Below are 288358 nucleotides of genomic sequence, written 5' to 3'. Positions count from 1 at the left end.
TGGGAGAAAGGTGTTCGTCACCAAGGTGACTATTTTGAGAAACAAATATGTATACATGATGAATAAAGGAATGCAATGTTAATAACATTTGTTTTGAAACTTCCTAGCTGATTAAAACTGTGTACCGGACCGAGACTCGAACTCGGGACCTTTGCCTTTCGTGGGCAACTGCTCTACCAACTGAGTTACTCAAGCACGACTCACGTCCCGTCCTCACAGCTTTACTTCTGCCAGTATCTCGTCTCGTAACTTCAAAACTTTACAGAAGCTTTCCTGGTAGAGCACTTTCTCTGCTTGGTAGAGCGCTTGCCCGCGAAAGGCAAAGGTCCCGAGTTCGAGTCTCGGTCCGGTACGCTGTTTTAATCTGCCAGGAAGTTTCACATCAGTGCACACTCCTCTGCATAGTGAAAATCTCATTCTGGAAACATTTGTTTTACTTAAAAAAAGCCTTAAAAGTTTTCGCATGAAAAATCGTAATATTTAGCAACACGAAACGTTTCGGGAGGATGCTGCCATCGTCAGGTCCGTTATAAATACAGGCACATTACATTAATCTGAGCTATGAGAAGAATGGTTTTCTGCATAAACATCTCAACGTGAAAGAGTTAAAGGTGTGTTACTGTGTTGTGTGTGCCAGAAAAATAAATTGCCAATAAAAATGTATAAATTGCCTTTCATAGCCTCACTGGTTAGGTAACCTGTGGTCTAGGGGTAGTGTTTCCACTAAAAACAGTGGAATTTCGGTTCATAATCCCACTCGTTAGGAACACCCTGGTCTGGGGTAGCGTCTTAGACTAGTAATCAAAACGTTCTCGTCCAGAGTTCGAAAATTGCCATTAATTAAATTTTGACTAATAATCACCATTGGCGCTCGAAGACTTCCAGCGTAAGAGGTCACCCTCATTCTTCCAACGGCCTTGTCAAAGAAGGTGGTGGTTCTGAGAACACTCTTGTGGTTGGAGTGGGAAATTGCCTCTAAAGGCGGAATAATCAGCAATGGTCAAGGGCAGGAGAATTCAGAAGGCAATGGGAACCACTGCATTAAAGACATAACTTGTATCCGCAGGACATGTGACCTGTAATTGATGATCTCTCCATTGGCAAAAGATTCCGGAATAGCCCCATTCGGATCTCCAGGAGGTGACGGCCAAAGGGAGGTGACCATGAAAAAGAGATTGAGTAACCGACAAAAGGATAATGTTCTACGAGTCGAAGCGTGCAATGTCAGAAGCTCGAACCTGGTATGGAAACTAGAAAATCTGAAAAGGGAAGTGCGAAGACTCAATCTAGATGTACGAGGGCAGTTCAATAAGTAATGCAACACATTTTTTTTCTCGGCCAATTTTGGTTGAAAAAACCGGAAATTTCTTGTGGAATATTTTCAAACATTCCCGCTTCGTCTCGTATAGTTTCATTGACTTCCGACAGGTGGCAGCGCTGTACGGAGCTGTTAAAATGGCGTCTGTAACGGATGTGCGTTGCAAACAACGGGCAGTGATCGAGTTTCTTTTGGCGGAAAACCAGGGCATCTCAGATATTCATAGGCGCTTGCAGAATGTCTACGGTGATCTGGCAGTGGACAAAAGCACGGTGAGTCGTTGGGCAAAGCGTGTGTCATCATCGCCGCAAGGTCAAGCAAGACTGTCTGATCTCCCGCGTGCGGGCCGGCCGTGCACAGCTGTGACTCCTGCAATGGCGGAGCGTGCGAACACACTCGTTCGAGATGATCGACGGATCACCATCAAACAACTCAGTGCTCAACTTGACATCTCTGTTGGTAGTGCTGTCACAATTGTTCACCAGTTGGGATATTCAAAGATTTGTTCCCGCTGGGTCCCTCGTTGTCTAACCGAACACCATAAAGAGCAAAGGAGAACCATCTGTGTGGAATTGCTTGCTCGTCATGTGGCTGAGGGTGACAATTTCTTGTCAAAGATTGTTACAGGCGATGAAACATGGGTTCATCACTTCGAACCTGAAACAAAACGGCAATCAATGGAGTGGCGCCACACCCAATCCCCTACCAAGAAAAAGTTTAAAGCCATACCCTCAGCCGGTAAAGTCATGGTTACAGTCTTCTGGGACGCTGAAGGGGTTATTCTGTTCGATGTCCTTCCCCATGGTCAAACGATCAACTCTGACGTGTATTGTGCTACTCTTCAGAAATTGAAGAAACGACTTCAGCGTGTTCGTAGGCACAAAAATCAGAACGAACTTCTCCTTCTTCATGACAACGCAAAACCTCACACAAGTCTTCGCACCCGAGAGGAGCTCACAAAACTTCAGTGGACTGTTCTTCCTCATGCACCCTACAGCCCCGATCTCGCACCGTCGGATTTCCATATGTTTGGCCCAATGAAGGACGCAATCCGTGGGAGGCACTACGCGGTTGATGAAGAAGTTATTGATGCAGTACGACGTTGGCTCCGACATCGACCAGTGGAATGGTACCGTGCAGGCATACAGGCCCTCATTTCAAGGTGGCGTAAGGCCGTAGCATTGAATGGAGATTACGTTGAAAAATAGTGTTGTGTAGCTAAAAGATTGGGGAATAACCTGGTGTATTTCAATGCTGAATAAAACAATCCCTGTTTCAGAAAAAAAATGTGTTGCATTACTTATTGAACTGCCCTCGTAGTAGGGATCCGTGAAGTGAAATGGAAAGAAGACAAGAACTTCTGGTCAGACAAGTGTAGGGTAACAACAGCAGCAGAAAAATGTATACCGGGAGTAGGATTCGTTATGAATCGGAAGGTAGGGCAAAGAGTGTGTAACTGAACAGTTCAGGATTGTTATTATCAGAAACGACGGCAAATAAACACCAACAACGATATTTCAGGTATACAAGTCGACGTCGCAAGGTGGCAATGTAGAGAAAGAAAGTATATGAGGATATTTAAAGGGTAATATAGGGCGAAAAGAGAGATGAAAATCTAATAGTCATGGTGGACTGTAATGCTGTAGTAGGGAAAGGAGTAGAAGAAAAAGTTAGAGGAGAATATGGGCTTCGGACAAGGAATGAGAGAGGAGAAAGACTGAGTTCTGTCATAAATTTCAGCTAGTAATAGCGATTATTCTGTTCTAGAATCACAAGAGTAGAATGTGGTGTCACCGCCAGACACCACACTTGCTAGGTGGTAGCCTTTAAATCTGCCGCGGTCCGTTGGTATAGGTCGGACCCGCGTGTCGCCACTATCAGTGATTGCAGACCGAGCGCCGCCACACGGCAGGTCTAGTCTAGAGAGACTCCCTAGCACTCGCCCCAGTTGTACAGCGATGGTTCACTGTCTACATACGTTCTCATTTGCAGAGACGACAGTTTAGCATAGCCTTCAGCTACGTCATTTGCTACGACCTAGCAAGGCGCCATATTCAGTTACTCTAATTACTTCAAGAATGTATTCTGAACAGATAATATTGTGAATCATGTACCGTCAAGAGCGACGTTCATCATTAATGGACTAAAGTTAAGTATCCAACTAATTACGTCCGCTTTCTGAATTCTAATACCTTGTCATGTTCCTGACCTCACGTCAGTATAGTTCTTCCTTCCTCACGCCAGCCTGCGTTAGCTAAAACGCGTGCATTTCGGCCTCTACTCGTAACACGGTGTTGGCTCTTCTGCCAACACAAAAGAAAAGGTATACTTCGAAAAGGCCGGGTGTTACGGGAAGATTTCAGTTAGATTACATCATGGTCAGGCAGAGATTCCGAAATCAGATACAGCAGTAAGTGAATTTTATCCATTGTGGATACTGCTAAACTCCGTGACTATTCCTTTATACAGCAGATACAGCTGTGTAAGGCGTACACAGGAGCAGATACAGACTCAGATCACAATCTAGTAGTGATGAGGAGTAGGCTGAAGTTTAAGAGATTAGTCAGGAAGAATCAATACGCAAAGAAGTGGGATACTGAAGTACTAAGGAATGACGAATACGCTTGAAGTGCTCTAAGGCTATAGACGCAGCAATAAGGAGTAGTTCAGTAGGAAGTACAGTTGGAGAGAATATTTGAAATTTGTGGTAAGGTCTTGTGGGACCAAACTACTGAGGTCTTCGGTCCCTAAGCTTACACACTAGTTAATCTAACTTTAAGTTACGCTAAGGACGACACACACCCCATGCCCGAGGGAGTTGGAGAGGAACGGACATCTCTAAAAAGGGCAGTCACAGAAGTTGGGGAGAAAAACGTAGGTACAAGGAAGGTAACTGCGAAGGAACCATGGGCAACAAAAGAAATACTTCAGTTGATCGGTGAAAAAAGGAAGTACGGAAATGTTCGGGGAAATTCAGGAATACAGAAGCCCAAGTCGCTAAAGAATGAAATAAATAGGAATACCAAATGGATGCATGAAAAATATGAAGAAATCGAAAAAGAAATGATTATCTGAAGGACTGATTCAGCACATTGGAAAGTCAAGAGAACATTCGATGAAATTAAAAGAAAGTGTGGTAACATTAAGACTGAAACGGGAATTTCTCTGTTAAATGCAGAAGAGAGATCGAGTAGGTGGAAAGAGTGCTTTGAATGCCTCTGAAGAAGATTTGTCTGATGTGATAGAAAAAGCAACAGTACTCGATTTAGAAGAAATGGGGGGTCCAGTATTAGAACCAGAAATTAAGACAGCTTTAGAGGACTTCTGATCAAATAAGGCACAAGGGATGAATAAAATTCTATCAGAATTTGTAAAATCATTGGGGGAAGTGGCAACAGAACGGCTATTCACTTTAGCGTCTAGAATGTATGAGTCTGACGACATACCATCTGACTTTCGGAAAAATGTCCACAGAATTTCGAAGACTGCAAGGGCTGACAAGTGCGAAAATTACCGCACAATCAGCTTAACAGCTGATGCATTCAAGTTGCTTACAAGAATATACAGAAGAATGGAAAAGAAAACGGAGGATGTGTTGGATTATCAGTTAGGAAAGGTAAAGGTACCACAGAGGCTATTCTGACGTTGCTGTTAATAATGGAAGCAGGACTAAAGAAAAATCAAGACACGTTCATAGCATATGTCGACCTGGAAAAAGCGTTCGTCAGTGTAAAGTGGAGCGAGATGTTTGATATTCTGAAAAAGATAGGGGTAAGCTAGAGAGAGAGACAGGTAATATATAGTATGTACAAGAGCCAAAGTGAATAATAAGACAGGATGACCAGGAACAGTGCTCGGATTAAAAGGATGTAAGACAGGGTTGTAGTTTTTCCCCCTTTTATTCGAACTGTACATCAAAGAAGGGATGATGGAAATAAAGGTTCAGGAGTGGAATTAAAATTCAGGTTGAAAGGTTATCAATGATATTATTCCCTAATGCCATTGCTTTCCTGAGTGAAAAAGGTAGAATTGCATGATCTGCTGAACGGAATGAACAGTCTAATGAGTGCAGTATATGGATTGAAAGTAAATCGAAGAAAGACAAAAGTAATGAGAAGTAGCAGAAATGCAAGCAGCGAAAGACTTAACAATGGAATTGACGATCACCAAGTAGATGAAATTAAGGAATTCTGCTACCTAGTCAGCAAAATAACCAATGACGGACAGGGCAAGGAGGACAACAAAGACTAACACTGACAAAAAGGGCCTTCCAGGCCAAGAGAAGTCTGCTGGTATCAAACAGGCCTTAATCTGAGGAAAAAATTTCTGAGAATGAACGTTTGAAGCACAGCATTGTATGGAAGTCAAACATGGACTGTGAGGAAACCGGAACAGAAGAGAATCGAAGCATTTGAGATACGGTGCTGCAGACTAATGTTGAAAATTAGGTGGATTGATAAGGAACGACGAGGTTCTGTGCAGAATTGGAGAGGAAAGGAATATGTGGAAAACAGTGACAAGGAGGGGGGGCAGGATGACAGGAAATCTACTAAGACATCAGGGAATTACTTCCGTGGTACTAGAGGGAGTTGCAGAGTGTAAAAACTGTAGTGGAAGACAGAGGTAGGAATACGCACATCAAATAATTGAGGTGGCAAGTGATACTCTTAGACGGGAAGGTTGGCACAGGAGACAGATTCGTGGCGGGCTACATCAAACCAGTCAGAAGACTGATGACTCAAAAAAAAAGCGTCACTGACTCTCAGGAAACAGTCATCGTCACACTTCACCTTACTATAAACGTATTTACAATGCACCTGATAATAGCAGCATGTAGCCCAAAACGTGTCGTGCTGATAAATATTGGTAAAAAGTGTGTGAAACAGTGTTAATGAATTCACATATTCGTGATATAATCACTGACCCTAAAAAAATCCGTACCATATGGATACATTTGAGAAAAACCAACATTGGCCGAAGGCTTTTAATACTGTCATTCTCTGTCCTTAAAAGGCTAAGTAAACTATGAGAGATCTGAGACACTGATGCTATTGGAGTGACAGCCAAGAGAGTAAGAAGATTTCCATTTTAGACATTTGTTTTACATCCAAGGAGCCTCCAGAATACAATCAGAAGCGGGGATAGGAGATACTTCGTAATTTAACTCCGGGAAGAACGTTCCCAGACAAGAAATGAAAGACTAGTGCATGTGGGAAGTGTATTTGTTTATGAGGGTACAGAGTAAGGTCACTGGCTTTCAAACGTGCAGCGCAGTGACTGCCAATTACAGGAAACACAATCGACGGTGAATGTAAGCTGGTAGACTGTAATCCAGCCCCTTTGTTCATCAACAGCTGCCAGAAAGGCTGTTCAAGAGAAGCAACGGGAGGAGCATTACAACGCTCAGGGGAGTCCGCAGAACTCTCGGCTTAGCGGCATACACGATCCTCGAGCGATTCCGTGTCGCCCTCTGAGAAGATAAATGAATTTTTAAAAAATCATGACCATTAAAATGTTGGTTATATGTAGCAGAAAGTTGGACGTTAAGATCAGAAATTAACTTCCTTAGATCTGTGAAAGGCTGCACGAGACAAGGTAAGAAATGAAAAAAACAAGGGAACAACTGGGGGTACAGCCATTAATTGAAAAAAGTGATCCAGCGAAAGCAGTGGTGGAAAGTGCACATATTGTATATGCCACCTCACAGAAACCTTCGATGTCATGGAATCCATTCCCATTCGAAGGAGTAGTGTGCGAAGGCCGAAGAAGGAATTGTGAGGCCGAAACAGGTCTGGATTCGTAGAAGTATGAGGAGGATAAGCAAAAGAACAAGTAGGAAGATTACAGTATGACTGTCTAAGCTTCGCTATCTGCACGGCCTTAATACCTTTTCTTGACATGAAAACAGCGAAAAAGAATCAGGTGTTTTGCAATATTCACAGAAAACCTGCTGGGGCACACACCACTGTATCAAACTGCCCTACACATCCCACCTCCCACAAGAAAGTTTTTTACAGATCAGTGCTATACAGAACAAACACATCTCTGCTTCAACATACAGAAGTTTAACAATAAATAGAAACCATAAAAGTTACTGCAATGAACAATGGATGTGATCCTTTAGTCATTAATACGATGTTGCAACAGATAAAGTAAACATTATAAACGACAAACTACACTCAACTTGTAGCACACCAGAGAGGAATATTTAAAAATGTCGTATCTTTGTATAATTTCCGATAAATTAGGTTGGTTGTTAAAAAACACGTCAAAATCAGCTACCAACACTAAGTAGGAGGCTTATTCACAATATAAAACCGCCATATAAAGGTTTTAACGCATCTGGCATTTAAAAAATTACCTGCAGTAATGTAGCAAATGCTATGTAGCACAGACACGCAGAAATTTCAGAATTCTATTTGAAAAATACACTCCTGGAAATTGAAATAAGAACACCGTGAATTCATTGTCCCAGGAAGGGGAAACTTTATTGACACATTTCTGGGATCAGATACATCACATGATCACACTGACAGAACCACAGGCACATAGACACAGGCAACAGAGCATGCACAATGTCGGCACTAGTACAGTGTATATCCACCTTTCGCAGCAATGCAGGCTGCTATTCTCCCATGGAGACGATCGTAGAGATGCTGGATGTAGTCCTGTGGAACGGCTTGCCATGCCATTTCCACCTGGCGCCTCAGTTGGACCAGCGCTCGTGCTGGACGTGCAGACCGCGTGAGACGACGCTTCATCCAGTCCCAAACATGCTCAATGGGGGACAGATCCGGAGATCTTGCTGGCCAGGGTACTTGACTTACACCTTCTAGAGCACGTTGGGTGGCACGGGATACATGCGGACGTGCATTGTCTTGTTGGAACAGCAAGTTCCCTTGTCGGTCTAGGAATGGTAGAACGATGGGTTCGATGACGGTTTGGATGTACCGTGCACTATTCAGTGTCCCCTCGACGATCACCAGTGGTGTACGGCCAGTGTAGGAGATCGCTCCCCACACCATGATGCCGGGTGTTGGCCCTGTGTGCCTCGGTCGAATGCAGTCCTGATTGTGGCGCTCACCTGCACGGCGCCAAACACGCATACGACCATCATTGGCACCAAGGCAGAAGCGACTCTCATCGCTGAAGACGACACGTCTCCATTCGTCCCTCCATTCACGCCTGTCGCGACACCACTGGAGGCGGGCTGCACGATGTTGGGGCGTGAGCGGAAGACGGCCTAACGGTGTGCGGGACCGTAGCCCAGCTTCATGGAGACGGTTGCGAATGGTCCTCGCCGATACCCCAGGAGCAACAGTGTCCCTAATTTGCTGGGAAGTGGCGGTGCGGTCCCCTACGGCACTGCGTAGGATCCTACGGTCTTGGCGTGCATCCGTGCGTCGCTGCGGTCCGGTCCCAGGTCGACGGGCACGTGCACCTTCCGCCGACCACTGGCGACAACATCGATGTACTGTGGAGACCTCACGCCCCACGTGTTGAGCAATTCGGCGGTACGTCCACCCGGCCTCCCGCATGCCCACTATACGCCCTCGCTCAAAGTCCGTCAACTGCACATACGGTTCACGTCCACGCTGTCGCGGCATGCTACCAGTGTTAAAGACTGCGATGGAGCTCCGTATGCCACGGCAAACTGGCTGACACTGACGGGGGCGGTGCACAAATGCTGCGCAGCTAGCGCCATTCGACGGCCAACACCGCGGTTCCTGGTGTGTCCGCTGTGCCGTGCGTGTGATCATTGCTTGTACAGCCCTCTCGCAGTGTCCGGAGCAAGTATGGTGGGTCTGACACACCGGTGTCAATGTGTTCTTTTTTCCATTTCCAGGAGTGTATGTGGACTGCTACAGACTATAGAAGTTTAACAAATCGACAATAGCAACTAATCGCGAATATCGCTCAGAGAAACGATAATCGATACTCATTCACACGCTGCAAGGCGGCCAGTTGTATTTGATATATACTGTTTACACCTGTAAAGAAACTTTTTACAGTGAAAGTGCGTCAAAAATAGCGTAAAATAAGCCGTGCAATAGCAGAATTTTGAACAACAGGTCCGCTAGCGCACTAACGATGCAGGTGAAGATTTGGGGCGTCAAAATCGTAAGTGAACGACCGACATATAAGAAGTATATATACGATAATCACTGCATAAAAACACACACAACTATCTGCACCCTACTCCGGCTGCGATATCATCCACAACAACGAGGCACGGGTCCATACCAGCAGAAGACGACTCAACTATTTCTGGCCATCCGCTGCCCTCCCCCAATCCTCCTGAATATCTCAATAGCTACTCCAGCAGCAGAACAAGAGAACAACATTTCTAGGTCAGTTTAGATTAGGACATTTCATCCTTAGGTGACGTATGCATGCATAAATGCCTGTTGAAAAGCGAAATGTGCTCGAGATGCGTTACAGTGGGTTAAATTAAATAAATGTGACTGGTAGTAGTAAAATACAAATAATTATTCAGCGCAATCACGATTACTAAACTTAGCCAGCATGGTTAAAATTAATTAATCTCCTGGACTTCATTCCTTCCATGTTTCGGTTCCGGAGTGCCAGGAGCAGATGACATTAAAATCAATGAAGCGGTACGACTACTTTAAAGGGTTATGCCACCACGAAAAACATTTTACACCAACGTAAAATAAAGGATGTTTAAAACACTTTTATCCGATTTCATTACAGTACATCTTGTGAAAAAGATGTATTTTATTTTAGCCTAAAATCAGATTATTATTTCGCTTTGTGTCTAGCGGTTTCGGTACACATCATTCTCACGCCTTCGTATGATGAAAAAATCGAAACACATAGTTAAAATGATAATTTAAGGAACATTTACATGACAATGTGATGTTCTAAAGGAATTTTACTTACTGTTGTAAGTTGAAGATGCGCAAGATTACTATGGACGTAAAGTGGTGTCATCACTTATGGACGTGCAGCAGTGCTAGAGTTAGAACTTTAGTACCGGATTAAATTGCCACAGTAGGATATCATTCAAACAACGGCACGATTGTATGAATTGATGTTGTGGCCTTCTCCCAAAACGAAAGGCCACAATTCAACTCCTCACAGTACACAGGAGGAGTGATCGTCGCAGCCGCTTCGGGTGACGAGCTGCGACACGGTGTAGTGTCGCGAGCCACGGAGCACACGTGGACACTGCTGGGATGAATACGATAGGGCGGATGCGGCCAAAGATCATCGACTGAGAGTTACAGAGTAATACTTAACCACATTGAGCCACTAGTCACCCTCGATGTTACATATCTTTAAAAAAAATGATTTCGAGTTTTTATTGTGTAATTCTGTACTGACGACACTTACTTGATTAAATGATTCGTCACTATATCGACGTTTTATAGTAATATAAACCGTATACAGGCGGTGAATGTAAACGTGGCTACCTTGTTTTGCTGCTTTGCTTTCATGTTTCATCACAAGAGGAACGGTTTCACTGTTCGTTTTATTATGTAATTTCGTAAATTTCATATTCTTTGCTATTTTTGTCTTGTAGGTATTTGTACAGAATGACTCTTTTTTAAGAAGAAAAACAAAGAAACTCTATACATAGGAAGCTCTCTTATCACTACTGGCCGCAGTTTGCATCTGTTTAAATCTTAACTCTGACTGTTTCTGACTAACCTATTCGGGAAGCGCGCGTGACGTCTACATGCCTTGCGAGAAGAGATATTTATAAATGAGGAGTTTCTTTTAAAAACGCACTACGTCCCAAAAAGTAAGTTTTTCAAGAGAAGCGAGAAACGTATATCGCAAAAATATTCGATTAATTTTTATGAATTTTACACCACATATGCAGGTAGGGCTGTTGATCAAAATGTGTTTAATACAAGGAAATAGCTTTTTATACTATCAAGCTATGAACACTTTACTGATGGACAAAATGCGTTTTGTTGGATTCTGTTGGACAATCTGCCTTTTGATGTAAGTTATTTTGGACATAATGCGTTTTGATTAGTTTTCAGTGACACAGAACTGGTAAAAATACTTTTTATTGTTTAAAAATACATTTTTTAGCATTCAGTAAAACATTGTAACACCAGAAGTAGTAACAAGAACTAAAATGTGCTTCATAACAAATATCACAATATTTTTCCCAAAACAGGCTCCTCTGCCAAACAATCACAACTAATGGACAATAAGTTCGTTACATGGAAGACTGATAGACTGAGTGAAAAATTCAGGTATTTTATTGTCTCTCCAGTTGTTTCCATACCTGAGGCTTAGTAGTTTTTCCACGTCGTCTTTCTTATCTTGTTTCAACCGCATCAGTGATGAGACTTTGGAGATGTTTGATACTTTGTTCAAGCTGTATCCACGTTTACCTAATGGCAAAAAGCGCTTTGAAGGATGATCAGAATAGCAGGTTGTGTGCGTTTTGATTTTCACATCAGTGACCCTTTCACCTACCATATATCTCTTCAGATGGATCCTTTTCATATCACTGGTCCCTTCTACAGGCCTCAAAATTATACTTAGTTCCTTGAAATCAAATATTTCCCAGTCTTTCACTAAAATACTTGTTTCGCCCTGGGGACTAATGACCTCAGCAGTTGGGTCCCATAGTGCTCAGAGCCATTTTTTTGTTTCGCCCACTTCTGCATAAACATCCTGGTACGTGTTTGGATTCAATATTTCTGAAATTTTACCAAGTTTCTCTTCTGCTCGTCCAAATACTCTGTCAGGAGGTAAAAAGGAATGTCCTCGAACTGGAAAGCAGAGAAGTACATCAGTCACATGCCCTGGAGATTATTCAGTCATACTGAAGGACAAAATGCTATTTGTTGCTGCTGCTACTTTTCAGCGCTCTTTTTGAAGGTGTTAAAATGCGTTTGGACACAATCTCATTGCAGGAGTGTGTAGAGCGGATAATAAAATATTGGATTTCATATCATACTCAGTTTTGTTCACCAGTGAACATAATGCGTTTTGAAAATTTGCTCCTCATGTACTTAAGGTTGCACTCTGTACAATACGTTTGACTTATAGAAAGAGAAATATTGTGTAATTTTTTGATCATAATGTGATCCGACGATGGTACTGTACAGAAACCGATGGCCAGTAGTCAAAACAAAACAAAATTGTGCCTATAGAATGAAACAAATACCGTTTTCTGATTGTGTTGCTCACTGTTCCAACTGGCACTATGCCTGCAGTGGGCTCTACTGCCACGAGGTAGGGGAAGGCGTGATCACAGGCACCTCTTAGCCATCGTCCAAGTCAGCCAGGTTGAAAAATTATATTAACTACGAAGGAAGAATTTGGAGACAGGCAAGCCATGTTGGAGCTCGTTCCATTCTCTGGTAGTGAAAGGTAAACTGTAACATGATGGTAATACTGCGACTTGGAAACCGCCGAAATGTCATGTTGACCTGGCCTATCACTGGATTTGGACGATCTACAGGTGATGCAGTTTGCCGACTAGAAACGGTATTTTTCAGCTGAAGTCAGGCAAGATTATACGCCTTTTCTTGCAATTTTTAAAGGGTGATTAGCATTTTATTCTTTTTGATTCTAATGCTAGAAAAAGACAAGACATGTGTTTCTTATACACTGAAGCGCCAAATAAACTGGTATAGCCATACATATCCAAATACAGATATATGCAAACAGACACAATATACCGCTGCGTTCGGCAACGCCTACATAAGACAAAAAGTGTCTGGCGCAGTTGTTAGAGCGGTTGCTGCTGCTACAATGGCAGGTTATCAAGGTTTAAGTGAGTCTGAAGGTGGTGTTATAGACGGCGCATGAGCGATGGGACACAGCATCTCCGAGGTAGCGATGAAGTGGTGATCTTCCCGTACGACCATTTCACGAGTGTGCCGTGAATATCAGGAATCCGGCAAAACATAATATCTCCGACATCGCTGCGGCCGAAAAAAGACCCTGCGACAACGGGATCAACGACGACTACAGAGAATCGTTCAGTTTGACAGAAGTGCAATGCTTCCGCAAATTACTGCTGATTTTAACACTCGGCCGTCAAAAGCGTCAGCGTGCAAACCATTCAACGAAACATCATCGGTATGGGCTTTCGGAGCCGGAGGCCCGCTCGTGTACCCTTGACGACTGGCTCCGACATTGGACTGTTGATGACTGGAAACATGTTGCCAGGCCGGACGCGTCTCGTATCAAATTGTATCGAGTGTATGGACGTGTACTGGTATGGACACAACCTCATGAATCTATGGACCCTGCATGTCATCAGGGGACTGCTCAACTGGTGGAGGCTCTGTAATCGTGTGTGGCGTGTGCAGTTGGAGTGATATGGCACGCCTGATACGTTCTAGATAGGACTCTGACAGGTGACACGTACGTAAGCATCCTGTCTGATGACCTACATCCATTCATGTCCATTGCGCGTTCTGACGGAGTTGGGGAATTCAAGCAGGAGAATGCGACACCCCCACGTCCAGAATTGCTACAGAGTGGCTCCAGGAATGCCGTTCTGAGTTTAAACGCTTACGCTGGTCACCAAACTCCCCAGACATAGACATTATTGAGCATATCTGGGATGCCTCGCAACATGCTGTTCAGGACAGATCTCCACACCTTCGAACGGGTTTATGGACGCCCCTGCAGGACTCATGGTGTCAGTGCCCTCCAGCACTACTTCAGATATTAGTCGAGTCCATGCCACGTCGTTTTGCGGCACTTCTGCATGCTTTCGGTGGCCCTACACGATATTAGGCAGATGTACTAGTTTCTTTGCTTAGTCAATGCATATAGAGAGAATCTTGGTGTAATTTTTTGATTGTAATGTGGTCGGACGATGTTGCTGTACAGTAACCGGTAGCGAGTAGGCAAAATAAAAAAAACTGCCCCTATAGAATAAAACATATACTGTTTTGTGATTGTGTTGGTCACTGTTCTAACTGCAGTATGTCTGCGATAGGTTCTACTACCACAAGATAGGGGAAGTGCTAATACTTTTGCTGCGCGATGGGGAATCATAGGCAGTTACCTCTTAGCTACCGTCGAAATCAGCCAGCTCTAAATATTATGTTTACTAGGATGGAAGAATACGGGGACAGGCAAGCCGTGCTGGAGCTCGTTCCATTCTCTTGTGGTGAAAAGTCAACTAATATGATGGTAATGCTATGATTTGGACCGAACGACGTGGCGCAGGGGTTAGCACACTGGACTCGCATTCGGGAGGACGACGGTTCAATCTACATCTACATCCATACTCCGCAAGCCACCTGACGGTGTGTGGCGGAGGGTACCCTGAGTACCTCTATCGGTTCTCCCTTCTATTCCAGTCTCGTATCGTTCGTGGAAAGAAGGATTGTCGGTATGCTTCTGTGTGGGCTCTAATCTCTCTGATTTTATCCTCATGGTCTCTTCGCGTTCGGTCATCCCGATTTAGATCTTCCGTGATTTCCCTAAACCGCTCCAGGAAAATGTCTTTGAAAGGGCACGGCCGACGTCCTTCCCCGTCCTTTTCTAATCCGATGCGACGGATGACCTCGCTGTTTGGTCTCCTCCCCCAAACAACCCAACCCAACCCAACAAAACTACGACTTGGAAGCCACCGAACTGTCATGTTCACCTTACGCTATCACTTGATTTCGACGATTTATAACTGCTGCAATTTGCCAGATTGAAACGGTACAATATTTTTTATCTGCAATCAGGCAAGATTATACGCCTTTTCTTTCAGTTCTTAATCGGTGATTAGCACTTTTTTCTTTTGCTTCTCATGCTGGAAAAAGACAAGACAAGATAATAGGCTACAACTAGTTTCTATTTCTTGATCTTTACTAAATGAGAAAAACCGCTCGAACAAAAATCGTTAATTTCAATAGATTGAAGCAGGAAACAATTATCTGTCTTACTGAGACTCGCGACCGATTTTAATTTGTCTACAACAGATTCACAGGTTGAATTTCTGAAGGTGATTTGTACATGTCTCTACCTCAGTTGCAAGTACTGATGTTGTAGTTCTATAAAGAAAAATACCGAAATGAACAATTACATAGGTGAGCACGGAAATTATCAGCTTCAGAAACCGTAGCTTTCAAACTAAGAGACGTAGTTTTTTCACGTAATGAATAATTAAAAATTGTTACTTAGAAAGAACATTAGTTTGTATTTCCATATTGTCGGTAACAACACTGAATGTTAGTGTGTCATGTTGGATGAGGAAATGTTATTAGCTGTTCACTGAGAGTGCATAATTAACTTCCAGCAGCGAAATACTTAGTTACCATTATGATTCAGCCGGCTTAGAAATTCTGGTTTAACCTTAAACCCAGGACAGAGCAAAACAAATGTAACAAATAATAAAATAATACTCAGATTGTTACAAACAGGAGGTTTTGTAGACCCTGCTGTGGTGCTATTTGTGAAAAGATGAAATCAAAATTGAACGACGTAATTCGAATCGGCAAGCACGTATGCAAATGTAAGGTTGCTAATAATGTTGAAAATTATGCATGAAGACGGAGCTCTATAATTTGGAATTATGTACTTTTTGTTAATAACCTATCTGGTGGTAAATTGATATGCGTAATTTAGGTATTTAGCTCTATTTTCAGTTCAAGTTCACTGACATCAAACTGTGTGCATCTGAATGTGCTACGTTGTTTACCACAAATAAGATGAAAAAATATTTTTATGTTGGTCTAACATCTTTTAATAATTTTGCTTCGTAAGTTTATAAGCTGAAGGATATTCCGGTTAGTTATCGGTAAACTCTTTTGGTCAACAGATTGATAAACGACAACTGGGACCTAGAGGAGGAGTCTGAATCACCCATCGTGGAAAAAGAGACGCAAGAGAGATCTTGAGGGTTTCCTACACAGCCGTTAAAGAAGCCAACGAAAGAGGTGCCCCTGTTGTAAGCCGCTGGACTCGTATTACAGATCGGGTGAGTGTTGTTCAAATCCGCAACCGGCCATACAGCTTTAGGCTTCCCGCGATTTCCCTAAATCGCTCCAGGAAAACGCCGGGGCAATTCCTTCGAAAGGCCAGGACTTACTTCTTTCCAAGTCCTTCACCAACTAGAAATCGTATTTTCTCTGTAACGCTTGATACCCCTTCCTTCATCATCCACATCTACATAAATCCTCCACAAGCCACGTTACGGTGCATTGCGCAGGGTACAGCGTACCACTAACAGCGGTTTTCTTTCCTTTCTCATTCGCAGATGGATGGAGGGAAAACCGACCGTCTATACGCCTCGGTAGGAGCCCTAGTTCCTCTTATCTCCGTGGTCTTTGCGCGAAGTGTGCACTGATGAGCCAAATCATTTTGATCACCTGCTTAATAGATCACTTGTTCGCCTTTGGAACGAAATTCATCAGTATGTCTGCGTATCAGGCATCGGACAGTGGTTTGTGGAGGTATGTGGCGTTAGATATCTAAGAACAGGACATACAATTTGCGTAAATAACAGGCCACTGATTTGCGTACGCGGCGATGGCGCCCGATAGCGCCCCAGATGGGTTCCATAGGATTTAGATCAAGCGAATTTGGTCGCCGAGACATCACTGTTGGGCTCAGTATTATGCTCATGAAACTACTGTCGCAAGGTTCTGGCTCCGTGTCATGTTGAAAGACGACATTGCCGTCGCCGAAGACTTTATGCATGAAGAGATGCATACTATTCGCATCCGTCAGCGTGTCTTGGATTACTACCACAGGTCCGATGCACGCGCAGGAGAATGTCTCCTACAACATAGATTAGAGAGTTGTGAAGATGGTTCGTTGAACCCTCTGCCAGGCACTTAAATATGATTTGCAGAGTATCCATGTAGATGTATATGTAGACATAACACTGCTCCTACCAGCTTTCGTCTGTGGTGCGCTGCACGTTTCGAACCGCCGTTCACCTAGGCGACGGAGTTTGTGTAGACGTCCATCGACCTAGTGTAGCAAAAATGTGATACACGCGGAGAGGCTAGATGTTTCCATTGATCGACGGTCGAATACTGATGGTCCCGTGCCAGCAGCAGTCGTAATTAACGATATCGCTGTGTCATCATGTGAACACTTAGGAGTTGTCTGCTGCGGAGCGCAATGTTCAACAATGTACGATGAATGGTGTGCTCTGAAACACTTGCACAAGCATTGAGCTCTTTCGCTAGAAATGCTATAGATCACCATCTATCCTACTTTACAAAGCAGACAAGCCACGAACCCCACGTTCTGTGGAGAGTCGTGGATGTCCAACCATTTAGCGCCTAGTGTTAGTTTCACTGTCCTAACTCCTTTCGTAAATGCTCACGACAGTAGCACGTGAACATTCAACCAGTTTCACCGTTTCCAAGATACTCGTTCACAGCTTCTGCGTAATAGTAATATGCCCTTTGTCAAAGTCGCTCATGTCACTGGCTTTTTCCCATTTGCATATCTTCGCTAGGGTCAGCTCCCGCCCGTGTTTTCTCCGCTTACATACTTTTCTTACCGAGTCACGTACCGGCAACACCGCGAGGCGGCATCCAACACTTCCTCGTGGGCAGTGGTCAGTGTGTGTTAGTGGCCCTAGAATACTTCTACAGTCGGTCTCAAATTCCACTTCTCTCACTTTTATCAATAGAAGAAATGTCGTCTTTGATGGCTCTCGATCTTCCACCATAACCGAGTCCATCAACATGAGGTAGCAAATATGAGGTAGCCACGGAGGTGGGAACGTGGGTTCTACTACGTCAAGACTGCTTGGTAGCTACAACAAGAAAACACAATTAATTAGCAGGAGTACAAAATAAGAAAGTATTTATTACTTAACTTTGTTGTAGTCAATGATCTGTTGGTTGACAATTATAGAAGGTGCGACTAGACTAAGCGTCTGTAGAATGACATAATTTACAATTCACAAATCTTGTAGCGACAAATTAATCTCTCGTAACCTAGAATGTCGAATCCGGTTAATTTGAAGATTAACTTGGCTGCCGACATGAGAGAACGTAGAATTGTTTACAACTGCCAACTTAGTAACTGTTGACGTTACTGTAGTACTATTATGGAACTTCACAACTGGGCTACGAAGACTTGATGACAGAAATGACTGAGCTGCAGACGATGACTGACTAACGTCGGCGCTGGCTGACCACTGAGCGCGGCTACGAACTGTTGACTGGCACAATTGCACTACACTCCTGCTACACATGAAGTGTAGCCTGGCGGCCAGCATAAGTACTGCGACTGGCTGTGTAGTCTTTGGCTAGCACAGTCGTTCTTCTGTTCCGTTTATCGAGAGAATCGCTTCCGGCGGATCGATCTCTGAGGCGGCGGTGTGGTCGGATGACCGACGACATCGCAGTCTTTCCTTCAGAGTTTGCCATTTGAGTTCACGAAGCATCTCCGTAATACCTGAGTGCTGATCGAAACCGCCAGTAGCAGCACGCCTCTGAACTGCTTCGATGTCTTCCTTCAATCCGACCTGGTGGGGCTCCCAAATACTCAAACAGCACTTAACATTGGGTCGCACTAGTGTTGTCTAAGCTGTCTCGCGTACAGTTGAACACCTTCCTAAAATTCTCTCAGTAAACTGAAATCGACCATTCGCCTTCCCTACTACTCGCTTCATTTCATATCGCTCTGCAACGTTACACCTAAACGTTTAATGTGTGTCTAACAGCACACTATTAATGCTGTATCCGAACATTACGGATTTGTTTTTCCTACTCACCTGCATTAACCTACACTTTTCAACATTTAGAGCTAGACAGTTTATCTAAATTTTTTATGCTCGTGCAGTCACTCAACTACGACACCTTCCCTTACACCACAGCGTCATCAGCAAACAGCCGCGTATTCCTGCTCGCCCTGTGCGCCAGATCATTCATGTATGTAGAGAACAACAGTGGTCCTGCCATACTTCGCTAGGGTATTCCTGACGATATCCTTGTCTCTGATGAACACTGGCCGTCGAGGACAACGTACTGGGTTATATTACTTAAGATGCCTTCGAGTCACTCACATACCTGGGAGCCTATTCTGTGTGCTCGTAGTTTCGTTAACAGTCCGCAATGGAACACCGTGTCAAATGATTTCCTAAAATCTAGGAACATGGGATCTGCTCATTGCCCTACACCCATGGTCCGCAGGACGTTATGCGAGAAAAAGGTAAGATGAGTTTCGCATGAGCGATGCTTTCTAAATCCGTGCTGATTTGTGGACAAAAATTTTTCTGTCTCACGGAAGTTTGTTAAACTCGAACCAAGAATATGTTCAAGAGTTGAGGGGCTGACGGTAAAACTGGTAGAAGAGACATTTCACACAAAAATGATGCAAATACACATTTGGAAAACTTAATTGTGGAACCCTTCTGAATAAAAGAAGTACAAGCGATTTCCTGCTTAGTGACACACTCTACGTTGATAAAGTTTAAGATCTAAGCTTATCCGTGGACTTTATTTAGAATACAACGAGTATAAGTGAATTGGCGGGCAGAAAGGAAATTGCTACTATCTTTAATGAAGGTTCAGGTATGTATTTTTTTCGAAAGTAAAGCAATAGCCTGATGCTAATGCTTCTAAGAGTACTTGCAGTAATATTTAATATATGTTTAAATAGAACATTTCTTAAAATAACACTTGTACGTCTTGAAGCAAATTCATCATACTGACACAATAAAGCATGATGCCCTTGAACCTGGACATACATCTACGGAACATGATAAAGCTTTTGGTCTCCCTGGAGAGGGAAAGACAGACTTCAGACATGCGTTTGTTCCCTGGGACAGGATGGAAGCCGTGAAGCAGGTCAGCGGAAGGTGGAAATGAAAACAGAAAACTTTCTTTGAATTAAAGCCGTGGATGACTTAGCAAAGGATAAAGTTGCTAAAGACACAGAAGGACACAAAATATAATGATGGAATGACAGGTTGATATGAATCAGCGATGAAAATCCTCTAACAATGCAGTTCAAGTATTCACTAAAACGTGATAGGAAAATTATAGAAGTGGGCTTTAGGAGTATCAATAATGGTCCCCCATCAACGTCTTTACTGCAGTCTTTGCATCAAGATGAGTTTCAAATAATATTTGACAAATGGAAAAATCTTCAGAAGATGGAGAACTACATCAATCCACTTCTTTATGAGTTTTTATAACAATATATCCCATTTCCAGACAGCAGACAGCAGTTACCATGGGTGTGGGAAGTGGGAGATGAGAAAGAAGAGAAAGTGTCAAAGAAGGGGATGGCGTAAACTGAATAACACACAGCACAATGGTGTAACATCACGAACGTTGCCAGAGTGTTGCCTCATGGTAAAATCAATGTGATTCTGTAGACACTGGCTGTGAGGGGATTAGAGAAAGAGACTAGGAATAATTTCCAGTATATGTTGGAGGCACACCAATATACACTCCTGGAAATTGAAATAAGAACACCGTGAATTCATTGTCCCAGGAAGGGGAAACTTTATTGACACATTCCTGGGGTCAGATACATCACATGATCACACTGACAGAACCACAGGCACATAGACACAGGCAACAGAGCATGCACAATGTCGGCACTAGTACAGTGTATATCCACCTTTCGGAGCAATGCAGGCTGCTATTCTCCCATGGAGACGATCGTAGAGATGCTGGATGTAGTCCTGTGGAACGGCTTGCCATGCCATTTCCACCTGGCGTCTCAGTTGGACCAGCGTTCGTGCTGGACGTGCAGACCGCGTGAGACGACGCTTCATCCAGTCCCAAACATGCTCAATGGGGGACAGATCCGGAGATCTTGCTGGCCAGGTTAGTTGACTTACACCTTCTAGAGCACGTTGGGTGGCACGGGATACATGCGGACGTGCATTGTCCTGTTGGAACAGCAAGTTCCCTCGCCGGTCTAGGAATGGTAGAACGATGGGTTCGATGACGGTTTGGATGTACCGTGCACTATTCAGTGTCCCCTCGACGATCACCAGTGGTGTACGGCCAGTGTAGGAGATCGCTCCCCACACCATGATGCCGGGTGTTGGCCCCGTGTGCCTCGGTCGTATGCAGTCCTGATTATGGCGCTCACCTGCACGGCGCCAAACACGCATACGACCATCATTGGCACCAAGGCAGAAGCGACTCTCATCGCTGAAGACGACACGTCTCCATTCGTCCCTCCATTCACGCCTGTCGCGACACCACTGGAGGCGGGCTGCACGATGTTGGGGCGTGAGCGGAAGACGGCCTAACGGTGTGCGGGACCGTAGCCCAGCTTCATGGAGACGGTTGCGAATGGTCCTCGCCGATACCCCAGGAGCAACAGTGTCCCTAATTTGCTGGGAAGTGGCGGTGCGGTCCCCTACGGCACTGCGTAGGATCCTACGGTCTTGGCGTGCATCCGTGCGTCGCTGCGGTCCGGTCCCAGGTCGACGGGCACGTGCACCTTCCGCCGACCACTGGCGACAACATCGATGTACTGTGGAGACCTCACGCCCCACGTGTTGAGCAATTCGGCGGTACGTCCACCCGGCCTCCCGCATGCCCACTATACGCCCTCGCTCAAAGTCCGTCAACTGCACATACGGTTCACGTCCACGCTGTCGTGGCATGCTACCAGTGTTAAAGACTGCGATGGAGCTCCGTATGCCACGGCAAACTGGCTGACACTGACGGCGGCGGTGCACAAATGCTGCGCAGCTAGCGCCATTCGACGGCCAACACCGCGGGTCCTGGTGTGTCCGCTGTGCCGTGCGTGTGATCATTGCTTGTACAGCTCTCTCGCAGTGTCCGGAGCAAGTATGGTGGGTCTGACACACCGGTGTCAATGTGTTCTTTTTTCCATTTCCAGGAGTGTATTTCTGTTTTGCTACTTGAATTTTATTTGCTATTACCTATCTTTTTCAACTTGGTATATTAATTCCACTTTAATTACTCACATAACGTTGCTTTATAATGAACATGTATTCCACTATGTATATCGTGGATTTTGTACCAAAAAATATTCACGTTTTGGCATTTGTATGTTTCACTTTAAAATAATTTAAGAATTAAGGAGTACAAGAATTTTTATTATATTATGACAATTACGTAGGGGCATTACATTCTCTAACCCAGTGGTTCCCAATAGGTGGTCCGCGGACCCCCAGGGGTCCGTGAGCTTTGCCAGAGGGGTCCGCAAGATGCTGTTAGAATAAAAAATATATTAAATATATTTCGTATGATAACAGATTTTTTGTTTTGGCCGCTTTCTGCATGAGCAGAGCTTTAGCGAACGCGAACTTCTTCATCAAGCGTCTTCCTAGAGTGTAAAGAGATCGGCAGTGAGCACCAGCAACTTCTTATTCATGAGGAAGTAAGATAGCTTCCTCGAGGTAGGATCTTGTCAAGATTTTTTGAACTTAGAGATGAGGTGCGTGCCTTCCTTCTTGACACAAAGTACGCGGATTTTCTCACTAACGTCTCTTGGCTTTGCTCAGTTTCGTACTTAGCTGATGTGTTTGAACACTTGAATGTGTTAAACTTGAGTTCACAAGGAAAAAATGTAAACATCTTCAAAGTTGAGGACAAGATTAGTGATATGATCAAGAAGTGTCAGATCTGGGCGTCAAGCATAGAGAACGAGTCACTAACTAACTTTTCTACTTTAAAACAATTCTTGGAGTCATCAGAGGAGAGTTTGCCTGAGCAGATCAGGATCAATGTAGCCGAGCATCTACGCAGCCCAGGCACCACCTTTAGAGAATATTTCCCTGAACCTGACCCTGACGACAGATGAGTTCGAAATCTCTTCAGCTGTGAAGAAATAGACAAAATCCAAGGCCTCACTGAAGAAGAGCAAGATCAACTTGTGGATCTCTCCAGATGTTGTACGATGATAAACATTTTCATCGTTGATAAAATTACAGACTTCTGGGCATCAGGACGCAAGGACTACAAGAAACCTGGAGATAAGGCAATGAAAAAGATCATTCCATTTGCAACCACATATCGGTGTGAGCAAGCATTTTCTTCCATGTGTTTCATGAAAAACAAATATAGGAATCGGCTCGACATGCGGTCAGATTTCAGAGTGAAAGTTTCAAGTTTGGAACCTTCTATTTCAGAAATAATGGACTCAAACGTCAGATTGAAGTCATCTCATTAAGAACTGAAAATTAAAACGAACTGTATACTGATGGAGTACTCTGTTGTAACTGTATTTTTTCAAATAAATAATACCTTGTATGAAATTAGTGTTTTCTTATTTATCACACTCAATGCAATCTCAAGTGTAGTACATTTGAAAGACCAATACACTCAGTTTTAACTTTTTTCCTGTCTTTTCACTTCATACTCAATTTTTTTAAGGAGTTTGTTATACTAAACACCCAGATTTGAAGACAAACATTTTGAGCAATAATCAAAAGTTTAACAATAACAATGATGGCTAAATTGAAAAAGTTTTAAGCTCAATATCTTCTCAAGAATGAATATGTCAATGCTTTTTCTAAGTACCAAAAATAGAAAACGTATAAAAAAACTCTTAATTTGGCTTTTTTAGGTACTTGATACTGTGATATGACAAGGTACAACTCATGCTCGATGAGGGAGTCCTCGAGAAAATTTTGTTGGGAACCCCTGCTCTAACCACACTACAACTGTACATAGACTAACTGACATTAAGAAATAGTATCTGATTTTTCTATAGTAGCTCACATAATTTACGGATAGCCATTTGACTTTGAAAGTAATTTACTCAGTTCGCTTAAGCAAGCGCTTGTACCATTCGTACTCTCTGCCCTCCAATTCTGCAGCAAACCGATGTTACGTATATTGGTTTGTAATTATGTGGGTCCGTTATTTTACCCTTCTGATATATGGGAGTCATCTCAGCTTTTTTCCAGTCGCATGGGACTTTGCGCTGGGTGAGAGATCCGCGATAATAATCCACTGAAGAATGAGCAATAGCTCTATTTGGACGAGGATGAGGGAGGAAATCTACCGTATTCTCTTCCGAGAAACCATGTCTGATTTCTTGTGAATGATTCAGAGAAACACGGTCGCGTTTCTCCTGAATGGTTTATAGAAATGACGGTAAAACTACATGTGGGTGACCGAACGGAGCTACATTCGAATGCGAGTCATTTGTAAACCAATGCTCCACCTCACTCAATACGTTGCAGAAAGCAGAGCGGAAGTACGGTTTATATGAAGAGTGAACGAAGGCACCGTAAAAGCACTTCCGTAGTGGCATTTCCCTTATCGTTTGACGCCCGGAAACACGACCTCATTATTTTCTGATTACTCCGGAACCGGTACTGCAGACTGCTCCATTCCTCCACGAAACACCAGATCGGGAACACAATGGAGAAATATGGGTGGCTGCCAAAGGCGAGCGGGCCAAAGAGGGGAGCAGCGCCGGAATCTCTTTGATGTCACGGAGTGTGGCGTGCGCTGCATTCGGTATGAGCGTCGTTTCCGTGAAACAGGCGAACACTGTGCTCTGCTTTCATAGACCTGCTCTATACTTGGTGAAACAGTGCTGAGTGAACGTCGTTACAGCAGCTGTTAGAAAACTGCGGAGACGGCCGACCTTCCTCCGTTGTTTCCTGCACCCTCTGTATTTTGTTGATCACAGCGGGTCTCCGGTTCTTGCTACAAGCGGGTCAAGTAGAGCTGTTCGGTTCGAATCAGTGATTAAAGTTCACACATCTACCGTCCATTTTATACATCAGTTCTTAAATCATCGACATTCCTCTTAGTTTACCAAGGACAAGCAAATATTTATCTCATCAGAGCTCTTTCACGTATGCTAAGTACGTCCGACATCCCTGGTGTAATATTAAAGATCTTTCTAATTGCACATCTTACTGTTTGCTGAGAGATACACTGTCCGATCAGAAGTATTCGAACAGCTCTATGAAATTGTTGAGGCTTTCGTCGCCACTTGTTGACAAACTGCCTATTGGCTTCTGTCTCGGGTTCTTCGGCCGACGTTCATCTAATGATTTTTCTGACGTTTCGTCAGCACGAGTGGCTGGCATTGTCAAAGCTTCACCACCGGCAATGGAGGGTGAAGCTTTGACAATGCCAGCCACTCGTGCTGGCGAAACGTCAGAAAAATCATTAGATGAACGTCGGCCGAAGAACCCGAGACAGAAGCCAATAGGCAGTTTGTCAGCTCTATGAAACCCAGAAATGAAAACTGTATATCACGAGAGGCGGACCTGTCAACATGAATGGAGGTGGGATGTACGGTGTTGTCAGCAGAGAAGCTGTAATACCAGAATGAGACGATGAGGAGGGCTCAGTGCCTTCGAACGTGGAGTAGTCCTTGGATGTCGCTTGAGTAACACGAGGGTTGTCCAGAAAGTAAGTTCCGGTCGGTCGCGAATTGCCAATTCATACCACAGTGAAAACCAGAAACGTTTCTTTTGCAACAGTTACGTCAGTTAGGTACACCCTCCACCTACGGCTCTGCATAATCGCCGCTCCAACTTCAAGTGTTGTCGCAGTGTTGTAGCAACTTTCCAGTATCCTCATCATAGAAAGCAGCCGCCTGTGCTTTCAGCCAGTTATCTGCACTGGTCTGCAGCTCTTTGTCTGTGGAAAAATTGTGTCTTCATAGTTAGCGGTTCTTGTGAGCAGAGAAGAGACTCAGGGGAAGCCAATTACGGACTGTATTGTGGGTGATCAAACACTTCTCACCGGAAACTCTGCAGGAGCGTCTTCATCGCCCCTGCAGTGTGCGGCCGAGAATTGGCATGAAGAAGGAACTGCTTGACAGTTGTGTTATGTGGGCTGCATGACACAGGCGAAATCTCTAACCAGGCCATCAGAATCGGCGGGAGACGCTGTTCCCTACGCATCTTTTCGTGCTCACTGCTCACTCAAAACTGAAAAGAGCGACGTGACACGATCGACGGTCATACTGGAGACACTGCCCAACACATCTGTGCAAAGCTTTACCGGATTTTCCCAGTGGTTTCCATATCGCGACCGATCTGAGCTTACTTTCTGGACAACCCTTCTAACACTGCCCAAGTCGACTGTTGGCGATGTGACTGTGAAATGGAAACGTGAAAGAAAAACCACAGCTGAACCAAGATGGGGTAGATTACAAGTCACTTGTGAGGAATGGTGTAAAAAGCCTTCTGAAAATCTAGAAATACGGAATCAATTTAAAATCCCTGTCGATAGGAATCAACACTTCGTGTAAGTAAAAAGCTAGCTGTGTTTCACAAGAACGATGTTTCGTAAATTCGTGTTGACTGTGTGTCTCAATAGACCAAGCTACTGCAAATGTTTTCAGTTGGGGTGAGATTCGACGACCCTACAGGCCAAGGAAGGGTTTGGTAAAAACGAAGATAAGCATTAGAAGCTCTCACAGGCGTTATCTTGCTGAAATGTAAACCAGGAAGGCTTGCCATGAGGAGCAACAAAATAGGGCTGTGCAGTGCGTTTGTCGTGGATGACAACTAAAGGGGCGCTACTATGAAAATAAGTGGCATACCAGATCATTATTCCTGGTTGTCAGGGCGTATGGCGGGCGACATTTAGGTTGGTATCCCACCGCTGTCTGGGGCGTCACTAGACACATCTTTGCTCATCATCGGGGCTCAGTTGGAAGAGGGAGTCATCAATGAAGACATTTCGACTCCAGCCAATGATATTCCAGGCCGAAGAGATGTATGGAGTCCCTCCGGACAGTGTTGGGATACCAATCTAATTGCCTTCCGGTATACGGCCCGGCGGCCAGGAATGATGGTCTGGGGTGCATTTCTTTTAGTAGTAAGCCCTCTTTAGTTTGTCATCCGCGGCAGCCTTTGAGCGCAATGGTACATTGCTGATATTCTACTCGCCATTTTGTTGCCTTCCATGGTAAGCCATCGCGGTCTTACATTTCAGCAAGACAATGCTCACGAACACGCAATGAGAGTTTCTACTGCTCGACTTCATACTTGCCAATCCCTGCCTTCGTCTGCATGGTCGCTGGATCTATTCCCGCCTGAGGACGACTGGGGCACTGAGGACAGCCGCCTCCCCCCACAACCCTCTCTCCCCACCAACCCAAACAGCTCGTCGGGATTTTATCAGTCTAACGCGTCATTTGGACAGAATTTGTCACTATATCCCTCTGGTATTTCCATCACTATGAGCAACCAAACTTGCTCTTTTTTGTAATTTTTGCTGATAAAGTTCGACTGAATCTATTACCAGACCTCTGTGCCCTATTTCAAATAATACATGGTGTTTCTACTGATGTACCATCCATCAATGTCTGTATCATATCAAAAATGGTTCAAATAGCTCTAAGCACTATGGGACTTAACATCTGAGGTCATCAGTCCCCTTGACTTCGAACTACTTAAACCTAACTAACCTAAGGACATCACACACGTTCATGCCCGAGGCAGGATTCGAACCTGCGACCATAGCAGCAGCGCGGTTCTGGACTGAAGCGCCTAGAACCGCTCGTCCACAGCGGACGGCCTGTATCATACTCACAGAAAACTGTATACATCGGATTCCATGAACCCTTAAAATCATTCACCATTTTTGACGTCTCAGTAACATCTTTCGCTTGTAATTGTATTGAGCATCAGACAGTTAAAACTGGATGACTACATTACATTATTATTCACTTCAAGTCCACGACATCAGGAGAGAGTTCTCGGCTATTTTTCACTGTTTCGATTACACAGCAGAGCCAACCGCAACAACGCTTCCGGCGTTATTATCATTTATGGCTGGGAAACACGCACAGTTCTCTCCAGTAAATTAATGCTGACATTAAAGTTTGCTAGCTCCGCATCAAGCTTGCTAATAACCTTGAAGTCCTCTATAGAAATACTGCAGTTAACTCTTACAGAATCGAATAAGATTGTACTAGGTCATTACATTACAGTCATACAATCAAAAATTATATTTTAGCACTACCGATTTCAACCTTGTCAAGAGGTAAGCTTCAGATCTAAAATAAAAATGAAAACAATGATTTTTATATAATTTTATAGACGACATGTAAAACATTATAAAATTGTAAAATAATAAAATATAGATAACAATGCAGGACAGCAATTTTCGCCTGTTTAACGACCCGTCAAGGTCAGGAAAGTATTCTGACTTTACGCTACAGAGCCAAGAAGAGATTGTGAGGGTAAATGGAGTATTACGAGGAAATATGAACCGAAAGATGGAGAGATGGTTTGAGAAGCATTGATGCGACGTAGGATAAGAAACGAAAACTTGGAGCTCATAGGATGGCTAAATACCATGGGGTGTTTTGTTTTCCAGGAATGTGAGTCGGTTGGAATCCCATTGAAAGAGGATAGTAATGTCTGTAGTTCTAGAGTTGGTGGAATATTTCGAGTATAGGTGCGGCTATGTAACAAACGAAGATTTCATTTCTTTACTAAACTTATTTACATGATACGAGAGTAAGGAAAGAAACCACGTCAGTGTCATAAAATTAAACAAAAAATTTTAAGATAAAATGAAAAAAATAAGCCGAAATTACTGTTAATATACTAAACAGCCTACATTTATTTTTATAAGGAAACATTACAAAACTACAAATAAAATACTGACGACTTAAGGCTAAATTCACTACAGAGCGCTACCTCTACGACTCCTGATTCTTTTATGTTTCAGAAAGCAAAAAATGTGCTTGTCTGGGGAAATAAAAATTGTTTTATCTAATATAACAATCAGACGTCTCGCAACAGTTATACACATAACGCGATACGTCACAATTGGTCATACACTTAGGATCAAACATCTATTTTTACGCTAAAAATTAACCTAATGTAACAATATCTGCAACTAAAGCTTTGCCGTTACTTACTGCGTTAATAACATATGGCCTACCGATATAAATAGGAAAAGAAATCTAGGTAAATCACTCAAGCGATGGATTGACGCTTGTTGCGAGAACAACAGGGCGTAACTCTATTATTGAATGGCTATTGGTGATGATGATAAAACAATGCAGACTGCGAACAGTACCAAACAATTCACGCTTTTAGTATTTAGTTACAGGAATAGTATCGTCGCTATGTACGTCAGTCGAAGTGTTTTGACCAATTTTGAGAAGAAAAAGGTGAAAGAAAAAGTTGGCGGTGGTTTTTGACACTACTGTGAAAATACCAGTCGGTTATGGTACACAACAATGTGTTGATTCTGCACATATGACTTGAAGAACCTACGTTCCTAGACACTGATAGATACTCGCTTGGATCCGACGGGTAGAATTAGTCGTAGTAACAGATGCTGTTGTTACACGTATACGTAGGTCACTTTTAAACATTAAAAAAAATCATAATTTCAGTATATCCATTGTGGATGACGATCTGCGTCTGTGATTTAAATTAGCGTTTATCTGGTAATAAATGTGCAACCAGTCGCTTTTGTACGATTTATTCAATCATGAACATGTTTTCAAGCCACTGCAGGCTCCTTGAACAATTAGAAATCAAAAAACATCCTGAATGAACAGACTGAATCAACACAAAACCGTTTCTTCCAGAATTTCCAGGATATCCTTGCACCAATACAACAAAAATGAGAATTATAACACATATTCATCTTCCTGCATAAATCTTGTTCTTCTTGGTTTGTAACGACTATGGCAGACAGTAACCCACAACAAAAAGTTTTAAATTATGTATTAAATATCCTGCTCTAGTTGTTTACCTTCTGTATTACCGTTAACCCATTTTTTTGTCGTCAGCCTTCTGACGGGTTTGAGGCGGCCCGCCACGAATTCCTCTCCTGTGCCAACCTCTTCATCTCAGAGCAGCACTTGCAACCTACGTCCTCAATTATCTGCTGGATGTATTCCAATCCCTGTCTTCCTATACAGTTTTTGTCGTCTACAGCTCCCTCTAGTATCATGGAAGTCATTCCCTCATGTCTTAACAAATGTACCATCATCCTGTGCCTTCTCCTTATCAGTGTTTTCCACATATTCCTTTCCTCTCCGATTCCGCGCAGGACCTTCTCATTCCTTACCTTATCAGTACACCTAATTTTCAACATTCGACTGTAGCACCACATCTCAAATGCTTCGATTCTCCTCTGCTCCGGTTTTCCCCACAGTCCATGTTTCACTACCATACAGTGCTGTACTCCAGACGTACAGTCTCAGAAATTTCTTCCTCAAATTAAGACCAATATTTGATATTAGTAGACTTCTCTTGGCCAGGAATGACCTTTTTGTCATTGTTACTCCGCTTTTGATGTCCTGCTTGCTCCGTCCGTCATTGGTTATTATACTGCCTAGGTGGCATAATTGCGTAACTTCATCTACTTCGTCATCATCAATCCTGATATTAAGTTTCTCGCTGTTCTCTTTTCTACTACTCCTCATTACCTCCGTCTTTCTTCGATTTACTCACAGTCCATATTCAGTACTCATTAAACTGTTCATTCCATTCAGCTTATCACGTAATTCTTCGTCACTTTCAATCAGGATAGCAATATCATCAGCGAATCGTATCATTGAATTTTATTTCCACTCCTGAACAAAACTGGCTCTGAGCACTATGGGACTTAACATCCGTGGTCATCAGTCCCCTAGAACTTAGAACTACTTAAACCTAACTAACCTAAGGACATCACACACATCCATGCCCGAGGCAGGATTCGAACCTGCGACCATAGCAGTCGCGCGGTTCCGGACTGAGCGCCTAGAACCGCTAGACCACCGCGGCCGGCTCCACTCCTGAACCTTTCTTTTATGTCCATCATTGCTTCCTCGATGTACAGATTGAACAGTAGGGTGGAAGGCTACATCCTTGTGTTACACCCTTTTTAATATGAGCACATCGTTCTTGGTCGTCAACTCTTATTACTCCCTCTTGGCTGTTGTACATATTGTGTATGACTCGTCTCTCCCTATAGCATGCCCCTACTTTTTTCAGAATTTCGAACATCTTGCACCATTTTACATTGTCGGACGCTTTTTCCAGGTCGACATATGCTATGAACGTGTCTTGATTTTTCTTTAGTCTTGCTTCCATTATTAAACACAACGTCAGAATTGCCTCTCTCGTGCCTTTACTTTTCCTAAAGCAATCCTGATCGTTGCATGGGGGCTTAATTAAATAGACTGCAAATAATTTAAATTTTAGTAGCTGACTGTCCGGTTACGCAGTCTCGTAACCGGTTGGCCCTGATTAGTATTAGTACGCAATCTGACTGCATAGAATAACAACAAAGAATGAAAGAAAACTTCCGTTAACACAATTAATTAATTAAGTCCCCAGCAACTATAAAACCTACGAAACAACAAAGCACAAATGTAACTGTTCTGTGTGTGGAAGTGTGATTCAACGTACACATCTGGCACGGTTCTTCCTCAATAAGACAAGATATTTTTAATACCATTTACACTGAAGTAATAAAAAAACAACAGAAATACTATAATTGCACATAAAAACCAGAATTACACTCTAATACATGAACACAAGCCAGATGCTTTGTTGACTGAACCTGTGACCAACAGACATTGTTAATTAGGACATTTGAAATAATAAAAAAAATTTATTACCTTCATATATATTGACGAAACATACACTCTGATCATTACAACATCCGCAATCGAACAGCATCGGCTGCCTAGCCATCAGAACAACTGCATACAACGTGCTCACAACTAGTCACGGCTACATCAGAACTCCTACTGCCCACTTCTCAATAAGCACTCTCCACCACCACTTCTCGACAAGAACTCTCCACTACCACTTCTCAACAAACACTGCCAGTGGAGGCGGCTGAATAATACTCTTTGGCGCAATCTCTGGCGCTGTGACTCAGTGTAGCCACCTTTCATATGCCCCTCCTCCACGGGCTAGAATTTGATGGTATTTTTGCCAGCATTGGTGGTGAAATTACCACCAAATACGTCCAAAAAATACAGACAAAAATTAAAAAGTAATATTAATAAGTAAATATCACATAACTAAATAAATTTTGGCTTTGCACTGACCCTTCAATAATCTAATATATAAAATACAGTAAGGAATACAAATGCTTGCATACATACGATTTTACATAATAGTTTACACAAGTATCATGTGGTTAAACAATTGAATCAAGAGCGTCAGCAATGACGAATAGGTGCAGGTAAGAGTCTCATAACATCTCAAACAGTAAACACACAAAAAATCAGTTTATACAAATATTCACATAAAATTCTTTCAATAGTTCAATAAAAAAGTAGAACTCCTCAGAGTAGTTGACATTTCCAACAGTAGCACACCCAGCAATGATCAACAGGTGCAAATAGCAGTCTCATAACATTTCATCAGCAGTATTTAAACAGCTTCAACAGTGGCACCCAAAAATGGCGATCAGGCGCAGACACCAACAAGTGACATCATTTCATTAGAAGCAGTTCCATCAGTGGCACCCAGCAATGTTGAGCAGGTGCAGACACCAACAAGTGACATTATGTCAGTAGAAGCAGTTACATCAGTGGCACCCAGCAATGTTGAACAGGTGCAGACACCAACAAGTGACATTATTTCAGTAGAAGCAGTTCCATCAGTGGCACCCAGCAATGTTGAGCAGTTGCAGACAGCAACAAGTGACATTATTTCAGTAGAAGCAGTTCCATCAGTGGCACCCAGCAATGTTGAGCAGGTGCGGACACCAACAAGTGACATTATTTCAGTAGAAGCAATTCCATCAGTGGCACCCAGTAATGTTGAACAGGTGCAGACACCAACATGTGACATTATCTCAGTAGTAGTAGTCCATCAGTGGCACCCAGTAATGTTGAACAGGTGCAGACACCAACAAGTGACATCATTTCAGTAGAAGCAGTTCCATCAGTGGCACCAAGCAATGTTAAGCAGGTGCAGACACCAACAAGTGACATTATGTCAGTAGAAACAGTTCCAGCAGTGGCACCCAGCAATGTTGAACAAGTGCAGGTAACAGTCCATAATATTCACTATCACTAATTAGACAGTTCATCAGAGTTCATTAGCACAAATTAAACATCTCCTAGTGGCACCCATCATGTTGAACAAGTGCACGTAACAGTCCATAATATTCACTATCACTAATTAGACAGTTCATCAGAGTTTATCAGCAGAAATTAAACATTTCTAAGTGGCACCCATCATGTTGAACAAGTGCAGGTAACAGTCCATAATATTCACTATCACTAATTAGCCAGTTCATCAGCAGAAATTAAACATCTCCTAGTGGCACCCATCATGTTGAACAAGTGCACGTAACAGTCCATAATATTCACTATCACTAATCAGACAGTTCATCAGAGTTTATCAGCAGAAATTAAATATTTCCAAGTGGCACCCAGCAATGTTGAATAGGTGCAAGCATGAACAACAGTTTGAAGGCACACACAATTGCTTTTACAAAATTATTATCAATGCTCTTACACTAAACATACAAATTATAATAAACACACAAATGATATCAGATAATTGTCATATTAAATATTACAAATACACAAATATCAGTAAACCTATAATATTTATGGGTGTCAGTGCAAGCCACAAGAACAAGTAAAATAATATTTAGGAGATAGGTCGGTACCAATTATTGGGGATTAGGAAAGGAAAACACACAAAACACACTCACTCATCTTTCATCCACATTAAGTACTACTGTGTAATTGAATAGTGTTAACTGAGTAAATGCAATTCTGTCAAAGATTTGATGTACGACATGTTATCAAGTAGTAGTGGCAGCAATGTATAACAGTCAATAATAGTTAGTCAACGTCATACTCATCATGTCAAGACCAATGTTTGCCAAGCCAAATCAAAATGTATGATTTCTGAACAACTGTCAGTGTGCCAAGATATGCAAATGCTTCCTCTCTCCAAATATATATATATATATATATATATATATATATATATATATATATATATGCTGCTTAGTGATTTAACAAAGTGTGTGTGTAGACAATCTTCTTTCCACTTAAGTGTTCTAGTCTGCCATCTTCATCCTCCTTGTTCCATATAGACCAACAAAAAAAATGCTCCTCACTTACTTTTCCTCTTATCCACCAAAACTCCAATAACCATCAGCATCACATAATCTCAATACTTCAATAATACCTCTTACGTCGATACATATAAACCGTATCATCAATATCATTTACCTTACCTCTTGTCCACCAAAACTCCAATAATCATCAACTTCACACAATCTCAATACCTCAATAATACCTCTTCAATACGTAGAAACATATAAACCTTATTACCAATATCATTTCACTTCCATAACAACTCTTTCCTCTAGTCAGTCTCCTCGAACAAGTACAGGCAAAATCCTAGTGCAAACTTCAGTTCATCATCCATACAATCCGAAGACGCAATATCCACACACAACCTCTGTCTAATCCAACTGGCCCAATCTTCTACTCATTATGAATTATAAAATACATTTTGATTACCTTGTCCATCATTAAATAAGATAAATGCATAGATGACCTCTAACAGCCTTTAGGTTGAATAACTTTCAGTAAGTAAGTACGAGTGCGGAGTATGAATGATAGTACTAACTCACAGTGTGTACACCACTTTAAGAATCATGGCAAAACAGAAGCAAACATGTGGAGTATTTTTTGTGTCAAGTGTCACTTGCTATTTCAATTGCTCACGAAGAATGCAGTGTAATAACTGTCAATGGTCTAAACCTAGTGTTGGTATGTCATGTCGTTAGCTTCCTTCCTATTAGCATAAATTTATACAGCTTCCATAAAACCTCCAGCTCATGTGACTTCTATGAAGTTTCTTGTACTAATGTCGTTCGTCGAATTATAGCAGTTCATTTTCTTATCTTAAAAATATAAGGCACTGAGCGTAAGCAAAACATGCAATAGCGAGTAAATATACCAGTGGAGAACAGAATGTCAACAAGTGGATGCAGCACAATTCCCACAACGAGGCTTTGCCAAGCGAACAATCTATAATTAATACCGTAGTGTGACCTAAACTCCATGTTTGTACACAGTATATCAGCATTTCTATATACAAAATTAAAGAGTAGTTATGACAACAAAACAGAAATGTATAAATAAGCAATCCATACGCAAAGCAGCAAATATATATCTTACATAATAAACAGGTCATTAGCATCATATCACCATAAGCAAATAAATGTTCATATGTCAACTTAATAAGTAAACATGAAGGCGCAAGCAGATACATCACATAGTATAACCTACATACATAACCATATCAGCACAATTAATCATGTGACAATTATAATTTAAATAAATAAGCACAGCAGGCACATAATTAAGAAAAATGTGACATCAGTAAAAAAGCAGTGCAGCCAAGCGATGCATAATATACAAAATTAACAAGCCTGTTCATTAATCAATCGTTGTCAAAATCAGTTAACACAGAGTATAAATCACGTAAACGCGAGCAGCAAATTACGTCTAAAGTACGTATCTAAGTGGAAATATGTTTCCTGAAAAATAAACTCAATTAATAGTTACCTTTTTAGTTTATTAGTTTCTTCTTCGAAATTACACTCTTCCTGAAATTTTCTCGATAGCAAGTCCTCTTAACGTCGGACACACAGAATTTACCTGAAGTTCTTAAATATTTTATACAACTGTGTCCTGAAAAATACTGAACGTTAATAACATAATTTATCAAGTCACTATAGCTTTATACTGAATTGAATCAGAGAAATTAGACTGTGTATTTGTTTACGGCTGTCAGTGCATTCGCACTGAGCGCTCGATCAGCTGTAGGTACGCGTGACGTAGGAAGTAATTTTTTGCGGTCAACGACTGCCTTGTGCGCCGCGCAGACTTGACTGTTGCTTTGAGTATGTGCCGCCGCCGGAACACGGCGCGGTATCCTTGTACTCTCCGTGTGTTTACGTATAACTGTTAGTTTCTCAAAAGTATGTCATTGCACAAAAATTTTAACGTTCGATATATGATGTATTCCCTTAGAGCGCCGAGATTTAAGAGTTTCTACTTCGACAGTGTTATCATGAATGATTTTGCGAACCCTATATGGACCGTTATAAAGCAGAAAAAATTTGCGATACAAGCTTTTTCCTTTGTGAGACAAACGGTGAGACTTAATTAACACCTTTTGACCAACTGACAAGATTTTTAAACGACCAGGACGTTTATCTGATTTCTCTCTTCTAGCAGCCGCAGATGCAATATTTTGTTGAGCCAGGTTGACAACTTCAGAATGCCGCAGTTTCCGTGTAGGCGGAAAAGGAACTATTTCAGAAATGCGATTTGTCGGTGTTTTATTTTTTAATATCAATATAGGCGGTAAAGAAGCTGAATCATTAGGGAGTTCATTCAGAATGTTTTGAAAAATATGAAGATACTGATCCCACGTTCTGTGATTCTGATGACAATAAAGTCGACACTATTGATTTCCTTCATCCATCTCTCTGAAGCGTTAGATTGAGGGTGAAAAAGTGGAATGAAAATTGGTTTAATCTTACGACGCCTTAGAGTACGAAGCCAAATTTTAGAACGAAACTGTGATCCATTATCTGATATAACCGTATCAACATGACCCACTTCTTTAAGAAAATGTTTGATGAAAGCATTAGATACTGAACGAGCTGTTGCTTTGCGTAAAGGTGTAAAACACACATATTTTGATGTCAATTCCACTGCTACCAAAATGTACGCAAAACCATTAGTAGAACGAACCACTGGACCGAACAAATCGACTGCAGCCATCTCCTTTAACTTCGCTGGAATGATAGGAAACAATGGTGCTCTGTGAAAAATAGTTGGCGGCTTAGCCTTTTGACATAATTTGCATTTGGTAAGAACAGATCGGCAATAGTTTTCTGCACTACAACGCCGTTATCTTCTATCTCTTGAAATAAGTGTGCACCTAGGCCTTTGTATGATGAGTCCATCGCCAAACAAAAATCTTTAGATAAATCCGGATGTGAAAGAAGTGGAGCAGCAACTAAAGCATCACGAAGTTGTTCAAATTCTGATTGAGCTTCCTCATCCCAACACCAATTAGATTTCTTTCCAGATAGTTCACATAAACGAGGTGTGGCCAAATTGTCCAATCTAACAAAGCGTCTAAGAAAATTACAGACACCAAGGAAACTACGAACATCACGTTTTGTAGTAGGAACAGCATAATTACGAATAGCGTCTAGTTTCTCTGGATCAGGAAGAATACCTTCTGTAGAAATAATATGACCAAGAAATTTCACCTGAGAACGACCAAATTCAGATTTTTCAAGTTCACTGTAATCCCAACTCTTGCAAAAATACGTAATAATGAATCCAAAATTTTGTTGTGCTCACTCCAAGAACGTTTAGCAATAAGAATATCGTCAACATATGAAGTAATATTGTCACGAATATAAACAGGTAAAATTTCATTTAAACTACGAATGAATGCTGCAGAAGATACAGTAAGTCCAAATGGTAATTTCCGAAATCACTTTTGGGTAAAACAGTCATATCCGGTTATTCTTTACCGACTCTCTGTATAGATTGAAAACTAAAAGGGAAATAGCACCACTACAGCTCGGGGCCCTGTGCACGCTACGGCACATATTCACTTAGTGTAGTGAATCCCCTGAGGACTTTAATAGCCGCACATAAATTCCAGTTTGTGACTTAGTGGCCAATTTGGTGGAAGTGCGTACATAAATTGATCTAACCATGAACATGGATGTATGTCGTTCTTAGAATTGCGAAAGATCTTAAATTTCCGAACAGTTAAGAAGTGTTTATAGTCAAAGTTTTCGCCTCGTGGCGACAAAGACCTACCGCGTCTGTCCCAGTCCCAATGTCGATTGTCAGGTTCGCGCGCCTGGCGCTCTCTTGTTGCTTCTCGTAAATGAAATAAATTACTTTCTTCAAACCATTCTGCTATCTGTGATTCTAAATGTCTTCTGCTGTCTTTTCCTACGATTTCGCTTTCAATATGTTTGACTTGCTTTCGTAATGCCTCAAATTCCCTTTTAACGCGATCATTAAATTTTCCCTGATTTTCAACATACTTATTTATGTCCTGGTACTCTTCGGTTTCTGAAAATGGCAATGGAGCTGTATCATCTGAATCTCTGTCCCCATTTAAACTAAGAGTTGTCAATTTATCTGCAATCTCCTCAACTCTTTCCGATAAGTCACCTATTTTTTCTTTCTGTTTATTTACGTCTTCCGTAAGTGTCGCGACTCGGGATTCAGTATTGACACATTTAGTAGTTAACTGTTCATATTGTTGTGTTAGGTTATTGATTCTGTCATTTGGTACGGATTCCTCGATTCTTTGAAGTATTTCTTCCTTATCGTGTGCACGTTGTAAATTTAACTCTGAAAATTTTTGTACTATCACGCGATCTCTTTCTTCCTGTTCTCTATCCTGTTCCTTTTGTCTGATTTCTATTGAAATTAATCTATTATTGTGAGCATTCAAAATCGGTTGTACTTCTTCTCTAATTTCTTTCTTTAATTCATCTTTCATGCTTTTGAAACATGTCCCTATTCGTGAGTCTAACCGTGTTTCCACTGTTCCCATATCAGTTTCTAACCGTGTTGCCAAAGTTCCCATCTCTGTTTTTAATTCAGATCCTAACTGTGATCCCAGTGAGTCTAACCGTGTTTCCATTGTTTCCATCTCCGTTTTAATTGTTCCTATTTGTGAGTCTAACCGTGTTGCCAAAGTTCCCATATCTGTTTCAATTGTTCCTATTTGTGAGTCTAACCGAGATCCCAAATTTAATATTGCACTCATCAACTGCTCCATGTTAACTTGTTCGAAATTCTTTTCGCCCCTAACATTTCCCGTAAAAATAACTTCCTTCGACATAGCCGTAAAGCTATCTGTGTTCGATACTATTTCAGAATCTTCTATCGTTAATCTCGTATTCTGTGAATTTTCTGATTGAGAAAAATTTTGAACTGGTTCCGGACTATTTTCCCGACTTATTAAATTGTTTTCTACTTCATTATTCATCATACTGTTCTCCTGTGTTGGCGAGTTCACCATGTTAACATTTTCGTCATTCTCCCTATCCATCATTTTTGCCTTTTTCATCGATCGCGTAATCATTTACAAAACATACAAAACTCGTCACTATACGAAAATTACACACAATGACAATTTATCTCCAACAATACCATTCACACGAAATGCTTCCCGACAAACACGATTAACGAACAATTGAAATCTTCACAATTGCACAAAATTGTCAGACCTGTATACAAGACATCAAAAATTAAATTCTGCCAAAATACCATTAAAATAATGACAAGACAACTACAAATGTTCAGTTACCAAATATACACATGCAATATAGACTACAATTACTAACCTACAAATTACTTCAACAATACTACTGTCCGCTATTTTTACTATCAGAAGATTCCAAGGGACGATCCGAAGCAGCGGTCGCCACGTGCATGGGGGCTTAATTAAATATAATGCAAATAATTTTGATTTTAGTAGCTGACTGTCCGGTTACGCAGTCTCGTAACCGGTTGGCCCTGATTAGTATTAGTACGCAATCTGACTGCATAGAACAACAACAAAGAATGAAAGAAAACTTCCGTTAACACAATTAATTAATTAAGTCCCCAGCAACTATAAAACCTACGAAACAACAAAGCACAAATGTAACTGTTCTGTGTGTGGAAGTGTGATTCAACGTACACATCTGGCACGGTTCTTCCTCAATAAGACAAGATATTTTTAATACCATTTACACTGAAGTAATAAAAAAACAACAGAAATACTATAATTGCACATAAAAACCAGAATTACACTCTAATACATGAACACAAGCCAGATGCTTTGTTGACTGAACCTGTGACCAAGAGACATTGTTAGTTAGGACATTTGAAATAATAAAAAAAAAATTATTACCTTCATATATATCGACGAAACATACACTCTGATCATTACAACATCCGCAATCGAACAGCATCGGCTGCCTAGCCATCAGAACAACTGCATACAACGTGCTCACAACTAGTCACGGCTACATCAGAACTCCTACTGCCCACTTCTCCATAAGCACTCTCCACCACCACTTCTCGACAAGAACTCTCCACTACCACTTCTCAACAAACACTGCCAGTGGAGGCGGCTGAATAATACTCTTTGGCGCAATCTCTGGCGCTGTGACTCAGTGTAGCCACCTTTCATCGTCATCTAGCACATTCTCAATTTTCTTTTCTATTCTTCTGTATATTATTCTTGTAAGTAATATGGATGCATGAGCTGTTAAGCTGATTGTGTGACAATTGTCGCACTTGTCAGCTCTTGCCGTCTTCTGAATTGCGTGGATAATGCTTTTCCGAAAGTCAGATGGTATGTCGCCAGACTCATACATTCTACACATCAACGTGAATAGTCGTTTTGTTGCCAATCCCCACAATGATTTTAGAAATTCTGATGGAATGTTATCCCTTCTGCCTTATTTAATCTTAAGTCCTCCAAAGCTCTTTTAAATTCTGATTCTAATACTGGATCCCCTATCTCTTCTAAATAGACTCCTGTCTCTTATCTTTCACATCAGACATATCTTCCCCCTCATAGAGGCTTTCAATGTATTCATTCCACCTATCTGCTCTCTCCTTTGAATTTAACAGTGGAATTTCCGTTTCACTCTTAATGTTATCACCCTTGTTTTTAATGTCACCAAAGGTTGTTTTGACTTTCCTGTACACTGAGTCTGATTGTGATCTCAGTCTTTATCTGTTTGTGGGTATGCCTTACAAACCAGTGTCTGATTTCAGAATCTCTGTCTGACCGTAGTGTAATTTAACTGAAGTCTTCCCGTATCTCCCGTCCTTTTCCAGGTATACCTACTCCTATTGTGATTCCTGAACAGAGTATTCGCTATTACTAGCTGAAACTTGTTACAGAACTCAGTTAGTGTCCCTGCTCTCTCATTCCTTGTCCCAAGCCCATAGTCTCCTCTAACATTTTCTTGTACTTCTTCCCCTACAACAGCATTCCGGTCTCCCAGGAGACCCTTTACATGCTGTATTACCCTTTCAATATCCTCATATCCTTTTTCTATCTCTTCACCTTCAGCTTCCGACGTCGGCATGTATGCTTGAGCTATACCCATATTAAATTATGTTTTTGACAATATAAAGACATTACCGCAGTAGCCACGTTTACTGAAATGTAAAACCTGTGGTAGTAATATTTGTACCATAATACAATGCATCTCTTGACAAAGATTGTTATGTAGTAAAATGTTCAAATGGTTCAAATTGCTCTGAGTCCTGCTTGCTGTGCCCACGACAAGAAAAATATTTGTCGGGATCCTGTCAACGATATTAAGAGCATTCGCGCGAAGGAAGACATATTTAAGTCCATTTCTGATGCGTCATTTCTTACGCAGAGGCTCTGCCGTTAGTTCTCCGGAGATTTTCAGTCTATATTGCAAGAGAGCTCTAAGAGATTTGACGATGCGGTATCTCGTGTAGGACGATCGTAGTACGAGCATACAGATGGCGTCTTTATGGAATGTTTGCTGGCTCCTCGTTCCTCCAGCTTTTTTGGGAGTCTTCGATACTTTATTTCTGGGCACAGCTTGTCCGTATAATTATCCTTTTACCGATTTTATGATTTTGTGTTTGTGGTTTGTCACGTTGCTTGGAATCGTAAAACGTGTTTCTCGGACACATTTTGTGACTGTTACTGGTGGGCGGGATTGGTAGACGTGATGGTTCATCGCTCTTCAACATTCACAGCCTCAAAAAATTTGCAGGAGACTGTCAGCTATACCGTTTAAAGAATTTAGAACTGATCTACCCACCTATCGTATATAGGTGGGTTACAGAACTGATCGATGTAATTGATAATCTACGACAGCCTGTTTAGGAATTGTTTTGCATGAAGAGCCCTACTCCACAGTAGTCACCACTCGTTCCAGAAATGTTGATCTTGTGTAATTCATTTCCGCCTCTTAACAAATGGTTCAAATGGCTCTGAGCACTATGGGACTTAACTGCTGTGGTCATCAGTCCCCTAAAACTTAGAACTACTTAAACCTAACTAACCTAAGGACATCACACACATCCATGCCCGAGGCAGGATTCGAACCTGCGACCGTAGCGGTCGCGCGGTTCCAGACTATAATGCCTAGAACCGCTCGGCCACCCCGGCCGGCTAGTAAAATGTAATATCTATCATATCCACATTCTTTGTAAAATCATCCAATGCTTACATCCTGTGAATCAGTGTCAAACCATGTGTAGCTAAATACTGTGTTTATTTGTGTACAGAGCTTAATAATGCACGTTATAAGAAGCAGTCTGATATGGCTACCACAAGGCAGTGCACTGTAAGTACGTAAAACATAAAAAACTCTCGGGTTCGTAAATGTTTCGTCACCGATTACTACATTTGCGTCATTTCCGCTAGCAGCACGAGCACTGCATTTAGCTGCACTTGGTCCACAACATAATGTTCTTGTAACACCTCATCTGCTGATGAGTCTACAGTGGCTTGAAAACATATTCATGGTTGTACAAATCATAAAAAAGGGACTGGTTGCATATTTATTACCAGATAAATGCCAAAAAATCATAACTATACAGCGCGTCTCAGAAATGTTGCGACAAGGTTCGAGAAGTTTTAGAAGGTGTCAAGAGGAACAAATCGAGAATAGGAACCCGTCTGCGGAAACTTCGTCCAACAGCGCTATAGAGCGTCGAAGTTACATGCGCCGGCCTCGACCATTAGGCCATCCTTTCAGCAGCAAACTTGACTTGGAAAACTGACGGGCCGTCGGCAGAACATCTCACAGTGCTGTTTGTTACCCAGCGATCGCGACTGCTTACCACGGTCGCCAGTGGAGAAGATGGAGCTTTCTGCTGCGTATACAGGCCTTTCCTCCTATGAATGCGATGCTCTGTCGCTCTGTGGGTGACGTTCCGGACATGAATTATCACCCACAATACTCTTTTCTAAGGGAACCCTCTAGAACCTATAATTATTTTCGGTATACAACGTCGCGTTGGCTGCCGAAGTGGTGGCGTAGAGGCAGACGACGGTGCCTATAACTACGACGCCACGTAGCACACAGGTTCCTATCGTCGATTTGTTCTTCAAGACACCCTCTACACCTCCTCGAACTTTGTCGCAATACTTCTGGCACACCCTATATACATACACGCATTTATATACACTCATGCTCATAGATTAAGGATAATTGCAGAATGTCGTGCCACACAACGTGGCACTACACAAAACTGGCGGTAATAGCATAGGCACATACGGCAGACACACGACACAGATCTGTAAGTCCACGGTAATGGTGATAAGTTGAGAAAACCGTCCCGAAACACATGTGCTACAAAACGCCACTGATACCTGCGCATGTACCTTAACATCAGTATGGGATATGATCACCATGCACACGTACGCTGTCCGCACAATGGGTTGGCATAGTCTGGACCAGATGGTCGAGCAGCTGCTGGGGTATAGCCTCCCATTCTTGCACCAGTGCCTGCCGGAGCTCCTGAAGTGTCCTAGGGGTGTTAAGACGTGCAGCGATACATCGACCGAGAGCATCCCAGACGGCTCGATGGGGTTTAGGTCTGGAGAACAGGCAGGCCACTCCATTCGCCTGATATCTTCTGTTTCAAGGTACTCCTCCACGACGGCAGCTCGATGGGGCCGTGCGTCATCATCCAACAGGAGGAACGTGGGACCCACTGTACCCCTGAAAAGGTAGACAAACTGGTGCAAAACGACGTCCCGATACACCTTACCTGTTACAGTTCCTCTGTCAAAGACATTCAGGGGTGTACGTGCACCAATCATAATCCCACCCCACACCATCAAACCGCTGGCCGCGGTAGACGAGCGCTTCTAGGCGTTTCAGTCCGGGGCCGCGCGACTGCTACGGTCGCAGGTTCGAATCCTGCCTCGGGTATAGATGTATGTGATGTCCTTAGGTTGGTTAGTTTTAAGTAGTTCTAAGTTCTAGCCCCCCCCCCCCCCCATGAACCATGGACCTTGCCGTTGGTGGGGAGGCTTGCGAGCCTCAGCGATACAGATAGCCGTACCGTAGGTACAACCACAACGGAGGGGTATCTGTTGAGAGGCCAGACAAACGTGTGGTTACTGAAGAGGGGAAGCAGCCTTTTCAGTAGTTGCAGGGGCAACAGTCTGGATGATTGACTGATCTGGCCTTGTAACAATAACCAAAACGGCCTTGCTGTGCTGGTACTGCGAACGGCTGAAAGCAAGGGGAAACTACGGCCGTAATTTTTCTCGAGGGCATGCAGCTTTACTGTATGATTAAATGATGATGGCGTCCTCTTGGGTAAAATATTCCGGAGGTAAAATAGTCCCCCATTCGGATCTCCGGGCGGGGACTACTCAAGAGGATGTCGTTATCAGGAGAAAGAAAACTGGCATTCTACTGATCGGAGCGTGGAATGTCAGATCCCTTAATCGGGCAGGTAGGTTAGAAAATTTAAAAAGGAAAATGAATAGGTTAAAGATAGATATAGTGGGAATTAGTGAAGTTCGGTGGCAGGAGGAACAAGACTTCTGGTCAGGTGACTACAGGGTTATGAACAATAAGTCAAATAGGGGTAATGCAGGAGTAGGTTTAATAATGAATAGGAAAATAGGAATGCGGGTAAGCTACTACAAACAGCATAGTGAACGCATTATTGTGGCCAAGATAGATACGAAGCCCACACCTAGTACAGTACTACAAGTTTATATGCCAACTAGCTCTGCAGATGACGAAGAAATTGAAGAAATGTATGATGAGATAAAAGAAATTATTCAGATAGTGAAGGGTGACGAAAATTTAATAGTCATGGGTGACTGGAATTCGAGAGTAGGAAAAGGGAGAGAAGGGAACGTAGTGGGTGAATATGGATTGCGGGAGAGAAATGAAAGAGGAAGCCGTCTGGTAGAATTTTGCACAGAGCATAACTTAATCATAGCTAACACTTGGTTTAAGAATCGTGAAAGAAGGTTGTATACATGGAAGAACCCTGGAGATACTAAAAGGTATCAGATAGATTATATAATGGTAAGACAGAGATTTAGCAACCAGGTTTTAAATTGTAAGACATTTCCAGGGGCAGATGTGGATTCTGACCACAATCTATTGGTTATGAACTGCAGATTGAAACTGAAGAAACTGCAAAAAGGTGGGAATTTAAGGAGATGGGACCTGGATAAACTGAAAGAACCAGAGGTTGTACAGAGTTTCAGGGAGAGCATAAGGGAACAATTGACAGGAATGGGGGAAAGAAATACAGTAGAAGAGGAATGGGTAGCTTTGAGGGATGAAATAGTGAAGGCAGCAGAGGATCAAATAGGTAAAAATACGAGGGCTAGTAGAAATCTTTGGGTAACAGAAGAAATATTGAATTTAATTGATGAAAGGAGAAAATATAAAAATGCAGTAAATGAAGCAGGCAAAAAGGAATACAAACGTCTCAAAAAGGAGATCGACAGGAAGTGCAAAATGGCTAAGCAGGGATGGCTAGAGGACAAATGTAAGGATGTAGAGGCTTTTCTCACTAGGGGTAAGATAGATACTGCCTACAGGAAAATTAAAGAGACCTTTGGAGAGAAGAGAACCACTTGTATGAATATCAAGAGCTCAGATGGCAACCCAGTTCTAAGCAAAGAAGGGAAAGCAGAAAGGTGGAATGAGTATATAGAGGGTCTATACAAGGGCGATGTACATGAGGACAATATTATGGAAATGGAAGAGGATGTAGATGAAGATGAAATGGGAGATACGATACTGCGTGAAGAGTTTGACAGAGCACTGAAAGACCTGAGTCGAAACAAGGCCCCCGGAGTAGACAACATTCCATTGGAACTACTGACGGCCTTGGGAGAGCCAGTCCTGACAAAACTCTACCATCTGGTGACCAAGATGTATGAAAGAGGTGAAATACCCTCAGCCTTCAAGAAGAATATAATAATTCCAATCCCAAAGAAAGCAGGTGTTGACAGATATGAAAATTACCGGACAATCAGTTTAATAAGCCACAGCTGCAAAATACTAACACGAATTCTTTACAGACGAATGGAAAAACTAGTAGAAGCCGGCCTCGGGGATGATCAGTTTGGATACCGTAGAAATGCTGGAACACGTGAGGCAATACTGACCTTACGACTTACCTTAGAAGAAAGATTAAGGAAACCTACGTTTCTAGCATTTGTAGACTTAGAGAAAGCTTTTGACAATGTTGACTGGAATACTCTCTTTCAAATTCTGAAGGTGGCAGGGGTAAAATACAGGGAGCGAAAGGCTATTTAAAATTTGTACAGAAACCAGATGGCAGTTATAAGAGTCGAGGGACATGAGAGGGAAGCAGCGGTTAGGAAGGGAGTAAGACAGGGTTGTAGCCTCTCCCCGATGTTATTCAATCTGTATATTGAGCAAGCAGTAAAGGAAACAAAAGAAAAATTCGGAGTAGGTATTAAAATCCATGGAGAAGAAATAAAAACTTTGAGGTTCGCCGATGACATTGTAATTCTGTCAGAGACAGCAAAGGACTTGGAAGAGCAGTTGAACGGAATGGATGGTGTCTTGAAGGGAGGATATAAGATGAACATCAACAAAAGCAAAACGAGGATAATGGATTGTAGTCGAATTAATTCGGGTGATGTTGAGGGTATTAGATTAGGAAATGAGACACTTAAAGTAGTAAAGGAGTTTTGCTATTTGGGGAGCAAAATAACCGATGGTGGTCGAAGTAGAGAGGATATAAAATGTAGACTGGCAATGGCAAGGAAAACGTTTCTGAAGAAGAGAAATTTGTTAACATCGAGTATAGATTTAAGTGTCAGGAAGTCATTTCTGAAAGTATTTGTATGGAGTGTAGCCATGTATGGAAGTGAAACATGGACGGTAAATAGTTTGGACAAGAAGAGAATAGAAGCTTTCGAAATGTGGTGCTACAGAAGAATGCAGAAGATTAGATGGGTAGATCACATAACTAATGAGGAGGTACTGAATAGGATTGGGGAGAAGAGAAGTTTGTGGCACAACTCGACTAGAAGGAGGGATCGGTTGGTAGAACATGTTCTGAGGCATCAAGGGATCACCAATTTAGTATTGGAGGGCATCGTGGAGGGTAAAAATCGTAGGGGGAGACAAAGAGATGAATACACTAAGCAGATTCAGAAGGATGTAGGTTCAAATGGCTCTGAGCACTATGGGACTCAACATCTTAGGTCATAAGTCCCCTAGAACTTAGAACTACTTAAACCTAACTAACCTAAGGACATCACACACACCCATGCCCGAGGCAGGATTCGAACCTGCGACCGTAGCAGTCCCGCGGTTCCGGACTGCAGCGCCAGAACCGCTAGACCACCGCGGCCGGCTAGAAGGATGTAGGTTGCAGTAGGTACTGGGAGATGAAGAAGCTTGCACAGGATAGAGTAGCATGGAGAGCTGCATCAAACCAATCCCTGGACTGAAGACCACAACAACAACAACAAGTTCTAGGGAACTGATGACCTCAGATGTTAAGTCCCATAGTGCTCAGGGCCATTTGAACCATTTTTGAACCATCAAACCACGACCTCCATACAGGTCCCTTACAAGGACATTAAGTGGTTGGTATGTGGTTCCTGGTTCACGCCAGATGAAAACCTGGCGAGAATCAGTGTTCAAACTATACCTGGACTCGTCCGTGAACATAACCTGGGACCACTGTTCCAATGACCATATACTGTGTTCTTGACACCAGGCTTCACGGGTTCTCCTGTCAACAGGGGTCAGTGGAATGCACCTCGCAGGTCTCCGGGGGAATAAACAATGTCTGTAGACTGCGTGTCTGAAGACAACTGTTCCAGTGGCTGCAGTTAGGTCCCGAGCAAGGCTACCTGCAGTACTCCGTGGCCGTCTGCAGGCACTGATGGTGAGACGTCGGTCTTCTTGTGGTGTTGTACGCTGTGGACGTTCTGTACTGTAGCGTCTGGACACGTTTCCTGTCTGCTGGAATCGTTGCCATAATCTTGAGATCACACTTTGTGGTACACGGAGGGTCCGTGTTACGACCTGCTGTGTTTGAGCAGCCTCCAGTCGCCCTAGTATTCTATCCCTCATAACATAATCAATATATGTTCTTTCAGCCATTTTCAGCACACAGTCACCATTAGCACGTCTGAAAATGTGTGCACGCTTACTCGCTGCACCGAACTCTGACATGCACCAACATACCTCTGCGTATGTGGACTGCTGCCAGCGCCACCGTGCGACGACCGCAGGTCAAATGCACCGCATGGTCATACCCCGAGGTGACTTAAACCCGCAAACCGCCCACCAGAGCGTTGTTTCACCATGTATCAGCATTATCCTTAATTTATGAGCATGAGTGTACTTACAGGTATTAAATTTATCTATGTTATATGGCATGTTTCAGGTACTACGAATGAACAGCAAATGTGTGAAACAATTTTTACTCCTTCAGTAACTACTTACTAATATTTAATTAGATGGTATTAATTAAATATTAGTAAAAACTGACTGAGGAAGTAGAAACTACACTCCTGGAAATTGAAATAAGAACACCGTGAATTCATTTTCCCAGGAAGGGGAAACTTTATTGACACATTCCTGGGGTCAGATACATCACATGATCACACTGACAGAACCACAGGCACATAGACACAGGCAACAGAGCATGCACAATGTCGGCACTAGTACAGTGTATATCCACCTTTCGCAGCAATGCAGGCTGCTATTCTCCCATGGAGACGATCGTAGAGATGCTGGATGTAGTCCTGTGGAACGGCTTGCCATGCCATTTCCACCTGGCGCCTCAGTTGGACCAGCGTTCGTGCTGGACGTGCAGACCGCGTGAGACGACGCTTCATCCAGTCCCAAACATGCTCAATGGGGGACACATCCGGAGATCTTGCTGGCCAGGGTAGTTGACTTACACCTTCTAGAGCACGTTGGGTGGCACGGGATACATGCGGACGTGCATTGTCCTGTTGGAACAGCAAGTTCCCTTGCCGGTCTAGGAATGGTAGAACGATGGGTTCGATGACGGTTTGGATGTACCGTGCACTATTCAGTGTCCCCTCGACGATCACCAGTGGTGTACGGCCAGTGTAGGAGATCGCTCCCCACACCATGATGCCGGGTGTTGGCCCTGTGTGCCTCGGTCGTATGCAGTCCTGATTGTGGCGCTCACCTGCACGGCGCCAAACACGCATACGACCATCATTGGCACCAAGGCAGAAGCGACTCTCATCGCTGAAGACGACACGTCTCCATTCGTCCCTCCATTCACGCCTGTCGCGACACCACTGGAGGCGGGCTGCACGATGTTGGGGCGTGAGCGGAAGACGGCCTAACGGTGTGCGGGACCGTAGCCCAGCTTCATGGAGACGGGTGCGAATGGTCCTCGCCGATACCCCAGGAGCAACAGTGTCCCTAATTTGCTGGGAAGTGGCGGTGCGGTCCCCTACGGCACTGCGTAGGATCCTACGGTCTTGGCGTGCATCCGTGCGTCGCTGCGGTCCGGTCCCAGGTCGACGGGCACGTGCACCTTCCGCCGACCACTGGCGACAACATCGATGTACTGTGGAGACCTCACGCCCCACGTGTTGAGCAATTCGGCGGTACGTCCACCCGGCCTCCCTCATGCCCACTATACGCCCTCGCTCAAAGTCCGTCAACTGCACATACGGTTCACGTCCACGCTGTCGCGGCATGCTACCAGTGTTAAAGACTGCGATGGAGCTCCGTATGCCACGGCAAACTGGCTGACACTGACGGCGGCGGTGCACAAATGCTGCGCAGCTAGCGCCATTCGACGGCCAACACCGCGGTTCCTGGTGTGTCCGCTGTGCCGTGCGTGTGATCATTGCTTGTACAGCCCTCTCGCAGTGTCCGGAGCAAGTATGGTGGGTCTGACACACCGGTGTCAATGTGTTCTTTTTTCCATTTCCAGGAGTGTATTTCAGAAACTTACAGGTCTACTGTGGAACTGCCGCAGAAAATATCAGTGTATTGACCTGAAGTAATTTAGGGAATCCACTGAAACCTTAAATCGAGGTGGTGGAATGGAGAGTGGTGCCTCCATCATCCCGAATACAAGTACAATCTGCTCAAAACAGTGCAGGTACATTCCGTTTATCCCTGAGTGCAATACTTTTTTGTTTATATATTCTTGCAAACTTGTTATTTCGTAATATAAAAAGCTAATGCGGTACTGTCCATTCATTTCTCAACAACAATCATCGCAAGCATTATACATACACCGACGCAAAAAATCGCAACACCGAGAAAGAATTGTGCAACTTAAACAAAACTTGAGAGAAGTGTTTCTGTATATGAAACGTGATGTCTATTGAAACTTGGCGCCAGTCGCATGGGAGTGGCGCCAGTACCGCCGCTATGAGGATGCAATTTAGGTTTCTTTTAAATACATGCTGTAAGGGTCACGAGCGTTACTTCCCTTTGAGATTGGACGCGGTGAGATGATGTTAGTCAGGAATATGTTTAAGGCGACAAAGACGCCATTATCAACACTTCACTGAGTTTGAGCGAGGTCGTGTAATAGGGCTACGAGAAGCTTTATGTTCCTTCTGCGAAACTGAAGAGCGAAGCGGCAGAAATGTAGCCACTGTACATGATTGCCGTCAGCGGTGGTCACTAGAATGCACGATCACCAGAAGACCGGCCTTCGGACGGCCACGTGGCACTACGAAAAGACCAGCGGCTTCGGAGATTGTTCATGCTGCATCGTACTGTATCTGAAGCAGCAGTTTCCCCAGAAGTTGGTACCACAGTGATACTCCAAACTGTGACAAATCGGTTATTTCAAGGAAATCTTCGAGCTAAACGCCCCGTATCGTGCATTCTACTGACCCCAAACCACCATCATTTGCGACTTCAGTGGTGTCAAGCGGGACATCATTGGAGGGCAGGCAGGAGGTCCATTGTGTTTTCCAATGAGAGACAGCTCTGGCTCGGTGCCAGAGATGGCTGTGTGTTGGGCAGGAGGCCATTTCAGTGCCTGCAGTCACTCTGTCTGCATTATGGACACAGTGGACCGACACCTGCAGGTGCGATATCGTATGACAGCAGCAGCACTCTCGTTGTTATCCCACGCACCATGACTGCAAACTTGTACATCGGTCTGGTGAGTTGACCTGTCATGCTGCCATTCATGGACAGCATTGCAGATGGTGTTTTTCAGCAGGATAACGCTCGTCCACATACCGCTGTTGTAGCCCAACATGCTCTACAGAGCGTCAACACGTTTCCCTGGCCTATTCGATCACCAGATCTGTCTCCAGTCGGGCAGATATGGGACGTCATTGGACGACAACTATACCATCACAGACCAACAGCATTAACAGTTCATGTATAGACCGACCAAGTGCTACAGGCAGGGAACTGCATCCCAGAAAATGACGTCCGGCACGTGTAAAACACAAAGCATGCAAGTTTACATGATGGCATTCAACATTCTGGCCGTTACGTCGGTTATTAATGCACCAGCATTTCACATTAACCTGTGATCTCGCAATATTAATCACTTATATCAGTTATACTAACACGAATTCTTTACAGACGAATGGAAAAACTGGTAGAAGTCGACCTCGGGGAAGATTAGTTTGGATTCCGTAGAAATGTTGGAAGACCTGAGGCAATATTGACCCTACGACTTATCTTAGATGATAGATTAAGGAAAGGGAAACCTACGTTTCTAGCATTTGTAGACTTAGAGAAAGCTTTTGACAATTTTGACTGGAATACTCTCTTTCAAATTCTCATGGTGGAAGGGGTAAAATACAGGGAGCGAAAGGCTATTTACAAAAAAATGGCTCTGAGCACTATGGGACTCAACTGCTGTGGTTATCAGTCCCCTAGAACTTAGAACTACTTAAACCTAACTAACCTAAGGACATCACACACGTCCATGCCCGAGGCAGGATTCGAACCTGCGACCGTAGCAGTCCCACGGTTCCGGACTGCGCGCCTAGATCCGCGAGACCACCGCGGCCGGCGGCTATTTACAATTTGTACAAAAACCAGATGACAGTTATAAGAGTCGAGGGGCATGAAAGGGAAGCATTGGTTGGGAAGGGAGTGAGACAGGGTTGTCGCCTAACCTCGATGTTATTCAATCGGTATATTGAGCAAGCAGTGAAGGAAAGAAAAAAAAATTCTGAGTAGAAATTAAAATCCAAGGAAAAAAAAATAAATAAAAACCTTGCGGTTTGCCGATGACATTGTAATTCTGTGTGAGACAGTAAAGGACCTGGAAGAACAGTTGAACAGATTAGACAGTGTCTTGAATGGAGGATACAAGATGAACATCAACAAAAGCAAAACGAGGATAATGGAATGTAATCGAATTAAATCGGGTGATGCTGTGGATATTAGATTAGGAAATGAGACAGTTAAAGTAGTAAAGGAGTTTTCCTATTTCGGGAGCAAAATAACTTATGATGGTTAAGTAGAGAAGATTAAAATGTAGACTGGCAATGACAAGGAAAGCGTTCCTGAAGAAGAGAAATTTGTTAACATCGAGTATAGATTTAAGTGTCAGGAAGTCGTTTCTGAAAGTATTTGTATGGAGTGTAACCATGTATGGAAGTGAAACGTGGACGATAAATAGTTTAGACAAAAAGAGAATAGAAGGTTTCGAAATGTGGTGCTACAGAAGAATGCTGAAGATTACATGGGTAGATCACATAACTAATGAGGAGGTATTGAATAGAATTGGGGAGAAGAGAAATTTGTCGCACAATTTGCCTAGCAGAAGGGATCGGTTGTTGGGACATGTTCTGAGGCACCAAGGGATCAACAATTTAGTATTGGAGGGCAGCGTGGCGAGTAAAAATCGTAGAGGGAGACCAAGAGATGGATACACTAAGCAGATTCAGAAGGATGTAGGTTGCAGTAAGTACTGAGAGATGAACAAGCTCGCACAGGAAAGAGTAGCATGGAGAGGTGCATCAAACCAGTCTCAGGACTGTGGACCACAACAACAACAACAACAACATGAGCTACCTAGACAAATGTATTCCAGAAATTTCATTTGTCCACATTAATAATTTTTCGGAGTAGCAATTTTTTCCGTCAGTGTCCAATATTTTATAGTGTAAGAGACTTTTTGGTGGCCTAGTGGTAGTGTGAAAGCCTGGAAACCGTAAGACTGTGGCGTCGGATGGTGGTCTGGTCAGACTCCAGGATTTACGCTGACTTCCACCTCTCAATGATTTGAAGATATGAGAGAAACACAACGATTCGGATGTACGTTGAAATGTAGGTCCCCTTTCCACGGTTGGTGTAAGTGAAGCACACGAAGTCGACGAATTTACGTCCAATCGAAAGAACTGCGAAACAGGGGGCTACACATTCCTCTTGAGGGACCCCCCACCGATTGTGACATAAGAATTTGCTTTACTACAGTGTAAAACAAGAGTGTGTTCAGAGGATCATTAGGCAACGACTGACCAAAGCAGGGGAAAGGAATACATTAGCATACGAATGGATAGCTCTGAGAATGAGACAGTGAGAATCAAATCGTTAAAAACCCAATGCTTAGTACAAATCTTTAGATATCACAGGAGGACATTTAATTTAATTGACGAAAGGAAAAAAAATTAAAAATGCGGCAGATGAACTAGACGAAAGAGAACACAAATTTCTGAAAAGTGGGATCAACAGGAAGCGCAAAATCGCTGATCAGGAATCGCTAGAAGATAGTGAATCAGCCGAAATAGCTCATATCCAGAAAAATCAGCCGTGGCGGAATCAGCCAAAATAGCTCAGTCAAAACCGTGTCCTCCAGGAGTTCACAGATAAAGCAACTGAGTACCTAACACACATAACGAATGCCATACTAAAACACCAACACTTCCCCGCCTTTTGGAAGACGGCCAAGGTCCTGATGTTCAGGAAGCCGGGGAAAGACCACAGCCTCCCACAAAATTACCGACCCATCAGCCTTCTGAGCTCGCTCAGTAAGATTGTTGAGAAGGTGATTCTCAAACGCATCACTAGGCACTCCATAACAATTGACATACTGAGACCGGAGCAATTCGGCTTCAGGAATCACCACTCCACAACACAACAACTCCTACGGGTCGTTGAACATATAACATATGGCTTCAACATAAACAAAGCTACAGGGGCGGTGTCCCTGGACATCGAAAAGGCTTTCGACCGTCTATGGCACAACGGCCTCATCCGCAAACTCTGCGACGAGGGATTCCCCGACGGGCTGCTGCGTCTAATACACTCATACCTCACAGACAGGAGTTTCAACACTGACGTGCAGGGAAAACAATCAACACGACACGGTATACACGCGGGAGTACCCCTTGGAAGCATCCTAGGGCCCCTACTGTTTAACCTCTACATAAACGATCTCCCAACGACACACAACACAACGATGGCAATCTACGCGGATGACACAGCCATCCTCGTGCAAGATTGGATACCATCAAACATTACGTCACGCCTACAGACTGCACTCAGAGTGGCTGAGCCTTGGTTGGAGAAATGGCCGTTCTGTTCACTAGAAGAACGAGGCAACTGCGCAAACACCGCTATTGCAGACCAATAAATCTACATGCACACCCAATACGTTTCCGCGAGAAAGTCAAATACCTCGGTGTCTGCTGGACCGGAAATTACTCTGGGGGGACCATATACAACACAAGACCAACCGAGCTAGCGCGAGGCTCAAACAGCTCTATCCTATGCTCAACAGGCGTAGCACACTGAACAGAAGGGTGTCGATGTCCATGTACATGACACTTATCCGACCCCTGATGACGTACGCAGCATCGTGTCTGGGGATACGCTGCGCCTACACGCCTGCGCCGTCTGCAGCTCATACAAAACAAAGTACTCAAAATCATCAGCAATGCTCCACGATACACACGCATCGCGGACCTTCACCGGGAATACCGACTTGAGACTCTCACGGAGGTAATCCACAAACTCACCACAAGACTATACAGAAACTCCAGACATTCGCAGAACCCGTTTATTCTGAATCTGGGGAACTACGACCACAACCATAGATGGAAACATAAAAGACCAAAAGACATACTTGTAAGGACCTAACATCTATGGCCAAGCATACGCAAACATAACGGTACAGGCGAGCCCCTGTTAATCAGACGCCATTACTGGATATCCAGCTGAAATACACTGCCGAATAACTGGCACCACACAGGGAAGCCGTACCGTATGATGTGCGCACTGTGCAGGGCTGCACGGAAATGATGCCAACGGGAGGGCCAACCTGTGGTCACAGTGCCCTATCTCGTACCTGTCCGTTGTATCTCAAAAACGAGGAAATTAACAAAATTATTTTTCTCTGAGAAAGAAAACTGGCGTTCTACGGATCGGAGCGTGGAATGTCAGATCACTTAATCGGCAGGTAGGTTAGAAAATGTAAAAAGGGAAATGGATAGGTTAAAGTTAGATATAGTAGGACTTAGTGAAGTTCGGTGGCAGGAGGAACAAGACTTCTGGTCAGGTGACTACAGGGTTATAAACACAAAATCAAATAGGGGTAATGCAAGAGTAGGTTTAATAATGAATGGGAAAATAGGAATGCGAGTAAGCTACTACAAACAGCATAGTGAACGCATTATTGTGGCTCTGCAGATGACGAAGAAATTGAAGAAATGTATGATGTGATAAAAGAAATTATTCAGATAGTGAAGGGTGACGAAAATCTAATAGTCATGGGTGACTGGAATTCGAGAGTAGGAAAAGGGAAAGAAGGAAACGTAGTGGGTGAATATGGATTGGGGGGAAGAAATGAAAGAGGAAGCCGCCTTGTAGAATTTTGCACAGAGCATAACTTAATCATAGCTAACACTTGGTTTAAGAATCATGAAAGAAGGTTGTATACATGGAAGAACCCTGGAGATACCAAAAGGTATCAGATAGATTATATAATGGTAAGACAGAGGTTTAGGAACCAGGTTTTAAATTGTAAGACATTTCCAGGGGCAGATGTGGACTCTGACCACAATCTATTGGTTATGACCTGTAGATTAAAACTGAAGAAACTGCAAAAAGGTGGGAACTTACGGAGATGGGACCTGGATAAACTGAAAGAACCAGAGGTTGTAGAGAGTTTCAGGGAGAGCATAAGGGAACAATTGACAGGAATGGGGGAAAGAAATACAGTAGAAGAAAAATGGGTAGCTTTGAGGGATGAAGTAGTGAAGGCAGCAGAGGATAAAGTAGGTAAAAAGACGAGGGCTAGTAAAAATCCTTGGGTAACAGAAGAAATATTGAATTTAATTGTTGAAAGGAGAAAATATAAAAATGCAGTAAATGAAGCAGGCAAAAAGGAATACAAACGTCTCAAAAATGAGATCGACAGGAAGTGCAAAATGGCTAAGCAGGGATGGCTAGAGGACAAATGTAAGGATGTAGAGGCTTATCTCACTAGGCGTAAGATAGATACTGCCTACAGGAAAATTAGGGAGACCTTTGGAGATAAGAGAACCACTTGTATGAACATCAAGAAACCCAGTTCTAAGCAAAGAAGGGAAAGCAGAAAGGTGGAAGGAGTATATAGAGGGTCTATACAAGGGCGATGTACTTGAGGACAATATTATGGAAATGGAAGAGGATATAGATGACGATGAAATGGGAGATACGATACTGCGTGAAGAGTTTGACAGAGCACTGAAAGACCTGAGTCGAAACAAGGCCCCCGGTGTAGACAACATTCCATTGGAACCACTGACGGCCTTGGGGGAGCCAGTCCTGACAAAACACTAAGATCTGGTGACCAAGATGTATGAAACAGGCGAAATACCCTCAGACTTCAAGAAGAATGCAATAATTCCAATCCCAAAGAAAGCAGGTGTTGACAGATGTGAAAATTAACGAACAGTCAGTTTAATAAGCCACAGCTGCAAAATACTAACACGAATTCTTTACAGACGAATGGAAAAACTAGTAGAAGCCGACCTCGGGGAAGATCAGTTTGGATTCCGTAGAAATACTGGAACACGTGAGGCAATACTGACCTTAAGACTTATCTTAGAAGAAAGATTAAGGAAAGGCAAACCTACGTTTCTAGCAACTGTAGACTTAGAGAAAGCTTTTGACAATGTTGACTGGAATACTCTCTTTCAAATTCTGAAGGTGGCAGGGGTAAAATACAGGGAGCGAAAGGCTATTTACAATTTGTACAGAAACCAGATGGCAGTTATAAGAGTCGAGGGACATGAAAGGGAAGCAGTTGTTGGGAAGGTAGTAAGACAGGGCTGTAGCCTCTCCCCGATATTATTCAATCTGTATATTCCCGGGTTCGATTCCCGGCGGGGTCAGGGATTTTCTCTGCCTCGTGATGGCTGGGTGTTGTGTGATGTCCTTAGGTTAGTTAGGTTTAAGTAGTTCTAAGTTCTAGGGGACTGATAACCATAGCTGTTAAGTCCCATAGTGCTCAGAGCCATTTGAACCATTTGAGCCACCAATCTGTATATTGAGCAAGCAGTAAAGGAAACAAAAGAAAAATTCGGAGTAGGTATTAAAATCCATGGAGAAGAAATAAAAACTTTGAGGTTCACCGATGACATTGTAATTCTGTCAGCGACAGCAAAGGACTTGGAAGAGCAGTTGAACGGAATGGATAGCGTCTTGAAAGGAGGATATAAGATGAACTTCAACAAAAGCAAAACGAGGATAATGGAATGTAGTCGAATTAAGTCGGGTGATGCTGAGGGAATTAGATTAGGAAATGAGACACTTAAAGTAGTAAAGGAGTTTTGCTATTTGGGGAGTAAAATAACTGATGATGGTCGAAGTAGAGAGGATATAAAATGGAGTCTGGCAATGGCAAGGAAAGCGTTTCTGAAGAAGAAAAATTTGTTAACATCGAGTATAGATTTAAATGTCAGGAAGTCGTTTGTGAAAGTATTTGTATGGAGTGTAGCCATGTATGGAAGTGAAACATGGACGATAAATAGTTTGAACAAGAAGAGAATAGAAGCTTTCCATATGTGGTGCTACAGAAGAATGCTGAAGATTAGATGGGTAGATCACATAACTAATGGGGAAGTATTGGATAGGATTGGGGAGAAGAGGAGTTTGTGGCACAACTTGACCAGAAGAAGGGATTGGTTGGTAGGAAATGTTCTGAGGCAACAAGGGATCACCAATTTAGTATTGGAGGGCAGCGTGGCGAGTAAAAATCGTAGAGGGAGACCAAGAGATGAATACACTAAGCAGATTCAGAAGGATGTAGGTTGCAGTAGGTACTGGGAGATTAAGAAGCTTGCACAGGATAGAGTAGCATGAAGAGCTGCATCAAACCATTCTCAGGACTGAAGACCACAACAACAACATCAACATTATTCTCTATAGTATTATCTTAAGGGAAGATGCAAATGTTTTTGAAAACATGGCCTTATGCGAGTGAAATTACTTGTCCCCCAAAAATTCAGAGACAGGGTAAAGAATTTCCGCCCCCTTCTGACTCAATAATGGCTCAATACAAATATCATCGTCTTCATCTACAATCCGTAGTAACCAGTCAACGTTATGACGACGGCACCGCAGACGTCGGAAAGGGTGGCTCCAGTGGATTCACAGCTCCCCCTCTCATACATTGTACCCAACTACACCACCAGCAACGAATAAATTATATAGAACATAGAGGACCCCAGCAAAGCGCAGTCCGCCGGAACCAACCGTACCAACCATAATTCTGCCATCCTCTTGCTCCGTTGGATCCCAGCCCTTACGCACCATAATTTAATAATTTAACAGACTCACCCAACAGAGTGACGTCAGCATCTACCTCATTAAAAATATTATAATTATAATTATGGCTGTTATGAATGATACATCGTACCAGCAGGCTACTAATGGTCCACTCCAGTACCACAAACAGATCTCATATATTGACCCCACTCTTTACTCCCCCCCCCCCCTCCCCCCCCCTCCCAGAAAAATATCATTCAATGGGACGCAAGAGCGCTTAAAGAAAAAAAAACAGCCTTCGATATTTGCGCCATCACCGAAAAATGGTTAAAACTGAACGAACCGTTCGCACTCCCTGGCTGCTATGTCGTTAGACAAGATACAGATGATGACCACGACGGTACAGCGTTGCTGGTCAAAGTACCCACTTCTCCGTTGTAAATAGTGGCATTCAAGGTGGTACATTGCGAATAGTGGGTACTCGCTTGCGGATCCAGGATCTCCATCTGAATTTAATGTAAACATACGAAGCGCCTGACCACAAACTTTCTAATAACAGTTAACAAGAGTCGTTGACTCTATCGGGAAACCTCTTCTGCTACTAGTTCTCTTTAACGGATATCATACACTACAGGGCTGCAGAAATGCCGATGCAGAGGGAAATATACTAAAGAATCTACTACATTTAGAAAACCTTACAGCACCAGGTGATGACTCACAAACACAAATAGACAGACCACCAGAAGTTTCAACGGCAGTAGGCTTGAACATAGTATGCCCTGCACTGTCTATCAGAACAATATAGGAAGTAATACCGCATCCTTTAGGCTCGGGTAACTTGTCTGTTGAAATCATAATAAAGTACGACCAAGGCCGACTGTCAGACACACAGTCAGCCAGAAATAAAACACAAATAAAGCCAACAGGAACCTATGCGAAACACTGCTGGAGGAAAAACTGGAATCGGTCATCGAAACTGACGATCTCTAAACTTACTATGGGGCCTTGATATCGCTTACCATTGAAACAATGGAAGTCTCGATACCTCAGAAAGGACACAAGCGGACTACTCATAGGCCATCACAATGCTGGTGGGATTCAGAATGTGAAGCAGTTCTCAAACAACGAGGGGACACATTAAGAACGTGCAAAACTCTCCCTATTGATACACATTTTATTGCTCTTAAGAAAGCACAAACTGAAGCCATGAAAATCTTCAAGTACAAAAAACGAGAATCTTGGAAAAATTTCTGCACTGCAGTCTATGAAGGAACATAACTGACCAGGAATTGCAACGTATAAGGAACACAAAAAATGGTCATCTCTACCATCCTACAAACTTTTAAAATTGCTCTTGCGCACGGTAGCCCCACCTCCCGTATTGTACAAAGGGAAAATTGCCAAATATGAAGAGCACAACATTTCAATTACACAACCCTTTTGGCTAGAAGAACTCCAGATTACGATTCCCCAAGAGAAGGGTGCTAGATGTGGCCTGGATTATAATGACTACCCAATTCTACAACATCTCCCACACAAAGAGAAACTGCTGCTGCTCAAAATTTACAAAAAGCGTTTGGACACAAAAGGTCAGAATCAACTCGCTGAAAACATTTTGTATTGCCCTCATCCGCAAATGTGGTTCAAATGGTTCAAATGGCTCTAGGCACTATGGGACTTCACATCTGAGGTCATCAGTCCCCTAGAGTTTGGACTATTTAAACCTAACTAACCTAAGGACAGCACACACATTCATGCCGGAGGCAGGATTCGAACCTGCGACCGTAGCATCCGCGTGGTTCCGGACTAAAGGGCCTAGAACCGCTCGGCCATACCTACCGGCCGCAAATCGGGAAAAAAGATGTGATAAACCCGAGTTGTATCGGCTTATCGCGTCAATACCTCGGCAAAGGTAATGGAAAGGATTATTAAGCGACACTTAGAAAACGAGGAAATACTACCGTAAAAACAAGTTAGGTTTCACAAAGGAAAAGGGATAACAGAAACCTTTCTATGGTTAGTTACTAACACACAGCGAAATTTCTCTCTGAATAGTTACATGACAGTTGCGTTCATAGACTTGACTAAAGCATACGATAAAGTAGTCTTGCCAGTTTAGGGAAAAAATTGGAGAAACTTCACATTCCAAAACCATTAATGCACAACATTGTAAGCTTAGTGAGCAGTAGGAAGACAATCATACAATCGTTTTTCAACTCGGAACTGCACGGGGACCGAGAGAAAGTAGCAGAGGACTTCCGCAGGGAGCAGTGTTGGCTCCTTTATTATTCAATCCCCGTATTGCAGATCTTCATGAGCTCTTTGCTGCTGCTTCCAAATATTACAGTATACAAATGACGTATGAATATATTTCGAATCCTGTAATGTTCAGTCCTGTCATCTCAAAATGCACACCTCGTTCATACGTCAGCATGACAGAAAGCGGCTTCGAAATTTCTGGTAGCAAGTCTACTATAATGATCTTTACGCGCCACAGAATTCCACTTCCCCAAACAATGCCACTGGGACAGGATAATTCTCCAGTTAGAAAGCGATACAGCATCTTGGGATGATTATCGCTTATAGGCTAAGATGGGTTTATCATATCCGCCGTATCATTAGTAAATGTGAAAAAGCGTGCAATATTATCACAGCTACGACTGGAGTATGGTGTTCTCTCATCGACGGACAGCGATGACTCTATACCTCTTCTTACTAAGGGAACTCTTTGATTACAGACACATGTGCTATGGATCAGAATTAGACAGTCTATACAAGTTAGATCCACACTCCACAATGATAACAGTCGAGCTGATTGCCATTTTTGGAACCCTGCCATTCGCACCGACGGCCACTGCGACACAATAGTCATAATAGCAGTGTCAACCCCATAACTGCATCTATCGGCAACGGCAACATCCTGATGGTATGGATGAAAGGCCACTCTGGGACACTTTGAAACGACAAAGTAGGCAAACTAGACGCTCTGCAAAGCAAGAATCTCTGCGTGAAGCTCTTCAGTGTGATAACTTCCCTGTCACAGATGTTATATCCATGCTCAGAAAGTGGCTGGCATCGGAATGGCAAGACGGATGGTCGAGAACATCTAAAATAAAGGACGGTGGCCATGCACTACTTCATCCCACGATTCCAAAAGCACCGCGGCGTAAGACAACACAGACATCAAGGAGCTTCATGACAGTTATAACACGGCTGAAGTTTAAGCATTGGAGCCGGCCGCGGTGGTCTAGCGGTTCTAGGCGCGCAGTCCGGAACCGCGCGGCTGCTACGGTCGCAGGTTCGAATCCTGCCTCGGGCATGGATGTGTGTGATGTCCTTAGGTTAGTTAGGTTTAAGTAGTTCTAAGTTCTAGGGGACTGATGACCACAGATGTTAAGTCCCATAGCGCTCAGAGCCATTTGAACCATTTAAGCATTGGAAGTTCAGCAAACACCTTTAAAGGCTCAACATTAGGGCCGTCCTTTTATGTGTCGGCGGAGAGGAAGCAGATCCAAACCATATATTCCTACGATGTCCTCGCAACACGTATCACATCAACGTCCTTGGAAGAGATCTTCGATCTCTTGGTTACAGGTTTCGAAGCAGCCTCCAAACCCTGATATTACGATACAGCAATGTATAAAATACTGTATGAGTTCGTCAACAGCGCCAACATCTCGATGTCGCTCGTTGCACTGCTAATCTAATACTCTTGGTAATTAGAATGCCAGGGAAGGACCAAATCACAATTAATTGACTGTGATCCCACATGCTACTCAACAGGATATGGAACCCTCAACCTTTAAATGTTTGTCACTAAGTACCAGTATACGTATGTGTCTGAATAATGATGTATATGTGTGGTTGTAATACACAAATATGGTTATAGCACAGCTGTATGCTGTTCTCATGGTCTGTCTAGATGGTAAGTATAGACCTGCACGAATATTCAATTCTCCATCCGCAGCTTTTGAAACAGTTGTTACCAGACACACAAAAGAATATTTAATCGTTAATTTAGATTCACAATCATTAATATGGACTGTGTTGCGAATATCTCAAATGTGTATGAACGGCGATTAATCATATCTCATGATGTTACTACCAAGACGTTTATAGCACACTACATATGTGTATCCTTTGTGACACTTTCGTATTGTTTAACAGTCTGTGCTTGTAAACCATGTTTTAAGTCTGAATCAATCCTTTCTGAAGCCTATGGAACTTCGTATCAGGCTAAACGGAAACTAAGATCTACCTTAAGCTGCAGCACCCTACTGTAATATACCATTTCCAGTGTTAAGATGGTTGTATAGCCACGTTCCGAAATCCTAACAATTGAAAAAGAAAAGAGGGATCATCGAAAACCAGTGACAATGTGTATAAAATAAAGTGTATTCAACACTTTGAAATGATAATGATGCAATTTAACAATAAATACATAGAACCAATGGACTAGTTTTCGTATCCTGGATCTTGGGAAGGTGAAGACATGACCAGACGGACAGGCAAAAAACACAAGTTTAAAAATGACCTGGAATCCTGTCAGTAAACTGAAAAGAGTGTACAAAGATGAATTCTTATTGTGTCTGAAATGAAACTTTTACAATTTGTGTCTGTTAACACTACTGGCCAATGACAGTGACACATGGGATTTCCGTGTGAAAACTAATCAGAAAATCAGCGTTACCGGGCACGCAATAGAACGATGTAGAATAGAAATTACTAGTATATGGGAGTATATATAAATGTGTTAAGGAGTAAATTTCAGTGGAAGACGTAACTATAACCGCAGTGAAAATAAAATGAAGAAAGTGTACGGAATATATGGCCAAGTGAATGGATGGTCGATGGTCCACGATAGATCTCTGTTGGTTCCCGAAGTATGAGAGAAGAGCCGGCCGCGGTGGTCTAGCGGTTCTAGGCGCTCAGTCAGGAACCGCGCGACTGCTTCGGTCGCAGGTTCGAATCCTGCCTCGGGCATGGATGTGTGTGCTGTCCTTAGGTTAGTTAGGTTTAAGTAGTTCTAAGTTCTAGGGGACTTATGACCACAGATGTTGAGTCCCATAGTGCTCAGAGCCATTTGAACCATTTTATGAGAGAAGACGAGGTCCTACGGTAGGTAGTTAGGTAACAGGGAACATCTAGGGACCAGACAGATGCGTGCAGATGAGAGCCATAATGCAAACAAAAGTCTCAGCGTTTCTTTGTCTGAGCTCCATGTCTTCTATTAACCGAGCTAGATACACAGTGCCCAGTCACGTTAATGTTACCACCTGCCACCTGCCAAAAGCCTGAATAACCATAACTCCAAGACGGGAAGGAAGGGAGTCAATGAGGTTTTGGAAGATACCGGCGGGGATGTGGAGCCACGCTCACTCTAGTGCATGGAAAGCTGCGCTAGGCCTCTCGGCTGAGGATCAATGGCGCGAACAACTCGATCGACGTGGTTCCATATATTCTCGATTGGCTTTAAACCCGGGGAGTTTGATAGGCACAGGAGTACGGTAATCTTACCTGGGTGCTCTTCGAACCGGGTACGTACAGTGGGAAGTGTAACACGTCTCATTATCCTGCTCGTAGATGTCATCGTACCGAGAAAAACCAACCGCATTAATGGGTGGACTTGGTTCCCAAGGACAGATGCATACCTGTGTTGATCCAGTATACCTTTCAGAGTGACGAGGCCACTCATGGAAACCAGCTAAAGCATTCTCCCGACCATAACGCCCTTTCCTTCGTCCTGGACCCTTTCGAACATGGTTGCATGGTGTTTGCTATCAGACGGTACCGTGACGCAAACGCCAACGGCCATGTATCCTATGAAGTATAAAACGCGATCCACTCAGTGGACGTTCAGTTGCAATACTGGCGTACAAATTCCAGCCTTCATCGCAGAGGAACAGCTGTCACCAAATGTGCATGAACCAGGCGCTTGTTGCGGAGGCCCATATGCAGCAACCGTCGCTGAACAGTCGTTGACGAGACACCATTGATATCCCCTTGTCCATCTGAGCCGTCGGCTGCTCGACAAGTTCCACGTCTATTCTCCCGTACACGTCTCCACAGCCGTCGTTCACCCTTGTCATCTATGGTCCATGGTGCACAACAGCTGCCTCGGCGTCGGTTTTGAATAGCGTCATTTTGCCATGCACACTATAGGACAACCACGGCTGCGCGTGAACAGTTTACAGATTTAGCCGTTTCGGAAAAGCTTCGATCCTTGACTCCAAAATGATCATGTCCTTCTGGACTTCAGATAAATCACTTCGCTTTCGCATTACGACAACGACTGCTCTGTTTTTACGCGTCACCCCAATACGCTTTATATGGCCGCCACTGCCAGTGCTGCCAACTGCCGTCTGTGAGTGGTTCTAGCACGTTGACGTCAAATACAGGCGGTGATCACACAAATGAAATTAGGTAGTGATATTCTACACACTCATACAATGTTGTAATACTGGTTGCATCACTACTTCACAAGCGCTTAATCAGTAAACAGAGATCATTCTCATACAGTGAACCAAATCCACCATTTGCTTTACACATGATAGAAATAGAAATGCGTAATCGCTTCATATCTTAAGAGGCGCCGGTCGGGGTGGCCGAACGGTTCTGGGCGATACAGTCTGGAACCGCGCGACCGCTACGGTCGCAGGTTCGAATCCTGCCTCGGGCATGGATGTGTGTGATGTCCTTAGGTTAGTTAGGTTTAAGTAGTTCTAAGTTCTAGGGGACTGATGACCACAGCAGTTAAGTCCCATAGTGCTCAGAGCCATTTGAACCATTTGTTAAGAGGCGGAAATGAATTACACAAGATCAACATTTCTGGAACGCGTGGCGACTACTGTGGAGTAGGGCTCTTCATGCAAAGCAATTCCGAAACAGGCTGTTGTAGAGTATCAATTACATCGATCAGTTCTGTAACCCACCTATATACGATAGGTGGGTAGATCAGTTCTAAATTCTTTAAACGGTATAGCTGACAGTCTCCTGCAAATTTTTTGAAGCTGTGAATGTTGAAGAACGATGAACCATCACGTCTACCAATCCCGCCCACCAGTAACAGTCACAAAGTGTGTCCGAGAAACACGTTTTACGATTCCAGGCAACGTGACAAACCACAAACACAAAATCATAAAATCGGTAAAAGGATAATTATACGGACAAGCCGTGCCCAGAAATAAAGTATCGAAGGGCTCCCAAAAAAGCTGGAGGGACGAGGAGCCAGCAAACGTTCCATAAAGACGCCATCTGTATGCTCGTACTACGATCGTCCTATACGAGATACGGCATCGTCAAATCTCTTAGAGCTCTCTTGCAATATAGACTGAAAATCTCCGGAGAACTAACGGCAGAGCCTCTGCGTAAGAAATGACGCATCAGAAATGGACTTACATATGTCTTCCTTCGCGCGAATGCTCTTAATATCGTTGACAGGTTCCGGAAAAATATTTTTCTTGTCGTGGGCACAGCAAGCAGAACTGGGAAGCAAATATGTCAGCAGTCTGTGTCTTTGAGGTGAAGTCTGATTTTAAATCCATAGGTCTCTTTGTAAACGCCGGCCTGGGTGACCGAGCGGTTCTCCCTCTGTAATAAAAAGACTGGGTGAAAAAATCAACAACGAGCTTCGACGGATGTCATGAGACGTCCGCTACGACGAAATACAACGAACCATAACGAACAAAATGAAAAAAAAGCGGTTCTAGGCGCTACAGTCTGGAACCGCGCGACCGCTACGGTCGCAGGTTCGAATCCTGCCTCGGGCGTGGATGTGTGTGATGTCCTTAGGTTAGTTAGGTTTAAGTAGTTCTAAGTTCTAAAGGGACTGATGACCTCAGAAATTAAGTCGCATAGTGCTCAGAGCCATTTCAACCATTTTTTGTAAACGGGTGAAACATTCGTTTTCCTCCCCTTTATGTTCACACAGTAAAGGCCTTTACTTAGTAAATAACTGCTCTCAGTCTTTTTTCGTTTATTACTCTGTGATCAGCAGTTATGGGACTGCCCTGAAAGGTTGTATCATCACTGCTAGTCTTATACTGGACTCTTCTCATTTCTGAGCATTGCTTCTTTGCGGTAGAGTATACATGGTTATAAAGAAGGAAGAAACTTTATGGTTAAACGTCTTGTTAATCACTCTCGAGCACATTAGAGATGGAACACCGAATGGGGAAGGAAATCAATCGTGTTCGTTTTGAAAGACACTACCCCAATATTTTCTTTAAGGTGTTTTGGAAAATCACGGAAAACCTAAGCCTGCTGTTCAGAAGGAATTGAACCGCTGTCTTCCCGAATGCCAATCCTTTGTCTGAACCACTGCGCCATTTTACTCGGTGCGTGAAAACAGAGCAGAAAATGAATTTTGGACTCAAGAGTAAAACATTCTACACTGAAGCGCCAAAGAAACTGGTATAAGCATGCGTATTCAAATACAGAGATATGTAAACAAGCAGAATACGTGGTTGCGGTCGGCAACGCCTATAGAAGACAAGTCTCTAGCGCAGTTGTTAGATCGGTTACCGCTGCTGCAATGGCAGGTTATCAACATTTAAGTGAGTTTCAACTTGGTGTTATACTCTGCACACGAGCAATGGGACACAACATCTCCGAGGTAGCGATGAAGTGGGGATTTTCTCGTACGACCATTTAGAGAGTGTACCGTGAATATCAGGAATCTGGTAAAATATCGAATTTCCGACATCGCTGCGGCCAGAAAAAGATCATGCAAGAACGGGACCAACGACGAGTGAAGAGAATCGTTCACCGTGACAGAAGTGCAACCCTTTTACAAATTTCTGCAGATTTTAATGCTGGGCCATCAACAAGTGTCAGTGTGCGAACCATTCAACGAAAAATCATCGATATGGACTTCCGGAGCCGAAGACTCACTCGTGTACCCTTGATGACTGCAAGATACAAAGCTTTACGCCTCGACTGGGCCTGTCAGCAGCGACACTGGACTGTTGACGACTGTAAACATGTTACATCGTCGAACGAGTCTCATTTCAAATTGTATCGAGCAATTGGCGTGTACGGGTATGGAGACAACCACAGGAATCCAAGGACCCTGCATGTCAGCAAGAGACTGTGCAAACTAGTGGAGGCTCTGTGATGATGTGGGGCGTGTACAGTTAGAGTGATATGGGGACCCATGACATGTCTAGATACGACTCTGACAGGTGACACGCACGTAAGCATCCCGTCTGATCAACTGCATCCATTCATGTCCATTGTGCATTCCGACGGACTTGGACAATTCCAGCAGGACAATCGACACCCCACACATCCAGAGTTGCTACGGAGAGGCTCCACGAACACTTCTGAGTTTAAACACTTCTCCTGGTCACCAAATTCCCCAGACGTGAATATTATTCAGCATATGTGGGATGCCTTGCAACGTGCTGTTCAGAAAAGATCTCCACCCCTCGTACTATTGCGGATTTATGGGCAACCCTGCAGGATTCATGGAGTCAGTTCCTACCATAACTACTTCAGACGTTAGTCGAATTTATGCCACGTCGTGTTGCGGCACTTCTCCGTGCTTGCGGGGCCCTACATGATATTATCCAGGTGTACGAGTTTCTTTGGCTCTTCAGTGTAATATTACTTGAGAAGGCAGTGTCATACATGCTATTTATCTTTTTCGTAGTAGAGTGTAAGTTATGACTGTACGCCGGAGTTTGCCGTGGCAGTCAACGCAGCAAGCCTCAAAGGAGACCCTATATACACTTTAGTTCAGAAAAAAGAAACAGAACGCTTTGAACGACTAGAGACAGGACGTTCACATTCACAGGAAATGTTCTTTAGTATGTTCTGCAGAAATGGTCAGCATTTCTGCCACCTCGGTTCAGGACGTGTCGTGTTGCCTATTAGGCACGAGTCCGTCATGGGCCCCGATAACTTGTCCCATGCTTGTTGGCATCGACACGTATATGTCGCAAATGGCGCCCTTGGTATAGCCATCCGAGCTGCATTCAACTGGTTCCAAAGTTCATCTGTGAGGGTTAGCAGTGGGTCACAGCGCTGCACCCGTCGTTTCACCATACCCCACACATTTTCGATTGGCGACAACCCTGGTGATTTGGCGGGCCAGGGCAGATGGATGACATCCTGTGGCACCAAGAAGCACGTGTTCATACAGCAACACGTGGTCGTGCATTGTCTTGCTGAAAAATGACGTCTGGGTTGTTGAGTATGGTTACGAGTGGCAGGATGTCATTCAGGTAGATCACACTGGTTACAGTGCCCTGGACACCCATCACTTGTGCTTTGTGGCTGTCACCAATAGCACCCACACGATGAGGCCTTAAGTTAGCGATATATGTTTTGTACGAATGCAGTCACTGGGGCGCCGCTCCCTCTGTCTGCGGCGAACCAAAATGTGGTCATCATTTTCAAACTTACATTCCTCCAGAAACACCATTCCTGTTCCCGGCGACGTCGTTCCATGCACCATTGCCGTCTAGCAAGTTACTGCACATTCGTCAGAGATAGGTGGAGAAGTGGACGATGCGCACTTAATAAACGGCGACGGACTGTCACCCTTGACAGTGTACGATGTGTTCCACTGTTGCGCCAGAGCCGAGTATGACGCAGATCTATCCTGCAACGCCATTAGTATGAAGTTTCGGTCTTCTCTGGTTTGAGTGGTACGACCTGACCCATCACGTCGTGTTCTACGCTCTACGGCCTTCCGTGAGCCATTCGCACGCGCCCGTTGCAGTGCCCAAACACTTCGTCCTACACGATTAGCGATTTCCCCGGCGGATGTGTCACTTCCTCTAGTGTCAATAATGCGCCCTCTTTCATATTCTCTAATCTGACGGTACGGTTCGAGCATACGTCTGCGAGGCATCCTGCACGTCTCCTTATGTCACACTTCTCAGTTACCTTCGGCTTATAATGACAACGAGAACCACAGGCACATTTTACATTTGGGCTGCGATATCGACCCCCGCGCGACAAAATGGTTCAAATGCAGAACATACAAGTCCTGTGAATATAAACGTCCTATCTACAGTCGTTCAAGGTGTTGTGTTTTTTTCTGCACATGGGTGTAGAAGGTGGTAGGCACTAGACAGAAGATAAAGATCCGCATCTATAAACATACTCTTCAAGCCACTGTGAAGTTAGTCGCAGAGGGTACAGAGTATACTACCGTATGCAAGGCTTTCTCTCCATTCCAGTTGCGTATGGAGTGCGGGAAGAATGACTGCTTAGCTACTTCTGTGCGTGCTGTAATTAGTCTGATCTGTATGAATGCAAGGTCTCGCAGCGAAATAAATAAATAAAATCTCTGATTTCCAGCCGCGTCGGTTGATTAAAATCCCACCAGGTGGTAAACAAATGACTGCCGTGTAGCCGTGGCCTCGCCGTTATACAGCCACTGTGACGTCACTGGTGCTCAACTCCGCTCTAAATAGGGCAATGTTTACGTCTCGCGTCCATCGCGCAAGTTCCTACCTCGCGATGGCCGGCTACCAGGCTAAGCTTATTGATGGTGTTTTTCAGATATTTTTATCCCTATAGCTTCCTTTACGACGCTATGCGAAAATACGTTCGTTCTCATAAAGACAGATGCTTCACAGAACATAACTTGGTGTCGATTTTGTAATGTATTTTCTCCCACGGCCGATTTTACAGGACAGCATAGGCGAAGCACCATTTATGTTCCGTCCGGCGTTGCTCCGCGGCAGTAGTGTTTTCCCGACGCAACAGGAACTACACTAATATTGTATGTTGTACATCCCAGGCGTTCTGAGCCCTAGATCGTCTTTAATAGGCCTCATGAGCTGCCGTGAAACTGGAAGTATTCTTAGAAAACCAGAATGGCATTCACGACAACATTATGTTTACGATGGAAGTAAAGATACACTGTGCATTACCCTCCCTTGACGTCATTGTTCGCTGAACCCCCAATGTCCACAGGAAACCTATACACATGAACAGCATCTGCCCGCTCTAAGTCACCACCATCCAGCACAAAAACGTGGCGTTGTGATCATCATCGTCCATTGTGCTAAAGTCAACTCAGACACCGAAAATCTGCGACTAGAATTAAGCCAACTCCGAGGAGTCTTCTGGAAAAATGGCTAAAATCACCGCCAAGTATCACAGGCCTTTTCCGGTGAGACGCGCAGGAAAACCACCACAAAACAAGAGAGCAAGAAACTTGCGTTTTTGCCTTTCTGTGGCACAGTGTCTGGGATGCCGGTTCCGGAAGACAAAACATTTCATAGGAGTCAGGCTACTAGCAAAAGTACGAAAGGTCGTGAGACCTGCAAAGGACGATCTAAGACTGTCTGGAGTGTGCCATCAGTCGTCTTACTGGTTTGATGCGACATACCTCTCCCGCGCTAACCTCTTCACCTCAGAGTAGCATTTCCACCCTACGTCCTCAATTATTTATTTGATGTATTCAAATCTCTGCCTTCCCCTACAGTTTCCAACCTCTACAGTTCATTACAGTACCATAGATGTTATTCCGATACCTTAGCCGGCTGGTGTGGCCGTGCGGTTCTAGGCGCTTCGGTCTGGAACCGCGTGACCGCTACGGTCGCAGGTTCGAATCCTGCCTCGGGCATGGATGTCTGTGCTGTCCTTAGGTTGGTTAGATTTAAGTAGTTCTAAATTCTAGGGGACTGATGACCACGGATGTTAAGTCCCATAGTGCTCAGAGCCATTTGAACCATTTGAACCCTGATACCTTAACACATGTCCCTACTTTCTGTCAGTGTTTTCCAAAAGTTCCTTCCTTCGCTGATCCTTCTGAGAACCTCCCCATACCTTATCAGGCCACTTAATTTTCATCATCCTTCTATAGCACCATATATCAAACCTTTCGATTCTCTTCTGTTTCGGTTTTTCCCACGTATCATGATTCACTACCATACAATGCTGTGCTCCCAGTGTACATTCTCACACGTTTCTACCTCAAATTAAGATCAATGCTTGATACAAAAAGAGTTCTCTTGGCCAGGAACGTCCTTTTCGCCTATGCTAGTCTACTTCTAATATGCTCCTTGCCTTTTCGTCACGGAAGATTTTCGCACTTAATTGCCCTTGCTAACTTCGGAAGAGTGTGAATCATATTTTTCGAAAGTCTGATGGCACATCACCAGTCACAAAGTCTATACACCATCCCGGATAGTCGTTCGGATGCCTGTCTCCCAATAATTTTAGAAATTCCTGTAAAACGTTATCTGCCTTATTGTATATCGAGTCTTCCAGATTTCTTTTAAATTCTGACTCTAGTATGGGATTCCCTGCGTCACCCCTAGCGACTCCAGTCTCGTCTTCAGACAATTCCTCGCTAAAAATGTACTCTTTACACCAACCCGCCCTCTCTTCTACGTTTAACAATGGAATTTCCATTGCACTCTTAACGTTACAATACTGGTTTTCAATTTCACCGAAGGTTGTTTTGACTTCTCTACATACAGAAACAGTCCTCCCGTCGATCATTTTTTTTTTCTTTCTTCACATCTTTCCTGCAGGCATTCCACCTTCGCTATTCTGAATATGCGATTTATTTAATTCCTAAAGGATTTATATTGTTGTATTCCGCCGGCCGAAGTGGCCGTGCGGTTAAAGGCGCTGCAGTCTGGAACCGCAAGACCGCTACGGTCGCAGGTTCGAATCCTGCCTCGGGCATGGATGTTTGTGATGTCCTTAGGTTAGTTAGGTTTAACTAGTTCTAAGTTCTAGGGGACTAATGACCTCAGCAGTTGAGTCCCATAGTGCTCAGAGCCATTTTTTTTGTTGTATTCCTACCCTTCCCTGAATAGTTTTGTTCTCCCTTCTTTCATCGATCAGCTGAAGTCTTCCATCTGTTTCCACCAGTTATCCTCCATGTATCAATGTTTGGATGTCAGTCTCTGATTGACCTTTGTAAAAATGTCCACTGCTCTTTAGTTGACCTGCCTGCTCTGGTGTTCTTTATCGCGGTATCCACATCCTTAGCGAAATTCAAACGCATCTGGTCATTCCTAAATACTTCAGTGTACCACTTCCTTCCACACTGATTCTTCCGTGCGATTGTCTTAAAATTCATTTTGCTCTTCATCATTATTGTGATCTGAGTCTGTATCTGCTTCTGGATGCGCCTTACAATCTAATACTTTATTTCGGAATCCCTGTACTTCCGGTCGCTGTTCCTCGAGCCCGCTACACTTGCCGTAGCGAAGCAAAACTTGTCATGTGCGTTGCGTGTGCACAACGCATCAGAGGTGTCGTGTTGCGGATGCGCATGCTTTGAGTGTGTGCGCAAAATTTGCTGTAGTAAGACTTGGGTGTGGTCCCCTTGTGGCACAGCTGCTGCCGGTCTACTCGCAGCGCGGAGGCCGGGCTGTTATAGTTGTCTGATTTGCCACCAACGTGTTCCGGTCAGAAACTGCCGCAGGGCATCCTCCCTGCTCCTCTGAGAATAGGGAAACACCTGCGCCAGGGCCCGTTGTATTATCCGGACACCGGCGCCTAGTTTATGCTAGTGCTGGCGCTGATCAGGGAAACCTAACGGTGTCAACGAATGAACAACCAGTGCTCCTTGGCAGCATCGGCCTGACTTCAGAAATGTGCAAACATATTGGGTAAGCTCAAAGCCCCCGTACGCTGAGGCGCCCAGCCTCTGGGCACCCGCAGCCATCCTACCAGAAACATGACAAAGGCAAACATGAAAACACAGATGTGACCCCAGCGACCAAGCGTCCGGCTTTTAGTCGGCTCACTTCGGAATCTTCCACCACCGGAGATGACATGGAGTTGGGTGCGGAGACAGTAGTCGCCAAAATCCCAACCTTAATTTATTTTGCCTCGATCTCAACCCCACAGATGGATGAAATCGTGGCGAAGAATCAACGACCATCATCCTCAGGGACGCAGCAAAGACAGAAGGGGATACAGATTCCTCCCTCCCTCCCTCCCCCGTCATAGCCACAATTCGAAAGAGCGCAATGAAGATCATAAAAGCGATTGCTGCCAAGCTTAAAGGTGGCCTCTACACCTCATTCAGAGGCACATCAGTCAAATTTTAGGTCTCCACACATACTGACTACAGGATGATCAAAGGATATTTCCAACAGAATAACGTCCCCCATCACAGCTATCCCACAACAGGGCGGTGATCAAAGGGCTTCCTCGTGACACTCACCCAGCGGAAATTAAAGCGTATTTAATCTTCCGCAAATTCAAAATGATTGAGGTCAAGCAAGAAACACACGCCTTTGACCCAGGAAACCTCGGCGAATGCCCTAAAAAGCTCGCGTCCATCAAGGCAGTTCTGCAGACGAACCAAAAGAACTTAAAGAGATAAAACTCATGTTGCGTTACGATGTCACCATAGAGAAATATCGGCAGCCTGAAGGACCTGTAGAGCAACTCTTTCAAAGCGCCGAGAGCTGTAGCCACGCTCCCAAGTGCGTTAAAGGCGCCGGCCCCCCACCTCATTAACACGTGCTCCAAAAACCGTGACACGCTAGCAAAATTCGCAATCTGCGGAGATAGCCATCCGGCTAACTACAGTCGCTTCCCTACTTGACTCAAACTGGTGGCTCTGCTGCCGTCGAAAGCCGCAGACTGATAGAGGTGGCAAAAAATAACTTAACTGATACAAATAACCGGTTATTGAGAAGTAGCAGTTACTGTGATAACCGCTCATCTGATCCTAGCAGTTATTTGAATAACTGCCAACAATACCTCGCACCATCTGTTTACCGAAGATCGTACTACGCTTTCGCGTCAGCTCATCTGAGATCTGGCTTCGATGGAGAGGTACAGACTATCTGGAAGGTGTTCTATACCCCATGGAAATAACTGTGAGACTGCGCGACGTCTGTTGATAGAACTGTGTGCTATTTCGTGCGCTCGCAATACTTTCACCCAAGCCGGCCGGTGTAGCCGAGCGGTTCTAGGCGCTTCAGTCTGGAGCCGCGCGACCGCAACGGTCGCAGGTTCGAATCCTGCCTCGGGCTTGGCTGTGTGTGATGTCCTTAGGTTAGTTAGGTTTAAGTAGTTCTAAGTCTAGGGGACTGGTGACCTCAGATGTTAAGTCTCATAGTGCTCAGAGCCATTTGAACCATTTGAACTTTCACCCAAACAATTAAATAAAGTTAATGTCAGAGCGGTGGCTGATAGGAGTGACTGTAAAGGCATTGCACATGTAAGGTCGTTCCCTTGAGTCAACGCTCTGGTGACAATTTAGTTTGGGCTGGTAGTACAAATAGTTACAATAAGTGATTTGAGCGACTATGGGAATGTGTCAGAGGTCACTATTATTCTCTGGCAGTATTCGCTCACAGTTCCTGTTCTCTGGCGACCACTACAGGTAACCTGGAAGTTGATAACTGGGTTCCTGACTCCGGTTAAAGATCGTAGAACTCGGTATTTCCAGAGAGGATACTTACTGAAGTGAACAAAATATTTTTGTACTGCTACGCCGCGTGAGGTAACCGCGTGGTCTTAGGAGCCTTGTCAATCTCCGCGCCGCTCCTCCGTCGGAGGTTTCTAGTCCTCCCTCAGGCATGGTTGTGAGTATTGTCCTTAGCGTAATTCAGTTTAAGTAGTGTGTAAGCTTAGGGACAGATGACCTCAGCAGTTTGGTCCCGTAGCATCTTACCACAAATTTTCAAAAAAGTTCTATAGCTACGGAAATAACCGCTGGCTATCGAGGGTTCCTGAGAGTTGAAAAATAACGGGATTCTATTCTCTCTAATTCTTGTAGTTCCAGAACAGGTTTTTTGTTTGTTTTTGTTTTGGTTTTAGGGCGCAAAACTGCTATGGTCATTAGCGCCCGGTCCGTGACTTAGGAAACAGTAAAAAACGAAAATGGAAACCAGCAGCAATGGGAACGAAACTCAAAAAATTGGAGAAACTAAAAGTAGAAGGAAGGCTTAAAAATCCACTACAGAAAGGGGTTGGTTGTCCCCAAAAAAAGCTTCAAATGACTGACGTCATTTCACTGGCACTAATAAACTCGAGAACGCGATCGGCCGAGCGCGTGTCATCTGCTAAAATTGACGATATATCAGGCGACAGCTGTAGACGAGCGCGTAACGGAGTAAAATAGGGGCACTCAATTGAAAGGTGTCTTACCGTCCACAGCTGAGAGCAGTGGGGACAGAGTGGGGGAGGATCGCCGCTTAAAAGATGTCGATGGCTAAAAAGACAGTGCCCTATCCGGAGTCTAGTTAAAATTACCTCCTCCCGACGACGCGTTCGGGAGGAAGAGGTCCAAGCACAAGGAAGAGCTTTCACGTCCCGCAATTTATTATGGGGAAGTGTCGACCAATGTGCGTGCCATAAAAAACCAACACGACGACATAAACGCTCCGTAGATCGGCGAAGGGAGTCGATTGAATAGCTGGCCGCTATATCGGCCGCCTCATTTCCACAGATACCAACGTGTCCCGGGAGCCAGAGGAACGCCACCGAGACGCCCCCCAAGTGTAGCAAGCGCAGACAGTCCTGAATCCGGTGGATCAGAGGGTGGACAGGGTAAAGAGCTTGGAGACTGAGGAGAGAGCTGAGAGAATCTGAAGAGATAACATACTGTATCCGCTGATGGCGGCGGATGTAGTGGACAGCCTGGAGAACAGCGTAAAGCTCCGCAGTAGAAACCGAACACTGGTCGGGAAGCCGAAATTGATTTGGGGTGTCGCCAACAATATAGGCACTCCCTACACCTAACGATGTTTTCGAGCCATCAGCGTAAATAAATGTGGCTTCCTTCATTTGTGCACATAGAGCAGCAAATTCCAGACGATAAACAAGTGAAGGGGTACCATCCTTGGGAAAATGACAAAGGTCACGGAGCAGGCAGATCCGGGGACGGAGCCAAGGCGGTGCTGTACCCCAAGTTGTCAAGAAGGTTTTAGGCAAGCGGAAGGAAAGAGAATGGAGCAGTTGACGGAAGCGGACTCCCGGTGGTAGTAGGGACGAGGGGCGGCCTGCATACCCTACATCAAAGGAGGCGTCGAAAAAAATGTCATGGACTGGATTAGCAGGCATGGAAGACAGATGGCTAGCATAACGACTCAGAAGGACTGCTCGCCGATTGGACAGCGGAGGTTCAGCAGTCTCAGCATAAAGGCTTTCCATAGGGCTGGTGTAAAAAGCTCCAGACACTAAACGTAATCCACGGTGGTGGATAGAGTCGAGACGACGAAGAATAGACGGCCGAGCAGAGGAGTAAACTATGCTTCCACAGTCCAATTTCGAGCGCACTAAGGCGCGATAGAGGCGGAGAAGGACCACTCTGTCCGCTCCCCAGGAGGTACCATTCAGGACATGGAGGGTGTTGAGGGATCGCAGACAGCGAGCCGAAAGTTAGGAAACGTGGGAGGACCAGCACAGTTTTCTGTCAAACGTAAGACCCAAGAATTTAGCGACGTCCGAAAACGGAAGGTTGACAGGTCCTAGATGTAAGGAGGGTGGGGAAACTTCTTACGACGCCAAAAATTAACACAAACGGTCTTACTGGGAGAAAAACGGAAGCCGGTTTCGATGCTCCAAGAGTGGAGGCGATCGAGATATCCTTGAAGACGTCGTTCAAGAAGGCTGGTCCGTTGAGAGCTGTAGTAGATCGCAAAATCGTCCACAAAGAGGGAGCCCGAAACATCAGGAAGGAGACAATCCATAATTGGATTTATGGCAATGGCAAACAGTACAACACTCAGCACGGAGCCCTGGGGTACCCCGTTTTCTTGGGAGAAAGTACGGGAGAGAGTAGTGTTCACCTGCACTCTAAATGTGCGCTCTGCCATAAATTCGCGAAGGAAAAGGGGCAGCCGACCTCGAAAGCCCCAAGAGAACAGTGTGCGGAGGATGCCTGTCCTCCAACAGGTATCGTATGCTCTCTCCAGATCAAAAAATGTTGCTACTGTTTGGCGTTTCCGGAGAAAATTGTTCATGATATAAGTGGAGAAAGCCACAAGATGGTCAACTGCAGAATGATGCTTTCGGAATCCTCATTGGGTAGGCGTTAAAAGACTGCGGGACTCCAGCCACCAAGCTAAACGGCAATTCACCATACGCTCCAAAACCTTACATACACTACTCGTGAGAGAAATGGGGCGATAGCTAGAGGGGAGATGTTTGTCCTTTCCATGTTTCGGAACAGCAACGACGTTAGCTTCCCGCCATCGTCTGGAAAAAGTACTGTCGGTCCAAATTCGATTATAAAGGCGAAGGAGGTAACGCAGACTATGGGTTGATAAATGCAGCAACATTTGGATGTGGATACCATCCGGTCCTGGGGCGGAGGAGCGAGAAGAAGAGAGTGCATGTTGGAGAAAATAGTATTATAGCTTTCGCGATTTTGAGAGAAGAAAGCAAGAGGTTGCACTTCCGCTGCACGTTTCTTCGGGAGAAACGCTGGCGGGGAATTTGAAGAGCTCGAAATCCCAGCAAAGTGTTGACCCAATGAGTTAGAAATTGCGACGGGGTCCACTAATGTATCATGCGCGACAGTGAGCCCAGAGACTGGGGAGAAACTAGGCGCGCCTGATAACCGTCGAATTCGACTCAAAACTTCCGAGGAGGGAGTGAAGGTGTTAAATGAGCTAATAAAGAATTTCCAGCTTGCCTTCTTGCTATCGCGGATGACGCGACGGCATCGCGCACGGAACTGCTTATAGCGGATACAGTTGGCCAAAGTAGGATGGTGGCGGAAAACAGGAAGAGCACGTCGCCGCTCACGTATTGCCTCACGGCATGCCTCGTTCCACCAAGGAATTGGGGGGCGCCGGGGCAATTCGGAGGTGCGTGGTATTGAACGTTCCGCAGCTGTAAGAATAACGTCTGTAATATGTGTGACCTCATCGTCGACGCTAGGAAAGTGACGGTCATCGAATGTCGCTAGAGACGAAAAAAGTGTCCAATCGGCTTGGGCAAGCTTCCAGCGTCGCGGGCGCATATATGGCAGTTGAGGCTGCAGTCTAAGGACACATGGAAAGTGGTCACTCGAGTGTGTATCATCAAGGGCGAACCATTCGAAGCGCCGAGCTAGCGGAACAGTACCGACCGAAAGGTCCAAATGAGAGAAATTTGTCGTGGAGGCAGACAAAAATGTAGGGACCCCAGTGTTGAGGCAAACTAGATCCACTTGGTGGAAGACGTCTAGCAATAGTGAGCCACGTGGACAATGATGTGGAGATCCCCAAAGCGGGTGGTGGGCATTGAAGTCCCCAACCAGCAAATAGGGGGGTGGAAGCTGACCAATAAGGTGAAGGAGATCAGATCGTGCCATTGGTGTGGACGATGGAATGTATACAGTACAAAGAGAAAAAGGTATATCCAGAAAGGGAAAGACGGACAGCGACAGCTTGGAAGGAAGTGTTTAAGGGGATTGGGTGATAATGGAGAGTATTATGGAGAAGGATCATGAGTCCTCCATGGGCTGGAGTGCCTTCAACAGAGGGGAGATCAAATCGGACGGACTGAAAATGGGGGATAACAAAGCGGTCATGGGGACGCAGCTTTGTTTCCCGAAGACAGAAGATGACCGGCGAGTAGGATCGTAAGAGGATCGACAATTCATCCCGATTGGCTCGAATGCCGCGGATATTCCAGTGGATAATGGACATGTGGCGAACAGAAAATGGAGGAATGTGACCAAGGTTGCCGTCAACGCAACGACTGCTCAGAGCTTGCGACCGACAGCATGGAATGGCATTTAGCCGAAGGCAGAAGATCTTGATCCATAGGTTGTTCAGGAGCAGCTCCTGCCACCAGCGATAGGCCAGTTGATTGGCCGCCAGCAGTGCGCCTCGGCGACACAGAAGACGGCCGAGGGCGATTTCCGCCAGGTGGTGCTGTAGATGGGACACGCCTTGGCCGAGAAGGAGAGGAACTGGGTTTCTTATTAGCCTTCTTGGAAACATGATGTTTAGATAAAGGAGGAACCGATGGTTGTGAAGTTGGCGTACGTAAAAAATCTTCAGGAGTATGCTCTTTTTTCGAAGGCTTGGTGTCTGACTTTTGGGCTCGAGATTTAGCAGAACCCGATGATGGGTGAGCCATAGAGTGGGCAGGCGAAAGTGGGGAGGTTGAACGGGCGATCTTTGCGCTGGCCGATCTGACGACCGTGGCACTAAAGGTAAGGTCACAAGTCTGCGTGGCCGCGTCCTTTGTTGGCTGAGGAGAGGCAAGGACAGTGCTGTATTTTCCTGTCTGAGGCACGGTGGGCTGTCGACTGGCGAATAATTTTCGAGCAGCAAAGGTCGACACCTTTTCCTTCACTCTGATTTCCTGAATGAGCTTTTCGTCATTAAAAATGGGGCAATCTCGAGAGGAAGCAGCGTGGTCACCCATACAGTTGATGCAATGAGGGGATGGACAAGCACCCTCATGGGCATCCTTGCAGCACGTAACACATTTGGCCGGATTGGAACAGGACTGGCTGATATGATTGAACCGCTGACACCGATAGCAATGCGTAGGGTTTGGGATGTAAGGGCGAACGGAAATTATCTCATAGCCTGCTTTGATTTTCGATGGGAGTTGAACTTTGTCAAATGTTAAGAAGACAATATGGGTTGGAATGATGTTCATGTCAACCCTTTTCATGACACTATGAACTGCCGTTATGCCCTGGTCAGACAGGTAGTGTTGAATTTCCTCGTCGGACAATCCGTCGAAGGAGCGAGTATAAACGACCCCACGTGATGAATTTAAAGTACGGTGCGGTTCCACACGGACAGGGAAGGTGTGTAGCAGTGAATTATGCAGCAATTTTTGTGCCTGGAGGGCACTGACTGTTTCTAACAACAAGGTGCCATTTCGTAATCTGGAACAAGACTTTACAGGACCTGCAATTGCGTCGACACCTTTCTGAATAATGAAAGGGCTGACCGTGGAAAAGTCGTGACCTTCGTCAGACCGAGAAACAACAAGGAACTGTGGCAACGATGGAAGGACTGGCTGTGGCTGAGACTCATTGAACTTACGCTTGTGAGCAGACATAGTAGAAGATGAGGAAACCATTGCGAAAGTATCCCCCATGATTACCAGCGTCTCCGATGGCGCGCTCCTTCCTTGTGGGGGCCCTCTCTGAGGGCACTCCCGCCTTAGGTGATTGTTCACACCTCAGGTCACACCTCCCGAAAAATGGACGGAGAGACCAATCGGCACTTTTGGAAGGTATCAGCTCGGGTAATCACCCCTCCCTGGGCCTGGCCGTTACCAGGGGGTACGTACACGTCCTACCTGTCTACCCATGGCGGGGAATTACGCGTTACCCCGTCACCGGCTACGCATGGAAATGCGTGGGTCGGCCTACAGACACACACAGGGAGGAAAAAAGAGAAAGGGTAAAAACAAAGGGAAAGGAAAGAAGAGAGGTCTCAAACGCCACAGCGGAGAAAAGGGCAAAGAGAAGAGGTAAGGAAAAGAGAAGGACAAAGGAAGGAAGAAGACTTGCAAGCGGAGAAAGCAAGGAATTTGTTACAGTTTCGAGCGTCCATCTCCGGACGTTGGCACAAAACATACTCCCAGAGGGGGAGAAAGGGAAGGAAAGAGGCGGAGGTGAGGAGGGGGGGCGAAGAAGGGGGATGGGGAAGGATGCGGAAAGGGAAGGCATGCAGCCCGGAAAGGAAGGAAGGCCACATTAGCTCAGGGTCCCATGCTCGCTATGCACGTATCCGCAAAAGAGTTGTGGACGCCCTGGGGGGGATTCGGCCTGTTGTGCCCCCATTCACGAACAGAGTTCCAGGGGGTGTTTTCCAACAGCATAATGCTCGTCCACACACGGTTGTTGTAATCTAACTCGATCTACAGAATGTCGACATGTTGCCTTGGCCTGCTCTATCACCAGATTACGCCTGCAGTCGAGCGAGTGTAGAATGCCTTCGATCGACAATTCCAGTATCATCCACAATCTGCATTAACCGTCCCTATCTTGACCAAGTGCAACAGTCATGAAACTCCTTCTCACAAACTGACAACTGGTATCCGTACGACGCAAGGCGTGCACGTTTGCCTGTTTGCATTCAACGTTCTGGCGGTTACAGCAGTTAATGTACTAGCATTTCACATTTTCGATGGCTTATCTCGCGCTTACATTAACCTGTGATCTTGACACGTTAATCAATTAAATGAGTTACCCACACAGATGTATTCCCGAAATTTTATTACTCTAATTATGTCTTGGTTTTGTAATTTTTCCTGTCAGTGTACTTTGGGCTCAGTCGTAGTAAGAGTTACCTAAAGGTGAACTAGCATGTTTATTCCAACATTCTCGGTGATCAAATATTGCCCTCACCTCTCTATCTTCTGGACGAGTGTACTGCGATCACTCCCAACTTACAAGATGACAACAGTCGTACCCACAGCGCTGCACGCGCCATTTCGCATCTCGACTACATTGCCAGATCTTAACAGCGCAGGATATGTCTGGTAGTGTTTGGAGCAGACGGTGGGACGTGTCACTCAACACCCCTGCAGTTTCGTAGCTTTGCGGGCTCTAATCACCAGTAAACGCTTTCAGCTGGAAGTGTCATTTTGTAGAAAGCTGTGGACTCTAACCTTCCGAAGTCTGGTCATCATAAAGGCTAGAATTGATGTTATCCGGTGTTAGAGTGATGTCTCCTGGAGGTGGCTTTTTCTTCATTTTGTGATCTTAGAATTCAAAAAGAACAGGTGTCACTCTCCTTCCGGCCTTTGGTTGCCTTAGAGGGTATTGACATTCGTTTCGTGTTCATGTTTTTTCTCTGTGTTGTTGCCACTAGACTGGTAGTACCAGTAACAGTCTTATACGTGGAAAACTATGAAATATTGTAAAGAGTATGCAACATGTTAATATTCCCAATTTTAATTTTAAACCAACATTGTTGAAAACATGAGGAGTTGATCCATGCCTTTTCCACTGGTTATTCTCTGGTCATGGAATGTTGTTCTCTGAAAAACTGTGTGTCGCTAGTCCCTCCGAGTGTGAGGACATACCACTCCCACCTCTTCACGACGTCGGTTTCCTGATATGTATGGTGGTATTAAAAATAAATAAATAAGAAAATTAAAATAAAAATTGAAAAAGAATGAAAAAATCGTTGATGTGCTTTGTACCTTTGCTCTGCTCTTTCCTTGGTTCCTGGGGGAAGGAACAGGACGCGGTGGTTAGGTCTCTTGTTGTAACCCATGTTATAAGCCGACTGCTTGCATAAAGTTGGAAATTCAGGTTTGACTCCCGGTCGAGCACAAATTTTCATTATCGTCTTTCTAATATAGAACCAAAGGTGGTTCACATTCACATCTGCGAATACACTTCATGTACACCCATGAAGATTCGCTCTGCCCTTCTTTGTATACTACCGACTGTTGGTCCTATCTGGTAAGCATAAGATATACTTTAACAATATCCTAAGGTTGGACGAACAAGTGAGTCAAAAACAGTTTTCTTTGTAGATTGTCTAAATTTTTCCTATACCCTGCCATACGTACGACTGAGCCTATATGATCATTTAATTTCAGGTCCCCAAAAATTGTTGGACCCATGTATGTGTATCAGTTGACGGCAATTACTGCTCATTGATGTTGCAGCCATAGGATGTTGCAGCCATAGGATGTTGCAGCCATAGGATACAAAGGTTTTTTGGTTCGTTAAGTGCACAATTTTTTATTTCTGAAATGTGGGTCATTTCAGGAGATACGTAATGACACAGTGATGTTAAGTACGGAACCGTTCGAGTTGCTTTGTTACAAAAGGTAAATGAAAATTAAGAGGACTAATAACAAGCAAGTAGCTTGTCGTCATAATCAGAGAGGCAACGATTATATTGATAATTCTACGTACAAGAAGAAAAAGAGTGATAGGACATGTGTTTAGACCACAGAAAATAATTTGCAAGTTTCTAGAGAGACGTGCAGGAGAGAAAAATCAACGACAGATATTGCAATAAATAGAACAAAAAATTTAGGACACTGGATGTAGCTGATACACTGAGATGAAGAGACTGTCACAAGAAAGTAACTCCTGGAGGGCATCAAACCAATCAGGAGACTTATAGAAAGAGAAAAAGATTTACAGTCATTTGGATTCCAGATCCTTTTATATCATTCGTTTGCAAAAGAAACGAAAAATAAACACCAATCGCAAACCCTACGCAGCTGCAGTTTGTCAAAACAGCAGGTCATCAAACACAGTAGATGATCTATACATATAATTACTTCACAATTTCCGGTGTACCAGAACGAATTCGGTCAACCGATACTAAAATTAAATCCCACCATCGGCTGCAGTTTATATTCAGCGTTGTGCAGATTAAACACATTCATCATGGAATTCAGGCATTGAGATGCTGTTTGTGCTGTTGTTGCCTACGTTTCGGAACACTTGTGGAACACCAATTGCCTGCCTCATTTACCAGCGTGTCAACACGTAATTAACAGTAAAAGTTCGGAAAAAAATGCGTGTTATTCATATGCAAATTGCTAATCTTCTCTTTTTGATAGAACATATACGTATGTAAGATGCCAATGATTGTATAACGATTAGGAAATTAAGCTAATGCTCCTACATGCCGGTATAATTCTCCCTCTCCTACCAAGAAAAAGTTACGTTGGTAAAGGAAATTACTTGAGAATGAAGATATGAAGACTCATACTTCGCCGCCGGGATAAGAGGCTCACAGTTTCTAATTAGTGACAGTGTGAAAAACTCGTACACCAATTTTGTTTGCGTTTGGACATTGGACTTCGTAGTGAAATAATAGCTATAGGCTCTATAAAGGTTTGCTACCGTTAGTAGCGATCTTCATGAGATGTATAAAACTGTTGATAATTCTTCACAGGTTATCAGCTGAGTGGCGTCGTCTTCTAGTCGCAAAGTTTCAATGGACTGCGCCTGAAGATGATGAACACGCAGTCCATTGAAACGTTGCGACTAGAAGACGACGCCACTAGGCTGATAACCCATGAAGATTTCATAGCTTAAATACACAGAGAAATCCTGCAATCGCATTGTTGATAATTGTTTGTAGGCAAGCCGTTATTCTGGGAATCATTGCAAGTGCTAACGGTAGCAGGAAGCTCCAATTTCCCGCCTGTGAAAATGGTGATTATTACTCTTAAAATATGCACACATACACTATTTCCAATTAACGCAATTTTTGTTAAGTAAGAATTACAAACGCTTACATGAGTAATGTCCAAGGCAGGCGAGTAGTCTAGTTGAAGCAGAAGAAAAAAGAAGAAGGTATCAAAACAAGTGATGAACCACTTACAAAAATTCAGATATAACATTCTGTTGATTTTACAGCAGTTATTGATACACATTAAGTTTGCCTTCTCTGACCATGCTTATAAAAGGTCATTCAATTACAGTTTTCTAATTTGTAATACAAATATATACCGCTTTACGAAGTTTTTGAGATACACAGAAAATGAATCAATATATATTTTACAACCGGCTTCAGCTTTCTGCAAAAGGAGTTTCTGTTAACAAGATAATGAATATGGCAGCAACGGAAATGGTAAAACTAATAAGCGTCAGCAAGACGAAGCTGTCTTTGACACTGGCAGCGAGTGAAGATGTGGTGAAATGGAAACACGTGTTGTGCTATTTGGCTACAAGTTGTAACTGATCATTGCAGGACTGCATCTACATTTATAGCCATATGTGTACAGGGTGGGTCAGAAGTCACGATCGAAAATGTTTAATGTTATTGTATTGAAACAAGAAGCAACATGAACATGAAACCACTCCTTAGCTTCAGCAAAAATTGTGTTTAATGCAAGAAGATACATGCAAGAACGCAATAACGTAAAAGCTAACGTCGTTACATACTTCTTAGTAATTTCAAGCAATCTGCTTGCTAACCACCATTCTCGGTACTGCCGGGTCCCAATAAACGGTAACCTATTTTCTTAATCCACAGCGCCTGGAGGTTCTGGGAGTATTCATCTCCGCCGACCGCTTCCTTGTCGATTTTGTTGGTGAGCGATGCAGTGTTGCATTTAAGCGTTCAGTGAATTCATTATCGTTATCGTATTTCCCAGATCTTCAACTGCATGGTGTCTCTGTCACAGACCCAGTTACAAATGTCTCTATTTCCAGTTTCCGAAGATTAGCCAATGTTCGGGCTTCTTTCTTGAAGCGATTAAAAAAGTTTTCACTAATTTCATCAAGTGTGTCACTCGTTCGTTCCTTTTCAAGCACCCATACGCTAAGAACTCTACGCTCTTCAGTTGTGAATCTGCCTCCATCCACAATTATAAAACAAATGTTTACGACAGCATCACCTTGATAGCAAAACAGAACAATATGGCATGCCGTAGCATTCGCCAGAACCAAAAACAAAAACAACACGATGAAATAACGTATTTTTATGGAGTGACGCCTGCTTTGTTGTAAACTGAGTGCCCTCAAGCAGAAGAAGATTTTCACGGGCAAGGAGCCTTCTTTTCAACCTAGAATACATTTCCAGATCCATGAAATCGCGGAACGATATGTTAAGTTACCTGAATACTTTTCGACAGCGACGTCTGTCCCTCCCTGCAGTGTCACTGATAGCTGCTGAAGTCAATTACCCCATTTGCTACAGCTACAGTTACTAGAATCCGTGATCAGTACCGCCAAACAGTGAAGAGACGAGACACGTTGAAAATTTTTATGCCAGAATTCATTAACGCACAAATACTTTCGTTCATGTTTAATGTGTTAGGAGACTCTCATTGTGAGTACAGTTGTAACATAAAAACTTAACTTGGACAATATTTGAATGTGGTTCCATCACTGTCAACTTGAAAAATATAGATACGCTGTATAAGGAAGTAAATAGAGAACTATGTTGTAGGTAAAGAAATAATTCATTAACAGTAGTATAATTTTCTTTAGTTTATTTATTTGATACTGTTGTTGTTGTGGTCCTCGGTCCGAAGACTAGTTTCACAGTTCTCCGTGCTACTCTGTCCTGTGCAAGAGTTGGTTTCAGTATAAATACTGAAACATTCATCTATTACTGTATTCATCCCTTCGGCTACCTCTACACTTTTCCCCACCCCCACTCCCACCCCCACGTACATCGATCCATTAAGAAACTGACTATTACTTTGTGTCTCAGAATATGTCCTATCAACCGATCCCTTCTTTCAGTCAAGTTGTGCCGCAAACTTCTTTTTTTTTCCATTTGATTCCGTATCTCCTCATTAGTTAGTCGATCTACCCATCTAATCTTCGGCATTGTTCTGTAGCACCACATTTCAAAAATCTCTAACCTCGTCTTGCCCGAATTGCTTAAAATCCACGTTTTACTTGCAAGACATAGCTCCAGACAAATACCTCCACAAACGATTTCCCAGCATTTAAATGTATATCACATTTATCAAATTTCTATTTTCCAAAAATCGTTTTCTTCCTGTAGACAAGCTGCATTTTTATCCTCTCTAATTTGGTCATCATTAATTAATTTGGAAATACAAACAGCAAAACTCAACTAGTAGTATCGGTGTGTCATTTCCTAATCTAATTCCTTCAACACTACTGCATTTAATTTGACTGCATTCCAGTACCCTTTGCTATTGTATTTTATAGTGTACTGATATTTACTCTACAGAAGAAGCTGCTACAGCCGAAATATTGGTTTGCGAATTTTGATTGCAAGGAGTTTTACTCAGCAGCGCTAGTATGCAGATCTTAGAAAGGAGTTGTAATGTCCTTGCAAGGAATTTCCAGAAGATGTCAACTGAGAAGTAAAAAGGAAAAAGGTCATCGCCTTGGATAGTGTAGCAAGCAGATGAGTTTGCTGCCAGAATGACTAAAAGTAATTCCTGAGTGGAGTAGCGCAGTATTAAGACAATGGATTTCGAAGGACAGCAGTTGAATTCCCGGTCAACCACCCAGATTAATGTTCCCCGCGATTTCCCTGAATCGCTTAAGTCAAATGCTCGGATAGTTGTTTCGAAAGGGCACGGCCGCTTTCCCTCCGAATCCTCCCACAATCCGTGTCTGTGCCAGCTTCGTAACGACCTCGTCGTCGACGGTACGTTCAACCATGGCCTTCCTTTGTTATCTTGTAACAGTAATTTTCTGAAGAAAGGAACTATGTGAATGCCCATTTTAAAGACTCTTCGGTTAGAACAAAATGATTGTGGTTGTTTTTTTAGCAATGTCAACAAAATCATCAATCTCTATTGATACCGTTTCTAGAGATTTTGTAGGGAGCACATTGTGCTCATGTGGGAGCGATCTAGATGCTTGTAAAATAATGTACTGGTAGCCAAGATCGCAGGAAATCTTTTTATTCCATAATTACCGATTTCGGGGAAACTAAAGCCGCCATCATCGGATCTTAGGACACATACAGGCTACAACATCAAGACAGACAATGGTGATATTAACAGTTGCCTCTAACACTCAGGCCTTACAAAATTGTCATACGTAGCACATAGGGGTCCAAGAAAGACGACATTATAAATGTTAAGTGTCTCCATCACACACAAGTGCAAGTACATAGCTTCCTGCAATCTTGGCTACCAGTTTATTGTTTCTAAAGATACTTACTGTCGAAAACTGAAAATTCCGAAGAGCTTCTGTACATATTACTGCAACATACAAACACAGATAAGGAGGAAGGACGATTATAATTCAGTATTTCGTCAATATTAAGGTCCTAGGCGGTGTAGAACAAGCAATTGTACAAGAAAGAGTCCTTATTGAATGAGGAATTCCCGTTGTGTTAACGTTAGATTTATGAATAAATCAAGTTAAAGGGGATGAAATTCAATAATAAATCAGTGGTACATTTACAATTATACTGACCTACAACACATGAAAAATCCAGGAAATCCACTGTAGTGAAACGTCGATAGACAAAAGTTACTAGAAATTCGTGCGAAGTCTCATGTCGTAAAAAGAAAGCTGAAGTTTCAAATTTCGCGTTTAAAAACTCATTCACGACGGAGGATGTTATGGTCGTGCCATTGTTTGATAGCCACACGAACGCCCGTATCGAGGAGATCACTGGCGCTGAGAAACAACTGTATTGGAATAGAGTCCTAGTTCAGTATTAAAGACAGTACTCCTCGGCATTGCTCCATACTTAGATTGCGACTGGAAAAATGCGCAGGTGATTCCAGTTTATAAGAAGGATAAAAACAACGGACGCCGAAATTACAAATGGCTCTGTGCACTATGGGACTTAACTTATGAGGTCATCAGACCCCTAGAACTTAGAACTACTTAAACCTAACTAACCTAAGGACATCACACAGAGTCATGCCCGAGGCATTCGAACCTGCGACCATAGCGGTCGCGCGGTTCCAGACTGTAGCGCCTAGAACCACTCGGTCACAAGGGGCCGGCGCCGAAATTACAGAGCAATGTCCGTTACGTAGATTCTTGATTATAATAAACTTCCTCTAGACAGAAAGCTTCTGTCCACAAATCAAGAATCAGTCGTACGATACACAGTTCTCCCTTTTGTCGCACATTGTCCTGCGAATCAACGGTAACAGTTAGTGGTTTTGGAAGAAAACGACATTCCGTTTGCGGAGACGGTGATTGACTAATTATAAAGTGTTATTATTTTATTATTTTTGACTTAACCACATTTTCGCGTACTGTACAATTTATAACCACTTTCGGCCTTCAGAGGCCATATTTCGATGTTGCGTTGTCAACTCTTAAACACTTGTTCATCAAATGCCGCCCATAGCGTCGGAAGATGGCCTCTGGAGGCCGAAACCGGTTATGATTGGATCATGAAAAAGTGGTTGAGTCAAAAATAAAGAAATTGATATCGTTTAAGATAACAAGCAGATTCTATATTTCCAGATCCGGAAAGCTTTGGACACAGCAGACTGTTAGCGAAGATACGGGCATTGGTAATAGATCAGATACAATGTGTCGTGTACATAGTTCCACGTAGTCAGTGCGTACACAACTTTACCACTAGAGCGCGCCCCGCTAAGCACAACAGCGCAGGCGCAGCGTTCGTCCGTCTCCGCACTACGAGATGGTGCTGCCTTAGAGACGGACCAAATTCTGCTTCCGCCGATGCGGATATTAATATGTAACGCAGCCAATGAGATTGCTGCTAACACACTCGCTCAGTGATACCTGAACGCGCGAGATATTATAACGAGTGTACAGACCTCCGATCTCAGTCTGCATTTGTCTGCACCAGTCTGTACCAGTCTATAGTCAAGTTTCAGTCTGCACCTAATAAGATTACCATATTCCTGTACATAGCCATGAAGATAAATGTATAGACACTTTGTCAAGTATCAGAGATATGTGAGAATAAGATTAACGTACCAAGACCAAAGGAACTTCAGATTGTCAATTGTAAACAGCATCTAGAATCAAGTTACGTAATGTCTATGATTATTATTATTTTAATAAATGTGTGTGAAAATTAATCAAGTTCTGTTTAGCCGGCCGTGGTGGTCTAGCGGTTCTAGGCGCTCAGTCCGGAACCGCGCGACTGTTACGGTCGCAGGTTCGAATCCTGCCTCGGGCATGGATGTGTGTGATGTCCTTAGGTTAGTTAGGTTTAAGTAGTTCCAAGTTCTAGGGGACTGATGACCACAGATGTTAAGTCCCATAGTGCTCAGAGCCATTTTTTAGTTCTGTTTCAAGTTGGTCGCCGTCAATCTGCTACTCTAAGCGTGCAAGTGGCATTTCTATCGTCTGACCTAACGGCAGAAGATAAACACGCCACGATAAGACCACGAGACATATTGCTGACACTCGCCTACTTCGTTAGAGCGACAAGTCAAATGATCTGATGGTGTATGTACCGAAGGTCTTACAGTACGCACACCACACAATGAATGACTCGAAAACTGTTTAATTAATAGAACACAGTTCGTTTCGTCGACAGCGAGTGTTTGTCAGAGACAGGGGTATCGTCAGAGTGCATTAGGGAAGTGTCATAGGACTGACTGTAGGAGTATTTTGGATGACTTCGATAGGTTTCCTTCTTGGTGTGATGAACGGAAGCTTGCTTTGCATACGGAGAAATGACAGTTAGTGCAGAGAAGTACGAAAAGCAATCCTATACTGTTAGTGGTATACTGCTTGAAACAATCACGACGATTACATGTCCAGGCGTAGCGCTGCAAAGCAACGTGAAATGGACAGAGCACCTAAAACCGGTGGTAGGAAAGGCGAACCGTCGACTTCGGTTTATTGGGTGAGTTATAGGAATGGCAAGCTCATTTATATAGGAGAGCGAGAACAGATCACTTTTGGAATGCATTCTTGAGTACTGCTCGAGTGAAACTTCCTGGCAGATTAAAACTGTGTGCCGGACCGAGACTCGAACTCGAGCTAGCTCAGTTGGTAGAGCACTTTCCCGCGAAAGGCAAAGGTCCCGAGTTCGAGTCTCGGTCCGGCACACAGTTTTAATCTGCCAGGAAGTTTCATATCAGCGCACACTCCGCTGCAGAGTGAAAATCTGATTCTGGAGACTGCTCGAGTGTTTGCAATCCCCAGTAGGAAGGATTAAAAGAGGACATTAAAGCAGTTCCTGTTGTCGTTATGTTCAATCAATAGGTGAGTATTACCGAAATGCTCCGTGAATTCAAATGATAATCCCAAGTGTAGAGAAGATATTCTTTTCGCGAAACACTATTGAGTAACAAGAAATGTATTAGCGACTGAGAATATGATGAGACTCCAGCTGCACAATGTATTAGTGACAGTGAAAATTTGTGCCGGATTAGGTCTCAAATAGGATTGCCCGTGTTGCAACTGACAATTCGAACGTTTTTTCCAGTACAACTTTTATTGACCGAGTCTACATGGTAATGACTGAATAACAACGAAAAGTCACAATCACAAAGCCAGTACGTATTTGCTACTAGAGGCAACAAAAGATAACTTCTAAGATTCCCACAAGAGTCCGTTGTACCACACATACACCTAATTCCAAGTCCTATTCCGATGTCGAAGACGTAGTCTTCCGTGGAGACGTCCTTGAGGTCGGTATTCGGCGTGAACTGACGTCAGATGCTGGTTCTAGCCTTTAAATAGTATTGGCCATACAATTAGATGTTGGTGTAGCAATACTTCCTGCAGGCCATCTCGAACTCCCTCTGCAGGAAGTAGTACGCGGAATGTCTGTTTCCAAAACAGCAGATGTTTACCATTGCTTACGCCTTTGGGCATAGGCAATCTCGGTATTGTGTCGTGTTAGATGTGTTGCCGGCCTGCAAGGGTTACTTTGGCGACGGCGTAACTGCCCGCTTTACACGAGCAGTCGCCTCGATCATCTGAGCGCGCCTCCAAACCGACCCAAACTTACGTAAGTCAGAGTGTTTATTTGCAGTTGCCGCGATTCCCACACAGGGAGAGACCGTTTTTACGATGTACTCTCCAATGTTCTTCGGACACGCATGCACATGTGAAGGACATTGCAGAGTACATCGTAAAAACACAGGCATTCCAATATAATACACTATTCATAAAATATAGACAACCGTTATTTGCGACAGGCTACAGAATGACTCTCCTGCACCAAGGCACATCTCGCGTAAGGACCGCGCAGGCAAGATAAGAGGTATTATGGCTCGTGCAGAAGCATATAGATTGTTGTTTTTCCTTCGCTTCATTTCCGAGCGGAACAGGAAAGGTAAGACTAGCAGTTGTTCATGGTGCTCTCCACCATGCACTCTATGATTGAATGGGGTTACAAAATTCAGTCCTCCAGAAAACGAGGCCACTGTGTCAGTTTACTTGAAGCGCATAAAACTCTGTTGACACCGGAACTTACGTCACGTCACGTTAGAATATACTCAGTGTGTTTCAAATGGCGGGATACACACGTATCGGTTGCTGGAAGGGAGTGACACGGTACGTCAACGTCAAACAACTTCGTAAAGAAGTTGTGACAGTGATGGATCGGTGCCGTCATCTGCTGCCACCTGAAGTGAACCTTTTCTCGTTATGTTATTTAGGTTACAGTAGAGAATTTCGGAATTTTATGTCTCTCTGACTTTTGTTTTTTATCTTTGTAAGATCAGCGTATATTCAGAAACCTTCGATGTCACCACGCATTTTTATTAATTGACGAATAATTATAACCTTGGTGTAGTTAAATGAATATTTAAATCCTCCCTGGACTCGGCCCCTTTCTATGTACTAATAGCAATTTGACGATAAAAACTCACCGCTAAATCAAAATGGCTCTGAGCACTATGGGACTTAACTTCTGAGGTCATCAGTCCCTAGAACTTAAACTACTTAAACCTAACTAACCTAAGGACATCACACACATCCATGCCCGGGGCAGGATTCGAACCTGCGACCGTAGCGGTCTCGTGGTTCCGGACTGTAGCGCCTAGAACCGCTCGGTCACTCCGGCTGGCTCACCGCTAAGGTCAGGAAACTGTTTGAGAGAGTATTGTAACCACCGAGAGGGAACGACGGAATATCGCCACAATAGAACAGGGTGCCCGAGGACAACGAAAATGGAGGATGTGAGGTCTGAATGACAACGAATGATAAGGGAATGTTCTAGACATAGTGAGGTAGTTAACAACATTAGACAAAATACGGAGATCACGAGATAGGCGTGACTATTAAATAAGAAATTTATCGGACAAGTTTTATTTTATCAGAGTGGTGAAACAATGTGGTACAGTGAATGCCAATATTGTATGGTAACAGATGGTGCCATAAAACAAAGTGGAAATAATGAACACAGAAGAAATAATTATTAGTGTATTATTCCATTTAACCATTTACTCACGAATCAACGTCAATAAAGGATCGACACACTCTAGCAGAACTCATGATCATCTTTCCGTGTTAGGCACATTCCGCTTTACACAAAAAATTTGCATGTAAAAGTGTACTGAATGCGTCAGGACTGTATTTTGTACAGTTTTTTGAATTATACAAGCTCCGCTTTGATCAAGTTTTGCCGGCCGCGGTGGCCGAACGGTTCTAGGCGCTTCAGTCCGGAACCACGCGGCTGCTACGGTCGCAGGTTCGTATCCTGCCTCGTACACGGATGTGTGTGCTGTCCTTAGGTTAGTTAGGTTTAAGTAGGTCTAAGTAGAATGGGGACTGATGAACTCAGATGTTAAGTCCCATAGTGCATAGAGCCATTTGAACGATTTGAATTTGATCATTTTTTTATGTATGTGAACAGATACAAAAAATGTCTGTTGTCCAAATTTAACATTTTAAAATTAAGACTTAAAAGATCAACAACAGCGTAATTCAGTATACAGCATGTTATGCCTTGCATAGTTTTCGTGAAAAAATTTGCAAACTGTACACGAGCCTTTTATATTTTCTGTTACAGCGTAAAGTCAGCGCGGGCGCGCCAGTCTGGAACGACAGAGAAGAGAAAGCTGTGAGAAGGGGTCAGCCAATCGCACACTCATTGACCTGACTCCAGGACGACAACGCGACAGCAGCGGCAGCTGTGTGAAGAGGACAGAAGCCCCCCATCCGACTGGTGGCAGCCCACTTCGATAGCGGGTTCAACGTTATCCACTTCGTTAGCCGACACATCGCAGCCTTTTCATTAACAATCTCTACGTAACACAGTTGGAGATACGCAGTCACTGCAGTTCAATTGACAGACATTTGCTAGTGGCGGTCTCTAGGACCAGAATTGTTACTTGTGTTTGTCTGTTTCTGAAGAAGACTTATTTTGTATGCCGCCTTTTGCTTGCGACATATCAGTGTAATTTCACTTGTGGACGATCATGCATAAACGACGACAATAATTCTCAGATCAACGTTTGTAAGTAGGCTGTTTAGGTTTTTTTATTGGTAACGCCACCTCTGTATGAAAATCACTGGCTGTGCTGTGTGCAGTCTGTGGCTGCTTTGCATTGTTGTAATACTCGCCATTGTAGTGTTAGGCAGCTGGCTGTGAACAGCGCGTAGCGTTGCGCAGTTGGAGGTGAGCCGCCAGCAGTGGTGGATGTGGGGAGAGAGATGGCGGAGTTTTGAAATTTGTCATTAACTGCTATATTTATATATGATGATATCAAGGTAAATACATTGTTTGTTCTCTATTAATATCTTTCATTTGCTAACTATCCCTATCAGTAGTTAGTGCCTTCCATAGTTTGAATCTTTTATTTAGCTGGCAGTAGTGGCGCTTGCTGTATTGCAGTAGTGGGAGAAACGAAGATTATTGTGAGGTAAGTGATTTAGTGATTTGTGAAAGGTATAGTTTAATGTTAGTCAGGGTCATTCTTTTGTAGGGATTTTGTGAAAGTCAGATTGCGTTGCGCTAAAAAACATTGTGTGTCAGGTTAAGCACAGTTATGTATAATTGTTCTAAGGGGACGTTTCAAGTTAAGTATTTGTACTCGTGTTGTTCTAATAAAACTCATTAATACGAGTTGTTTGATTGTTTGTCTAGCGAACCGATTATGCAGGATTCCTAGACACAACATTTTCCTTCCATACTACTTCCTTACTTCCTACTCTCATCATTTTCTCTCCTTTTATCCCCACCAATCCCCCATCCTCTACCTGCATTACTCGCTCTCCGTACTGTCCTCTACACCACCCTCCACTTTCTACCTTTCATCAATCTCTCCTTCCTCTCATTACGTCATCTTCAAATCCCTACGTCCCCCCTCTCCCCTCTCTCTCTCTTTCTTTCAATCCTCTACCCACCGCCTCCACCCCCTCAGCGTCCTCCTCCTCCACCACAACCATCGACATGGTAAAGACTCTAACAGGAGAGTCTGAAACGTTGATACTATCCCTGACCTGGCCCACTACCTAGGATTAAAATTTCAGGTAAAGCGAGGCTTTTGACCTCAGTACCACCTGGACGTGCTCTGTCTGCGCAGACGGCAGAGCAGACACTGAAAGATAGTATTAATGCCGATTGTCATCACGTCAGCGGACACGAATGCCGCACTATTCTAGATGGCTGTGCTGAAAGCTTCATGGAGCAGAGGCCTCCAGCGCTCGTGCTGGAGTGCAAAGTCGTGTCCCCGTCATGGCGGGCGCTAATGCTTCTGACGGAGCGCAAGAGACACGGTCGTGCAGAGCCACGCATCTCTTTCCTCACGTCCCATCACAGCGGCTATCCAATACACGCATTAACTTTTGCTACCAGCGTTAAATCGAACGTTCCGTCATTCAGCAATGAAGGGCTCTTGTAGTTCTTGTGGCCTTCACAAGGTAGAATTATTCCTTACAGTCTTCCACGTTACCCTATCTTGTACAAGCCTCTTCATAACTGCATATTACTGCAGCCTACATCCGTTTCAATCTACTTATTGTATTTAAGCCTTCGTCTCTCTCTACTATATTTACTCCGAATATTTCCTCCCATTACCAAACTGATGACTCGTTGATACCTCCGGGTATGTCCTATCAACCCATCCCTCCTTTTAGTCGAGTTTTGCGATAAATTTCTCCGCTCCGCCCTCGCCTCCAGTTCGATTCAGTATCTCAATGTTAGTTATTCGAACTACCCATCTAATGTTCAACACTCTTCCCAAGCATCATTTTTCAAAAGTTTCTATTCTCTTCTCTTCTGAGCTGTTTATCGTCCACGTTTCGGTTTTACACACGGCTACACTCCAGACAAATACCTTTAGAAAAGACCTCCTAACATTTTAAATTTAACTTCTATGTTAACAATCCCTGTTTGGGGGAACTCTTTTCTTGCTGTCACCAGTCTACATTTTATATCCTACTTCGGCCATCGTCAGTTATTTTGCCGCCCAAATATCGACACTTTCAGTGTCTCAGGTCCTAATTTAATTCCTTCAGCATTACCTGATTTAATTAAGTTACATTCCATTATACTTGTTTTGCTTTAGTTGACATTTCATGCACAACCTCTGCTCAAGACACTACCCATTCCGTTCACATGATCTACGAAGTCCTTTGCCACTCCTGACAGAAATACAATATCATCGGAAAACCTAAAATTTTTTATTTCTTCTCCTTGAACTTTAATTTCCATTCTAAATTTGTCCTTTGTTGCCTTTACTGCTTGTTCAATGTAGAACGTCAAGTTATTTTACATAAAAATCTCATGTCGAGCTTTTCTTATAGACAGTACCACCACTGGCGGCAACCTGCATCTTAAACTAAACTACGAAGTGGGTCATCGTACCAAATCGAAAGCTAATTAGCGTATATTTTCGTGAAATATTTCCTCAACTACTCCTTTTATCAGTTTCCCATTACCGAAAATAAAAACAAAGAACTCGGCAAACCTTCTTCGATGAGCACTTAATTTTGTAGAACGAACTCTTACAGCAAATATAAAATCTCTGTAAGACCCGCATTTAACAAAAACAAATCCGAAAAAATGTCCGCCTCACATAAAACAAAACATATATGCAGCATCTAGTGCTATCAAAACTGTACTACTGTGATATAGTAACGTGGCACAAATAGTGGAAACACAGACGACTTGATTAAGGTGTTATGTTTGTAAAAGTTGAAGAATGAATAACTCTTAGACGGTTTTTTGTTCTACTTATTTTTATTTGTAAGAACTAGTTTTCGGCTTATTATGCCATCTTCAGATAACTACTGGCTATTGTTTACAAGGATCTTGTGTTCTTACGAGCCAAACATTCTGGACTAAGATACAACGCACTTACATACGATCTTTAGTTGTGCTATTGTCTTTGGTATTATCAAACGGGTCTTTTGACTTTTTGTTCTTTAAAACTGTTCTTTAACATGATAATCACATTTTATGGTTTGTCAGTACCATGTACGACAACAATAGAATTATTTATAATACACATTATTACAAAATTACAATTTTTTGGTATGTGTTGTGAACAGTTGTACTGGACACTAATTGTTGTTTGTACAACAGCGCAACAGCGATATTTTCTTTGGGGTTACATTTTGTTATTAGAAAAATTGCGCATTAATAAATACCAAATACTTGTTACAGTTCACTTACAGTTACGACTGTAAACACGTAAGGGATATTACATGATATTGGGGTGTCAATTTGTTTACTATTGGAACACTTTGTGGTTAGTAGCAGGTTTACTATATTGAATAAAGTTTAAGATTGGTGATGTGCTCAGTTGCAATTGATCATTTAGAACCAGCTGGGGATATAGTGTTTGTTAATTTCAAGTGGTTCTAATAGGCTGAGTTTTCTGCCTTTGTTGGCTATATGTAGCACTTCTGTGTGTGTTAGATATTTGTGTCCTTCTTTGAGCCCATGTTCAGCAAAGGTAGAGTCTGTTTTATTTAATCTCCAGCTGCGTTCATGTTCAGTCAGACTTGTTGATGTGGCCTGCCCGTCTGACCAATGTACAGTTTATTGCAGTCAATGCAAGTTATTTTGTAGACTCCACTGTTGCTTAGTTTATCTGTTTTGTCCTTGCTGTTGAATGGGAGATTAGCTGTGGCCCCTCTTACATAAAACGATGTTTCATAGTTTTGGGATTCACAGTGTTTTGGCTAGTTTGTCTGATAGCTTACCTAGACATGGAATAGTACAACAGTTGGTTTTTGGTGTGGTTGTCATTGCAGAGGGGGCATAAATGTAGGGCAATATTTTCCTTCTTTGTTTCTCGTGCAGGATTTTGTCAACTAATTCACGGTTATAGCCATTGTTATATGCAATATATTTAATAGTGTCTACTTCTGTTTGGAAATTTGTTTTGACGTTGGTATGGATATGAGGCGATGCACCATGGAATGGAAGGATGCATGTTTGTGTATTATTGGGTGTTGTAAACATGAGGGTATTACTGTGTCTGTTGTTGTGGGTTTTCTGTAAATTTTGAAAATATCTGTGCTTGTGGTGATATCTATGTTGAGGTCTATAAAGTTAATGAATTTATCACCTAGCTCCATGGTGAATTGTATGTTTTGGTGTTGTAAATTCAGATGTTCTAGGAAATGTGTTGAGTTGTCTGTTGGTTCCTGTCCACATACACAGTACGTCATCTACATATCTGTACCAGTATTTAATATTATTACTGAGGGGATTGTTTTCTAGGGACTGTTTTTCGAAATTGTCGATGAATATTTCAGCTAAGAGGGGACTGAGAGGGGACCCCATTGCCAATCTTTCTAGCGTTTTGTAAAGGGTATCTTCAAATTGGAAATAATTTTGTTACAGACATGTCTGGATGGCAAAATTTGTCTTCTACTTGTAATGGGTCAACACCTGCTCTGTATAACAGTTCTGTCAGAATATAAAGGCATTCTTGTGTAGGTATGTTTGTAAATAAGCTGCTTACGTCAAAGGATAGTGGTTTTGAACTACTTGGTATTGGAAGGTGTTTAATTTTGTTGACAAGGTTCACTGAGTTTACAATTGAATTTTGTTTTGGTTGTGACTCAGGAATGTAATTCTTTGGCAGTTTTGTAGTTTGGTGCAGTGTAGGTAGGGACAAGTGGTCTTAGAGGATGGTCTTTTTTGTGTAGTTTAGAGAGTCCACACAGTTTAGGAGCTGTTGGATTCATGCTGATCAAATATTAACCTTCATAATCGTGTATTATACTTTTTCAGGACTTGGTTAGTTTTTAATTTCTTCGTTAAAGGTTTTTGTGGGGTCTTTGTTAAGGACGCAGTACATATTGGGTGTGAGGAGTTGTTTCACTTTTTCAACATATTTACTTTTGTCCAGGAGGACCAAGGTATTACTTTTATCCGCTCTCGTAATAATTGTGGTATTTTACGTTTGTTGATATATCCTCCAATGCTTTTGTGTTCTTACAGTTCTTGGTACCTGTTTCCATCATGATGGAACTTGAAACATTTAAGGAACCCATATTGCTTAAGACGAAAGGAAGTAAAACATACTTGGTTGAACTGTAACTGATTGGTGCCTTGAAGGAAAAGCCAGATGAGCAAACGTCGTTTTTCATTGGAATAAATTGTCCTTAGACGATTTTGACGACGATGTACTGAAACTCCAGTTAAAACTGTTACAAATCGGTCCTGGAATTTAAATAAAAAAAATAAAATAAAAACCTCTAAATGGGAGTGTAACTCGTTACCCTAGCACATAATGTGGACACCATTCAACGTACGTTAGCCACCACCATATACTACTGTCCAATTACCAAGACGGCACAAGGAGATTTTGCACGTCTCTCGCTGCCTCAGACCACTTCAAAACCTTGTCAATTTATTTATTTAATTTGTTCAAATGGCTCTGAGCACTATGGGACTCAACTGCTGAGGTCATAAGTCCCCTAGAACTTAGAACTACTTGAACCTAACTAACCTAAGGACATCACACACATCCATGCCCGAGGCAGGATTCGAACCTGCGACCGTAGCGGTCGCGCGGTTCCAGACTGTAGCGTCTAGAACCGCTCGGCCACTCCGGCCGGCTCTTAATTCGTAAATAAATTTTTTCTTAAATACATAATTCTTCGGCACTTAAATATCTTTCAAATAAATAATGCTATATAAAGTCCTCTGAAACAGGAATAGAAATTACAATAAAATATAAAATGTTTCGTCTTCCCTGATCATTACTGTCAACATTTGTATAGGTTCGATGCATTCTCTGAAGGATGCGTTGCTGCTTTGGATTTAATCCCGTGTTCTTATATGCACAACGTCGAAAGTCTACACATACAGCCTACAATAGTTAAAATATTTGTCACCACATTTTCTCAAGTTCTCAAACACCATAAAGAGTGCCCCAACGTCGTGCCTTCTCATGCTGATTGGATGAAGCTACCACGTTCTATTCTTCTTTTCTTCAGGAGACATGCTCCTGTCGCTCTAGTCTGTCAGTTGCTGCCGGCACTGGCAACCATGTCGTTTACACTGTAGCTGTGGTGATGTGAGAAGTGCCTAGCCGCCAGCCGTACATCTGGCGCCGTTTACACGGCGGTCGGACAAGTATGAAAAGACCCTAAGGCACCAGAAGAGTAACTGCGTTCTCTCGTCATTACCAGCAGGCGACAGGCTGTTGTCGTACAGTGGATTACGTTAATCTCAGAGAAATGAATACCGACGAAGGAATATAATTAGCTGCTTTCTACGGAACGGTACCAGACAACTGAGAGCTGTCAGGAAACAGTTTAAGGAGAAACATGGCGATACAGTGCTCACTGTAGAGCATCAAAGATTCCAAGAGTTTCGGAAGCAAGATTAGACACTAAGTGCGAAGCAAAAGATCAGATAATTTAAAAACAGATAAACACATAAGTCATGGCCTATTTGAAGCAACTATTTCAGCATTCATTCACCTAAAGTGAGTCAGGAAATCCACATACAAACTAAGTCACCGAACAGGGATATGAACAACGCTCTATTCCGGAATGCGAGTCGAGTATCAGCCGCCGTACGGAAATAGTGGACACTGTACTGCTCGTTGTGTGAGCCAGCTTCTGGTCTCAGCATGTGGGTTCACATCATACACTATTGTTGATGTTTCAACACAACGTCTTACCGACTTAACAGAACAATGAATAGGTCAATAATGGACTAAATGCGCCTGCTTTAACATCTTTTAAATTATTTTCGTTTTTATTTGCCCAGTGTCAAAAATGGTTCAAATGGCTCTGAGCACTATGGGACTCAACTGCTGAGGTCATTAGTCCCCTAGAACTTAGAACTAGTTAAACCTATCTAACCTAAGGACATCACAAACATCCATGCCCGAGGCAGGATTCGAACCTGCGACCGAAGCGGTCTCGCAGTTCCAGACTGAAGCGCCTTTAAGCGCACGGCCACTTCGGCCGGCCGCCCAGTGTCAACTGCTCGAATCACCACAAGTGCTGAAACAGTTGATATATAGAATAAACTCTCTAAATAATGTTTATTTGCTCGGCAATCTTCGGAAGCAGATGCTACAATCAATTATTATCGGTTTTTCCGTCTGGAGCTTACGGCATTTAAAGAGTATAAGGAAATACTGCTTTTTTGGTTTCTAATTTATAAAGACCAAACTGTACAAACATATTGTTAATCCGTATTTCAAGATCCTCCTCCACTCCACCCTTCCCCAGGAACCATGGACCTTGCCGATGGTGGGAAAGCTTGCGTGCCTCATCGTTACAGATATCTGTACCGTTGATGCAACCACAACGGACGGGTACCTGTTGAGAGGCCAGACAAACGTGTGGTTCCTGAAGAGGGGCAGCAGGACTTTGAGTCTTTGAGTAGTTGCAGGGGCAGCAGTCGGGATTATTGACTGATCTGGCCTTGTAACATTAACCAAAACGGCCTTGCTGTGCTGGTACTGCGAACAACTGAAAGCAAGGGGAAACTACAGCCGTAATTTGTCCGGGCGGGGACTACACAGGAGGACGTCGTTATCAGGAGAAAGAAAATTGGCGTTCTACGCATCTGAGCGTGGACTGTCAGATTCCTTAATCGGGCAGGTAAGTTAGAAAATTTAGAAAGTGAATTAGATAGGTTCAAGTTAGATATAGTGGGAATAAGTGAAGTTCGGAGGCAGGCTGAACAAGACTTCTGGTCAGGTGAGCATAGGGTTACAAACAACAAATCAAATAGGGGTAAGGCAGGAATAGGTTTAATAATGAATAAAAAATATGAGTGAGAATAAGCTATTACAAACAGCATATTGAACGCATTGTGGCCAAGATAGACATGAAGCCCACGCCTACCACAGTAGTACAAGTTTATATGCCAACTAGCTCCGCAGATGATGAAGAGATTGATGTAATGTATGATGAGATAAAAGAAACTTTTCAGATAGTGAAGGGAGACGAAAATTTATTACTCATGGGGGACTGGAATTCGATAGTAGGGAAAAGAAGAGAAGGAAAAGTAGTAGGTGAATATGGACGGGGGGGGGGGGGGGGGGGTTAGCACCTGATAAAATTTTGCGCAGAGCATAACTTAATAATAGCTAACAATTGGTTTAAGAATCATGAAAGAAGGTTATATACGTGGCAGAAACCTGCAGAAAATGGAAAATTTCAGATAGATTATATGGTGGTAAGACAGGAATTTAGGAACCAGGTTTTAAATTGTAAGACATTTTCATGTGCAGATGTGGTTTCTGACCACAATTTATTGGTTATGAACTATAGATTAAAACTGAAGATACTGCAAAAAGGTAGGAATTTAAACAGATGGGACCTGGATAAAATGAAAGAACCAGAGGTTGTAGAGAGTTTCAGAGAGAGCATCAGGGAACGAGTGACAAATACAGGGGAAAGAAATACAGTAGAAAAGAATGGGTAGCATTGAGAGATGAAATAGTGAAGGCCTCAGAGGATCAAGTAGGTAAAAAGACGAGCGCTAGTAGAAATCCTTGGGCACAGAAGAGACATTGAATTTCATTGATGAAAGGAGAAAATATAAAAACGTGGTAAACGAAGTAGGTGAAAAGGAATACAAACGTCTCAAAAATATCGACAGGAAGGCAAAATGGCTAAGCAGGGATGGCTAGAGGTCAAATGTAGGGATGAGAAGCATGTATCACTAGAGGTAAGATAGATACTGCCTACAGGAAAATTAAAGATACTTTTGGAAAAAACAGGACCACCTATACGAGTATCAAAAGCTCAGATGAAAACCCAATCCTAAACAAAGACGGGAAAGTAGAAAGGTGGAAGCAGTATATAGAGAGCGACGTAATTGAGGGCAATATTATGGAAATGGAAGAGGATGTAGATGAAGATGAGATGGGGAATATGATACTGCGCGAAGACAAAAGCTCCGAAAGACCTAAGCCAAAAAAGGCCCCAGAAATAGACAACATTCCATTAGAACTACTGACAGCCTTGGGACAGCAGCCATGACAAAATTCTACCATCTGGTGAGCAAGATGTATGAGACAGGCGAAATACCCTCAGACTTCCAATCCTAAAGGAAGGAGGAGTTGATGACCGAACTATCAGTTTAACAACTCATGGCCGTAAAGAATTTTTTACAGACGAATGGAAAAAGTTGTAGAAGCCGACCTCCGGGAAGATCAGTTTGGATTCTGTAGAAATGTTGGGACACGCGAACCAATGCTGACCCTACGACTTATCTGGGAAGATAGATTAAGGAAAGGCAAACCTACGTTTCTATCATATGTAGACTTAGAGAAACCATTGGAAAATGTTGACCTGAATACTCTCTTTTAAATTCTGAAGGTGGCAGGGGTAAAATACAGGGACCGGAGGGCGATTTACAATTTATACAGAAACCAGATGGCAGTTGTAAGAGTGGAGGGACATGAAAGGGAAGTAGTCAGGGCTTAATTTCGGCCGCAACGCGTTCCGGCACCTCCCAGACTCACTCCCCCCCCCCCTTTCTTTGTTCAGCACCGAAGATTTGAAATAGCATACGTGTATTAAATCACAACGTAACTATAATTTGCCGCTGCGCCAGCGCAAGTGAACGCGACAGTGGGTTGCCAACGTGATGTGACGGGCAGGAGGTACTGTGTGTGTGTGTGTGTGTGTGTGTGTGTGTGTGTGTACGCACGTACAGTATACCCAAGATACGAAATTAAAATCAGCTTCACAGCGAAGTCGACCGTTTCAATCAAGGTCGCAAATGCGTTGATTGCATTTCCTACGAGATGTATTCTACGTGTAAAACGTTTTTCGGTCAGATTGCAACAAATGTGTTAACATTCATGACAGCAGGTCCCTTTTGATTGTTTGTGGTTTAATAAATAAATATTCAGTTTGCAGCGGCTACTCATGAAATATGTTTTTCTCAGTTAGACAGTATGGGCTTATAGCAAAGAAGAAATCTTTCGTCTCTATGACGAGTTTATCATTTTTTGATTACTATAACGTAATGTATAGCGTCACAGAATTTCCCAGTTTAATGGTTAGTTCTGAATAAAATTGGTCATTTTTTATCAGATCTCTCTTTAATTGCTGTTGCTAACAACAAAATCCCACGATCCTTAAAATTTCATAATTGATTTCTAGCAATTAATTTCTGTATATATTTGAGTAAATTATTTTTGTGTGAATCTGTGCTATAGACAGAGAAAGCATTTCATTTCATTGGTTATGCTCACTGCGGGAAGCACGATATTGAAGTATATAAATTACATGGCATTTGCCACAACTTTTGTTTTCGTTTAAAAAACAATACCCGTTGGTGCATATTTTACGGTCAGGCATATTGTAACTTAACTGCATTACAGTTTTCTTATAGAAGTAATTTTATTTAACTAATTTCTGTGGGGTTATAATAGCCTGTGTTCTGTGTCTACAATAATGTATATTCAATAGCGCGAGCAGAAGAAAAGGTAATGTTTGTTGAACGATTTGGTAGACAGTACTGACAATAGTTGAATACAATGTTTTGCCGTCGCGCAGCGTCAAAACAGCAGTTGGGCCTACATTCCGTATAGATTCAGAATTACTTTGCAAATTACAATGCTTAACAAGTTTCACTGGCATTTTCAAGCTCGCTTCATATTTTAGTTTGATTACAGAGAAATAATCAGTAGATGCAGAAAGAAAGAGGGAACTGACTTTCTGAGGTAAGTGCAAAAGGCCTCTCAACACGACACCACCGAGAAGCGGTTCTCTGCTTGCCCGAGCATTCAAAAGGCACGGATCAGCATGCCACCACTGGCAACGTGTGCTGCTGTTCCTGTGAGCGGTTTTAATGCCGCCGCGACCAGCTTTGATGCTGCCGCCATTGTTACTACTATGCTGAAGTTACGTGCTGATTGTTCATATGCGGCGACCCGCCGCTTGGCCAGGTCAGCAGCGCCACGGAGTAGAGTTGTGTCAAGGCCGCCAAAAATTACACTACTGGCCATTACAATTGCTACACCAAGAAGAAATGCAGATGATAAAAGGGTATTCATTGGACAAATATATTATACTAGAACTGACATGTGATTACATGTTTCTGATTATAAGATATTATGGTTTAAAAACCTGAATTTCAGAACAGTATTACCTAAAAAATGATTTCTCATTGTAAGTCTTATCACAAGTCTCTCTCTCTGTGGCCAGCGGTGGGTAGGGGGGTGGGGAGGGGCGGGGGTTGAAAGGCGCGCGTTCCAGCACCTAAAGGTTTAGAAATTAAGCACTGGAAGTAGTGGTTGAGAAGAATACAGGGCTGTAGTCTATCCCCGATGTTATTCAATGTGTATATTGAGCAAGCAGTAAAGGAAACAAAAGAAAAATGTGGAGTAGGAATTAAAATCCATGGAGAAAAGACAAAAACGTTGAGATTTGCCGATGACATTGTAATTCTGCCAGAGACAACAAAGGACCTGGAAGAGCAGTTGAACGGAATGGACAGTGACTTGAAACGAGGATATAAGATGAACATCAATAATAACAAATCGAGGATAATGGACTGTGGTCGAATGAAGTCAGGTGATGCTGAGGGGATTAGATTAGGAAATGAAACACTTAAAGTAGTAGATGAATTTTGCTATTTGGGGAGCTAAATAACTGATGATGGTCGCAATAGATAGGAAATAAAATGTAGACTGAATATAGCAAAGAAGGCGTTTCTGAAGTGAAATTTGTTAACATCGTCTCAGGAAGTCGTTTCTGAAAGTATTTGTATTGAGTGTAGGCATGTATGGAAGTGAAACAAGGACGATAAATAGTTTGGACAAGAAGAGAATAGAAGCTTTCGAAATATGGTGCTACAGAAGAATGCTAAAGATTAGATGGGCAGATCAAGTAACTAATGAGGGTGGTAGTGAATTGATTTGGGGAAAAGAGGAATTTGTGGCTCGAGTTGACTAGAAGAAGGGATCCGTTGGTAGGACACGTTCTGAGGCATCGAGGGATTATCAGTTTAGTGTTGGAGGGAAGCGCGGAGGGTAAAAATCGTAAAGGGAGACCAAGAGATGAATACACTAAGCAGATTCAGAAGGATGTAGGCTGCAGTAGGTACTGGGAGATGAAGAAGATTGCACAGGATAGAGTAGCATGGAGAGCTGCATCAAACCAGTCTCTGGACTGAAGACCACAACAACATTTCCAGATGGCCAGAGAAGTAGCTTTGTAATTAAAAGCGAAACACTCCTAGTGTAAAATAATCATTAACTGTACTAACCTTAAAATGGGAAAACCAGTACTAATTGACACCTACATGATTTTTAAAGTACTGTGAATTTCTTTGTATTTGGAAAGCGCACCTTAAGTTTAAGGGAAAGCGGCAGAAAGTCTGTGGGTTAAGAATTGCATTATACAACACACAGCTGTTCTATCTTACTTTTACTGAGAGCAATCGACTTCGGTCGAGAAACAGACAACCTTCGAGTGTCCAGCACTAACAGGAGAAAACCAGACAGCAAGTGTGTATAGTTGTAATGCATAAACCGTGATACATTATGTGTACAGACATTGTATTGGAGCGTCCCACATCGTTACAAGATGTACTCACAAAAAGCAGTTCAGCTATGCATTGTCTAGTTGGAATCCCAAAGGCACCTTATAGAATTTTCCATTATTATTATTATTATTATTAACTATGTATCTGTACTTCTTATTTCCTCACAACATCAGAGACGTTTGTTCCCAACCTGTTCTCCCACTCTCAAGAAGGCCCTAGAAATTCCAGATATACGCTGACTATCGATTTAATCAATATGTATACATATCAAAGTTGCCATAATGCCCCATAATTCGACTAATGATTGCGTGCACCAGGCATTACATTATTATTTCTTCACTATTTAGCATTAATAATGTTATAAGACCGTTGTACAGACTCAATAAAACATTTTTAACACACATACTTAATTCATACCAATAAACTAACACACACAAATTTAAAAAATGAGAGTTATATCAGAGTCTTTAATCATACTGTATAACTCGTCCTAAAAGGAGTTGAAATGACATAAGTGTATGTTCTTGTACAAAATGCATCGCTGTATCATAGGCTTCTAAATCTGATGCCAAGAAAGGACGCTGAAAGTCTAATGGGAAGATCTAATAACAAATGATAACTTAATTTATCGAAATTGGGAAAACTTATGATTCAACTTGACAAAAGAAGTGTTAAGCTAATAGGAAAGATCCCTAGGCATCATGGAATCTCTTAAGTAATGGAAGGATGTGCAAGGGGTTACATTTGAAGAGAGAGACCTAGGAATGAATACAGTAAGCAGATTCAAACGACTGTAGGTTGCAGTAGCTATGCAGAGTTTAAGAAGCTTGCACAGGGTAGACTAGCGTGCAATAGTCTTCAGACTGAGGACCACAACAACAACAACAGATTTCTTAACACATTTTCATTTGCAGTGTTTCAGCTACTGCCTTCATCAGATCAGTGATGAAGATGAAATTAAATGGTGAATGTCATGTTTTATATTTTACCTTATACTATTCGTAGCTTTGAAGTTCGTCTATCATCTTATTACACACATAAAACGAAGGCAACTTACTCACCACTGACGTCACCTTTCGCCTAGCAATCGCATCACTGTAAACGTTTGAGACGAGTTAGCATTGATGCCCCAATTAGACATAGTTTTGTATTGAAACGGAATTCTGTTTTGTGAGTTTTGTGCTTTAAATTTTTTACTTTTTACCGTTGTTGCCTGGTGATGTATATTTAACACAGTTCGTTCTTATGTTAGTTTAATCTTCATTACAGATCTGATGGTGACGGTAGCTGAAACGTTGTTACAAATGAGAAAATATAAAGCGATATAGAAGGCTTTACGCTCAAGATCTCAGCTGAATATCTGAATCAGTGAAATTACAAAGTGAGTCCCACAGGGCTCAATTTTGGGTCCACTCCTATTCTTTATAAGTGTGAATGTCCTTCCATCCTACACTCATACAGCAGAATTCTTACTTTCTGCAGACTATACTAGTGTTATAACAAATCACATTGGGAGAAAGCAATTAAAGACGTTATTAATGATGTTTTTCAAGGAATTATTAAATGGTTCTCTGATAATGGACTCACCAACGAGTCACACGCCTAATTTGTGTTAAACCTAATGCAATATGCGATAGGCACTCATAGAGCTTTAACTATCGCTCGTAAACATGAGGCTGTTACTTTTAAAGGTGGTGATGGTGTTTGAGTACTTCTCTGCATATTCACCGTTAAGTGCGACGAATTTTTACAATTGACCTATTACTTGCTCGTCGCTCTGGCTGTATAATTCAGCATTGCCGTTGTTCAGCGTTCCGATTCGAAAATCAGCTCATTTTCGTTTTGGAAATGCATGTCACACAATGGTTTCTGCATCTGAAGAGAGGATGAAGTGACTGTAAGGATACTGCGGGGTGTGAGGTGAAATTTTCTGGCCAAAAGAGGCAGCATGTGTGCCTGTGTCTCGTGTGGAATGGGCTGGAGCGTTGCAGTTGATTAAAAAAAATCCCCTCTTGTACAGCTTCCTCCCATGGTTTGTCTTGACAGCTTTCGGTAACCATGTCAGGGAATTTCGATAGTATGCCTCTGTGACAGTTTGGCCCTTACGTGCATAGTCCATTAACAACACACAATGTCAATCTCAAAAAACACTAAGCATAACGTTTCCCACTGGAAGCTGGATCTTTTTTTATCTGCGACACTGGTGAATCTACGTGTTTTCTTTGCTTGCTTTCTTTTTCTTTGCCTTGGGTGATAGTGATACACCCATCACTCGAAATCAGCAGCTAGAGACATTCGTGGTGTTCAAAATGTCGGTGACTGGTTTTCCATTTTTCTGCTATCGTGTCGACTGTAATAACCCGATCTTCGAGCACCAGGGCGTCCAATACTTTTGCCTCTCGCAGTCCTGCATTTACATATACACAAAATGGGTGATCAAAAAGTTTACTCTAGAATAGGTATGCCAATAGGCAAAACAGCCATGAGCACTGGGGCGTTCATCCCACCGACGCACCAGGCTGAAGGTACACATCTGGTAAAACATCGTGTCCGGTTGCGTGAAGAACTCCGTAAATGCCTGATGCATGTCCTCTCCCGATAGGAATCGCCGATCCTAGGCCTTTTTTAAGGAACCGAAGGCCTGTGCTCGACTGTCTCCCATTAGACTTGTCGTAACTTCTTCGTTGTGTCAACTGCGACAAGGGAACTTTCGTGCACCATTCCACAACGATGGTTTTAGACAGACATTCTGATCCTTACACACTCTACATTCTGTGATGATGTATACGTGTGTCTGTACTTCGGCAGTCAAGAAAAGAATAACAGCACGATGGTCCCGTTTGGTAGTAACGTCGGCATAGCTCACGTTCCTGCATTTACTGCAAGCACGGTCAGAGGACACGAACGCAACAATAATGTCTTGCCTACATGTCACGTACTCCAGAATCCCCAATAGGGTGCATGGTGAAGTTTACTTGGCGCCACTAATAGTCATTCCCTTTTGTGTTTCAATCCTTTCTATTAACTTATGTTTGTGGTCCTTAGGCGAAATGTACGTTGGCGGCAGTGGAATCGTTCTGCAGTCAGTCATTCGTGAAAAGAGCATCCTCTCCCCTCCAGAGACATCCATCTTCATAATACACTCATGCTCATAAATTAAGGATAACTGCAGAATGTGGTGACACTACGTGGCACTACACAAAACTAGCGCTAATAGCATAAGCACATAGGCAACCCACACGACACAGATCTGTAAGTCCACGGTATTGGTGATAAGTTGAGGAAACCGTCCCGAAACACATGTACTACAAAACGCCACTGTTACCTGCGCATGTACCCCGACATCAACATGGGATATGATCGCCATGAACACATATACAGGTCATACAATGGGTTGACACACTCTGGATCAGGTGGTCGATCAGCTGCTGGAGTACAGCCTCCCATTCTAGCACCAGTGCCTGTCGGAGCTCCTGAAGTGTCGTAGGGGTTTGAAGACGTGCAGCGATACGTCGACCGAGAGCATCCCAAACGTGCTCGATGGGGTTTAGGCCTGGAGAACTATGTACTCGTCCACGATGGCAGCTCGGTGGGGCCGTGCGTTACCATCCATCAGGAGGAAGATGGGACCCACTGCACCCCTGAAAAGGCAGACATACTGGTGCAAAATTACATCGCGATACACCTGACCTGTTACAGTTCCTCTGTCAAAGACATGCAGGGGTGTAGGTGCACCAATCATAATACCACCCCACACCATCAAACCACGACCTCCATACAGGTCCGTTTTAAGGACATTAAGGGGTTTGTGTCTGGTTCCTGGTTCACGCCAGATGAAACCCCCGAGAATCACTGTTCAGACTATTCCTGGACTCGTCCGTGAACATAACCTGGAGCCACTGTTCCAATGACCATGTACTGTGCTCTTGACACCAGGCTTTACATGCTATCCTGTGACCAGGGGTCAGCGGAATGCACCGTTCAGGTCTTCAGGTGAATAAACCATGTCTGTTCAGTCGTCTGTAGACTATTTGTTTGGAGACAACTGTTCCAGTGGCTGCAGTAAGGTCAGAGCAAGGTTACCTGCTGTGCTCCATGGTCGTTGGCGGGCACTGATGATGAGAGATCAGTCTTCTTGTGGTGTTGTACACTGTGGACGTCCCGTACTGTAGCGCCTGGACACGTTTCATGTCTGCTGGAATCGTTGCCATAATCGTGAGATCACACTTGTGGCACACGGAGGGCCCGTGCTACGACCTGCTGTGTTTCGCCAGTGTCCAGTGGCCCTAACATTCTACCCTCATAACGTCATCAATATGTGTTCTTTGGGCCATTTTCAACACACAGTCACCATTAGCACGTCTGAAAACGTCTGCACACTTACTCGCTGCACCGTACTCTGACATGCACCAACACTCCTCTGTGTATGTGGGCTGCTGCCATCGGTACCGTGCGACGACCGCAGGTCAAATGCACAGCAAGGTCATACCCCAAGGCGATTTAAACCCGCAAACCGCCCACCACAGCGTTGTTTCACCATGTATCAGCATTATCCTTAATTTATGAGCATGAGTGTACTCACCTGTTGATCGAACCTATCGGTGGCTTATTTAACAGCACGCTTCTGAAACGCTTCAATGTTCATTCTTTAATCCGACCTTTGGCTATTCCGAACACCCGAACAGCACTCAAGATGAGGTCGCACTAGTGATCTACATGCAGGCCTTTAGAGATGAGCAACACTTCCTTAGAATTGTCCCAATAAAACGAAGTCGAGCGTTCGCCTGCCATATTACCTATCCTACGTGCTCATTCCATTTCATATCGCCTCGCAGTCTTACATCTAGATATTTAGCTTGCGTGGCTACATCAAGCAGCACACGAACATTACAGAATTGCTTATCCTACTCATGTGCCTTAATTTAATTGTTCTACAATTAGAGCAAGTTGCCATTCATCATTTAAAAATAAAATTCCATCCGTATCATTCTGTAACCTCCTACAGACACCTAACGCCGACACTTTCTCGTGGACTACTACGTCTTCAGGCTCTTCACAGAGAGATGGTCTGCCATTTCGTTCTCCCTCCTGACCATAATGGAAGTTATTCATTGTTTGATATGATAATGGATTGTTGCTGTACATTTCCAGAAATTAAGCGTGGTTTGCAGTAGCGTTCTTCCCCTGCAGGTGCAGGAAAAGAAGCTATGCACGATATCTACTTTTTAAATGCGACGCGCCGTTTTATTTTGATTCCTCTACCGTCATGCTACGGTACCCAGTATCAACAAGTATTGCAAACACACAAAAAATATGTAACATTATTTATCCAGTTGATAATTGAACCTTTAAGACTACGTCTTATATTCCTAATTGATTTGCGTTCCGCTCCACACTTCAACTTCTCCAGTGGCTTAAGTACTGTTCCTATTGTTGACAATATTGTGTCCCCAATGGCCATTCCAATGCTCCTCTTCAAAGTTCTGTTCATTTCCACCTAACTGCATATGCATTCGCAGATTGCCGGAATACCTGCACAAAGGGGCAACCTGACTATACCGAGAGCATGCGATTTGCCGGTTTGTCGAACTAAAACAAAGGGTCGGGCAGTAACGTGGAACTTCAGCGAATTTCGGGCATACCCGGCGGGCAAGTTGGCCGCCCGAGTGTGACGGTCGGCCGCGCGTGTGGCGTGTGGCGGGCAACTATGCCGGAGAAATATGTCGCCCGGCTGCGTCACCGGCTGCGCGGCCTGGTCGCTGGAATTCCGACAACTTGTTTACCACCACCGCGTGCTTGCTTGGCGCGCGGGGTGGCTCCGCCGAATATTCTCTCCAATACACCGGCGTGCCGACACGGCTCACGACCTAATCACTGTTTACTCAGAAGCAAGCCGTTAAAGGCGACTCCCTACGTCGATACTGCTGAAGGTGGCATTTACATACAATGACTGTCATTGCTATCCACTCCTTTGGCTGTTTCTTGTAGTATGTTTCTTTATTTTCACATACGGGATGATTCAGCCAGGTTTTTTTTCTTTATTGAGTTTCCACTCCCCCCCCCCCCCAAAGGGGGCGGGCTGCCAGCAGCTTAGTATGCCGCTCTTCAGCCTACATAATTTGTTTTAAAAAGATGAAGATAATAAATAATAAAAACAGGCGATAAAATCGGAGACTTAAATGGTAACATGGCGGAAAAATCGTGGAACTTAAAACATAGAACAAAGGGATGATGGTGCTAATAAAATACATATGAAGGAGATAGGTCAAATAATAGACAGACAATTAAACAACCACAGCGACAGTCTGGTTTCTGTTCTCAAGAGACATAAAATTCACACCCAGCGACAGCATGATTTCTGTTCACTACACTTTGGAAAGACGAACAACACTGAACATTCACTTGAACACTACACTAAAAAGTTGGGAAATATGACATACCACAGCTGAGGCCAGGTGGGGGGAACCTGGACAGATGATGGGAAAATGAAAAGGGGAGAAGGAGAGGAAAAACGAAGGGGGAGGGGGAAAGTAGCTGATGGAGGATGAGGATCCATAAGGGGTGGGGGGTGGGGGTGCTGGGCAGATGCGACAGGTAGTGGGGAAAGGCAGAGGAGGGGAATACTGAAGGACTCGGGGGGATGGGGGGGAGAAGGGAGGTAGGGAGAGGTTAGGCAGAAGAAAACAGGATGGAAGGGAGGGAAGAGGGAGCCCAGGGAAAGGACAGAGGAAAGGAGAGGGGGTGAGAGAGTTGGTAGGAGGGATAAATGGAGTGAGAGAGAGGCATCATCCGGGAGGGGGAATTGATGGAAGCCACCTTGGGAAAGGATATGAAGGGTGTAGAGATGGAGGGTAGGGGGGACACAACAGTGAAGGCATGGCAGGGGATGGAGTGAGGGGGATTCAGCCAGCCCTACCTCTAGGTTTTCTGCAACCTGCAATGCCTTCAAAAACCAGACACGATGTTTTCATTTTCTCTCACTGGCCACATGCAAACTATTGTGCCTACATAAAAATGAACAGGGCCATTTTCTAAGAAATTTGATGTAGAAAATTTATCCCAGTACAAAATTTATTGCATTGAATTTCCTACAAAAAGGTCCTCTTCATTTTTTTTTCTGTAGTACTAACAGCTTGCATGTAGAGAGAGAGAGAGAGAGAGAGAGAGAGAGAGAGAGAACGTAAAAATCTTGCTTGTGGTAACCGAAGGCATTGCGGGTTGCTTAAAACCCATAGGTAAGGATGGCTCAATCACTCAGTGTACATTTAAAGAACAAATGAAGTTTCAATAACTGAATACTGCACCATCTTAAATCTTCACTGCACTACTTTGCAGAGGTGCAAACCAAAGTCTCAATTCTCTTTTCATCGTCGTCCTCGAAGTTTAACACTGAAAACTGTCTTACTTTATGAAGATAGTTGAAAACAATCTGCCACTAAATGGTTCAAATGGCTCTGAGCACTATGGGACTCAACTGCTGAGGTCATTAGTCCCCTAGAAATTAGAACTAGTTAAACCTAACTAACCTAAGGACATCACACACATCCATGCCCGAGGCAGGATTCTAACCTGCGACCGTAGCGGTCTCGCGGTTCCAGACTGCAGCGCCAGAACCGCGCGGCCGCTTCGGCCGGCAATCTGCCACTAGAATGGGCTGCTGAACTCATGATGCGACAACGTGTGTTGCCCCGTGCAGCATAGTTATTCTGGCACAGATCACTCTCATTCGATGGTGATTGTTGATGATTGCAAGAAACAACACACGAACGTAAAAAATATGTATTGCTTTTAAAAACTTTGGAGAGTATAGTGTTTAGCTCAGCTTGCATTTCTGCTAATAAATACATCTATTTTCCCATGCTAGTTCGCACGTTGCAATGGAGTAATTCTCGTATTTTGAAAATGGATGACGTAAAGTCATGACTTCGAGAAATTCATGGCCGTAGAGTGTCTTACTGGCAAAGAAGATGGCATAGATTTTGACTATTCGGCTGAAAATCCTATTATAGTCGTAAGTGATCTGGAATCAACAGACAGTGATAGCTAGCCTGAGTCTACTTGAAGGACTCCACATAATTCCAATAATTTTTTGGAGGATGATGGGACAAACTGCTGCTGATATACCGGTACCTAAAGCTTCTGAAAAACACCCAACGATACAGATAAAATATTCGAACATCTGGAAACGTTATGATTCGCCTCGTAATTGATATTCCAAGGGGCCATAACTACGAACTCTATTTTGACATGTACTGTACATCTATAAATCTACTTATATATCTATTTAAGCTGGTGACGCAGCGTGTATGAACGATCCAAAGGAGCAGAATACCAGCAAACAGCAAATTTCAAAGTGAAACAGAGTTAAAGAAGAAAGTACGACCGTATTCTGAGGAATACATTACTACCGTTGACAACGTGGAAATTTCCTCCATTTTGTATAAATATAATAGTATTGTCTGTTTTCTGACTACTTTTGTCGGCGAACTGCAAAATATGAGTGACACGGTTTGACGGTAGGAAGAGGGACATGGAATGGTATGAGATCAAAACGAAAGTATTAACGTTTGTATTTTCATCCCACCGATTATGTAACTCTTATAATAACTTCGTGGGCCTATACGGACGGGTGCCCACCGGAAAGAGAACAGCAGACATGTCAATAAATCCAAAGAAGTTTAGAATTCATTTGTCTTAACCCTTGGCCAGATTGGTCCTGGAGCAAAACGGCAAGGTAGACTAGCTAGCACAGATTGCATAGAGATCAACAGGCTTAAATAAAAGGGATCATCGTTACCTCCAAAGGATATAAGATGAGATTGTTACAGTCACTGGCCAGTGTTGAATGACAAGGCAGAGAGATGCAAACGACCTAACTGGAAAGTATCTACTTTGTGATATGTAAGAAGTGCAAAATAAATTTATGTTTAAGTAAAGGCGTCACACAGTATCTAAATACTCGTGCCATCCATCCATTTTTAATAGTACCATCAGTTCCATCATAAATGTTGTTCATTTGGTGTTAAACTACGTTTTTATGCTAAATATATGTTGATTAATTGTGTGAATTCCACAAGGTTTTGCATAAGTGCGAAGTGTCATTTATAAGCGAGTATGATAACTTTCAGATAGATTTGCATAAATGCAAAGTATAAAAAAATACATTTTCCCCGGAATTAAGAATGTATTATTTATTCAGCACTTTTCCTGACTTCCTCGAAGAATTTCAACCACATAAAAAGTTATTTGGTTTCCTAAAAAGGTGCGGACTGAAGGGTTAATAAACCAGTAAGCCCTACAGGCAGTTCTTTAATGAACCGAATTCCCACGTATACAGTAGTACGAAGTACGAACATTTAGTAAGCGATAAATTATTTTCCTGTCATTCTTTTGTGAGGCTGTGACCGACAAAAAGTTTCGAAATAGTTTTAAATTATGTGTTAACTTAATTTGAAGGTTTTGTATACTCTCATTGTCAAATACTGGATGGATATTGTGTGGGTACTTTTCTCGCTATGAACTACGCTACCTCAAGACACATACACGGTTTCTAAATACAAATATCAAAAAAAGTTTTTCATCACCCTGTTTCCCAGAATTCCTGAAGTCATACGTTGACAGTGGATATTGTATCACAGAGACAGTCTCTTTGGCTGTTCAGAGATGTCACTAAACCCGCCAAAAGATGTAAACAACCATCTATGAGCAGCGCCTATTAGCCGGAGGGGATCCGACAGCCGATCAGTTCCAGTCATTCAACCAGGAAGGACGTACACGACTCGTGTTGTCTGTAGTTCAACCATGCCCAGAGAGACAATACCGCGGTTCGATCGCGTCTGCATTGTTACTTTGTGCCAGGAAGGGCTCTCAACAAGGAAAGTGGCCAGGTGTCTCGGAGTGAACCAAAGTGATGTTGTTCGGACGTGGAGGAGATACAGAGAAACAGTAATACCACTTGAAACTAGCAGCACACAGACTAAATATAAATAGTAACGCCACCCAGGAGGTTCCCTTTTCCTAAAAGTCTAAATAAATCTCTCTGCTCCATTTGCGGAGCCGGCCTCGATGGCCGAGTGGTTCTAGGCGCTTCAGTCCGGAACCACGCGGCTACAGTTGCAAGTTGGAATCCTGCCCCGGGCATGGACGTGTGTGATGTCCTTAGGTTAGGTAGGTTTCACTAGTTGTAAGTTTAGGGGACTGATGACCTCAGCTGTTAAGTCCCATAGTGCTTAGAGCTATTTGAACCATTTGCTCCATTTGCGAACTTCCAGGGAAAAGTACTTGGCCTAAAGCGACAATTGAAACAAACGCTAAACTGGTTCATTCATAGAAATTACAGAGAACTTGCCTCGCTCAGGCCACCCAAGGGCTACTACTGCAGTGGTTGACCGCTACCTACGGATTATGGCTCGGAGGAACCCTGACAGCAACGCCACCACGTTGAATAACGCTTTTCGTACAGCCACAGGAAATCGTGTTGCGACTCAAACTGTGCGCAATAGGCTGCATGATGCGCAACTTCACTCCCGACGTCCATGGCGAGGTCCATCTTTGCAACCACGACGCCATGCAGCGCGGTACAGATGGGCCCAACAACATGCCGAATGGACCGCTCAGGATTGGCATCACTTTCTCTTCAGCGATGAGTGTCGCATATGCCTTCAACCAGACTATCGTCGGAGTCGTGTTTGGAGACAACCCGGTCAGACTGAACGCCTTAGACATACCGTCCAGCGAGTGTAGTGAGGTGGAGATTCTCTGTTGTTGTGAGGTGGCATTATGTGGGGCATTACTTGGAGAAAGCGAATTTTTCTACATCACGTTCATGGTGTAAATCGAGTTTTGGAATAACTGTGGACACTTGTTAGCTTCTAACCATGCAAGTAATTAGGTTTGGAATAAATTGTTTTTTGAGTAAAAAAAGGCTGTTATCTCAAATAGTACATGCCATAAAAAATAGTTTCGGCCATTTTTGCAGAAAGTGAGTTTTGAATAACCCGTCCTCTTTATATAAAGTATTGAACTTCAAATTTTTGCTGTATGTGGAAGCCATTACGTAGGCAAACTGCAACTAGCACTGAAATCTGTGTAAGCCTTTAGTAACACAGATGTAAATTATCGCTTATATGAGTTGCTACACAAAATTTCCGACAACTGAGAGGAAGGTGCGATATTCTTTTAACTGATGACTGTGACGCATAGTTCCACGTTGACACTTACATATCCCCACTAAATTTAAAACTTGTTTGCCACTCATGTAAAAGAAAAGTTTCATTGCGCTTTACGGTTTATATACTAATTTTATATTGCACCTTCCACTCAGTTTTACCCCAGTTCTGGACCGACCTGTTCAATACGCTCCTTTACAAAGCATTATGCACTTTTAACTTATATCGCGTGTTTTTTGTAAGTAATTTTTTGTTTTCTCTTCATTTTAAATGTAAACAGCTAAATTCAAATTGTGAACGCCCGGGCTAGTGGCCCCGCGTTCTTCGCTCCGTCAATGGATGGCAGCACTTTTTCTACTCTGGCTTACCTACTTGCCTCCTCGTTCGCATCCGCTACTCCCTGTTCTGCGCTCATAGGCAGCACACAGCAACTGGTACACGCGGCGCTTGGGGACCGCAGCACAGCATAAGTGTCGTGATATCATTTGTACACATTCCCTACCCAGGCAGTTGTCCGTAGTACTGTCTGCTGCCACTTGCGCATTGACATAGGTTTCATAGCACCTAGCCCGACCGGCGGTTTCGAAATGTTTTTTAAAAATATTTCAAAACTTTTGGAAAATTTGTTTTTGTTTTTTATGTGTTGCGGCTTGTGAAAGTTCTCCTGTGTTTTGCTATTTCCAGTACGACACCTGAGGATGGGCTTATAACAGTCCGAAACCGGTCGTGTGAAAATAAAGTAATTTACAACTCTTGCGGTATTTTTAACCTCTGCTATAATGCTCAGTTGCGGGTGTTCTGCCAACAGGATTGTTTGTAATTGCGATCAGGATTCAGAACCTCCAATGACCGTCCTTTTCTCTGCCTTCTTTCCACGCCTCTTTTTAGTACAGTGAAGCTACTGCACATTTGGCAGCCTACGAGCTCGCTAGTAAAAATATAAGATTCCCTTTAAGAGTCTAGGCTTTCAGAGTCTAGGGTGAAGTCTCAGCCCCCGTACTCAAACTTCCGGGCAGATTAAAACTGTGTGCCGGACCGAGACTCGAACTCGGGAAGTTTCATACCAGCGCACACTCCACTGCAGAGTGGAAATCTCATTCTGGAGACCCGTACTCAGTTACCTCATCCCACGCACTCCAGGCAGAACTTGGGATGGCTTTTTCCAGTCAAGAAACACAGCACTGCTCGCAGAAGCCTTTTAGCAAGATAAGGGATCTCCAGTACGGTGTCGCTTCCCAGAGGCTAGCGTATGACTCTTCTTTACCCTAGGAGCGAGCCATAAAATAACTTCCAGTTTAAATTTTCAGTATCAGTACTCTGGTTAGCTCCCTCTGTTATATTCCGTAGAGCGAGTAGTTTCTCGTCCATGACTACGTTTCGGCATCTCAAAGGTATGTTTCGAAATTGTACAATGGAGTGGGGGATATTTTCTGCCTTCTTCCTCACCGCAGAGCACTATTGGTGAAACGAGCAAAAACGGAAAGAGTCTATCTTTTAAGATCTTTACTTGAGTTTTAATGGCCAGAACACGCAATGTTTGCCACCATTGGCCACGACATCCCTGTTCTGCCAGGAACAGCGAAGTTATAGAGCGGCCAGGAAGAAAACATTTCACTCTTGGCGATGGAAGGATAATGACTTCCGGCTAGGCTATTGAAGAGTAATGACGCATGCTGCTGGGCGGTTGATGAGACGAGAAGAGTCGAACCTGGTACCGAGTACAGAAAGAGAGCCGAACTCACACAATCCAGCTGCCACCGCCACTGACTTCCACATTACGCTACGAGTTGGTACGGTAGGGCATCGTCGATTGCGATATTAGTTGACTCCTTTCAGGGCCAGTTATTCCGTTTTAATATTTGGCAGTCAGCTACTTTGCTTTCAGTATGCCCTTTCTAACCTTAGTCGTGTTCGATCCCATTTTTTCGTGTTCTTCCTGTGATTTACTAACCATGCTTAAAAGCCACTGGCCGTATTCGTGTATTAGTACCACTACTTTACATTGGTCACCCACCTGTGCCAATGTTAAAATTCACCATTAGAGCCCCTTGTTCAACTGCTTAATGTTTAATTGTTTATCGCAGTACGTAATTAAAGTGTTTTACTTCTCGATGATACATGTCATTGCCAAAGTGACCAGTTGTTTCTTTTATACATTAGATGATCTCTCCTTTCACTAATATGTCTATAGGCGCGCTGTGGTGGCCATATTGTCATGCTTGATTGGACCTTACCTACTAATTATCGTTCAGTCAGACATTACCGCTGCACGACATTACTATTTTCTTTAAGTAATTTGCATGTTCATGTCGAGTGCATTCTTCTCCGTAAGACACCAGAGATCGGACCTTAGCATCATAAGGGTATGCAAAACAGCACGGCCGATAAGCCACATGAGAGTATGATTACTCTTTGACAGCATTAATTTCCGCAATCCCACGATCTTCTGATTTTCGTAGCTAAACTGATTTTTAACTAACCTAAATACACTCCTGGAAATTGAAATAAGAACACAGTGAATTCATTGTCCCAGGAAGGGGAAACTTTATTGACACATTCCTGGGGTCAGATACATCACATGATCACACTGACAGAACCACAGGCACATAGACACAGGCAACAGAGCATGCACAATGTCGGCACTAGTACAGTGTATATCCACCTTTCGCAGCAATGCAGGCTGCTATTCTCCCATGGAGACGATCGTAGAGATGCTGGATGTAGTCCTGTGGAACGGCTTGCCATGCCATTTCCACCTGGCGCCTCAGTTGGACCAGCGTTCGTGCTGGACGTGCAGACCGCGTGAGACGACGCTTCATCCAGTCCCAAACATGCTCAATGGGGGACAGATCCGGAGATCTTGCTGGCCAGGGTAGTTGACTTACACCTTCTAGAGCACGTTGGGTGGCACGGGATACATGCGGACGTGCATTGTCCTGTTGGAACAGCAAGTTCCCTTGCCGGTCTAGGAATGGTAGAACGATGGGTTCGATGACGGTTTGGATGTACCGTGCACTATTCAGTGTCCCCTAGACGATCACCAGTGGTGTACGGCCAGTGTAGGAGATCGCTCCCCACACCATGATGCCGGGTGTTGGCCCTGTGTGCCCCGGTCGTATGCAGTCCTGATTGTGGCGCTCACCTGCACGGCGCCAAACACGCATACGACCATCATTGGCACCAAGGCAGAAGCGACTCTCATCGCTGAAGACGACACGTCTCCATTCGTCCCTCCATTCACGCCTGTCGCGACACCACTGGAGGCGGGCTGCACGATGTTGGGGCGTGAGCGGAAGACGGCCTAACGGTGTGCGGGACCGTAGCCCAGCTTCATGGAGACGGTTGCGAATGGTCCTCGCCGATACCCCAGGAGCAACAGTGTCCCTAATTTGCTGGGAAGTGGCGGTGCGGTCCCCTACGGCACTGCGTAGGATCCTACGGTCTTGGCGTGCATCCGTGCGTCGCTGCGGTCCGGTCCCAGGTCGACGGGCACGTGCACCTTCCGCCGACCACTGGCGACAACATCGATGTACTGTGGAGACCTCACGCCCCACGTGTTGAGCAATTCGGCGGTACGTCCACCCGGCCTCCCGCATGCCCACTATACGCCCTCGCTCAAAGTCCGTCAACTGCACATACGGTTCACGTCCACGCTGTCGCGGCATGCTACCAGTGTTAAAGACTGCGATGGAGCTCCGTATGCCACGGCAAACTGGCTGACACTGACGGCGGCGGTGCACAAATGCTGCGCAGCTAGCGCCATTCGACGGCCAACACCGCGGTTCCTGGTGTGTCCGCTGTGCCGTGCGTGTGATCATTGCTTGTACAGTCCTCTCGCAGTGTCCGGGGCAAGTATGGTGGGTCTGACACACCGGTGTCAATGTGTTCTTTTTTCCATTTCCAGGAGTGTATTAACTGAAACGATAAGGACGGACATTTAACTACAAATGAACATCAAGAATTTAAATGAGATGTAAGTTGCAAGTGCTTTTATTAATTTGTGAAAGTCCATCTTTGTCCTGAGGTCTCGTAGATGCAACTTTGGGGGAAATATTTGTGTGTGTTTGTGTATGGTTTGGATGTTTTTGTGCTTCGTGGAGTGTAGAACAGGAATTTGATTATTAGGGTGAAATATTCAAATATGTTTGCATTTGTGATATGTATTTTGTATTGTTTCGTGTCTAAGGAATCAGTGAATCATAAGACATGTTCTGTGATATTAAATGTCTAATAGTGGTTCGTGCACATTAGGCAGAAACATGTAGCGGTATCCACCAGATCAAGTGAAATTATGAGGTTACCGAAGATAACTGCATAGCCTAATCTGCGTCAGTGCAGGGGAAACACGTGTGAAGCACATACTTTACGTCCAACCTGGTGCACTTGGCGTAATCTTACTGGTCATAACGCACCTTACAATCAGTCTGTACCCGAGCGTTATGGACACTTCGCACGTAATTGTCCAGAATGCTCTTCGATTTGTATGAGGAAGAGAAAATGGAGACGTTCCCGTTGTTTATTTTTGGAGACCAATAAGCCATACAGCAGGTTAATAATTTAGCGACGTTTAGTAATGGAAGAACTGTTGGTTGGTAACCTGTGCAGCATCTCGTACGAAACAGCGAAGCAGCGTTAGAGTCTAGAATTGTTGGGTTTGTGATCCTAGGTATAGTTTTTCGACTTTAGTATCGCTGGTTATGGAGTGCTTGTGTTCACTCATCTGCTACATCAAAGTCACGTAATTGTGGTCCACTATGTGACGTGTGAAGGAAAGCGGAAATGTTCTGTAGTGGTGTACAGAAGTCATGAAACGAATCCACCTTAGTGCAGAAGGCGAATGAAAAGATAAATGATTGTAATTGGAAATTTCTGTGGAAATATGTGAATGTATTCTTAGTGTTTGGAGACGCGGAGTGAAAAGTTTCCCGAAAGCAGCACTGTGTGAGGACGTGACATTTCGATCAAGGGAAGTATAACCTGACAATGATAAATGTAAATGTCGTGTGACTAGGGCCTCCAGTCGGGTAGACCGTCCGCCGGGTGCAAAAAGTCTTTCGATTTGACGCCACTTCGGTGACTTGTGCGATATGGGGATGAAATGATGATGATTATGACAAGACAACACCCAGTCCCTCATCGGAGAAAATCTCCGACCCAGCAGGGAATCGAACCCGGGCCCTTAGGACTGACATTATGTCGCGCTGACCACTCAACTACCGGGGGCGGACACCTGACACTGATGATTAGCAAGTAAATAACGCATGTGGAAACCAGAAAGGACAAGGAAGATAAGCATAGGACAATACAAGTGAAGAGAGAACAAACTCGTAGTCACACAGTAATACACTACTGGCCATTAAAATTGCTAAACCAAGAAGAAATGTAGATGATAAACAGGTATTCATAGGAGAAATATATTATACTAGAACTGACATGTGATTACATTTTCACACAATTTGGGTGCATAGAGCCTGAGAAATCAGTACCCAGAACAACCACCTCTGGCCGTAACAACGGCCTTGATATGCCTGGGCATTGAATCAAACAGAGCTTGGATGGCGTGTACAGGTACAGCTGCCCATGCAGTTTGAACACGATACCACAGTTCATCAAGAATAGTGACTGGCGTAATGTGACGAGCCAGTTTCTCGGGCACCATTGACCAGACGTTTTCAATTGGTGAGAGATCTGGAGAATGTGCTGGCCAGGGCAGCAGTCGAACATTTTCTGTATCCAGAAAGGCCCGTACAGGACCTGCAACATGCGGTCGTGCATTATCCTGCTGAAATGTAGGGTTTGGAAGGGAACGAATGAAGGGTAGAGCCACGGATCGTAACACATCTGAAATGTAACGTCCACTGTTCAAAGTGCCGTCAATGCGAACAAGAGGTGACCGAGACGTGTAACCAGTGGCACCGCATACCATCACGCCGGCTGATACGCCAATATGGCGATGACGAATACACGCTTCCAATGTACGTTCACCGTGATGTCGCCAAACACGGATGCGACCATCATGATGCTGTAAACAGAACCTGGATTCATGCGAAAAAATGACGTTTTGCCATTCGTGCACCCACGTTCGTCGTTGAGTACACCATCGTAAGCGCTCCTGTCTGTGATGCAGCGTCAAGGGTAACCGCAGCCATGGTCTCCGAGCAGATAGTCTATGCTGCTGCAAACGTCGTCGAACTGTTCGTGCAGATGGTTGTTGTCTTGCAAACGTCCTCATCTGTTGACTCAGGGATCGAGACGTGGCTGCACGATCCGTTACAGCCATGCGGATAAGATGCCTGTCATCTCGACTGCTAGTGATATGAGGCCGTTGGGATCCAGCACGGCGTTCCGTATTACCCTCCTGAACCCACCGATTCCATATTCTGCTGACAGTCATTGGATCTCGACTAACGCGAGCAGCAATGTCGAGATACGATAAACCGTGAAAGGTGGCTACACTGAGCCACAGCGCCAGAGATCGCTAGAGAGCATTGTTCCGCCGCCTCCACTGGCAGTGATTATTGAGATGTCGTAGTGGGCAGTGCTTGTCGAGGACTCGTAGTAGTCAGTTCGTGTTCAGATGTGCTAGTAGGGAGTGCTTGCTGAGATGTGATACTGCAAAGTTCTTGTTGAGATGTGGTAATAGCGAGTCGGTGTGGAGATATATTGTAATGATTAGAGTGATTTTGGTCAATATATGAAGGTAACGAAACTTGATTTATTTTTCATTATTTCCATGTTTTAAATAATGCGTCATTACAGGTTCAGTCAACAAAGCATCTGGCTTGTGTTCTTGTATTAGAGTGTAATTCTGGTTTTCATGAGTAGTTATGGTATTTTTATTTTCTTTAATTAATTCAGTATAAATGATATTGAAAATTTCTTGTGTTATTGAAGAAGAACCGTGCCAGATGCGTACGTTGAGTCATACTTCCACACACAGAACAGTTACACTTGTGCTTTGGTTTCGTAGGTTTTATAGTTGCTGGGGACTTAATTAATTAATTGTGTTAATGAAAATTTCCATTTCATTCTTTGTTATTGTTCTAAGCAGTCAGATTGCGTAATAATAACAGTCAGGGCCAACCGTTACGAGACTTCGTAATCGGACAGACAGCTACTGAATCAAAAAATTAAAATTATTTGCATTTTATTTTAATTAAGCCCCCATGCAACCGCAATCGCGATAGGCTACAATCCGACCTTTATCAAAGTGAGAAACGTGATGGTACGCATTTCTCCTCCTTACACGAGGCATCACAATAACGTTTCACCAAGCAACGCCGGTCAACTGCTGTTTGCGTATGAGAAATCGGTTGGAAACTTTCCTCATGTCAGCACGTTGTAGGTGTCGCCACCGGCGCCAACCTTGTGTGAATGCTCTGAAAAGCTAATCATTTGCACATCACAGCATTTTCTTCCTGTCAGTTAAATTTCGCGTCTGTGGCACATCATCATCGTGGTGTAGCAGTTTTAATGGCCAGTAGTGTAGTTTCACCTAGACTGTAGTAGGCACCAATGGAAAGCCACAATTGAGTGTCACGAACCGTGAGATCTCTAGTTCATTAGTATCGGGAGAATCCACGCAGGTCAAGTTAGTGGAAAACATCGAAAATAATGTAGACTATGTGGCGGAAATACAACAGAAGCTTGAAGAGTTATTGGGAAACATCGCTTACAACGAGAAGTAAAACAATCAGAAATAGCGAAATGTTTAGAACAATGGAATAACGGAGGCTTACTTTAGAGAGACAAGCTGCAACTTTAGCAACATTTGGTACTGATTTAGAAATGCAGTCCGTGGAACGATTTTCGAAATTAAGAAACTTTGGAGGTCCACCCAGGAAGCAGAGTAAGGAACGACTTGCCGATTTGGAAAGCTAGAGCATGAGCGAAGAGATAATTTTTGCGAAGCTAGACGAGGGGCTGTGCCGAGATGATTCAGAATTAGAAACAGTAGCGGAAGAGCAGCGCAGGGTCATCGCGGATTTGCAATCTGAAGTGACCAACATAAAGAGCGAGTTCACAGCGTTGAAGGAGATTTTAAATAAAACCAAGCAAGATCTGAAGCTATTCAGAGAAAGACACCACAAGCAGAACGAAGCAATAACAAGTCTGGGTACACTGATGAATGATACGGAGCCTAATGTCAGAGAGTTCAAATGGCTCTGAGCACTATGGGACTTAACATCTGAGGTCAACAGTCCCCTAGAACTTAGAAATACTTAAACCTAACTAACCTAAGGACACCACATACATCCATGCCCGAAGGAGGATTCGAACCTGCGACCGTAGCGGTCGCACGGTTCTAGACTGAAGCGCCTACAACCGCTCGGCCACTTCGGTCGGCCCGTCAGAGAGAAAAACAATGATAACTGTATGGGATTTGCATGTGAGAGGCGTGAAGAAAATGTTAATAGCCATTGCACCACACAGGCGCACGAGAAAGTCGAGTAGAGTCGAACAATTATCAAAGAGGGCGTAGTACGTAGACAGTATATTGGAATTCAGAATATGGGTCATTTTTCCAATCCGTCCGGAGGACTTCACAAAAGAATTTGGATCAGTCAACTTTACAACATTCTGCCAATGTCATGCCCTCTGCCAATGTCATGCCCGCACAAGCATAGAATCAACTTGGCGTGTGCAAACCTACGTGGAGAACCCGCGACAACTACGGGAGTCAGAGCACTAGCATGTCAAAAATAGCTACGAATTTCGACGCAATTTCATGGAGGAATATTGGCCAGAAGTGCGGCAGAAATGTGAAAAGAGGAAACTAATTAGGACACTATACAACTTTGTTTCAAGGAATTACGAGTGAGAAGAGAGAACCTGTTGAGTTGCATTTGTGCAGAGGACGAATTTCAGGAATTGTTGGAAGAGTTAAGATTTGAGCTTGAAATAGATGGATGGAAGCCATCACACAGAGATTGCTACGTAGGGAAGAGGACAGTTTGTGTTCCATATTGGATTAGGGTGTTAGGTTTGTGTAAGTACTGACTTAGTCTGTAAGATTTATTATGAGTGCGGGAGTTGTACCTGCGTTGATTAGCTGCGCAAATTAAGCATATATACAGGTTACTAGTGACATGTGTCAGTTTCCGTACACGGGATGTTAGGGGGCTATATATGGCGAATTAAGTGAAATTTTGGGCGATTGATTTTTAACACGTACTAAAAGCAGGAATATCATCTACATCTAATCCAAATCCTGAAATCATTTCTGTGACACTCTCTCCCATATTTCGCGATAATACAAAACGTGCTGCCATTCTTTGAATTTTTTTGATGCACTCCGTCAGTAATATCTGGTAAAGATCCCACACCGCGCAGCAGTATTCTAAAAGAGGACGGAAAAGCGTAGTGTAAGCAGTCTCCGTAGTAGATCTGTTACATTTTCCACGTGTCCTGCCAATAAAACGCAGTCTTTGGTTAGCCTTCCCCACAACATTTTCTTTGTCTTCCATCCAATTTAAGTTGTTCGTAATTGTAATATCTAGGTATTTAGTTGAATTTACAGCTTTTAGATTAGACTGATTTATCGTGTAACCGAATTTTAACGAATTTCTTTTAGCACTCATTTGGATGACCTCACACTTTTCGTTATTTAGGGTCAACTGCCAATTTTAGCACCATTCAGATATCTTTTGTAAATCATTTTGCAGTTTGTTTTGATCTTCTGATGACTTTATTAGTCGATAAACGACAGCGTCATCTGCAAACAACCTTAGACGGCTCGTCAGATTGTCACCCAAATCGTTTATATAGATAAAGAACAGCAAAGGGCCTATAACACTACCTTGGGGAACGCCAGAAATCACTTCTGTTTCACTCGATGACTTTCCGTCGATTACAACGAACTGTGACATCTCTGACAGGAAATCACAAATCCAGTCACTTAACTGAGACGATATTCCGTAAGCACGCAATTTCACTATAAGCTACTTGTGTGCGTACAGTGTCAAAAGCCTTCCGTAAATCTAGAAATACGGAATCGATCAGATATCCCTTGTCAATAGCACCCAATACTTCGTTTGAATAAAGAGCTAGTTGTGTTTCACAGGCACGATGTTTTCTATACCCATGTTGACTGTGTGTCAATAGATAGTTTTTTTCGAGGTAATTCATAATATTTGAACACAATATATGTACCAAAATCCTGCTGTATATCGAAGATAACGATATGGGCCTGTAATTTAGTGGCTTACTCCTACTACCTTTCTTGAATATTGGTGTGACCTGTGCAACTTTCCAGTCTTTGGATATGGATCTTTCTTCGAGCGAACGGTTGTATATGATTGTTAAGTATGGAGCTAATGCATCAGTATACTCCGAAAGGAACCTAATTGGTGTACAGTCTGGACCAGAAGACTTGCTTTTATTAAGTGATTTAAGTCGCTTCACTACTCCGAGGATATCTACATCTACGTTCCTCTTGTTGGCAGCTGTTCTTGATTCGAATTCTGGAATATTTACTTTGTCTTCATTTGTGCATATCGGAAGGCTGTCTTTAGTAACTCTGCTTTGGCAGCACTGTCTGATAGTATCTCCATTGCTATCGTGCAGAGAAGGCATTGAATTTTCTTGCCGCTAACATACTTCACATACGACCAGAATTTCTTTAGATTTTCTGCCAGGTTTCGAGACAAAGTTTCGTTGTGGAAACTGTTATAAGAATCTCGCATCATTGAAGTCCGCGCTAAATTTCGAGCTTCTGTAAAAGATCGCCAATCTTGGGGATTTTGCGTCTGTTTAAATTTTGTTGTTTCTGCAACAGTGTTCCAACCCGTTTTGTGTACCAAGGAGGATCAGCTCCGTCGTTTGTTAATTTATTTGGAATAAATGTCTCAAATGCTGCCGATACTATTTCTTTGAATTCAAGCCACATCTGGTCTACACTAATATTATTAATTTGGAATGAGTGGAGATTGTCTCTCAGGAAAGCATCAAGTGAATTTTTATCTGCTTTTTTGAATAGGTATACTTTTCGCTTATTTCTGGAGGATTTGGGGATTACAATATTCAATCTCGCTACGACAACCCTGTGTTTACTGATCCCTGTATCGGTTTTGATTCTCGTTATTAACTCAGGATTATTTGTTGCGAAGAGGTCAAGTGGGTTTTCACAACCGTTTACTATTCGTGTGGGCTCATGAACTAATTGATCGAAATAATTTTCAGAGAATGCGTTTAGCACAATTTCGGATGATATTTTTTGCGTTCCTCCGGAATGAAAGATGTATTTTCGCCAACATATCGAGGGTAGATTAAAGTCACCACCAACTATCATCGTATGAGTCGGGTACGTGTTTGAAATGAAACTCAAGTTTTCTTTGAACCTTGCAGCAACTGTATCATCTGAATTGGGAGGTCGGCAAAAGGATCCTATTATTATTTTATTCCGGTTGCCAACCATTACCTCTGCCCATACTAATTCACAGGAAGTATCTACTTCAATTTCGCGACAAATTAAACTACTTCTGACAGCAACAAACACGCCACCGCCAACCATTTAGCCTATCCTATCGGAACACCCTTAGGTTCTTCGCAAAAATTTCGGCTGAGCTTATATCCGGGTTTAGCCAGCTTTCAGTGCCTATAACGATTTGAGCAACAGTGCTTTCTACTAGCGCTTGAAGCTCTGGTACTTTCCCATCACAGCTACGACAATTTACATCTGTTATACCAGTGGTTCCTGTATATACGTTCTTCCTGTGTTCAGCCTGCACCTTTTGTCACTGAATCCCTTCTTGTGTTTTCCCGGGACCCTCTAAGCTAAAAAACCACCCACATAGTCCCTGCTACCCGCGTAGCCGCCTCCTGCGTATAGTGGACACCTGCCCAATTCAGTGGAACCCAAAACCCAAATACCCTTTGGCGCAAGTCAAGGAATCTGCAGCCTACACGGCTGCAGAACCGTCTGAGCCTCTGATTCAGCCCGTCCACTCGACTCTGTACCAGAAGTCCGCAATCGGTCCTGTCGACTATGCTGCAAATGTTCAGCTCTGCTTTCACCTTGCAAGCAAGACTGGCAGCCTTTACCACTTCTGTTAGCCGCTCGAATCCAGAGAGGACCTCTTCTGATCCAAAGTGACACACATCATTGGCACCGATATGAGCAACCACCTGCCGCTGGCTGCACCCTGTGTTCTTCGTGGCACCCGGGAGGACCCTTTCCACATCTGGAATGACTCCACCCGGTATGCACACGGAGTGCACATTGGTTTTCTTTCCCTTCTTGGCAGCCATGTCCCTAAGGAGCCCCGCAACGCGCCTAACGTTGGAGCTCCCAACTACCAATAATCCCACCCTCTGTGATTGCCCAGCTCTTGCAGGCTGAGTGGTTTCCTCTGAAACAGGACAGGTGACAGCATCTGGCTCAGCGACAATGTCAGCCACAGACAGCACGTGGAACCTGTTAGTCAGACAAGCCAGGGAGGACCTTACGTGTGGCTGCCTGGCAAGTCTTTTGCCGCCTGCTTCGCCCCGGGGCGACCTCCCACTCGACCACAGGTGACGGGTCAACGTCAGTGCGAGCAGTAACTGGGTTGGCCACCGGTGAGGACCGATCGGAGGACTCGGACGTGCTGGACATCCTTTGGATCCCCACAGCCGGCCCACAACAGTGGTGCCCATCCACTGCAGCCTCAAGCTGTATACGAAGCCATCACAGCCTGAAGCTGAGAGGGAGGTGTCACCAACTCGGCTCGCATCTGCACACAACAATCGCAGTCCCTGCCCATACTAAAGACCGTGGAAAACTAAACAATGCATATGAACGGACAATCAGCACGTGCTGCGCAACTCTACTGTAGACCCTGGCGAAAGTGCAGGAACTGTGTCTAACAATACGCATATATTCAAAAACCTAACTACCAAACCACTCAGGTGAAACTAAATAACTCGCTCCTGACTAATAACTTGTAATATGTTACAAAATCGGTTTACTTTCCGACGCAAACGAAAACGCGAGAACTGTGGCTATTAGATATTAAATTAACACGCAGAAACTCAAGAAACTAAACTGTTAAAGACACAGATGATATAATAAAATTCGCTCCTGGTTAGGAACTCGTAAATGTCACAAAAGCGGTTACTTCCCTGTTGCCGTGTCTCAGTCTGCTACAACCGCCTGACTCTAATGCAAGTTTCCACGTGTCAGTGTATAATTAAGTTTGCCAGTTGCGAGCTCGCACTGTGACGAGAGGACTTGTTGGTAATGAACTATTGGACGTTGGACAGATCCGCAGATACATTTTAATGAAATCAGATGTGGCGTCGCTCTATACTATGATTAAAGGTTTAATTGTATTTCTGGTCGCGAGGTCGTGCCGCACGCATTTTCGTTTACAAGAAGAGCGGTCTCTAGTAGACGTAATTGGTGTTCAACAGATTTCCTTAAACGTGGAATCACATCAAGGTATATAGTTATTTTCTTTAGCGAAATGGTGTCTAACACAGTTCACAAGCGAGTGCGTACGCGTGAAATCAGTTGGTGCAGAGTTTGTCTGAGAATTTTTTTTTTTTTGTATTTACTATGCGTAGGGTATGCGAATATGATCTGGTGGGAGTCCACGTCATGATAATTAAGAAACTTTACAGAAATAAAACTGCCTATGATCTCTAGGATTTGGACAAAGTAAAATATTTGCGGTAATATAGACACCAGTACGAGTATGAAAAATGATAGATATAATGAGTTTTGCAATTAATAAGGGAAGTCATTAGGTGTACATTACGTTCGTGATCCTTGTATGTTTTAGGATTTGCCAACGAAAACACAGATCTATACGGAATATTTTAAATTGGAGGATAAAAGTTAAGAACAGAGAAAGAGGGAGATGAGGACCAATTATGTATCTCAGAGAGTATAATCAATTGTGATACCATTACAGTAGCTGATTGCAGATGCACCAGTAGCTTCAGAGGAATGCTCATAAACAATACTACTGGGTGCTGCAAATCTAAGTTTTGTGTCTACTGACTGTTATTAATTATGCTAATAAACAATTTCTTTCCAGCAAACATCGTCAATGGTAGTCGATTATGGTAAAATTATTTTTACTCAGTAACATTATTATCAGAGAAAATAGCATTAAGTTGTTAATGGCAATTTTTGCAGGGCTAACAGGAATAAATGGAAGGGCGAAGCATGAGCCTCGGAAGATACAGCTGAACCTGTCCGGAACCGACGCTTCCTTGACTCAGTGGCGGAGTTACGAGGGAATATCACGCTCGACAACTCTCGTCTGGATCCACAGCCAGCCTAATCTACTGATGGTTCAAATGGCTCTAAGCACTATGGGACTTAACATCTGAGGTCATCAGTCCCCTAGACTTAGATCTACCTAAACCTAACTAACCTAAGGACATCACACACATCCATGTCCGAGGCAGGATTCGAAACTGCGACCGTAGCAACTGCGCGGTTCCGGACTGAAGCGCCTAGAACTGCATAAGCAAATAAACTACCATGGACACTTTGTTAACCCAATGGCTTGCGAACTGGAGCTCTTGAGCTCTTCCTCCCCCCCCCCCCCCCCAACCCCTTTTTTTTTTATTCGCGTATGAATTCCTCGTGGCCATTTCTTGGCTTTTTCCTCTGATAGGTCGGCGTACAGAAGATTCATTTACCTGTTTACCAGATTATTCCACCACCTGTGTCGCAGATTTAGGTGGAAATAATCGAGGATTACGGTTTATCTCTCCTGGGATTAATTGGCTTCTTCTTTCATTTAGTTTCGTTTACTGTCCTTTTTAGGTCCAGAGTCAATGCGATCGTCGACCTGTGATCGCCAAATTACTGGTTCTGTTATGTAATGCGGAATTATTTCACAATCGATCGCACAGTAAATAGTATGGTTTGAACAGTCTAGTGGCGATACATCTTTCTGTAACTGCTAAGATATGTTCCCTTCCACTTTACATAATTGTATAAAATTTACCACAGCTCGCCTGTAATTTTATTATCAACATGCGAAGAAAACTACCAGTCTGGTTACTCTAAGTCTTTTACATATTCCATGACAACGCGTCTTTTGTAAATATGTTATTCATGAGTTATGATCGTTCTGTGAGATCGTATTACCGTTCCTGATGTGTTTTACATAATTACTTTGCAGATTTATTTCATAATTATTCGCTTAACGCCATATGCGTCAAATGACGGTGCAGTTTATCTGTTAATAAAATCATCAAGATGGAAATAATAATTTATGAAAAAATAATGACCGATTTCAGTGTTTATGCTCGTCATCTTCGAATCCAACGGACCGTAAAGATACAAGAAGTGCGAAATTAAATAGGGAAGTCAAGATCTAACATTGCGCGAGAAAAGACAGACCAACAAGGGTTAAAATAACGTAGCATTTACCCGTATGGTTGCAGCCGGCAGAACACAGGTGCACACGACAGTAGCGTGAAGTTAACGGGCGTCTACTGCTGCTGGTGGCTAATCTGCCACGATGCAGTTTGGTATAAACACTGTCTCCCGTTCCTTTGTCGTTGCGCATAATTGAGTTCGTAACCGTTGTTCGTATCCGTTCTTCAATTGTTTTGATTAATTACGTACTTGTTTTTACCATCTGATATCTGTCCTGTACTTAAGACTTTGTCAATGCTTATAACGATTATGATCGAACAATCGACTATCGCACTCGACAGAGGTCAAGTATTGTGTTTACAAGATTAGCTCACTCGGGAATTGATCCTGCCTGTACAGTCTGCTCTATGCAAAATGCCATGGCTGCTCGCCATATATTCCAACCATTATGGAGAAGTTATTGTAAAAATTATCTCCCGAAAATAAACAAAAAATGAGCGTGTAGGGGACCAACTTTTAAATAGAGTTTCTTTTTCAAGAAACTCGGTCCAAGATGGCAAACATGGGCAAAAAGTCAGCAAAAATTAAAAAAACGGATTTTCTTCAATAATTGAAACACTATAACTCCGACTGAAAGATGTTAAGCTAGATAGTTGTGGAGCTAGCTTAAAAAGGTCTATCAATTGATTTTTGTAAGTATCGATTGGTCTCTTAGGTTTAGAGTTATTTCAAAAACGTTAAAAATCTGGATCACTATAGCTCGACAACATTTATGTTCCCATACCTACTATTTACTTGAAGTACAGTTTTCGGTAAGTGAAAAAGGCACTTGTTTGAAAAATTAAACAAAAAATAATTATTTTTCGGATATATCGATTTTTTTAAAAAAGATGATCTCTATGACAGGCCAGAACTTCTCAGTAGATGGTCCTACAGTAAAGGTTTAGGTTTATTTTATACATAAAGAACTGTGCTACAATGTTATTAAACTATTTTTACAGTTTTATAAATTGCAAGGATCAAAAAATGACTTCGAGGAACTTGCATATTTTATAAAAATAAACTTCAAAAAAAACACTAGGCTATGTTTCATTCACTTTTAGTTTTAGTAACTGAGTAAGAAAGTAAAGCGGGCAAGCACGAAATGTGTCTACTATAGCTAGCGGCAGAAGGAGGGAACCGGCGTGCGCTCATTCTGAAAATTGATCCTTAGTGGCCCACACTTGCACGAACTTTGATAGCTCAGCTTCTGGACCACTTACAAAAATGCTTTTTCACTTACTATGGGGTAGTTTGACGAGATAAGCACATTTGTTAGAGCCTTTTCGCAAATTAGTCCTAGACATATTTATTTTTTGTTTAATTTACATTTATTTTACGTTTATCATAATTTTAATAATTTTATATTATTACAACAGTAATATGCAAAGATATCAATATATCATTAATCAAGGATTATGGAATCACAGACCGCTTAGAATCAGTTTTCAGAGAGAGCGCGCGCTGGTTTCCCCCACTCCGCCGACCGCTCCAGGTGAAGTACTCCGTGCTTGCACGCTTCACGTTATTATCCAGTTACTAATCCTAAAAATCGGTGAAACATATCCTAGCATCTTTTTCTTCAAAATATAAGTATTCAATATTGACATCCACCAAGCGCATGGCTGTAAAATGTTAATTGGATCCATTAGACATAAAAAATAGAAAACGTTATCTCAGATTTAGAAGGTAGTAGAATCACGTTTTTTAATTCATAAATAAACTCAGGAACTTCTTTCTTTAAAAGTTATTTTCATAAAATAAATTTGAGATAGCAGGTTATAACGAAAGTGCAAGCTTTTCTAATTCATTTATTGATCCTCACTCATAAAAATTATTTAATAGTGTCGTAGCACAATTCTTTGCGTAGAAAATAAGCTTAAAACCGTTACTGCAGGGTCTTCCGATGTTAAGCTCTATCCAATTATCAATAACGCCTTCCTAAAAAAATCGATATATCTTGAAAATAATTGATAACTTTTAATTTTTCAAGTAAGTACTTTTTTGACACACCGCGGCGTATACTCACAGAATATAGAAAGTATGGCAACTTTGCAGAAGTTTTTGGTCATGTTCGCCATCTTGGTTAGACTTTTATGAAAAATAAACTGTAATTAAAATTTAATTTCTTATTGCTTATATTTTTCGTTTCCAGGTAATAAATTTTAGGTAATAAATTTAGCGAATTTAACATTAGTCCGTCACAGACTGCATGGACTAATACTATCGCTAAACCGTCAGCAGAATAGTTGTGATCATTGTTTCTGGATTTGGTTCTTAACATTAGATACAACAGCCAGACCTTTATATTATGCTCCTAGCACAATTCTGTGAGAATTTAGTGTAAGACTATTGTCAGTGTGTGTTCCTTATTTTAATCGTTAAGATGCTGTATCTTTTACCTAATTTCTTGTTTCTTTAAAGGCAGGCAACTTGATAATGTCGTAATAACGAAACCGTTCGCAGAAAAATAAATATGTAATTACACAGTTGAAGTGGTGTTTATTAGTCATTAAAATTTTTATATGTATCAGTACTGATCAAAACTAGAGAAACAGTCCTGGGAAAATAAGTCTGGAAACAAATATGCATTGAGACGTGATCTATCTAACTGGTGTGGTCAGTCAATACTCGCAAAAAAAGTTTTCCATGACGCCCGTTCCTAGAACTCCTGAAGATAGATGTTGACTGTGGATATTGTATAACAGACACAGTCCCTTTGAGTGTTCTGAGATGTCACTAAACCAACCCAAAGATGTAAACAACCAAGCAAGAGCAGCGCCATTAGACGGAGGGGGTTCGACAGCCGTTCATTTCCAGTCATGCCACCAGGAACGAGGTACACGGCTCGTGTTGTCTGTAGTTCAACCATGCCTAGACGGCCAATACCGCGGTTCAATCGCGTCCGCATTGTTACTTTGTGCCAGGAAGGGCTCTCAACAAGAGAAGTGTCCAGGCATCTCTAAGTGAACCAAAGCGATATTGTTCGCACAGAGACAGGAACTGTCCACGACGTACCTCGCTCAGGTCGCCCAACGGCTACTACTGCTGCGGATGACCGCTACCTACGGATTATGGCTCGGAGGAAGCCTGACAGCAACGCCACCATGTTGAATAATGCTTTTTATGCAGCCACAGGACGTCATGTTACAACTCAAACTGTGCGCAATAGGCCGCATGATGCGCTTCACTCCCGACGTCCATGGCGAGGTCCATCTTTGCAACCATGACACCATGCAGCGCGGTACAGGTGACCCAACACCAGGCCGAATGGAACGCTCAGGATTGGCATCACGTTCTCTTCAAACGAAGAGTGTCGCATAAACCTTCAACCAGAAAATCGTTGGAGACGTGTTTGAAGGCAACCTGGTCTGGCTGAACACGATAGACACACCGTCCAGCGAGTGCAGGAAGTTGGAGGATCCCAGCTGTTTTGGGGTAGCATTATATGGGGCCGACATCCGCCGTTGGTGGTCATGGAAGGCGCCGTAACGGCTGTACGCTACGAGAGTGCCATCCTCCGACCGACAGCGCAACCGTATCGGCAGTATACTGGCGAGGCATTCGCCTTCATGGACGACAATCTGCGCCCCCGTCGTGTAAATCTCGTGAATGACTTCCTTCAGGATAACGACATCGTTCGAATAGAGTGACCAGCATGTTCTCCAGACATGAACCCTATCGAACGTGCCTGGGATTGATTGGAAATGGCTGTTTATGGACGATGTGACCCACCAACCACTCTGAGTGATCTACGCCGAATCGGAATTGGGGAGTGGGAACCAATCTGGACCAGAGGTGCCTTGATGAACTTGTGGACAGTATGCCATGACGAATACATGCATGCATCAATACGAGAGGACGTGCTTCCGGGTATTAGAGGTACCGATGTGTACAGCAGGCTGGACCACCAACTATGAAGGTCTCGCAGTATGGTTGTACAACATGCAATGTATGGATTTCATTAGCAATAAATAGGGCGGAAATGATGTTTATGTGCATCTCTATTTCAATTTTCTCCACAAGTTCCGGAACTCTCGGAACCGAGGTGACGCAAAACTTTTTTTTATGTGTCTACGTTCATAGCATCCCACATTTAGCGTTCTCTTAATCGCACGAAGTTGACCTCAACCTAACCACGAAAATCACCTCCATACCATAAATCACCTCCTCTGCACTTTTCTGTTGGCACTACACATGATGGCAGGTAACGTTCCCCAGATATTCGCCAAACCCAAACCTTTCCATCGGACTGCCACAGAGCATTGGAGCGATTCATCACTCCAAGTCACTCGTCCCCAGTCTTCCACCGTCCAGTGGCGTCGCTGTTTGCACACCTCAAACGCCGCTTAGCACTGATTGCAAAACTGCATGAGTCATCAGGAGCTGCTGAACCACTGTACGCCATTCCTTTTGACTCCCTATCCTCAGTCTCCCTGCTAACTGGACTGCTGGTAGGGCTTTAGAACCCACGAATGATTTCTTCCGACGATTTCTTTCGGTTTTTTATACCTACCGTCCGTAATGCTATACGGTCCCTGTCCGTCAGTACATGAGGACTGCCAAGTCTTCGTACAGCTGTGGTTTTTTCTTCTCAGTTACAGTTCACAAACACGTCACCAGCAGTCGTCTCGGGGAGCTACAGAAAGACTGAAATGTCTCAGGGATTTTTTACTCAGGTGACATCCAATGACTAATCGATGTTCGAAGTCTCTGCTGACCGACCCATTGTCCTGTTATTGTTTCTCTACTGAAGGCACAATACTCCCTGCCTCTCGTGACATCTAGTGGTTATTTCCCCGTTAGATATGGGTGTCCCGAAACTTCTGATGAGGTAGTGAGTGTACGGAATAGCTGATGTAAGGGAATGTTAGGACCGCTATGTCTGATGTGAACATATCTGTCAGAGAACCAAGTATGAAGACAAACACAACCAAATGGAAGCGACCAACTAATGTCGACAGTAGTACACCCCACAGCACTGAGAATTCTCCATGTTCGACACAAATTAATTGTATGATGTTTCAAAATGTATTTATTTCCGGCTATAAGCATGCAGAACTTTTTATTCTCTTGTAAGAATATAACAAACTTATCAAAAACTTTTGGTATAAAAATTGAGATTCCTAAACTGAGCATTTTAAAAGCAGCGGAAAAATGTTCCTGTTAGAGCACAAAAGAAGACCCGTGGCACGAAAGGGAAGCATTGATTGAGAAAGGGGTGAGACAGAGTTATGGCCTATCTCTGATGTTATTCAATCTGTATATTATGCAAGCAGTAAAGGAAACAAAAGAAAAAATTGGAGTAAAAATTAAAATCCATGGGGAAAAAATAAAATCTTTCAGCTTTGCCGACGACATTGTAATTCTGTCAGAGACAGCAAAGGACCTGGAAGACCAGTTGAACGGAATGGACAGTTTCTTCAAATGAGGATATAAGATGAACATCGACAAAAGCAAAACGAGGATAATGGAATGTAGTCGAAATAAATCAGATGATGCTGAGGGAATTAGATTAGGAAATGAGAAACTTAAAGTAGTAGATGAGTTTTGCTATTTGGGGAGCAAAGTAACTGATGATGGTCGAAGTAGAGAGGATATAAAATGTAGACTGACAATGGCAAGGAAAGCTTTTCTGAAGAAGAGAAATTTGTTAACATCGAGTATAGATTTAAGTGTCAGGAAGTCTTTCCTGAAAGTATTTGTATGGAGTGAAGCCATGTATGGATGTGAAACATGGACGATAAACAGTTTAAACAAGAAGAGAATAGAAGCTTTCGAATTGTGGTGCTGCATAAGAATGCTAAAGATTAGATGGGTAGATCAAGTAACTAATGAGGGTGGTATTGAATAGAATTGGGGAGAATAGGAATTTGTGGCACAACTTGATAGAAGAAGGTAAGACACGTTCTGAGGCATTAAGGGATCATCAATTTATTGTTGGATGGAGGCACGGAGTGTAAAAAACGTAGAGAGAGACCAAGTGATGAATACACTAAGCAGATTCAGAAGGATGCAGGTTGCAGTAGTGACTCGGAGATGAAGAAGCTTGCACAGGATAGAGTAGCATGGAGAGCTGAATCAAACCAGTCTCTGGACTCCCAACGACAACAACAAGCAGGAAAAGTGGGGAACCAACTGCCTCGATCATCATTCCACTTTCTTCACCAAAAATTCTGGAATGCGAACATATTCGCGCTCTTTTAACACACAACATTCTAAACCCCAGTCTCTCTCTGTGGTTAAGCCATCATACTTAGTATCTTTCTCTCACTGCCACAATCTTTACATGTCTCTCTCCCACTGTCTTCGTTTTTTCTGATTGGTTTACAGTATTTCCCACTGCCAGTCTCCTGTCTAACTATCATTGTCTCCTTTTGTCTTTGTTTCCCTCTGCCACTGTCTCCACCATAAATCGGCAGTTCAAAAGTTCTGGAGGGTCCAATTCATGTCTTCGCAATTAAATTTTCGATCGAAAACGTGCACTTCCCTGTACCTACGCATTAGTTCGCCGATCTCGGGGGTCCAGAACTCCAGAGGTCTCTACTCCTCTCCTTAGCACTCCCATTGCTTCTAGCTCTATCCATTTCTGTTTCTCTTTACTCCCGCTGTTTCTAATTGACCCTCAATGTCGTCTCTCTCGTTAGGTCCCACTCTTATTACCCTCGTCCATCTCTCTCTCTCTCTCTTTCAGTGCCACTTTCTCTCTCTCACCATCAGTGTCTTCTCTGTGTTTCTCTCCCACTGGCACCGACTCCTCCCACTTTCTCTTCCACTTCCATTGTCCCCTATATCTGCTAATGCTGATTATAAACACAGTTTTGTAACCCTAGAACCTTTTGGATGGTCCTAAAGCCCTTGCTACATTTCACTACATAATTTAAAACTTACGTCTCATATTTTACTCGCATAAGTATGGTACTATGAACCTCCAGATCTCGGTAACGGATAAAATATAGAAAGATTTTCGAACGTCCCATAGAATATCACCTTAACAACATCAGGTAAGAATTTCGACGATCTGCCATGGATGGAAATTATAAAAGTGGCCATCACCACCTTTGTACTTTTCATACCCAAAACGTACACCTTTTAGAGTTTCCTTATGAATCGCCAATGAACAAATGGTGCTTTTACAAGCCGCATAGACCACACAATGCAAAATAACCAACCGATTTGCTTAACGTACACCTTTTCGAGTTTCCTTATGAATCGCCAATGAACAAATGGTGCTTTTACAAGCCGCATAGACCACATAATGCAAAATAACCACCGATTTGCTTAATTTAGCTGTGCTGGAGGAAGTGTGTAGTACTTTAACTCTGATCTTGTACTGTTGGATTGGTATAGTGTGCCCGTTCTGCCAGTAGGTATAGGTCGTCAGGCTAAGGTCATCCAAAACTCTCGATCCATATAGTAGAACCAGAGATATCACATTCAGAGAAATCGCATTTTCGCACTCGGCTTTTTGAGACGAACGTATACCGTGCACTGCAGTACAAGGACCGAGAAAGACGCTATGGTCGGGAACGAGTATTTCAGGTGGTATTAACTCTTGAATGAGCAGTGCAAGTGAGACTTGTGTCTGTCAACTTCTTATGTTTCGTAATAAACAACTGTTTACCATACCGATGTTGTCTCAATGATGAAAGTCTAAACACAGTCCCCCGTGATGTGTCCTCAGAGGAGTTAATCACTGTTAAAGGTTCCCCACTGGTGATCGAGGTTAGAGCATTACTGTTTACTCAAACTTACAGACGTGCGTTTAATGTGTGGTGAAGCAAGTTGCTCTCTGCGGAAAGTCGAAATGATAAACAGAGTAATATTTCGCGATAGCTGTTAATATAACTGAAAGAAATTTGTAGCTGTGGATGAAAACTATCGACAAACAGAGCCCCAGCAGTAGGCCAAAGGACTCCAGAAGTAACTGTTTATGCAGAAAAATATACAAAGTCTTCGTACATAAATATTTAAATTGGATGATGGTGGGACATCAGCTGTTTATGAACAATGGAATCATATCTTACATATGTCTGATTGGCAATGCATATTTTCCTTCCTGTTAGTTAAATTGTGCACACAAAGAAGGGTTTAGGGTATTACTATTAGCTGTTAACACAATTTTAGTACCGTTTCATGCCTATATTATTATCTCTAAGAGTAACGGTTTGTCACCTAGACTTACATACATCCTCATTTTATTCAAATATCTGGTATTGATCTGTAATAGAAATAAACGTGTATATATAACCTCATTTTTACTTGTTTGTACCATATACATTGCTAATGTTAAGGTAAATTGCATCTTAATGAAAATGAACGAAATGTAACTACTTTTAATGAATTCATCCTTTATATAATATGTTTCTAATATATTTATTTTGTACAATAGCTCACGCACTGCTGATGTCTAACATTGTTTGTTTTATGTGTGTTGTGTTATGTAGGGCCCGAAGGTGGCGTTGACGCAACGTCGAAACTAGTAGCCAAATAAATATGAAATCTTAAGTACAGCTGGAGGAGTTTCATTTTTAATAAAAATAAATACAAAGTGCGTTGTCGTCATAAATATAAATTATTATAATGCAAAGAGGTATAGGCTCGCAAAAATCAGAGAAAATATCTCTGAATCGACGAATAATTATTATAAACTGCGTAAAACAATAAAAGTATCACTTTTTCTAAACCCTATAATTGTCTTCCACTGAGAAGCATAGGCTTAAAATTTGGTTCTAATGGGCCTACAACAGTCTTTTGTAATGCTGCAAAACCTTGGTGCCTTCTACACTTCAAACAGTAAGATGCCGACACTTGCCAAAAAACAGGCCAAAACTCAGAAGTTCATGTGAGGTGTAAAGTAGGTTTGTGATCTAATGGGACTAAATTTCAGCACAATTCTGGCCAACGCCACCATGGATTTCTCTCACGATGGAAAGCCACTCTCCTCCCCCCCCCCCCCCCTCTTCTTTTCTTAAACGTATTTCCTATCTCTTCTTTTGACCTGCAATATTAGTAATTTTCGCCTCACAAACATTAATATACGTGCAATAGTAAACGCCTGATGGCCTAAAGTTATCGAACAATTGTAAAGTAAAAGAAATGAACCATCGCATAGCAGCGACAAAGTCTATAATTCTTTATCTTTGCCGTTCTTGCGCGGTGCCTGTAAATCTCTATGTACATGTATCGATTAATGGTATAAAAAAGAATTCTGTTGTTTCAAGACAAATGAGGCATTTGGCGCCTCAGCTTTTACTGTTTGTATTCTATGAAAGGCGGACGCGGACTTGCTGCGTTTCGCAACTGTATTTTATATTTTATGTGAAAATATTGAGTGAATGTGCTAATTGTTATTTTTTCCCATCAGAAAACATGTAGTTTCTTGTAACTGATTACGAACAGACAGCATCAAGAGAACGTTTTGACTTATGTATAAAGTATTTAGCCACAATGGTCATCTACTGTAATCTAATATGAAAAGGTACGTAGCATTAGAAAAAAGTGTGTTAAAGATAGGTGTGCTTATTTTAGTAAATTAACCTTGATGATTTCCATCTCCTTATTTACCTGAATGATAATTATTTTGTGTTACTTCACCACCAGAAATTACGATCACGCTGATGGGCCGAACGCAGCATGAGGCAGAAGGAACATTATCGTTTTCCTATTATTTCTGAACCAACTCTTCTTTAATTGTGTAGTGTTCCATTTCTTTTAAAGTCTATAAATCTTCTGGTCCCTTAGTGTTGATCCGGGTGTGACTACATCGCAACTATAAAAATGCACAGAAATGATAATGTTTCTTCCGAACGATCTCAGATATATCAGTATGCTGCTGCTCTTATTCAGGTATTTAATGCTCAACGTAAGTAATCAATCCCTGATTCTGATGCCAAGTGGCCCACCAAAATATTCACTTTTGCGACATTAAAGGATAAAAAACAAATCTTTTTATTTTCGCGCCCGCCACCCCCCTCCCCCAAGAGCAACGTTACAAATCACTCAGCGATGGAGGTCGCAACCGCTACGCCCAGCGTTGAAACCAGGCAGTTTTCTAGTGGGTGGCCGATGAAAACATTTCAGACACAGCTAAAATCAGAACCGACGCGATAAAGCCTCAGGCGGTTGCGTAAAGAGCGTCAGTTAAATTACCCTTTCCCTTGGAACATAGATCCCCAGACATTTCGCCATCGAAAAGGACAGTTCGCAGTGCATTGAGCAACAGGACGATGTTCCTGACAACCTTTGACACTGTTGAATCCCACTGGACGATTCAACCCGTCTCTAAGGACATCTTGGGACAGTAACCTCACTGAGCGTCATCGCATCGTTCTGGAGTAAAGAGAAACCGCTAGTTTTGATCTGATATGCAGGGTAAACCACTAAGGCTCGTTCAGAACTATTTGACAGATTTTGAATGAGAAGCACCAAAGGGTGCTTGTGCTATCTAGCGCTTCTGTTTCGCGCCGTGCTACGGTGTCATCACTGTGGGCTGTCCGCCCCGATAGTTGAGTGGTCAGCGTGACGGATTGCCGTCCTACGGGCCCGGGTTCGATTCCCGGCTGGGTCGGAGATTTCCTCCGCTCAGGGTCTGGGTGTTGTGATGTCTTCATCATCATTTCATCCCCATCCGGCGCGCAGGTCGGCCAATGTGCAACCCGGGCAATGAGGCCATACGCTCATTTCATTTCATCACTGCGGCCTGCTACAATGAGACTCGTACGAATAAAATCGCAAAGGTTCCTTCTAAACGCACCCAGTTCGGCAACACCCTCGGTGCCACCCGCCCTGCTCTGTTGAGCACTTTAAAAAGCCGTGAACGAGCCATAGGCGGCAGCACGCCAACTCCACTGCTGCTCTACCCCTGTTGGCAGGTGTGGGGAATCGGAGGGGTGTCCGGTTGCCTGCCTGATGGTGCCTAGGATTCTTTCAGGACTTGTCTCTGTTCAGTTACATTTTTAAAGTGCTCAGCAGAGGACGCTGGGTGACACCGAAAGTGGTCTTGGACGGACACACTGCCATTTTGTTCACGCGTGTGTGAATGCAGCATCTACACCCCCATGATCACGCCACAGCAGTGCGCGAAATAGGAGCACTGAAAAAGCATAATCACTTTTGATCACGTTCAAATTTCGGTGAATGGTTTTGAGCGGTCCATAATGGTTCCACGCTGTACACCAGAGAAAAACAATTGCAGTTGCACTGCGCTCCAAATGGTTGTGGTCGCGTCCAGTGAGGTTGCCGGCACATGGTGTCCTTAGAGTTGGGCTGAAGCGTCCGTAGGGTGTCACCAGTGCAAAAGTTTCTCAAGAACGTCGTCCTTATGCTCATCAAACTGTGAACTTTCATTTTCGATGGCGAAATGTGTGGGTATCAACGCCCCAATACAAAGGGCGGTTTCATTGACGTCCTTTTTACGTCCTCCTGAGGCATTTTCACGTCTATTCTGATCGGCTCTGTGTCGGAAATGTTTTCCTCGGCCACCCATAAGAGAACGGCGTTATTTGAACGTTGGGCGTTGCGGTTCTGATCTCCATTGTAGAGCGGTCATATTGAGAAGTGGAATATGTGTAAGAATGGTGTGACGGCCTGCCCATCGCGTGCAAGTTCACAGTGGCGTTGTGGAAAATTGTGCTGAAATTTGATGCCAATGTTACATCATCACTAACCCACCTTCAATATAACATGAACCTTTTTTTTCTGTTCGGAGTGTCGTCGAGTCCGAGGGTGACGTCGAGCCAAATGTCAAGCTTCTGCGTCGCAATGGGAGACACTTACTCAGTTTCGAAAACCTGATCCTCTAACTGTGTTGCGTAGTGCATGTTAGTCATCTCCCAGTCGCCACTGCACGAAAATGAGCTGCTACTTTTCGCTCACATTACTTACCGAAGTTTTTAGTTAGTTTTTAGCCTCGAGCGTTTCATTTCCTGAAATCTATCCAAAAATAATTCTTGTCGTTTTCTCGCCATCGCTTTACAGAGTGACACCACATGGCCGATAGGCCACGATGTCATTTTTGTCCAATAAAATGTTCAAATGTGTGTGAAATCTTATGAGACTTAACTGCTAAGGTCATCAGTCCCTAAGCTTACACATTATTTAACCTAGATTATCCTACGGACAAACACACACACCCATGCCCGAGGCAGGACTCGAACCTCCGCCGGGATCAGCCGCACAGTCCATGACTGCAGCGCCCAAGACCGCTCGGCTAATTCCGCGCGACTTTTGTCCAATAAGTGTCTACATGTGCTCTGTGACGCAGACTTGAAGTTGGTGCCAATACAACCAATTTTCACTATTACCTATAATAGTTCAATGAAAGAAATGATACTGCATGCAGGTTTTAAGTGTGGGTCAACCTCGGCCCAGCTGCGAGGAGAGTTTTTGAAGTCAATCTGTTCTGACCGCTATACGATGCTAAAATCTCACTTTAAACTGCCCAGCGATAATACGCCTAGCAATGTAATTTTCATAGCCCTCACTCAGACTACTATTATCGCAGATTATCGAAAAAACTGTCTGTGGGAACACTTCAAATAGATTGCAAAAAATGGTTCAAATGGCTCTGAGCACTATGGGACTCAACTGCTGTGGTCATCAGTCCCCTAGAACTTAGAACTACTTAAACCTAACTAACCTAAGGACATCACACACATCCATGCCCGAGGCAGGATTCGAACCTGCGACCGTAGCAGGCGCACGGTTCCGGACTGAGCGCCTAGAACCGCGAGACCACCGCGGCCGGCAATAGATTGCAAGCCGAGTGTAACAGAACTTAGCAGATACAGCGGTATTGTCGACTAATTAATACGGTGTACTGCAGCTATAATATTAAGTTCTAATAGTTTATCACGCTGATCCAGCAGTTCCATATTTTCTTTATGATAATTGGGTGAAGAGTGAGATGTAAAACACCCCGTAGCATCTGTTCCCTAATTATCAAAATACCACTCACGCCCGGTTGCAGAGGGGCTGTGGTGGTGGTGGTGGTGGTGGTGAGACGTGGAGTATGTTGCATGCCAACCATTTGGTGCAGAACGTAATACAGTCAAGTGGACTTCTCCGAATTGTTTAACTGACTCTCTTCGCTTTGCGACGGGAGAATTTATCGAATATATGTTCTGCATATATAATTCCTGGACTCTTGTTATCAACATCATTACGAAAACAGGACCAACAAGAACAATAAATAAATTCACTAAAAATTGTTGGACAAATACTATTAATAATTCTGGAATCAGCAGTCGCAATAACTCAAACTTATGCCATCTTAGTTTTAGAAATTCTACATTCTAGAGAAGTATACAAAATTTAAAGATTAAAAACAGTCTTGATCGCAACTTTTTATTTTTATTGGAGCGACCGGTTTCGATTCTATTTAAGAACCATCTTCGGACTTCAGAACGCAGTTATTCCAGCGTCGAGGGTCGGCGCAACTTGTACCACGGAGTCCACCCACCGTTCTGGAGTCTGAAAACGGTTCTTAAATAGAATCGAAACCGGTCACTCCAATAGAAATAAAAAGTTGCGATCAAGACTGTTTTTAATCATTAAATTTTAATTTTAAAGATCGCTGACAATGTTTTCAAAAATTTTAAGTATACAAAAGTTAATTTAAAATCTCACTCAAATGACCCTTCTGAGATAGTAGATTAGTAACATTTCTTGTATTTCAGGTAACACCTATCTCTACAGCCGGCCGGAGTGGCCGTGCGATTCTAGGCGCTACAGTCTGGAACCGAGCGACCGCTACGGTCGCAGGTTCGAAAAACTGCCTCGGGCATGGATGTGTGTGATGTCCTTAGGTTAGTTAGGTTTAAGTAATTCTAAGTTCTAGGGGACTGATGACCTCAGATGTTAAGTCCCATAGTACTCAGAGCCATTTGAACCATTTTTTTGCAACAACGTTCCGATGAGTTTCCTACTCGTTATCTTCGGGCGAAATCACACAGACTGGCCGGCTCACCGGATCTCGATACAAGTCCGCCGGACGGATTCGTGCCGGGGACCAGGCACTCCTTCCCAATCCGGAAAGCTGTGCGTTAGACCGCAGGGCTAACCGGGCGCGCACTTCAGACATTAGTCGAGTCCATGCCACTTTGTGTTGCAGCACTTCTGCGTTCTCGCGGGGGCGCTACACGATATTAGGCAGGTGTGCCAGTTCCTTTGGCTTTTCATTGTATATACAAAGTGAACTTCTCCATTGTATACACAAAGTGAACTTTTGTAGTGATTGTTGGTACCTTTAATTGTGCAACGGTATAACTCTAACAATATAAATGACTAGTATAACTGACATTGTCTGTAAAGGGGCTCTGTAGCAGATGTGATGACACAGTAGGAGAGAATTCATAAAAACTTAAGATACTCAAAATAGCAGAAATATGAATTTGATTCATTTGTTCCAACGTCAACTACACTGAATTCGAATGTTCAAGAATTTGAAGTGAATGACTTGCAATATGTCTTATTTTTAAAGCTTATCCAGGGAACGCAGAACGGGGATACTAGGATGAATAACATTCAAGTGACGGATGCTAAGAATCGACAAACAAATAACAGATAAGCGGAGCGAATGAACTCAGTTATCAACGCACAGATATGATTAACTAAAATCTCAATTAGATTCGCCATGCGATGATGTTGAAACTGTGCTCGTAAATGTAAAAACTGAATTACATGAACACACAGAACACTGGGAGCAGGCAGCGAACGACACAGCTAATTTCGTTACTCAACTAAACACAGAGGTTGCTAATATTAAACGCGATTGTATCACGAAGCACAAAGAAATTTATACATTGTTTACGGGTGTTCAGAAACAAAGTGCGGCACTCGAAACTAAATTTAATAGCATTAATTCTACCACCTGCAATCATGACAATAATGTTGAACTGTTTGAATGCGAAATGGTAAAACAGGAAATTAACAGTTGTTTGAAAGAAAGAGGTCTTGATTTTATAGTACCGGCATTACACCAGGGAGCCATCGGTCACTCCAACGTGCAAAAATTTCAAAAATTTCAAGTATTCCACCCAGGAAACAGAACCTATCCGGTTCTTTCTGCGGACCAATTTCATATTGCTTTCCAATGGCATATTCTGAACGACAAACAATCAAGATATGCCCAAGCTATTTGAAAGATGGAGCACATATTTGTGGAAACAAATCTCCTAAGATATTTAAAACATTCCAAGAACTTCAGAAGGCTTGTTTGCGTAAAAATTGGTCTCAAAGCTTCTAGCAGAAAATTAGAACTGATTTGATGTTGCCGCTGGTATATGATCGTAAGAAAGGCATAATGAGGAGGTATTGTCAATATCACTGGGATAATAACGCCTTTCTGGACGATCCGGTAAGCTGCATGAATGCATGGTTTCGCGGCGATATGAATTAATAACATTTTCTCGGGCATCCAGCCGCGTCAGGTGGTTAAAACCCCACGAGCTTTCGACCGAGCTCTCCCCGGTCATTGTCAAGTGGTAAGACTGACAGTCAGAGCTCGGTCGAAAGCTCGTGGGGCTTTAACCACCTGACGCGGTTGGATGCCCGAGAAAATTTTATTAGATCCGGTAAGCTGTTAATTAAATGATCAAATGTGTATGAATTCCTAAGGGACCAAACTGCTTCGGTCATCGGTCGCTAGACTTACACACTACTTAATCTAACTTAAATTAACTTACGCTAAGAGCAACACACACACACCCATGCCCGAGGGAGGACTCGAACCTCTGGCGGGAGGGGCCGCGCAGTCCGTGACATGGCGCCTCAAACCGCAATGCCACACTGCGTGGCTGCTGTTAATTAAATTGTTAATTAAAAGATTGCCATTCGCTGTGCATGGGCACATATTTCAGTATCTTAAAAATAGCAGCGAATCAGCTACTGTATACATCTGAAGATTTTTACAGTTGCTGATTCGCAGCCATTTTTAAGATTTTGAAATATGTTATTTGATAATTTGTGGTAAGTTCCTATGGGACCAAACTGCTGAGATTACCGGTCCCTAGGCTTACACACTACTTAACCTAACTTACGCAAAAGACAACACACATACCCATGCCCGAGGGAAGACTCGAACCTCCGACGTGTGGAGCCGCGTGACCATGGCACGGTGCCTGAGACCACGCGGATACCCCGCGCGGCTTGATATATGTGAATACCCAAGTATCAAAGGCTGTCACCAAGTATATGGTCATTAGTTTTAAAATATTAAAAAGAGGTATGGCCATTGATTTTACATTGTTAGAACCCATTCCTTCAGAGGAAGATATTCTTCGAAACATCGAGACCTAGGACAAGGGCTCCTAAACCTTTGTTTTGCAACCGGTTGGCTGATTTTTTTGAACCTCTTCAGTTTTATACAGTTCCTGATTCTCAGCCATGTTTAAGACTTTTAAGAAGTATTATTAATGCTCGATCGCATGGAGGTCATTGATGATGGAAGCCAAAGGTAGGGAGGAAACCAAAATAATCAACGAAATGAACATTCGGGCACGAAGCAGTGTCAACATTACAATAATAATAAGCAGAGTAGTTGGGTGGCAACGGCCTTGCCGCAGTGGATACGCCGGTTCCCGTGAGATCACCGCAGTTAAGCGCTGTCGGGCGTGGTCGGCACTTGGATGGGTGACCATCCAGGCCGCCATGCGCTGTTGCCATTTTTCGGGGTGCAGTCAACCTCCTGATGCCAATTGAGGAGCTACTCTACCGAATAGTAGCAGCTTCGGTCAAGAATACCAGCAAAACGACCAGGAGAGCGGTCTGCTGACCCCACGCCCCTCCCGTCTGCATCCTCCACTGAGGATGACACGGCGGTCGGATGGTCCCGGTAGGCCACTCGTGGCCTGAAGACGGACTTATAATAAATAATAATAATAATAATAATAAAGCAGAGTAGTTGCAACCGACGGGCAGATGAATAGCATTGACAGGTAGATGATCAGTACGTAAATAAACAACGTCGACAGTATGAAGAATATTATCGGCCTTCGTACGACGAACGAGGACATAACAGGTCACTGCGTTTAGTTTCGAATAAGACCCGACTCGAAACAACACAGCCATAGAATGTGTCAGAAGGTGTTATTAATGATACATTACATGATAATAACCACGACATAGGTGAAGATTTACTGTGGGAGCGCGAAGTAATTATGGATGACATCTTAATGTCTTTTACACCAGTTTAAATCTGTGGATTAAATTTAGAATATATTTCGAACAGTGGCAGTCAATTGACTGCAGTTTCACAGAAATTATATTAGCAATTATGCAGTATTGCGGGCTTTCCATCATTTCCAGTAATTAGTATGGGAATAATTAGTGCAGAATTGATGGAAAAGAATTTCAACTCAGCATATTGGTAACTCCATCTTCCTCTTTTTTCTTTTCTTTTTTACTTTTTGTTTTTTAAAGACTTACGGAATACAGTTGTAGATCGGATTTTGCAAACAATAGATTAGTTATTCGAGGCAGAAGAGAAAAGTTGATAGTATACTATAAAGGATGTGCCCTGAAAAAAGTTGTTGACGCCCTGAGAAATGGTTCAAATAGCTCTGAACATTATGGGACTTAACATCTGAGGTCATCAGTCCCCTAGAACTTAGAACTACTTAAACCTAACTAACCTAAGGACATCACACACATCCATGCCCGAGGCAGGATTCGAACCTGCGACCGTAGAGGTCACGCGGTTCCAGATTGAAGCGCCTAGAACCGCTCGACCACAGCGGCCGGCACACCCTGAGCACAGATTTAAAATATAGTGATGTACCCATAGGAGGAAGTGACACTAAAGCTAAAGTCAATGTGATATAACGAAATCGATAATCAAGCCAGTGTAGTTGAAAAAAAAAATTAAGACGCAAATGGGATTCTATGTAAAATCCATGTCAGAAAAAAGTCAGGAGCTATCTGATTTAGTGGGAAAACAAAAGCAAGTATAAACTAAGGTATTAAAATACAGTTATACACAGTTTTCTAAGAAACCAATGTTAATGAACGGCTGTAAATGTAAATTACATATTAAGGCCGATCTTGTACTATTCCATCGGCAAAGAGCGAAGCTGTGGATCAAGAAATTAAAAGAATGCTGGAACAGAGAATTATTGAGCGGTCAGATGGCAACTATTGTAATCCGATTCTCTGAGTGAACAAGAAAATGGAACAGTCAGGTTGGTTTTGGACATGCGTGCTGGTAACTAAGTTTTACTGCCACAACGAGATCAGACAGGAAACCAAGAAGTACTATTACAAAGAACTTAAGATTCAAATATTTAGCATGTTTTGATCCAAGAAGCAGCTTTTGGCAGCTATAACGTGACGCAGCTAGCCATAAATACTTCGTCTTTCTATACAATGGCAGATATTATCAATTCAGAGTAGTGCCCTATGGTCTGAATGTGTCCTCTTCAGGTTTTATGAGCTCACTGGATGAAACGTCAGGCGACAGACTGCTGCAGAAAGTAGTCATTTATATTGGCGACATTTGGTTGGAAACAAAACTTTGAAAAAACACCTGAGTTTTGTGATAGAAGCGTTAGAAACATTTAAAAGATCAGATGTTTCCTACAATTTGGATAAAACTAAATTTGGACCGAAACAAATAAAATTCATGGTGCACATCATAACGCCGGATGAAACTGCGCTTGTCACAAAGAAATTGGAAGCCGTTAGGATATTCTCATTGGCTAAGTACTGAAAACAACTTCAAAGTTTGTTATGATTTTGTAGATGCCAGGGTCGATTTCTTGAACATGGTTGTCTGTGGGCACCTTCACTATTAAAGTTATTGATGAAAGATGCCATTTGGATAGAGACAAGGAAACAATGCGATTCGTTCTTATCAAGTTATAATTATGTTATGCCAAATTGCTGCACACCATCTGGATTTATCAAAAGAAATATTTCATGGGGTCTGACCGCGGGTATCGAGGTGTACCAAATGTATAAAACAAATGGCTACACACAACACTGTAAATCGCATTTAGCAAGATGCTCATTTAATCTATGTGGAGGGAAGTATACAGCTACTGAGCATGAAGCTCTAACAATTGTTTGGGGTTTTCAGAAGCTTCCCTTCTACCTACTTGGAAGAAAAACTACTGAAACTTTCCGGCAGGCTTAAACTGTGTTCCGGACCGCTACTCGAACTTGGGATCTTTGCCTTTCGCAGACAAGTGCTCTACCAACTGAGCTACCCAAGCACGACTCGTGAGCCGTCCTCACAGCTTCGAATATGCCAGTACCTCATCTCCTACCTTCCAAACTTCACAGAAGCTGAGTAGGTAGAGCACTTGCCCGCGAAAGGCAAAGGTCCCAAGTTTGAGTCTCGGTCCAGCACACAGATTTAGTCTGCCAGAAAGTTTCATGTCAGCGCACACTCCGCTGCAGAGTGAAAATCTCATTCTGGAAACATCCCCCAGGCTGTGGCTAAGCCATATTCCCGCAATATCCTTTCTTCCAAGACTGCTAGTTCCGCAAGGTTCACAGGAGAGCTTCTGTGAAGTTTGTAAAGTAGGAGACGAGGTACTGGCGGAAGTAAAGCTGTGAGGACGTGGCGTGAGTCGTGCTTGGGTGGCTCAGATGGTAGAGCACTTGCCCGCGAAAGGCATAGGTCCCAAGTTCGAGTCTCGGTCCGGCACACAGTTTTAGTCTGCCAGAAATTTTATTAACAGCGCACACTCCACTGCAGAGTGAAAATCTCATTCAGAAAACTACTGTTATGACGGATCACAAGGCCTTATCTTCCTTAACAAGCTTTCTCTTAATGCTGAACCATCTGACACGCTGGGCATCAAGTTTACAAGAATTTGATTCTAAAATTCACTATTTGCCAGGACAAGTCAATATAATTTCAAATGCATTTTCATCACTTATTTGCAACGAGCGTTGCAAATCCCTCACAGTGAGATTTACGCATTGATTTCATCAAAGACGTGGCAAAAGAGAGTTCATCAAAACACTACTACGTAATGTCCCAACAGAACAAAGCGCAGACGATGTAACATAGAAAGTAAAAACATTGTACGTAGTCCCTGATGAATCCAGGTCTACTGTATCAACTATTAGACAATATTACCCAAACTAGCAGCACATTTTGTATCACTGATCAAGTCTTTATTCAGACTGTCTTACTTAAACCTCATCGATAATTTGTCTAAATAATCTACTTCCTGTTGCTTTGTAACGGTTTTTATAGTAATTTTAATTAGAAATGAATTGATTGCGGAGGGTTAATGTTCTCAAATTCAAGTCTGACCGAACGTTACGAGCATATTAACACCGTTCGATGTGTGTGTACTGTGAGGAGCAGGGTAATATTACAGAAAAGAAGTGAATACGATCTAAAAACTGTCTGCTCGAATGATGTTCGTGAAGATAAATGATAAGAGACGCTGAACTGAATTACAACTTCCGTTCCCGAAAGTCTGTGACAGTTGTCAACGCGCTCCGATCGGTTTCAAGGTGACCGCATTTCGTGGCACCGCCAGTTGGAATCTGTCGGAAGACTCCGGAAAGACAGACAGTGCTCCATATTTATGGTGCATTGAAGCTGCCGGCTCCACGCCTGAGACCAAATCAGCTGTTTGTATGCTGTCTACTATCTCCTCGTCGACCTTCTGCAACGTGATGCGACGCACACCAGGGCGACACCGGTCTGACTCAGAATCAGGTTCATCTTTATTTCTGTGAATCGTGTCCCGTATACGAGAAAAGAACTGGATTGGAATCGTGATCAAAACAGTGATGCGTTAAACACATACGAATCTTCTCGAACCGACATGGACTCTGAAGAACCAAACGAAAATGTAAAACGGAGCTCAACGTAGCAAATGGAATAACTGATTGAAAAAGTAAGTTGCTGACAGTGAACAATCAGTTCCAGCTGAACTGTAATTTGCGTACTGTAAATGATTGAAGCCATTAACCTCAGTTTCTAACTTCAGTTATGTTTCATCATAAAGATAAGAAATCATCCGTTTTTTTGCATTTGAAATTTATTCTTGAGTATGAGACATGTTTCGCATATACATGTTACGCATCTTCAGTGATCTATAATACATATAAAATTATTGATATGAGATTTGCAGTGATTCTTTGGTAGTTTGTTTAGGTATAGCTATTTCTATTTACGATTATATGGTTGTGTTTTTTACTTACATTCATTTCTGTGTCCTGTTCATGCAGCCATTTGCTGCTCTATCTGTGCTAAAATCACATACTATACGTTTCTTCCAGTAAATATTTCTTTGTACATGACCCACTACTAACTCGCCCTTCCTCCATCTCGTCCCTCATCACATACCACTGAAGATGCTTAACATAAATGGGTGAAACATATGTGGCAGACAGGAAAAGATTTGGTTTGCAAAAGACGAACATTTCCTTTATCGTTACGACAACACACAGTTGAATTATAATTTACACAATCACGATATCAAAAATAAAAATAATTTTAGACAGACTTTGCACCTTCTTCTAGGCTTTTGTACGCTTACACAAAGATTATCGACCATTTCTTATCTAATCTAAAGAAAGGAGCTTAGAAACTCTAACAAGTGAAAGGAACTTTAATAATGTTTGCCATTAGATACTCCTAAAAATTATCTATTTCTTTAGATTCAAAGATTGAAAATTCCAGTTAGCTACACAGTCAGTAGCAACGTTTATTTCAAAACAGTATCAGAAGTGATGGTGTAAGCCGAGCACACTTCTTGCGTCTTCTGTTAGTCCCCCCGTTACTATAAGCATGGCGTAGAAGTAATATTGGCAGTGATATTACGCGACCGTGAAGGGCACCCCTTTGCTATGAACCACTGCCTTGTAACAAGCCTGATGAGTAAATTAATTTCATTTTTAAACTCCTCAGTCCCCATGCAGCATGTATGCTACAGCCAGTTATTTTTTCATCAATGTCGTGTAATTAACTGAACTTGCTGTGCGTTTTTGCAGCGTGTACTTTACACGTTCTCTTTGCACCACTTGTGCATCGCTGTTTTAGCATGACTTCGAGAAAAAACAGGTAATTTCTGCTTATTTTTGTAATTCTGAAGTCGAATATCCTTATAACATGCTACAACACGCAATTACACCCTACGCTATAGAATAAATGATTGCTTATTTCCTCACAACAATACGGTGACCTATTCTTTTCCGTTGTAGCACTGGATCTACTTTATGGACTGACTTATATATTCACGTTTACTCGACAGAATGCAAGAGAGAGAGAGAGAGAGAGAGAGAGAGAGAGAGAGAGAGAGAGAGAAGGGAATGAAAACGAAGAGGAGGAGGAATGTGATGACAAATGTGATTCTCTATGTACATAAATGACCTAGTAAACAGGATGACCGCAACCTGCGGTAGTTTGCTGTTGATGCTGTGGTGTACCAGAAGGTGTCGTCGTTGACTGTCTATAGGATACAAAGAAACTTAGACAAAATTTAAAGTTCGAATGATGAATGGCAGCCAGCTCTAAATGGAGAAAAATGTAAGTTAATGAAGATGAGTAGGGAAAACAATCCCATAATATATGAATACAGCATTAGTAGTGCCCTGCTCGACACAGTTAAGTCGATTAAATAAGTAGGGGTAACATTGCAAATCGATATGAAATGGAACCAATGTGTAAGGATAGTAGCATGGAAGGCGAACGGTCGAGTTCGGTTTCTTGGGGGAATTTTTGGAATATGTGGTTCATCTGTAAAGAAACCGCGTATAGAATACTACTGGGTCACATACTGAATACTGCTCGAGTGTTTGGGACCCCATCAGGTCGGATTAAAGGAAGATACAGAAGCAATTCAGAAGTGGGCTGCTATATTTGTTACCGTTAGGTTCCATCAACATTCGTATACTACGGAGATGCTTCAAGTACTCCAGTAGGAATCACTGGAGGAAAGACAGGCCGGTGTGGCCGAGCGGTTCTAGGCGCTACAGTCTGGAACCGCGCGACCGCTACGTTCGCAGGTTCGAATCCTGCCTCCGGCATGTATGTGTGTGATGTCCTTAGGTTAGTTAGGTTTAAGTAGTTCTTAGTTCTAGGGGATTGATGACCTCATCTGTTAAGTCCCATAGTGCTCAGAGTCATTTGAACCATTTGAACTGGAGGGAAGGCGACCCTCTATTCACGGTACACTACTGAGAAAATTCAGAGAACCAGCATTTGTAGCTGACTGCAGAACGATTCTCCTGTCTCCGACATACATTTCGTGTAGCAACCACGAAGATAAGGGTAATTAGGGCTGTCAAGGAGGTTTATAGGCAGTCCTTTTCCAATCACTCTGTTTGCGAGTGGAACAGGAAAAGAAATGACCGGAAGTGGTACGTGGTACCTTCCGCCGCGCATGGTATGGTGGCTTGGGGAATTAGTATGTAGAGGTGGATGATGCATTTATAACATTGCAACCTGTTTTACGTAGATTGTGCAATCAAATACCAAATTTGGTTTATTACGTACTATACCCCAACAGAACAAATAGTCGTGTTGCGGAAAAGCCACGTATAACACTTCCGTCTGCTACTGCTACACCATAACCTTGAAGTGGGAAGCAGATCGTAAAATGGAACTATTTTGTTAAAGTAATTATGGTGTAAAGCAACAGAGCAGTGTTACCCTCTGAGAGGAATTTTGTTTGTGTTGACTGTGAAATACGTAACGGAGGTAGCTTATCGGAAGTGAAAGCCAGAATTACGTAAATATTTAAACAGTAACAAAGAATATTTTACCTATCTACACTGTTCAAAGAATAAAGAAAACGGTCGCCAGCCTAATAAGGCATAAGAATGAGTAACATTCTTATTCAAGAAACTAAAAATAAGTCACTTCAATGGGCAATTACAGCCTATACTTCGTCACACGAGAGTGCAATGAACTCTGGCACCTGCATATGTTCACGTTAAAGAAAGTGCTAACAGTTATAAGAGAACATGGCTATTTGCATAACAGTAACAGAAAATGACATATACTTTTGCCTTCAAGGATTGGTCAACTGAATGGTCTCAACAATATTACTACCAATATTCACTGTAGAATCATAAAATAGGCATAGGTTCAATATTACTTTTCAAATATTTTCCTACCTGACAAAAAATTGTAAATGTAGTTCACTGCAAAATTATATACTGGTCTTAGGTTAAGTCCCTCTCAGGTAAATCCCTTTTTATTTAAAATGAAAATTAAATGGAATTCACTAACAGATTACTTCTCACTGTCTTTTGAATAAAGAAGTTACTGTTTTCATAGGTAGTTGTCATTCTATTAATCGTTATGTAGCGTGAGCACAATAGACAAACTGCACAACTACACAATTAATATGCACTTTTAATACAAAAGAGGAACACAATATTGTACAGAATTTGACTTTAATAGCAAGAGTAATTGAAACTTCATATAATTAAGTAACTTTGTGCCTTTTGAACTACTTTCAGTGGAGTGGGGCCCTTAATCCTGACCACTGTAGCAGAGAAAACTAAACACACTTTCATTACATTAGTGAAACACTTAGCAAACATGAACATATAACTCTCAACAGTTAAAGTTCTGAACTTTAACTGCAGTGAAACACAAAATTGAGATGCATTTTCAACTTCTCGCGGCGTAATGAATAATCCATTAAATTTCGGGCATGCAGCCGCGCAAATAAAATTTCCTCCACTGATATTTCGGCCGCATATCGTCCGGCTATCCTCAGAGTGAGACACAAGACAGACGACAAGATTTTTTTTTCTTTATTGTGATTTCATTCCCCTGCCCCATATGGGCAGGGGAGGGCAGTCAGCGGCACAATCTGCCGCTCTTCAGCCGACTGACACGACAACTAAAACAAGAATAAAATGATACATACATAAGGAGATAAGAAAGTGGAACATAAAAAAGAATCAGGGGAGAAAATGGAGGTAAAAATACATGGACATGAAGACGTTCATGGGGGACAGTTAACAAAGTCACCAGTAAATGTTAAAAAACACAGTTGGCGATTCTTAGAACACAGAGAAGACACTGAATGCACATTCACAGGTTAAAGGTCGGCCACAGTATTAAAAACAATTCGGAATAACACACTTAAAACCCACTTGGAGCACACACGGCGAAGAATAAACACTGCCAGGTGGGACCTGCCGAGGGAAAGGTCAGAGAGGACGGAAAAGGAGGGGAGAGCATGGGGCAGCTGGGGAAGCGGCGGGATGAAGAGAGGAGGGGCATCAGTGGGTTCACGAAGAGACAGGAGACACGTGGGGCAGGAGAGGAAGAGGGAAGACAGGGCAGGAGGGAGCACAGAGACACTGAAAGGAGGCACAAGAGATGGAGGGGGAGTAGGAGGGGGAAGCCGCTCAGGAGGAGGGAGGGGGAGGAGATGGAGCCCTGAGGAGGAGGCAGGAAGATGGGGTTAGAGTTGGTAGGAAGGGTAGATGTCAGGGCGAATTTCACCATCCAGGAGGGGTAGACAGTGGAAGTTGTGTTGGGAAAGGAGATGGAGGGTGTGGAGATGGAGAGAGGGTGGGAGACAATGGTAAAGGTGCGGCAACTGGTTGGGGGTGGAGAGGAAGGGAGACACCAGGGGGTGAGGGGGATCAAGGCGGCGGACAATATATAGTGTGCGGATGTGTTCAAGGAAAAGGAGAAGGTGGGGGGAGGGGATGAGGTCGTAGAGGATGCGCGTGGGGGGCAGGCGGATGCAGAAGGCGAGGCAGAGTGCATGGCGTTCGAGGATTTGGAGGGCTTTATAGAACCGAGGAGGGGCGGAAATCCAAGCGACACTGGCATGACAAAGGATGGGGCAGATCAAGGATTTGTAGGTGTGAAGGATGCAGACCCCACATCCGGCCAGACAGGAGTTTCAGGAGGCGGAAGCGGTTGTGAGCTTTTTTTTGGATGGTAAGGAGATGGGGAGTCCAGGTGAGGTCGTGGTAGAGTGTGAGGCCAAGGTATTTGAGGGTAGGAGTGAGGTGGAAAGGATGGCCATAAATGGTGAGGTAGAAATCATGGAGGCGGAAGGAGCGGGTGGTGCTGCCTATGATGATCGCCTGGGTCTTGGAGGGATTAACACGGTGGAGCCACTGGTTGCACCAAGTGGTGAATTGGTCAAGATGGGTTTGGAGGGTATGTTGGGACCGTTGAAGGGTAGGATAAAGGGCTAGGAAGGCGGTGTCATCAGCGAACTGGATAGGATGAACAGGATGGGGGGGGGGGGGAGTTTGGGCATATCTGCAGTGTACAGGAGATAGAGGAGAGGGGAAAGGACAGAACCTTGGGGCACGCCGCCAGAGGGGTAGAAAGTACGGGAGTTGGAATTGTGGATAGTCACATAGGAGGGACGATGGGAGAGGAAGGAAGCAACGAGACAGACGAAGTTGATGGGGAAAGCATAGGTCTGGAATCTGAAGAGGAGCCCAGGATGCCAGACACGGTCATAGGCGTTCTGGAGATCAAGGGAAACAAAGATAGCAGAGCGATGGGAGTTAAGTTGGAGGGAAAGAAGATTGGTAAGGTTAAGGAGCTGGTCGTCGGCGGAGAAGGAAGGGTGGAAGCCACATTGGGTAAGAGGAAGGAGGTAGTGCTGGTTAAGGTGGCGGTGAATACGGCGAGAAAGGATGGCCTCAAAGGCCTTACTGAACACGGAGGTGAGGCAGATTGGACGATAGGAAGAGGTATCAGAGCGGGGTTTGTTAGGTTTAGGGAACAGCAGGACACGGGAAGTCTTTCACAGGTCGGGGTAAAATCCAGTGGAGAGGAGGACATTGTACAGGGTAGCAAGGACAGACAGGAAGGATGGAGGGCATTCCGTGAGGTGACGGTAGGTGACGCCATCATGACAAGGGCGGTGTAGCGTTTGGAGCGGAGGACGAGTGTGATGGCTTGGGTGGTGATGGGAGTGTTGATGTCTGAGGGGGGTAACCGATTCAAGTACTGGAAGCTAGGGGCGAGCAGGGGGACAGAGGTGTCAGTGCGGTCAAGGACAACAGGGAAGAGGGAGTAATCAAAATGGGGATCGTCAGGAATGGAGAAGACCTCGGATAGGTGGGAAGCAAAATGGTTAGCCTTATTGAGGTTGCCAGGAAAGGGTCGATCGTCATGGAGGATAACGACAAGATGCCAAGCGGGGCCTTATATGCTCCACCGCGGCTGTACTGCGCATGCGGGTCACAGATGCTGGTCAGCGGCAGAGACATACACTTACACATGCGCCGCCTGTGGCGAAGGCGTACAGACATTCGATTCGCTTATCGATGTTTGATCGGCGGCGGTGACACGGTGACGACTTCTCTGCAGTTTAATTAATCCAAGTGCCGGATTCCATGCTTTGTCCAAATTAAAACCATTATCTCTGTCACAAATGGCACATTATGTCATTTTATTATCATTCACATTGATGTCTTGTTTTGGATTTTACGTTTCGGAATATGAGTTAGGAATGGAGTGCAGTACCACATTGTACAAATACATCTATAGAAACATCTGAAAAATTCCTTATTTTTTTCTGTTTTTCGTCGTTCCTTAGTTGCTTCAAAATTCATGAAGTTACGTTCCATCTATGCAACTAACTGAGGGCAGTTTGTTTATTGCCATACGCGTTTCGCTTCTTTTATTCGTGAAGATGCTTCACAAATAAAATAAGCGAAACGCGTATGGCAATAAACAAACTGCCTTCAATTAGTTGCATAGACAGAACAGATCTCCACGAACCCGAAAACTTGTTTAAGAGAGTGTCAAAGATTCATAGAATGCGGTTGAAACTCGCTCCTAGAGATAAGAATGGTGGATATGGTACATCAACGATTTGGTTCATAAAAAACATTTTAAAAACCGCCTTTTCGAGAGCGCGTGGAGAGTGCAGCTGTAGAAGCTCGTTTTAGTTTATAATATACATCTGGTGAATCAAAGTGTTTCATATATGGTGGTGGAGTCTGAAGATACTGTGGTGGGAATCTTTCATCTTTGTCTACTGTTCTTAAGGATTCGATTGCAGATAAATACTTGTGACAAACTAGAGTATAAAAACGATTACTGCTAGTTTCATTCGCAGTAATTTAAGTTGTGCTCTTAGATTCCTGTCTGACCCCACTCTCGGAAATCGCTACGTATTCAGAAAAAAAGAAAAAGTATAAATGTCACTGTCAGTTGTTTCACGCACAGCAATTTCATCTTTCATTTCTTAAACATATGGAAGTCGCGAAATCGAAATATACTAATTACTGAGAAAGCGCACTCTTACGTGTAAATAACAATGACTATTTCAGAAAAGAGCTTAATTTTCACTATTAACGAAGTCTCAGAATGTGTTACAAACACGGAAAGGAAAAAAGATATTTTCGTACCCAGCTATATGCGAACCTACGGCAGTTCGTTGCCTTACCAACTTACCTACTACAACTCACAGGTCTACAGTGCTCAATTCCAAGTAATACCACTCGAGAGAGTGGGAAGGAAAGCATAGAAAATGTTGTGGGGAAGGCTAACCAAAGACTGCGTTTTATTGGCAGGACACTTAGAAAATGTAACAGGCCTACTAAGGAGACTTCGTGCACAACGCTTGTCCGCCCTCTTTTAGAATACTGTTGCGCGGTGTGGGATCCTTACCAGATAAGACTGGCGGAGTACATCGAAAAAGTTCAAAGAAAGGCAGCACGTTTTGAATTATCGCGAAATATGGGAGAGCGTGTCACAGAAATGATACAGGATTTGGGCTGGAAATCATCAAAAGAAAGGCGTTTTTCGTTGCGACGGAATCTTCTCACGAAATTCCAGTCACCAACTTTCTCCTCCGAATGCGAAAATATTTTGTTGACACCGACCTACATAGGAAGGAACGATTACTATACAATAAAATAAGGGAAATCAGAGCTCGTACGGAAAGATATAGGTGTTCATTCTTTCCGGGCGCTATTCGAGATTGGAGTAATAGATAATTGTGTAGGTGGTTCGATGAACCCTCTGCCGGGCACTTAAATGTGATTTGCAGAGTATCCATGTACATGTAGATGTAGATGTAAGCTGACTTCGATGCCGAATATGCGGGCGTAAGCCGTAAATGCATGAAATTTTGGAAGATTTCCTCTATCAGGGATCACAAAATTCCTTTTGCATCGTTACTTACAAGTTTGAAATGAAAAGTCACTAGTAATTTCAGCTAAAGCTCATGTTATATACGTAAGCAGAGCCGACCTTTTGAAATGTAATGAATTTTAAAACTCTTAATTACGTAAAAATAACCGGTATGTTGTGAGAATATTGACCGAAACTGTTTTTTTATGTTATAATCATTCACAGTAACAACAATACAAGCCATATTACTAACAAAGGAAAACAGTCTATTATGATCTCACTTTCCACCCGGACGCTTCCTGATGTTTCTTCAGTAACACAGCCTCTAAATCGGAAGCTAAAACCGCTCAATATGTTTAAAATAACAAAATCTAGGTGTAAACATGACACAACGAACCGAACTAGAGGGCCATACCGAAATCCAAAATCTCTCAGTACGGTTGTCGAAAAATCGGCAGAAAGACCAAACGGTAACAGGTCTCAGAAGCTTACTTATTAGGAATATGGGATAAAGAACCGAAAATGACACCGAGGATAACCTATTGCACCGAACGGTATGAACGATACAGAATATGCCAAACGATCATTTAATTTCATTTTAGTGTTATGTACATGTCTCATTTTGAAGTGAAGCGCAACATTCAATGGAAGTTACTTGCCCAGTCGTAATACTGTGTAACTTAGGTTTAGAAGTGCCCTCGTATGAAAAATTTTGTGACTGTATTTTCAGATACAATAATAAAATAGCATTTACTAGTAGTTACATAAATACATTTATGTATTTTAGTTGTCAGTTTTTCCTACCCCCGTGAACCATGGACCTTGCCGTTGGTGGGGAGGCTTGCGTGTCTCAGCGATACAGATGGCCGTACCGTAGGTGCAACCACAATGGAGGGGTATCTGTTGAGAGGCCAGACAAACATGTGGTTCCTGAAGAGGGGCAGCAGCCTTTTCAGTAGTTGCAGGGGCAACAGTCTGGGTGATTGACTGATCTGGCCTTGCAACACTAACGAAAACGGCCTTGCTGTGCTGGTACTGCGAACGGCTGAAAGCAAGGGGAAACTACAGCCGTAATTTTTCCCGAGGAAATGCAGCTTTACTGTATGGTTAAATGATGATGGCGTCCTCTTGGGTAAAACATTCCCGAGGTAAAATAGTCCCCCATTCGGATCTCCGGGCGGGGACTACTCAAGAGGACGTCGTTATCAGGAGAAAGAAAACTGGCATTCTACGGATCGGAGCGTGGAATGTCAGATCCCTTAATCGGGCAGGTAGGTTAGAAAATTTAAAAAGGGAAATGGATAGGTTAAAGTTAGACATAGTGGGAATGAGTGAAGTTCGGTGGCAGGAGGAACAAGACTTCTGGTCAGGTGAATACGGGGTTATAAATAACAAATTAAATAGGGGTAATGCAGGAGTAGGTTTAATAATGAATAAAAAAATAGGAGTGCGGGTAAGCTACTACCAACAGCATAGTGAACGCATTATTGTGGCCAAGATAGACACGAAGCCCACACCTACTACAGTAGTACAAGTTTATATGCCAACTAGCTCTGCAGATGATGAAGAAATTGAAGAAATGTATGACGAAATAAAAGAAATTATTCAGGTAGTGAAGGGAGACGAAAATTTAATAGTCATGGGTGACTGGAATTCGGTAGTAGGAAAAGGGAGAGAAGGAAACATAGTAGGTGAATATGGATTGGGGCTAAGAAATGAAAGAGGAAGCCGCCTGGTAGAATTTTGCACAGAGCACAACTTAATCATAGCTAACACTTGGTTCAAGAATCATAAAAGAAGGTTGTATACATGGAAGAAGCCTGGAAATACTGACAGATTTCAGATAGATTATATAATGGTAAGACAGAGATTTAGGAACCAGGTTTTAAATTGTAAGACTTTTCCAGGGGCAGATGTGGACTCTGACCACAATCTATTGGTTATGAACTGTAGATTAAAACTGAAGAAACTGCAAAAACGTGGGAATTTAAGGATATGGGATCAGGATAAACTGACTAAACCAGAGATTGTACAGAGTTTCAGGGAGAGCATAAGGGAACAATTGACAGGAATGGGGGAAAGAAATACAGTAGAAGAAGAACGGGTAGCTCTGAGGGATGAAGTAGTGAACGCAGCAGAGGATCAAGTAGGTAAAAAGACGAGGGGTAGTAGAAATCCTTGGGTAACAGAAGAAATACTGAGTTTAATTGATAAAAGGAGAAAATATAAAAATGCAGTAAATGAAGCAGGCAAAAAGGAATACAAACGTCTCAAAAATGAGATCGACAGGAAGTGCAAAATGGCTAAGCAGGGATGGCTAGAGGACAAATGTAAGGATGTAGAGGCTTATCTCACTAGGGGTAAGGTAGATACTGCCTACAGGAAAATTAGAGAGACCTTTGGAGATAAGAGAACCACTTGTATATACATCAAGGAACCCAGTTCTAAGCAAAGAAGGGAAAGCAGAAAGGTGGAAGGAGTATATAGAGGGTCTATACAAGGGCGATGTACTTGAGGACAATATTATGGAAATGGAAGAGGATGTAGATGAAGATGAAATGGGAGATACGATACTGCGTGAAGAGTTTGACAGAGCACTGAAAGACCTGAGTCGAAACAAGGCCCCCGGAGTAGACAACATTCCATTGGAACTACTGACGGCCTTGGGAGAGCCAGTCCTGACAAAACTCTAAGATCTGGTGACCAAGATGTATGAAACAGGCGAAATACCCTCAGACTTCAAGAAGAATATAATAATTCCAATCCCAAAGAAAGCAGGTGTTGACAGATGTGAAAATTACCGAACTATCAGTTTAATAAGTCACAGCTGCAAAATACTAATGCGAATTCTTTACAGGCGAATGGAAAAACTGGTAGAAGCCGACCTCGGCGAAGATCAGTTTGGATTCCGCAGAAATGTTGGAACACGTGAGGCAATACTGACCCTACGACTTATCTTAGAAAATAGATTAAGGAAAGGCAAACCTACATTTCTAGCATTTGTAGACTTAGAGAAGGCTTTTGACAATGTTGACTGGAATACTCTTTCAAATTCTAAAGGTGGCAGGGGTAAAATACAGGGAGCGAAAGGCTATTTACAAGTTGTACAGAAACCAGATGGCAGTTATAAGAGTCAGGGGGCATGAAACTGAAGCAGCGGTTGGGAAGGGAGTGAGACAGGGTTGTAGCCTGTCCCCGATGTTATTCAATCTCTATATTGAGCAAGCAGTAAAGGACACGAAACAAAAATTTGGAGTAGGTATTAAAGTCCATGAAGAAGAAATAAAAACGTTGAGGTTCGCCAATGTCATTGTAATGCTGTCGGAGACAGCAAAGGACTTGGAGGAAGAGCAGTTGAACGGAATGGACAGTGTCTTGAAAGGAGGATATAAGATGAACATCAACAAAAGCAAAACGAGAATAATGGAATGTAGTCGAATTAAGTCGGGTGATGCTGAGGGAATTAGATTAGGAAATGAGACAATTAAAGTAGTAAAGGAGTTTTGCTATTTGGGGAGCAAAATAACTGATGATGGTCGAAGTAAAGAGGATATAAAATGTAGACTGGCAATGGCAAGGAAAGCGTTTCTGAAGAAGAGAAATTTGTTAACATCGAGTATAGATTTAAGTGTCAGGAAGTCGTTTCTGAAAGTATTTGTATGGAGTGTAGCCATGTATGGAAGTGAAACATGAACGATAAATAGTTTGGACAAGAAGAGAATAGAAGCTTTCGAAATGTGGTGCTACAGAAGAATACTGAAGATTAGATAGGTAGATCACGTAACTAATGAGGAGGTACTGAATAGAATTGGGGAGAAGAGGAATTTGTGGCACAACTTGACAAGAAGAAGGGACCGGTTGGTAGGTCAGGTTCTGAGGCATCAAGGGATCACAAATTTAGCATTGTAGGGCAGCGTGGAGGGTAAAAATCGTAGAGGGAGACCAAGAGATGAATGCACTAAGCAGATTCAGAAGGATGTAGGCTGCAGTAGGTACTGGGAGGTGAAGAAGCTTGCAGAGGATAGAGTAGCATGGAGAGCTGCATCAAACCAGTCTCAGGACTGACGACAACAACAACAGTTGTCAGTTTAAAAACAAAACCCGTCAAAGTAACCCTTGAAAACATGTCATTGCTAGGATTAAAAACGTATTGGAGTCTTGATATTATGGAGCATTTCCTATCTGGTGCGTTTGATATTTTGGTACATTTAGTATTTTTGTCTTATTTTTCCCCATAATAACGCACTGGCCGACAATTTACAATATTCATTCACAAAATCTAACATGCGCCCCTGAGAAGGTTAAGAATGTTTCAGTTATATATTTAAGAGTTCTTAAACTTTCTTGTTTGAATTACAAGTTTAACAGCTCTTGATCTTTTTTCCTTTTTTAATATAATGTTGATAACATAGCACTCGAAACCTGTCAATTTTGTCACGTTTAATAGAAACATATTTCAAGTAAAATGCTGTTAAGATATTTACATCTACATAGATACTCCGCAAAATACCGTACGGTGCGTGGTGAAGTGTACCCTGTACCACTACATGTCGTTTCCTTTCCTGTTCCAGTCCCTCCAGGGAATCCCATTTTAGTTCCCGGAGCATCTCCGTAACACTTACGTGATGTTGGTACCTACCGGTAAAAAAGTCTAGCAGCCCACCTCTGAATTGCCTCCTCAGTCCGACCTGGTACGGATCCCAATCATTCGAACAGTACTTAAGAATAGGTGGCTCCAGCGTCGTGTATGCGGTCTTATTTACGGGTGAACCACTCTTTCCTAAAATTCTCCCAATAAACCGAAGTCGACCATTCGCCTACTTTACCACAGTTGTCACATGCTCGTTCGACCCCACATCGCTTTGCAACGTTATGCCGAGATATGTAAACGACTTGACTGTATCAAGCAGGACACTAGTAATACTGTATCCGAATATTATAGATTTGTTCTTCTTACTCATCCACATTAACTTACATTTTTCTACGTTTAGGGGTAGCTGCCATTCATCACACCAACTGGAAATTTTTTCTAAGTCGTCTTGTATTTTCCTACATTTACTCAACTTTGACATCCTACCGTACACCACGGAATCATCAGCAAACAACAGCAAATTGCAGTGTATCCCTTTACCAAATCATTTCTGTATACAGGGTGTTACAAAAAGGTATGGCCAAACTTTCAGGAAACATTCCTCACACACAAAGAAAGAAAATATGTTATGTGGACATGTGTCCGGAAACTGTTACTTCCCATGTTAGAGCTCATTTTATTACTTCTCTTCAAATCACATTAATCATGGAATGGAAACACACAGCAACACAACGTACCAGCGTGACTTCAAACACTTTGTTACAGGAAATGTTCAAAATGTCCTCCGTTAGCGAGGATACATGCATCCACCCTCCGTCGCACGGAATCCCTGATGCGCTGATGCAGCCCTGGAGAATGGCGTATTGTATCACAGCCGTCCACAATACAAGAACGAAGAGTCTCTACATTTGGTACTGGGGTTGCGCAGACAAGAGCTCTCAAATGCCCCCATAAATGAAAGTCAAGAGGGTTGAGGTCAGGAGAGCGTGGGGGCCACGGAATTGGTCCGCTTCTACCAATCCATCGGTCACCGAATCTGTTGTTGAGAAGCGTACGAACACTTCGACTGAAATGTGCAGGAGCTCCATCGTGCATGAACCACATGTTGTGTCGTACTTGTAAAGGCACATGTTCTAGCAGCATAGGTAGAGTATCCCGTATTAAATCATGATAACGTGCTCCATTGAGCGTAGGTGGAAGAACATGTGGCCCAATCAAGACATCACCAACAGTGACTGCCCAAACGTTCACAGAAAATCTGTGTTGATGACGTGATTGCACAATTGCGTGCGGATTCTCGTCAGCCCACACATGTTGATTGTGAAAATTTACAATTTGATCATGTTGGAACGAAGCCTCATCCGTAAAGAGAACATTTGCACTGAAATGAGGATTGACACATTGTTGGATGAACCATTCGCAGAAGTGTACCCGTGGAGGCCAATCAGCCGCTGATAGTGCCTGCACACGCTGTACATGGTACGGAAACAACTGGTTCTCCCGTAGCACTCTCCATACAGTGACGTGGTCAACGTTACCTTGTACAGCAGCAACTTCTCTGACGCTGACATTAGGGTTATCGTCAACTGCACGAAGAATTGCCTCGCCAATTGCAGGTGTCCTCGTCGTTCTAGGTCTTCCCCAGTCGCGAGTCATAGGCTGCAATGTTCCGTGCTCCCTAAGACGCCGATCAATTGCTTCGGACGTCTTCCTGTCGGGACACCTTCGTTCTGGAAATCTGTCTCGATACAAACGTACCGCGCCACGGCTATTGCCCCGTGCTAATCCATACATCAAATGGGCATCTGCCAACTTCACATTTGTAAACATTGCACTGACTGCAAAACCACGTTCGTGATGAACACTAACCTGTTGATGCTAGGTACTGATGTGCTTGATGCTAGTACTGTAGAGCAATGAGTCGCACGTCAACGCAAGCACCGAAGTCAACATTACCTTCCTTCAATTGGGCCAACTGGCGGTGAATCTAGGAAGTACAGTACATACTGACAAAACTAAAATGAGCTCTAACATGGAAATTAAGCGTTGCCGGACTCATGTCCACATAACATCTTTTCTTCATTTGTGTGTGAGGAATGTTTCCTGAAAGTTTGGCCGTACCTTTTTGTAACACCCTGTATAGAGAACAGCGGCGGTCCTATCACACTTCCCTGGGGCGCTCCTGACGATACCCTTGTCTCTGATGAACACTCGCCATCGAGGGCAACATAATGGGTTCTATTACTTAAGAAGTCTTCGAACCACTCACATACATGGGAACTTATTCCATATGCTCGTACCTTCGTTAACAGCCTGGAATGGGACACCGTGTCAAATGCTTTCCGGAAATCAAGAAATATGGAGTCTGCATATTGCCTTTTATCCATATGATACTTTACGCTACATGCGAAGACACGCTATGTTTGTCTTCCTCTCATGGCGCTCCTCAGAACCACGCTTACGATACGATTAACAAAATAAATAATTGCACTACCTCATCAAGAAAGATACATTGTTCGGTTTATTACGGGAACCAATTTCTCTGGCAGTGCATCGCCAGTTTCTGACTTATTCCTTACTCTGTTACAAGCTTAATTATAATCGATGATCTCAGTAGCCATGGAAGAGCTATAACGAGTTGCTGCTGATGTGTTGTTTCGCAACGTCGGATGGCAAAAACGGTCAGCATTTGCACAGCCTGAAAGAAAACGAGACGCGGAAACATTTTGAAAGCAAGGGAAGAAACAAATTCATATTAACGAAGACGCGATTGGATTCTACTTTCAAAGCTAACACTACCAACTCTGACATTCTGACTCTAAGTAAAATTGCAACATTAGTCTGCTTTACAATTTGCCACACGGCAAACGAGATATACTGCAAAGCACAAACAAAAGGAGGAAGTATAATTGCCCATTAACTCCACTAAGGCGATCGGTTTTTATTACAGTTCAAGGATGATGATGTTTCGGCACTGATACATCACACCAATAGTTCCTTGGTAATGTGAAAAGTCTCTCTTCTTTCACGTCTCCTTATTTAGGCGCGCTAGGTTGTCGAAAGACGTCGGTGGTTAAGCTTGCAGTGCTAGATACTGCGCATAAATGGTATTTGAGCAAGGAGTAAACAAGCTGTGAGTGACTGTTACGCCCTGCTCTCAGTCGGGACTCAAACCTAGACCCTTGCCGTCCGTGCAAAATACCTTCACCGCCCAACTGAGAACATTATCTGCAGAGTCTGCGAAAGCAGTATCCAGGTTCTGAATCCTGAAACGGCTACTTTGGCTAAAGAGGCCGATATAACACATGTATGTCAGAGCAGAAACGTCACATCGACTCTGTCAACAAAACGAAGATGGTATAACACCTAGGAAAGCACGACAGATACACTTCGTTTACATTGTCTTGTAGCTACTTACCGTCACGAGGAAGATTAGTGAAGCCGTAAACTTCTAACACGAACTGCAAGAACGGTTATTAACTCTTGGTTGTCCTGGATTTACGCAGTTGCCAGTCAACGGACGGACTGTGTTGGCGAAGATTCCCACCATCTTTTGTTTTCTCTTTATTCCGCTTCAGAACGTAATTATGCTGTGAGCTTAGAGATCAAATATTTGAGTCATGGAAAGAACATTCGGTGTTCTTTTATCAATACACAAACGGAAATATAGGACTGATATTATTCATGCAAGAAGCGTCAGTAAAACAGAACTAACTTACTGGCAGCTACGAGTTACAAATTCAAGAGATATCAATATATAAAAGTGAATTACATCTCTGGGGTCAACTAAAGAACGGGGTAAAACCCGTCGGCTTTGACCATAAACATTAATAAAGTATTAGGCAATGTAACTAAATTCACCTCTTTATACAAAAACCTGATAAACGTTTGATGATTTCAATAACTCCACGAAACAATAGCAAACTTCGTAACCGATACATTAAAAAAACACAGGCTTCCAAAACAAATTACCTGCCTGGTGCACGTATTTCTTGGTCCGGCGTTTGCAATATTTGCTGCCGTCCAAAGAGACGCATTAACCCTCCTGCAGAGGGAAATGTATTTTGACTGTTGTTCGGATGACGTCATTATGGAATACTTGGTACAATTGCTATATTTGGAAAGGTATATTGAGTTTACCGGTGTTTTTTTGTTTCTCATTGTGCCAAGTACTCCGAAGCGGGCATAATCTGTTTGTAAGGGTGATATTAGACTTTTAAGCTTTGCTAGGCTGTGCTGTAGCGAGCTGTAATTTCCACCTTGGGGTTGAAGCTCTTTCCTTCCGTGTTTGCTTTAACAATATGTATGTTTTTGGATCGGGTCCGCCTTTAGCAAAACACATGTTTCGTTTTTTAACCCACACATGTTTCACTGCAGTTGCAGCATCTTCAGTGGGCTTTTATTTCCCATCTGTTAAAGATAAAGGGTGTTCTTTGCTATTTGTATACATGTAGCTATTAGTTTTTTAAATCGCAATTACAGTTATTTGAAAAATCCCTAAACCCTCTGTCACCCCCCCCCCCCTCTCTCTCTCTCTCTCTCTCTCTCTCTCTCTCTCTCTCTCCCCTTGTCACACACACACACACACACACACACAAGGAAAAAAGAATCACTAACATCTCTGCCGGCCGTAGTGGCCGAGCGGTTCTAGGCGCTACACTCTGGAACCGCGCGACCGCTACGGTCGCAGGTTCGAATCCTGCCTCGGGCATGGATGTGTGTGATGTCCTTAGGTTAGTTAGGTTTAAGTCGTTCTAAGTTCTAGGGGACTGATGACCTCAGAAGTTAAGTCCCATAGTGCTCAGAGCCATTTGAACCAACTAACATCTCTGAAAGATTCAAAATAACCGCCAGGAACACCTTCAACTGTTCCACTGTCAGCCATTTTGTTTTTAAACCTTTAATTGTTCCACTGCCCGCCATGTTTGTTTTTACAGCTGGTAAAGCTCAGAACAGTTACAGTTACAGTAACAGTGACAGTGACAACCCAATATATAGTGTTCAACAGTGATGAAGATGATTAAAAGGAAAACGTAAGTGATAAATTATGTAAATAGACACACACATAGAATTAAATAATTTCAGACATAGAAATAACAAGCTTTTCAAATCGTAATTTTGGCTTAAACAATTTGTCTACTTTAAGGTATAAGTGGTTGCAGATGACAAACTGTGCAAAAAAAACCGTCACTGTAGAAACACAACTCATCAGAGAAACCACACCATGTGGTAAAAAGGTTTTGTCAAATATCTGTAATTACGATTTAAAAAACTAATAGCTACATGTATACAAACAGCAAAGAACGCTCTTTATCTTTAACAGATGGAAAATAAAAGCCCATTGAAGATGCTGCAACTGCAGTGAAATATGTTTAGGTTAAAAAACAAAAAATGTGTTTTGCTAAAAGCGGACCCTATCCAATACCATACATATTGTAATTTCTACGATCGTAACACAAAATGAACTGAAATTTTACTTCACATTTCCCTAGCTTGCAAGTTAATAACAAGTTTTGTTGTCGAAAATTATGGAGAAAAGACAATCTGAACGTAGAGAACGGTCGTATTTGCTCTTATCATTTCCAAGAATATGGTTAAATAAGAAACGTTTTTCGGTCATAATAGATGAAGTTACTGTTTGAAAGAGAGTTTAAGAGAGCTACAGTCCATCAAGTGCTATGCCGTGAAGTAGTGCTCGAATCCTCAGGAAATTTGCTTTGAAATAACGTTTATTCTTGTACATAGATGCAGAAACTTACTCTGAGAAAGGAGTGTCTTTAGAAACTTGTGTAGAACACTTGCTGAGTGGTTTCCCACGTCTCTCCAGAAAAAATATAAATTCCTAAAGAATGCGGACATTCATCCTTCACGATGTCACCCGAAACAAGTAATCCACCCCATCTCGAAAAAGGAGAACAACCTAATTTTAACCTGGTAACAGGGAAGAAGTGAATCAAAATTTGGGAAAATAAAGTTCTTTAGAAAACTTCAATTTACCACAACTGTAATTCACACAGCGTAGTTGCTTTAGTAAGGTGTAAGTAACAGTATTTCAAAACATCTTACATCGGAAATGTTGTGCTTTGATGTTAAAACGTAGAGTCCTTGATTACTTCATGCATTTGATGTATCAGATGATCAAAAAGTCATTATAAATTTGAAAACTTAATAAACCACGGAATAATGTAGATAAATGGCTCTGGCTCTGAGCACTATGCGACTAAACTTCTGAGGTCATCAGTCGCCTAGAACTTAGAACTAATTAAACCTAACTAACCTAAGGACATCACACACACCCATGCCCGAGGCAGGATTCGAACCTGCGACCGTAGCAGTCGCACGGTTCCGGACTGCGCGCCTAGAACCGCGAGACCACCGCGGCCGGCTGAATGCATTTCTGCACAGAGATTATAAATGGGAACCAATTTTGTTCAGAGGTTATATTAAATTAGAATCACATTCATTTAAATATTATTACGTGTGGGGAGGTTACAGTAGGAAGGGGATTCGAACGGGTAAAGGTCCGTTGACAAATGCAGCTGTGACGAGAATGATTTCGAAGTTCGAAGCCACGGGTTGTTTAGACGATAGACCCCGTTGTGGCCGACCGAGCACAAGGCGTAATGCTGCTGAGACAGTTCAGGAAGAAATGGAGACTGTAGCGAGTTCGTCTATGCACGGGGAAGTCAACGCTCGTGCAGTCGCACGTCGCACCGGCATTCCATACACTACTGTTTAGTTGGCACTGAGGCGTACACTCCGACGCTATCCGTACAAAATCCGTCAGCATCATGAACTGTTGCCTGGCGATTTAGTGAAGCGGAGGGCATTTGCGGTGTGGGCGTTTCAAAAGATGGCGGAAGATGACGATTGGTTGAGTAGCGTGTTGTGGACCGACGTACCTCATTTCACTCTTCGAGGATCTGTCAACGCCCACTACTGCAGAATTTGGGCTACCGAAAATCCTAGAACTGTCGTGGAACCTCCATTGCACGACGAGAAAGTCACGGAATGGGTTGGATTTACCACATCTACCGTTATCGGGCGTTTTCTCTTCGAGGAAATGCTTGATTCTGGTTTTGTAACTGCTACCGTGACTGGTGAGAGGTACGCCGATATGTTACAGAATCGCGTAATCCCTAGCCTGGCTGATAAACACCTGCTGGAACATACGATGTTTATGCAGGATGGCTCTCCACCCCATATTGCTAGACGCGTGAAAGATCTCTTGCGCGCGTCGTTTGGTGGTGATCGTGTGCTCAGCCGCCGCTTTCGTCATGCTTGGCCTCCCAGGTCCCCAGACCTCAGTCCGTGCAATTATTGGCTTTGGCGTTACCTGAAGTCGCAAGTGTACCGTGATCGACCGACATCTCTATGGATGCTGAAAGGCAACATCCGACGCCAATGCCTCACCATAACTCCGGACATGCTTTACAGTGCTGTTCACAACATTATTCCTCGACTAAAGCTATTGTTGAGGAATGATGGTGGACATATTGAACATTTCCTGTAAAGAACATCATCTTTGCTTTGTCCTACTTTGTTATGCTAATTATTGCTATTCTGATCAGATGAAGCGCCATCTGCCGGACATTTTTTGAACTTTTGTATTTTTTTGGTTCTAATAAAACCCCATGTCGTTCCAAGCATGTGTGTCAATTTGTACCTCTCTATCTACATTATTCCGAGATTTATTCAGTTTTCAAATTTATACTGACTTTTTGATCGCCCGGTACATGTCTTAACACCATCGTCGTTTGACAACGTTTATATAAAATAATCGAAACCGGTGAATAGTCAAATAAATATTTAAGTGGAACTGGTCGATGTGTCTTTTTCTTAACGCATACTGTATCTACAATTATTTTGCAGCATTAGAAGACTGCTAATGCCAAAGTTTAGCATATTTACCGCACTGCATGTCAGCGTCGCTGACAAGAAGGTGAACTCGTACTGTTTTTTTATCAGTCGTAGTGTGCAACATTTAATTCCTTCTGTTAACGTATTTCAATAGATTGTATCCCAAGTTCCTGAATTTTTAAGCCAACGGTTCGAATTAAACGGTATTCTGGTGACAAAATGCGTACATGATTTGATTTGTTATAATTGTATGGGGCATAAGCCTATCTTAGAAAATGACACATTTTTAAAGTCAATATTTTTGTAGCAGAAAAGCCTCTTGTATTTAAAAAAAACATCGGGGAAGCATCGCTGTTCATGGCAACGCCACAGTCCCCGCCAGAAACAGATTGGATTGGTTACTGCCCAAATTTATTATTTCCATAAACTTCCCTGCCGACAACCACGTGCCGATAACGCAAAAATAACGCACGGGTCTGCGCGACCGAATTCAAATATCGTCTATGGGATAGTATTCGTCACTGGGTACGCCAGTGTCCCATACGCAATGCCACCGTTATGTCAAGTTTTACGCCCTCGAAAAAGCTATATTGGGGGGAGAGGAGGAGGGGAGTAACTCTTAAAAAGTTGACGACCCACGTTAACAGCGCACTACTACAGCATCCGCTCCACCCAATGGTTCACATGTTTCCATCTCATGACTGCTCGATGATTTAGAAAAACGTTCATAAACCTCCATCTTCTACGTGTTTCATAGAGTATATTGCAGTTAGGGGAAACTACCTTGACAAAGGAGGAAAAATCAGGCTCGCGAGAAGCTCATTTTATGACAACTGCCAAGTTATTGAATCAGTGGCAGACATGTTTCTGTACAAACGGCATATCGTCACATGGAGCTGGGAGAAACTGACGCTTGCGGTTTTATGCAGAGGAAATTGTGTGTCTCCTCTTCGACCGCTATGACCACGCCGTTATTTGCAAAAAATGGCTCTGAGCACTATGGGGCTTAACTTCTGAGGTCATCAGTCGCCTAGAACTTAGAATTAAACCTAACTAACCTAAGGACATCACACACATCCATGCCCGAGGCAGGATTCGAACCTGCGACCGTAGCAGCCGCTCGGTTCCACACTGTAGCGCCTAGAACCGCACGGCCACACCGGCCGGCCGTTATTTGCAGATACGAGACTTTAATAGTGTGCTGTTCCAGAAAGACCACCAACCGAGCTACACTACATGCCTCGAACTGCTTCTCTAGGTGCAGCATCTGCATCTTGCTGATATGTGGTAGGTGTTACACGGTGACCGGCCTGGTTTCACTTAAGTGACCGGCCATTCTGTCAGTGGACTCCACTGCATGTACGTCTCCTCTGACCTTGTTGCAGCCGTTTTAGTAGCGGAGCACTGTCCCACTGGTCTGGGACCATAGTGTATACATCTGCCCAGTCAGCCTCGGGAGGCAGACAGTCTGGAGAAGTATGGGATTATGTAAACTTAATTTGCACTCATACGTGACCAGAAATGTGGGCAGCTTATAGTGAAGGCGTCTGCGTCATGTGACTTGGACTGCTGAGGTATCCAACATGGCTTCAATGGCGGCTCGAATGCGTCCGACTGGATTTATGATGTGTGCTGGTTGGCACATATCCTATGAACTGGCGCCAAGTTTGAAATTTGGGGGAGGGTAGGTCACTTGGGCGTATCTCCACTAATCTAAGAAAATGGCGGGAAAGGAAGGACGCCTCCACTAACCTAAGTCACCCAACCGCCACCTCTTCCTAGGGATTCGTGGGGAGAGGACTCGACCTGTGACAGTATTGTCACCAGAGGGCGCTGTCATGCGTTCGGTGACTTAACCCAAAATGACTGTCTGGAGGGGGAAATGACACAGCCTGCGCAGGGCTGTTGCAGAGAGGAAGGAGTGTACATTATTTATTTTGGGACCGATTTGAGATAGTATATTTATCACACTGATACAAAACACACGCTCTGACATTACTTTGGCACCGACAAACGATGGACGTCTATTATGCGCTCCTCCGAGAACTTACGGAGCTCCCACCATCCCCGAGTCCGTCCCGCCAAAGCGCAAATACTCATCCTTACCATCCATGGGCTTGAATGTGTTGAGGATGGTTCAAATGGCTCTGAGCACTATGTGACGTAACTTCTGAGGTCATTAGTCCCCTAGAACTTAGAACTACTTAAACCTAACTAACCTAAGGACATCACACACATCCATGCCTGAGGCAGGATTCGAACCTGCGACCGCAGCGGTCGCGCGGTTCCAGACTGTAGCGCCTAGAACCGTTCGGCCACACCGGCCGGCAAGCGCCAGGACAGAATCGGCGAAAAACCTCCCTCTGTTTGCCACATTATCTCCAAACGACGACAAATACGACAAACAGTAACACAAACTCTTAATCTCTCAGATGCTAGCAGGGTGACGACGCTGTCTGACATCGCACTTGTGTTCGTCGACCACGCGCCACAACGATGCAGCCGTTGTAGCGGTCCCCGGACCCTCTCTCGCACAGTTGATGATACAGTGACGCCATCCCTTTGGCAGAAGACCATGATTCATCAAATAATGAATACCCTTGCCGAGGGAGCAATTAATAAATCACTGGGTCCAGATGGTTTTCTACAAGACCTTTAATGACCTGATGCACCGCAGTGGAAGGAGATGTACCAAGAGTTGCGCCATACCACCAGATTGCGTGGAAGGTTTCGTTATTCGTAAACTAGCAGGAGACACACGAACACTACATCCTGACCATCCTCCTCAACTGTGATTTCAAGATCTTCACCAGAATCTTAGCAATGCGTCGTGAGCGAGTATTCCTTCAAGTTATTTCATATGAACAAACATCTATGGAGATGGACAGTAACGTCCACATGGTCCTTAGAGACTTTCGAGATGTGGCCGCTCTCGTCTTGGCCCTGACTTTGATTAAGTCTTTGATAAAGTGAGCCACTGTTTCCTGGGTGCTGTGGTGAATCATATGGCTTTCCGTGCCACCTTTACCCACATGATCATGCACATATTCCATGGTGCCTCGTCAAAGGTGATGATTAATGGTAGGTCGGAAGAACATATCCCCATCTTATATTCAGTCCGACAGGTCCTCTCAAAGATCCCCAATGCAGTAGTGGCAGAGCTGCTTCTTTGTGGACTGAAACAACATCTTTTGGGGTAACATTGAGAGGACACAATTTCTAATGTCGTGATATGCGGATGATCTAGTTTTTTCGGCCATGAGGAGATCCGGATTGTGGTAGGCTGGATCGAATGGTATAGGAAAAAGGTAGGCTCAAGTCACATACCATGTAAATCGGCAGAGGACTTCGGCAGGTGATGGTGGCCCCTCTGCAGTCGACAGATACAATTGGTATTTGGGCATCGTCTTTATGAGATATGTCCGCTGTATGAACACTTTGAACATAGCTGCTAAGGTTCAGTGACCGTGTCAGAATTATATTAGATCAAATGAGCCCTCGGTCACAAATATTAACTCAAATTGATTAAGTTTCGACCTACTATGAGCGTCGTCTTCGGAATTAAACTAACTGTTTTAAAACATAATAGGTATATAAGACATTAATAAACTGAAGTGTTTACTGACTGGAAAGAGATGCGGTACTTACAAGTCACATTCTAAAAAAAAAATCTAAGCCGGAAAGGCAACGTCATGAAAAGTTGTAAATAAGATAAGATGACGAGCCGCTAAGGGCTGCTCGTACCTGAATGGACACGGGTTGCAACAAAACAGAGGTGACCACGTTAGAAAATCTGGGCAAGTAAACATGGTGTTGCTACGAGCGCCATCTAATAGCCGCAGAAACAACTAGGCTACTGTACGTTCAAAATTAGACACATGAAATTGTAATGAAGCTGATTCAGGCATAACGTAAGCATAAGATGAAGTTAGATATGTATCTGCTTACAACAGAGATACATTTTGTAACGTAAAAAAACGTCAGTTATGACGTACAAGAAAACAGCAAAAGGCCCGCATCTCGTGGTCGTGCGGTAGCGTTCTCGCTTCCCACGCCCGGGTTCCCGGGTTCGATTCCCGGCGGGGTCAGGGATTTTCTCTGCCTCGTGATGGCTGGGTGTTGTGTGCTGTCCTTAGGTTAGTTAGGTTTAAGTAGTTCTAAGTTCTAGGGGACTTATGACCACAGCAGTTGAGTCCCATAGTGCTCAGAGCCATTTGAACCATTTTTTGAAAACAGCAAAGACGTAACAGGAAAAAACATTTCGGCAAACTGCATCAGAAAATTTGAATCAAAGATGAAGCAACGGCTTTATACTGCCGAAAAAGTTTTTATTTCGCAGTTGCAGCTGTTCGTTGAGAATGAGGCCATCATGACGAGATAGGTGTTTTAGAGGAATTGGAGATTCCTGCGTCTGAGGTCACCTCCTCCAAGCTTTATTTATCGCCCACATGGATACTCATTTGGCGCACGTCCTACCGATAAGTCCAGTGATGGCACGGCGACTCCAAGCGGCCTTCGATTACTTTGTTAGTGCTGGATTTCTCTTCAAGATATGATTCGATAGCATCACCTTCCCCCTAGCAACGGAGGCTTGTGATGTCATAGGACTCACGACGCTGCCTTCTTCTCAATTTGTGTCCTGCCGTGGTGAAGGACGTTTTAAAATAATCCCATATTGCAACTTATTCCACATTCGAATTGTACATATCTGTTCATCGGTTCCTTTTGAAAACTTCAGTACAACTCCTAGAACGCTCTAACAAGAATTGTGAAACGTCTAGTATTTGCTTGGATAGCTGACGTCCGCAGTAGCTGTCATTTTTGTCTGTCTACAGCAAGCATGGTGAACCTTTGGTGACACGCGGCCCTGATTCACGTACTCATGTAAGCTCGCGAGCCGCCCCGTCGCGTGACGTGACAGCAGCAGTCCAAGCGCATAAACTCAGTAGCACCCTTGACGTTAATGTTTATGTGGTAATGCACCAATAAAAATTGCACCCCTTTCCAGACACTCCACGCCAACAAATGATGCCTCAAAACACACGTTCCTTGAGAGTACATTCTATGTCGACTCCATTTTCAGAAATTTACATTTATTTACGTGCCTTGAACACTGTTTCCTTAGTTACCACGTTTTACAGTAGTGGTCTAAAAAACTTCTGCTGAAAAATTCTGCAATGCCGTTAGTAAATGAAAAATGTTACCAATACTTAAATAAACGTAAACAGAAGATGAGATGCCAGGCAGGTCATCGGGAAAAATAAGCGCCCATAAAACCAACTGGTTGCAGTTAATTCATTATAGATTACCTCCAGTTTCAGAAGTTACAGTGTTCTAATACGTCCACAATCGACTTCTTTTTTTTTTCTTTTTTTTTTTTACTAATGGTAATGGTTCAAATGGCTCTGAGCACTATGGGACTCAACTGTTGTGGTCATAAGTCCCCTAGAACTTAGAACTACTTAAACCTAACAAACCTAAGGACATCACACACATCCATGGCCGAGGCAGGATTCGAACCTGCGACCGTAGTGGTCGTGCGGTTCCAGACTGTAGCGCCTTTAACCGCTCGGCCACTCCGACCGGCTACTAATGGTAATAATCGTATAAGAAAGACCACAAAAACAAAATAGGGCAGTGAGTGATAATCCCAGTCGTCAAGCAGTTAGGAGTAACTTTGCGATTTTTGGCCACGGGCACATCATTAGAGTGAAATTTAGTAACAAAAAATGGTTCAAATGGCTCTGAGCACTATGGGACTCAACTGCTGAAGTCATTAGTCCCCTAGAACTTAGAACTAGTTAAACCTAACTAACCTAAGGACATCACACACATCCATGCCCAAGGCAGGATTCGAACCTGCGACCGTAGTGGTCGTGCGGTTCCAGACTGTAGCGCCTTTAACCGCTCGGCCACTCCGGCCGGCTACTAATGGTAATAATCGTATAAGAAAGACCACAAAAACAAAATAGGGCAGTGACTGATAATCCCAGTCGTCAAGCAGTTAGGAGTAACTTTGCGATTTTTGGCCACGGGCACATCATTAGAGTGAAATTTAGCAACACTTTCACCCATATTTGTCCACAAAATTCTTCTGATGATTGATTGCAGAGGTATGGGTTGTTTCTGTCAGGAGCCAGAACATTACGATCACCGACCTAGTATCGATATAAACTCGTCCAGCGATAGCTGCATCACCTGGCTAGTCAGACACGTGCTTGGTGAGTGTAGTATCAATGAGCGTGCTTTCGGTTTGTAGAATGGGGAAGGCGCGCTACCTATCTGGGTTTGCCCGAGAGCAGCAGGTTGTGATGGCCTGGAGGCTTGGCACGAGCGTTTCGGAAACTGTAAGTCTTTTCGAGCGTTCGAGGAGTGCTGTGGTGAGTGTCCTCAATACGTGGCGAAACCAAGGTGAAACCAAGGTGAAACCACGTCCAGACGTTGAGGGGTTGGGCGGCCACTCCTCATTACAAACGTCGGACGTCATAGGGTTGGCAGACTGGCAAAAGAGGACAGGTGGCGAACTGTGGCGCAGCTAACGTCAGACTTTCATGCTGGGCACAGTACAAGAGTTTCTGGACACTCCCAACGATAGGCCTCCGCACCCCACGACCCATGCATGTGCCAATGTTAATACAACGGCGTCGGCAACTACGACTGAAATGGGCTAGTGATCTTCGACACTGGAAGGGGTGCAGTGGAAGAGCGTTGGATGGTCTGATGAATCCTCATACATTCTTCATCATGCCGATGGGAGGGCGCGAATCCGTCGTATTCCAGGGGAACAGCTCCTTGACACCTGTACCGCAGGACGGAGACAAACTACTGGCGGCTTCGTTACCCTCTGGGGAACATTCACGTGGGCATCCATGGGTCCAATGAAACTCGTACAAGGCACCATGACGGCCAAGGAGTATCGTACAGTGGTTGCAGACCACGACACCCCTTCATGACTACGATGTTTCCCGACGGCAGCGGCACTTTTCAACGAGTTAATGCGCCGTGTCACAAGGTCAGGAGTGTGATGGAGAGGTTCGAGTCTCAATTGATGTTCTGGCCCCGTAACTCACCAATCTGAAACCGATCGAACACTGTTGGGATGTGATTAAATGTGACGTCAGAGCTCATCGTTCCCTTCCCCGGAACTGACGGGAATACCGTGAATTGTGTGTGTGTGTGTGTGTGTGTGTGTGTGTGTGTGTGTGTGTGTGTGTGTGTGTGTGTGTGTGCGCGCGCATATGTAGTGCCAACTCCCTCCAACAAGCTAGCAAGGCCTGATTTCTCCCATTCCAGGACACGTAGCCGCTGTTATCCAGCTATAAGGTAGGTGGTCATAATGTTCCAGCTGATCAGTGTAAATGAAGCTAAAATGAAATCAATACAGTGCCCAGCATCCGAAAATGCGTCCAAAGTGGAGTGGAGTGCAATGCGAGCGCCTCGCTCCCTTTTCAGCGATCCGGCAGGCGGGCCGCCGGTTGCCCACTCGTGGTCTAAAGCATGCTGCTGTTCAAGAGAGTGTTATACCAACGCGTTTCACTTTCATAGACAAAGCATCATCGGTGATGGTTGGCGTTTATTATTCTTACATTTACTGAAGTCGACAGGTTTCGAAATGTTTCTCACCGGTTACCGCCAGAGGAAAACCCAGTGCTAAACGCAAAATGGCTCTGAGCACTATGGGACTCACTATGGGACTCAACTGCTGTGGTCATAAGTCCCCTAGAACTTAGAACTACTTAAACCTAACTAACCTAAGGACATCACACACATCCATGCCCGAGGCAGGATTCGAACCTGCGACCGTAGCAGTCACACGGTTCCGGACTGCGAGATGCTAAACGCAGAACTAGTGTAGTTCCAGTAACGTTTTTGCGAAAGCAATTTGTATGAAGTTTTACAAATCTTAAAGGAAATGCAAAGAACGCAAGTGCAGCGAAAGGATGAGCAGGTTCATACAAGTGTAAAAACTGGTGAGGATGAAAGTGAAATCAAGCTTTTCCAATTCATCCCCTGCTTGCAACGAGTGAATATGCTGTCGATCGTAAAACATCTCAATAACAAACCCTAACCATTACTAATAATGCTTTAGTAACAACAGGGAAACACTTATGGTATACCACTGTCATAAATTACACTACGCTAAAGAGAGAAAGAAAAACAGTAATTGACGGGTCCTGAGGTATGATAGTTGGTTAGTTCCTCGAGTGACCTGGTATGTCAGCACATTTTTATTTTAGTAGTCTACAATAAAATAAATGAAACGGCCTTGCTAGTGTTGTTACCTATTTATATCGCTGGCTCGAAAAGAGAATGTGAGGTTAGCATAAAAATGGAAAACTCACTCTAGAGGAGAAAATGCTTTCCTCTTGAGGCGCTCGCGTGTGCTGAAAGCGGAATAAAAGCGCCCAATTTCATGCTTCTCGGCACTCGGCAATTTCTAAATTATCCGCTGACCTCCTTTCAACAGCCTTGACCTCCGACAGGTTTCGAGCTGTGTTGGATGTTAGCACAACGCAAACAAAGTTCATGGCATTGGGAGCGCGGACTACGGACAAATACACTCTTTTTCTTTATTCGACTGGTTTCGTGTGTGACCCCATGTCATCATGCCTTTTTAGAATCTTTGCAGGCAGCATTTGTTCATTTGAAGCTCTCTGCGTCTACTGCCACAATTGTGATAAAAGTCGTTAACGCACGAAAGTACTATCGCAGTCGGCCATAGTTAACGAGCTGAAACTCTGATGATGTAACAGTCATGGACTGGCAACAGAAGATGGTTTCGAGGCACCTTGCATGGTAACCTGCCTGGTCAAAGATTTCTGTTCTGTTTTGTTTAATATTACTATTTAACAACTGACTGCCATGTGCCATATGTTTATCAGTCCTGAGCTCACTAGCATGTGAAATGTGCATAAGGGCTGTCATCTAGGAACACTTATTCACCGACATGAAACTATTTTGAGTAAATTATTTCAGCCACAGTATGTACTCACCCATGTCATAAGTATGAAGACAGCAACGAATTGTACTAAGTCAAACATGCAGATTGCAGAATTGAATCCGGATCCTCCCTACCAGCATGTTGTATATATATATATATATATATATATATATATATATATATATATATATATATGTGTGTGTGTGTGTGTGTGTGTGTGTGTGTGTGTGTGTGTGTGTGTGTGTGTGTGTGCGTGTGAGAACGAGAGTTTCTGTTGATTAACTTAACACAGTAACTTGGACAACGGATCCATTTGTAAAATTATTTTTGTGAAAACTGCATCCCCATTCTGTATGTGATTAGCTGTTAGCTGTAACACAGGGCTACTATAAATGATTCATTCACTTTCAGTGAACTACATTTTTCACATGTAGAAATATGATTACTGCATGAATAGAGCCGCAAACTCACGGGGTTTGCATTGTCTCCACCATCTGGCGTCAAGACTGCAGTGCCCTGACAAAATGGTGACAAAGCAAGAAAAGAGGCTTGGTGTGTTCGAATATACGGGATGTTTATTCGGGTGGAATTGGGGAAAGAACCGTCACGTAAAGAGACAACTGTGCCTTGATATCGACAATTTAGGCACACTTGCCGTCACTGTAAACTGAAATATACCGATGGACCACGTGTATCAGATGCAACAGTGAAGAGAGTGAGGGAAAGTTCTGTACGCAGTCAAAAAGAAACGAAGTTCAAATATCGCAACTAACTGTGTTGAAGGTTTTGCAACAGCGGCTACATTTCAGATCGTACCGTCTGCAGCTCGTACAACAGTACTGATGGACGGCGCCTGCAATTTTGTACCATAATACCCGAAACACTCTAGGATGAACATTTCACCTCCAAGCAAATACATAGCGACGAAGAAGCCAGCCGTTTATCTGGAAGGTTGCCCATAATGTGAGAGTATCGGACACTGAAATTTCTCAAAAAATTATGATGCATGAACGCTACTCGCTGAAGGTTAATATTTTCTGTGCAAGTCACAGAAGATGCTGTAGTGCCCTTTTCTTCTGTGAGTTCACTGCGACGGATACCGCTGACTTTGATACGATGTAGCTGTGGTTATTTCCAAAACCGTTTACCGATTCCGAAAATTTCATCTTCCAACAAGCTGGGGCACCCTCTCATTGGAACATCGATGTACGTCGCTGTCTAAACGACGAACTTCCGCATCGCTGGATTGTACACAGTGTTGAAGATGAAGTGACTGTATTTCATTGCCCCTCCTCCTCCCAGGTCGCCTGACATTATGCTTTGTAACGTTTTATTTTCGTGGTATATTAAGGACAGTGTTTACGTACCCCCAATGTCAAGAACGGTGAAACAGCTCATAGAAAGTATCAGAATTACTGTGATGACTATTGACAGGACATTGTTTCACCAGTGGGGAACTCACAGAACAAGATATTGTGTCACCAGAGGGGAATTCAGAGAATATGCAAACTTGGTGAGGCCGGCCGCGGTGGTCTAGCGGTTCTGGCGCTGCAGTCCGGAACCGCGGGACTGCTACGGTCGCAGGTTCGAATACTGCCTCGGGCATGGGTGTGTGTGATGTCCTTAGGTTAGTTAGGTTTAAGTAGTTCTAAGTTCTAGGGGACTTATGACCTAAGATGTTGAGTCCCATAGTGCTCAGAGCCATTTGAACCATTTTGAAACTTGGTGAGTTTACAGTTCTATTCATGCATCAATTATTTTGTGCATGTTACACCTTTAAAAATATATGGTTTTTAAGACTGATATATCATTTACAGTAGCCTATACAACCTTGAATATATTACAATTATAATTTCACATAACTCAAACATGATGACGTACTGGAAATAGGGACGGAGGAACTCTAAAATAATAATGGCATGCAGCGAAAGTCGTACAAAAATAATTTCTCCTTCTCAAGAGAGTGTATTCAAGAAAAGCATGTTTACAGCATGAATTCCATCTAACATGGCAGTGATAAAATTCAGACTCGCATGGTCAACAGCTAACATAAATCGAAGATATGTGTTCACCAATCTTTTATATTATGGTTCATTCATTCAAATTCACAAAGAAATAAAATCCACGTCATAAATGTAAAAAATGCAAATGGAATTGGAATTATTACGAAGCTAGGCAAAGCTCTTTGTATGTCATAGTATATTAGGCAAGATCGCTATATTACTGCGGGTATCTCATCACAGTTATTCGGTTCAGAATAACACGAGGACCAGAAATACATTGAATTCGAACAGTTCTTAAACTCGTACATGACTTTTACCTATGATTTTAAGTCAGACTTTACTACTTTGAAGCAATATGATGCCACAGGCACCAAGTTAGAGATTCCTGCGTAATGAAAGTTTACACCCCACGGACCTTGAAAAATACAAATTAAAATCAAACTCAGACAAAATAATATTAATGAAGTTAAAATCTCCTGGGTTGCTAGGCTGTTTCATATTTCTTCCAACAGTCGACATTTCTACTCCTCCTCCGGGATCTTCTTCAGCATATTCTGGTGTCCACTGCAAATTGGATACCGTAAGCTTCGCCTTGGACAGTAGAAACCACAAGATCATGAAGAGATTCCAGCGGAGGGATTGAAATCTCAATTGGTTGAAGAAATATGACGCGGTCCACCAACACAGAAGATTTTAACTTCAGTGACAACGGCTACAGAAGCCGGCAAACAAACATAAAATGACATGACGTCAACTCAAGTAAAGATCGAGCTGAGTCATGTTCTAGATAAATTACCTAATTTAGTCTTTTTGATGTGTTTCCTATCGAGTGACCACGTGGTACTGACTGCACCATGTTATTATTATTATGACTGACTACTATGTTGTAACGTCAGACATGCTATAGGGCTGAAAACAGGAGATTACGAGTATTGAAAAGCATACCAAAGAATGAATCAAAAAGAGGGAGAAACTGAACATTGCAGAGAAGTTAGAATGGGAGATAAAGGGTCAAGAATTAGAAATGTTTGTTGAGATAACAGAATCAAAAGATACTTGGGAAACATTCACATATAAGATTAATGACAAATACGGAGGGAGGAAGTCTGCAGCTTATGACTAAAGGAGAATATGTAAAATATTACAAGATATTGTATTGTATTGTATGTTAACCGGGGACCTAGAAACGACGGAGAGGCTCCGTCCCCGCCGCAGCCGCAGTGGTCCGCAACCCCACGACGACTACCGCAGTCCACTTCACCCCTCCGCCGCCCCACACCGAACCCAGGGTTATTGTGCGGTTCGGCCCCCGGTGGACCCCCCAGGGAACGTCTCATACCAGACGACTGTAACTCCTATGTTTGCGTGGTAGAGTAATGGTGGTGTCCGCATACGTGGAGAACTTGTTTGCGCAGCAATCTCCGACATAGTGTAGCTGAGGCAGAATAAGGGGAACCAGCCCGCATTCGCCGAGGCGATGGAAAACCGCCTAAAAACCATCCACAGACTGACCGACTAACCGGACCTCGACACAAGTCCACTGGGAGGATTCGTGCCAGGCACTAGGCGCTCCTTCCCAGTCCGGAAAGCCGTGCGTTAGATCGCACGGCTAACCGGGTGGGCTATTACAAGATATTTCTCACATAAAGATTTCTGAACGAAGCACGTGAATTAAATGGACACTGTGACAAAAATAAAGAAGAATGAAGAGGATCCAAGACCAGGAAATGTCTGAAGAACAGATTACGAAAAGGTTTTAATTTCCACAAAAAAAAGCATTTAATATGCGTATTACAGAAAACTACGTACCAGGGGAATCAAAGGACGGAATATTATAACTGTAGAGGTTTAAGTGTAACGGTAAATAAGAAAAAATATATGAATAATTTCTCAGAAACGTTCTGGAGAAGAAGTTTCCAGATCATGTATAGGGAATATATTTTATCTGCAGCAAGTAATTAAAAAATACTTCGCCAGAGTTATGGAAGTCCACTTTGTCTTTGCAGGCCTCTGCAAGGCATATAGCACTCTCCCTCTCAGTAGGTTTTGGTATGGAGTGCTACAGATTGGCGTAAGTTGCCAGCTCATAGCAATAACACGTAGCATGTGCGAAAATATTTCAACAAGTATTAGAGTAGGGGAAGAACTTATTGAATCTAAAGAAATCAAGAATGTATTATTACGAGAATGGACATCATTTAAGACAGAAGTGCAGCATGCTCTGGCCAATTCAAGTAGTAAATTGTATGGCGTGGGAAAACCTGTAATATCAAGTTGTCTCCATAGCGAACAGTGGAGCAACGATTAGATTATCATAGCAGCAGATAACGATTACGTAATTTGTCAGCTATTCAAAGTGAAAGACGAATATGGGAATTGGGACATGGTAATGAAGACCAAGAAAAGAGAATACATCGAAGTTGCAGTCAGTATGAAAGAATAAGAAGTATTTAAAGACATAAAAAAACGTATCAAGATATATTTTCTTAGTGACAACAATCTGCTCTTCTTGTTGTCGTTTACTGGATGAAAACATACTTTTATTTTAAATTCTCCATTACTACACAATGGCAGTTGGGTAGCTATTTTACAATGACTTGGATATAATCCGATATAACATCGTTAAAATACAAATACTCAAGAACCATCGCTTGTTTATTCGAAAGAATAAAAACAAATAAACGATGGCTTGCCTTGTATAACTCGTCAAACGAGCCTATTAGAGTTACACTCTAAGCGCTCTTCTAGTCATACATTGTTAAAGTGTAGTGGGGTGCCTTATTGTCCCATAAATGTAAACTGAAGGAGACTTAAAAGGTGGTAGGTACACAATAAGGCAGCACTATATATAATAAAACATTTAACATGTTACCGGACTTCAAAATCAATAACGTTATACCAAGTGTAAAACGTAGTGGCATAGCAATCAGGTTTTCAGAGAAAAACTTGAGCGATCGAAGTATGCCATACTTGCTGCTGAAATACCATTATAATAATCCTTTTTCTGCTACGAAAGTGACATAATCCAAAGTGTGACTGACTTCACTGGATGATCGGTTGTTATTTCTTTACTCTTTGTGCAAGGTTCATAGAGATTCCATTTCTAAATTTATCTCAGCGTGAAAATAACAATTAGTAGTTACGAATTTTACAATAATTACACTTCGCATGTACCTTCAGACTCACTTGAAAGAGGGAACACAGACGCTATTGCGCAGATATGGAGAATTCAAATGAAAAGAATACAACTACAACGAGAGCTAGTGTACCAAACTGGTGTCATTCAGAAGCTTTGTTTTGCCTGAGAACTCTATCCAAACTAACATAACAACAAATCATACAAATACATATTAGTTTCAACAACAGCTAATCCTTTAGCGAAGCAATAAAATGAACATGCACTTGGTTAAAACATAGCACCAATAAAACATCCAAATAATGTGCTACGAATATGAAGATCTGAATATATAGAATAATTAGCGAAGCCGGCAATGCTTCAGAATTTGCTAAATATACATGGGAATTGGATATACGTCCTAATCTGAGGCCCTGGGTATTGTGTTAGGACGCAAATTTCAGCTCCTCGCGACGACCTCATTCACTTTGAAGTAGGGAACTCGAAATTATAATAAATCGTCTAGAATATAAATAAAAAAAATTCCTTTGCATCCGTCTCCGATTTTTTCTTTTTTTTTTACGTCATGCTATTACAAAACTTTCCGATTCTCATGCATCTTGCGTGGTAAGAATTTGAGCTAGTTTTCTGAATTACCAGTTCGTAAAAGTTATATACTCCTGACTTTGTCAGAATGGGGGCTATCCGCAACGTACGTTAGCTGAAGGAAACTTCAGAAGCCAGCATAGCTAAAAAAGTATTTTATTTGATGGCCGGTTTCGACACAGCTATGCTATCACCATCGTATCTTATGCTTTAAGATATTACAACACTTATAACACTGATGGACAGTATATGGTAATTTTTTGAAGAATAAGATCCGATGATAATAGCGTAGCTCTGTCGATATCGGACATTCAATAAAAAGCTTTTTTAGTGAACTTCGCTTATGAAGTTTTCTTCAGTTACCAGTTTATGAAAGGGCAACATACAACTGACCACGTGAGAAACACTCTGATCGTAAATCATTTTTGAAGTATTTGAATGTCTGAGCTTGAGTTTTCTTTATTGTTCCTGCAAACCAAGCATCGAGTCTCTTAAACTGAATGGGTATACTGGTTGTGTTCATTGGCATACGGGCTGTGAGAGAGGTCTCTCAACCTGCTGGATCTCTGAGGACAGTAGCTTCAGGGATATTAAGTCGCATAGTTTTAATCACCGAATGGATAGCATTACAAAGCTTCGAACGAGTCAGACTGCGTGGTAGTATCACAGTCGGACACAGTCACGACATTGCTGCTCATTTTTGTTATACGCTTTGACAGTAGCATTCCAAGCCGACTGTAAGCTGTAATTCTGAATACGATATCAGATTAATGCGAATAGTATCATTTATATTGATTTGTAACATAATTGGAGTATGTACTGCCATAAAAATCAACAATAACTAAAAACTGAGACATCACGTTTGCCTTATTCGATTCTCTTGTGACCTACAGATATCTACTGAACAATGTCGTTCTCCTTTAAGGATAAGAAATGTCTAGTAGACAGCAGAAGATCTGAGGTTTTGCAAAAAGACGTCATCCATATGTACTGAATAACGTGAAGTTTTATTCACTGCACTACCAATTAAATCAGATAATGTGGAACGTAGGAAGCCATACTGTATGGAACACTAACATTATCCAACGTATCAAATAAGGCATCACAACTATAGCTGAAGGGAAAACCACGCGGCTTGCTAATAAAACGTCAAGAGCAATAAAACTGTTTCCCGACGCAGAAAAAACGAATGCCACAATTGTTGCTACATCTGAGCCACAAACGACAAGAATATCAACACATTCGCTTTTGAAGAAAAGTGATTACGTCTGCAGAAAGGTTCCTATATTAGAGAGCCAAGCGAAGTGTAAGAATGTGCTATTCATGAGATCCATGCGAAGCTGTTAGCGAGCGTGGTTACGCTGTTGTTAACACTTTAGACTCATGTTCTGGAGGACGACGGTTCAAACCCCCGTCCGGTCATCCTGATTTAGGTTTTCCGTGATTTCCCTACATCACTTCAAACAAATGCCGAGATAGTTTCTTCGAAAGGGCGCAGTCGGCTTCCTTCCCCATCCTTCCCAATAAGACGAGACTGATGACCTCGCTGTTTGGTCCCCTCTCGCAAATCAACCAACCAACCAACGAAATTGTTACGTGTCAAGGAAAGTGCCTATCATAATGAGAACGGACCACAACAGAAATATATATGCTTTACAGGCATGAAATTTGTGAGTATATTCTCTTGCTTTCAGCAGAGTAAGCTGCAATTATACACATATTCAACAGTATTTACTCATGAATAACTTGTGGCCTGAACCAGTTAAATTCAGCTGTTTTTCCATTTATGTCACGACCATTTATTTCTCTTGATAATTTGCTAATGATTAGAGCGCAAAAAATATTGTAACTATTTCGTTAATTAATTAGAAAAATAATTAAAAACAAACTTTAATACTACGACTGCTTTACCCGCCGATAGTGTCGTTCCACTGTAGAATACAGTGTTAAAATTTGAAGAAAATCGGTCTAGAACTTTTCGAGATTTTTGTTAACAGTCATTTCCCTTTACGCACGACTGTGCAGAAGCTAAGCATAGTTACGAAAACAGAACATACTGCACTATCAGGATGTCGGAAGGATTACTGAGGAAGCTACAGCTTTATCACAAGATATTTGGCTTTCAACAGTATCCGAAGCATAATGTTAGAAAAGTTCCGATAACTAAGATAGACATGTTTAAGAAAACAACAACTGGGAAACCTCTTCCACAACAAAAGAATCTTTTGATTGCAGATAAAGTTACCCCTAACAGCCACATACGCTGCGTAACGACGTGGGATGCTCCGTACGAGTTGGTTCAAGAGCTCTCTTGGAAGTCGATCCTATTCCTCAGCGAGTTCGGCGCGGAAGTCTGGGAGTATCCTTGGCGGAGGCTGACGGGCTGTTCCCCAACCTAATGCATGTTCTATAGGATTCAGATCCGGCCGGCCGGTGTGGCCGTGCGGTTCTAGGCGCTTCAGTCTGGAAACGCCTGACCACTACGGTCGCAGGTTCGAATCCTGCCTCGGGCATGGATGTGTGTGATGTCCTTAGGTTAGTTAGGTTTAAGTAGTTGTAAGTTCTAGGGGACTGATGACCACAGATGTTAAGTCCCATAGTGCTCAGAGCCATTTGAACCATTTGATTCAGATCCAAGCATCTCGGTGACGAGTCCATGCGATGGATGTTTTCAATTTCAAACCATTCATCCACCAGAGCAGCTCGAAGCGGACGGGCGTTATCGTCCGTAAAGTGGATGTCTCGACCAACTGCACCTGTGAAAAGCCGAACATGTGGAAGCAGTATCTGATCTGGCTACCTCTTAGCGTTCTCAGTATTCCTCCGACCTCCAACGAAGATGTACAGCTCCGTACGGTCACTAAATATGATACCTCTTCACACCACGAGGCCATCACCACCACACCGGTTTCTTTCCACGACATTCCTAGGTTTGTATCGGCCACCAGGTTCTCTCCAGAATAATGTGCGACGAGAATCATTTTGTAAACTGAAGCGGCATTCATCTGTGGAGAGGACATTTCTCCATTCACTCGTGATGACAGCTCCTCAACCCACGAGCGCGGGCGGCTTACTGGAGTGAATGGGATGCGCAAGCCCGGAAGTCTGGAAAACAGCCCCGCTGTTCTGAGCCTGCAATATACATTTTGACGCGAAACAAACTCCTGAGGCAGCTATGCAGCCAATTTTCCTGCGGATGCACACCGATTTCATCGGGTAGTTAGTGTCAGATATCGATCCTTCTGTGGCATGGAGCCGACCTTTTACTGTGCTACAACCAACATCTCCTGCGTCTCGAAATCATCGCCAAAGCCTCGAAATGACACTTTGTGGCAAGAGTTCTAGACACCTGTGAGAAACTGGAATATGGCGACACTTGTGAGAAATCCGGGATGCTGAGGGACGGCACAGGGTGTGTCGCAAATGCTGCGCCACTACCTGCTCGGCCACCACCTGCTGCCGCTTACATGGGAACCTCCCCATCGCACCCCCCTCAGATTTAGTTATAAGTTGGCACAGTGGATAGGCCTTGAAAAACTGAACACAGATCAATCGAGAAAACAGAAAGAAGTTGTGTGGAACTATGAAAAAATAAGCAAAAGATACAAACTGAGTAGTCCATGAGCAAGATAGGCAACATCAAGGATAGTCTGAGCTCAGGAGTGCCGTGGTCCCGTGGTTAGCGTGAGCAGCTACGGAATGAAAGGTCCTTGGTTCAAGTTTTCCCTCGAGTGAAAACTTTAATTTTTTATTTTCAGACAATTATTATCTGTCCGTCCGTCCGTCCGTCCGTCCGTCCGTCCGATGCGATGTAACTGCGCCGTAGTAAGGCGACGCTACACCTAAACAACATATTCCTGTCATGTGACGCACATGCCGTCACCAGTGTCGTATAGAATATATCAGATGTGTTTTTCTGTGGAGGAATCGGTTGACCTATGACCTTGCGATCAAATGTTTTCCGTTCCCATTGGAGAGGCACGTCCCTTAGTGTACTAATCGCACGGTTTTGCGGTGCGGTCGCAAAAAGCAGACACTATACTTATTACAGTGAACAGAGACGTTAATTAACGAACGGACAGATCATAACTTTGCGAAAATAAAGAAAGTAAACTTTTCACTCGAGGGAAGACTTGAAACAAGGACCTCTCGTTCCGCAGCTGCTCACGCTAACCACGGGACCACGGCACTTCTCAGCTCAGAATATCCTTGATGTTGCCTATCTTGCACATGGACTACTCAATTTGTTAACTTTGGTTATTTTTTTTCGTAGTTCCACACAACTTCTTCCTGTTTTCACGATTGATCCGTGTTCAGTTTTTCAAGGCCTATCCACTGTGCCAACTTATAACTAAATCTGAAGGGGGTGCGATGGGGAGGTTCCCTTGTTAGTGTGACTGAGCGCTCGACTTGTCGACTTGTACCGTCCCGGGCAGCTGCCGAGGGACATTCACACTCCTCCAGTGCAGCCATGTTACATTATTTCAGAATTTTTTTGGGCAAGGAAGAGTAGCCTTAGTCAAATTAGAAATCGGAGCTGATTTTGCCCCCATGATATCATGTCAGTCATTAGTTGCAGCACAGTTATGCGTAAGACATTTTTCATTGGAATTTTTGTTCTGATTAATCTTACATAAGGCATAATTTTCGCTCATCCTCATACTTAACGATGTATTTTACAGAAACTATAGAAACCAAAAATGTTTTCCATCTTTAAACCCCTCACCCAAAATTTGATATGATAGCAGTGGCAACCATTTACCATATATTAAGCGGAGCCAGCTAAATAATTTGGCTCTCGGTAGAAACTTTTTCTTTATTTCGAAATAAACGTCAATTTTCCCGTGCCACGTAGGGAAGTGTACTGAGGTCTAATGAGAGTCCTGCTAGCAATTAGCGTTAAGGAATGCAATTTATGTATTGAAACAAGATGTATTCATCGTCCACTCAAACTGACATTGATTGTAAAATTTTCTACACAAAAATGCTGATTGTGATTGTTAGAAAAGCTATGACTTTTCAGACTTCATTAGTGAATCTTATACAATTTGCAGGAGATATTTAGCCGACTTAGTGTCGATTCCAGGGAACACCACGAGGAGGTAGACTCTCTTCATCCCGCATTATACTTATTTACAATATTTACAGGATGATTATTTTACAATTTTTACAATAGGGCGAGCGGCGTGAACTGAGCCCCTTTTCAATATTTACAAGTGTTGCTGTAGCTTCAGCCATTTCCTTTTCATTGTAATTTCTGTGCATAGGCCACGCAAGTAAGAAATGATTTTATATTGCCGTCAACTTGGAGTCTTGTAAAGGCCTTAGAAACTATCTCATCTGTCTTAATTGCGGACTTCTTTCTTCTTTTCCCACCTAGATTTAAAAATAGTCGGTGCCCATGATATTCTGCGTCTTCTCTGAGAATTTTTACTAAGGCGTAAAAATTTGGATCAACCTTCGAAATTAATGTATTAATCCTCCGATTCCATCCTTCTGAAACATTGTTGGTGGGGTGATGCCTTCCTGCGCAGTTCCATATATCTCTTGGCATGTCTTCATTATCCAGCCATTGTTCTACAAAATAGTCGTAAAAATCCTGCAGTTTTTCATTCTCTGGCGTGCTCTACTGAATGTATAGCCACCCATCATCTAACATGTCTAGGGGAATGTGAACCAAAGTGGAACACAATCTTATGTGAAAACGAATTTCTTCGTTACCTTGTAGGCAGCAACAAGGCCGCAATTCTGCACTTGCCTCCACAAGCACTGATTGAAATGGTAGATGCAGGCATTAATCTTTGCATCAGGAAACAAATATGTTACTGATTGGATGATTGCAGCTTCAAAATCGATCATAATAACTGTAGGATTGCATCCACGTACGTTGCTCTTAACAGCTGTGAAAAAGCGATCGTACGTTTCTCGCTTTTTATCGGGTAGCAAGGCGTACACGGTGGTAACTGTGTTTGTTTCCTCCTCAGAACTAGAAATATCGGCATGAACAATAAATAACTGTCCGAACTGCTTTCTGGAACTTTTGAACGTTCTATCGACAAAGAACAAATTGCAGTCTGTAAAACGGGATTCTCCCCTTTCGCTGGCGAACACCAATATCCTATCATTTGGTCCTCTGTCGTCATCTGCAAGTAAAAATTTGCTGCCATCATTCATTAGCAAATGATGTTCTTGCAGAAATATTCCTGCAGCATCGGTCGGACCTTGTGTCGATCCCATGATTTTTGCCTGATGCGTTTCAGTGATCGTTTTGCACTCCTGTGTGATGGCAGTGATGTGACGATGCAGTACAGAACTGCGGTGCGCTACCTGTTTGGTGTCCCTGTAGACCTCTCGCTACCTGTTCGGCCGGGTCTCCTCGCAAGTGTCGCTCCTCGCAAGTGTCGCTCCTCGCAAGTGTCGCTCCTCGCAAGTGTCGCTCCTCGCAAGTGTCGCTCCTCGCAAGTGTCGCTCCTCGCAAGTGTCGCTCCTCGCAAGTGTCGCTCCTCGCAAGTGTCGCTCCTCACAAGTGTCGCTCCTCACAAGTGTCGCTCCTCACAAGTGTCGCAACCCCTTGCGGCACATCCAAGAATACTGAGACGTCAATCTGTGTCTGTCCCACTTCCAGGCGTCCGAGTATTTTACCTTCCAAAACGGGATCAATATGGCGTATTTTTGACTCCACGTAGCCAACTCTGCCAAAGACTTGAGTGATTTCATGTCCTGTTTGTGTTCAGCTTTAGGTTACGGCACTAATCGCGGCACGGAGTACTCCATTCTCATACAGAACGAGCAAGTAAGGTTTGTAGGTAAATATTTGCGGTGATGTTCAGGGATTTTCACCTTTCGTATTTTCGTTTTCGTGTTACCTTAATTGTGCTTAGCGTTGCGACACTCCATCTACATCTAAATACGTGCTCCGCAAGCAACGTACGGTGCATGGCGGAAGGTACTAACTACCACTACTAGTCATTTCCTTTTCTTTTATATTTTCAAGTAGAGCGAGGTATATTAATAGGATATAGATAGCTGAAAGTGTAAGTGACGCAGCCAGGGCGAAGGGACCAATATACGGAAGGAAAACGCCGTCCTTGTAGTATCATAATGGCGGGCTGCACCAAACGTCGATATACAGGGCACGGAGTCCATCGCGAAATTAGGCCCGGCCGGGTGGTGTCGTCCGTCAGGCCGGAAGAGCCGGGCCATGGTAGGGGGAGGGGGAGGAGGGGGAGGGGGGCGGAGGCGTTGCGTGACTGAGTCACCGCTGGCGCTGGCACGGCCGAACAAGCGAGGTATTGAAAAAGCCAGGCAATCGCCTACCGGAGGTGAAGCACTCCCCGTACGATTCTAATCCTTTATCACTCCATTTTGCAATTGCTGTGCAGACCAGCTGGTTAGGACCTGGTAGTTAACGTATACTGTTCAAGGTAAACGACTGCAACAGCTTGACAAGTGAACTAAAAACGCTGATTCGTCTTAGGGAATTCACTTATACAACATACCAAGTTACTCACCTATGTTGTTAATCTCGTTTTCAAAACCTTTTAATAGAGTAATTCTAATAGTAACTGAATTCTCCATCGGTGCTTGATAGTAACAGCAAAAAGGGATCACTTTTCCTGAGGCTTTTAGGATTCCGTACCTCAATCGATAAAAACGAAACGCTTACACGGTGACTTTGTTGTCAGTCTGCCTGTCAGTCCGTCCGACCCGAGAGCTCTTTTTGTAACGAATGGATCAAGCTGAAATTTATGTCGAGTACTAAGGTCTATGGTCCATTGGCGAATAAATAAAATTTCATTTTCTAAGTCAAGCATTCATAAAATACAGCAATGTATGTCACATACTCTTTACACTAGCTAACTTGTTCATCAAATATACAGCTAAATTACATACTGTATATACATGTTGGGCATTGTGGTCTAGCTGAAAAGCGCGTTCCTGGCAACCGAACTGTCCTGGGATGTCACGGACACATCAGTCTTCATTTTAACCTGGCCTTCACCTCTCAACGATGTGAGGAGTCACCAGAACAAGAAGTGGTTCTGATTCCTCAAACTGTAGGTCTCCTTTCCACCGTTGAATGACAGGTTGACAGATACGTTAGGGACACGCTAGTGATCGAAGTGACGTCCAATAGGACGACTTCCACCAGGCCGTTGATCGACACGAAGTTATTATTATCATCATCTATATACATAATTGACTTTGTACAGAACCCTCGGAGCGAGCGTCCTAATCCCACTTCTGCTTTTTTATTTTCACTTATTTTTTAATATATGTTCCCACCGTAACGTCCTAAAATCACTATACTAGTTTGGCTATACTTTTCTTTGAACTGAACACTTCATTTCGTTATTTATATGCTGCAAAGTTCGTTGAAAAGTACCCTATTTAATTTTAAGAAATTTACCGCACCACGTGCGTTTCCACTTCCATGGTTACCGAGACAATTTAAACGTATAATGTATTGCCGCCTCGCTTCTAAAAAAAAAAAAAAAAAAAAAAAAAAAAAAAAAAAAAAAAAAAAGGCTCTGAGCACTATGGGACTTAACATCTGTGGTCATCAGTCCCCTAGAACTTACAACTACTTAAACCTAACTAACCTGAGGACATCACACACATCCATGCCCGAGGCAGGATTCGAACCTGCGACCGTAGCAGCCGCGCGGTTCCGGACTGCACGCCTAGAACGCAACCCAGGAGCAAACATTCGTGCACCTGTCTGTGCAACGTATTCAGCTCAGTATCATGCCAGAAGACGAGACTGTAATAATGGAAAGGATACATAATTATTGGTTTGAGCTAAAAAAAAAAAGCCTAAACGCTGTTGTACAAATCAGTTGTTTGAAGCCAAATTATAAAAGTAATGAGCGTTCCGTTGAGGACAGTATAGGTATGCACATGACCAAATACTGAAGGCACACAGCCCATGTCCACATGTTGCTGAAAAGTACAAGCCTTACGATTCATTCAATAGTTACATTTACAAAACGCACTGAGGTAACACATCACACGATATTAGGCAGGTGTAACAGTTTCTTTGGCTTCGGTGTAGTTCAATGTACTAAATCTGAAAGAAGGAGTACGCAATGTCACACTGGCGCGCTGAGTGAGAACAGATGAGTACCTTCGTAAAAAAAAAAAAATAATATGGAAGGAGCTGAAATGAAGAAGAAAGAAAGGAATGAAAAGAAACAACAGACTGCCTTGAAGAACAAGAATAGGAATGTTATACGTGGGTGCTCTACTGAGAATTCATAAAAGGAAACCAGAAATAAAGAGTATGCATCAGAGTCGTCGCTGGTACGTTTCCTCAATCTGTGATGACGTCGATGACAATACTTACGATAAGAGTGTAATGGTACATTGGAAATGAGTATGTACACGTAGTAAAGTAGCTAATGAGTTATGTTGCATCTGTGGAGAAGAAGGTAGAGACAAATAATTATGGTTCATTTGTGTTGGGTGGTCTGCTTGGAAACATACTTTATGTAGTGGTGGAGACACCCTAAGATTAAGAACATTCTAAAAATTGTTGAAATCCCAAAATGAAAGTGATTATAGATTCGATGCTACTGTTTAAGGACGTTTCAATACTCTAAATTGCTAACGGAAACTGTCAGGTTATTTAAATGACATTATTTTCGATCTTATAAATGTGACATAAGCTTCCCTTCTCAGCTGCTCCTGTCCCTAACCATTGCGGATAATTAGTGCGGCCGGGCAAAGTGGCCGAGCGGTTCTAGGCGCTTCAGTCTGGAACCGCGCGACCGCTACGGTCGCAGGTTCGAATCCTGCCTCGGGCATGGATGTGCGTGATATCCGTAGGTTAGTTAGGTTTAAGTAGTTCTAAGTTCTAGGGGACTGATGACCTCAGATGTTAAGTCCCATAGTGCTCACAGCCATTTGAACCATTTTTGATAATTAGTGCACGGGGCTGGGAATTGAGCACAGTCGAATCTTTTTGACGTTTGCAGTTAAATTTCATTCTACCGCTTTCAACATTTACACTGATGTAATAAAGCAGACGTACAGAAACCACAGCAATAAATTGTTGTCAGGCATCAAGTCGCGTCAAGTGGGTGAAATGCGGTTGACTTCCAACCAAGTATTTGTCGGCTATTGCCAGGTGGAATAACGGCTGTCAGGTCTGCTGGTACGCCCTTATATACTGTACCTGCCGGTTGTGGCGTCACTTGTGTTCACATTATCGCCATACGCTATGTGACCAAAAGTATCCAGACACCAAGCTGATAATGACTTACACGTTCGTGGCCCCCCTCCATCGGTAATTCTGGAATTCAGTATGGTATTGGCCCACCCTCAGTCTTGATGACAGCTTCCACTCTCGCAAGCAAACGTTCAATCAGGTGCTGGAAGGTTTCTTGGGGAATGGTAGACCATTCTTCACGGAGTGCTGCATTGTTGGGAGGTATCGATGTCGGTCGGTGAGGCCTGGCACGAAGTCGACGTTCCAAAATATCCCAAAGGTGTTCTGTAGGGTTCAGTCAAAGCTCTGTCCAGGACAGTCCATTATAGGGCTGTTATTGTCGTGTAACCACTCCGCCGCACGCCGTGCATTTGGAACAGGTGCTCGATCGTATTGAAAGATGCAATCGGTATCCCCGAATTGCTCTTCAACAGTGGAAAGCAAATAGGTGCTTAAAACATCAGTGTAGGCCTGTGCTGTGATAGTGCCACGCAAAACAACAATGGATGCAAGCCCCCTCCATGAAAAATACGACCACACCATAGCACCACCGCCTCCGAATTTTACTGTTGGCACTACACGCGCTGTCAGATGACGTTCACCAGGCATTCGCCGTACATACAACATGCCATCTGATCGCCACATTGTGTACCGTGATTCGTCACTCCACACAACGTTTTTCCATTGTTCAATCGTCCAATGTTTACGCTCCTTACACCAAGCAAGTCGCCGTTTTTCATTTACCGAAGTGATGTGTGACTCATTAACAGCCGCTCGACCATGAAATCCAAGTTTTCTCACATCCCGCCTAACTGTCATAGTATTTCCAGTGGATCCTGATGCAGGTTGGAATTTCTGTGTAATCGTCTGGATGGATATCTGCCTATTACACTTTACAACCCTCTTCAACTGGCGGCGGTCTCTGTCAGTTAAAACATGATGTCGGCCTGTACGCTTTTGTGCTGTATGTGTCCCTTCACGTTTCCACTTCACTGCCACATCGGAAACAGTGTGCCCAGGGATGTTTAGGAGTGTGAAAATCTCGCGAACAGACGTATGAAACAAGTGCCACCCAATCACCTGACCGCGTTCGAAGTCCATTAGTTCCGTGGAGCGCCCCATTCTGCTCTCTCGCGATGTCTAATGACTACTGAGGTCGCTGTGGAGTACCTGGCACTAGGTGGCAGCACAATGCACCTAATATGATCTCATACGAAATGTATGTATTATTCACTTAGAGAAGGCTTTCCATAGCATTCATTCAGTTAATAGACGTGGGAAACCTGCTCTACAATGGCGGTATTCCTTTCAATTTAATAAAACCATTGAAGACAGTTTTTCCAATAACCGCATCCAAGCGAAAATGGATTCCAGATTAACTAGCTATATACTAGTGAATAGTGGTATTAGAAATGGTGATTCTTTTGATTCCACCACTTTTTGATAGCGTCTTGGACGAGTTGATGAATAAGGTAGTGGCTGGTGCTGACTATAGAATATGGGGATGAAAAAATAAAAACCATTTGTTACGCTGACGATGTAATTCCGCTAGCGAACAGTGAAAATAACATGCAGAAACTTTTACATATAATTGACGTGATAGCCAAGAACCTTAATATGGCCATATCCAATCAAAAAGCCAATCAATTAGATGCAAACTGGAAGTAGATGGAAAATGTTTTGACAGGTAATGGCATGTAATTACTTTGGTATTGAATTTCCCAGCTGTGGAAACGCCACAAGGTAGTTAGACAACAAGTAGGGGGATAAAAGAACAAAGTGGCATGGTCTGTAAATATTACGGTTTGGAAAAACAAACGTATAGGAAACGACACAAAGGCAACGATATACAAAACAATAGTGAGACCAATTGTGACCAACACAGCTGAGACAATAGCTGAAACGTCAAAAACTAGAACACTTTCTGACACCACGTAAATGAAAGTCCTGCGAAGGACTACAGGGAAGATAGTGAGAGGCGGAGAGAGAAGTGAAAGCATTAGCAAAGGATGTAAACTGGGCTGCACTAATGAGTCTATACATAACAGAAAGCATGAATGGGACGAACATATAGGCAGAATGGAAGAACGGAACATGCTGAAAATCGTAAGAAATGAACTACCAGCTGGCAAGAGAAATCCAAGGAAAAGATAGAGTGATAGCCTCAGAGTAGACTGAGGGATACTGAAGGAAACTTGTTTTAACTTAGGAAGAAAAGCTTCAACGGGATTCCTAAGATGAAGGAAACACTTCCTTTCATTCGGCTGAGAACTGTTACAGAGATTCAGCGGCAACAGAGCACTCCACTCGAACTATCAACACAACTGACGTTGCCAAGGGCCTTCCACATCGCTAGCACAACACAACTGATACTGACTTAGCCAGGGTTTAATGTCCATGGAGGGGGCGCTGACAGCTGATCGGAGGAGGTAAGGGAGGCCAGGCCACCTCATTTTTCTGTCTTAAAACTAGTAGTCGTAGTAGCAGTAGCAGCAGCATTACTAGCAATATTTGTTTTTACAGTAAACCTTTATACACTTTTGTCAGCGGGAGCGAAAGACTTTACCTTGTGCTAATTATTCTAAACCACCAACACTAGGCCGGCCGGTGTGGCCGAGCGGTTCTAGGCGCTACAGTCTGGAACCGCGCTACCGCAACGGTCGCAGGTTGGAATCCTGCCTCGGGCATGGATGCGTGTGATGTCCTTAGGTTAGTTAGGTTTAAGTAGTTCTAAGTTCTAGGGGACTGATGACCTCAGATGTTAAGTCCCATAGTGCTCAGAGCCATTTGAACCAACACTAGAGGTTAACTTAAGGCAGCCGGAGATTCAAGACATATGGCAAAGAGGTCAGAGCCATTCCAGGCCGCCTGTCAACGCTCGGTTGCCATGGTAACCTGACGTGAGGACAAGGGACAGTAGATGGGGTACAGACGGTCCTAAGCCATGGTGCCTGGGCTTCGGTGGCACGGGGGCCAGCAGCTGTGGTGCCGCATCTCTAGGTTTCTCTTACGTTAGTTGTTCTTTGTGCAGTGAATACGGAGAATTAAACGCGCTACAAACAAAGATCTGTCAAACTGCCCCCAGCCCAGCCTCTTTATGCTCTCTGTTTTGCACAGCGTTTAAATTTAGTTCTTCTATAAAACCTGTAAGGATTCTTTTTTCGACGCTTCAGCGTATACCTGCTTCCTTCCTCCGGTGTTCCAAACGTACAGCAATTCTGGATGACGCTGTTGTAAATGCATTCCTTCTAACAGTGAAACGAGGTGGAACTGTAACGCCAGAATAATATCTGCCATTCACGAAAACCGTCCCGGGCTAACTGACGCTTTAAATGAAAAAAATTGACGGTCCATACTCCAGTGACTAATTCACAAACTGAAACGTCCATGAATAGAGCTGAAATGATGGCTGAATGCACTGGCAATCCATTTATGTCAAAACGTAAACCGGTGTACTTCGAGGTATTGTATAATACTGTAACAACCTGGAAACTTCTCTTCCTTAAATTAGACGACGCTGCTCAGTTCGTCAATGAAGCCTAGCATTTTTGATAGACGGTTTGGATTAATTGTAGTGAATCCTTCAATCGCTCACAGTATTGTGTACAACTAGAGACTGTATTTTCTTCCCAACATAAAGAAACAGTCTGCCCTTGTAGCCGAGCGGTTCTATGCGCTTCAGTCCGGAACCGCGCTGCTGCTACATACGCAGGTTCGAATCCTGCCTCGGGCATGGAGGTGTGCGATGTCTTTACGTTAGATAGCTTTAAGTAGTTCTAAGTCTAGTGGACAGATGATCCAGATGACCTCTGATGTTGAGTCCCATAGTGCTTTGAGCTATTTGAACCATAAAGAAACATTTCACTCCGTCAGTTTGGGAGACGTTATCGAAAAAATGGTTGAGAATGGACCGGACAAAATTCTTCCAGAAGGTTTCAAACTATTTCGACTAATTGCCACCATTCTTGCAACTAGTGTTTCAGTTGAAAGGAATTTTTGCTATCTTAAATACGTAAAAACGTATTTGAGGAACAGTACGGTCCAGGATCGCTTATCAGCTCTTGCTTGTACCTCAGTTGAAAAACTATTATTGCGTAGCAGAGACACATCGTATGACGATGTCATCGAAAGACTGGAAAAAAGCATCATCGAAGTAACTTGTTTTACAAGTAACAATGCTCTAACGCCCAATCTACCCATTCCTTTGTAAATAAAAGTGAGTGTAGTAGTAGTAGTAGTAGTAGTAGTAATAGTGGTAGTAGTAGTAATAGTGGTAGTAGTAGTAATAGTGGTAGTAGTAGTAATAGTGGTAGTAGTAGTAATAGTCGTAGTAGTAGTAATAGTCGTAGTAGTAATCTTAGTAGTAGCAGTAGTATTGGCAATAATAGTTGTGGTCGTTAGGAACGCTAGGAACGCGTTGATTAAAAAGGTAGCAAAGGATACCTGGCAATGTTTTCCAGCCTCCCCACTATTTAGGCCCGTTATCCGCAACTGTGAGAAGGGGGAGGGGGGAAGGGGGTTCAACAAATGGACATTATAATAAAGTGGTTTATAATAGAACACAAATACACACTGACGGGTAAAAAAATCACAACACCAAAAATAATTAATGTAGAGTAATAATATATCGGTAATAAATTAGTCTAGGTAACATATTTAAGTGATTGAAATTGCGAGATCACAGGTTAATGTAAGCGCGAGATAAGTCTTTGCAAATGTGAAATGCATTGTGTTGTACAGGTGCTGGATACCAGTTTTCAGGATGGAGTTCTGTACCTCTTGCACTTGGTCGGTGAATACAGGGACGGTTAATGCTGCTTGCGGATGACGCTGGAGTTCTTGTCCGATGATGTCTCTTGTATACTCGACTTAAGAGACAGATCTGGTGGTCGAGCAGACCAAGGCAATGTGTCGACATTCTGTAGAGCGTGTTGGGTTACAATAGCGGTATATGGGCGAGATTTATCCTTTTGGAAAAAACTCTCTGCGTTTTTGTTCATGAATCGCAGCACAGCATGTCGAATCACCAGAATGACATACAAATTTGCAGTCCAGGAGAGTGCTCCTGCTGTCATACGAAATCATGCCACAGACTGTAACTTGAGGTGTAGGTCCAATGTGACTAGGGTTGGGTTGGGTTGTTTGGGGGAGGAGACCAAACACCGAGGTCATCGTTATCTACAGATTAGGGAAGGACGGGGAAGAAAGTCGGCCGTGCCCTTTCAAAGGAACCATCCCGGCAATTGGCTGGAGTGATTTACGGAAATCACGTAAAACCTATATCAGGATGGGCCGGACGCGGGATTGAACGGTCGTTCTCCCGAACCACAGCGCCACCTCGCTCGGTCCAGTGTGTCTAGCAAGCAGACATGTTAGTTGGAGACCCTCAGCTAGCGTTCTTCTAACCACTGGCACCGGGGCAGGACAAGCTTTCATCAGAAAACACAACAGACGTCCACCTGCGCACCAATGAGCTCTCAGTTGACACCACTGATGTCGCAAATGGCGCTCGTTTGGGGACAGTGGAATGCACGGTAGAGGGCGTCTGGCTCGAATCTATCCTTGAGGAAACCGATTTGTAACAGCTCACTGTGTCACTGTGGTGCTAACTGCTGCTGAAATTGCTGCTACAAATCCAGTACGATGCGCCAGAGTCGTACGCCGAACACGATGGTCTTTCCTCTCGGTAACGACTGTGACCGTCCGGAGCCCGGTCTTCTTGCGACGGTACATTCTCTCGACAGCGCTACCAGCAGTCATGTACAGTGACTACATTCCGCCAGTCTTCCTGTAATACAGGGCGAGTCAAAAGTCCTTGGACACCTTCATAAGTTGGAAGATTAAAGGGAAAATTGAAATGTGATGATGGGAACATGGGTTTTACGTGGGGCTGCAACTTTTGGAGTGAATGTCATTCATGGCCGCCATCTTGAAATCCGCCATTTTGCATTCAAGTCTTTGTTTTATGGGCAGGGGGGTGTATGACACATCAAATAACACTCGCTTGAGCTCTGGCATTGAGTGGTGTAATTTGTTTTGTCTATCTTGTACAGTTTAGAGGTTATTAATGTTCAAAGTTGGGAAATTACCTTCATAACGACTGCTACAACACATGTTCTACGTGTTGTCTATCCTTAGACATGAGTCGGTATCAAGGTAACTTTGAACATTAATAACCTCTAAACTGTACAAGATAGACAAAAACAAATTACATCACTGAATTCCATAGCTCAAGCGAGTGTTATTTGATGTGTCATACACCACCCTGCCCATTAAAAAAAATGGCTTGAATCGAAAATGGGGGATTTCAAGATGACGGCCATGAATGACATTCACTCCAAAAGTTGCAGCCCCCCATCAAACCTATGTTCCCATCACCACATTTCAATTTTCCCTTTAATCTTCCAACTTATGAAGGTGTCCAAGGACTTTTGACTCGCACTGTATATTACAAGAACTTGTTCAAACTCAGAGAGGTACCGATAATATCGTCCTTGTCGCCTTAAAGGCGTTCTTGACTAACATCAACACACCCTCGTCCAATATGAAAGGTAGCTAACTCTCACGAGCGATAGAATGTGTGCTTAAAGCAAAGCTGATTTGCATCCTCATAGTGGCGCTGCTGGAACAACTCTTTTTGACAGGCGTCAAATTTGTAAAGACATAAGGTTTCAGATGTAGAAACACACCTACCAATTTCATTTTATGTTACCCAACTCCTTCTTGATGTTGCGAATTTTCTTTCCTCCAAAAGTCCGTTGCCATATGAAAAAGTAGTAACTCACGGAATGACGTAGGTAGAGAAGTAAAACCTAACACGTAACACATTGCCTGAAATGACAGGGTGTCTTACTGAAACTAAAAACGAGTGTAAAAGCTGGCCAATAGATGTTGCTGTGTTCGAGGAGATGTGGGGTGCTGCTTTTCAAACTGAAAGAGTGATAGGTGCAAGCTACGCCGATATGTTATAGAATCGCATCGTCCCTAGCTTGTGTGATAAACACCTGCTGGAAGATACGACCTTTTAGCAGGATGGCGCTCCATCACATATTGCTACAAGTTTGAAAGATCTCTTGCGCACATCGTATGGTGAGGATCGCCTACTGAGGCGCCACTTTCGTCAAGCTTGGCCTCCCAGACCGCCAGACCTCAATCCTCGAGGCTATTTCTTGTGGGGTTTTCTGAAGTCGCAAGTCTTCCGCGATCGTCCGATCTCATTAGAGATGCCAAAAGATAACATCCGACGGCAATTTCTGACAACCAACCTACTGATAATCTGTACAGAGGTGCTCAGAACATTGTCGCTGGACTACAGGTATTTGTTAATGGATGCTGGCTGAGATATCGTGCATTTATTGTATAGAACCTCGTCTTTGCTAAAAATCGTTTCTTATGGTAGTTATTTCTTTCGTGTCATTTGAAGCGCCATCTGTAGGTCGTCCTCTGCACTTTTTTTATTTCAATAAAAACCTTATGTAATTTCATGTGTGCTAACTTTAACCTCTCTACCCATGTTATTCCGTGATGTATTGAATTTTCAAGTGTTAACGGACTGTCAGATCACCCTATATATGCAGGGTGAATATTTACAAAACCGAAAAACTGCAGGGACGGATTCCCGACTGGGAATGGAGGAAAAAAGGTCAAGTGAACATGTCTCCGGTAATGCATTGTTGCTATGGTGCTGACGAATGAAACTTCTTCAGACCAAGTGTTGTGACTGTAAGACACAAATAACGATTATCCAGGTTGATGATGTCAGTTCTGGTAAAGGCTACTTCGTCGGTGGACTGATGACAGAAATCCCATAATAGCGATGGCCTGGTACAAAAATAATAGACAAAATCCTTCCCGTAGAGGGAAATCCGCTGCTGATAATCATTACACTCGTTGCAGGTGTCAGGGAAAGTGGAGGCTGTCATGCAGGATATACATAATCTTGCTTTGGCTTACACTATATTGGCGGGTCACTTGTCTGGAGCTTGCACCAGAGCTCGTCCAAACATCGTGTAGAACCCGGTCCTCCAAATCTAGTGAAATCACAGTCCGCCGTCTCCCTGTACTTTCGTCTGTCTGAAAGGACCCAGGATCACACAAAAGCCCAAAAATGGCTTGAAACGTTTCGTCATGTGGTTGGTGTCTGTCAAGGTAATTGTTTTGGTATAGCCGCGCTGCCGCTCGAACGTCTGAATCTGCTTGGTAGTACACAGACACCATTTCGGCTTGTTCCCCACACAGATACCGAACTATTCTGCTGCTTAGAGTACGCTACGTCCAAGTAACACACGGCACATGGTCAGAGAAACTGTCATTCGTCAGCGCCATCTAATGTGGCAACGACGCATCAGGACACATGTTCATAGGATCATTTTTCCTCCATTTAGAGTAGGAATCCGTCACTGCAGTTCATCTGCTTTATTAATGTTCACCCTGATTGGTTTCTGCTTGATGAAGACTGCTATAATTTATTATCTAAATGACCTACAATAATTTAAATTTTATAATGAGCATTAATTTATAAAATTTCCATTATTGTGGGTCATTTAGCTAATAAATTATAAGTCACCAACAAGAAATAAATCAGTAAAATTCTTTTGTCGAGGGTAATTCCATGAAGATGTGTTGTTTAGAGATGAGAGGGACATTTACACGCGCATGTGGGCAATCCACGTTTGTCAACAAGCAAGTGGTGTAGTTTCAAGCGATGACGTGTTTGTGAGTAGGGGCAGCACAATGACCGTCACAAAGAGAGGAGAAATACATGGAAAAGAATTTCCATCTTACTCAGTGCTGGAAACACACGTATGGTGTCGACTTCATAGGCCCGTCGATCGGCTACTGTGGTAGAAGTAAGGAAGTGAGTTTAGTTTTTTATGTCTCCTCGACAGCTGAGTTAATTGGAGACGAAGTGCTGCTCGGATTTTTAATATTGGAGGGGAAGGAAGTGGCAGGCCTTATCAAGGCACCATCCCGAGGATCGGCTACAGCAAAATGGGAAAACCACGACAAGGAAAGATCCGTATGGCTAGCATTAGGGCTGAACACGGGTCTCTCGGATACAAGCCTAGTGCTTTAGGCACTACGTATTCTGCTCAGTGCTACGTTGGAAATGACAGACGGGCATTATATAGTTAAGTGAATGGGCAGAACAGGAATGTTTATGTTCATATGTGGTCCTTAGTAATAGCAATGAATAGAAAATTAAATCAACCGTATTTTCGCAATGTTAGACAGCAGCGATTACCAATGGCCGGCTTCTGAACGAAGATTACCGACTTTTGCCTACACCTACGCCAAGTGATTGCAGCTATAGCTAGTAAAAGGTTTCTTGGCAATTCCACTCCCTCGGTAGTTGTCGCTAGAAGTGAGATGGTCATTTTGTTTATTGAGGGGTCCGCCAGTCTTAGCAATCAGTTCAATATCTTGAAGTGTTACAACAGGATTAATTTAATTTCATCCTCGTTACTACAAATAAGAACAACATTTAAATGTGAGGCTGGAACGAGGGTTGGAACTTTAATAGTGACAACTATTTATTTATAGCTCGTACAAAATAGGTAAGTGTTTCAAAGTTTTACTGACATTCAACGTAGTCACCAGCATTGTGTGAAACCCGTTGCCATAGATGTGGAAGTCGTACGATACTCTTAGCAGTGCCGGTTGTGTTGACAGCTCGAGCGGCGCGGTCTATTGCTCGTCGAATTTGTAGCAGTTCTGAAGCGAATGCCGCGAAGTGTTTCCTTCAGTTTAGAAATCGGGCTGAACTTAAGAGGGCTTAAGTCAGGGGAGTGAAGTAGGTGGTATAGCACTTAGCAGCCCCGTCAGTCAAACAAATCTGTTACTGCTTGCACTGTACGTGCTTGAGCATTGTCCTGCAAAATGATGGTCACGTCCTGCAAAAAGTGCCATCACTTCTGTCTCTAAGCTGGCCGTAGGTTGTGTTCCAAAAATGAACAGCATAGAGACAGAAGTGATGACTCTTTCTGCAGGACCCGGCCATCAGCAAGCGGTTGTATATGATTGTTAAGAATGAAGCTATTGCATCACTATACTCTGAAAGGAACCTGGACCAGAAAAAAATGGTTCAAATGGCTCTGAGCACTATGGGAATTAACATCTTAGGTCATCACTCCCCTAGAACTTAGAACTACTTAAACCTAACTAACCTAAGCACGTCACACACATCCATGCTCGAGGCAGCATTCGAACCTGCGACCGTAGCAGTCCCGCGGTTCCGGACTGCAGCGCCTAGAACCGCACGGCCACCACGGCCGGCCCTGGACCAGAAGACTTGCTTTTATTAAGTGATTTAAGTTGCTTCACTACCCCGAGGACATCTATTTCTACGTTACTCATGTTGACAGCTATTCTTGATTCGAATTCTGGAATATTTACTTCCTCTTCTCTTGTGAAGGCATTTCGGAAGGCTGTGTTTAGTAACTATGCTTTGACAGCACTGTCTTCGATAGTACCTCCAAGTTCTATTAAGCTAACCTACTGTGGTTTCAGTTCATCACAAACCAGCTTTGCCTCTTTGTTTCATTATTCAGAGCCGGCCGCGGTGATCTAGCGGTTCTAGGCGCTCAGTCCAGAACCGCGCGACTGCTACGGTCGCAGGTTCGAATCCTGCCTCGGGCTCGGATGTGTGTGATGTCCTTAGGTTAGTTAGGTTTAAGTAGTTCTAAGTTCTACGGGACTGATGACCACAGATGTTAAGTCCCATAGTGCTCAGAGCCATTTGAACCATCCTTATTCAGAGTACTTTTTTGCGAGCAGAGACCGGGACTGCGTAGTTTCCCAAGGCGGCGTAACAAAGGGGACACGTGCTCGGAGCTCACGTGGAGGCGGCGCTCGCCGCTGACCTGTCCAAGGCGTTGCGGCCGGTCGATGCCGACCGTGAGCGAGACGTCGATACCGACGACCACAACACAACACGGGCGCCGCTGCCATCCGTCAGGGGCAGACCTGGCTAATGGCCAGTCCGGTGGATGCGGCCGACCGCCTCACCTGTTGACCGCCGGACACTGTGGTTTCGTGGGTGGCGCGGGTGGACAGGGGCGGGGAGGGGACGAGAAGGTGGCAGCTCGCTGTTATTGTTCCTGTGCTAGAGTGCGACCTAAAAGGCTCGAACAGTTTATGTCACAGGTCGGCAAATCTTGGGCTCTGTTGGCAGAGCGATCTAGCGAATTCTTTCTTCCTGTTTACACGACGTCCCTTATTGTTACTAAAGTGCTGTTAGTATTAATACTAAAAATTAATGCTTAATTTACTATTTTTTTTTCTTTATCGAGTTTCGATTCCCCCCGAAGGGGGCGGGCTGGCAGCAGCTTAGTATGCCACTCTTCAGCCTACAGAATTTTTATTAAAAAGATGAAGATAATAAATAATAAAACCAAGTGATAAAATTGGAGACTTAAATGGTAACATGGCGGAAAAATCGTGGGACTTAAAACACAGAACAAAGGGATGATGATGCTAATAAAATACTTATGTAGCAGACAGGTAAAATAATAGACAATTAAAAAACACCGAGACAGTCTGGTTTCTGTTCACAAGAGACATAAAATTCACACCCAGCGACAGCATGATTTCTGTTCGCAACACTTTGGAATGACGAACAACACTGAACATTCACTTGAACACTGCACTAAAAAGTTGGCAAATATGACATACCACAGCCGAGGGCAGGTGGGAGAAAACTGGACAGATGATGGGAAAATAAAAAGCGGAGAAGGAGAGGAAAAACGGAGGGAGGGGGCGAAGGAGCCGATGGTGGATGAGAACCCATAAGAGGAGGGGGGGTGCTGGGCAGATGCGACAGGGAGTGGGGAGAGGCAGAGGACGGGAATACAAAAGGACTCGGGGGGGGGGGGGGGGGAGAAGGGAGGTAGGGAGAGGTTAGGTGTGGAGAAAACAGGATGTAAGGGAGGGAAGAGGGAGCCCAGGGAAATGACAGAGGAAAGGAGGGGAGGGGGTGAGGATCAGAGTTGGGAGAGAGGGCATGGAGGGAGAGAGGGCATCATCCAGGAGGGGAGTTGATGGAAGGGTGTAGAGATGGAGGGTAGGGGGGCACAACAGTGAAGACATGGCAGGGGGCAGGGGGCAGGGACGGGAGAGGAGAGGAGCAACCAGGGGGTGAGGGGGATCAAGGTGGCGGGAGGTGTAGAATATGCGGATATGTTCGAGGAACAGGAGCAGATGGGGGAAAGGAATGAGGTCATAGAGGATCCGCATGGGGGATGGGAGGCGTATACGGAAGGCGAGCTAAACTTACTACCCAACCACGACATTATTGAACTTGGCCTCCCGTGGCTGTTATTGGGAACATACGGTGACGTTACAGTACACAAAAACCGCGTCCATTTTTTCGACTTTCCTACACTCTATGGAAGTTTCAACACCTTCACGAGCAAATTTTCTCGTCGTCTGAAAAGCAGAGCAGGTTGTGGTGGGTTTCAAGCGCACAAGTTAACACACGAGCCGACCGAAGCGCCCTCTTCCAGCGTGAAATCATACTGCGGTCGGCTAATAGATCGTAGTGACTTCTAAAATCTGAAACAACAAATAATAAAACAAATAAAGGTTCGGATTCTCATAACTCTGTGATCGCCATTCCAGCTGAGGAGCGCATTAGACCTCTTTTCTTACCACTGCGCCTTCTTTCTTTCTTCGATTATTTATAAGGGAAACTACAAAACAGGGTTCTGTTCGCCACCGCCACTTCGATCCTAAAAAAAATATCAGTACCACGTCAGGCATTGGTTCCTAACTACCCCTATCCCAACAGATCTACCTAAGCTGAAAAAAGGAAAGAAAAGGGGGGACAGAGTATCAAATAACGAGTTTTTCTTTTTTTTTTTCTCGGACCTGTGGAATGAAGTTCTTGAAAGTTCCCTGTAGCAGTGGAGAAATTCATACACGTCTTCTCGAAGTAAAGGGGAATACCGTGGGATTGTTGATGTCAAAAATAGTGCATCAGATCGACTGCTCATTGCAGCGACATTTCTACTACGCGGCAAGTCGTAAAAAGCACTCCAAAGGAAGTTGGAAAAGTATTTCCTCTATTTCGGATTACGGACGATGGCACAATGACGTTCATTCGCGTAAGTCTAAAAATCGATAATACTCTTCTCAGGCGGCCGGTGTGGCCGAGCGCTTCTAGGCGCTACAGTCTGGAAACGAACGACAGCTACGGTCCCAGGTTCGAATCCTGCCTCGGGTATGGATGTGTGTGGTGTCCTTAGGTTAGTTAGGTTAAAGTAGTTCTAAGTTCTGGGGGACTGATGACCTCAGAAGTTAAGTCCCATAGAGCCATTTGAACCAACTCTTCTCACCAGTGGCAAAAAAGTATCGAGCTGCAAGGTCGCGTAAACAATTCACACACTGAGTCTTTTTCTTCATGTAGTACACGTCATCTGGCAAAAACATCGTGTGCGTTGTTATTCAGTCAACAGTGGTACGTGTGAGGGAGGCCAGAATTCGCGGGACCAAGCGCAATACGATAGCTTCGGCTGAAAGGGAACGCCACGACTCCCAGTAAGGCGTATCGATCCTTTTGGCTTGGAGAGTCTCCAGCAAGAGCCGTTAGAAAAGTTACCGCAGTGATAACTGGCTTGTGGCTACCAGACATTCATAGCTACGTCATTTTTCATCTTTCGATGTCGGCTTTTCGTGTCGTTTCTAATCAGAATTTGCCAAATGTTGCACTATTCGCCCACTAATATGGAAAGCTGTTTCTTTAAGTCGTCAATCATCTGACTGGTTTGATTGTGGCCCGCCACAGATTCCTCTCCTGTGGCAACCTCTTCATCTCATTCATTTCTCAGAGTAGCACTTGCAACCTACGTCCTCAGTTATTTGCTGGCTGCTTTCCAATTCCCGCCTTCCTCTACAGTTTCTGCCCTCTACATATCCCTCTAGTACCATTTAAGTCATTCATTCCCTGATGTCTTAACAGATGTCATATCATCCAGTCGTTAAAGCCTTCACATTGTATGACTGCTTACATGTCTCCATACGAGACCTTATCTCTGTTATCTTGTCGTTAAGGTTCTTTCGCGAGATGAACGTTGGACACAGTAAACTCGTTCCGCAATCTGACGCAAATTCTGGTCCTTTAAGCTTCTTCATTGGCGTTTAGTAAAAATTTCAGCCTCTTCATTCCAAGGATTCGTGTATAAGCTCATGAAACATCGTAACTCTTTTATACTGGTGAACCCTGTGGGGAAGCAAGCACTTACCGCTATGTTCAAATGGTTCAAATGGTTCAAATGGCTCTGAGCACTATGGGACTTAACTTCTGAGGTCGTCAGTCCCCTAGAACTTAGAACTACCTAAACCTAACAAACTTAAGGACATCACACACATCCATGCCCGAGGCAGGATTCGAACCTGCGACCGGAGCGGTCGCGCGATTCCAGACTGTAGCGACTAGAACCGCTCGGCCACCCCGGCCGGCCTTACCGTATGTCTAGTGTGGCGAGAGAGTGATTTTTCTCTGTCACTCGACCAAGTTCCAGACGACAGAGCCTAATTCATGTCGTGAATAGAGAGAACAAAGAAACTGCGCAGTAATCTTACATGAAATTAAATGGTTTAATATTGGTATAAAACTTGGCCACCGTATGTAACATGTGAAAGGTTTCCAGTCCCGGCGTGATCCAATGATAAATTTCTCCAAAAATCCAGTTAGTTTCATTTGGCTATAAAAACATTCTGCAAAGGTTTTCAGCAAGCTACCTTTCTTTACTTTTTGAAATATTTCACATTTTACGAAATCTCGAAGGCGCTTGATATTAAAGTTATAGGGTTCTAGCTATGGAATTCAGTTCAGTTCTTCATAAAAACTTTTGGTAGGCGTTTTCGTGAACCTACGAGTACCTCCGTTATTTGTGTAAATTTACATTAATATACAGTCACGGTTCTAAAATATCCGTAATGGATAAGCATAACCTCCTTTATTTATTGAATTATTATGAATAAAACTATTTTCGTGCCAAGAACTGTAAAAATGAGTTAGTTTAAATTACGTTAGTATATAAGACGCAAAGGTAAATGACAGCACTGTATTTGGCATTAGTAACAATGAAAATGTATCAAGTTTCAGTATGATTTTGTAATTCAATAAGGGCACAGAGATTAGAAAGACATAATTGAGCATCTATCCTCGGTTATGTTTGAAAAACCCTGGAGGTTAAAGTTTAAACTAGGCTGAGAATTTACACAATATAAACAGAGTACAGATTTATTTCGAGAAAAATTGAATGTTTTTAGGTGTTGAACTAACAACGATATAAAAAATTTTGTAGTCAAAAAAAGGGTGCCGGATGATTGCTGCTGCCAAGGCTGGAAACAATCTTGGAGCGAATGTTTCCTTTCGCCTTTCGCACTGCGGTTATATAAATACAGATGTGTGTGTGCTGAGGAGGTTACTTCATCATCATCAGTCATACAAAATATTTTACACTCCGCCATAGAATGCGCCGTGATTCTGTCCGCGTCCGTGTCCGTGTCCGCTTAAGCCTTGGGTGGTATTAATGACGACTGACATGATTTTTTTAAAAAACTAACATATCTCGTATAACTTAAGAAACTGTATAAAACTGAACTTACTTGGATTAATGATTTAATTTGCTATCTCGTGTTTCGTTTTCGAAGTCGTCCTGTTTCGTGTGCCGCACTTTATATTATAGAGAAGCACGTGGCAAACGTCTGAGATTATTCTCCACATTTAATGCGATAAATTAACTTTACGTGCATATAAACAAGGAGAATAAACCGTCTCTGAATTTTTTTAGTGCTGAGTACGATATGACAAGTTTTACTGATTTTCAAATCCAATTCTTGCGCGTATGATTGTCTATCAGAATATACCGCTCAATTAAACGACAGTGGACTTTTATTTATCTTCGTGATTCCTAACGCAGCTGCATCATTATTAGAGAGATAAAACATTTTATTTCAGTTTCAGCAAGATGAATTGTGAGTGAAATGTGTGTGAAATGTTATTGGACTTAACTGCTAAGGTCATTAGTCCCTAAGCTTACACACTACTTAACCTTAGGATAATTAAGGACAAACACACACACCCATGCCCGAGGGAGGACTCCAACCTCCGCCGGGGCCAGCCGCACAGTCCATGACTGCAGCGCCCTAGAACGCTCGGCTAATCCGGCGCGGCGATGAATTGTGCGCCTGTGGACTGAAGACTAGTTACAGCACGTTCTTCGTCACTGTCCGGCACTTCGCACGGATATTTGGTTGGTGCATGAGCTCGTGGCGTTTTCCCATAACTTAAATGAACACAACAGCTACATATAACAGAGACTTTAGTCCTCAATAATGTATTCTCCTTCACTGTTTACAACGCTCTGCCACTGCTGGGATAACTTTTCGATTGCGCGACGTAGAAATCGCGTGGTTTTGAGGCGAAGAACTCTTAAGCCAAGTTCGGAGCGCATTTTCACCCGTAAAGAAAGTTCCCTGAAGGTTGTTCGGTAGAGAATGGAAAATATGAAAATCTAAGGACACAGGTGGGTGCGGAATGACTCCCCAACCAACTCGTGTATAGAATTTTTCATCAGTCTAGCAGAACGCGGGGCGTCGCGCAGTTTTCCTGGTCGTTGTTCTTGGATTTTGTCTGCAGTTGTTGACAATAAATGTCAGCAGTGATGGTTACCCGTGAAGCAATTCGCAGTATAACAAACCGCCGCTGTTCCACCAGTTGTATAATAATCTTTTGCGGATGCGCGCATGTCTGTACAGGGAGTTGCTGTTTTGTTTGGGCTCAAACATTCCTTTCTTTTCTTGTATGGGCGTAAAGACAACATTTCTCGTCAATAGTAACGATACAGAATAGGAATGGTCCATGTTGTTCACGAGCCAATTGATAAGCAAGCAGAGTTGCACATACAGCCAACTGCCGATTTTTGTGACTTTGGCCTAGAGCATGCGATACCCGTACCCCGATTTTTGAACGTTCCCCAATGAACGCAAATGGTGGGGAAATGATCACATTTCATCACATTTACCAGTTTTCGTGGATCGTTTGGGATTAATGCTTTTAAATGATCAAAGCCCGATGGCCTTCCTGACTGTGGAGAGCGACTCATGTCAAAACGATCCTTCTCGAAACGAGAAAAACATTTTCTTGCCGTGCTCTGTCGAATGGTAGCATTCTCATGTACGGTGTAATGTTTCTGGATGCCTCCGCTGCTGTCATCTCTCTACTGAACTCAAGCAGAAGAATATGTCGGAAATGTTCCAACTTCTCCAACATCCACAGCTCCACTCCCTGTTTCCAAATGACAAAATGATAATACGCAAACTCAAATAGCAACAGTGAACTGCAAACAGCAAATGACAATCCACAGATGAACCCATAGCAACCGTAATACCAACATGCAAAACAAAAATGCTACGAACTTACGCACTACGCTATAATAGTTCTCAAGTCCTTGTAAGAGGCCGTAGCATCCAAAAACCGCACAATGCTACCAAACTATTCCAATTATAAAACCAAAATGAACAAACTACAAATGTAGTTCTACCTGCCGACGCACAGTCCGACCGGTAACAAATCTGGCAGCACACCTCCGACGCCTTTTTCAGTCTGAACTGGCGGGAACCTCAGACAATCTAGCAGTACTCATGAATGAATCACGTAATCAGTCTGTACGCCATCTCCTTTGTAGGTGAGCCACACTTTCGCAGAAATCCACCGATAAACCCTAGTTCGCTGTAGGAAATACGTTTCCTACAGTTTATCGTAAGTGCTCGTTACGTTTCATGTCGTTTTTCAACGCCACAGCTAGGTTGGAATATTTAATCGATGCGCTTCAGGCAGCCATCCTATTCGCACAAATGCACATTTATTCACATGTAAATTAAGCTGTCACTCATTGCACTAAGCAGAAAGCATCTCCAAGTCATCCTAAATCGCATTACAGTCATTCAGTACAGACATCCCCGTACACAACAACATCATTGGCAACTCAATTCGGAGCACCGCAAAACTCTTTCGCTTTCGAGGGGCGGTAGCTTAGTTTCCAGCTCGTTCATAGGAGTTGACTTATTTGTTCAGGTATTGCTTTCACGGAATAACTGGGAGGAAACTACCACCAGTCAGATAAGCGTTAGTGGCTCATATTTAAAATTTGCAGATATGTAGGTTAACTGTGCATCAGTTTGTGACACTAGCTGTGCGGCAAATGATGATTTATTGGGCAAAAGTAGTAATTACGTTACTGTAGCTGAGAAACAGCATACTAAAATTAGTAGCTTTACGTCAACAACAGGGGAAAGCACAAAAACATTCCGGAAGGTCATTACAGATTCAAAAGCAAAAAGAAAAATTTGTCCCAAAATACTGACGAGATCGCACATGATAAAATTTTGACTATCGTCACTGTTGAAGATAACTAGTATTTAGTTAGTTACTGAGTGAAAGAAAACCCAAGCATCATCACTAGAATCGATCATCAGTTTTAAAAAAAATTAAAATAGTTTCTGAACCATCCAAGGTAGCAAAGGAGAGGCCTGAGCAAAGCGAATATGAAATCCAACAGTTACATCTATTACGTGTATTTCTGTACTCATACTCTAAATTTGGCACTTGAATGTGTTCGAAAATCAGTCCGAGCACGATAATGCAAGGTACCACTACGTTCCGAAAAGTCTCTCGCGAAAATGCGATTTTTCAGCTGTCATTTCTCGGGTTCTATTGATAACAGAGGAAAGGGATCAAATGTTTTGGATATGCTTGGCCTAGACAACATTTGTATACCTATCGGAAGAACGGGCAAACTGTAGCTATTCTACAATATAGGGTCAATATTTTAACAAGACACATTTTCACCAGTCCAGGCAAACTGAGCAAATCAGTTGGTTCTTTTGTGACGATGAGCCATAGGCGACTTATAAAAGCATAATTTGTTCATTAGCGGTTCCTGAGAAAACCTCGAAAAGCCATGATTTTTGGGTACTAAAAATACCAATTGTGGGGATGGCCACTTCTATAATGTCTGTTCATGGCAAATCACTGAAATTTTTGCCGTATGTTTTTAAGAAGATGTTGTCGGGGAACGTAGAAATATTTTTCGGTACCATCATCCGTTACCAAGATCCAGGTGTTCAAACACACAGCACTTACGCACCTAAAATACGTATGTAATATCCGTCTGAGGCGTAAATGTACATTAACTGACGCAGTGAACACATGGAAAGCATTGTCGGGTCATCGCAAGGATACTGAGGTCACCAAACCATGTTTTTAATCGCCATTTTTCACCAATAAAATTTGATAATGCGCTGTCTCTGCATAACGAGCACTTCACGGCTATGTAGGCTATCTTGAGCTAGAAACTATTCCACGGTGCCATCTGGCACCGTAAGTATCTTAAAAAGATTATTTCGTCATATGTAACTCTTTGTACTTGCAAATCAAACACCTTACTTTTTCTTATACTATGAGCGCAACCTAAAAATGTTGTGCATTTTTATGTCAAGTTCTATAAAATTAAATTGTGTTGGACGGGAGACGATTTTGTGTTAATCTTACATGATACGTACTTATTTGTTGTTTATGTGTCAAAATACGTAAATGTGTTAAATTATATAAGTAAATTATCTAAACCTCATTGACCTGTAATATTCGTTTTATACAAGCAGTAGACGCCGCTATAAGAGGAGAAAGGGAACCAGATGAAAAATACTCCAGTCAGAGCACAAAAAACGCGAATATGCACCTCTTTAAAAGACTGACAGAAAAGTAGGAAACAGCAGCCTAAGTTCTCATTCAGTCTTTCTCACCAAAACTCTTAGCATGCAATGGAGTGCAATTTGTCTCAGTTTTTTTTTTCCTAATCACTGTGTATGTCATTCTGTGCCTCTTCTGAAACGAAAGCACAAAATCTGGATGTCAGTATTCTTTTAAAATATTATTAACTAGCTGAGTACCAGGCACTGCCTGGGTATGTATTTACTCCGCTCTTCTTTTAGTACATCTGCACCTTCTCGCTCTCTCTCACCCATCTCCTCTTCCCTCCTCTCTCCATCCATCTCCTTCCTTTCTTTCTCCTTCCTCTTCATTATCTCTGTCCGTCCCATATTCTCCCTTTCTGTATCACCTTCTCCATATTCCTTTGTCCAACTCCTACGCCACCTTATCACTGTCCAACTCACATTCGCTACCCCCCTCTCTCTGTCCATCTTCTCCTCTGTCTGCGTCCATCTCCTCCTATTCCCTTTCTCTGTCCATCTCTCACTCCGCCCTCTCTCTATCCATTTCCTCCTCCCCCTTTCTCTGTGCACCTGTTCCTCGCTCTATCACTATCCATCTCATATTCCCGTCCGTCTCTCTCTCTCTCTCTCTCTCTCTCTCTCTCTCTCTCTCTCTCTCTACCGATCTCCTCCTCTCCCTATTTCTGTCTCCTACTCCCCCTTATTAATCTCCTCCTTCCCCTCTTTACGTCCATCCTCTCTTCGCCCTATCAGTGTCTGTCCCCTCCTGTCCTCTGTCCTCCCCCTCCCTTTCTCCATCCATCACCACTTTATCACCTCGACCCCAGGAGGATGTAAGTGGTTTTCAACCTCACAGATAGGTTTCCTGATAGTAAGCAATATGTGTTGCAAGTTCGGTTAAAATCGATCCAGGTGTTTAGAAGGAGACTTTTAACAGCAGATTCACCTAAGTACGCAATGTCATAAGCATTTCACACAAATTTAACATATTTCACACATGTATGTGCAATAGATCACCTGTTTCTCTAGCGAATTTCGCCCTATTGTTTGGTTCCACACAACTCAATGTTTATGACGTCATATCTTTTGAACCATTTGTCGTGCAATGGTATAATTTTTCAAGGTCACTATGGTAAATGGGTGTACAGTCTGCAAAATGTCTTGTGGATAGAGTTATCAGTAAAGATGTAATAAATGAAAACGTTATACATGGTGCGGAAGATTTACTACATGAACAGCGAAAATGTAGTATGCAACATATTTTTTCCCCTTTTATCGCGTTGTGAGTGTTGTCAGAGAAAAAACTACTGAGATTATGTGCAAAGTCTGTGGACAGCTACTAAGTGCTCTCATTCTCAAATACTGAATTAATATTACGTGGTTATTTGCGTGTCGTGAGCTGCACTTGTTTTCCACACCGACGCCCACCCCTTTGAGAACTAGGTGGTTGTTAACCCCAAGGGGATGTGGAACATACCCACCTGATACATTTCTGTGATATGTATCGATATTAGACTATCTGTCGTGAATCACTGCTCTACAAACGTTAAGGAAGAGATAGATAAATTAACATAATACCCTGAGAGCTGAAGAAACTAGTACACCTGCCTGATATCGTGTAGGGCTCCTGCGAACACGCGGAAGTGCGGCAGCAAGGCATGGCGTGCACTCGACTAATGTCTGAAGCAGTGCTGGCAGGAATTAACACCGTTAATCCAGCAGGGCTGTTCATAAATCCGTAAGAGTACGAGGAGTTGGAGAACTCTCCTGAACATCACGGTGCAAGACATCCCAGATATCCTCAATAATGTTCATGTCTGGGGATTTTGGTGGCAACGGAAGTGTTTAAAGTCAGAAGAGTTTTCCTGGAGCCACTCTGTAGCAATTCTGAACATGTGGGGTGTCGCATTGTCCTGATGGAATTGCCCAAGTCCATTGGAATGCACAATGGACATTAATGGATACAGGCGATCAGACAGAATCCTCACGTACGTGTCACCTGTCAGAGTCGTAACTAGACGAATCAGGGATCCCATATTACTCCAATTGCACTCGCCCCGCACCATTACAGAGCCCCCAGCAGCTTGAACAATCCCCTGCTGACATGCAGAGTCCATGGAATCGTGAGGTTGTCCCCATACCCGATACAATTTGAAACGAGACTCGTCCGACCAGGCAGCATGTATCCAGTGATCAACAATCTGATGTCAGTGTTGACGGGCCCAGGTGAGGCATAAAGCTTTGTGTCGTGCAGTCATAAAGGGTATACAAGAGGGCCTCCGGTTCTTGAAGCCCTCACCGATAATGTTTCGTTGAATGGTAGGCACGCTGACACTTCTCGAAGGCCCAGCTCAATGCTGCAATTGCAGCAATTTGCGGAAGGGTTGCACTTCTGTCTCACTGAACGATTCTCTTCAGTCGTCGTTGGTCCCGTTCTTGCATGATCTTTCTCTGGCTGCAGCGATGTCAGAGATTTGATATTTTACCGGATTCCTGATATTCACGGCACACTCGTGAAATGGTCGTACGGGAAAATCTCCACTCCATCCCTGCAGTGTCCTATCGTTCGTGCACTGACTATAACAACACGTTCGAACTCATTGAAATCTTGATAACATGCCATTGTAGCAGCAGTAGCCGATTCAATAGCTTCGCCAAGACACTTCTTGTCTTATATAGGCGTTGCCATCGGCAGCGCCGTATTCTGCCTATTTACGTATCACTGTATTTGAATATGTATGCCTAACCAGTCCCTTTGGCACTACAGTGTATATTAATAACTCAGGAGAAATGAATGAATGTGTGAGAGCATGTTGCCAGAGATCCATAAGTGGTGGTATACGAGCAGTTACTGTGCACTGTGGTGGTGTTCAACTCTACAACATGGCCCGGAGACAACGTTTGAATGACTTCACACGGGGAAGGATCATTCGGGAAATCAAAGAAGGATAAGGCGTGCCGAGAGTAGTCCACTAGTCTGGTACTGCCCACAGCGTTTCACGTGCTTGGGGAGCGTACCGAAACGCAGGCACTCTTTCCCAAAGCAGAGGTGGTGGTCAACTACGATCATCGAGAGCAGGAAATGACCGTTACATTTTGCAACAGAGAAGAAAGGACTCACGTCAAGCAGCAGTTTAACTGCAACCACGTCTACTAGGATTGCAAGGCACACAATCTCACGCTCCACAATGAGACGGTGACTGCGTCGGACCTCTATGCGCGTTGACCGGTAAGTAGTGGTCCATTCACGTCCGCACATCGGCGACTCGGTTTTCGATGATGCCGACTGAACTGACGTGGAGTGGGGTCTTACGCTCTTCTCAGATGAGAGCAGACTGAGTGTTAGAAGTGACTCTGGGTGTATACTCGTAAAGCGAGAGATGGGCGCAAGTAATGCACCCAGAAACGTTGCCGACAACCGTTTTGGTGGTCCAAGGGATATGGTATATGGAGGCCTAGTGTTGCATGGGCGTACTGACCTCTACATCTCTGAAAACGGCACAGTCGCCAACCAACGTTATTGTGACAGAATTCTTCCCGAAATGCGTCTTTTTGTTGGTGCGTTTGGCCCTGACTTCATTCTTAAGGATGAAAATGCGCGACACATCGAATATCGTATGTGGAGGAGCTCTTGGGGTGAGAAAATATTCAGTACATAAACTGCATTGCTCCAATTTAATTCCCAACGAGCTCATGTGGGATGCGCTGGGGACCCATATTGCAACACCTCCACTCGTACCAATGACTGTCGGGCCGTAGTCAACCGCGCTGATGGACAAATGGGACTGCCTACCACACGAACCTATCTACGTTGGCACCAGCATGGGAGGACATTGCCGAGCTCGCATTGGCGTCCGTGGTGATAATACGCTGAAACCTGATAATTAAAGAAGGCAGGATTGGGTTACGATTGTGGACGGGCCCAAATCAATTGCTACTGGTTTGCTTGCAATTTCATACATTTATTTTAATGAATAATTTTTGAAAACAAGCCAGTGAGGTCCCAATCAGAATTTTAAAGCAAGTAACCACAATCACGGCTGAAGGCCTTTTAACGCTAAAATGGCAATTATAAAAAATTTAACAAAGGTACTGTCAAACGGCGAATGGCACAGCAAATGTTAATTTAAAAAAAAATACTAGATCATCATGCAGGTGAGACAAATGATGGTAACTTAATAATACAATAATGAAATAAAACACAAGGGCCAGTGACGGACGGTGCTCCAGGAATCGACCTCTGAGTAGGTCACACCCAAAAACACTTCCGCGAGCAAAGAGAAAGGCGCCAAGAGTTACATTCAGATCACAAGATGGTAACTCGGACTGGTGGCAGTCTAACGAGCGACTAATGATAATCTTGGTGAGGCTACTTGACATCTAACAAAACAAATGCAAGATGTAAAATTACGCCAAAGCTGGAACCGGCTGTCTGGGCTCCGCCTGCAGAATACTGTGCTTCGAGCGCCCGGAACAAGAAGGAATGGCTACCACTAAGGTAGAAGAACGCCACCAGCCTACAATCGAGAAGCTGTCAAACTTACACGCCTTACCAGACAGCGGCGGCAAGGCGAGGAAACGTTCACTGCCGTTACATACACTAACCCCCAGGACAGGTAACTGGGGCGTTAGCGGCCACAAGAGAGAAAAATACCACTGGTTGAACTTAACAATGTAAGAAACTGAAAATAGTAAATAGTAATTAGAAGCTCAGGAAAGCTAATCACATCCGCCTTGCCCAGGTACTCCACTCGCTGCCTTTCGCCTCGGCGACACTATGAGCACCAACACGAAGCCAAGTCACTGGAGAATCGCGAGATTTCACAGTGGTGCAGGTTTCTCTATGCGAATTACAATGCACTCAACGTAAACATGCAGGATCCGGTTTCGACGAGGTCGTGCACCCTCGTGACCACTGCTCCTCCATCCGGCAGTCCATACACGCTGTGGCGGTTATTGTGTATCATCAACATGGACAAATGCAATGAATATGGATGATATGATACTCTATGGTATTCTGCGGTTTAAATTCACTCTGTTTTTTTTGTTTTTTTTAGCAGTTGCATTGATTTGATTTTGTAAATGATACTGACAATATTATACACATGTATAATGCATTATTCATACTACAACTTCTCCCGGATAATTATTTTGTTCAAATTGCACAAGAATTCCACCTGACGTAGTGTAATAATGTTGACTGTAAGTTGTGTTCATATCACTAAAATTACAGATCGTACATCAGAGCTTTTATAATTTTTGTCTTCGATGGATTTAATTATTCTTTGCATATTCATCACGAAAAGGAACCACAGACTACCACCCGCACACAACACTGACGTATGCTACCAGAAATATTTTTCTCCGTGATTCGTGCGTAGTTTAATTTTGGCCTCATACATCAGCAATGAAATCTTGTTTAACAATAAATACCATCAGCACTGTTCTTGGAAAATGCAGTCTGATTCGATTAATTTTTTCTTTTATAAATAGAGTTCAGTACCACCGGTGCACATTTATTTCTTAAACATCGGAATATTGTTTGCAGTTTCAAGAAATTTAAATTTGCCACCGTGATAAAAGTTAAGATGGCGGCCAACAAAAGATAGAGGATTTCTTTTTTAATTAAGGTTTTCTTTTGCTCAATAAATAATCAATCATTTAAATTGATGCCACAAATAAAAAATTATTAAATTGTTTTGGAAATTAGCTTAACACAAACCCATGCTATTTTCAATTAGAAGTACAGACGAAGTTGCTATATAAGCGCAACTAACAATGGCTGTGCTTCTTGCAGCTATGATAAAACAATTAATACAAAATTATAATTAAAAGAGGAAGTGAATTTTCAATAATTAAACATAAATAGTTTTAATGCATTTGGCTCTATTTGTTTTTACCAGCAAATGAACATGAAAGTACAATAATTTTACATTAAATGTTTTTCATTCAACAGACCTCAAATCTTGCGTCGGCGACGTACATCATAAGAAGACGACAAAAGGGTACAAAACAAAAGAAAAGAATGGCATAGATTAACAAAGAATGTGAAACAAATATTGTCTCTGTTTTACATAATTATCATCTTTTTAAGAAATAATTACATAACTGAATTAATATTATTGAGTTACGTAATTTTCCACACGTTCATATTCCACTCGTAATAAAAAAATATCTATATCGTGGATGTTATAACGCCACCAGCGGTCCCGGCGTGTTGTCGCTCTGCGCGGACCTCGCTGCTTCTCCGTCCCCAACCGAACTCCTCACTCACATCACACGGAAGAAGAACGAGGTCACTCCAAAGATAGGGCAGCAGATCTACTTATCGGTAAGTGCCGCTGCTGCCACCGGTAAAGCTTTGCGCAGATGTGTTGGGCAGTGTCTCTTAGTATGCCTGTCGATTGTGTCGCATCGCTCTTTCCAATTTTGAATGAACAGTGAGCAAGTAAAGATTCGTAGGGAATAGTCTCTCCCGCCAAGTATGAGGGCCTGCTAAGAGATTTCGCCTGTGTCATGCAGCCCACATAACACGACTGTCGTACAGTTCCTTCTTGATGCCAATTCTCGGCCGCACAGTGCAGGGGCAATAATGACGCTCCTGCAGTGTTTCTGATGAGAAGTGTTTGATCACCCACAATACAGTCCATAATGCCCCCCACCCCCACTGAGTCTCCTCCGTGCTCACAAGAACCGCTGGCTATGAAGACAAAATTTTTCCACAGACAACGAGCTGCAGACCAGTGCAGATAACTGGCCGAAAACACAGGCGGCTGCTTTCTACGACGGACATATTGGAAAGTTAATACAACACTACGACAAAATACGAAGTTGGAGCGGCGACTGTGTGGAGAAGTAGGTGGAAGGTGTACCTAACTGTTGCAAATAAAACTTTTCTGGTTTTCACTGTCGTTTCCATTTCGTGACCCATCGGAACTTACTTTCAGGACAACCCTCGTATTAAAAACTCTGTCTGGCAGTTTGTAATGTCGCACTGTCTTCAGTGTAATTATTGTCATCGAATAAAACTGTCATTTCCGTTCGATCAAAAATGTTCAAATGTGTGTGAAATGCCGGCCGGTGTGGCCGTGCGGTTCTAGGCGCGTCAGTCTGGAACCGCGAGACCACTACGGTCGCAGGTTCGAATCCTGCCTCGGGCATGGATGTGTGTGATGTCCTTAGGTTAGTTAGGTTTAAGTAGTTCTAAGTTCTAGGGGACTGATGACCACAGCTGTTAAGTCCCATAGTGCTCAGAGCCATTTTGTGTGTGAAATCTTACGGGACTTAACTGCTAAGGTCATCAGTCCCTAAGCTTACACACTACTTAACCTAACTTATCCTAAGGACAAACACACACACACCCATGCCCAAGGGAGGACTCGAACCTCCGCCGGGACCAGCCGCACAATCAATGACTGCAGCGCCTGGACCGCTCGGCTAATCCCGCGCGGCTTTCTGTTCGTCCCGCTGCGTATTTCTTTCAGTTATCCTCTGTAGCATACTATACTACACTATATTGTACCATGCTATTTACGGTCCAAGGTTCATCGAATTATGTTATTTGGCAGTGGCGCATAATGCGAAGGTTGCCTTTGTCCTTAAGTTTTGCGCGCCATTGTATCTCTCGACTGGTTTTGCGAAAACTAAAAATTATGTATGGTACTTGCCTCCCATTCTCTCACTATAGCCATCTGTGTACTTATTTTTCTTCTGAATAAAAAACCGAGACTGGTCTGTGATTGAAAGTGGTCGAAGTAGGAGTCGGTCAGATCTCAGAAGGTATGAAAGATATCACCAACTGTGACCATAATCATGGGTAAAAACGGTGATTCAGGTAGAGTACAACTATTGTTTTTTTACAAAGCACGCGCACAAAAAAAAATTGTCCTCTTAGTATTAATTTCAGTCAGTGGTGAACATCAGCAATGCTATCTGATTTTGTTTGTATCTTTTGACGATGCAACTTTGGCTTTATTATGTTAGGATCGGTTTTAAATTTTTAGGACAGTGTACATGCATACAGAGTACCTTATGGCAGTCCTTCGCAGTGAAATGAAAATAAATATTTCATCTCTCTACACCTAGTTATTAACCTGAACGTTGCTGACTGTGGTGGCAAGTTTGTGGAGGACTACAATCTGTTACTTATATTATGAAACGTCCTCTTTTGAACAATTATACATGACTGTGCTTAAACTGACACACAATATATTTTAGTGCAACGCAATCTGACTTTCAATAATCCCTACAAAAGAATGGCCCTGACTAACATTAACCTATACCTTTCACAAATCACTTACCTCACAAAAATCTTCGTTACTCGAACTACTGCAATACAGCGAGCGCCACTACTGCCAGCTAAATAAAAGATTCAAACTACGGAAGGCATTAACTACTGATAGGCATAGTTAGCAAATGAAAGATTTTAATAGAGAACAAACAATGTATTTACCTCAATAGTCATAATATATATAGCAGTTCATTACATCCAGTCTTACAAATTTCAAAACTCCGCCATCTCTCTCCCCACATCCACCGCTGCTGGCGGCTCACCTCCAAGTGCGCAACTCTACGCGCTGTTCACATCCAGCTGCCGCTGCCCAACACTACAGTGGCAGAAAACAATGCAAACTAGCCACAGACTGCACACAGCACAGCCAGTGATTTTCATACAGAGCGCTACGTAACGTTGCCAATAAGAAAACATAAACAGCCTACTTACAATATAAAACTAGGAAAACAAGCAGCCTGCACCTAAATTCGCATCTGGGTATCGCCTTAAGTTTCCAGAGCATAAATAAGACTGTCGCAGAAGAGGTATTTTCAAAAGAAAACTTAATTTCTTTTCATCGTATTTGCTTCGAAAACATAGTACTCACTAGCTTAATAATTTGTATTTCCAGTGTTAATAAGCAATATTAATAATTTAGTTAAAATTAATAGGTTGGTCAAATATGTCGAAAATGGGCAAAGCGCCCAGTCATCAGAGATTTCAGCAAAACTTGTGCCACATGCAGGGTTTGGCCGGAAACGGAAGCAAGAGAAGTGGGAGCTCCAGATGGCCTGTCATAGCCATTGTGGTGTGGGTCGTGCGAGGCTCGAGCAGTTTATGTTTGCTTCGATTTCACACAGTGGTGCGCTAGAGCAAACAGTAGGGATCGGTAATCCGATCTTCGTGGGGACGAATTACTAATCGGAAAGTTATGTTTATTTTCAGTTTTTTCGTTACTTATACTGCAAATAATCCAAAATAATGTTCAGTACATGGTAATTATTAATATTTTCATAAAAAGCTTGAAAGAAATGGCAGATGAACAATTGGGATTGGTATAAAAATTCCAGGAAGGGATTATAAGGCGTACACGAGAACTTAAGAGTATAAAATTAGACATTTTTATTGTTTTTCAGTTTATAAGTTGCACGTGCTGCCCTGATAGTCATCGTAAAAACAAGGAAAGCAGCACTTTTCTCGGCCTTTTGTAACTTTATAAACGCCGCATTTGTACAATTATATGGTTGCAGAATGAGATTTTCAGTCTGCAGCGGAGTGTGCGCTGATATGAAACTTCCTGGAATAGTAAAACTGTGTGCTGGACAGAGACTCGAACTCGGGACTTTTGCCTTTCGTGGGCAAGTGCTCTACCATCCTTTTTTTTAGTTTATCTCATTTTGTTCTATATTGTTCGTTGAATTTGTTCGGGGTGGACGTCCGATGACACCCGTTCAGATTCTTCGTTGATCTGTTCACTCAGTTTTTTTATTACAGAGGGTAGCTAGCACTCTGACCGAACACGTTGAGCTACCGTGTCGTCAACAATCTGAGCTACCCAAGCATGACTCACGCCCCGTCCTCACAGCTTCACTTCTGCCAGTGAGTCAAGCTTGGGTAACTCAGATGGCAGAGCACTTGCCCACGAAAGGCAAAGGTCCCGACTTCGAGTCTCGGTCTGGCACACAGTTTTAATTTACCAGGAAGTTTCATAATGAAATGGTTGTTTTAAAGTTCCTATAGGAAAAGAAACTTGATTTACATTCATAAAATATTCGTTCACATCGCAAACCGCGCGTAACACATCATTTAGTTAAATATTGGAGAGGACAGCTACTGATGTACAATGGAATGTCTTTTCAAGCAGTCTTGTTTTTTTTTCTCTCTCTCTGTCTCTATGAGATAAAAACAGCTTGAAGCTTTTAGATCAAATTCTTTAACAGACGCTAAAAATAGTCATCACTGGCAGTACATCTGGGGAAATCACTTAACACTATATAATGTCAATTCTTCCTTCTTCATCTTGAAAAATCTCGTCGTATAATTGTGGGTTTGTTTTTCTTCCCCACAAATCAGTTGACAAAACGAATTTGTTCTCCTGTATGTAGAGCTTCATCACATTAGTTAAAAAAATTTTATGTATGGCTATTGAAAGTTTCCCACATTTACAAGAAGTCAAGACAACATTCCTACATTTTGCAGGCACTCGTCCACTCTTTTCTTAATCCTCGGTCCAAGAGAGTCAGTACTCCCCGTAGGTATATATAGACTGTTGGCAACCACTTTTCAGAAAGGGTTGTAGCATATTGTGCTGTATACGAGTGGGTTATTTTGTACCTGTTGTAAGACGTCGTGGTCTTCTGACCTTCATTGCTTACATATTCCGCCCTCACAATCATATTCTGCACATCAAGACGCTTCATTTGAACCCAAACTCGATAAGATACAGTCAATGTTGTGTAAATTTATGTAAACGATATGCAAATAACAAGTAAGCGCACCTTGGTTGAAATACTTGAGGCTGGCATACACATGTACATTCCAGACACAACGGTCACAGGAGCTTTTAGTTTGAGAAAGACAGACCACACGCCGGGAGGCCAGTCCCTTCAGAGGACACGTCAACCTCGGCCACCCGTGGAGCAGACAGTGTTTGCCCGAGTGAAAGGAAGAACGATCCCATGCTTGGCTTAAAACCAAATTCCGCTACATTGTGTGGGAGCGCCCAGCCTACACATTCATTATAAATATAGCACGCAGTTTCAGAGATTTTCACAGGGAGACAATAAACGCCAAACGCTGATGCTACAGATTTCCGGATTGGTCGCCTTAAACAAAACGTCATTCTCCCGTTTTAGAAGAGCAATGCTGAATGGCAGACGATATTTCTGACGCCTTGAGCTGAAGGAGTAATAGAAGAGACCAAAAGATATACCCCTTCACGTCTGGTGTGGAGAGGGGCCTTTCCATTGTCGCTCTTGGAGCGAGAACACATAACGACAGCGTGCGTGCTCTTACGTGTACTCAAAGAGCGAGGAACAAGTCTCTCCTCAGTACTTCACTGGGAGAGCACCTCTGTTGAGAGTGAATCGGGGTGCGACTCTATACTGAGTCCTTGCGATTAAGCATTGTTCACTGTGTTGGCCGGCACACTTATTGTGTGGTATGAATGGACAGAGTTATAGTTAAACGCTGGCGAGCGAATTTTTGAGTGGCATCGCGGTGGACTGGTTATCTGACCGGTGTACCATGCCAGTAGTTAGACTAGGGGCGAATAGGTCCTTGACTTCATCAAGGCATAGGGAGAGTTTGCTTGGCGAAGGTCATTCCAGATCTGGAAACATCCCCCAGGCTGTGGCTAAGCCATGTCTCCGCAATATCCTTTCTTTCAGGAGTGCTAGTTCTGCAAGTTTCGCAGGAGAGCTTCTGTAAAGTTTGGAAGGTAGGAGATGAGGTACTGGCAGAAGTAAAGCTGTGAGTACCGGTCGTGAGTCATGCTTCGGTAGCTCAGTTGGTAGAGCACTTGCCCGCGAAAGGCAAAGGTCCCGAGTTCGAGTCTCGGTCGGGCACACAGTTTTAATCTGCCAGGAAGTTTCATATCAGCGCACACTCCGCTACAGAGTGAAAATCTCATTCTGGAGAGTTATCTTATTTGTCAGCAGCGAGTGGCGCAAACAGTAGCCATCGCAGCTTACTGTATTGTGCTCTACAGCTCTTGCAAGCCCCATATTTCCTCCACAACAGTACACTTCACTGCATTTCACACGTGACAGCCTCGACCGTACCTAGCAACATTCTAACAGATAATTATTCAAGTTGAGTAGGCGGAGCTCTCAGCTATTCTGCCAGGTCAATAACAATCTTAAACTTTGTATAGAAATTCCATTAGCGAATCCTATCGTTAAGAGGTAACTTCACATTCCGAAAAGAACCAGGATATAACCTGTTCAGTTCATAACTAAGAGTGCCATTGTCATTTCTCAGAATTTTAGCAAAATAAATAATAATTTTCGTTAGTTTCATGTTTTTCTTACACTAACTAGCACTACTCCAGTATCCAAGTATCCCACTAGTTACGTAAGAAATTTTGTGAATTTTTGCGTCATTTCCTTACAGCGGACGACTCCAGAAGATATTTATTGCTGAAAGTTTTTCAGGCATTTCTCTTTAGGCCGTTAGGAGCGTCTGTCTGACTTCTGTAGTAGTGTGGGGGTGGAAATTGCATCTTGCAGGAGCCACAGGGTAAAGGGTACATCTCAGATTAATCCGTTGCGCAGAATGACAGAATAGCACCCCACCGCTCACACTGTCTCAGTTTATTTGCTGTGTGGTAACATGAAAAAAAAGTTTTCGCATATAGAATCAGACCCATAACTCTCGGATTATCATTCTGTACTCTTCCCGCTGCGCCAATCGCTGGTTGGAAACTACGCTGTCATGAATGGCCATGCCTCCCCTGACCTGTGCCAAAAATTCCATTTTTATTTTCTAAACGCTCGGACATTTGCAGCTTCCAATTCCATCACTTTCATTTGTGCCAAAGTGCTGTGTATACCATAAGTCTGGACGAAATTGGTGATGACTTGTGAGGGTGGTTCACTCGTAAGGAATTTTTTGAGATAGAAACAAAATTTTTATAGGATTCTTCTTTTTAATTTTTCTTATTGCATGATCTGAGTGCACTCAACTTTTCCTGCTAAGACAAAATTCCAATAACTCATGCTTTTATAGAATGGAAACTGCTGCGGCGTACACGTAAACTAAAACTAATTTGAAAAATAGGAACCAACCCGCCTGCTAACCTACCCGACAAATAATTTACGTTTATGGAGAACCGTAGAAATCTTGTCCCGCTTGCTTGGCGTGCTCATGACTTTACATTTGTCTCCATGACGATTCATGACGTTCTGTTAGTTGAAAATTCCTCGAGCCAGTAATGTATCTGAGAACCTTTTATATATGCTGAGACCTTCAATAACAGTCTACAGTGTGTAACAGTATGGAACGTTTCCCAGAAGCACTCGACTGTTTCCACAAGCGAGTATTTAGTTGCTCCAGCAGGAGCAATTACGGCTGTTGCGGTGTTGCTGTTCCCCGAAACGGTAATTCAATTCAGAAACTCCAGGATAGGCTTTCATGATTGCGTCATAGCTAATTTTCGAGTTTGTAGAAGTTTTAGTAGGCTTCAGGAGTGTTCGTTCTGCAAATTAAACTTTGAAACTCGAGTATAATTAGAAAGCGATAAATAACGTCTGAAATATTTCGTCCTAAATTGTTACACGTCGTGCGGGCTTCATGAGGTAATTCGTTTTCAGCTTGGAGGAAAGCGCTGGTGTTATGAAGAAGAATTTACGAAGTCTACACACGTTATCGTTTTCTGCACAACTCAAGTTTCCTTTCAAATTTTGCCATAATGTTGTCTGAACGCTACATACGACTAAAACATGTAACTGATGTATTCGACCAGGCAATACAGTAAAGGCCACAGATCTTTCTTTACAACCCTTCTTTGAACTGCACAACACATGTAGTAACTCTAGGGCGTGTACTAAACAGTTTGTGGTGTCACCGCCAGACACCACACTTGCTAGGTGGTAGCCTTTCAATCGGCCGCGGTCCGTTAGTATACGTCGGACCCGCGTGTCGCCACTATCAGTGATTGCAGACCGAGCGCCGCCACACGGCAGGTCCAGAGAGACTTCCTAGCACTCGCCCCAGTTGTACAGCCGACTTTGCTAGCGATGGTTGACTGCCTACTTACGTTCTCATTTGCCGAGACGATAGTTTAGCATAGCCTTCAGCTACGTCATTTGCTACGACCTAGCAAGGCGCCACGATCAGTTACTACTGATATTGTGAATCATGTACCGTCAAGACCGACGTTCATCATTAATGGATTAAAATTATGTATTCCACCAGCTACGAGTCCGCAGCTCGTGGTCGTGCGGTAGCGTTCTCGCTTCCCACGCCCGGGTTCCCGGGTTCGATTCCCGGCGGGGTCAGGGATTTTCTCTGCCTCGTGATGGCTGGCTGTTGTGTGATGTCCTTAGGTTAGTTAGGTTTAACTAGTTCTAAGTTCTAGGGGACTGATGACCATAGATGTTAAGTCCCATAGTGCTCAGAGCCATTTGAACCATTTTGAACCAGCTATGTCCGGTTTTCTAAATTCTGATTTCCTTGTCCTGTTCCAGACCTCACGCCAGCCTGCGTGAGCTAAAACGCGTGCATTTCGGCCTCCTCGAGTGACACGGTGTTGGCTCTCCTGCCAACCACAACAGTTTATTGCCATTAATCAGTTAATAACACGTATCTGCCTAGTACTAAATTGCCTGCACAGGCACTGGAGGATCCGTTAGTACCGACCGACCGCCGTTTCATTCTATGTCAATGACGTAATTGGAAGCGTTGTGGATGGGCTTTGGGTCAGCACACCGCTCTCCCATCTGTTGTTGGTCTTCAGGAAAGTAGCTCCTCATTTGGCATGACAAGGTTGCATGCATCCCATTACAGTCCACACACTAGGAAAGAATCCCTGGAAGAACCGGGAATCGAACGCGGGACATCCACATGGCAGTCAAGTGCGCTGACCATTCAGCTACGGAGGTGGACAGTTGTCAAACAGCACTATCCTACAAAGTAACGACTACGTCGGAACAGACGTTAAGACACTGAACTTTCATTTGTGAACAGCTGGGTTCAAAGGCTGAGCTAACCATTATGACCTATACTTTTATTGATTTCGAAGTCGTATGAAGGCGGTTGTGCGGGTTTTTCTTCAGTGACGCAACGATGGATTTCCTCCCTTATATTCCTACAGCTGACAGAACTGTGCGGTCCGTAATTAGCTTGATGCTGACAGTACGGTAAGGGCTCTTGGGAGAGCCAGACGGGAATTCTCCTTTCGTCCAACGTTGTTGTCCAGTCTGTAGGACCTCCGTAGGGTAAATTATTATTTTGTGTTTAAAATTTTGTGTGTGATCGTGTAAAGGCAAATATAGTTGATAAATCGATGGAGGACCAAGGAGCTACACAGGAATACTGATACAATCTGCACAAACAAACTACGGCGCGGTCTTCAATTTTTTTCTTCCAGCGCAGCTAGGAGATGCCTGGCTGTTCGCTTTCGTCTTTTACCATGTTGATATTGTCATGTAAGAATAGTTGTCTGTAGCTCTGTATAATTTCTGACATAGTGAGCTAACTTTCATTTAAAATATATTTGAATACTTTATTACAAGTCAGTCAAAGCCTTCAGCTGCGCGGGATTAGCCGAGCGGTCTAGGGCGCAGCAGTCATAGACTGTGCGGCTGGTCCCGACAGAGGTTCGAGTCCTCCCTCGAGCGTGTATGTGTGTGTGTGTGTGTGTGTGTGTGTGTGTGTGTGTGTGTGTGTGTGTGTGTGTGTATGTGTGTGTTTGTCCTTAGGATAATTTAGGTTAAGTAGTGTGTAAGCTTAGGGACTGATGACCTTAGCAGTTAAGTCCCATAGGATTTCACACACATTTGAACAAAGCCTTCTCTGCGTGATAGCAATGGAAACACTGTCGACAACGGTGCTGCGAAAGCAGAGTTACTAAACACAGCCTTTCGAAATTCCTTCAGCGAAGAAGACGAAGTAAATATTCCAACATTCGAATCAAGAACAGCTGCCAACATGAGAAACTTAGAAGTAGATATCCTCAGAGTAGTGGAGCAACTTAAATCACTTAACAAAAGCTAGTCTTCCAGTCCTGATTGTATACCAGTTAAGTTCCTTTCGTAGTATGCTGCTACAATAGCTGCGTACTTAACAATCATATACAACCGCAAGCTCGGCGAAAGATGCGTACCCAAAGACTGGAAAGTTGCACAAGTCACACCGATATTCAAGAAAGGTAGTAGCAGTAGTCCACTAAATTACAGGACCATACCATTAACGTCGAAACAAAGCAGGATTTTGGAACATACCTTGCGTTGGAACATTATGAATTACCTCTAAGAGAACGGTCTATTGACAGACAGTGAAGATGGATTTACAAAACGTCGCTCTTGTGAAACCCAACTAACTCTTTATTCACACGAAGTTTTGACTTCTATCGATAAGGGATTTTCAATTTATTCCGTATTTCTAGATTTCCAGAAGGCTTTTGACACCGTTTCTCACGAGCGGCCTCTAATCAAATTGCGTGCTTAAGGAATATCGTCTAAGTTATATGACTGGATTCATGATTTCCTGTCAGAGAGGTCTCAGTTCGTAGTAACTGACGGAAAATCATCTAGTAAAACTAAAGTGATTTGTGGCATTCCCCAAGGTAGTGCTATAAGCTCTTTGGTGTTCCTAATCCAGATAAACGATGTAGAAGACAACCTGAGCAGCCGTATTAGGTTGTGCGCAGATGATGCTGTCGTTTATTGTCTAGTAATCTAATCAGAAGATCAAAACAAATTGAAAAACGATTTAAAAAATGTATCTAAATGGTACGAATATTGGTAATTGACCCTAAATAGTGAAAAGCGTGAGGTCATCTCATCTACATGAGTGCTAAAAAAAAATCTTTTAAACTTTGGTTACACAATAAATAAACAGATTCCTCCCAGATAGAATTAACAGAGTACATCAGAAAGTTCAAAGAAGAGAAGCATGTTTTGTATTATCCTGAAATAGGGGAGCGAGTGTCACGGACGTGATACAGGATTTGGGGTGGAAAACATTAAAATAAAGGCGTTTTTCGTTGCGGCGCAATCATCTCAAGAAATTTCTATCAACAACTTTCTCCTCCGAATGTGAAAATATTTTGTTGAATTCCACCTACATAGGAGAAACGGTCATCATAATAAAATAAGGGAAATCGGAGCACGCACGGAAATAGAGAGGTTATCGGTTATTCCGCTCGTTATTCGAGATTGGAATAACAGAGAATTATTGTGAAGGTGGTTCGATGAATCCTCGCCAGGGACTTAAATGTGTTCTGCAGAGTATCCGTGTAGATGTAAATTTAGATGTAAATACCAGCCAGCTAATAATAGCAGGTTTAAGCAAATTATTATTGCGCTGCTAGTTCCATTTTCAGCTCTCTCTCTCTCTCTCTCTCTCTCTCTCTCTCTCTCTTTTATTTATTTTTTTTTTTTTTAGAGACGCAACACGTCGACGTGGCATCTGCCCGCTATACCTTTTTTGTCCTGTCGCACAATTTAAGCCTGCAGCCATTTGAAGTAGGAGTTCGAGAATTTTTTTAAACTAATCACACCGCATAGAGCGGTTACGAGATCGTAATACGCAATTTGCATTTTCAAAAATTCCATCAGTCCACATCTTTAGTTGCGCTGTCCAATACCAACGTGGGACAGTTTCATCGTACATTCTTTTATTGCTTCGGTATCCATTCAGTTAGAGGAGGCGGAAACCAACTCGCAATTATTACAAACAGTGCGTCAGCTTACGTGATAATGACAATAGTAATATAACGAAAATAAATGTTATAAGGAAACTGATAAGGCACTTAAAGGTTGACAGAAGAGTGACAGATGATATAACGACACTGAAATTAGTAACTATTGACGTTTCATTTCATTTATCATAGGATGCGTTTCAGGTTTCATTTTATATCTTCAGAAAACTCTTCAGGTACTTTGTATTACATTCGAAGTACTCAGTGCTGTAGGCAAAATGTAGACTCAACATATTTGAAGATGAGTGTTTACACTTTCAGTGTTGTTGCACAATATCAGTAATATTACATGTGACTTGTTGCATTTGTTTTTTTTTTCTTTTTTTACTCTCGTTGTTCGTTATCTGCGCGAATCTTCCAAAAGTTTACATCCTAAGACAATAGACTGATTGGCACTGAAAAGAAACGAAGATATGTACCGAAGAATATGAGAAATATTGGGAGCGTGTTAATCGAAAGCGTAGAAGTTCGTTTCTCTACATAGAATCAATTCAGGGAGATTAAAGAATGAAATATTCCAAGAATATTGGTGTAAAACAGTAGCTCGAGTTAGAAATAGTAAAACACATGCGGAAAGATACAATATTCAACACACTAAAATAAACGAGAGAAATAATGAAATCTAAAATTGTAAGCAGTATAAAAGAATGAAAAGAAGACCACATTAGGAGAAAAATGTAAGATTAAATTTAATTTTAATAATCAACAGCCTCAGTTGCACTGTTTGCCTAGAATTTACCTAGGTTTCAGTCAGGATAACCCAACCTTCTTCAGAATAACAGTAACTACTGTTTTCCATAGTGGACTTCGCGAAGTGGGGCCGAGGCAGTTCCAGATAAGTTTTGCACTCTGACGATAATTTATAGATTTGTAGTTTTGTTTGACGATGTCCACTATGGAAAAACGGTAGTTACTGTTATGCTGAAGAAGGTTGGGTCATCTTGACTGAAACCTAGGTAAATTCGAGGCAATTGATTAGTAAAATTAATATTTATACAGTTGCTGACAGGGCCGCGAAATGTTGAAGATATTTAAATTAAAAATGTAAGAATCGGGAAAGACAAGAAAGAATAAACACCCGTCATGGAGAATTTTGAGGATGTTGCCTTAGACACGGCGCCATTAACACCTAGTTGTTTCTTTCGATCGTTGACAACAGGTTCGTCATTTGGCTTCATGGACGTGAGAAACCGGAGGAATTCGTGGAACACATCAGTGGCATTAACAATAACGTCAAGTTCACCCTGGAGGTAGGAAAAGACAATGCATTGTCCTTCCGGTACAGAAGCGCACTGTGTTACAAACATTGGTGCATCGTGCAAGAATGTGGTCAGACGCTGATATTACTTGCCCTGCAAGCTGAGCTACCTAGGTAAGGCTTACCGGAATACCGGTTAATAAAGCAAGTGATTTCAAACAAGAAATATAGTAAGACCACCAACGAGGAGCAGGAAAAGAAACTTCCTTTTTTGCCATTCAGTAGTTTCGTGTTGGGCAAGATATGACGGCTGCTGTAAAGACACAAGATCAAATCGATATTCAGGCCTCAGACAAAAATCCGACAAATTACTGATAACAGTTAAAGGAGCAGCAGGTCTCAGAACACCTCAGGTCTACAAGATACCGTGCGAGTGTGGCCATTCTTGCGTCGGACAAATTGTAGGCACTATGGAACAGCGTAGGAAGGAGGATGACAGCTTTTATTGCCTATGCTACCCCGAGAAGTCCGCTTTAGATAAGCATGCGTTAGAAAACGGTCACCGGATAAAATTTAACGAAACATCCATTTATTACGAGGGTAATCGCAAAAGTAAATTCTCCTATTTTTTTATAAGTACAGAATTCTGCTTGTGTGGCAGTTGGTCACACTGTTATGAAGAGTGCTTCACGCGCTGTGCGTAAACATGCGCACGCCGCACAGAGGCGCTCAGTCTTCGCTTGGGAGCCGTTGAGAATGGAGCTCCCGTTGGATGTTACAGCAAGTGCGAACTGCAGCCGAACAGGACAACTTTCTGGACGCAATTGTCACGGGTGACTAATCCTGGGCATACCACTTTACACCTGAGACCAAGCAACAATCACGCCTCAGTGGCGGCATCCTTCTTTGCCAATTCGCGGAAATCCAAGCAAACACAGTATGCCGGTAAAGTCATGACAACCGTTTTTGAGATCGGAAATGGGTATTGTTAGTCTACTTTATGCCCACTGTGAGACATTGAAGAAACTCAAACGGGCAATTCAAAACCGGAGAAGAGTCATGTTGAGCAAGGGCGTATACATTCTCCATGACAACGCTCGCCCACACATCGCTCGGCAAACCGTTGCTCTCCTGTAACAGTTTCAGTGGAACAAAATCACCCACCCACCCTATAGTCCTGACTTGGCGCTCAGTGTTCCCTATGCCGGCCGGAGTGACCGAGCGGTTCTAGGCGCTACAGTGTGGATCCGCGTGACCGCTACTGTCGCAGGTTCGAATGCTGCCTCGGGCATGGATGTGTGTGATGTCCTTAGGTTAGTTAGATTTAAGTAGTTCTAAGTTCTAGGGGACTGATGACCTAAGAAGTTAAGTCCCATAGTGCTCAGAACCATTTTTTTGAAGCAGACACCTACATGCACATGCGGGGAAGAAGGTTTCCCAGAACACACTATCGTTTTCTGCGGGCAATACGCGAACAATAGACATACACTACAGTTAGACAACACAGATACAGATATATATATATATACACAGCAATAAGAGACGAAGAACAATGGACACAATTAAACGCACTGACAAACAGTATTTCAAAAACAACACATGAAGAGTACCTGCGGACACAACATAACAGACATGCCTATGTGCAGCGTAACAACAATGTTGACAGCGATACCCACAGTCACAGCGAAAATAGTGACAATGAGGAGGAACAGGAAGAGGAAGCTGAGATGTGACAGTAAATAAGCAAAAGGTGCTGGCGATCTAGCCAAGAAATCACCAAATGCTGTACATGGATGGGCACCTAAAGTAGTTAATACACAGGATTAGTAATAAATAGGTTAAACAATATTATTTCTCTACTAATAACCATTTGCGCGCGCGTGCGTGTGCGTGTGCGTGTGCGTGTAACAAAATTTTATTTATATTTCAACCTTAAACTGTTATTTTGAAAAGTATCACTCTTTGTAAATGTTGTAGATAAAACAAAAGAAAAGAAAACCGTAAAAGATGAAAAACGAAAATTGTAAGATGTACGCCCTGTTTTAAACATCAGGTAATAGGTCTATAATTTGGCAATAAATAAGTCCACTGACCCCTGGTCACAGGAGAGCCCGTAAAGCCTGGTGTCAAGAACACAATACATGGTCATTGGAACAGTGGTCCCAGGTTATGTTCACGGACGAGTCCATGTATAGTCTGAACAGCGATTCTCGCCGGGTTTTCATGTGGCATTAACCAGGAACCAGATACCAACCCCTTAATGTCCTAGAAAGGGACCTGTATGGTGGTCGTGGTTTGATTGTGTGGGGTGGGGTGGGATTACGATTGGTGCACGTACAACCCTGCATGTCTTTGACAGAGGAACTGTAGCAGGTCAGGTGTTTCGGGACGTCAGGTGTATTAAACGTCCGCCGGCCGAAGTGGCCGTGCGGTTAAAGGCGCTGCAGTCTGGAACCGCGAGACCGCTACGGTCGCAGGTTCGAATCCTGTCTCGGGCATGGATGTTAGTGATGTCCTTAGGTTAGTTAGGTTTAACTAGTTCTAAGTTCTAGGGGACTAATGACCTCAGCAGTTGAGTCCCATAGTGCTCAGAGCCATTTGAACCATTTTTTTTATTAAACGTCCGCCTTTTCAGGGGTGCAGTGGGCCCCACCTACCTCCTGATGGATGATAACGCTCGGCGCCACCGAGCTGCCATCGTGGAGGAGTACCTTGAAACAGAAGTTATCAGGCGAATGGAGTGGCTGCCTGTTCTCCAGACCTAAACCCCATCGAGCACGTCTGGGATGCTCCCGGTCGACGTATCGCTGCACGTCTTCAAACCCTAGGACACTTCACTTCAGGAGCTCCGACAGGCACTGGTGCAAGAATGAAAGGCTATACCCCAGAAGCTGCTCGACTACCTCATCCAGAGTATGTCAACCCGTTGTGCGGCCTGTATACGTGTGCATGGTGATCATATCCCATATTGATGTTGGGGTAGATGTGCAGGAAACAGTGGCGTTTTGCAGCACATGTGTTTCGGGACGGTTTTCTCAACTTATCACAAATACCGTGGACTTCCAGATCCGTGCTCTGTGTGTTCCCGATGTGCCTACGCTATTAGCGCCAGTTTTGTGGAGTGCCACGTTGTGTGGCACCACATTCTGCAATTATCCTTAATTTATGCACACGAGTGTATGATGGCATTATTGTCGCGTTTTTGTAATCTAGCCCAAAGAAAAAATGAAATTTCATTAGAGTACGAACTTCATTACGAATTTTGAGAATAAGTTACTTATCTCGCCGTTTCTCTAGCCACATTTTACTACAGCTCACGCCGCTTTGGGGTTACATCTTTATTCTCACAACTGATCGTAAAGCAGACTGTGTGTGCTGTTCTGCAGTCGTCGAGCCCCCGCAATATTTCAGCCTGCTGACTGCAGTCGGACAGTAACCATAACTCGTAAGGCGGAGGAGGGCGGGCGCCAATAGGGTCGACGATACCAGCGCTGTGGAATCGCCTTGACCCCGAGACCGCCAAAGCGGCAGCTATCGAACCGAGAAATGCACCGCGCGAACGGCCTATTAAAATTTCACGGCCCGGCGCACACGCAGCCGTTTGGCGGGTCTGCGGGCGCACAGGTCGATCTCCTGCGCTTTGGCAACGCCAACAGCCGCCCCCGGAGGGGGAACCTGAGGCACAAACCGCCGGGGCTCCCGGCGGAATTCCCCTCTTAAAGGGAAATGTCCAAGGAGCTAAGGCGCGCCACCGCAGCCATCGAAGGCATCACGAGCTTTCCATTATACCATACACGGGGGAAAGTCAAGAAGTAGATACATGACATTTCCTACAGGATACAAACCATATTTACAGATGTATTAAACTTTATTTAATTTAAGAAAAAAATGAATGGGCCGCTACATTTTAAACTTCGTGTTCAGAAAAAAAAACTCGTAATTTATAGTGAACTATCTCAATTTTTACCACAGTTTTTTTAATAGATCTGGAAAATTCTGCTGTGCAAAATTCATCGAAGAATGTCTCTTACTTATGAACAAAAATGTACCTATACCAACAAATGCAGCCAATAGTAAGTGAAAAAATGATGAAATTTCACATGTAAAAGAAATTATTTTGCTATGTTTTTGAACTTGACTACTATGAGTGTGAACCCTGAATGCTTCCTGGTCATGCTGACAAACTTTATGCATTTATTTGTAAAAGTATAAACAGTGAAAATTAAGTGGTACCTTTCCCGCTCCAAGTCTGCCCGTTTGAAGCCCTATCCCCTTTAAATTAGAATTATTACTCACGAGGTTTTGCTTCCTGCATCATTCTGAACGTTCTTCCACACACTTTCTCGAGTATTAGGGCATTGAACTTCACTGACACTAAATACATATTTGTTCGTATGATGTGTAGATGCACCTAGACTTCGTCCATTTTGTTTTGATGTTGTGTGGTGCGATTGTCTTTTGTTCTGTTTTATATGGTTGTGGAAGCATCTCCTACTCCTCTCAGTGTTTGTCTTTTTTGCCTATTGTGTGAGGATATGTGTATGTGTGTGAGGATATGTGTATGTGTGTGGTACTCGCGCGCGCGCACACACACACACACACACACACACACACACACACACACACACACACACACACACTAGTCGAAAACGATCAATAGAAGCACAGATAATTAGCAGGCGTTCCCATAACCTCAGAAAACAAAACAAAAGACAGTAGTGCCTCACAACAACAAAACAAAGTGTACGAGATGCATTCGCATCTACACATCGTGCAAACAAAAATACATCCAGTGTCACCGAAGTACAATTCTCTAAAAACCGAACCCATTCGTGTCAAAGAACCTTAAGAATAAAACAGAAGCAGAAAATCGTCAGTAATAAAAGTAAGTTAACACTGTTTAATAGTTTTCGCCTCAGTAGCAGCTGATTACCATGCCGGTGAACCGGGTTCACTTGCCGGTAGTACCAGGGATTTTCCCTTAGTGCGAGAATTGGTACGGGGTGCAGCGTGCGTCGTTAGCCGAACTGAGTGCCAATTAGTAGCGGTTCTAAGGCTAACAAACCCTGCAATGACCGGGAGAGTGGTGTGCTTAACACATGCCCCTCCATCCCGCATCCGATGACACCACTGGCAGCCGGCCGCGGTGGTCTCGCGGTTCTAGGCGCGCAGTCCGGAACCGTGCGACTGCTACGGTCGCAGGTTCGAATCCTGCCTCGGGCATGGATGTGTGTGATGTCCTTAGGTTAGTTAGGTTTAAGTAGTTCTAAGTTCTAGGGGACTAATGACCACAGCAGTTGAGTCCCATAGTGCTCAGAGCCATTTTTTTGAACACCACTGGCAGACAATGACTCTGCTATCGATCGCCCAATTGGACCGTCCAAAGCCAGTAGGTGGAACTGTACACGTTTACTATGTAATACGAGCAAAGCACAACATGACAACTGTTTTAGATCTTGACAACATATTTGTAAGATCACCAAATTCTTACAGTGACAACTGAAGATGCTATCGAATGAAGTGAAACGCGTATGGTCGAAGTAAGACGTTGTTTACAGTTTCAAAAGAGGATTATAATCTATATTACCTGTATAACAGTGACTGCGGGAAAAGTAAGGCGTAACCACGAAAATGACAACATTTTTTTCTAATTTACTACGACAATAGAAGATTTACGATGCCATCATTTTCAACATTGCCACCCTGCTTTTTCATGCACTTGCTCCATCTTCGCAGAGGCTTCCCGAAAACCCGAGATGAAAAGGTTTTCGGAAGAGGTGCAAGCTCCTTTAGCTCTTCATCAGAGATGAAACCGACAGCCTCCTAAACCGTTTCTAAGTGGACTCCACAAATAGACATCCGAGATCTTGAAATGCTCCAACACCTTGAAATGAAAGGTGTTGAGCGGTGTCGGCAGCAATATATTGACGCTGGATGTCATGCGAAGAAAGGGTGTCCCTTGGAAATAGACCTCCGCATTTGTTTTGAAGTACACATTTCAACGAGTTGCAATGCACATCACTGCCTGTTCGCTGTTGATCGATTTAACATGTAATGTTTCAGAATTGCCCATTAGGCGTCCGAAGAAAGTGCACCCATCAGTTTTCCTGTAGAGGGTCTGAAAGGTTCCTCTCGCCCCCTCGCGGCCGCGACTGAGTCCACGCTATCTTGGCTACAGCCAGCGCGCAAAAGAAACACTGCAACGTGCTGTTCTGCAGATTTAATTGGGACCGTTTATTGGCGGACCATGGTTAATTCTCTGCAGTACTACACACGTATCACTGTCTAAGTAAGTGTTCAAAAAATGGTTCAAATAGCTCTGAGCACTAAGGGACTTTACTTCTGAGGTCATCAGTCCCCTAGGACTTAGAACTACTTGAACATAACTAACCTAAGGACATCACACACATTCATGCCCGAGGCAGGATTCGAACCTGCGACCGTAGAGGTCGCGTGGTTCCAGACTGTAGCGCCTAGAACCGCTCTGCCACCCCTGCTGGCTAAGTAAGTGTCGCCAGATTAGATATCATCCGCGAGACAAGGTTGATCTTCTCCGTACTCCAATATCAATGATTAAAGCTCTATAGCAATCCGAATATTTTCAGATAGATTCCAATATTATATCACCGGGCTGCAAAATGTGCGCTGCTAACCGTTCATACTCCACCTCCACTTGGTTTCTAGCAGCCTCCACCGGTAATCCCAACAACACCAAAACTGTAATACAGTTCAAAGTCAACAGGGACAGGATCACACTGAAGCATTATACTCACATTTTAAGCGACCGAAAATAATTTATTCGTTTCCATGAAACATCGGCAAATGCGTCTCGTTCCTTAAACACCACAGCCCCGCTAGCTAATTGCCTATTTGTGATTTCTGGCTACTGAGTGCCCGTCTGCACACTCGCCAAACGGAAACTCTCGAGTAGAAAACCGGAATGACTCATCCCGAAATTTACGCGTCCACGAGGGAACGCACTTTCGAATTCTTTCAATTTTCCGTGCTGCAAGGAATTACTCGGCTCACCACGAAGAATCGCCTTCTTCCGGCTTCTGAAATGCACTATGAAAACACCAACTCCGCCACTGAGGGCACATGAATTCTACGCCAGACGATGGCTACCTGTCAGTTTCTCGATTTCTTGAACTCCAGATGGCTCCAGTAAATTCATAAATGTGTGTGTGTGTGTGTGTGTGTGTGTGTGTGTGTGTGTGTGTGTGTGTGTGTGTGTGTGCGAGTGTCGGTGGGTGGGTGGGGTTGGTGACCTATGGGCGCTAAACGGCGAGGTTAACAGCGACCTTACATAAATTAGGAGGAACGAATGTGGTTAAAATATCATAAAACGAGAAATAATGTCTCTTACACAATTACGCACACTCTCTTCCAACTCGCACGCGCTCATCCGCACTATCACACTAGCTCACATCCCTTAAGACACCGTAAAAATGGCCAGAAGTTCTACAAAAACAAAGATATCATATGAGGGCAGTCAAATGAAAACCGAAGACAAGACAATACGGGACCATAGAATGGCTCCGTCAAAAGTAATCACCACATATGTTACCTATCTGTCCCACTGAGAGACAAGAAGATAAATTCCTGTTTTGTAGAACACGGTCGGCCGCTGACAGATACAAAATCGCGTACACTTTTGCACCTGTAACCGATGTCAGCGTGTGTCTTTGTTCGTATCGGCAAAGATGTGAAAATCACACGGTGACAGATCTGGCCTGTACAGAGGGTGTTGCAGTGCAATCAAATCGCTGAAGCGTAGCCTTCGGCCGATTGGCGGTGTGGGGGCGGGCGTTATCGTGTAAGAGAATGATTCCATCCGACAGCATTGACGGGCATTTTGACTTTATGGCGTGTCGCAGTTTCTACGTTGCGCGTTGATTGTGGTCCCACGGTCGAGGGACTCTACGACCAGACTTGCACGGTAATGCCCGCCCCCACATTGCCAATAGGCCGAAGGCTACGCTTCAGCGATTTGGTTGTGTAACACTGCAGCATCCTCTGCACAGCCCAGATCTTTCACTGTGGGATTTTCACATCTTTGGCGAACTGAAGAAAGACATCTGCGGAAATCTGTCAGCGGCCAACAGCGTCCTGCGAAACAGGAACTGATCGTCTCATCACTCAGTGGGAGAAATGTCGTAACGGGTGCCGTGATTACTTTTGTATGGAACCATTCCCTTGTCCTCTAGTGACAGGTGTTCGGTTTTCATTGACTGCCCCTTACAAGAAGAAAGACAAAGTAATTACGCAGAGAGCTGTAACTGGCTGACGTACCGTCCCCTGAAAAGCTTCTAAAAACCGTAGTAAAATTTTACGATAACCACAAGTCAACTTTGTCAATAACGAACAAAACTATGCATGTTTATGTCTGTAAATGTGCTATCAATGATGAAATATTTTGGAACGATAAAACTCTCCATTTTTTGCACATAAAAATATTAATAATAAATGTATTTGTGTGTAACAAATACTAAGAATGACAAACAATATGAGTTTACCCGGTCATGAAATTTCTATATAATTGTGGGATAAAGACTGTGGATGAATAAAATGATTACTCTGGTGCCAGCTCTCGAAGCTAGTGCACGTTTTTGTACAAGGTTGCTGCTGAACGCATGATTTTGTTAACTGTACGTAAGTATTTTCGCAATATGTTTATAATAAGTATTTGTCCTTTTAATTCCATTTCATATAATTAAGTGGAAATAATCAATTATCAGAAGAATTCACGTTTTATCATTGGCCGCCTCTCATAGTTTGTCATAATGGCGTATTGACAGTCAACAAGTGAAATATAATTAATCAAATGATTTTAGGGCTTACTCACAACTTAACAAGGAAAAAAAAACCATAAATACAGGGTTATTACAAATGATTGAAGCGATTTCACAGCTCTACAATAACTTTATTATTTGAGATATTTTCACAATGCTTTGCACACACATACAAAAACTCAAAAAGTTTTTTTAGGCATTCACAAATGTTCGATATGTGCCCCTTTAGAGATTCGGCAGACATCAAGCCGAAATCAAGTTCCTCCCACACTCGGCGCAGCATGTCCCCATCAATGAGTTCGAAAGCATCGTTGATGCGAGCTCGCAGTTCTGGCACGTTTCTTGGTAGAGGAGGTTTAAACACTGAATCTTTCACATAACCCCATAGAAAGAAATCGCATGGGGTTAAGTCGGGAGAGCGTGGAGGCCATGACACGAATTGCTGATCATGATCACCACGACCGATCCATCGGTTTTCCAATCTCTTGTTTAAGAAATGCCGAACATCATGATGGAAGTGCGGTGGAGCACCATCCTGTTGAAAGATGAAGTCGGCGCTGTCGGTCTCCAGTTGTGGCATGAGCCAATTTTCCAGCATGTCCAGATACACGTGTCCTGTAACGTTTTTTTCGCAGAAGAAAAAGGGGCCGTAAACTTTAAACCGTGAGATTGCACAAAACACGTTAACTTTTGGTGAATTGCGAATTTGCTGCACGAATGCGTGAGGATTCTCTACCGCCCAGATTCGCACATTGTGTCTGTTCACTTCACCATTAAGAAAAAATGTTGCTTCATCACTGAAAACAAGTTTCGCACTGAACGCATCCTCCTCCACGAGCTGTTGCAACCGCGCCGAAAATTCTAAGCGTTTGACTTTGTCATCGGGTGTCAGGGCTTGTAGCAATTGTAAACGGTAAGGCTTCTGCTTTAGCCTTTTCCGTAAGATTTTCCAAACCGTCGGCTGTGGTACGTTTAGCTCCCTTCTTGCTTTATTCGTCGACTTCTGCGGGCTACGCGTGAAACTTGCCCGCACGCGTTCCACCGTTTCTTCGCTCACTGCAGGCCGACCCGTTGATTTCCCCTTACAGAGGCATCCAGAAGCTTTAAACTGCGCATACCATATCCGAATGGAGTTAGCAGTGGGTGGATCTTTGTTGAGCTTCGTCCTGAAGTGTCGTTGCACTGTTATGACTGACTGATGTGAGTGCATTTCAAGCACGACATACGCTTTCTCGACTCCTGTCGCCATTTTGTCTCACTGCGCTCTCGAGCGCTCTGGCGGCAGAAACCTGAAGTGCGGCTTCAGCCGAACAAAACTTCATGAGTTTTTCTACGTATCTGTAGTGTGTCGTGACCATATGTCAATGAATGGAGCTACAGTAAATTTATGAAATCGCTTCAATCATTTGTAATAGCCCAGCATTTTGCAGATTAGTTTTCATTAAATATACACAATAACGCAAAGATAATAAATAATAATAGGAGCTTATGAGGAAGTCGCTGAATGGTAAAAATCTTGTTTTCACTGTTGTAATATTATTTAAATCATAATTACCAGTATAAAAGGTCAGTGTTTAGCAAAGAATTTACGTAACATTGAGAATAATAGTGCAGCTACGTAGGTGATTATATCGTGTCTCTCTCTCACTGCAACAATATTTATTTATCGGGCATTAACTACTACACTTTGAAATAAATGACGCGTACTTCTGAGCTAGCCGCGTGTGTTGACAACATAAGTAAATTGTTACAACCCAACCTAGTACCTTTACTCATAATTATTTGCTTACGTAGCAACACTGACAATTGTTAGCGCACATTTCAGCTGCTACTACGAGTATGCGAAATATACGCGACGTTGCAACTTATAAATATTTTCATCCACGATTCCAAACGTAACAAATCGATACCTTGAATACAGAAACAAGAGAAATGATATGAGCGTATGACATTGTGGGCCGGGAGGCATCATCCGGGGAAGTTTGGCCGTCAAATATAAGTCTTATTTCAGTCGACGCCACATTGGGCGACTTGCGTGCCGGTGATGAGGATGAAATGCTGGTGAAGACAACACAATACGCAGTCCACGAGCGGAGAAAATCTCCAACCTGGCCGGGGATCGAACCCGGACCCGCTGTATAGTAGGCAAGCACGTTACCACTCTTTTGTTTTAACTCCACAGAAACAGTAACAAAAATGGTTAGCTTACAATGAAATGACATAAATAAGGTGACACATAATTCCAGTCATAAATTAGAGCATTCGTAGAATGACGAATGATATTCAGTCTTTAGCAGTAGCACACATTTAGCATCTTCACTGTCACCTTCAACTGGTGGCAGTTCAGTATGCAAAATTTTCTTTTTCTCCAGCCTGAGGTCCCTCATCATCATTTCCCAGAGTCAAATTAATCATTAAGTAAATCCTTGATGTGTGTTCCTTCCAGGGTAAATTACGTGGCCATAAGATCAGTCCTGAACAGCGGCATCACAAAGTTTTTCAATGAATTGTTATTTTTTGTCAGTTCCAGCTTTCTAAACGCATCCTTAGTGAGTTCAAGATCTTCCCAGCTAAGCAGGCGCACAGAAAGAAAGAGAGAGAGAGAGAGCTATATACTGATCAGTTACGAAAATACGGATTAACCAGCCACTCTGATGATACATTCGAAACTCCTCCGTAAAATTTTAGAGAACAAGTCGAACATTTCAGCCTCAGTAATGGTGGCCATGCTGACAGTCAGCGGTGTTCCAGTTGTCGTCGCACTGTCCGTGTGTACACTTCCTTCCTGCAAGAAAGCCCATTTCTTGACTGACCATACGTGACTCGGTTGTGCTATCCTGCACGGCAGAGCTAACAATTCGCTGGTCGAATGGGGACATTGAGACCCTGCGTAGCGTCAAACATGGCTATCATCAAACCATATATTTCATATTCACGTGACAGTATAGTGTTCACGACCAAAGAGAGCAGCGTTTATCTTGCTTACACGAGGCTTAAGACAATCTTCTCACAAACAAACAACTCTAAAATGGGATTTTTGCACTAGAAACCTTGTTGCGTAATCTTTCCTTATACATAGACTACAGAAAGGCTTTACTGCTGTGTGGTTGTAATTGAAGTGCAGGTACTCATGGAACTCCCGTGTGGGCTGTAATTATCGCACAGCAGCGAAACATGACAAAAACGCCAAGGCCTCAATGCGGAACCGATTGACGCTGGAAAAACAATTAGTTCCATTTGTGGCCACCAGGCGCTGTACACTGTTGTTTGTATGACGGTACGACATCCACGCTGTCCGCTGTCATTTGACAGGACTTAAAGTGGGGGAACAGTGTGGCTATGCAGGAGAAAGACAGTGCGCTGTCAGTGAAACTGTTTTAAGTGAATTGAAGTAATTAGAGTGCTGCACTGATAGAGTATCGCCGACTGAAAGCTCTGGGGAGAGGCCCGATATTATTTAATTCTTTAAAAAAAATGGTTCAAATGGCTCAGAGCACTATGCGACTTAACTTCAGAGGTCATCAGTCGGCTAGAACTTAGAACTAATTAAACCTAACTAACCTAAGGACATCACACACATCTATGCCCGACGCAGGATTCGAACCTGCGATCGTAGCGGTCGCTCGGCTCCAGATTGTAGCGCCTAGAACCGCACGGCCACTCCGGCTGGCTAATTCTTTAAAGAAAATGATAATAAACACGACTGAGCTTAGTGTGGCACCTAGTTACTGATCAGGGTTGCTGTTGCTTTAATTCACCATGAAACACCTGCCCTGGATAGTGCTAGAGCTCCTGCAGTGTCACGAGAATTGTCCATCCCTTGGTCAACAGTAGGGAAAGGTTCGCGGTCTGTTTTACAGTGGTAACCGTGTAAGATCCACACGGCGTAGCAACTGAAATCTCATGATCCGTTGCAACGTTCTGAATTTGCTCCTCAGTTTTCGGCATGGATCGAAGCTGATGACATGTGGTCAGGCAATATCCTATGCAGTGACGAGGCACATTTTACATCACAGGGTGCAGTGAATACACAGAACTGCCGCATTTGGGGTACTGTTAAACCGCGTTACTAACAGACAATCATATAAGCCTAGAAAGTAGGAAAAAGTTTGCCAAAACTTTTGTCTGGAGTGTCTTAACATACGGATGTGAAACGTGGACTCTGGGAAAGGAAGAGAAAGAGAGACTGGAAGCAATGGAAATGTGAATATGGAGAAGAATGACGAAAACAAGCTGGATAGGCAGAAAAAGTAATGAACAGATCTTAAGAGAAGTGAATGAGAACAGAACGCTGCTAAATTGTATAGGAAGAAGAAAATCAAAACTGATAAGGCACATAATGAGAATCAACCAGTTCCTAAAGTATGTATTTGAAGGAATTTTTGGGAAAAAAACCAAGAGGCAGGTCAAGAGCAACGTATTTTAATAACATCGAAGAAGATATGGGGATAAAATCGTATGAAGAATTGAAGACGATGACAATGGAGAGAGCGACGTGGCTAAATCGCAAGGCATAGCCTCCAGTTTATGATGATGATGATGATTTGTTTGATCTCTTCTGCCCACGTATCGTGTTTCTAATCCATTCCATATGGAAACATTTCTATACATCTTTCTTGCATTCTTGCCTTTACAGAGCCGGATCTGAACCTGGTGGCCAAATCTGTAACTAATAATTTGTTCAACTTAAATGGCTTCAACATTAGTTCAATAGAATATATAACAAGTTTCGCTGCCATACGATGATTACAGCCCACACTGGACCTTTGTGAATAGCTGCACTTTAATTAGAACCACCCGAAACTGTGGTTGGTTGAAATGCTAATCTTTTGAGTATCAAATCATGTGGTAAACTCGGTATCAATCTAACGTCTGTTGCATGTCACCTCAAAGTGCAGCGGTGTATTGCGGCAACTGAGCCAAACTGACAATTCTCTCAGCAGTTCCTAAGAGAGTAGTTTAAACAGAATAAAGATATGGCCACAAATGAACTACTGCTCTGTCGCGTCAATGTCTGCCATCAGGGAAACACTACCCACGGTGCAATCTACCGATCCACTGTTCTTTGTCAACCAGTTATAGCTTTAAAACTGACCTGATATTCGGATTTCAGAGGTAACAACTTGCGCTAAACTAAAGAGAATCAATTCGGCTTGTTCTCAAATGTATAATACTTGATCCTACTTACAGACGTGAATGTTGTTGTTGTTGTTGTGGTCTTCAGTCCAGAGACTGGTTTGATGCAGCTCTCTATCCTAATCTATCCTGTGCAAAGCCCGCATCTCGTGGTCGTGCGGTAGCGTTCTCGCTTCCCACGCCCGGGTTCCCGGGTTCGATTCCCGGTGGGGTCAGGGATTTTCTCTGCCTCGTGATGGCTGGGTGTTGTGTGCTGTCCTTAGGTTAGTTAGGTTTAAGTAGTTCCAAGTTCTAGGGGACTTATGACCACAGCAGTTGAGTCCCATAGTGCTCAGAACCATTTGACCCATTTTTTTTATCCTGTGCAAGCTCCTTCATCTCCCAGTACCTACTGCAACCTACATCCTTCTGAATCTGCTTAGTGTATTCATCTCTTGGTCTCCCTCTACGATTTTTACCCTCCACGCTGCCCTCCAATGCTAAATTTGTGATCCCTTGATGCTTCAGGACATGTCCTACCAACCGATCCCTTCTTCTAGTCAAATTGTGCCACAAACTTCTCTTCTCCCCAATCCTATTCAATACCTCCTCATTAGTTACGTGATCTACCCACCTAATCTTCAACATTCTTCTGTAGCACCACATTGCGAAAGCTTCTATTCTCTTCTTGTCACAGACGTGAATAGTGCAGTGAATTCTTACAATAACTAAACGGAGTTCATTATCGTGATGTGAGTGAACAGAAAAAGCGAGAACCACAATCATAAAACCGATAAAGGCCCATATTTCACTCGTTATTTGAAATGTATTCTGCACGAATGTTTTAGGTTTTCTAAAGCTCGGTTGACAAACAACTACTCTGATTTAAATCAAAGGTAAAATAAAGATATTTAAAAAGGGATGTGGTTTTGACCCTGTCGAGTGCAAGGAATGCGGTAATGGGAAGGGGTATGACATGACGGCGTGTTACTTTGCTTGTAGGCAGCAGCATCTCCCAGTGTGGCTACAGACAGAGTGAACGTTTGATATTCAGATCGAATAAACATTAAAGTTAACTCACGTGTGGCGCTCGGTAAACGCTATGCTCTGTATTAGAGGCTCTTACTACTACGCTGAGCCTTTAGAACGTCATTTTGGATAACATGACGCCATTGCGGTGGGGAATAACTCTTCAATATGGATATTACAAGTTGGGTGCTCGAAAAAACCGTGAAAGTGAAGCTGATCGATCTTGATGGGTCCTGTTTACAGACTCGCCTAAGCAAAAAGAGAGTACTGTCGTCGTGAACAGTAAGGTCTGTTATCACCACAAATAAACAACTTCACCATGAAAAAGGTCACTTTTATAAGCAAGTTCTGAGGGAGCTTAACACATCCGTTGGACTGCCATCCTCTGGCTTGTATTAACAGAGGTATTCTTACTCTGATACAGAGGAATCTTTTTAACAAAAAAATGGTTCAAATGGCTCTGAGCACTATGGGACTTAACATCTATGGTCATCTATCCCCTAGAACTTAGAACTACTTAAACCTAACTAACCTAAGGACAGCACACAACACCCAGTCACCACGAGGCAGAGAAAATCCCTGACCCCGCCGGGAATCGAACCCGGGAACCCGGGCGTTCTTTTAACACTCGTTGTCATCTTGTCGAAAGTTTCTGATTATAAATTGGGAGGAGTAACAAGAAAATTAAAACACGCGGCAAATGCTCCCGCACGGTACGAATGACAAGAGCTAATTTCACTCTCAGGACAACATTTGCCACTTATTAATTAATAACTTATTCGCCAAACAAAGTACTGCATTTGAATTGAATCAAGTGCTCTCGAATCTTGGTCACACAATTATATTACTGACGTCCCACATTTCGGTTTCAGACTACAACCTTTTACGAAAACAAGTGTCCCCTGCTCAATTACTCACCCTTCAGTAGGTACCTCGATTATGGACAGTTTCTTAAATTCCCAGAATTGTGAAGCTTATCAGAAGACAGTAGGAAAAAGACGTAATATATGAGGAAGAAGAACTTCAAAACCTACAACTTTTGCCACGAGGAACACATCTACACCTCCACCGAAATGTGGGACACGCCTGTTTCGTTGTTGTTCAATTTCTTCGGCTTTTCTATTTTTTGTAACTAGTTAAATTCAGCAAACATCTCAGTTTATTTATCTGAGGCCTACAGCCAAAAGATATAGCACAATGTCCGTTCCACGGTTATGTGGAAAATATGTGAATCCAACATCGCTTTACTGAGTTACCTTCTTACGGTTTGCTGCTACCTCTGATCTGTCAAGCTTTGGCGTAGCACACATTTACATTGGGAGTTTGGTTCGAAGCCCGTAAAAAGTAAAAGTTATGCTGCTCGGCTTGATGAAAAAATGGAAAACAAACCCACTTTTTGGAATACATATTTTGAGATTTGTAGTGTGACAGAATTTTCAACCACACTGCTGTCCTTGTTTTTACCAGAACGACATAGCTTAAATATTTGTTCACAAATCGTAACTAAGTAATTTTATCAATTATCATTTGGGAATAATTTCAGAATGGTTATTTTGTTTCTTTTCCATGTCTAACGAACGGCAATTGGAACAGCGTAAAAAAATAATATCCTAAATAACTTGTGCTAAGAATGTCGTAGTAGTCGAGTGCCGTTTGTAACAAGGAGTCCTGAAAATAACGCCTCAAAACATTTGTGAGAAACTTCTCACAGCTTTTTAAATAAAACGAACGTCATTAACAGCCTATATCTTTACTCTTCACATCTACATACCTGCAACCTTCTATCGCTAGAGGGCTCCGAAATGTAGTGCGTAACGTGGCAGTGTGTAGCGAACTATGTCAGTGCGTGAGAAACATTGTGCGGTTATCGAGTTTCGAGTTCGAAGAGTTCGTCCACACATGGTGCACCATTTTCTTCAGAATGACACTGCCAGACCACATGCCAGTACTGCGACGCCTGTAACAATCCGACGCCTTCGGTTCACTGACATCCATCATCTTACATAGAGTCCCGACTTGGCCTCAGCCGGTTTTCATCTATTTCGAAAATTTAAAGAGTATCCTTGATAATTCAACTTTGATAGCGATGAAGCGGTGCAAGCCGGATGTGGTTCCATCAACAAAGTCAAACATTCTACTGTAACAATATCAGCAAACTGGTTCTCGTCGGGAGAAATGTGTTCGTCACCAGGGTAATTACGTTGAGAAATAAGTATGTAAACATGAAGAATAAAGACCCAAAATGTCCGAAACGTTCGTTTTATTTAAAAAACTTTAAGAGTTTTCACATCAAACATTCGGAGGCATTACTGTTCAGCAGCCCTCGAACACTATGTTATCAAAAGTATCCGGACACATGGCTGAAAGTGAGTTACAAGTTTGTGGCGCCCTCCATCGGTAATGCTCGAATTCAATATGGTGTTGGCCCAGCCTTGGCCTTGATGACAGCTTCCGCTCTCGCAGGCATCCGTTCAGTCAGGTCCTGGAAGGTTTCTTGGGGGAGCCCATTCTTCACAGAGTGCTGCATTGAGGAGAGGTATCGATGTCGGTCGGTGAGGTCTGGCACGAAATCAGCGTTAGAAAACATCCCAAAGGTGTGCTATAGGATTCAGGTCAGGGCACTTTGCAGGCCAGTCCATTATGGGAATGTTATTGTCGTTTAACCACTCCACCACAGGCCGTTCATCATGAATAGGTGCTCGATCTTGTTGAATGACGCAATCGCCAGCCCCGAACTTCTCTTCAACAGTGGGAAGCAAGGAGGTGCCTAAAACGTCACTGTAGGCCTGTGCTGTGATAGTGCCACGCAAAACAACAAGGGACGCAAGCCCCCTCCATGAAAAATACGACCACACCATAACACCACCGCTGACAGATAATGTTCACCGGGCATACGCCATACCCACACCGTGCCATCGGATTGCCACATTGTGTACTGTGATTCGTCACTCCACACAACGTTTTTCAACAGTTCAATCGTCCAATGTTTACGCTCAAGTGAGGCGTCGTTTGGCATTTACCGGCGTGATGTGTGGCTTATGAGTATCCGCGCGACCATGAAATCCAAGTTTTCTTACCTCCCACCTGTCATAGTACTTTAAGTGGGTGCTGATGCAGTTTGGAATTTCTGTATGATGGTCTGAATAGATGTCTGCCTATTGCACATTACGGCCCTTTTCAACTGTCGGCGGTTTCTGTCAGTCAACAGACGAGGTCGGCCTGTACGCTTTTGTGCTGTACGTGTCCCTTCACGTTTCCACTTCACTATCACATCTGAAACAGTGGACCTAGGGATGTTTAGGAGTGTGGAAATCTCGCGTACTGATGTATGACACAAGTGACACCCAATCACCTGACCACGTTCGAAGTCCGTGAGTTCCTCGGAGCGCCCCATTCTGCTCTCTCACGATGTCTAATGACTAATGAGGTCGCTGATATGGAGTACCTGGCTGTAGGTGGTTTTTTTTTTTTTTTTGTTGTGGTTTTAGGGCGCACAACGTCAACGGTCATTAGCGCCCAGACTACTTTAGGAATGCACCGCGAGTCACAAGTTTAAAACAGCAACAAAACGGAGAACACGATGAAAGACATACTGACAGGCATAGGATTAAAAAAGAAAACAGCATAATCAAATGTCCTTTGAGAGGGTTGTCAAATTGATAAAATGAAGAACGCGAGCAGCTGCTCGTGGGTCATCCGCTAAAATGGCTTCTACAGTACATGGCAGGCCAATATCGAGACGTAGGGTGTTAAAATTCGGACACGACGTTAAAATGTGGCGGACCGTCAGCAATTGCCCACATGGGCAGAACGGCGCCGGCGCAGCCGTCAGCAGATGGCGATGGCTGAACCGGCAGTGGCCAATTCGCAACCGGGCCAAAACTACCTCCTCCCGCCGAGAAGGGCGTGAGGAGGACGTCCAAGCCACGGGTAGAGCTTTCAAGGCCCGAAGGTTGTTGTCTGAAAGTGCAGCCCAATCGGCATGCCACAGCGAGACAATGCGCCGACAAATTACCCTGCTACAATCTGACGAAGGGACACCACAAGAAGCTGTCCGAGGCTGGAGGACCGCAGCCTTGGCCGCGGCATCTGCAGCTTCGTTCCCAGGGATACCGACATGGCCAGGAATCCACATAAAGCTAACCGGAGAACCGACGTCCACCAGCTGCTGAAGAGAGCGTTGGATCCGGTGCACGAAAGGGTGAACCGGGTACGGATCACCGAGGCTCTGGATAGCGCTCAGGGAATCGGAGCAGATGACATATGCAGAATGTCGGTGGCGGCAGATGTAAAGGACAGCCTGGTAGAGGGCAAAGAGCTCAGCTGTGAAGACCGAACAATGGCCATGGAGCCGATATTGGAAACTTTGTGCCCCGACAATAAAAGAACACCCGACCCCGTCATTGGTCTTAGAGCCATCTGTATAAATGAAGGTCGTATTAATGAACTTCGAACGAAGTTCGACAAAACGGGAGTGGTAGACTGAATCGGGAGTAACCTCCTTCGGGAGTGAGCAGAGGTCAAGGTGGACGCGAACCTGAGCCTGGAGCCAAGGTGGCGTGTGGCTCTCGCCCACTCGAAAGGTGGCAGGGAGTGAAAAATGAAGGTGTTGAAGGAGGCGACGAAAGCGAACTCCAGGGGGTAGCAGGGCGGAGACATACAACCCGTATTGACTGTCGAGAGAGTCATCAAAAAAGGAACGATAAGATGGGTGGTCAGGCATTGCCAGTAGCCGACAGGCATACCGACAAAGCAGTATATCGCGGCGGTAGGTGAGTGACAACTCACCAGCGTCAGCATGAAGACTCTCAGCCGGCCGAAGTAGCCGTGCGGTTAAAGGCGCTGCAGTCTGGAACCGCAAGACCGCTACGGTTGCAGGTTCGAATCCTGCCTCGGGCATGGATGTTTGTGATGTCCTTAGGTTAGTTAGGTTTAACTAGTTCTAAGTTCTAGGGGACTAATGACCTCAGCAGTTGAGTCCCATAGTACTCAGAGCCATTTGAACCATTTTTTGAAGACTCTCGACGGGACTAGTATAAAACGCTCCGATCGCAAGTCGTAAACCCCGATGTTGTATGGAGTTGAGGCGGCGTAAGATGGATGGCCGTGCAGAGGAGTATACGAAGCTCCCATAATCCAGCTTGGAGCGGACGATCGACCGATATAGGCGAAGGAGGACGGTTCGATCCGCTCCCCACGACATACCACTGAGAACACGGAGGGCATTGAGAGAACGGGTACAACGGGCAGCCAAATAAGACACATGTGGAGACCAACTAAGTTTCCTGTCAAATGTAAGACCTAAAAATTTTGTTGTCTCCACGAATGGGAGAGCAACGGGACCAAGTCGTAAAGACGGTGGGAGAAATTCTTTGTAGCGCCAGAAGTTAATACAGACCGTCTTCTCGGCAGAAAAACGGAAGCCACTGGCGACACTCCACGAGTAAAGACGGTCAAGAGAACGCTGAAGACAGCGCTCCAGGAAACACGTACGCTGCGCGCTGCAATAGATGGTAAAATCGTCCACGAAAAGGGAGCCTGATACATCAGCTGGGAGGCAATCCATTATTGGATTGATCGCTATGGCGAAGAGAGCGACGCTCAAAACTGAGCCCTGTGGTACCCCATTCTCCTGGCGAAAGGTGTCTGACAGGACAGAACCCACACGTACCCTGAACTGTCGATCCATTAAAAAGGAACGAATAAAAAGAGGGAGGCGACCGCGAAGACCCCATGTATGCATGGTGCGGAGAATGCCCGCCCTCCAACAGGTGTCGTAAGCCTTCTCCAAATCAAAGAACACAGCCGCGGTCGGGCGCTTCCGCAAGAAGTTATTCATAATGAAGGTCGACAAGGTAACCAGATGGTCAACAGCAGACCGGCGCCTACGAAATCCACATTGTACATTGGTAAGTAGGCGTCGAGACTCGAGCAGCCAAACCAATCGAGAGTTAACCATTCGCTCCATCACTTTACAGACACAGCTGGTAAGCGAGATGGGTCGATAACTGGAGGGCAAGTGCTTGTCCTTCCCCGGCTTAGGAATCGGGACAACAATAGACTCGCGCCAGCATGCGGGAACATGTCCCTCAATCCAGATGCGATTGTAAGTACGAAGAAGAAAACCTTTACCCGCAGGAGAAAGGTTCTTCAGCATCTGAATATGAATAGAATCCGGCCCTGGAGCGGAGGACCGTGACCGGGCAAGTGAATTTTCGAGTTCCCGCATGGTGAATGGGGCATTATAACTTTCACGATTCGAGGAGCGGAAGTTAGGTGGCCTAGCCTCCTCTGCCTGTTTTCGGGGGAGGAAGGCAGGGTGGTAATGAGCGGAGCTCGAAACCTCTGCGAAAAAGCGGCCGAAGGCATTGGAGACAGCCTCAGGGGCCACAAGGACGTCATTCGCGACCGTCAAGCCAGAAACTGGTGAGTGGACCTTAGTGCCAGATAGCCGGCGCAGGCTACCCCAGACAACAGAAGAAGGAGTAAAACTGTTGAAGGTGCTTGTGAAAGCAGCCCAGCTGGCTTTCTTGCTTTCTTTAATAATACGACGACACTGTGCACGTAATCGTTTATAATTGACACAATTCGCCACTGTAGGGTGGCGTTTAAAGGCGCGTAAAGCACGTCGACGAGCACGTAGAGCGTCTCTACATGCTGCGGTCCACCAGGGGACCGGTACGCGACGTGGAGAAGAAGTAGGGTGAGGGATGGAATATTCAGCAGCAGAGAGAATGACTTCCGTGAGGTGTGCGACCTGACTATCGCAGCTTGGGAATGTTTGATCCTGAAAGGTCGCCCTTGAAGAGAAGAGCCCCCAGTCTGCTTTGGAGATGTTCCAACTAGATGAGCACGGAGAGGGGGTATGCTGCAGGAGATGGATAACACACGGGAAGTGGTCGCTCGAATATGTATCAGAAAGAGCATACCACTCGAACCGGCGTGCAAGTTGGGGAGTACATATAGAGAGATCTAAATGGGAAGGCTGTAGGTGGCAGCACAATGCACCTCATATGAGAAACGTATGTTTTTGGGGGTGTCCAGATACTTTTGATGACACAGTGTATTTCATACCAGAATGTTTTCTGTACTTGACTTGTTGGGAAATGTAACGTAGATGAATACAGCAACATATTTTGAACTGTGAGTCTATAATATGGCCAAAATAAAAATAAATAGTTTGTTGTGATAGTGGAAAAATCACTACTCTATGTGAGGAACTTATTTGTCAGATTAACAAGTTTTCTTTGTGAAGTAAAAACGCAAAAATGGAGAATATCTATATTTTTATCCTATTAGAAGAGACATAAAACCAAATATTATACGTTGTAAGTAGTCGTCTGCATATTACGGAAATATCTGAGTATATGATACTAGCAAGGACTTATATAGCATAAATTTTATTTTAAAAAAGTATGAGTTCCATATGGGTGTTGAACGTATCATGGATTATAAAAAAATAATTGAATAAATTTTTGAAGTTAAACCACATTGGGGCACTGAGTATGAAGCACGTCGCTGGTTAACGGTATATCAATGGCATCAACAGCAAGTTAAGAACAGCTATCCTGCGTCGTCGTGTAAGTTACCACATTCTGTGGACACTAACTAAACACTTCTGTTCTTATAATAACACTCAATATGGTTCGGTGTGCCGGCCAGCCTAATTTGGTTTTTAGGCGGTTTCCCACATCTGACTACGCGAACACTGGGCTGGTACGAACGTTCCGCCTCAGTTACACGATTCGCATACCTTTCGCAAAACTTTTTCGGAATGACAGGAATACTCTCCCCCATTAATATACTCAAAAGTCAATTCCAAAATTAGCGGATCGACCCTGTGAAGTTACCGGATGAGGCCTGGAAAAAGGACATATGATCTATTACACACTTACAGGGTTATATAGTAGAACGTTGCAGTTGAGTATCCAGCGAAAAATGGCGATTGCCATTTTGGAAAACCGCCAAGTCTGAATGCGGAGCCATTAGTGGCAGTTAGTTGGGCGGAAGTTGGAAGCTTCGCGAAAAATCTTGGCGTATACTGCATCCCTTGGCGCCATACTGGACAGATGTCATCAGTCACCGGGGATTTCTAACTCGAGTCCAAGTTACCTCAAAAGGGATGGGAGCATATATTCTCTAATACGAGACACAAATTGTTTTTCTCGATCTGGGTAATCTTAGTATTCACACGATAGCTTCACTATGGATTCCGTATTTCTCTACAGATGGTATCCCAAGCCTTTAGGGTCAGTATCATAGGATAGAAAAGGACACAAACTGAATGCTTTGAGAAGAGAATCTGAGGGTAACCCAGTTTTTAAATTTCTCGAATGACAAAACTGAACTCAGGGTTCGATGTCTCATGGCCCCATTCACTCTACAGGTGTTCATAACAGGAACTCTCCATTCTTCAAAGAGTACATGTCACGAGCAAGTTTACACGAGCTCTTTGATGAGTCTTAAAACCCACGGTTTTCAGCCCTTCACTGTATGTATAATCGGAACATGCAAGCTACGAAAAGAGGCAAAGAGGCAAATTGTGACTGGCAGAACCTTCATCGAAATAGAATATCCGACTATGTGATTCTGTTAGGTTCTACATATGTTGCATTCTGCACATTATGAGGTGTGGTGATGTTCATCATAAGTTAACTATGAAACATTCTATTAGAAGGTTTCTCAAAATATTTAGTATCTGCAATCGTATAATAATATGAGGGTCGTTCAATAAGTAATGCCGCACGTTTTTAAAAAAGCCATTAACATACATAGACAAACGTCCCTGTTGGTGCTTCACATTTGATGCTTGTTTTGTGCGCCGGTGAACTTTCGAACCGTTCTGGCAGATGGCAGAACTGTAGTACAGCGTCAAAATGGCGTCTACATACGACTTTCGTTACAAGCAGCGTGCTGTTATTGAATCCTAGTGTGCAGAAAAAGAAACCGTAGTGCGCATCCATACACGTTTGTGTGGAATGTATGGCGGTGCTGCAGTTGATAGGAGTACAGTTGGGCGATGGATAAAGAAAGTAACAGCCTCAGAAAATGCAGAAACAGAGCTCCATGATCAGCAACGCTCGTGACATCTTGTCACAGCCATTGCTCCAGACATGCTAAACCGTGCATATGCCATTATTCGTGCCTACCGGCGCATCACAACTCGACAATTGGCTCTACAGTTGTCGGTCATCATTGGAAATGCGTCTGCCATGGTCGAGACTCTCAGATACTCAAAGAGGTGCACACGATGTGTTCCACGAATGCTTACAGTGGACCACAAGATTCAAAGAAAGGCTACTTCATATGAACTGTTGGAGCGTTTTGAGACCGACGGAGAGGTCTTTCCGCCACGGATCGTTAAGGGGGGACGAAAACTGGGTGCACCACTTTGCACCAGAAACATGGCTACGTTACAGCAAAAGAGCTTTTACCAACTGGAAATACATGCTCTTCCACAATGTTGGCGTACGGCCATAGAATTTGATGGAGACTACATAGCAAAATAGGACATGGACAAGACAAGTTGATGCATATTGTCACCAAAATCTGACTAATAACAATAAACATGTTCTGAGAAAAAGAATGTGGGGCATTACCTATTGAACGACCCACGTAGTTGGCAGACGATAATATTCAGTAAGGTCACCAATGGTGTAGCAGACAAGGGCTTAAAATGTTGTACAGTAGAGCTGACTACAGTGTATGTATTTTCTCAGTTCTTCATTTACTGAATTTGGTTAGGTGCTTATACAGTAATGGGGGCAATGGGCGGAGGATAAACATTGTTTAAAAGGATGGCTCATTATAACTCCCTGTCTCTTCGCTGGCACAGATTTTACTTCTCTAGAATTCAAGGTAATTAGCGTGAATAAGAGAAAATGACTAACAGATTTGTAATGTATAATTGGCGATTCACCGGTATAATGAGACACAGGTGGTCTCAGGGTGTATACTGGTCGAGGTGGCACAATGATAAAGACATCTGTCCCACAGTGGGTAGGAGTGGAATTCATACCCTTATCTGGCCATCCGCATTTACGTTTTCCGTGGTTTTACTAAGTCCTTAAAAGCAAGTGCTGGAATAATTCTTTTGAAAAGGAGATGCCTGATTCCTTTCCCCATCCTTCACTAACTCAAGCTTGTGTTACATCTCTAAATACGTCATCTACAACAGGAAGTTAAAACCTAATCTTCCTCCACACCTTAAAGTGTCCCAGATGTGGACTCCAAGATATGTTATGGTTATGACGTTTTTCACTGACTGATAGCTAATTTTACGATGAAAGAACTGTAGGTTCTTGCCCATGTTTACGTGCGTGCGTTACATTTACGTATTATGTTGACGCTCAGTTTCACGCTTAGAGTTCTTTTCTGAAGCTCAAAATCGTTTTGTGCAGCATGGACTTCTTATGTCATGTGAACTATATCTACCTTTGTTTCATCATTTATTTTGCGTTATCAGTCAGTTTCTGCCTGTGCTTATTTTCAATGTAGAGGTACATCGGTGGCGAATGGTTAATCACATTTTCGATCAAATTGTGTTACGTGGGATGAGGAATTTGTCCTTATACACGAGTAAAATTTCCTAGTATATAAATACGATAAAAACAAGAATGACTATCAGCATGTGTAATATTCATATCAAATCTTTGAAATTTTTACGTATCGACAAAATGATTGTTCAAAAATTTGCTTTTGCACCAGGGTTATCGACAGCTTATACATGGTGACTGCGGTGGTAAACGCTCAAGATCTGGGTTCACAACTATCGTATTCCACATTTTTCACTTTTTCTGATGTTCTTCTGTTATCGTCTCTTACCTGTTCTTTTTACCTACCCACAAAAAATGGCTTTCCAGAAGAAAATTTGCATCAATATTACATGTGCAACGAATAGTCATTATGAAGTGAATATTGTAAATTTGAAACAAATTTGTTTTCCTAATCGAAAAAAAAAACAAATTTTAACAGTTTTTAATCACTAAAATATGAATCTATCCTCATAGTTGATGATCACCGATCCACAAAACCAAGAGTGATGAGGACGTTACAGTGCTTCCGTCTTTGAAAGTGCCTCATCAGGAGTTTGTAGCTAGATGTTTTGCTGCCTGCTTACCGTTAAGCAGTTGGAGGAGCATCTCGACGGCTGACGACGTACTCTTCCGCAGGAGATGACCGCGAACCACCAGGTACTGCCACGCACCTGCACTGCGTCTTTCCACTCGACGTACGAAGCTGGAGGAAGCAGAAATATTTGCCTCACGTTGAGAACTTCTGCCAGCGGATACCTGCCCCACACTTTTCTTGCTACCAAAACTATTGCAGTCCATTCGGCCAACCACTCTAGTACAAAACACACCACAGCGGAAATGCTAGTTATCACAAGTCACACTATCAAATTGGTATCTGAAAATTATTATCCTTTGAGTAACTGTCAGTCGCCGCGGAGCAGTTAATGGTGTCCGTCGATCACTCGCACAAATGAGGACTCATCACGACGCGGAGCGGCTCTGTCGCCGGCGTCGACTGAGTTGGCAGCCCTGCCGGCGGGGGTGTCCCGAACAGGTGTCCGCCCTGCGTCCGCGCGCGCCTGTACTTCCCCGACAACTAGACACCGGAACGCACGGGAAAGAGAGAGAGGCGTGAAGGCAACGCCCCCGCCGTGGAGCGTACAGCGAGAACTCGTTTCTTAGGTCGATAATCGCGGTATCGACCCCTCGCACTGGCACAGGCACTAGGTCAGCGGGCGGGGCCTAGTTCTGTGTCTGTGTCGTGGCTCAAGTCGGACGGCGTTGCGTGGCAGATGCTCGCCGGCCGCAGCGGCTAGCGTGACTCGTAATGACTCACAGCCGCTGCCTTCCGCAAGGGAGCTCGGCGTCGCCGGTGCTCACCCCTGGGCTAGGCACACCGCACAGCACCACGTCCGGAAACTCGATAGCGTGACCCCATTGCCGATTGTGCAACAGCTTTCTGTTACCTTCCAGTTTCTCCGCTTAATTTTCTCATTCGTCTTTCAGGCTAAGCAAATAGGAGAAATTCTGACATCGAACCTCAAAGGTTTCCGTGTATCTAAGCAAGGATGGCCAGCGTTTTACATTCTTTTGACATGTAGGGCATTACAGACTATTCGCTTGCGGTAATTTGCAGCACTGGACATCGTTATTTTGATAACAGTGGATAACAGAAAAACGAACTCATGTTTAAGCTACTCTTATAAACCACAACATGTAAACATTTTTGTACGTTGTTTACACCACGAAAAGTTCTAAACAAAATAAAGTTAAGACATATGTAAAGAAGTGAAATTCACAAAAAGCTAATCGACGTATTTTACACGAAACAAAACGAAACTGCTTTAGAACTATTTTCACTTTTTCCTTCTTTTATTATTATTTAATGCTCCATTATTTTCAGGTTTCCTCTGGCAACCTATTTGTAAGTAAAATACAGGGTGATTCAAAAAGAATACCACAACTTTCGGAATTTAAAACTCTGCAACGACAAAAGGCAGAGCTAAGCACTATCTGTCGGCGAATTAAGGGAGCTATAAAGTTTCATTTAGTTGTACATTTGTTCGCTTGAGGCGCTGTTGACTAGGCGTCAGCGTCAGTTGATGCTAAGTTGGCGACCGCTCAACAGAAAGCTTTTTGTGTTATTGAGTACGGCAGAAGTGAATCGACGACAGTTGTTCAGCGTGCATTTCGAACGAAGTATGGTGTTAAACCTCCTGATAGGTGGTGTATTAAACGTTGGTATAAACAGTTTACAGAGAATGGGTGTTTGTGCAAAGGGAAAAGTTCTGGACGGCCGAGAACGAGTGATGAAAATGTAGCACGCATCCAGCAAGCATTTGTTCGCAGCCCAGGAAAATCGACTTGCAGAGCTAGCAGAGAGCTGCAAATTCCACAATCAACTGTATGGAGAGTCCTACGAAAAAGGTTAGTTATGAAACCTTATCGTCTGAAATTGGTTCAAGCACTGTCTGCAGCTGATAAGATTAAAAGAATCGATTTCTGTGATTTTATCCTTGCTCAAATGGAAACAGATGAATCTTTCGTTTCAAAGATTGTGTTTAGTGATGAAGCAACTTTCCACACTAACGGGAAAGTCAACCGTCACAATGTCTGTATATGGGGCACTGAGAATCCGCGGGAAACAACTCAGTATGAACGTGACTCGCCTAAGGTGAACGTTTTCTGTGCCATTTCAGCCAATAAAGCGTTTTGGTCCCTTTTTCTTCGAAGGTGCTACTGTAACTGGACTACAGTATCTGGAGATGTTAGAGAATTGGCTGTTCCCTCAGCTCGAACAAGAAGCACAACAATTCATATTTCAGCAGGATGGAGCGCCACCACATTGGCACTTATCTGTCCGTAACTACCTGAACGTCAACTACCCGAGGCGATGGATCGGCCGCCAGGCAGCCCGTGACAGAGCACTTCATCACTGGCCTCCAAGAAGCCCTGATCTTACCCCCTGCGATTTTTTCTTATGGGGGTATGTTAAGGATATGGTGTTTCGGCCACCTCTCCTAGCCACCATTGATGATTTGAAACGAGAAATAACAGCAGCTATCCAAACTGTTACGCCTGATATGCTACAGAGAGTGTGGAACGAGTTGGAGTATCGGGTTGATATTGCTCGTGTGTCTGGAGGGGGCCATATTGAACATCTCTGAACTTGTTTTTGAGTGAAAAAAAACCTTTTTAAATACTCTTTGTAATGATGTATAACAGAAGGTTATATTATGTTTCTTTCATTAAATACACATTTTTAAAGTTGTGGTATTCTTTTTGAATCACCCTGTATTTTTATTCATCTTGTTGCGTCTTCATACAATGTTGCGGTACTCTCCAACTGAAGAAGTGCCAGTTCTATGGACGGATGTGCTAATCCATTCCTAACTTTTGGAATCATTTTTTATCTTTAAGATAAGAAATATTTTCACGCGATCCTGTTGTACGTGGCACATTTAGAACTGGTAGCACAAACTCACAAACTTCACGTCGACCAGTAGAGCTCCTAGCCGATACACTAGCTGGTACGTTTTTTTCGTCTCATTCTGTGTAACTTAAGGCACCAAAAAACTTGTTTGATGTCTTAATTAAAATACTCAAGAGAATTAAAATACTTCAGTAGAAGACCGATATGGTCCCTTATCCAGTCTGTTTCAACTGTCTTTCCATATGATTCTGCAACTCATAGTGAGGTCTGTCTTTATTGACCCTGACATCGAATTTTCGTCACCTTCAAAACATCGTTCATTATAATTAATAATTTATACAGTATTGCAGTTGCTCCAATTAGGTGCCGTAGCTCAATATTCCTCTCAAAACACCGTTAATAATGCGCCCCATTTAATAGAAAGCTTAATTTGTCGATGTTCCTGCTATAACACCGTCAAAACGACGCCTCGTTTAATAAAAAGATTAATTCGTCGATATTCCTATCATAACACCGTAACACCGTATAGACTAATTCGTCGATATAGAGGATGGTGAGAAACAGTCTGAAAAGCGTGTAAGGGTGTTGCAGAATAGGTTCTGATGAGAATTCATTTCCAACAAAAAAAATTCGATACCTTGCGCCGTTTCCGAGTTAGTTAGCACTGCAGTTAGACAATCACGCCATTGTTCGCATAAATTAAAGCAGTCTGCCAGAAATGATGTCACCAAATATGTTCTTCTTTCGGTTTCCCAAAACTGGAAAACGAGAGCGATACAAAAAATTCTATGTGGAACGGTGTAAGGACCGAACGCGAGGTGAAGATTGAGCAGTCTCGTGCGCTTTCATCGACGCTATGGCAACTATTGACACTAATTGCATATGGCGAGCCACTTTAATTTCTGCGTAAAACGTACTGATAGGCTAACTTCGATGCTAATGACTACTCCAAGCCGTCCTACAACTCCCTTGCAAGCTTTCCAAACTGCTTCTGACCACCGTATTGCTTCCCGACGCACCTTCAGTGAAACTCAATGACAATTATATCGGTAATAGTTTAATAGTTATCCGATCCACTTTATGATTTGTGAACTTCAAGCTTTTTCCGGCATATATACTTCTGCGAAATCCGGGCCTTGAATTTGTCAAAATCTGCCGATTTATCAAAATGTAAACGTCTGTGATTATGAACGCACAGACTGTAGCCAAATCTTTGTTTCCACTCTCTCTGTTCCGAAAGGCAAAACAATAATCCTGGCTACTGGCACATGACAGTATCAGGGTTTTTCAGCCAGATACGAGGTGTGCTGATAGAGGGTTAGGAAAACGTATACGGACACCGGCAAGTAAGACACCATTAGGTGTCACGAGACACGACACGACGCGACCACGCCCCCCCCCCCCCCCCCCCCGTAGTACAAACCGAGGCAGAGTGGTGACTGTGGCCGGCCGCTGTGGTCGAGCGGTTCTAGGCGCCTCATTCCGGAACCGCGCGACTGCTACGGTCGCAGGTTTGAATCCTGCCTGGGGCATGGATGTGTGTGATGTCCTTAGGTTAGTTAGGTTTAAGTAGTTCTAAGTTCTAGGGGACTGTTGACCTCAGAAGTTAAGTTCCATAGTGCTCAGAGCCATTTGAACCATTTTGTGGGGAGTGCTGTGTTGTCAGTCGAGAAGCCCTAACATCAGAATGTGTCCATCAGCAGAACCGAGTGAGTTCGGAAATGGAGCAGTCACTGGATGTCAACTGACAAGGGAACATCCCCATCGCACCCCCCTCAGATTTAGTTATAAGTTGGCACAGTGGATAGGCCTTGAAAAACTGAACACAGATCAATCGAGAAAACAGGAAGAAGTTGTGTGGAACTATGAAAAAATAAGCAAAATATACAAACTGGGTCGTCCATGCGTAAGTTAGGCAATATCAAAGGCAATCTGAGGTGAGGGGCGCCGTGGTCCCGTGGTTAGCGTGAACAGCTGCGGAACGAGAGATCTTTAGTTCAAATCTGCCTTCGACTGAAAATTTTGCTTTCTTTATTTTCGCAAAATTATGATCTGTCCGTTCGTTCATTGACGCCTCTGTTCACTGTAATAAGTTTAGTGTCTGTGTTTTGCGACCGCGCCGCAAAACCGTGCGATTAGTTGACGAAAGGACGTGCCTCTCCAATGGGAACCGAAAACATTTGATCGCAAGGTCATAGGTCAACCGATTCCTACACAGGAAAACACGTCTGATATATTCTATACGACACTGGTGACAGCATGTGCGTCACATGACAGGAATATGTTGTCGACCCACCTAACTAGTACACTTGGTGAATGGGTAAAAAGATTCTTCTACCTTGCCCGATTTAGGTTTTCTTGTGGATGTAATAATCACTCCAAAAAAAGTGATGAAAACATAAGAGTTTGTCACATAAACTGAAAATAAAAAGTTAAAATTTTCGGTCGAGTGAAGATTTGAACCAAAGACCTCTCGTTTCGCGGCTGTTCACGCTAACCACGGGACCACGGCGCTCCTCATCTCACACTGCCCTTATTATTGCTTATATTACACATGGACGACCCAGTTTGTATATTTTGCTTATTTTTTCATAGTTCCACACAACTTCTTCCTGTTTTCTCGATTGATCTGTGTTCAGTTTTTCAAGGCCTATCCACTGTGCCAACTTATAACTAAATCTGAGGGGGGTGCGATGGGGAGGTTCCCTTGTGAGTAACAAACCCAACAGGAGCATTTAAACCCTTCTAAAGCTTCCAAAGTTGACTGTCGGTGATGTGAACGTGAAGTGGAAATATGAGGGAACAACCACAGTTAAACAAAGATTGGACACATGTCATGTCACTGCACACAGCGACCGTCAAGCGCTGCGGATGGTGGCTGTTAAAAATAGCTGAAATCAGCGGAAAGAATCCCTCGTGAGAATCCAAATATTTATTTTCGTTTTATTTATTTAACCTGATGTGATAGGCCCATCAGGCCCTCCCTCACATCGGAACAGTCTCTCACACAGTATCATTTTTGCATCATTCTCACAGTTACCCGAGAAATAACAATTTTAAGATGACAAACATTATTAAAATAATTTGAGTGTCTGTAGCGACAATTTAAGTAAAGAACACTGACTATGAACTAATTAAATTAATACTGGCAGTGCTAGTGCTGTTGCTACTGATTCTGATAATAGTAGTTCAAATGGTTCAAATGGCTCTGAGCATTATGGGACTCAACTGCTGAGTTCATTAGTCCCCTAGAACTTAGAACTAGTTAAACCTAACTAACCTAAGGACATCACAAACATCCATGCCCGAGGCAAGATTCGAACCTGCGACCGTAGCGGTCTTGCGGTTCCAGACTGCAGCGCCTTTAACCGCACGGGATAATAGTAGTAATAATGATAATAAAATAATGATAGTGGCAGATATAAAATGTATAGATATGCAAAACAGGTGTATTCTGATATAGCAAGGTTTGGGGAAGGAAATTTAAGGAGCTTGCACGAAGCTAAGAATATTGGGAAATGAGGAAGACCTGATTGGAAAGAAAGAAGTACAAGTGTAACGAGTGCGCACAGGGACAAAGACAATCACTGCTAGCAGTCAGGGTAACACAGTGGTTGCGCGTAGGTTGTTAACAACAATGCGGTACAGTGGCCGAGCAGCTTCTTGTAAGGTACACAGTTGTGCAGGCAGTGCTAAGCAACGCTTGGCGTGGCGTAAAGAGCTACACAACTGCACAACGGATGAGGGGAAACGAATGAGTGATGAATAACGCTATATCCTGTGGCAATCCGATGGAAGTACACTGACGCGTCAAAGAAACTGGTATAGGCATGTGTATTCAAATACAGGCAGAATACGGCGCTGCGGTCGGCAACGCCTGTATAAGACGACAAGTGTCTGGCGCAGTTGTTAGATCGGTTACTGCTGCTACAAGCACGAGCGATAGGACACAGCATCACCGAGATAGCGATGGAGCGGTGATTTTCCCGTATGACCATTTCACGACGGCACCGTGAATATCAGAAACCCGGTAAAACATCAAATATCCGACATCGCTGCGGCCGGAAAAAGGTACTGCAAGAACGGGACCAACGATGACTGAAGAGAATCGTTCAACTGAAACCCTTCTGGAAATTTCTCCAAGTTTTCAGACCCGCCGGTCAAGGAAGGCAGGATTCGGTTACTATTTTAGACGGGGCCGTAATCAGTTACTATTGGTTGGCTTTTCTTTTAATCACACACAATTTATTTAAAATCAACAACAAATTAAAATAATTGCAATAATTTAAGAATTGTTTCACGGCTGAAGGCCTTCATGGCAATAAATTAAGAATTGCTTAAACTTGCTGCAACTTACAATTACAGTTGTTAAAATATAAAAGACAAATGACCAAGGTCTTAAGGCTTGCTGCAAAAATAAAATTGAAAAATTAAAATTTTAAGACAAGTAACGGCACTCGCGTCTGAACGCCTTAATGGCAATAAATTAAGAATTGTTTAATTTGTTGCAACTTACAAACTACAGTTGTTAAAATGTTGAAAACAAATCACCAAGGTCCTAAAGGTTAACTGCTAAAATACAGTTGCCACATTAGAATTTTAAGACAAGTAGCGACGGTAACGGCTCTAGGCCTTTAACGCCAAGAATGGCAAATACTAAAAGAAATTAACAAACATACTGTCAAACGGCAAGGCAATAACAAAAGTTAATTTAAAAGACAGGCAACTGATCATCAAACAGGTGAGACAAAATGATAGTAAACTTAGTAGCACAACCGTTTAAACTTGCTGTAACGCCAAGAATGGCAATTATATTTAAAAACTTTAGAAACATACAATAAAACAGCAAATATAATAACAGGTTAATTCAAAAGAATAAGTAACTGGTCACCAAACAGTTGCGACAAATGATGGTCATTTGCTAATACAATAATAAAATAATAACACAATAATAAAACAAGGGCTAGTCACAGAGGGTGCTCCAGGAATCGACCTCTGAGACGGTCAGGCCAAAAACACTTTCGCGAGCGATGAGAAAGGCAGCCAATGGTTGCATTCACTTTAAAAGATGGCAATTCAGACTAGTGGCAGTATAACGAATGACTAATGATAATCTGCTGAAGTTACCTAACGTCCGATAACCAACAACGCATCACGCCACGCCACGCCACGCCAAAGCCGGAACCAGCTGTCAGCACTACGTCCTCAGAATGCTGTGTTTAGAGCGTCCGAAAGGAGAAAAGAACCACTACTACCAGAGTAGAAGAAACAGCAATCGACCTACAAATCAAGGAAACTGTCGAAACTACACTCATTATCGGACAGCAGCGGCAAGGCGAGGAGACGTACACTGCCGTTACATACACTAACCTCCAGGGCAGGTCACAGGGGCGTTAGCAGCCACCAGGCAGGAAGAATACTGCTGGTTTAAGTTAACAAATAGTAACACATGGAATGCAGCAATTAGTAACAAGAAATCGAGGAAAGATAATTAGATCCGCCTTCCCCAAGCACTCAACTCGCTGCTCTTCGTATCGGTGACACTGCGAGCAGCAACACGAACCGAAGTCACTGGAGAAGCGCTAGATCTCACAAAGGTGGAGGTTTCACTGCTAGGATTAAAATCTACTGAACTTAAACTTGTTGGATCCGGTTCATGACTGGGTCGTCTACCCTCGCGACCACAGCCCTTCCATCCGGCAGAGCATGCGTGCCGACAGCAGTCCCGGCGTGTTCTTGCAGTGCCCTTCTGGCTCATCCGGTGTCCCCAACCGAACTGCTCACTCGCACGACCCGGGAGAACAACGACGTCACCCCGAAGATAGGGCCACAGTTACTACATATCGATAACGCCGCTGTTGCCACTAGCGGACAGGCAACGCTTGCGAAATCAAGTGGCGCCATTCAACACTAGGAGAATACAAACAACCACAACCATGTCAACTAAACGATACCATCTGGCCTCCAACAGTGGACGGAAACCTACAACAGCACCAACGTGAGCCGCAGCCCCGATCAGGTTTCAATGCTGGGCCATCAATAAGTGTCAGCTGGTTCAAATGGCTCTGAGCACTATGGGAATTAACATCTGTGGTCATCAGTCCCCTAGAACTTAGAACTACTTAAACCTAACTAACCTAAGGACATCACACACATCCATGCCCGAGGCAGGATTCGAACCTGCGACCGTAGCAGTCGCGCGGTTCCGGACTGAGCGCCTAGAACCGCTAGACCACCGCGGCCGGCTGGGCGCTTCAACACCGACGTTGGACTGTTGATAACTGGAAACATGTTGCCTGGTGAGACGAGTCTCGTTTCAAATTGCATCGAGCGGATGTACGTGTACGGGTATGGAGACAACCTCATGAAACCGTGGACCCTGAATGTTAGCAGGGGACTGTTTAAATTGGTGGAGGCTCTGTAACGGCGTGGGGCGTGAGCAGTTGGAGTGGTATGGGACTCCTGATATGTCCATATACGGCTTGACAGATGACACGTACTATTTCATCCTCTCTGATCACCTGCATCCAGTCATGTTCACTGTGCATTCCGACGTACTTGGCCAATTCCAGCAGGACAATAGGACACCAAAACGTCCAGAATTGATACAGAATGGCTCCAGGAACGCTCTTCTGAGTTTAAACAAATCTGCCGACCACCAAACTCTACAGACATTAACATTATTGAGCATATTTGGGTTGATTTGCAGCGTGCTCTTCAGAAGAGATCTCCGCCCTCTGGTACTCTTATGGATTTATGGGCAGCCCTGTAGGATTCGTGGTGTCAGTTCCCTTCAGCACTACGTCAGACGTTAGTCGAGTCGATGCCACGTGGTGTTGCGGCAATTCTGCGTGTTCGCCGGGTCCCTACACGGTATTAGGAAGGTGTAGGCCTATCAGTGTCTTTGGCTCTTCATTGTATTTTGACTTGGCGAGTACCTGGTGAACTTCACCTGTCATCAAGTGTAGTGCTAGCAGTGAAGTACGGAGGGAGTTTATAATGTGGGGGTGTTTCTCTTATTGCGCTTAAGAATATACATTTTACAACACTGTATATTGCGTACAGTTGAGGAACATTTCCGAGACGATGATTTCATCAGCATAACAGCGCATCCTGTCACAAAGCAACATCTGAAAGACAATGGTTTGTGAACAGTAATGTTCCTGAAACTGACTAGCCTGCCCGGAGTCTCGACCTGAAACCTATGGAACACCTGTGGCGTGAGTTAGGGCGTCTACTTCGCGTCAGGCCACAGAGTCCGTCATCACTACCTTCTCTGGTGGGCTCTTGAGGAAGAATGAGCTGTCATTCCTCCACAAACATTCGGAATTTCATTGAAAGTGTTGCCAGCAGAGTTAAAGCGTTATTAAGTGGAAGCGTGGAAGACTGCGTTTTAATATCCACTAGCGGGTGTTTGCATACTTTTCATTAGATAGTGCTTGTGTATATAGAGTAAAGACAATGATTTTCTTGGCTTGTGCGTTGTGAGTATGTCGATGCCACTCGGAGGCGATGCTATCGACGACGTACACCGAGCCTAATTTTTTTATTTTTTTTATTTTATTTTATTTTTTTGGTGATTGTAATTTCATTCATATTTAGTGCCGCGCTGGCAGCGCCTGTTTCCACTCTCGAGCAGTTTCTTTTAGAGCACATCATTATAGAAGTAGACAAAAACTCATTGCCGGCCGCGGTGGTCTCGCGGTTCTAGGCGCGCAGTCCGTAACCGTGCGACTGCTACGGTCGCAGGTTCGAATCCTGCCTCGGGCATGGATGTGTGTGATGTCCTTAGGTTAGTTAGGTTTAAGTAGTTCTAAGTTCTAGGGGACTAATGACCACAGCAGTTGAGTCCCATAGTGCTCAGAGCCATTTGAAACATTTGAACCAAAAACTCATTTTTTAGTAAAAGAGTAATCTGTTATTTACATTTATGCCACAGTCGCTGAGGTGGTTATCTACAGGTAGTGAAGGCGAGATGCTGCGTTGTTACTTGTTTTGTGGCTGGTGCAGAAGGCAGTAATGTATATAATGCTGGCGCTATTAGCCTGATGATGCGGATGCAGCTTCTAGATGTCTGTTGTGGCAACGACGAGACAGCATGCATGCATGTCCGAAGGAATATTGTGTCGTTATTCTTAACAACACAGGTATCGCAATATAGTATTTTTTCGCAAATACCAGGCAGTGACTTTCAATTAAACTGTCCCTCCTTACACGGGAATTACGTAACATGTGCACAACTACAGGCTGCGACGCAGGTGCGACGACAGATGGAAGTTTGGGTCAGGTTGTGAGTCGTGCAAGGATAGCCAAAGCATTTAAGGCGACCCATAGGGTAAAGAGTAAAATCCTCGGTCGAGCCTCGGTTCGGCACGCATTCTCAGTGTCGTCATTCCCTTATAAAGCTGATGATTGTTCATATTAGAACTGCAAATACATTTCATGTATCTAATGACCTCACTGTCCACGGCGCGTTAAACTTTAATCTTCCTTCATTCCTTTTCGCTTGTGCAGTGGACGCTAATACGTACATCACTGGTGAAACAATGTGTATGAACAATATCCGTTTTGAACAATTCTAGAACTTTGCGTCCATATGAAAAAGACTTGAACTGAGCCGTATGAATCACTGAAGTGAAACTGCTTCGCGTGTGTCACGAAGTAGACGAACATTATCTGTAAATACGCAATCGCTATTATGGCCCACTTTACAGATTTACTGTAAGAGCTATAACTCTGACCATTGGCGTAGAAACCATAATAACTTCAAAAAATGGTTCAGATGGCTCTGAGCACTATGGGACTTCACTTCTAACAATGGATCCTCCCCATCGCGCCCCCCTCAGATTTAGTTATAAGTTGGCACAGGGATAGGCCTTGAAAAACTGAACACAGATCAATCGAGAAAACAGGAAGAAGTTGTGTGGAACTATGAAAAAATAAGCAAAATATACAAACTGAGTAGTCCATGTACAACGTAGGCAACATCAAGGAGAGTGTCAGCTTACGAGCGCCGTGGTCCCGTGGTTAGCGTGAGCAGCTGTGGAACGAGAGGTCATTGGTTCAATTCTCCTCTGGAGTGAAAAGTTTAATTTTTTATTTTCAAATAATTATCAAAGTTCAGGCACTCACACATAATCAACTTCGCTCTCCAAAATTCCAGGACATGTTCAGATTTGCTTGGACATATACAGGATTTGACGGTCTACGCACGGAAACATTTGAAAACGTAAAAAACATATGTTTTGACAGAGCACAGGGAAAACTGTGCGATTGTGAAACTGTTGCATTCATTTGTTGCAGTTTATGTGACAAACTGCTATGTTTTCATCACTTTTTTGGGAGTGATTATCACATCTACAAGAAAACCTAAATCAGTCAAGGTAGAAGAATCTTTTTACCCATTCGCCAAGTGTGCAAGCTAGGTGGGTCGACAACATATTCCTGTCATGTGACGCACATGCCGTCACCAGTGTCGTAAAGAATATATCAGACGTGTTTTTCTGTGGAGGAATCGGTTGACCTATGACCTTGCGATCAAATGTTTTCGGTTCCTATTGGAGAGGCACGTCCTTTGGTCTACTAATCGCACGGTTTTGCGGTGCGGTCGCAAAACACAGACAGTAAACTTATTACAGTGAACAGAGACGTCAATTAATGAACGGACAGATCGTAACTTCGCGAAAATAAAGAAAGTAAAAATTTCACTTCAGGGAGGACACCAAGGACCTCTCGTTCGGTAGTTGCTCACGCTAACCACGGGACCACTGCGCTCATAGGCTTATATTGTCCTTGATGTTGCCTATCTTGCACATGGACTACTCAAGTTAGTATATTTTGCTTATTTTTTCACAGTTCCACACAACTTCTTCCCGTTTTCTCGATTGATCTGTGTTCAGTTTTTCAATGCCTATCCACTGTGTCAATTTATAACTACATCTGAGGGGGGTGCCATGGGGAGGTTCCCTTGTAAGGTCATCAGTCCCCTAGAACTTAGAACTACTTAAACCTAACTAACCTAAGGACATCACACACATCCATGCCCGAGGCAGGATTCGAACCTGCGACAGTAGCGGTCGCGCGGTTCCAGACTGTAGCGCCTAGAACCGCTCGGCCTCCCCGGCCGGCTCATAATTACTTCACTCGTTCTAGCTCTCATGTAGGCTTCAACCAACCAATGTAAAATCATTGACAACTATGTGTCGGATATGACACCTTTTCAACGATTTTACAAGACGTCGACACACAAAATCTATCTTAAATTTGAATAAAAGCACGCAATGTGCCTAATAACAGGAGGAGTGATACAACCGGAATTTCTAATAATTGTGCAATCATATGGTAAAATAATATAACCCAAGGAGGAAACAGCCAATATGATAAAGTTTCCTAGTTTTTACTCTTCAGTAAATCTTTCTTCAACTAATTATTTTTTTGTACTCGTGCTGTATAGTGTTTATCTAGTTGATTGTCAGATAATTGATCCACATATTCACAACGTAAATAATGAATTTATTTTTTGCTCCACATACGCACAATATGAATTACGAATTGTTTATTTCCAGTTTCATTTGTAATTAAAACAACCGCTCGATTTCTGCTGTTTCATGGACTTACCGTTTCCACTTCATTAAAACACTGGTTATTTTAATTGTAGACAGATTACGGTAAATCATTCTATGCCCTTCTTTGTCATTTCATAATTGTTTTGGATGTAATGGCTGCACTTTCCAGCTCTTATGTAGTTGTATCTATCGCTGCAGCGCAACTGATGGCGCCATAACTACACTGTCAGTGTTGATATCCGTCGACCCCGATCAGTTAGTCATATAACAAAATTTTGGGATAAATCAAATGCATTGGAGGAAACTTGGCGGAACAGACGTCTCTTCAGGTCTACCAGCTGTAGCAGACCACGTGCGCATGATTTGATTGTGTGTAACGCTACATTTACATAGTACTGAACCTCTCACTGCGACTTTGATATATTGAAGTGGAACATACTAATGTTTGACATTACTTACATTACGAATAGAAAATACTTATATTTAGAAACAGAAGTAAATCTAATTGTACTTTATATTAAGAAGAAAATGTACTGAAAGAAAATTATTTTCAGTTTAACAGCACATTTAATAAACAACCGGATGGGGCAACCATAGAATCAAATCTCCCTGGCTTGTTAGATGATTTTATACTGACCACGTAAAAAAACATGACTCTTTGCTCAAATCATGCGCTAGCAAGTAAAATAATTTAGTTTTACAGATATACAGATCACGTTATGATACTTTCCCTGGGCAATAAAACCAAAGTAGAACAATTATGTAATCTTTTCAGCCAGATCCATACCAGCATCAAATTCACCATTGAACACGAGGTTGTAGAAACATTAAATTCCTAGAACTAACAAACTGCATAGGAACAACGGACACACATTCACAGTATGCAGAAGGAAAGCAGTTATAGATGATACTATCCAGAGTAACTCTTTCCATTCCTCTGCACAAAAATTAAAAGCATACGCATATGCGATGAACAGGGCAGTGAACATCCCAGTGCCACAATATGATCATGGTGATAAAATTGTATTAATCAAACAAATAGTCACTAATAATGGATATTTGCTACCCACAGTTCATTGCCTCCTTAAAAACAGGAAAGAAAGAAAACACAACTCAAACAATACACTTGTTACCAAAGACACAAAAGCCATAAAATATTTCAGTGCCCCATTACTTGGAAAGGCCTTGTAAAAATCTGCCAATCAATTCGAAAGATATGGCATTAATATGATATTACACAAAAAAAAAACATGTCCTTCCTCACAGCAAACTTGACAAACACAAGTAACTATGGGTTCATGAGATCACATGCTCAGGCTGTCCTTGTTTTACATAGGTAGGACAGGCAAATCATTTGTCATATGGTATAATAAACACGTATCAGCTCTATGTATACATCATAAATTTGTAATGGTAACTCACCATAATGACATCATAAAATATCATACCCACCTCATTTCACCTACCCTTCTCTCTCTCTCTCTCTCTCTCTCTCTCTGTGTGTGTGTGTGTGTGTGTGTGTGTGTGTGTGTGTGTGTGTGTGTGTGTGTGTGTGTGTCCCTCTCTCCACAGGAGAGAGGGAACTCTCTCCTCAGTTTTCTCGTAAATCTTACAGTTCTATTGTTCACTTATTGCTGGGTGAGAAATTGAAACAAATGTAACGTCCATTATGTAATATATATTACGGAATGCCTCTTAATGACGTTAAAAGACTCGGAAACGAAGTAAGAGCTGATAAAAAGTAGGATTTTAGTACAAATTTCAAATTTTCTTTGATTCTTGCAAAGATTTTACATAGCAAACGACTGGTCAAACAATGAACATTGTTCTAACCACCGATTAGTAATTAATGTTGGTTTTTGTTATAGCATTGCAGTTGTGAATATAACGAGGTTTTTCATGTTACAGTAGAGAATTAATAATGATACACTCACACTGATCGTGACCTTCCAAATATCTCACGAAATAAACGTCAAACGAAAAAACTACAACGAACGAAACTTGTCTAGCTTGAAGGGGGACACCAGATGGCGCTAAGGTTGGCCGGCTAGATGGCGCTGCCATAGGTCAAACGGATGTCAACTGCGTTTTTTTAAATAGGAACCCCCATTTTTTATTACATATTCGTGTAGTACGTGAAGAAATATGAATGTTTTAGTTGGACCACTTTGTTCGCTTTGTGATAGATGCCGCTGTAATAGTCACAAACATATGGCTTACAATTTAGACGAACAGTTGGTAACAGGTAGGTTTTTTAAATTAAAATACAGAACGTAGGTACGTTTGAACATTTTATTTCGGTTGTTCCATTGTGATACATGTACCTTTGTGAACTTATCATTTCTGAGAACGCATGCTGTTACTGTGTGATTACCTGTAAATATCACAATGTAATAAATGCTCAAAATGATGTCCGTCAACCTAAATGCATTTGGCAATACGTATAACGACATTCCTCTCAACAGCGAGTAGTTTGCCTTCCGTAATGTTCGGACATGCATTGACAGTGCGCTGACGCATGTTGTCAGGCGTTGTCGGTGGATCACGATGGCAAATATCCTTCAACTTTCCGCACAGAAAGAAATCCGGGGACGTCAGATCCGGTGAACGTGCTGGTCATGGTATGGCGCCCGTTGGGCATTTTGATCACAATAGCCATACATCAACACGATATCGATCTTTTCCGCAATTGGTAAACGCTCCATTTTAGCACGGGTAATGTATCACGAAGCAAATATCGTCCGCACTGGCAGGATGTTACGTGATACCACGTACCTATACGTTTGTGATTATTACAGCGCCATCTGTAACAACGCGAAAACAGTGGTCCAACTAAAACATCATATTTCTTTACATACTATAAGAGTATGTCATAAAATGGGGGTTCCTATTTTAAAAAACGCAGTCGATATCCGTTTGACCTATGGCAGCGCGATCTAGCGGGCCAACCATGGCGCCATCTGGTTTCCCCCTTCAAGCTAGAAGAGTTTCGTTCTTTGTAGTTTTTTCGTTTGATGCTTGTTTAGTGAGATATTTGGCCCAGTCACTGTCAATGGACCACCCTGTATATATATAGACTTTGCTATTTGTAGATGGCCAAATACTTATTCGATAGACAGAAAATGAACTCCAGTTTGAAATATATGTCTTAAATCAAGAATGGTACATAAGAACGACGATCTAAAGTAATACCCTTCAAAGGGAAATTTCCAAATTTAAAATCAATACAGCAGGCGTCAAATTTTCAGCTTTTAGCCTGCGGTATTATTTAGGAATAGAAAAACGATGTCATTATTTGTTTATTCGAACTATCCTTTAAGGAGCACTTTAACTCAGTATTTAATTCTTGCTGCATGTGCTCTTCTTCCTCTCCGTCCACATTCGTTTCATAGTGTCTGGTCTGTGCTTCTAGAGTTGTTCCGTGATATAAGGCTGTTTTCTTTTTCTTCTTGTTCTTCCCTGATAACTACGTTCTGAATTTAGTTCCTAAATAAATCCCTGTTATGTGCGTCCATAAGTTCATGTTTGGTACTTTGAGGACATTTAGTGTGTGTGAAGAATACTGGTTGTACTTTCAACTTCGTAATTTTGCTAAAGACTAGCTTCGTCAGTCTGTAATCATTTATTCTACCCAAATTCCCGAAGAACGACACTCTTCTTTTGTTCGTTTTGTGTATTATATTCTCTACACGTTCATAGATTTCCTTGTTGGGTCGTGGCCTGTTGTATTCTGTCTCTGTTGTTCTTGGGCCAAGTACGCTTTTAACCAGCCTTCCTATCCATAATTTTTTCATGCCTCCTTTGAACACTAGTTTGGAGTTGCGAATCCATACAGAGCCTCAGTTTTCACTACTGTATTATAATTAATTTTTGTATCCCGAGATAAAGACTACTTCTGGATTAAGTTTCTGGTGTTCTGGAATACATTGTTCATTTTATTTGCTCGTATCTCGAGACTGTCCTCGTTGTTTATGCTTCACCAAACACCTAAATATTTGAATGAGCTAACTTTCATGACTGTTTTCACTTATGAGTAATTTCTGTGGACGATTTTTAATGTTTGCTATAAACTCTGACTTGGGAAGAACATTTGCAAACCCTATTTTTCCTGCTTGTCCAATTAGATTTTCTATCTGGATTTTGACATTTCCTGATGTCTTTTATCAAGGAAATATCATCTTCGAATGTCAGGGAATCCACATAGATGTTATCTTCTTCATTTTCCAATTTGATGCCTTTCGTGTCGGATTTTCTCCGCTGTCTAATCGCCTTTCCCTAAGCGCAGATGAAAAGTAAAGGTAACACTCCACCACTCCCTGCCTGTCTCCTGCCTCATCTCAAAGGTTTTGGAGAATTCCCCACAGACCTTAAATTAGATGAAGAATTTCTTGGCTAGAGTTTGTAATTTTCGATGTAAACCGATTTCTTTCATAATATTCATGAGGAATTATCTGTCGGTGTAATCATACCTTTCGTTGAAAGCTATAAATGTAACTGTTCTCTGTCTTTTTCTCGTTTGTTCATTTGTACAACTGGATTTAGATTCCAGGTCCGTTCGCTGCATGGCCTATTTTTCTAAAACCCACGTTAATATTCCCGTAGTTGGAGAGTCTGGTTTGGATTCTGCACGACTGACCAATGCTTTAGACGAAATTTTGCATGTCACTGGCAAGAGTGATATGCGTCTATAATTATATGGGTCATTTTTGAGTCCTTTCTTATGCAGATGATGTATGATGCCTTTATAACAGTCCCCTCATAGTTCTTCTTTCTCCCAGATGTTGTATATTACAGATTTAAGTTTAAGAATTGTGTCATCATTTAGAGATTTCCATTACTGTGTGGCTGTCGAGTCGTCGATTTGAGTACAGCTTTCACTAACGATAAATTTTGATGTAGGTTCATGGCAGATTTGCAAAACTTAAAAACTTTTGTCATTATGTCTCAGTTTTCTAGTTTAGAATGAGATGTCTCGTTTGTTTTCGAATTTACAATCTGTAAAGTCGGCTGTGTAGTTTTGGTGAATTGTTTCTTAAACAGCTTGCAATAGGTTTTCCATTTTACTCTTTTTAAAATCTTCATTTAGATCGCGTAGCTCATTTATGATGAATAACTTCCTCTCTCTTTCAAAGGTTCTAATGGCTTCTCTTGTTCTTTTTAGGAAATTGTTTCTGTTTTCCTGACTTTTGTTTGCATTGCAATTTTCCCATGACTTCTGTCTTTCTTGTGTGGCCTTGTCGCATTGATCATTCCACTGTGTCTATGTATCTTTTTTTTCGCTTTGATGATGCTATGTTTAAGATTTTCATCGTTCAGCTGCGCTAGTATTAGTCCTAGCCGAAGGAAAGGGAAATTTTGTCAAAATTCAATGAAGGCATGGTTGGGCGATGAAATCTGGGGCCGCTGGTAGAGTGTGGTAACAGTCAATAGCCAGCGGGCCAGGCAAGTTAAACATGGCACTTGCTGGCGCGGAGCTGCAACGGCAGTATTGCATGTACAACTTGTTTCAAGTGGAGCAACAACGAGGCAGAAAACTGCAGCGTTGCTTTAAGTTATTGCGATGTATGAGACGGGGCACTAAGCCAGAGCCAAGAGTGGTGATTCGTAAGTAGCTGACGTGTGGGAATTTATCCCTGCCATAGTTTCTGGCTCTCTCTGACACTACATCAGAAGTGAGGGGAAAACTGATATAAATAAATAGACTTTTTGCTTGGGATAGAGTGTGCCAGGTCAGTCGAGTGTCAGGACAGACCTGTACTGGTCTTCGCTTATAGGGGCCAATCTAGCAGCAATGTTCTAAGTATTCTGCATATAATGGTATTCTGTTTTCTATGTACTTGTTTGGGCTGTATTCCGCCTCCAGGGACACAATACTGGGCGGGACGGAACAGCAGCCTAGAAATTTGAGATCGCATGGTCTGCCTGGAAGAGGGCAGTGACAGCAGTCTACAGCGGGTCCAGGAGGGGCTCAGTTCCAATCGAGTCTAAGGGCCACGTTCGCTTCCCACCTGGGGCACCAGGGTCTGGGCGAGGCATACGCTACAGAAGGCTCAACAGCGCCAGAGATGGTGGCGGGTGTTGCCATCCGGCAAGTACCACTAGCGGCAAGTTGCGGCACAGCATCCAGGAGGGTGTGGGTTCGAGTCCTGTCCTGGAGCAGCGGCGGCCCGAGAGCCACGGGTGACCGGTACACCAACCTTTGTCCCATGGTCAGACAGAGCAGGCCAAACGGGGCGGAGGGCGACAAGGACCAGGGACTGTGGCTGTCTCCGGAATCGCGGGCAGCAGCACAGCACAAGTCGCAACGCGTCTGTGGGCGGCGACCAGGAAAGCGCGGTTGACTTCCAGCGGGGCGGCCTTGAAAACAGCAGCAGTGGCGTTGGCACACCAGGAGTCTGCTGAGCCGGCTGGACTTGTGGGACAGCGTGCGGGCGGCACGCCGACTCTACGCTTCACCCATTGAGTACGGTAAATTATCTGAATTAATAAATATTACCAAATACCACTGTATCACTCTGCACTGCCTCTTGATGCTCTTTAACTTGCTCGGCCTCCTGACTAAACACGGCGTGGTGGGTCCTCGCTTCAGCTCTGCCATCTCGAGTCCCCGGTTCGACACACCGATCCCGCAACAGTTTGACAGTTCTGGCTTTGTATATCTGTTTTTAATGTTCCCAGTTCCAACTTATTAGTGTCATTTTGATATTTTGGTTTGTCTCTTTTAAGTTTCCTGGGTAATTCAGGCTTAATCGTGAATTTAGATACAGGGATCTAATTCGATGATTTTCTGCTCATTTGCATGTGGTGTACCTGTTTTCCCCATATATTGAGTTCAACGAGATCAAAGTCATTAGCTTCTTGGGTTTCCCCTCAAATGGATGTGGATTCTAGGACTATGTTGTGATTAGTACATAGATTTATCAGTATTTCCCCATTTCTGTTGGTATGTATGTGCATAGCCTGTATACCAAATAACTTGCTATATTTTTTCTCTTTGATAGTATTCTATTCATGTAAGAATCTATTTTCCTCCAACATTCGTCTATATTAAGTATGGATTTCCATCATTTTTGCCATTAGTGTGAAAACGAATATTTCATGTGGTATAGCTTTATTTGTGAATTTCAATGTTAGGAATAATTCCTTTCCACAATAGGGTCAAAATTCACTACTGAGTCAATTATTTTATCAGAAATGATGAAACCACTGGCAAAAATGGGTATACCCCTTAACATCTTGCTGTTGGATTTCCCCTTACAGATTTTGCATCCATTTCACTATCATTAATGATTTTAAATGTTAATGAATTGCAATTTGCGCTTTAATAGGAGAGTAACATGATCAAAACAATACTTTCATCATATCATAGAGTTTACCAAGCTGTGAACCTTGTTACACATTAAGTGTAAATGTATAAGTGGTGTTTTTAGTTGAACACCCATTCCGGAATTCAAACTGTAATATTTTAAGTAAATATTTTTTACTACAAGATGACACTGTTCTTGAGTACATTACCATCTCAAATAGTTTGGTAATATAAATCGGTAACAAAGTTAGGCAATGATTATTTAGATCTTCTGTATCACAATTATTCCTAAGAAGCTTAACAAGTAATTACAGCTTCCAAGTAGCGATAGTTACACTTTCAGCGTGATCAACCAACATCATGGTCATACTGAAATGTTACTCTTTAGAACGATAAAAGATCTTCCGATGGTTGCACAGACTAAAACCAGTCATTTTGTAAACAAAATACGCAACTGTGATTAATAAATTAAAGATTCCTGGATCTGTGTTACCTAAATTAAATTCATTTGTACCCTATTTTAACACATCTGGAAAACAACATTAACTGTGACATTTTATGTATAATATTTCGTATGGTTATAACTATTATCAGTATTATTAATAACGAAGTTTATAGTTGGTAATTTTTTAATTATCTCTCATAATATATTCCAGAAAATTTATTACAAACAAGCAGTATAACTCTTTACTTTCTCTCTATTTTTAAAAAAATTTGTCTTTTCTACGTACAAGGTATATCGACAATTTAATTATACATTGTTTTTCTTGTTTATTGTACGATTTATAATCTTTTTTAGGGATGTTAATGTCCGATATCAATTAATAAAATTGTCGAATTTTACGTTAGCATTTCTTTTATGGCATATGGAACCCTCATTTTCCTCTTATATCGTGCCATTGAACTAATCTATCCTCATATCATTAACTACATGCCAATATCCCTAACATCTACTTGCTGAAGGATATTAGAATATATGTTATTTCTCAGGGAATCGATGCTTCTCTGCAAGAGTCATCATTAGTTTAAAAAGAAAATAGCACTCTTTAAGGCGCAGGTTGTTTTTCCTTCGCAAACAATACCTTGCAACAGGACAGGCAAGACAAAAGTGGCCAAAAGTGGGGACTGAGAGAGCGCCGTGCTGAAACATAATCAAAAAAGGACCAGCATCTGTATCCTTATAAATTTACTGTTGTACTTGAGTTAAGGTGTCCAGACGAATTTTCGCCTCAGTGGTTTCTGAGTGAAGTGGAAACAGGACTTTTGTGATTCTCGGGATTACATCTCTTGCGATGAGGCCTGGTTCAACCTGTGGAGGTCTGAGAACACTCAGAACATGCGACATTATACATCAGATAGTCCCCATCAGTAAAATGAAGAGCCGTTGCATGATCTCAGGCCGCCGGTGCGCAATATCTGGTGCCTGCACCGCAACTCGATTGTTGCAGGAAAGTCCTGATTCTAACCTGTATACCAATAACCTGTTTAGTTCATATGTGAGTCAAGTGGAACAAAATGAACGACTGTGTGTATACTTTCAAGAAGACTGATCAATAGCACACACCACCTTGATAACCTTGTCACGAATACGTGATGTGTTCGGTGGCAAGAGGACAATAAGCAGAAGCAATGAAATCCTCTGGTCACCTCGATCGTCTCAAGACGGCAGCGTGAAACACTGACCGTGTGCCGATAGGTACTAGTTGTAAGAGATGAGGTTCTACAGTGCTCCTCGGAATTGGTGTTGGGCTACCTCTGTTTTCTGCCTCTTACGAACATAGGTAATAGGATACTTCAATTGCTTCGTGCAATCAGTCTTGTTACTGCGATGGTTAGTCTCAGCACATTAGTTATTTTATTCACGGATTACGCTGCTTTACATACTTTGGGTTTGACAATTCTATAATATTTCAAGTTTTAAACGGCAATGACAGAGTGCGTCAGTTATTTTCAGTGGCATCTGATTTACATACCACGCAACCAACACTGTATTACGTTAGTAGTGCATATCATGATTTCAAATACATTTATCTTAGTACACACAAAGTTCATACCAACGATAATTATAAGTTTAGATTAAGATCACTTATAAAGACCTCTTTTTGTTATTTTATAACATCCTGTTTATTTGTTTTTGACAAGACGCACAATTGTTAGCGGTAGGTCCTGTGAATTGTTTTGTACTAATTGTGTTATACAAGGGCTGGACAAAAAATAACGAGAAATATTATTTTTCCCTGAAATGTGTCTACTGGAAGAGGTACTTATAGCTACACACCTTCACTTTAATAGCCGCGTTATTTATGACCTTTCGCAAAATGTCCGGAAGGTGTCCTATAGCATCTGCGCGTCTATTTCTGTTGATATCAGATATTTACCGCCCTATGGCATGGATTATGTCATCTCTGATGGTGTACCGGATCCCTCGCAGTGGTTCTTCCACTTTCGCAAAGAGATCGTAATCGCAGAGACTCATGTCGGGTGAGTACGGTGGATGTTCCAGACTCTCCGAATGCCAGTGACGCAAGAGATCCTGGAAAGCAGCAGCGATGTGGCGGCGTGCATTTTCATGTGGAATGATGTGGTGCTATCACATGAAATATCTTCGCTTTCGACTGAGCGTTGGACGAAAGTGGGTTGCATTAGTAGACTCCCGTAGTGGTACAATGTGATTCAGTAGTACCCCATCAATGTCATACGCCATAATGAACGTCACCTTCACAGCACCTGGCGCTCTTCATGTGGAAAAGAAGAAACCGGATGTCTCCATTCCCTGGACTGGCGTTTCAAGTTTGGTTCATATGAGCGCGTCCATGTTTCGTCAATAACAACGATGTGTCGACGAGTGTCGTTACCTTCCCTTTCGTACAGGCCCAACAAATCCTATGCGACGGCATAGCGGTGCCATTAGTGCACTTCGGGCATTTCATTGGGTTTCCAAAGTGGTGCAGTTTTGTGGTACCCCAGAA

At 43.2% G+C, this 288358-nt stretch overlaps 1 pseudogene; it reads left to right on the top strand.

Annotated features, from left to right (window-relative positions):
* The first annotated feature begins 150171 nt into the window (after nucleotides 1-150171).
* LOC126204582 (5S ribosomal RNA) lies at nucleotides 150172-150289 on the top strand (annotated as a pseudogene).
* The last annotated feature ends 138069 nt before the right edge of the window (nucleotides 150290-288358 follow it).

Source organism: Schistocerca nitens, chromosome 9, assembly GCF_023898315.1.
Source record: "Schistocerca nitens isolate TAMUIC-IGC-003100 chromosome 9, iqSchNite1.1, whole genome shotgun sequence".
Lineage (NCBI taxonomy): Eukaryota > Metazoa > Arthropoda > Insecta > Orthoptera > Acrididae > Schistocerca > Schistocerca nitens.
Note: the sequence above shows the minus strand (reverse complement) of the source record. Positions and strands in the feature narration are given on the sequence as shown.